General features: G+C 38.3%; 1 protein-coding gene across 4 annotated transcripts; it reads right to left on the bottom strand.

Moving 5' to 3' along the window:
• Positions 1 to 4,875: 4,875 nt before the first annotated feature.
• Positions 4,876 to 240,392, bottom strand: CDK6 (cyclin dependent kinase 6). 4 transcript variants are annotated; one of them, XM_003896329.5, is made up of 8 exons: positions 240,240 to 240,392; positions 236,854 to 237,454; positions 176,871 to 177,006; positions 127,615 to 127,782; positions 72,563 to 72,672; positions 23,518 to 23,568; positions 18,070 to 18,205; positions 4,876 to 15,286 (listed from the first exon to the last, which is right to left on the bottom strand). In XM_003896329.5, the coding sequence occupies exons 2-8, from the start codon at positions 237,084 to 237,086 to the stop codon at positions 15,140 to 15,142; spliced, it is 981 nt and encodes a 326-aa protein (XP_003896378.2). In that variant the 5' UTR covers positions 237,087 to 237,454; positions 240,240 to 240,392; the 3' UTR covers positions 4,876 to 15,139. The 4 variants fall into 4 exon arrangements, with proteins under 4 accessions (XP_003896378.2, XP_017812454.1, XP_003896377.2 ...); XM_017956965.3 differs by lacking the exon at positions 240,240 to 240,392 and adding an exon at positions 238,793 to 239,057; XM_003896328.5 differs by lacking the exon at positions 240,240 to 240,392 and adding an exon at positions 237,637 to 238,752.
• Between the last annotated feature and the right edge of the window lie 47,966 nt (positions 240,393 to 288,358).

The raw sequence follows: 288,358 nt of genomic DNA on the forward strand, positions 1-288,358 counted from the left end.
GGAGACCAAGGCAGGAGGATCACTTGAGCCCAAGAGTTTGAGACCAGCCTAGGCAACATAGTGAGACCCTGTCTCTACAAATAATAATAATAATAATTAGCCAGGAGTGGTGGTGCCTGCCTGTAGTCGCAGATACTTGGGGGGCAAGATCGTGCCATTGCACTTTAGCCTACGCGACAGAGTAAGACCCTGCCTCAAAAATAAATAAATAAATAAAATTTAAATGCAATTTAGGACCTATAAAAAAATAAAGGCAAGTCCTAATGGGGGCTTCTAGGGAATTCTGGAAGTTCAATTTAAATACAGTATACTTGATATTATATACGAAGAGAGGAATATATGTATCAGTGATGATGATCCCCCTTTTGGTTTATTGTGTAGTATCTCAGGAGCGGCTTGATCTATTCCTCCCTCTGCCTCCAGTACATACATAGTTGAACAAAAGTTAACAGAAATAATCTCCTTCTTTAAAGTTCGGTGGTTTCAAGCTCCTTTACATGGCATATATGACCTTACCTCCTGACTCTCCTTCACCTACCCGCCTCCTTTATCAATAATTTTCAAACTGTAAGTCATGGCCTATTTGTGCGATTGTGAAATCAGCTTTAGTCACCAGTTATTTTCAGAGCAGTAGATAATAAAATAGAAAAGAGAATGTGTGGACCACATAGCATCATTTTGTAAGATGTAAGTTTGAACAAATGTGGCCTTCTGGGAGCCATCCGCATAAGGAGTTCTTCCCTAGACAACAGCAAATGGAATTTGGGATGACACTCCAGAGGGTAAAATCAATGGCAAAAGGCTACTAGACTTTTTTAATGCAATGTGGTCCTAAGTGAGTACCAAATACCAGAGATAACCAAAGGAGCTGTTTGTACACAGCTTCAAAGAAAATGATCCAGCGTGTGTGCGTGTGTGTGTGTGTGTGTGTGTGTGTGTGTGTATGCATGTGTGTACCAGCTCATGCTGGCAGATTCTATTTCTTTCTCTAGGTTATGATCCAGATATTTGAAGGCCACTGTCCCAGGCACAGTCTCACCAGCCTCCTCACCTTCCCTGCCTGCTGTTTCATAAAACCACAGGCCTCTGCATTGGCAAAGTATTTCTCCTCATGAAACTGGAAATCTTTGCTCTTTGTTTCTGAGTCCCCTCAAGCATGATTTCCAATGTGAAACCTTTGCTCATCTCCAGGTGATTAGCAATTAGTTACACAAACCTTTTTCACAGCCCCTTCTCTTTCCTGTAAGCTTCTGAAAGGACTGCCCATTGCCTTACTCGTTTTTGTAACTTCAGTGCTTAGCATAGTAAACGAATGAGGGTTCAATAAATACAGTCATGCACTGCATAATGATGAACTGCATATATAATGGTGGTCTGGTGAGATTATAATGGAGCTGAAAAATTCCTATTGCCTAGTGATGTCACAGTGTAACACATTACTCATGCTTGTGATAATGATATATGGCTGTAACTGATTTATGTATTTACTATACTATACTTTTAATCATTGCTACAGTGTACTCCTACTTATTTTATCTATTTATTTATTTTTATTATACTTTAAGTTCTAGGGTACATGTGCACAACGTGCAGGTTTGTTACATATGTACACACGTGCCATGTTGGTATGCTGCACCCACCAATTCGTCATCTACATTAGGTATATCTCCCAGTGGTATCCCTCCCCTTCCCCTCCACCCCACAACAGGCCCCGGTGTGTGATGTTCCCCTTCCTCTGTCCAGGTGTTCTCATTGTTCAGTTCCCACCTATGCGTGAGGACATGCAGTGTTTGTTTTTTTTGTCCTTGTGATAGTTTGCTCAGAATGATGGTTTCCAGCTGCATCCATGTCCCTACAAAGGACATGAACACATCCTTTTTTATGGCTGCATATATTCCATGGTGTATATGTGCCACATTTTCTTAATCCAGTCTATCATTGATGGACGTTTGGGTTGGTTCCAAGTCTTTGCTATTGTGTGAATAGTGCCACAGTAAACATACGTGTGCATGTGTCTTTATAGCAACATGATTTATAATCCTTTGGGTATATGCCCAGTAATGGGATGGCTGGGTCAAATGGTATTTCTAGTTCTAGATCCTTGAGGAATCGCCACACTGTCTTCCACAATGGTTGAACTATTTTACAGTCCCACCAACAGTGTAAAAGTGTTCCTATTTCTCCACATCCTCTCCAGCACCTGTTGTTTCCTGACATTTAATGATCACCATTCTAACTGGTGTGAGACGGTATCTCATTGTGGTTTTGATTTGCATTTCTCTGATGGCCAGTGATGATGAGCATTTTTTCATGTGTCTGTTGGTTGCATAAATGTCTTCTTTTGAGAAGTGTCTGTTCATGTCCTTTGCCCACTTTTTGATGGCGTTGTTTGATTTTTTCTTGTAAATTTGTTTGAGTTCTTTGTAGATTCTGGATATTAGCCCTTTGTCAGATGGGTAGATTGTAAAAATTTTCTCCCATTCTGTAGGTTGCCTGTTGACTCTGATGGTAGTTTCTTTTGCTGTGCAGAAGCTCTTTAGTTTAATTAGATCCTGTTTGTCTATTTTGGCTTTTGTTGCCATTGCTTTTGGTGTTTTAGTCATGAAGTCCTTGTCCATGCCTATGTCCTGTATGGTATAGGCTAGGTTTTCTTCTAGGGTTTTTATGGTTTTAGGTCTAGCATTTAAGTCTTTAATCCATCTTGAATTAATTTTTATATAAGGTGTAAGGAAGGGATCCAGTTTCAACTTTCTACATATGGCTAGCCAGTTTTCCCAGTGCCATTTATTAAATAGGGAATCCTTTCCCCATTTCTTGTTTTTGTCAGTTTTGTCAAAGATCAGATGGTTGTAGATGTGTGGTATTATTTCTGCGGGCTTTGTTCTGTTTCATTGGTGTATATTTCTGTTTTGGTACCAGTACCATGCTGTTTTGGTTACTGTAGCCTTGTAGTATAGTTTGAAGTCAGGTAGCGTGATGCTTCCAGCTTTGTTCTTTTGGCTTAGGGTTGTCTTGGCAATGCGAGCTCTTTTTTGGTTTTATATGAAGTTTAAAGTAGTTTTTTCCAATTCTGCGAAGAAAGTCAATAGCAGCTTGATGGGGATGGCATTGAATCTATAAATTACCTTGGGCAGTATGGCCATTTTCACCATATTGATTCTTCCTATCCATGAGCATGGAATTTTCTTCCATTTGTTTGTGTCCTCTTTTATTTAGTTGAGCAGTGGTTTGTAGTTCTCTTTGAAGAGGTCCTTCACATCCCTTGTAAGTTGGATTCCTAGGTATTTTATTCTCTTTGAAGCAATTGTGAATGGGAGAGTGTACTCCTACTTATAAAAAAAAGTTAATTGTAAAATAGCCCGAGGCAGGTCCTTCAGAAAGTATTTCAGAAGGCACTATCACAGGAGATGACAGCTCCATGTGTGTTATTGCCCCTGAAGTCCTTCCTGTGAGACAAGATACAGAGGTCGAAGACAATGATATTGATAACCCTGACCCTGCGTAGGCCTAGGCTAATGTGTGTGTTTGCATCTTAGTTTTTAATGAAACAGTTTAAAGAGTAAAAAAAATAAAAAAAATAAAAAGTAGAAAAAATCTTACAGAATAAAGAAAATATTTTTGTATAGCTGTGCAATGTGTTTGTGTTTAAAAATAAAGTGTTATTATGAAAGAGTCAATCATGCCCCTGAAATCCCAGCTACTTGGGGGTGAGAGACTGAAGTGGGAGGATAGGTTAAGCCTGGGAGGTGGAGGCTGCAGTGAGCCATGATGGTGCCACTGAACTCCAGCCTGAGTGACAGAGTGAGACCCTGTCTCAAAAAAAAAAAAAAAAAAAAGTCAAAAAGTTAAAAAAATTCAAGTTTATAGACTAAAAAATTTTCAGTAAGCCAAGGTTAATTTATTATTGAAGAAAAAATTTAAAATAAATTTAGTGTGACCTAAGTATACAGTGTTTATAAAGTCTACAGTGGTGTAATGTCCTAGGCCTTCACATTCGCTCACTACTCACTGACTTATCCTGAGAAACTTCCAGGCCTGAAAGCTCCATTCATGGTAAGTGTCCTTTGCAGGTGTACAATTTTTAATCTTTTATACCATATTTTGACTGTACCTTTTCTATGTTTAGATACACAAATACTAACCAATGTGTTACAATTGCCTACAGTATTCAATACTATACAGGTTTGTAGCCTAGGAGGCTTAGGCTACACCATCTAGTCTAGGTGTGTAGTAGGCTATGCCATCTAGGTTTGTGTAAGTACACTCTATGATGTTCTCACAATGATGACATCCCCTAACAATGCATCTCTCAGACTGTATCCCAATCATCAAGCAATGCATGATTGTTGAATGAGTTCTTTTTTTTTTTTGAGACAGAGTCTTGCTCTGTTGCTTAGGCAGGAGTGCAGTGGTGCGATCTCAGCTCACTGCAACCTCCGCCTTCCAGATTCAAGCGATTCTCCTGCCTCAGCCTCCTGAGTAGCTGGGATTACAGGCGTATGCCACCATGGCCGGCTAGTTTTCATGTATTTTTTAGCAGAGACAGGGTTTCACCATGTTGGCCAGTCTGGTCTTGAACACCTGACCTCTGGTGATCCGCCTGCTTTGGCCTCCCAAAGTGCTGGGATTAAAGGCATGAGCCACCGCGCCCAGCCAATTGTTGAATGAGTTCTATGCTCACTTAACTGCTATTTACTTTTTAAACACTGGAAGACTGAAAAGGAATCTCTTAAAGTAAAAGTTTAAAACACATTCTTTCTACCACATCTATGGCCAGGTTGCAAATAAGAAGCACCAAAAAAAAAAAAAAAAAACAAAAAACCCACACAAAAAACAAAAAAACAAAACAAACAAAAAAACCACACACACACATTCTGCTAAAACTTGGAATTTAATGAACTTTTACTCACTACAGTTATACTCATTTTACATTAAAGTAAAAAAGAAAATAGCCAGGAGAATAATTCATCTCCAGAAAGCAGTTTAAAATTATTGTTTTTATTATTTTTATTTGCTACAAATATTTTTATTGTAAGAAATACAAAAGGTATGACAAATATACAAACTATTTTCTCTTTTTGCTTCATTCAATTTAGCTTTCACATAAGTGAACACACTGGACAGTGATATTTCAACACCAATTTTGAAAAAAACAATGAATTTCATCATCTGACAATAAATACCTAAATTTGCATTCTAGCACCCAGTAAGACATCCAGTTTCCAAAGGATTATTGGTATGCAACCCTCTGAATTTTCTGACATGTTACCTTTGCCACTGCAACAGAAACACCACTGCAGTTCTCCCTTTCCCAGTAAGTCAGAATAAGGGGCAGGCAAGAATGGCTATCTGACTTCAGAAACCCTGGGTCACAAAGCATCCCTTGCTTGAGCTACTTTTAAAAGCAGATTTTTAATGATAGGGTACTTCATGAAAGTTTTGATGGTCCTTGAATGACATATTTTACATTACGTATTTACCTATTTTTCTATCCTCCTCTTCAGATGGGAAGGGTCTAGATAAACTGGGCTGTATTTTCATCTGCCTCTTGGGAAGGGAGCAAGAGCATTTAGCTCACAGCATTCTGAAGACAGTAGCCTTAGAGATAAACTTTCTTTCTTTCTTCTTCTTTTGCTTCCAGAGGGCTTTCTGTGTGGAATGGAGGGATGGTTGCTAGAGTGAGACAGCCCTTCCCCTCTTGCTATGTCTATACCATACCTGAGGCCCCTTTTTCTTAGAGGGCAAAAATGTTAGAATAGGTAGGAAAGTTCTTGCTTTCAGAGAGCTGTGCTGCACCCACAGGGTGGACCTGACAGGCCAGTGTGGTAACTCTCAATCTTGTATACAGAGAAAAGAGAAGAAGCAACATCTGATACCAAGTCACCTGCCAACATTCTTATAAGCCTGTGTTCCAGGCAGTGAATTTCCACACTGCTTCTTGGGTCTGCAGAACTCAAAGCACCAAAACAGAGCATTCTGTAGCAATATAAGCAAACGGAATGAGAATAATTATGCACCTTTAAGGAACATGCACCCTTATAAGTCTGTACCCTGATATGAAAATAGCAGAATGAGTTTCAAGTATGAAGAAATACAGTAAAAGTGTGGCCTGTAGATGGAGAGAAAACAGCAGCCTGGAATGTGGTTTATATTCTTGATTAGTTTTTCTCTTGGTACCACAGCCAAAACTGAATGCTCTGTACAATGTCTTGGTTTAAAAATCAAGATGCATAAAGATGCTAGAGGCATTTCTAATGGGTGCCATGAGCACAGTCTGTGCCCAGCATTAGGAACCATCTCTAGATGTATGTGGCTAGGTCAAGTTGGGAGTGGTGGCCAGGCCTAGAAAGGCACACCTGTGGTCCGTAATGTGGAGGAGGATGGAGAGCACCATGTGGACAGGCCAGGATGGTAGCAGGGAACACTTTAGTGGTAGAGAGGAAGAGATGCAGGAGACAGAGATGTAGAGGTGTGAGGATGTTGGTCATCTTGGGCTGGTTCACACAGCCTAGATTAGTATCTGATATACACAATTTTTACATTTCTAGAACCGTGATTTCAAACACAGAAACAAGTCAAATTTCCAAATTAGATTTTTTTTTTTTTTTTACTTTCAAAACATTTTCTATTATAAATCAGAAGGAAAAAAGCTTACTGTGTGGGACAGTCTTCCTGAAACCTAAGATAAAGTTTTAACCAGGCCCTATGGCAATGCAGAAACACTAATACATTTTTACAGTGAAAACCTACTTTAACACATCTCAAAATGATAATCCTATAAAACTCTCTAGTTCTAATTTGCACTCTACGGGAACCAATATTGTTCTTTTCTTAACACATACTGCTCTTCGATACCAAACACTTGCCCTTTAACCTTCAGATAAAAACCTCAAATACCAAAAAATGCAACAAGCTTTTGAGGTGTTGGGAGTAGTTGGTTGTTAAAATCCCTTTTATTTTATAATAAATTATACAGGCAATCCTTGCTTTTTATTACCACGCTGGATTGCTTCTATACACAGCCAAGTTGCCTGAGGCATGGAAACTTGGACTTCTCCATCTGACACGTTCTTGAAGCCTCAAGGTACAAGCTAATAGTTCTGCTTCTACAGAAAAACTCTCACACTGCTCTCCTCTCAACAGTACTGCCTGTTCCCACTACTGCACATGACACCTACGAGGGCACTACATCACGTGAGGGAAGCTTCTTCATGAGGACAGACAAGAGGAGGCACCAGCAGGCACTGGTCTCTGCCTGGAATCTATTCCGAGGGCCACCTGGCACAGTTCCTAAATTAAGACATATCTAAAATGCTTTTCTACCTTTAGTTTTTATTTTTGCTGTATTTTCACACTCTACTATATGCATATTTAATAAAAACTACAAAGTCTTTTACTTTAATTCCTTTACATAATGATAAAACACCTAGATACCCAAAATACTACATCTATATATTCAAATCTACTAGTCATGTTAAAAATGCATGCAGCTTATTTGGGGGCTTAGTCTAATTTTTATTTTCTTAGGTTCATCAATACCATGATAAGGAACGTTAGATGCAAAGTCCTAACACTTTCTGCCTTCAGTTGTACTTTCACAGGACTAGTGTGATTCAGAAATAAATAACATACATGAATAATAATAGAAATAATTTATGCAAATGTAGAACAACTTGAAAAAAATTCCCCGCCTGTCAGGTGCTGTTTCTGGGGATAGCTGATGCTATAAATTCCATGTACTAACTAATATATTTACTACAGGTAATAGGAAAACAAATGAATAAAAAGTGAGGAACTATGATATACATGTGTATATTTTTGCAAACACAGGATCAGAATGAAAAGATATATAATGCACTGGGAGGTTCAAGAAATGTATTACCGCTGGAATCTGTTTTATCATTCAGACTTTAAGGTCAAACTGAGAGTTGTTGGTGATCACAGGAATATTGCTAGCTGATACATATTATTGCATTTCATAAAACTTAAGATTAGAAACTTTCAAGTAAGAGTACAACGGGTATCTTCAGAACTTTAACCTAAGCACATCAACGGAATTTTGCTAGGAACCACAGAGAGTTAGAAATTAAATAATTGTGTGGTTCTTTGTTTGCTGATTAGTGCTACAGTCATAGTTCTTGGCAGTCAATATGTACAGTTATATGTCCCCTTTGAGAAAAACCTACATTTGACAATCCAAACTCCTAAAATTGAGAAAGGGTTATTTGTGTGACCAAACAACTCACACAGAAGATTCCTCTCAACATGAAAATCCCCTGCTACACAAGATAATTTGTTTACATACCTTTAATTGCCTAACAAAGAAAAAGAGAGAAAAGGAAGGGAACCTAAAGAATTGGGAGCTTTTGCCAACTGAAGACAAAGCAGAAAATAAACAACTTTTCAAAACAAAACTTTTCCAGGCATATCTTTCACCATCACATATGTAGAATGATGGAAAATAAAAAAATAAAAAATATTTCCTGCAATTATACATCTTTTCTTAAAAAAAAAAAAAACAAAAACAAAAACTGAGCTTAGCGCCTGAGAGATGCAGGGTAGACAGCTTCACAAAGAGCAGCTGCTACCGCATCTCTTTTTACCCGAACTTTCGGAGAATTGTGTTGTACTTATTTATGCACAGAAAACACCCGTTTGCTTCTAGGGATATATTTCTTCCTAAGATTTGCAGAACAGATGCCTCTGAGACAGCAGCAGGGCACTCTGACCTCGGAAAGCAGCCCTCCGGGCCGCACATAATTTCAGGCACCGGCAGGTGAGCGGGAGGCGGGGTCCCAGCCCGGCCTCGCCCACTGCCACTCTCCTGCCAAAGGGGCGGGGCAACGAGGCAGCGCGCCCGGAAGGCTTTCAAGTGGGAGTCAAGTTTTGAACGCGAGCAAATAGGGTTCAGACTGGCCACTGTGATAAGAAACCCGGGGGTGGAATTCGGCCTTTCACATAGGGGCTTTAACTGGACTCTAGTTCCTGGGAGTAGAGGGGCGAATGAGGCGGGGGATTTCTCAGTCAGTTTCTGACTGCCCCTAGTGTATGTGGCATTTTGGTTCAGTATGAATTACTGAGACTCATCTGCTTGCCACTCTGGAGCAAAGTTGGGCAGGCACCGTCGCGTGTCTGCCACTCATAAGGAATAAGCTGCTTTCTGTGGTGCTGTGCTAAGGAAACTCTGAAAAATACTGCAATAACCTTCCTTACTAAATTTCAAGTGACACTGTTGTGAGGAAGGTGACTTCTAAAATTAACTTAATCATCTGGGGGATAAGAAGTCTTTAAGTAGACTTGTGAATTTAAAAAATATAGTTGCCAAAAAACTTCAAAAGTGAACAAAGTATATAGACACACTCCTAAGTTGTTATGCTCATATACTTAGACCTATTTTTTTTTTTTAAATTAGAGCTTCTTAGGAATTTACATTTGTGATTCCACAAATGTTAAAATTACCTGGTCTTTTGGTATTTAAGGGCTCTGTTTCAATATAGCAATTCTTCAGACAAAAGTTTTGTCTACCGAATTACTGATGCTACTCATTTTGCTCACCTGATCTTTAAATTAGCATTTTAAAATTTAATCAGTGTTGGAAGGCCACCATGCTAGGGAATAGGAAAGCAGCAGAGAGAGTATGAGTGTTTTAACTGGAGCCACTAAAGGAGTTTTATACTTCTAACGAAACTATCCTGTTCACAGATGAGGGCTGCCTTTTTAGTAAGTAAGCCTGTTTTAATCTAGAAAAGTAAGGTAATTGGGTACTTAAAAATTTTTTTTCCTAAGTGAATGACTAGGCTTTCTTTACTTAAATGATCAAAATGGATATATTATCCATCCTTAAGCACAATTTATTTGCAGACAATTGTTCAGAACCTAGGTAACAAGTAAAATATTGAAGTTACAGAACATTATAAAGACTATTAATCATCCCAAAAAAGAAGTGCTAGGAAAGAGTTAAATATGCACAGAAAAATAAAGTTAGAATGAAATCTCTTTTAGAAGTACCTCTTTAGTCTTCATCGGATTTGTTTTTCTCTAAAAGTGCCACCTTGTGGAATATACTGGAATAAAACAAGAAAGCTCATCTCTTAGGACAGTGTGAATGTTTAGAAAGACTTTTGCAAGAAAAGCCACCTTCCTTTCCTACCATATTAACTTCAAATTGCTGTAATAGTATTTCAGCAGATTCTCGAAAAGAGCCTATATTTATTTTCAGGTGGCTCTTGTTTTCTTCCTAAGGATAGACAAGGTAACAATATGTTGAAGGAAGTCCACTTCTACTCATTTATCTAAATGTTATAACTTCCTGGGAATGCTAAGAAATAGAAAATATTTTGAAAAGCTGTTTGGTACTTCATTAAGAAAATAAACAAAAATTCCCAGAAAGACTAGTTGAGAAAAAACATGTAAAAATTGGACCCCTTCTGTTTCTACATTTCTGTTACTTAACAAAGATCAGAAGATAGAGAGGCCAAAGGATTATTTTTGGTTTATTTTCTGAAAAAGTACAAGATAGAAATGCTTGAGATATAGGTATGTATTAAAACTGGGTTGTGAATTGCATTGATATAGAAAGCGAGTCAATAAGAAATGAAAATGTTAGTTTCTCATGCTTTTGAGGAAAACACCATTTTTAATTACTCTGAGGACTTACATTTCTTGCCAGGCTTTGGTAGCCTCAATAAGTTTTTCCACTGTGGAGAAGGAACATGTAAATATCTTCCTAATTATGTGCCCAAATGTACTTAATGGACATGATAAATGGTTTTGGGTAAGGTTCACAATTTTTAAAAAGTATTGGTGGCATAGGAAACACATGCCTTTTAAAAATTTATTTTTATTTTTTCAATGAACATTCTTAGGCATGTGTAAGAAGTATTGCTTCATGTGGCTGCCTCTTCCCTTGAAATGAGAAAAAAAGTACAGATAATTTAGTTTGCTTGAAACAGCTTCTCCATAACATTGGTTTTTGACCATTAATCCTACAGTTGCCAGATGACCTTAGTATAAATTCTTACAATATATTTGTTCATAAAGAATATATCCTTCAAAATATATATAGCTTTGAAACTACCTTTTAAATACCTTCATTTTCTCCAGAATTTCCTTTATCTATTGCCCACTGTTTTATGAATAATTTTTAAAGCCTTAGAAATCATATAACATCTTTATCTGTCACAATGTGAAACATGCATTCTTTTGAATTATATAAATATCCAAGAGTTTATAATAATATTCCAATATTTTCTTTCCAAGGTAAATATTCTGTAGTTTCTATACTAACATAATTAAGTAATTATGGTGGCATATTAACTTTTAATATTATTTTTTCCTAGACCCAACTATGCAATTAAAGCCTGCTTTTGGAAAATGTAAGACACTCTTATGTGCTTATCATAAGAATAGTGAAATTGTCACTTAAGAGAAAAGCAGTATTTTAGACAGAAGAATTTTAATATGTTTATGATATTAGGAAGCTTACATAATTTAATTTCCACAATGGAACAATAATTGCCATTACTGACTTTAATAGGCACTACTTTTAAAAGAAGCAGCTACAGTTTCTTAAACACTCACTTTAAATACATAATTTAAAGTTCAAAATGTTTGGTACTATTTAAGAGTTTTCTCATAAGATGCATAGTACCACATTCTGGAGAGTCAAACTATAAATTTCTCTATAGAAAAGAAACATGCTTTATTTAAGATAGGAACATCTTGTGCCCTCTAAAGCTTTCATTTTTATTTAACACAATGCTGAGATTCTATTCTTAGGTGAATAATTTTTAGCTATTTTTAGTAAGTCACCTGGGGCTAAATGAAAAGTCTGCCATTCACAGTGTGTGCTTCCTGAGAGAAAAATCGTGAGAATACAGGGGGCTGAAATGGCCCCGAGCTTTCTTCCAAAATAGGTTCTTTGCAACTTGAGTTCCCATCCACTTCAAAGGAGGGAGAAAGTGGGAGGCTCCAACCCATTGGGCTCTTACAAGCGCTTGCAAATTGTGTTTTTAAGATTAGGTCCTTTTTATTACCCTTTGCCATGGGATTTCTTATAAAAGCTAAATGGACAAGTTTCTCTTTTTCTTTTTTATATGTAGGTTGTTTTGCCTCCACCCTGTGCAACAGTTCCCAAATGCCTGGGCCACCAGAACCAAACATCAAACAGAAACTAGCAGGAACATTCTTGTACTGGTCCCACTATGAAATTCAAACATGATTTCAAATCTGTCACAATATTTTTACTTGCTATGAGCTGCTTCAGTGTAACCTTGGGGCAAAACGCCCTTTTCAGTTCACCACTGCCTAGCTTTTGGCAAAGATGTTTGAAACCATATGTTACAGAAGAATAAGCTGTAGTCACTAAGTTCTTACTCTACTATCTGCTTCAAAATGCCCTAATGGCAAGACTGCTTGTGTTGGATCTGGATTTCAGAAATGGCGAATCTGGACATAAAATACATAAATCAAGAGAGTATTCACTCAAATGCAACAACTACACCGATGGAAGAACTGGGGACAGATTTTTACAAAGTTCAGAGAGGCTGAGATGTCCTTTCATTCTGTGTCATCAGAAGATAATTTGCCAACGATTGAATGCCAGAATGTTTGTGCTTCAATTTTTCTTTACAAGCACTGCCTAGAAATGAGTCAAAAGCACATGCTAGAAATAAAAGTTGAGCTCTCTATTCATTTAAAATTCTAAAGAATGCTGAAAAATTCCAGTTCAGAAAAGCTGCATTTTTCTTTAGTGAACTTATGAAAACAGTTTTACAACAGCAAAAACTAAAGTTATGTTCACTCTAGCCATGAATACTAACCAAAAAGCTCATGATGAATCAGTGCATGAGTTTTTAAACTCAATTTCTAGGCCTCAGCAAAAATGTCTTTGTATTTTGACCCTTGATCAAAGGAAAGGCAGAACTCACTTTTCTATGTGAGACTTTGAGTAGACCTGACCTTGAATGCTATGGATTCATTATATCTCAAGCATTTATAGTACTGACAACACGTAATCAATGTTGTCACAAGGAAAGTAGAAAACATTCGTATGGCCCATCTTCTTTATTATCTTGCTCTAGAAAACAATGTTCCTGTTCCTCAAGCTACTGAATTAGAACAATGTTTAGTACAGCAATTAAAAAAGAATAGTTCCCAACCCCAAAAGCTCTTCAGGAGAAACATCTCCTAGTTTCTTCTCTTGTTGAAGATAGTCATATATCATAATAAGCTGCAAAGAATTCAGTACAACTTGATAATGCATAAACATCATCTGAATTATTTTCTGAGTGCAGCAACCTCCATTCTTTGAAAATCCTAACTCTAAACATGATCTAACTGTTGCATGATCTAACTGTTGCATGCACTATGAGTCAGAAAGCACAGGTGGCTAAACTTTCCAAAAGATACTTTCTGTGTCCTCTGGTTACTAGAGCCAACTGAACACTAAACCACTTATAAGGCAGAGATGGTATGAAATATAAAGGACTGTAGAGAAAACAGTAAGAGAAAAAGGAATAGCTGTTTACAATGCCCAGGCCAGGCTGGCTCTGTAGAGAGCAGGAGTGAGCACAAGGCACTAGAAACAAGCACAGCCTGGGGGATGGAGAAAAGATCATTTGATAGAGTAAATGTATAGCCCTAAAACATAGCTAAAGACATACCCTCAGATAAAGACACTGACAATATCTTCTATAAAAATGTAAAACACAAAGTAATAGTTTATAGCAATCTGTGTGCTGGTGATAAAACAAAACAAGATCCTACTCATTATTTAGGTAACAAAAGTGAACACCAGGTAGAAGGACTGCATTAGAGTGAGAACATATGGGACCCTGTTAGGTTTGCAGAATTGAGGCCATAAACCATAATCTGAGACTGCGAACTTATGAAAGGTTCATTGAAAGCAAGCAAACAGGTGGTGCATGGGAAAAGCTTAAGCAATCTGTTATTAGTTATACAATGGTAGCAATATATTTCAGAAGTGCTGGGAGATAGACAAGATGGATACTTTGCCAACAAGGCAGTGTGTGGCAGAAAATACAGTGTAATAGATGAGGAAAATTTCAAGGCCACTCCTGTCTCTAGTTAGAGAGAGAACTACTCTCCAAACCAAAACAGGAAAGAGTTTCTGACAAATTCCTAAAAACAAAAACGAAGTAACAACAAACAACAACAACAACAACAAAAAAGGGAATAAAGGAATTTCAAACCAGGAAATAAAGGCTTTCTATTTTTTTTTTTTTTAAATCTATCTGAGATACACTCCCTAAATCTATGGCAAGTAATAAAAAGCTTACAGGGTATTTTCCAAAAGAAATGATAAAGCATGATATCATACAGGTTAAAATAGACTTACAACAAGTAAATTCAGCATTTTGAAGACTAAATAGAATGCATGCACATCTCTTAAAATATACTAGAATTTTTTTCTCCTTTTTGCTGTGTGTATAAAACTTCACCTTTTACTGCTAGCAAATTTACTGCTTTTGGCCAGAAAAGAAATGCTGAGGACATGGGGTTAACTTTCTAGGGTTAACTTCCTAATTTGAGAAGACCATTTTGGTGGATCACCTTCAGTGAACAAATGCCTGTTATTTATCGATCACCTTGAGTCTTTAAAACTGAATCGTTCTTGCCGTTTACAAAAAGTAACACTTTAAGAGATCACAGAATCTCTCTCTCTCACACACACACACACACACACACACACACCCACACACACACACACCCACACATACTCAAAAGTACCAAATCAGGCCCGGCAGCTGCAGAGCGATTACATCATAACTCAGCTGTGCCTGGATTACCCACTCCACACTGGCAGCATTCAAGGTTAGAAAAATGAAATGGCAGCACAATTGGTCAGCAGCTTCTCTTCTTCTGGAATTTTTCCAGGTTCTTGAAACAAACAGACAAACAAACAAACAAACGAACATAAAGCTGCAATCACTCTTGCATTGATTTCAAAACAGTAAACTAGGCGGTTTCCTTGGAGAAGCAGAGCCTGTCCAGAAGACGGCAGCTGGAAGGCCTCCAGACAGGCAATCCTCCACAGCTCTGCAGGGCTTGCTAAGGGGGACCCTTGAGCCACCAAGGGTGTTCTCCGCAGGATCAGCTTAAGGCAGCTGCTGAGGCCTCAGGCTGTATTCAGCTCCGAGGTGTTCTGGCTGGGCGGCAGGTGGGAATCCAGGTTTTCTTTGCACCTCTCCAGGTCCTGGAAGTATGGGTGAGACAGGGCACTGTAGGCTGATATTCTTTTGGCTGGGTTAAATGTCAAACACTTCTGTAATAAAGAAAAAAAAATTGGTTGATATACAACACATCAATGTAAATAATGTACTTACAGAGTTATCCCTTTATTCACTGTCATGTTAAGCACATCTAGAATGGGAATGAGTATTTATTTAAAGGGACACTAAATAATATGGAGACAGTACTCACATATATCCCTAATGTATAAAATGCCCCTCAGGAGAAGACCCTTTTGGGTGCCTATGGGCTGTTTCCTGCCCAGGATTTCTCTGTAAGCCATTAAAGTATGCATATAACTTTATTTAGTAATTCTTCCAGTGCTAGCAAACTTAGTGCTACAGTTGGAGTCTTCACCGCAACTTCTTACCCTGCCCCAAGGTTACACCACTCAGAGGCAGGGATATCTTCCTTCTAATTAATAACAAGGTGCCACAAGGCTAGCAGTAGCTCTCTCAGGGGACCATTAGATTCAGTTTGAGTCACTAAACTCTGTTCCAGGCTGACAGCTCAAGTGTAGGGCTACCAAGGTGAACGAGCTGATGCTTGCACTTAAGAAGCTCCTGGTCCTAGTCAAGCGGTTTGGGCAGTTTGGCTGGGCTACTGAGGTAGAAGGTGAAAGGAGGGAAAGGGAAATATTTGCAGTAGCAGCAGTCTCTGTTCCCAAACTATCCATACCTAAATTAGAATGTGTCCCTAATTTCAGTCTCATTTCCACCCCTACTTCAGGTAATCTTGTTACTCAAATCCTCCTCCTCTCCTTCCACCAACGCCTCCTGCTGGGTGCCTAGCAGGTGGCAAGCACTAAATAGTGATGAGTAAGACCTCCTCATTGCCCCAGGAGTTCACAAGTAGCAGGAAAGCCACATCGGCTTCTCCATCCTAAAGTGAACTGAGTATATGAAATGTCTGTGCATTCCAGTCTTCTATGTAATTTACAGACTTTACATTATCATGGTTAATGGAAGAACTCTTCCACTTAAGAGGTCTGCATAACCATGGTATTAATAGGACTCCTGCCAACAGTCCTAGTCAGGTTCCAACTGGATTAGGGACCTCTCTAATATTCCATCGAAAGCTTAAAAACAAATACAAACAGAAAGTTCTATGTGTATTTCAGGCAAATTCTTGGGTCCTCTGAAATCTGATTTATCCTGAGCTCCCCTTCAGTCCATGGTTGCTAGCCTCCCTATAGGATCTTCTGAACATCAAGAGCTAAAGGGCAAGTGGAAGAAAGAGCTTGTTTGTAGAAAGGTTCCAACTGTCTCTTACAGCAATAAATATCTCTAGAAAAGCTTTGCAAGGGCTGAATTCCCAAAGGACTGGAGAGCAGGGGCAAAATTCCTGATCCTGAGTTCTCTTTTCCCAGAGTCCAAGAAGGAGAAAATTAGGTAATGGCATTAGGAAAGGAAGCAGCTAATTTAATCTCCAGGACATAGGAAAGAAGAGAAAAGAGCTGTGGGAATACGTTCACGATACAGAGACGTGTCTCTAGAGGATTATGTGAGAGGAAGCCCTTTCCTCACAGCTACACTGATGGCTTAAAGCTGGGAAGAGGGTGGAGAGAAGGAGAACGACTTAGCCAAATGTGGGGGTGCAGGAGAATCTCAAGTTGGAAGTCTTAATACACTTTGTCCTATAGAAATATGGTTAAAAACAGGTGTTTAAGTTCTATTATTGCTCTACTTTAGGAACAAGGTTGCCGGGTTGAGAATTAATTAAAAAACCTTGTGTTAATAATATTGTTTCTGCAAGAAAATTTAATTTAATTGCCAAATAGTTTACTCATAAAATGAGCTTCTGGAATCACAACTTAGTGAAGAGTTAGATACTATGGTAGATCGGATAACTTTTAGTACATTCCCTCTTTTCTCTCCCCTCTCACCATAGGGGGAGCATTCTTTCCTCCATTCAAGTTGGCCTTAGGTATGGAACTTGCTTTGGCCAATGGAACATGGGCAGAGTGGCGGGTACTTCTTCCAAGTATGGACCTTCAGGGGCGTTGTATATTTCTGCTTGCCCTTTTGGAACATCCACCTTCTATCATGAGAAAAACATGCCCCAGGGAGCTGCTGCCTCTCTGGCATGGGCCCCAGAATGAGACACATGGAGAAGACCTGTGCTTCACCCATGGGCAGAAGCAGATATCAAAGGCTGTTAATTCAGGAGGTAAAGGATACACTCATTACTCATTGGGTTTCAGACATCAAGAACAGCCCAACAGGTACACTTTTCCACCTATTGTTCTGGCCTCCAGGTATAGAAAATTAAGTATATGGTCGAGTATTATGAGTCTCAAACAGAGCACAGAAGTCCTTATTTTCAGCGAGGTATTTTATATGTGCCTGGCACACTAAATACTTATTAAATAAATCAGCAACTAGAAGAAGTATTGCTATATAGTTCTTTTGGAAAAACATCTCCCCAAAGTTGTGGATATTTAACAAAAGGCACATTAAAATGACAAATTACTTAAAGTAGCATGAAACTGTAAGCAAGGAAACATAATATTTACTTCTAAAGAAACATATGTCAAAGTGAATTGAGAGGCTTCTAAAGCTGCATTGAAATAAACATTCAAAGATGGCAGATTTAAAAAAATGTGGATCAGAAAGACATTCCAGAATCAGAAGCCACCAGCTGCTACAAGTGTGAAAATGAAACCTCTGGAGGGACTGTCGCCTCCTGCCCCACGTGGCTGTGGCATGTGATGCCGATAGCAGCTACTGAACTGATATTTGTGACCACCACCCAGTCTGGGTAGGGCAGGTGTCTCACTGGCACAGTGCAGACCAGTTTGACATCACAAAAACTTACCAGAAGTAGGTCTTTGCCTAGTTCATCGATATCTGTTACAAACTTCTCAATTGGTTGGGCAGATTTTGAATGAAAAGCCTGCCTGGGAAGGGCAACATCTCTAGGCCAGTCTTCTTCTCCTGGGAGTCCAATTACGCTACAAAAGAACCACACATAGACATGAACATTAGCTGCTATGCAGAAGCTGTTTTCTTATCAATTTCCAGAGAAAGGCAAAATCTAAGAGGGAGGCATGGGGGAGACAGTCCCAGGAGACCTTCACTTTATGACTGGCAGGGTCTCTGTTTATCTCTGTCCTACCGCAATATGGTGTCATGGGGTAGAGGGTAATCTCACAGAAGAATTGTAAAATTCACTGGGAGGAGATAAGAGATTGCTCTGGTAGCAGACACTAAGTGTAAGGGGTGATGTAGAAATAGAAAATATATTGCCAGGCAGTAAGCCCTGACTTAGTGACAAAGCAGGACTTATTGTATTCAGAGGAGACCCATACTAGTATATACATTCCTTAATGTCCAAGAATGCTTTCTGTGTTTTGATCGAACGTCCCAGTATTGGCATGATTTTTATGATGCTCATCCAACATGGTTTATTAACATATCAATTTGGTTGCATTTTTGGTTAAAGAGTAATTCCCTAAATATTAAATATATACATTAGAATCAGAAGGAAAAATGACGCTAAAACGTTTGTTAGTCCTGCATTATTCAAACATGATTTTATAAAAGGAGGTCTGTGGTATTCCAAAGTGAGCAAACAGTAAATTAAAAGACTATTATTTATATTTCCCCTGAAAACCATTCTGGGATCAGAAATGTGGAAAGAACAGTAAGTGATAAAAAGCACAGGCTTTGGAAATAGGCAGGCTTGGGTTCAAATCCTGCACCTGCCACTTACTGGCAGGTAAGGACAAATTACTTAACATCTATGACCCTTAGTGTCTTTATGTATACAATGATAATAACTTACAGTTGTAATGAGGATCAGTTATACTTTATTTAAATTTATAGTAATATATAAATTTATAATTTAAAGTATATAGCACAGCACCTGATACACATTACACACAGTCAATATCAATCAATACATTGTCAATTATTATTATAGTTAGAAAATGTTGTTATTCATCCAAGATGCATAGGAAATACATCACTATCACACTTAAAATATGAACTGCTTATATCCTATTTATGTATAACTTAATATTCTTTAAAAATATTAATAGGTCAATGGACTTACATAACTTATATGTTGTATAGACATTATTTATAGTTTACATATAGGTCATAAGTAGGTTGGAACAGAGAAAATCAGAGGATGCAGGGACTTCTTTCCCATACAGACTGTATAACTGTGAACTAAAAATAAAATCATAGTTTAGTGGACGGGTTATATAGCTATTCAAATACTGGACCAAATAATGTTTTTTTTTTTTTTTTTTTTTTTTTGAGACGGAGTCTCACTCTGCCGCCCAGGCTGGAGTGCAGTGGCACAATCTCGGCTCACTGCAAGCTCCACTTCCCGTGTTCACGCCATTCTCCTGCCTCAGCCTCCTGAGTAGCCGGGACTACAGGCGCCCGCCACCACACCTGACTAATTTTTTGTATTTTTAGTAGAGACGGGGTTTCCCGTGTTAGCCAGGATGATCTCAATCTCCTGACCTCATGATCCGCCCATCTCAGCCTCCCAAAGTGCTGGGATTACAGGTGTGAGCCACTGTGCCTGGCCTGGACCAAATAATTTTAACTACAGTTAGAAATTAGGGTCTTCTGCTTGGCCTATACTTGCTGGGACTGAAGCCCAGGAAGAGGTGTTCTTATGAATACACTTCCAGATTTCAGGAAGATGTGGTACACGCCCCAAGATCTGTAGCACTTTATGTCCCCTTCCCTCACCTACATAGAGCCCAGGCCACAGACTTCAGCGGGGAAGATACCCCTGTCATCACGGCTTCTCTGCCTGGGTGTCTGGGGAAAGACACTGTAATTCTGCCTCTATCAGGCATACTGAGAGAGCTACATTATTGAGGCAAAGGAAGATTAATGGACATATTTACTAGAACCAATAAACAGAAATAACAATGAACAATATATAGATTTGTTCAATAGTAAAGCCTACAATAGAAGTTAAAAAAAACCCCAAAAATACCACTATTAATTATGAAAAGAAATGCATGTGTAAGTAAGTGTCTGGATACAATGGGACAGAGCAGAGGAGGGAATGAAGAATGTTTGTTAGAGATCTTTTAAAATTTCCTTTCATTCTTTTTTAGTTTTCAGGTCTATGTATATCAATATTTTTGTGTATATTCACCAGTCACCTAGAAATTGGTTACATTAATAACTCCTAGAAATATTTAAAATGTTTTTATTTGTGGCTTTGAATATATCTACATTGAGTTAAATCTTGCAAGTATATGATCAGCTGAACGCCAAAAGCCTTCAGAGAAACAGCACGTCTCTGTATGTATGCATGAACATGTACACATAACTTTATATAATTTTATATAAAATTTTAAACAAACACATAACAATTTATATATATATAACTTTAAGTCTATCACCTCCTCTGATTCCTGTAACAATCTCCTAAGACATATAAGTCAGGTGTTATTAGTCTCATCTTATAGATGGGGAAACTGAAAATGAGACATAAAATGAACTGCCAAAGTCACAGATAGCGCGCTCATTCACAGAGCCCAGAGTGAGTTCTCTTCTCTCTATTCCAGTATTTTATTTTCATTTAGCTATGACATTGTTTTTTAAAATGCTCTAAGATGTCACAGGCTAAAACTATTGTTTCACTTTTAATACTTGCTATTACTTGAAGGCTTAAATCTTCCTAAACACAGAAATGTTCTTCCCTTTAACAGTATGTGAACATGGGCCAGGTGGGGTGGCTGTAATCCCAGCATTTTGGAAGGCTGAGACAAGTGGACCACTTGAGCCCAGGAGTTCAAGACCAGCCTGGGCAACATGGTGAGACCCCGTCTCTATAAAAAATATAAACATTAGCTGGGCGTGGTGTCCTGTGCCTGTAGTCCCAGCTAATTGGGAGGCTTAGACAGGAGAATTACTTGAGCTCAGGAGGCCAAGATCGTGAGCCAAGATCGTGTCACTGCACTCCAGCCGGGACAACAGGGCAAGAGCTTGTCTCCAAAGAAAAAAAAAAGAGGATGTGAATATGGCTTTCCTTAAAAAAAAATTCAGTTTCATGTTCAATATGAACTTTTATGGCCCATATACATGTGTTGTGAAATTCTGATAGGACCATTAAAAAATGCTTACATTTAATTCCACTATTTGGACAGCTGAATATAAGCCTTAAAAGTTGACATTTATACTGGCAAGCCTGACAGGGCACAAAATCTATAAATGGCAGTGATGGTGGAGACAGAAATATTTTTTCAAGTACTTCGGCAGTGACACTAGGGTGCAGCATTGTCCCTCTTCTCCGGCAAGGTAATCCATTCAGAGGAAACAGAACATAATTTTGATGAAACAATGCCAGAAACCACAGAGTAAAATCTAAAGGCACAAACCATAGAACTCTACAGCTTCTTTTCTGTTGGCAACCTACGATTGTCAGGACTTTGCCAAAAGTAGAACTGGCTTTTCCTTGGAAGCAGGTCAAATATGCTGGTCAAATGTTCCTTCTGGTCCATTTCACTGGCTTCATGTACTAAGGGAGTACTAAGAATGTTAACAAGATTGCAGACATCAGTGCTGGAGGTAGACACAACTGTCAGGTAGTATAAATAAGGGAAAGAAGGTGATGACCTTCAAGGCCTGGCAAGCTGACTTCAGTCAAGATTCTCTTTCCTTTTAACAGAAGGTCATTAGTATGTCTGATTTCCCCAGTTTCCTCTTTAAGATCACATGCACACAAAATATATTCAACAGTCATGGGGAAAATAGATGGGAGTTCATCACTGACTGATTTAAGAACTTGCCATTCAGAAGCAGGGGTAACATGAAGGCTTTGTGTTGAATTTATCTACTGTATATGGAGTGGTCAGTAGTAGGAGCAGTATCATCAGCTGCCCTGGACCCAGGAAGCCCACAGGCATAAAAAACTAGCAAATGTTATTCAGGCCTTAAGCTACTATGTTCTGACTCAGCAGTGGCACTGGCACTAACAGAGGTCTAGCTGCTTCCAGTCACTAAAAGCACAACATCAGGTTCCAGTTTTATTAACTGTTTTAAGTAGTCATGCTTGAGTAGACAGTGCTGGTATGAAAATCTATTCTTTAGGGGTGCTTTTTTTTGCAGTCTTACAGACCTCGAATTTCATAAAAATCACTGGGATTCCTATAAAATGCCACAGACCAAAGATCAGGGCTATTTTTGTTCTAGAACTCCCACTTTCTTCCTACTCCACTCCAATTTGGACGGGCCTTGCAAACCCAAAAACTCAAAAAAGGATGCCACACTGCATGCTTTGTGAGAAGAAGCGCCCCAGTTACATTCTAGAAACATGAATACATACATGCCCTCACATGCATGAACATGCAGACATGAATGAAACTATGTAAATCATCAAGGAGCTATGTAACTGAAACCCAAGAATTTGAGCACAAGAAAGGATCTTATAGAGAATTTAAGTCAGAGTTTCATTTCTCAGATGAAGTTAAGGAACCAAAAGGTTAAATAATTAATGATGAATTCTTTTTTTTTTTGAGACAGAGTCTCGCTCTGTCCCCCAGGCTGGAGTGGAGTGGCGTGATCTTGGCTCACTGCAAGCTCTGCCTCCCGGGTTGACATCATTCTCCTGCCTCAGCCTCCCGAGTAGCTGGGACTACAGGCGCCTGCCACCAATGATGAATTCTAATAACAACAGTAATAGATAAGTTTTAAAGCACTTACTATGTGCCAGGCACTGTGTAAGCCCTTCATGGGGTGTGTTACATGACTTTCTCAAAGTTGCAGAGTTATTTTGCCAAAGACTCAGGGTTCTCATTTTCTGTTTTGGTGCTCTGAAGAAAAATGAGATGTGTAGCATACCATCCTTCGCCCAGGAAAAAAAACAAAACAACGCAGAACCAACCTGGGTGACCAAGGATACTCAATGGGGACAGGAAGCTCACTGGACAAGGATGGGTACTTTGCCACCAGGTGTCCCATCTCTGATGGTGGGTGCATTTGAAATGACCACAAACAGAGAATGTATTTGAACTAAAGAACTGGAGCTCAGCCACATGAAGAAAGAGGAGCAGCAAAAAGATCCACACAAGCAACATACAAGCTTCCAGAGTAGAGCAGTTAGGGCTCTGCATAAAACGGCACTTCTACCATGTCTCCACTCACCACACAAATAGTAACACTGTCTGCAGCAGCTGCTTGAAGTAAGAAACACAAGAGATAAACACTTGATATGCATGTCAAAGGAAAGTCACTGTAAATGTTTTAATGCTATAGACACTGATGTAAAATTACAGTTATTACTTACTCCAAGATTTTTCCTAGTTGATCGACATCTGAACTTCCACGAAAAAGAGGCCTAAAAGAATAAAGACACATTTTAAACAAGAAATGTTCTCAGATTACATTTCAATCATATTTGCCATTATCATTGTTTAACAGGAAGCAAAATATTCTTTATGGGTTGGGAAGAAGTGAAAAAATGGAGACATTTTTCCTTTGGTAAGTGAAGGTTTTCCCTGCATTTCACTTATGGGTAAGGATCTCTCATGAATACCTGGTGGTAGATGAATTCCATGTTTTACAATCACGGGCATTCTATTTGCAGTCATTGTAACAACAGTGCTACCATCAAATTCAGTTCCAGGTTTCAAAGATCTGCTTAACTTCGTGACAAGGTGGAACATATTACCATCCTAGTCTCGAACTATAAATAGGTAGGATTCTTTGAAATTTCTCAGAGCACTCTTTCCATACTACTCTGCTATCAGAGTATTTCCTCATGGGTCTCTCTCCTTTCATTTGTCCGCAATGCTGCAGTGAACCACCTCTGGGTCTATATTTCTAATTATACCACTTTTCTTCCAATATTATGGCAGCTAACTATTACACATTCTAAATCTTAACTCTGGGCTTTAGAAGCAATTGTGTCTGCTTCGAACACACAGCCTTCCTTGTCTACATTGAGCATTTAACTGGCAATTTAAAAAGGTCATTTTGTGACATTTCTGGCATTTCCCTAAGAAGAGCAAGTAGCCCCTTGAGGGAGGAGACTTCTCTAGGTTTCCCTATAAATCCCTGCCATACAGCTTTACTCTGACAGATGCAGTTACTAAACATTTGATTTGATTTTGCATACACCTATGGTACAAGTAAACGTTCCTAATTCCTTCCTCAACAAATGCCATAAACAGGTAATTTTCAACACTAATGTATTAAAAATATTTGTAGTCTATTATCAGGTGTGATATTTCTTTTTATATTATATATCAAATTATAGAGCCTTAATCTTGAATTCTTAAATATTTTCTGTGCACAATAAATGAACTCACTATATATGGCCATATATGGAGAATCCTGCAGTCATAGCATTTCAGTGGTTAGAATATACCTTAATGTTTCTCAACCATACTTTCTATTCATGTTACTATTCCTGAAAATAATTATTTCCAAATGCAGTGGAAAAGAATTTACTTATGGCAAGGTGATGGGCTGAATTTTTTTTCCTCCAAATTCATGTTGAAGCCCAACTCCCAAGATCTCTGAATTTAACTGTATTTGGATATAGAACCTTTAAACAAGTAAGTAAAATAAGACAGGGTGGGCCCTAATCCGATCTGACTGTTTTCCTTGAGAAGAAGCCATTTGGACACAAAGAGATATTGGGGTACACATGCACACAGAGAAATAAACATGTGAGAACCATGAGAAGGTAAGCCTAAAAGAGAGCCCTCAGAAGAAACTAAACCTGCTGACACCTTCATCTTGGACTTCCAGCCTCCAGAACTATGAGAAAATAAGCTTTTGTTGTTTAAGCAATCCAGCCTGTTGTGGCAGTCCTATAAAACTAATATAAGCCACCCGCACATCACTAATGCAGCCAAATTCATAAAGAATCATGCAGTTGGGTTCTAAAACACATCTTGACAGGTCTTAAAAGATGACAAGGTGAGAAGTCCAAATTTTTTCTAAAACTTCCAAAAAAAGGCAAAAAATGGAATCTTAACAACTATAATTTATTGAGCATGAATGTTGTATCTGGCCTAGTGCCAAGTGCCCCAAACATAATCTCACTTAATTCTCACAAAAATTCCAGGAGAAATGTAGTAGTATAATCATCCCTATTTTCAGATGAGGAAACTGACTATTGGAGATGTTACATGATTTAATTAAGGGCACGATATTACCCTCTCCTTTTATTTCTTTTTAGTTAACATGTTGATTTTTCAAGAAATTTTTTTGATTGGGGAAAGGGCCTATTTGGTGATGGACTGTCCTGGGAGTGAATCTCTATTTAGCTGTTTCTTCCTATATGATCTTAGGAAAGTCTCTTAATTTCTTTGACTTAGTTGCTTCATTTGTAAAATGGAGATAATGACACTTACATCATAGGATCAACTAAGTGAGATTATGAATATATCTCAGCTACTAGAATGCCCAGCTTATAGCAGAGTTACAATTAAGTGGTAACTAAACACACACACACACACACATACACACACACACACAGAGAGAGAGAGAGAGAGAGAGAGAGACAGAGAGACATCTCTCTTCTTCCTGGCCAATATCATGCCCAGATAGTCACGTAAAGTATTTCAAATGGTGAACTAGAAAGGAAGGAACCATTTGCCACTATGTGGTGAGGTCCAAGTCACATTTAAGTCTAACAGTCTTTCCTCTGGGGTCACTATATATTGCTTACATGTTACAGCTCTTACAACTTTATCAAGAAAAGAATTTTCTAAAGGATGAATGCCACAGTTTTCAATAAAGATTAATTCTGAATTGGCAATATCACTTCCTGTATGCAGTTTTGAAAACACACACACACACACACACACACACACACACACACACACAAACCCTCACTAAGTATTCAAGCCTATCAGTGAGATAAATTTTCTCAGGTCAAATTACCAAGGGGACTAAGTTTCAGATTATATGCCATTTTAAACAAACAAGTAAAAAAATGCATAGTATCATTTGTAATCTCAGTAACAGTGGCAAACAACATTTAGAAGTTGGGTGTGTTTTTTTAACAGATGAGAAGCGTATACTGGTATGTCTGTTATAGAAAGGAAATGATTCATGCATAATGGGGGATGAAAGATTTCATTTAGTTACAATACTTTCATTGTACTCAAAAGACAAGGAAGTCATGGGTTAACCTATAGAACACCTTTGTAACCTGTATTTGACCTGCAGCTATGCCTTGACGGCTATTTTTCTTGATTAGTGGAGGAATTTTCCATGTTCATAAAGTGATCTTTCAAAAATATTACTGGATAATATCTATTATTTTATACTCATTCCCATATTCCATTCTAGAGTTGTTATCAGTTAAGTTAAAATTGTTAACTTATCACCTTGCAATTACCACCTATTCAAATAACTGGATTAAGCAGAAAATCAATTAACTGATCTACTTAGTACACACTAATTGACTGATCACCCACTAAGTACATATGGCTGTAATCGGTGCTGGGAGATACTAAGAAATACATATATATAAAATATAAATTATATTTTAAAGTATATAATTATAATGTATGTAATATATATAATGTAATAGTCATATGATATACATATAATATGTATTTATACATTAATAATAGGAGACAAGGAGACAAGATATACAGATGCAGAATCACTGAGTAGAAGTTTACCTCATTTTACCAGTGGGAGACAGAAGTCGCGGTCATCATTTCATCTTAATAGAATGTTAGGAGGTGGTTTGATTAACTTTCTTTTACAGAGGAGAAGTAAAGTAACATCTAAGGAAACACAGAGGAGTATGTGGCTAAGCTGATCTGTCTGACTTCAATGAACAGCAATACAGAAGAAGTGTTTTAGAAAGACTAATTTGGCAGGGGTTTAGTGAGTCAGTAAGAGGGGATGGAAACCAAGCCAAGGAGGTCAACTGGGAAGTCACTGTACAAGTAAGATGACAAGGGCCTCAACTAGGTGGGACAAGGAAATGGCTAGAGATGCAAAGACATTTAGAAGAAGATCAGAACTTGATGGAAGTCTGAACATGATTTGAAAGGAGAAGCATGATTTTAAGTTTGTATTATATTATTAGTAAAGACTGGCAGAATGAGATAGATGGAGGTGGTGGGGAGAGGAGATTAGAAGGTAATTGACTTAGTTTTAAATATTTTCCTTTTATAATAAAATTATATAAAACATTTCACTGAAATTTGGGAATGAATAATCTGCAAAAAAGGCAGTTAGGCATACCTAACTGTATATACCCAAGAGCATTAACATGCAGGTTCACATAAAAACTTGTACATGAATGTTCATAGCAGCATTATTCATAATAGCCAAAAAGTGGCAACAATCCAAATGTCCATCAACTGATAAATGGATAAACAGAATGTGGTATGGACTTACAAAGGAATATCAGTGAGTCATAAAAAGAATGAAGTACTGAGACAACATGGGGGACCCTTGAAACCATTATGCTCAGTAAAAGCAGCCAGTCACAAACGACCACACATAATATGATTCCATTTATATAGACAATGTAAATTTATAGGATCAGAAAGTAGACTGGTTGTTGCCTGGGACTAGGGGATTTGAGGGAACTGACTGTAAGCAGACTGAAGGTCTATTCCCCTGAAAATTTCCTGTGTTGAAATCTTAATCCCTAAGGTGATGGCATTAGGAACTGGGGGCCTTTGGGAGGTAATTATGTCAAGAGAGGATTAGTGCCCTTATAACAGAGACCTGGAAGGCTCCCTTGTCCCTTTTGTCATATGAAGACACAGCAAGATGATGATCATCAATGAATGAGGAAATGAACCCTCTCCAGATACTGGCTCTGATCTTGGACTTCCCAGCCTCCAGAACTATGAGGAATAACTTTTTGTTGTTTATAAGCCAATCCAGTTCATGGTATTTTGTTAGCAACCCAAGCTGACCAAGACAGATTGCTAATGGGTATGGTGTTTCTTTTTGGGGAGATAAAAATGTTCTAAAATTGATTGTGGTGATAGTGGCACAACTCTGTGAATATGCTAAACTGAAAAAAAAACACTGAATTGTACTATTTATATTGGTGAATTGTGTGGTTTTATCAATTATATTTTGATAGATCTGTTAAAAAAGGTGGTTAAGAAATTATATTTCCAAGCAAACATTACAGATTCAGGAGGATGGTAAAAAAACTGCTAAGAATTTGGAACCCATCCACACACACACAAAAATAAATAAAAAAAAAAACTGCTAGGAAAACTGTTAGGTCTACATATATGAAAGGCTTAAGCACATGGTATTAAAGTACAGTGACAAACATTTTACCATATATTCAATCAAGTACTTGTCTGGAGACATGTGCTTCACAAGTTTTGATAATCTATTGTTATGATCTGAATCTTTCCAAACACCTGATTTATCAGATTGGGGTTAAATAATAAACCAAAAATGTCTATGCATGCATGCCAAAAAAAAAAAACAGGCACTGGTATGAAACTATTATCTTATGCTTCACTTTGGATGGTGAGATGATGAATGATTTATTTTCTGCATTTTTCTACTTTTCTATACTGCATTTTATGAGTGTTAATTAGTTTTAAAATCAGAAGGAAAAAACCCGACAACATTGCCTCTTGCCACATACTGAATGTATATGATCTGTTCATCTCACCTCTTCATTCCCTACTTTAATACTAATGCACTCTATTATACTTGTTTACCTGTTGGTCTCTACACACAAACTGGAAGTTCTCTGAGGACAGGGCCAACCCGTACTTGATTCTGTATTCAGAGTACTTAATTTACTGCCCAGTTTGGCTATAATTGGAACTCAATTAATACATGCTGAGTGGTTATTGCTCCTCTCTGCAAGAAGGATTTCTGTCCCTTCTTTCCTTCAACTTCAGCTCCTCCTGTCTCAAAATTCACTTCCTTGGTTCATCTCTGGGTAACTCAAGTGCAAGCAGGTGTATCTGCAGAGATACGTATATATGATTAGATGTATACACACCAAGAGCCAACTCCAAATCCAATTTATATTGTTGTATCTGTTTATGCTTTAATCTGTCTGTGGCACCAGACAATATCTGCCTGCAAATAATGTGTATTTAAAAACTGGGGCTGGCTGACAATTATTCTCCTATATCCAAAACCTTGCGAAAACCTTCACAGAAGCAGCAAGAGGCAAGCAGGATAGGAACTTTGCCCTCCAGTGCTTGCTTCAGCCAGGTATGCAGGCTAGGGATGGTCTCCTTGGAAGACAAAGAAAGAGAAGTGTTGAAAAAAAGTGTAGCAAAGGCAAAACAGTATAGGATTAAGGAGGGTGGGGAGGGGAAAGACGCACTTGAAGAAGTAAAACTGGTCCAGAAAGGGAGAAGGGCTGGTAGGAAACAGCACAGAAAAAAACAATTTAAAGCCCAAGTAATGAGAAGGAAAGACTGTGGCAGAAAGAAGAATCTGAGACGAAGTTCCGTCACAGAGACTGAGACTGATAGGAAAAAACCTCTGCCAGGCAGGGAGGTGCCACTTAGAGGAAAGACTTGTGTCTCTAACACAAGTTAGAGTGTGTGCTGGCATCACTGTCCATAGGAGGGACTATGAGTCTGGTAATTTCCTTAAAAATAAATAGCTGAATTAATTTTTCCTTATTACCAGATGTGAATAATTTATTTATCCACAGAGGGCTCATATTTACTAGACTATGAGTAACTTCCTCTAGAGAGAGAGGGAGAGAAAGAAAGAGAGGGAGAGCAGAGAGACAAACCCTACCATTTTTCAACTCAAAATTGAGGATCAAAATTAAACTAGAACTCACCAAACTACTTCAGATTTCTGAAACATTACAAAACTCATAAATTAATATATTTACTGAGTCAATTTTACATATGACTAAAATAAGACTAAGTGGTCATTGAGATGAAAAAGTCATCTCTAATCACTGACAAAAATTGAATGAGTATCTCCCATTTGCAAGAAATAATTATTTCTCTTAAATATTCAAAGAATTTCATTTCTGTTTTCCCCATGTCATCTCTTCCTGCCTTAGTCTGCTCAGGCTGCAATAACAGAGTACTGCAATCTGGGTGGCTTAAACAACAGAAATTAATTTTCTTGTGGGTCTGGATGGTGGAAAGCCTGAGATCAGGGTGCCAGCATGGTAACTCAACAATTTAGGCTTCTGGTAAGATCCCTCTTCCTGGCTTGTACCTGCTTTCTTGCTATGTACTCATGTGGCTAGAGAGAGGGCATGCTCTTCGGTGTCTCTTCTTATAATGGCACTAATCCAATCATGGGAGTCCCATCCTCATGACCTCATTTAACCCTAATAATCTCCCAGAAGCCCCATCTCCAAATAGCATCACAATGGGGGTTAGGGCTTCAACGTAAGAATTTTGGAAGGGACACAAACATTCAGTCAGTAACACATCCTTCCTCCTATTACTGAATACAATATACCTTCCATAATTTTAAAATTAAAAAGCTGGGCTGGCACATCCTTGCCCACTATAGCAGCAATGAATGTGGTTTGTCTTTCTGTGACTAGGATCCAACTCTTCATTTTATATACTTCTGGATATTTTTTCTTGCCAAATTACATGATTTATTTATTTATTTATTTCCCTTCCAAAGCCTCCCTTATCTCTTGCTCTCCAATCACACTGTTCAGGGGGATTGTTAAGGCTGGGAAAGAAACGATGATCTATTTAGCACTTTCTAAGGGCTGGGTTCCTAAAACATTATTGCATTTTAATTCTCAATCTAACTGTGAAGTTAGGCGACTAGCAAGTACTGAATAACTTTGCAACTGAAAGAAAGTTTTAGAAAGAGGAAAATAAATCTGAGTCAAACTTAGGAAGCTACAATTTGCAAGGATAAAGACTTTATATTAGTGTTATTAACAAATTGGAGGCAAGTCAAGGATATGGTGCCCCCATGGAATCACCCCTGTCCCCCTGGGCTTCTTTAATAGTCAGATATCGCAGGCTCAACACTCCGGGGAATACTGTCTTCTGTCTCTTCATATAACCACAGAGCTTGGATAACCCTCCTGCTCCCTTGTGGAAATTCTAGCTATAATACTCACTATACTTTAAATTGGGCTTAGCATTGAAAAACTTTAATGACAACATGCTGGGAGGTCATTTGGAGCAAAGGTGATGGTGTGGTGTGGAGACAGAATAGAAGATTAGAGACGATCAGGGACACCTGGCAACATTAGTGCCATTGATTAATTAGTGAGACTTTGATTATTAACTGGGCTCAGGGCTTATCAATTGTCTTCATTCTGCAGCAGAACTCTGAACTACAGATATCACTCAACCAAATTAGAACCTCACCATACCCCGTAATAAACTTATTCTGTCTCACAACTCCTAGTCTTGCTTTATACTGTGCCTTCCTGGGAGAGAAGGCAAAGCTTTACCAGGGAATTTGTTCATGAGTGGGAACCTTAGCACTGTTGTTCTTCAATACCTGGTCATTTGGGTAGGAGAGGGCTCAGGAATAGGGTAACCAACGAGCCCAGTTTGCCCAAGATTGTCCCAGTTTCAGTACTGAAAATGCTGTGTCCTGGGAAACCTCTCTGTCCCAGGCAAACCGGGATGGTTGGTCATCCAATCCAGGAGACTCAGAACAAGAGGCTGTAGAAGACAGAATTTAAAAAAAAAATTAAGTTCTTTGTTATTTCAGTGGGGCAGGCTGTTTAAAAAAATCAAATAAGCATACCTCAAAACAATCAGAATGAAAGTGGTCCAGACAGACAGGTTTTATTCTATTTTTTCCTAATAACTCGCTGCTACTGTGTAATAAGGGACTAGACCGGGGGCAGTCCCCTCTTCATACCACAATTCAAGATGTTATTTCTCTCTCTCAGTAAATGACCTTGTAAAACTGTACGCATCTTGCCTCTTTGGCAGGGAAAGAGCATTGCCTATGGTTAGGTCCACAGTGTTAAATTAATAGTCTGCAGGAAGTGCTGGATCTAAGGAGGCAACCACAACTAGGGGGTCACTGGCGGGGAGCTACCTACACATATAGGATGACAAGGAGATTTCATCCAATTTGGTTGGTAGTGATAGGCTGTAAGCTGGGTTGAGAATGATTCTCAAGTGCTATGTAGGTGTAACAAGAGAGAGTGCTACATTAATCAGTAACACACACCTCTGAAAACGAACTAGCTAAGTGAATCAAGTTTTCTCTCATGATAGGCTGACTTCAAAACAATATTGACACAAGGAATAAAAATTAGAAAATACAAAAGTAAGTCTGTCTAATAGAGACATTTCAACAGCACATACTACATACATTACGGTAACCAAAATGTGGCTCTCAAAACCACTTCTTACTTTTAACCTCTGAATCCACTGGTTTTGTCTTCAACACAACATTTTTTTGCCAAAGGCAGTCTTATGGGCTCTGTTGTGGGTGCATCTTTGAGTATATAATTATCGTCACCTCTATGCTCACACACCTTTCTCTTGCAAAAACTCTAATATTGACATCAGCCGGATGTCAACAAAATGACATTTTTCTGAGGCTGAAGGTTTTCATGTTGCCTTTGGGGGAAAATAATCACTAGACATTTTTCTGAAATGGAAGTGTCTGTTGGCTGAAGTGGCTTCTTTTAAAAAAAGAAGGTTTGCTCAAAATGGAACCAAAAGTATCAGTCATAGAGCATTACAAATGATCTAAAAATATTCTCAAATTGGATTCAATCATTGGTTAAAAATAGTCCAAACAGTGAAAGACTGATTTTCTCATTTTTTCCTTAAAAAATTATAATGTGCTCAACATATAAATAAGGGCTCTGGCCCTTGAATGTCAGTGATGTTGTCTACCAGTGTCTAGTATTGAGAGTTTAGTGTGATGATTAATCAACAAAAGCTAGCATTTATTTTATCAGAATAAAATTTTACTGGCCCAACAGCAAGTTTAACTTTTTCAAAAAGCTTATTTACTGAATTTATATGCTGAATGATACATCATGGGTACTGTCAAAAATAGCAAATGATTGCATGCCTGCATTAAAACATCTCATGTACACCATATATATCTACTATGTAGCCACAAAAATTCAAAATAAAAAATTTAAAAAGTAACAGATTATTTTGATTATAAAATACATATACATTGTAGAAAATTTGGAAAATAGAGTAAATAGATGAAAATAAAATACACAGCATCGGTTCCATTCTTTTCTCTTTTTATATACAAATGGATATGATGGTATCTCTAAAGATTTTTTTTTTCCAAACAAGCTAAGATGGCACCATATCCCAGGGCAGGATCTGAGTCTTGACTATAGTCCTTAGTTTTGAACAAGTATAGGGTGACAAGAAAGTGCATAACAAAGCTATGACTGAATAAAACTCAAACCTTGGTGAAGACAAGAATCAAGGACACATTAAAAAAACTATGGGTACACACACATTTTTCACCTACCTCTTAGTTTATATCTTATGACAGGGAGCAGGAGTAATCTTTTCTTTTTCCTTTATGAATGGTAAAGACAACTGGTATCCTGTCTGAATATAATATGCCTATCCAGCACACTTTGGGTAGAATCCAATGATGTGTGATAACTCAACAATCTGGTACAGGAAACAGAGCCCACAACACTCCTCAGAAATTTCACAGGCAATCTAGACAGAACAGACCTATTTGAATAGGGATTTTTTGTTCAGTAATATTTGAAGGATGCAATTTTTCACGGTGGATACATTGGGTTTGTGACAGATGCAAATTCAGATATGAATAAAACACAATTAAATGATTCAGACTCTGGAGCTGTGCTTCCACAGACCTGATTTCTGCATGGGCCAAACAAAGGAAAGTTGGTGTTTGACAACTGTGGATGACTCATCAGAGGAAGTTCTTACCATGTGGATGTGCTTGTTGAAATAAAACTGGTTAACAAAGCTAGCCTTTTTTTTTCTCCCTCTGTGGGCCAGCGAGGGTTTCATTTTAGGAAATGGAAGTGTCAATGTGGACAAACTGTTCTGAAGTATTTATAGCATAATGTAATGTGTTAGTTTCCTTAAACTGCCTTTGGACAAAGAATATGTGAATGGAAAATAAGATCTGAATTTCTAATACTGTCTATGTCATCTGAACTATATTATGAGTATAAAATGATTTAGCACTGTGATATGTACAGACTGTGATAGGAATGTAGTGCAGCTACAGTGGGGTGTGCTAGTGGCTTCCCAATTAATTTTAAGAGCTCTTTTATTCATTAAGGATATTACATCTTTGTCATATTCATTCATTTTCTCCAAGACTATCATGTGCTTTTTAACTTGGCGGTGTTTTTATTTTCTGATGAACAAAAGTTTTCAGTTTTTATATAATCAAATATATTAGTATTTTTGTTTGTGACTTTTTAATGCTTTGAAAATATATCTCCATTCCAGGGTCACAAATACTTCTCACAGTTTCTTTATTCTTTTATGGTTTCACTTTTAATATTTAACTCTTTAAGCCATCTGTCATTTGTTCTGTGGTAAAGAATAGTGATAATCTAATCAGGTTACCATTTTTCCCCCATGAAATTGACCAATTACCCTATTCTCATTTGTTGCATATGCCGTTCTGTCCTCCTGGATTTGTGATTTATGATAAGTTGCATCACTTCCTAAATTAGGGTTTCAAGTCTCATTCTCTATTCTGTTCCATTAATGTCTGTCACTTCTGCTGGTACCACATTATTTTTATTATTGTAATTGTATAATGTATTTTAGTGCTTGATAGCAGGAGTTTCTCTTCATAACTTTTTTTTTTTTTTTTTTTTTGTAACAAAAAATTCTTGGCTATTTTCACCAGTTTATCTTTTCCAAATGCATTTCAGGAAATCCCACTGGAATTCTGACTGGAGTTGCATAAACCTATGAATTAATTTGGAAAGATTTTATATCCTTACAACCATTCAATCCTCTTGTTCAGGAAAATGGAATATTTAGTATCTTTCTAATAATCAAATATTCTCTATATCTAGGTAAGTCATTTTTATGTCTATCAATCAAGTTTTATAGTTTTCTTGATACAAGTTCCACACATTGATTTACATCCATCTACATTTTTGGTTTTTATACTGGGAATGAGATGGAGCTGCTGCTAACTCTGGAGAAACTTACTGCTGATCTTTTACCTTTGGACATGATCCTGACTATTCTCCTGAGTGAGGGATTATCTTAGATTTGAAAAGTGTAGGAAGCAAAGGACAAGAGGGACATGTTGGGGGATGTAGTAGAGTCTGTTTTATATTCATAGTGAGAAGACTCTGAACCTCCCAGGAGGGCTCTAAAGGTTAAAAAACATGCAACCAAAAGCACCGAAGATTAGTAAAAAGAAATAATGTGCAGTAAGTGCTCAGAGGGATGACTCATTGCATTGGATCATCCTTGGGAAACCACCTACTAAGCAGAATTTAGCAGCTGAAGCGTTATTTTTGGTGCACAGTTTATTGCTACTTCCTCTTGGGAAAAAAAGATTAATCCTAGCTCCCTAAAACACTTAAGAATGGTCATCCTGGCAAACCAGCGTGTCAGGTAACAATGCTGTTTCTAGATCAGGGCAGTGTTGGGTCCCCTGTAGAGATTTCTTTAGAACAAGAGAGAAGCACTTTACCACATGTTATGGAAAGGAGTATAGACCAGGAGACAGAAGATCCAGCTCTTAATGCTGGCTCTGTAACTGATTAACAAATAAATCCCAGAGTGCAGGCAGGCCACTTAATCTCTGCTCATCTGTAAAAAAAACAGATATCACAGCTTCTGTCGTACTTCATATCACGGATGAAAATAACACAAAACAATAAACCATGTGAATAAAGCAGTCAGAACTGCTGAGAAAAAAAATTAACCTGCTCAGTAAAAGTAAGGCTACCAATCAAGAACAAATAGAACAAATTCTTACTCGTTCCAAAGTTATTTATTTTCGCTTAATACTGTATTACCTTCTCCTTTTTCTCTGCCCTGTGGTTTCTTTTCCTTGTTTCATTATGACTAAATATGCAAGGAAAATTCAGTGCTGTTATTTTGGTCCTATCTTCGGACCAAATCTCTAGATTTAATTTACCCATGATACCCTTCTGTGCTATTTACAAAGATCACTAAGAAAACTTTAAATATGATGAAGTTAGGAAAATGACAAATAAGGGGATAAATGCGTTTCCTTATTTAGGTGAGGACTATGGCTGAGGAGATTCTGTAACTTAGACATAGTCAGGGACATGATAAGAGCAGGAGCTGTAATCAGTTTTGCTAATGATGATTTCTAAACAATACTATTTTATCAAGTATTTAAACGCAATCTATCACAGCACATTTAAAAAAGTTGTAGCAAATATTTTTCGATTTGTTACTATTTTTTGAGACACGGTCTCATTCTGTTGCCCAGGCTGGGGTGCAGTGAAGTGATCTCAGCTTGCTGAAGCCTCTACTTTCCAGGTTCCATCATTCACCCACCTCAGCCTCCTGAGTAGCTGGGACCACAGGGGTGTGCCACCACACCTGGCTAATGTTTGTTTTGTAGAGATAGGGTTTTGCCATGTTGCCCAGGCTGGTTTCGAACTCCTGAGCTCAAGTGATCCACTGCCTTAGCCTCGCAAAGTGCTGGGATTACAGGTGTTCACCACTGCGCCCAGTTAACACAAATATTAAGGTCAACTTCCGGTTTCAGGACAAACTATTTAGCTTATTTATGAAGCAAATGAACTTACAAGAATGAGAAGGCTGAGGGGATATGATTATATATAAGATCCATTTGCATTATACATTCTCTAGAGAGGTACAACTGTCATATTTTTGATTTTACAACTATAAGAGAAAAATATCACTGGCAAAAGTTTTATGTCACTCATAAGAAATGAAACAGCATTTGATAAAAAACAGCATGTACGGGAAGAAATAATTACATTTTGGTAAACATATATGTTAAAAAAAAAAAATCTATGAAATGTGCTTTTTTGCCCCCTGAGATGGAATGCCCAGGCTGGAGTGCAGCGGCACAATCTTGGCTCACTGCAACTTCTGCCTCCCGGGTTCAAGCGATTCTCCTGCCTCAGCCTCCCAAGCAGCTGGGATTACAGGTATGCGCCACTATGCCGACTAATTTTTGTATTTTTAGTAGAGACAGGGTTTTGCCATGTTAGCCAGGCTGGTCTCGAACTCCTGACCGCAGGTGATCTGCCCACCTCGGTCTCAAAGTGCTGGGATTACAGGTGTGTGAGCCACTGAGCCTAGCCCGATTGCTTGTGTTTTCCTAAATGAAAACTTCAAAAATTTTGTTAGTGTATTACTCTTTAATATGAAAGCACAATAAAAGTTGTTAAAAATACAGCCATATGTTGCTACACTTATGGTTTTAGAAAGAGATGCATATGTAGACATAAAAAAAAAAAAGCTTCAGGAGGTATTTCTTCTATAATGTACTTAAGACTATGTGGCCACAGAGGGCTGTCAGGTTTTATAGACCTACGGGTTAAACAGCAACTGACTGTTTTACTCAAAAACTCCTTTTGAATTTAGAAAACAATTTAGTCATGTCTACTTCCAATATAAAGGATAATTACTGACCATTTAGACTTCATGATCATCACTGGTAGTCTTGGCATTATAACTGAGGGACACAGTTTCCTTGAAAATGAAATTTAGGTTCTTTTAAACTATAAAATAACTTCTGACCACTTTTGGCTAGATTAAAATCCTGAAGGAATTTTAAGGAAATATATAAGAGACTTTCACCTGAAGATCATTATTTTTAAGAAATTAAGTAGATAAAAACCAGTGTGACCTAAAAATGTTGAGTAAATAACTTTTCTTCAACATCAACAGCTAATAATAATAATAAAGGCAATTTACTGAACACTTATTATGGGAAAGGGGCTGCTTTGCTTTGTTTTACATATGTTGTCTCATTTACTCCTAATAACACTCTGCTAGGTAAATATCATTATCCTCATTTCAAAGGGAGAAACTGAGATTTAGGTTAAGTCAAGATCAAATATCAAATTAAAAAACTCTAACATCTACTATGCAATAACAGCCAACGACAAGGCCAATGGTATACATACAAGGTGATTACCATGTTTTGGGGAAGCAGAAAAAAGAGAATGTTGAGATAAATTTCAAAATTTGATCACTTGCTGAAGGCATTAAAAAAAAATGAAAGTTTGTACTGTGTTCATTTATCTCATCTAATTAAGTACAGCCCTTTAAAGCTTATAAAGCATTATGAGTAAAAGTATTTAACATATTACAAATAACATGTTGGTATATTTTGTTAATAGATGTTGTCTGCATTGCTCATAAAATGCACCTTCAGACGGTATAATTTTAGCTCGTAACTAATGTATACTTTGGATTACTGTGGTTTTGCGTGCTAAAAAGTTTAAAAGACATTTTCATTTTCTTTATACGGAAATTCATAAATTTGCCAAAAGATATAAAAAACAAACTTTTAGTCTATCTTTGGCATTATTTTTACGAACATCAGTATATTTTTAAAATAAATGATGTATTTCAAAAGATGAACCTTGGAAGTAGGAAGGCGTCGATACCAGGGAGGAGGCTGCAGGCTGAGCATGGAGCAGAGTGACTCTGCCACACCAATCCCACGTTCCACAACTGAACAATGTTTTACTGTCTCATGTCTTACTGACCCACTCATTTGAGGCTGAACTTTTTTGGTACCTTTACCCGCTCGTTTGGGACTTCTGCCAATGCCCAGATAGAAGGATGCTTCAGAGCAAATTGGGGTCTGCCTCATTGAGTCTTGCTTTGTGCCTGCTCTGACAGGCAGCAGAACAACACACCCTGTGTTGACCCTCCAGACTGGGCAGGAACCTCAGTCCAGCTCTGCCATTGACCGGCTGTGACCTTCGTGGGCAACACTAACTCTGAGACTCAGAGTCTCTTTAGTCTATTCCAGAGTGGGTCCCTTGAATGCCTTGAAGGAACATCACTTACCTACTAAATTATAATAAAAATGTCCACAAATAAAATATGTCTTCTTCATTAGCGCTTGAAGATGTCTTTTGACCCCCCCAGAGTTAAACAAACATTGGATGCCAATGATATGCTGAAAATTACTAACTTTTGCTTTTCAAGGAGAACCACCATATCTCATCAAAACTAACATGTCACCAATTGACTGCAATTCACATTTTGATTTTAGAAATAAATGCGAAAAAAATGTAGATCTCAGAAACACTGCAATGTGGTAGAATAGTTGGCAAAATAGCAATTTTCTTGTTGAGGGGTGATGAAATGCTTCAGCTACACTGTATTGAGATTCTCCTGATGTTACCCTGGGACTTACACTGCCTGCTTCTTTATGAATCCACTTAGTATTTCATTCAATGAATACAGATTTACTGAAAATACTTTCTCAAAATATTAAAGAAAAATCTTGGAGTTTTGGTGAACACATGTAGAAAGCCGCTTCCTTAAAGTTCTTGAAATAAAAAAAGTACACATGAGATAGATTCTTTGCTAAGCACTTCTCAGTTACAATGAGTTATTTCCTGATAACCAATGAACAATAGCGACATTATTAAACATTTGTTCTGCAAAAGGCAGTAAAAAGGACTATGGGGTAAACTCTTTGGATGTAACTTGGTGACCAGATCCTTAGGTTCTTTTACATATTAGTGGTCTGAGGAGCATGTTAGGAGACTGACAAAAATAGTCTCAATTAAACGCTATTCTCTTCCTTCAAGAAAAGCTTTCTTGCTCAGCAGTATTACTGGACAGCATGGCTTTGGTGCTTAAAGCCTTCCTGTTCTCACTGGAAAATTGGAGTCAGTGTCTTAGGCACCACCATGCTGAGGCACCCTCACGCCTAATGATCACATCAGACTGTGCAGGCTTCAACCACTTTAAACAATTTCCTTTGTCTCCCCTTCCTTTCCTGTAATTTTTTTTGTTGTTTGGTTGTTATGAGTAGTGACAGTTTCTGGTTTCTTTCGTTTACCAACGGTTTCCTTTACCACAGCCTCTATTCCTCCTGCTGGAAGCCTGGCACCATTGGAAGCTGGAAGAAAAACCACAACTGAATAGCCTGGCACTTACTTTAACAGTCATTTCCAACCACAGATTAATACTGTTACTGGATTTGACTAACGGCTCTCAATCAGCCCAACTGTCATCGCTTGAGAACATGCTAGTCAGTGAAAGTTAAAAAGGAAACTATAAGCAAATCCAAATTATGGTATAATTTTTCTGACTGCTTATCTTTTGAATCCAAAGGTATCTATCTCTCTAAATCTTCTTCTGGGTTCTCCTTAATAATATGTTTAATGTATAGATCAGGAGATAATACACCACCTGGCTGCAACTAGGGGGAGGTTGAAGTCAGGAGGTAAGGGTTGCCACAGGTCCTGGCTAGCCCATGGAACGTATATTTTCCTGCACCTTGCTCTGCCCACCCTTGGAAACAGCACTGGAAACAGCTGGTGTTAAGTGTGCTAAGCAGCCAGCATCAAAGTGCAAATGGAAGGGGGCCCTCATGGAGGTTCTGTGTTGATAACAGTGATGTTCAATGCTAGCCTATCACAAACAGGAACCAGGTTTTTCTCTTTTTCATTTACTTTGACACAGTAGACTTCAGGTCCAGCGCAGTTGATAGGATTTTTCAATAGGTACAAAAGAAGGATTGTACAGCACATGATATGGTATATGACTAGCTTAATGAAAATAAGAGTCTATCCCAACTTGGAGCTTCCCGTATCAACAAAAACTCCATATTCTATGACTGAAGCTTTGAAAACTTACTAATCCCAGCTTTTGGTCCTGACAGAATCTAACCTACAGATACAGAGAAGAGAATGTGGATGACTACTACTTCCTGACTGACGACTTCTGGGTCCTACTCTGGGTATTTCACACACATTTAATCCCAATCTTCCGCCTTAAAAATGTATTGAATGACATTCATTTAATACACCCCTGGAGGGAAAATAAAATAGAAAAATATTTCTGGAGGGCAATTTTGCTCCATGTATCAAAGGGCTCAGGGTTTTGAATATGCTTTGTATCACTATTCCACTTCTGGGAATTAGTCCTAAAGGAGTAATAATGAGAATGAAGAAAACTACTTATACGAATGTGCATCACAGCTTTCCTTAAAGTCACACAAATTTCATTCACTCAACCAATATTTACTACACGCCTACTATATGCCCAGGGAATATTTAAATACAAATAAATAAGATCCAGATATATTTTTATATAAGAAAAGCAGATTACAAAAAAGGGTGATCTAATTTTATAAGAAAATTAAAATGTTATAATGCATAGGAAAAACAGTTGAAAGATAATTATGAAACCATTAGTAACGGTCATCTCTTGATCACTGGTTTATGGTTTATTTTTCTTTCCTCTTGGTTTTATTTTAAAGTAAGTATCTTGTAAAGAGCCACCTGACACTATGTAAATCTCCTGATCAAATTTCCACTCAGTAGTTTTAGCATCATCCACTGATGATTTTCTAACTCCATCATTCACTCTGTTATTATTGGTTGTCAGTCTACTGTAAGACAAAGCTCCCCTTTATCTCACTTTATTTATATCAGCATGGACTCATGGATTTTAATTTTATTCAGGAGATTATAATCCTTTACTATAATTATGTATTTTGATACCCAAATTGTCTCATATTTGTCCAGTGGCTCCTTCAAGCTAAATTCTGTGCCTTTTTGGTGTGTTCCCATATATATATATTTTTGGGACGGAGTCTCGCTCTGCCGCCCAGGCTGGAGTGCAGTGGCACGATCTCAGCTCACTGCAAGTTCCACCTCCTGGGTCCATGCCATTCTCCTGCCTCAGCCTCCCGAGCAGCTGGGACTACAGGCGCCCGCCACCTCGCCCGGCTAATTTTTTGTATTTTTAGTAGAGACAGGGTTTCACCGTGTTAGCCAGGATGGTCTTGATCTCCTGATCTCGTGATCCACCCGCCTCGGCCTCCCAAAGTGCTGGGATTACAGGCTTGAGCCACCGCGCCCGGCCCCTGTTCCCATATTTTTTGAGCATCTTCTTACTTTCTGGTATAGCAAGATACTATAGACTTATACTCTTTAGTCGTATTTTAAAAGCTCTACAACAACCACGTATACTTTTGTTAAATGAAAGAACATAATACATACTATTTTAAAAATAATCTTACATAAGATGCATACATTATACAGATTTTTATAAGATTTTTTTTTTTTTAAAGTCCAGATGGCTGATCCTACATGGTTCAGGAATATTAAAACAAATGGGCCTTTTGAGTTCCACCTGAGATGGGAGAGGATAGCACCTGTCTTACAAACCAGTATGAAAGGAAATTATGTCTAGTGAGATCATTAAATGCATAAGTCATTGCTCTTTACTTGATTAAAACCAGAAAGCCAGCCCCACAGCCTTAGATAAGAAAGGCAACAGTTAAAGTACATTCTGTTCGATTAATTAATGTCTCACAGTCAAATGTCTCTGTCTCGCCCCTTAGCAAACTGCATAGAAGAATGGTGAGACACCATCATTTTCATCTGAGTGATTGAGTTTCTTCCTGCTGACTGTTTGGAGTTCCCCTATGAGCTGGCGTAAGGTACTTCTTCCTGTGGCTCAGAGTAAGACTCTGAGAGCCTTGGGAACTGCCCTCTGGATTACGTGAGGAACTATGGAAAACAAGGGAAGACCAAGTAGGAGCCCCCAACTCCTCCTTGTGAAGCAGTCAGCTGACCCCATGCCTTGACCCCAGAGCCCTGCCTAGTTTCTTTAATCTTACTAGATGGGTTTCCTTAAACTCACTTGCATGCTCAGCCTTTTGCCAGACTCTAGGACCAGCTCTGGCCTTTGTGGTGACTGTGGTGGGATACAGGGGGAGAGACATAAGGAGCACTACAATGATTAGTCATCACTTCACTATTGAGTCATTCGGCCATGCCGCCCAGCCTGCTGTGACCTCAGTTCATGCTGTGTACCCCAGGCTTGAGGCTCTGTCTAGAATTCCAGTACTACAGGTCCTTGGCCTTTTTTGACTCTGAATTATTCTAATGTCTTCTGTTCCCTCCGACAAGAAGCCATCCTTTATCCTGTTCTGGAAAAATGATACACCAAGGTAATTTAACATTATGAACAGGAAGTTCAGTGGCTAAGTTTCACTGAACATGTATAATGCAAAAGACAAAAGTGCTTTATACATACTGTTTAACCTCAGATCAATGCTATGTGGGGGATATATATTAATATCCTCATTTTACAATTGAGGAAACTGAGATTGAGGGATGGTTAATAATAACTCATCATCACTGAGCTAAGAAGTGATAGAGACAACTAGATGCTCCAAAGTTGGCTCTCATGTCCACTTCACTACATTGCATCATTTGGCTATGACTATGGAACTGCTAGTGGACTTGAGATTCAGGCTGAAAAAAGCAGTGTTTTTTTTTTTTTTTTTGAGACAGGGTCTACCTCTGTCACCCAAGCTGGAATGCAGTTGTGTGATCACAGCTCCATGCAGCCTTGACCTCCTAGGCTCAGGTGATCCTCTCACTTCAGCCTCCAAGGTAGCTGGGACTATAGGTACGCACCAACACACCTGACTAATTTTTTGTAGAGACAGGGTTTGGTCATGTTGCCCAGGCCAGTCTCGAACTCCAGGACTCAAGTGGTCTGCTTGCCTTGGCCTCCCAAAGTGTTGGGATTACAGGCTTAAGCCACCACGCCCGGCCAAATCCCAGGTTTTTAAAAATACAAATGAACAAATAGGAATAACACTGGTAAGCCTGATGTTGAGACCAAGTAGTATTCTTCAGTTGGTTCTAAGAAAAGAAAGAGGTGATCCCAAGGAGCCTGTAAGTCCGTGAAGAACTTGGAACAGGTTTGCCATTATAGCACGCTTCAGCAGCTCATTCACTCATTCAGCACATTTGGAGTCTGTGATGTGCTTATCACTATGCTGAGTGTAGGGAACACAAAAATAAGACTGACAGGGTCCCTGCCCTTGTGAGGCTTACAGTTTAGGGAGAAAGAAAATCACTAAGTGTTAAGTGTTATGAAGAAAATAAGATACGCTGGTGGAGAAGAATAGAAAAAGCCTCTTTAAGGAGGTGACATTTAACCTAAAGGATGAAACAGAGGAGGCAGGGCTGCTGAAGTCTATTCACTTTCTTTTCATCTTTGGTTGTAGCTAGACTTTTTGAGTACTCTTCAAGGGAGCTTTATGACTTGGGTTCTGTTAAACAAGTCAACCACGATGTTATAATCCATGTGGCTTTATCACGAATGGTTTCCTTCACCCTGTTCAAAACATCACAAATGTGATATAAATGGGACACTTATTATTCAATCTAAAACTGTTCTCATTTATTTATTTATTAAATACAGAAAAATCCTTTTAAAATCAGGGATAAGAGGAAAGGTCTTTGTGTTTCTCAGAGTTCATCCAAGTGTACTATTTGTTTCTTCCCCATGGAATTGCCGTATCAGCTTTAGGAAAGATGATGAAAGAAAAGAAATGGGCCCAGAGGGACCTAAGGAAACCAGGCCAAGCTTGCTGTTCATGTGGACCCTTAGGGGGAGAATGGAAGGCAAAAGCAGAGAGCTGGGTCCAATTTTCTTTCTCAGTGCTATCTGTGCAGTGGTCAGATGTGGCACTCACAATCAAAAGGCTTTTGAAACAGCACTGGTGAGTCCTGACCTCCCTTCTTCAAATTTCTGAAAATGATACATTTTATTATCTCATGAGTAGAGATACTAGAGATTCCTCTTAAGGCAGGAGGGGAAGACCTAGGGTCCCTTTCTTTGCTATAATCTAACTGCATTTTCTCTGGGAGAACAGAAGCTCCCCACGGATATGTGGGGTTGGGACAAGTGGCTATTTACAGTTAAGAAGGGAATATTTTTGAGGTTTAGAGAATTTAAATCACGATTACTATCTCATGTTCAAAGACTGAAATAAAAATGGCTGTGTACTCTTTTCATGGAGCAATTTGACATTCTGAGGCCCTCTACTCCCTGGCTTCCAGAAATCTATTTTTCCCTCCATCACAATATTTCCTTTAACTACTGAATAATTAACTCTAGTCACTAACCTAGTCTCATAGGAAGAAGGCTTGTGAAATCTGCTCCTAATGCATGTAATAAGTATAGAAGGACACATTAAGTAATGTGTACAGTTGGGGAAGGCCAAAATTCCTTTCCCAAGGCCTGGTCCACCCTGAAACAGAGGAAGGAAAGCTCATACTTTAATTATTGAACAGGCATTCCAGTGGTTCACACATTACCCGGACCTTAGAAGTTTCTTCTATCATACAGAAGGAACCTGGATCAGCAGGCTCGCCTGCTCTTCTTTGTCTGCCAGTGGAACTCCACACCAACTGACCAAAGCTGTCACCATCCCAGGCTGCCAATGTGGGCCTCCAGATTGTGAGGCCACAGGGTCAGATATGGGGCCTGGCACTGCACTGCCACAGTGCTGCATGTCCAAAGAGGCAAGCAGCCAGGCAGAGCCCTCTCTGTCACAGCTTGGCCACCCGTCTGAGAGGGAAGACAAATCCCATTTCATCGGGTTTGGCATGGAAAGCAAATTGCCCACCCCCACATGCAAAAGCACTTGAGTGGCAGAAGGAAAAGTACACACCCCAGGTGCGAATACAAAAGTGGGTCTCTTTGGGATGAACCTTCTGGTTAATTTGATTTGGAGTCTATAGTGTTTTCACTCAGCTCTCGTCGGTTTTTAAGCCGTATTACAGCTCCCGGGCTTCTAGGATAATTCTCTTAATGAAGTAATGAAATGCCAAAGAAATGGCATCACAGGGCTTTGCCCTTTCCTGCTTTTTAAAGGCCATCAAAACCATCATTCCCTAACATACCCATACAGGAAAAAAGATGAGGCTTATCTTGTTTTTAAGCTATTGTGTTGCCAGCATTTCCATCGTACAAGAAAGATAAGTAAATTCTTGCAAAATAAAGTCTGACCCAAGCTTCACCTGATATGCAGTTTCTACCTTGCTGAGTGCACATGATAATAAGATTTCAAATCAGCATTAGAAACCATGGTTCAATCCAGAAGTGTGCTCCTGCAACCCTGGGGGTGCTCCTGATGACTTTACAGTGAAGCCACCATCACAAACAGGATTTCCTAAAGAGGTCTTAGGGTGAGGAAGCTTCATTCTAACTTTGGCTCTGCCATCTGGGCAGCACTGCTGCTCCTCCCCTCCTGTAAACAGGCAGTTAGAGGGGGCAGGGGCACTCCTTCCTATTGTTCCTCAAGGCTCTCACTTCCCTTTCATCTTTGGTAATAGCTGGAATTTATGAGTATGTTGGATGACCTTCCAAGTCTTTTCTTCAGAGTTTATTTACTTCGTGGATACTCCTCAGCAAGGCTCCATCTTTTGACGGCTCTCACCCCAGCTGTATTTGTCCAAAGGTGTGGCTTTATCTCTGTATGGCACTGAATTGAATGGAAAAGGACTCATAAAGACTGTGTGATTCATATAGTCCAACGGTGATTGTCACATACACGACACTATTTCCCAACTTATACCTTCCAGTACAGCCAGATCTTGCTTTTCTGAGAATGAATGCACTGCTATTTTGTGGCTTGCCTCGTAAAGTTCTTGTTAAATATCCAATGACATATCTCCAAAATCCAGCTCAGGACTAACTTCAGGAAGCCCCTATTATTCTAGTTCAGGGTAATATCTAAGTTTTCTAAGCTCTTAACAGTTTTAAAAATCTGTACCATGTGGCTCAGCACTTACACATGCATTGTCTAATACTGCTTGCTAATTATTACTTGCTGACACATCATGCACATTTTTATTTGCTCATGTAGTTTATAACCTCCTTGAGGCTCGGTCTTCAGGTTTTTGCTATCTTCCACAGTGCCCAGAAAGACTGTAAGCACCTGGTAGGTTTTTTTTTTTTTTTTTTTTCCTTGAGATGGAGTCTTGCTGTGTTGCCCAGACCAGAGTGCAGTGGCATGATCTCAGCTTACTGCAACTTCTGCCTCCCAGGTTCAAGCGATTCTCCTGCCTCAGCCTCCTGAGTAGCTGGGATTGCAGGTGCCTGCCATCACATCTGGCAGATTTTCGTGTTTTTAGTAGAGACAGGGTTTCACCATGTTGGCCAGGCTGGTCTTAAACTCCCAATCTCAGGTAATCTGCCCACCTTGGCCTCCCAAAGTGCTAGGATTACAGGCGTGAGCCACCATGCCTGGCCAGCACTTGCTAGGTTTTCAAAGAATATTTGCTCATTCATTAATTGAGAGAAGAATCCCATGGGATTCTTCTGTAAGTTTCATTTCCTTATTATGCAACTTAGTTAAATATATAAGTGTAAACATTAGAATTACCAAAGGAATAATGCTAGGACCAGTATTGACTTAATATGTTTATACTGTTTTGATTAGTAAAATGACATAAAACCTCTGAATTTAAAATTAAGTGCTTTCTGGGAATATAAAATAAAAAAAATGACTAAATTCTACTGAAGAAAAATCTTGAGACTATGTGACTGAAGAGAAACATGGGAAAACTGTTTTGAAAAAGGCAAGGAGCAAACAATGCATTTGGTCCATTTTATGCCAAAGCTACTTACAGAGCGATGGGCTCTGACCTACAGGCTGCAGTATGTTCATTCATTTATTCATTACTCATTTACTTGGTAGTCACTTTATGGCATGCTCTGTTAGGTACTAGCTATACAGTGGTAAGTAAATTAGAGAGGGTCTGGTTTATAGTTTCATGAGTGATAGGGCAAACAGGTTTTACGCCAGAAAACACTAAAATAAATATAAGTGCAAACTGTGCTAAGTGCTATGAAGGAAAAAAGCCGAGGTGTTGTGAGAGTGAATACCTGCAGGTACTGATTTTATTCTGGGTCAGGAAAGGTCTCTTTGAGGAAATAACATTTAAGATGAGATTGGAAGAATGAGATGGAGCAGCCAGGACGTGAGTTGAGGGGGTGAGTGGACAATGTTCCAGGCAGATGACTCCAGGAATCTCTGCAGGCAGTTTCTTGAAGGCACTGATATAACTGCTGCTTCTGCACAGCAAAGCCAATAAACTTACGGATCCAAATAAGAAGAATACAGGAAATTCATACACTCATTCAATGAATCTTTATTGAATGCCAACTATGTGCTGGATTTAGTTCTCTGCCTCTGGGATATCCAAGTAAACAAAGATCCTTGCCCTGTGGAGTTTAAGTTCTATAGTAAGAAATAAATGCAACAACATATTTTCATCTAAATATTGCAGGTTTGGCTACAGACCTTGATGTGTATATAATGAAACTTGAAATGTCTCAGAGGAAGGAACAGTCGTGTAGTGGACGTAGGGGACAACTGTTCCCTGTTGGGAGACAATTCTGCATGGGTCCTTTGTATTTCTGCACACCTTGCAAGTAGAGACACTAACTGCATTTGTGCTGGACTAGATTTTCAAGTAAACTGCTTTGGAAGATGATAGTGTCTCCCTCTATAGCATGAGCAGGTTTGTTTGCTCTTAAACATAATAATAGCTTCTGTTGGGGCAAAGGTAAGGCCGACTTACTATTATAAAAGATTCATGTTGGGGATTCATTTTTGTAACACAACCTGTGTGTGTGTGTGTGTGTGTGTGTGTGTGTTCATGCATGCGTGCACGTGTCATCTGGCCCTCTTCTTATTTTCCTATGGGAATTGGGAATCTGGTGCAAATGCTGATACTGTATCTACTGCTATTGCTGTGAGTAATAAACTGGCCTTTGTCTCTAACCCAAGAGTCTTGTGTCTTTTGCCAGCATTCATGAAACTGTGGTAGACTAATCTGTTAACTTGCAAATAGGGGAAAAATCTCACATCCTTCACAGGTCTTGACATGAGTCAAGTGACAACCCCAAAAATGGGGATTTTTTAGTTGAGAAAGACAAAGACCAAACGGGCAGAGGATAAGGCTGAAGTCTATAAAATCAATAAAACTAAACTTGGTTGTATTCACCAGTCTTGAATATCAAGTGAAGGGATGAATCCCTGACGTTTGAGAGAGGTAAGTTTAGGTCAATAGAAAGGAATTTCTTCACATAGAGGATACTAACCTTATAGAACTTACTATCTCAATAAATGGTCCTGGCTGAAACTATATTTTATAAAAGACTTCACTAAAGTGATGGATGACAGACCTAGAATGCCCAGTTCAATACATATTGGATGACTGAGTGTTTGCCAAGTGACCATCTACAAGATGATCTCATTATCTGTGTCAGAGAAGAACTACTGGGAAAAGTCATTAATTTGACCTAACAAGGGCCATTTTTAATCTACAAAATGAGAAATAGACTCTTCACTGCTTTATCTAATTTTAGTTTTTACTGTGGATACACATATATAAACATATACATTTGGGATATGTAAGTATAAAAATCTCCTTTACAACAAGCTACAATTCATAATAATCTTAATTCATAAATGTTAAATAATAATGGTAAAATATGCTCCTATTTTAGGGCAGTTGTTTCCCAAGCTGGATGTGAAGAACACTTCCAGGAAATTTTAAGAGGCATATCTTGGAAAAAAAAAAGTCTCATGGTCAAATATGTTTGAGGAGCTATGCACTATATGTATATATCTTTGGAAATTCAAAATTTACATTAATAACGAGGGCTCTGATAAGTCCTGAGTCACAGAAACCTTTGTTTAACCCAGTGTTTCCCAAATTATTTAGTATTGACTGATCATTTCACAGCATGCCCATTATTATCTCATGAAACATTATTCCATGAAACAGCAGATTGAGAAATGCGTTTGTCAATTGTTAAAAAAATGAAGATTTTTATGGCAAGGACTGTGATAACGCCAACACTATCTATAAAGCCTCACTAATTTGAAGTTAAAAACACCAGTGAAGGGGGGACAGAAGGGCCTGATAGGTGACTGGATGTCCTGGTTTGTTTCTCTCATACAGGTGGTCGAGCCATCTTCACTTAGGGGGATCCTTGGGATTAATTGTTTCTTGAGTCCAAGGAGCCCGAATGCCCCAATTTCATGAATATTTTCATGTTTAAGGAAAGGATAACAATCATAGTTACAGTTAACATTTATTGCTTCCAATGAACATGCTACAGTACCATTTTGAGCACTTTATATTATAAAATTCTCACAATAAACCATGAGACAGGCAGTTTTATTATCCATTTTCACAAAAAAGGAAACTGAGGCACAGGTGATTCCATCACTTGGCCAAGGCTATACAGCTAGTAAGTGGAAGAGCTAGGATTTAAACCCAGACAGTCTGGCTCCAACATCAACTCCTGTGCTCAACTACCTTTGGAATTACAGCATATGTTAGCAAACTTCCACATTACCAGTGTAATTCACACCACAAAGCAATTCACTGTACCTTCTAGACGGGTTGAGCCTAGGTAAGTAGCCTTCAGAGCTTAGGAACCATAAATAATACCCAGACCTTGTGCTAACACATCTGGAAAAGCTTCTCTAAGCTTTACAATTGTACCAGAAGTAAAATACAAATAGGACAGCATGTACCATTGCCAAAACAATCTCCCCTTTGTATAGTTTCTTCTTCTCACCAATTTGTTACTATATGCAATACTGACTTTAAGTAAACAAACAAGAAGCTACAAACAATACACCCACCCTCTTTTAATTACAGCACTATAACAAGGCCACTTTGTTAAAATGGTTCATCTCTCAAATATTTTTCTTACCAAAAATGATACACAAATACATACATACTCATGTTTCCCCCTAAAACTCTAATCCTTTTTGTATGTTGTGAGTGGAGTGCAGAGAATAAAGCTCCCACCGAGTGCTTTTGGCCTTCAGATTTGGTGCTCGTTACCGTGTAGACATTCTCAGCCAGGGCGCGACAACAGCCATTCAGAACTGTGTTTTCTGCAAGGTTTAGTGTTTATTCCACAATGTTTTTTTTTTTTTTTTTTTTGGTTACTGTTATTTTACATGTTGGTATATTAATTTTCTATTGCTGTTGTAACAAATTATCACCAATGAAGTGGCTTAAAACAACACTCATGTATCATCTCACAGTTCTGCAGGTCAAAAGTCCAAGTATGGCACAGCTCAGCTGGTTCTCCGTTTAGAGTTGTACAAAGCTGACATCAAGGTGTCGGCAGAGCTGTGTTCCATTCTGGAAGTTCTGGAGCTAAATCTGCTTCCAATCTCATACGTGATTGTTGGCTGAATTCAGTCTGATGTGGCTGTAAGACTGAGGTCCCTGTCTCCTTGCCAGCTCACAGCTGAGGGCTGCCCACGGTTCCTAGAGGTTTCTCTCTGGTTCCTAATGTGGCCGCTACGTGTCAGAGCCAGCAAAGCATGTTTGATCCTTCTCATGCTTGGAGTCTCTCTTTCTCTCACATCTCTTTTGCTTCTAGCCTGAGAAAGTTCTCTCTTTTTTTCTTTTTTTTTTTTTGGATGGAGTCTCGCTCTGTCACCAGGCTGGAGTGCAGTGTTGCAATCTTGGCTCACTGCAACCTCCATCTCCCAGGTTCAAGCGATTCTCCTGCCTCAGCCTCTGGAGTAACTGGGACTACAGGCACGCGCCACCACGCCCAGCTAATTTTTGTATTTTTAGTAGAGATGGGGTTTTACCATGTTGGCCAGGCTGGTCTCGAACTCCTGACTTCAGGTGATCCGCCTGCTTAGGCCTCCCAAAGTGCTGGGATTACAGGCGTGAGCCACGGTGCCAGGCCAGTTCTCTGTTTTTAAAGGGCTCATGTGATTAGGTTGGGCCCCCTCAGATAATCCAGAATAATCTCCCTGTTGTAAGGTTCATAACCTTAATTTCATCTGCCAAATCCCTTCTGCTATGTAATGTAACAAATTCATAGTGTTTAGGGTGTAGATATATTAGGGGACCATTCTGGGTACCACTTCAGGTGAATATTTCTGTGCCAAGATGGCTAACAGTGGTGAATGATAATGCTAAATCTGCCCCAAAACAACAAACAACAACAACAACAACAACAAAACCAAAAGAAGAATTTCACAGTTAGACATTACATTTTAAGTTTTACCCATTTCCAGAAGCCTTTAAGGTCCAAGAAACAGGATGAAGATCAGAAGTGAGTTAGGGACTAGTAGCAGAAGGTCTTTGATACTATAAGGAGCATAATGAATTGCTCTCGACCAGCATTTGTGCAAGTGGTAGCTGGAAGAAACCACTGCCAGAAACAGGGTGACTTCAGGGGGCTTAAAGAGAATACAGGAATAACAGCAAATGTCTAGTCCCAGGAATGCATTTCTATAACCTGAAATAATACTAAAAAAATCTTTTTTTTTTTTTTGACATGGAAGAACACTAGTGTCAGTTGTTAACTCTCTAGTGGTGGGATCTTAGGGAGGCCCTGGGATCTTGGAGAGAGGCAGGGGCATCCAGGGAGCTGGGGCACTCCAAGGAGGGGCTCTTTACCAATGGGTCTGGAAGCACATCAATATCTTAACAATGGGTAAGGGATGCAGTAACATTTACAACACTAAATATTGGAATTGTAATCCAGTAACATGAATGAGAGTCAACACGCTCACTTATAGGGAGGAACACAATAGCAAAAATACTTTTGAATTTCAACATTTCATAATGTACTGATAGATTGTTATTTATTAAGCAATTCCACAAATACTGAACATTTTGATTCATTTCACTTTTTGTATTAATATAGGTCATCTTCAAGTAGAGAAATGCAGTATTAAGAAAATTGGGAAAAATGCCAGAAGTGATATCAGAAGGAAAACATCACCCACCTGAGAGTTTAACCCAATTTGCCTTTGTATCACTTTCTTAATTCTCCTAAAGTGTCACTTTTGTTCTTTGCTGCCTGCCTTAAGGGGACTGTAATTTAGCTACTTCATTTTACGTCTTTATAATTCTTTCTTATCTCATTCATCTCCCTTTCCATTTCATCTTTGGTTTTTCACTTTGAATAGCCTTTCATATATTTATTTTTTAGGTCTTTAGAGACCATTTCTTTCTAGTCAAAGGTAGGGTAAAATGAAGCATAATTTTAGTCATACTTAATTAGACTTTTAAATCTGATGGTACACTCTGCCTGAAGCTTTTCAGGGGGAATTTCTGAGGTCCAATTACAGGGCTAGTCTCATAATAAGAACTAATAATTCATAATGAAATTATTTGCTTTTAAACCTCATCCAGATGCTGTTGTGAAAAATATACTAACCCAACCGCATTCCTATAGGGTCATTAACATGGCCAGTACAAACAGGTGAGGTCTGCTGAAGTCATAGTTCTCAGAGCTTCTGTAAAGAGTTGGATGTTGGTTCTGTGACAGTATCACTACAGGGCAACCCTTTCATACCAGTCCTTTCATAGTATGGCATCCTGTTCTTGATGTATGGATTTTGATATCCTTTTCAGTTAGCTCAAGTAAATGCCCAATGTGTATTTACCAAATATACAAATAGAAACTGAATCCTTGCATCACTAAACTTTGTGTTCCCTTCACTTATTAAGACAACTTAGCAGAAAATAAAGTTCTTGGGTTATAGACTCTGCCCCTAACAAAGCTGTAGAATTTTCTCTATTCTCCTCTGGCTTCGGTTCAACAAGAGAGAAGTCTGAGGCCAGCTTGATTTTCTTTCCTTTTTGTATAGCTTTAAAACAAATGTATTTGATCCTTGTAGGCTCTTTTCTTTCTCCCTGAAATGCAAACATTTTTCCAAAGGTACTCCATGTCAAATCTTTGGAGTGAATTCCATGGGTTGTCTCCCCTTTCGCCTTGTAGCACAACACTGATATTCTTCAATCTACCATCTATCTGATAAGCAAATTCCTTTGTTCTGGTCTCAGTCACTGGTTCCACTGTAGGCCCACATCACAAGCAGTCCTAAGAATGCATCTCAGGGCTCCTGTTTGAAATCCTGACACAGAAGAACGTGCTCTTTATCTGAGGATCCTGCAGGGCAGACGTGAAACCTGGAACTACTGTAACCTCTTTGCCATGAGTGAAAACAGTCTTTGAAGATGCCAAGACATAGAAAAGGGAATCTTAGAGAAACGGAGCTGCAGGTTCTGGATTAAGCCAACTCTGATGCTCACCAATCTCTGGAATCACCATTTATGTGAGTCAACAAGTTTTTTATTCTTTAGTGGATCCAGAATGAGTTTTCTGTATTCATTGAGAAACCTGAGCATCTCATCTACTAATGTCTCTTTTTAACGATTTTCCCCCAAATATTGCAAGATCTTTTAATTTGTGTACTTAAGTTTTTCCTCAGTTTAGGAACATGTTTCTTTAATTATGGCTTTTATTACTGCATTTTAAGACCATCAATTTCCTTTCTCTTTTCTTTTTTAGAGACAGGGTCTCACCATGTTGTCCAGGGTGGTTTCAAACTCCTGGGTTTAAGCAATCCCCCTGCCTTGACCTCCCAAAATGCTGGGATCACAGGCATGAGCCACCACACCTGGCCTCAAGATCATCAATTTCTTAGGCCAGATTTCTATTCTTTATCCTTCATGTTTGTCACTTTCTCACCATTTTATAAACCTTTTGTTCTTTTTTTCCTCAGTATTTTGTGACAACTTTCAATATCATCCTTTATGTCAATTGGTTCCATTTCCTACAGCATTAATTCTATGTTTTACTGCTTCCTATCAGATTTTAACTGTGCTATATACTCAGTTTCCTTACAATTCCACTTATCATTCGTCTCTCTTTCCATCTCAGATTGCTTTTTTCACATTTTAGAGTGTTCAATTCTTGTGGCTTTTTTTTTTTTTTCTGTTTTAGAGAGTATGTTTTCTAGCATTCTTCTGAGTCTACTGACTTTTAGAAATTTTCTTCTGATTTAGCTAATCATTTTCAGAATTTTTACTTTGGTTTTTTGAGTCTTTTGGATAATGTTACTTTACCCTATCTAGTGGTATTTTTTCAAAAGTTACAATAATTTTTTTTCTTTTAGATAGTTGTTTTTTTCATTTTCTAAGGGGAGCAATCTAACCAGAAAATTTGTAGTCAATGCAATGTAGACATTACTTTGAACTTATTCTGTAAATATTTAATGGTCTCTTAGTAGCTTAGATGTTAATATCTAGCATGTTTCATCTAATATTATTCTTATGTCTCTGTCCCCACTTACTAAATATCCCATTCTTCTCACCTCCAAACCCCTAGTTCCTTTTTGCATGTATTGCTTTCTGGTATTTGAAGCCTCCTACCCGACACAGCAAAAGATGTAATACTGTGGAGTAGGTAAGACAACAGCACTCTGGAGCTCTCAACAGGAAGGGTAGTGGGAAGAGCTGGCCATTTTCTGAACTGAAGTCAACCTTGTGTTTCTGAAACAAGGGGAGTTGAGGGAGGGGAATAAAGATCTACCTATTTCCAGGTGCACATAACAAACCTGTGTCACCAAATGTGTGTGTGTGTGTGTGTATATATATATATATATATAATTTTTCTTTTTTTTTTTTTTCTGAGACAGAAAAAAGTCTGTCAGAAAAAATCCCAGGCTGGATTGCAATGGCGCAATCATGGCTCACTGCAGCCTCAATCTCCCAGGTTCAAGCAATTCTCCCACCTCAGCCTCCCAAGGAGGTGGGGCTACAGGCATGTGCCACCATGCCTGGATCTTTTTTTATCTTTTTTTTTTTTTTTTTGTAGAGACAGGGTCTCCCTATGTTGCCTAAGCTGGTCTCAAACTCCTGGACTCAAGCAATCTGTCCACCTTGGTCTCCCAAAGTGCTGGGATTATAGGTGTGAGCCATTGCACCTGGCCACCAAATGGATTTTTCAATCCAGTTCTGGCTGAATGAAAATTCTTCCTATAATTTTGATAATTATTTCACTGCCAGTCTTAGTTTTTTAAATGCTGGATGTTTTGGGGGGCCAGTAGGTATCATTTTAAACTAAAAGCTCCTAATATTTTAAATAAATTTTTATTGAGGGTTTACAGAGGTAAATGCAAAAATAAGCTGTTAATATGCAATCTGTAAAAAAGGTATTAGGTTAGAGAAAAAATGAAACATGTCTAAGTACTAAGTTCAGTGCTGTTTTTAATCAGGGCTGTATGCCACCTAACAGAGTGCCGTTGAAAAAAGTTTACTGCATGCTGATGCCTAGAGAATTCAATATGGCTCTGATAAGCAAAACAGATAAAGCAATTGGCTTCCAAATTACTTCTGAATATCGAAATATTAGCATGTCAAATTATTACAAATTAAATGGTTGGGCAACACAGTGCAAACACATTTGGCAGGCTCTTGTTGCCCGACTTTAAAAGTATTGGATCTCCTCCCAAGTTTTAGACTGGGAATGTCCAGCAAACTCTGTGCCAGTGATAAGAGAAGAGTTGGTAGTATCCAGCTCAGTTCATGGTAAAATCTAATCTCCACTAGAAATCTGCCATCTTGAATTGTCCCTTGCAATGTTTCAATTAGCAAGTAAGTATAATCCATATGTCTACAGTTGTCTCTGTCACACCTTTCTTTTTCCTGTTATAAAAGTGCATGTATGTGCATGTGCACATTTGCACATGCTCCTAAGCAGCCAACAACTCTTAAACAATCCTATCTATGAGTAAATTCTAATACCTGCAAATTTAATTTGGCAAGCAAAACTGGAGCAATAAATTGCAAACCCAATACTATCATGTATTTCCAGAGAAGGTTAATGAGAAAGACCATGCTGAATGCTCTATATTTCCTATGGTTAAAGTGGGAGGCAGAGAAGGACAAAGGGAGAGAGGGAAAGAGAAGGAAAAGAAGGAGGAGAAGAGGAGTGTGGAGGGAAGGAAGAAGAGAAAGAAGATAAATGGAAGGAATAAAAGAAGCTAGGTAATATCTTTTATTTCTATAGGAATATACCCAAACCAAGTGTTAAACCAAGTGCTGGGTCTTATCAGACACCAACTCCTTCAGCCACCACAGGAACACCAGATGGGAGGTAGACCCTCAGTACAAAACAATAGAGTAAGGGTATCAGACAGCCACAGACCACTCCACAGCAAGGGCCCATATGGAGTTACCTGGATTGTCACTACCACCTATCATTTCAGTACAAGATCTAGTAGAATCTTTTGATACATCTTACTATTTTTTGTAATTTAGCACCTTGGTGGTGTTTGGTGAGCAATTATGTAGGCATACAATAAAATCCCAGCAATCTACATTTACCTGAAATTATTTACTATATTTATTATTGTCTAGTAAATTTGCATAAACACTATAAAACAAATGTAAATGTTACACCACGCTTTAAAGGAGTTACCAAGGCCAGACTCAACCCATATTGGAGGTCCAAGCCCCAGCTAGAATAATTTTGTGCAGGTGTGGTTCTTTTTATTTTGTAGGATTATGAAGTACCTCCTGCTCATGAGAAAAATGAGATGGTAAGTTTGCCACTGACGAAAGATTAGACTGCTAAGAACTGACTTTCCATCCAGGACACAAAAGGATTCTCTAACTTTCCTTTAGAGTTGGTCATAAAACTTTCATTCCAGAGGTGCCCATCCTACACCTGAAGGAAAGGAGCATTCTTATCTCTGAAGACCCGGGGACACAGAATGCTTCTGAACAAGCAGGCCTTGCCAGGTTTCCTCCAGTTTATAACCATTAGATCATGCCCTTGGTCTTCTGGTCATACTTCTGCATGACTGTCCATAAAAATGCACAGTTGTCTCTGTTTCTTTGGGTCTTCATTTCTGAAGGCCCCCATGTCACATAAAACATATTAAATAAATTTGTGTGTTTTTCTCTTAAAAAAAAAAAGAACTGGCTTTCAACGTATAAAATAGCGACTGTCTCTGTGTTTTATAATCAAGAGTGGATGGCTTCTTGCCTCAAGCTGATATTTTCATCTGACTCAGTGGTTGAAAGATGTGACCAGGTAGACCTGAGACTTTATGACCAGGTAGACTTGAAACTACTAGTTTGATTATTTTCCTATTGTAAGTGGCTGATGGAAAAGCTTCTAGAGTTATTCCAAGGAGGAGACCTAGAAGGCATCCAAAGTAATGATGCATGAGCGCTGGTGACTAAGAAAGAAAAATGACATGAAGGACCCAAATTCTGCCTGCAAGGAATATCAGAACTCAACATACAATATACTTCAAGCCTAGGCACTTATGAAATTCTGTAGAATAATCTTTGAACTGCCCGTGCACTGGAAAAAAACTGGTCTGAAAAACTGCTTGGGACGTGATCAGAGATAATTTTTTTTTTAACTGACAAAATGAGGTTGATTCCTTCCCTATCGCTACCCAACTGATAAAAAGGAAACCCACAGTGAATTTTACAGTTGAAAGATGTCTCTTATGCATCAAATCAAGCTTAACAAAAATTTTATAAAATTACCATATTCACTTATGTTTTCCACTTATTTTTGACACAGTCTCACTCTGTTGCCCAGCCTGGAGTGTAGTCGTGCAATCATAGCTCACTGCAGCCTTCATCTCCCAGGCTCAAGTGATCCTCCTGCCTCAGCCTCTGAGTAGTTGGGAGTACAGAAGCACATCACTATGCCCAGCTGATCTTTCTTTTAAAAATTTTTCATAGAGACAGGGTCTCACCATGTTGCCCAGACTGGTCTCGAACCCCTGAGCTCAAGTGATTCTCCTGTTTTGGAGAATCCAAAGAGCTGGGATTACAGATGTAAGGTACCATGTCCAACCTCCACTTAATATTATTTTAATGTAGTGGTAGAAGAGGTAGCAAGGCTTACATAAGAGTTCTTGTCTTGCTTTACTCTTGACAACCTTTCTTCATCTTTGAGAATCTCAATCCTACCTCCCACCTCAAGCTAAAAACAGAGTTTAGTTGAAACTTTTTGAAGGGTAATTTGGTTTAGCTAGCAGAATTAAAAAAATTTGCATGTCATTTGACCCTGTAATTTCACTTCTGGAATTTACTGTACAGAAATACCTGGATGAATGCTCCATAAAATAAGCACAAAGATTTTACTGCAACACTGTTTGCAGTAAATATTGTTTGTATTTTTTTGACAAAAAAATGCCCTAAATGTCTATCAAGAGGAAATTAGTTAAAGTATGAAATAAATGAACTGACAGTTATTAATCTGTTCAAAAATGAGTTAAATCTCTAGGTACTGACACATTACAATAAAATAAAGCGAATAAGTAATGTACAGAAGAGTATCGGGTAAGTTCATTTCTGTGAGAGAAATTTACAGATGTATATGTGTACCTATGTATTTTATGCATTTATAAATGCTCTCTCGAATTTGTAACAAGGAAGATCTGGAAGTATATCGAGGGGAATATCTTTGGGAGTTTTGGAGGGGAGTGCAGGAAAGACAATGTTCACATTTTATACTTCTGTATTAACATTAGGTGTTTTTACAACCAGACTATGTTATTTTCCTTTTTTGTTTAATTTTTTTTTTCAATTAAATAAAACTAACAGGCACGGAAATCTCCTACTTTGATCCTTTCCACAGCAATTTTTGTTTCTTTAAGTGGCATGTGGAGTGAAAGATCACAGAGATAATGAGGCTCCCCAGGTGCAAGCATTTTTTAAAGTAAGGACATATTAGGGATGATCCACCAGTGTCGATAAACACTTTATACTTGCAAGTTGGAGCTCAAGCCCCATTAAGTCAGGGGAAGGCCAGGCAGCTGCATCAATCTCAGCTTGGCTGGTTTGACATGCAAGGGCTCCAACATCTATAGCCCCTACACAAACCAGAAAAGACGACAATGTGGGACACAGAAGAATGAGACTTCAATGAGAAGGGCACTGACTTATTTTCTCCCCTCTTCCCAATAAATGGCAAGTCGTCTCTGTTTCTTCTTTAATTTATCCTTTTTTTTGATGACTTAGACTTGCATCATCCAGTCAGTACATGTGGCTACTGAGCACTTGAACTGTACTGAAAAAAAAAAAGTCTGAACTGAGATGTGCTATAAGTGTAAAACACACATTGGAGTTTGAACAGTTTAGTAAAAAGAAAGAATGTAAAAATATCTCATTCATCCATATATTTATAATCATTACATGTTGAAATGATAATATTTTGGATGTACCGTGGTAAATAAAATATATTATTAAAAGTAATTCGACTTGTTTCTTTTTACCTGTTAAAATGGGGCTACCAGAAAACTCAAAAATACATTTGTGGCTCATATTACATTTCTCCCAGATGAGCTGGTTTATACTTTTATAGATATTCCACATGGCAATGCAAATGTTCAGAAAAAGGAACAGCAGGGTAGAGAAGTAGGCATGACACACACACACACAGACACAGATACACACACACACACACACAGACACACTTCTGAATTCATAATAAGGAAGAAGTGGAAGTATATCCAGGGGGATATCTTTGGGAGTTTGGAGGGGAGTACAGGAGAGACAATATTCACGTTTTATACTTCCATATTAACATTAGCCATATTAGACATAGTAAGAGTTTCAGAAATGACCATATGGTTTTCTCTGGAAGCAAAGAATACCAGAGTTGCCGTGAATCTTGGGCATCATCCATTCCAGTGTTTTACAGCCCTTTTAAATCTCGGAAGCCTAACAGAGAAAAAAGATGAAAGCAAGATACTCTGATTAAAGCTGAGTGTGGGAACAAGAAGGGCTGAGAACTCTCTGGACTATGCATAGGAGGGGGATCTAATAACTCTGAAGCACAGTTTGAATTCCATGGATGTGGTATTCCAGCCTCTCCATTTTACAGGTAAAGACACTAAGCTCCAGAGGTTGATGGTTTGCCTTCAGTGGCAAAGCTGGTAGAAGCAGGGCTGGAACCCATTCTCAGATGTCTGATTCCTAAGAAACACCGTGCTCTGCATTACATCATTGCTGCAGCTACAGTGGACAACCTGTGTGCATGGAAAGGCAGTGGCTCAGGAAAGTGCTCTGACACAGGTACAGACACAACACTATGGGGCTACTGGGGTGGGACACAGTGCTTCAGGCCTCTTCGTTAAAGAAGCAGCTTCTAGATTTACCTTTGAAAGATGACAGAGGCAGCTGAGCACCCAGGACAAGAGAAGAGCAAGGGTTCTAAGGAGAAAAACCTTGAGGCATGTTTTAGGGCCAAAAGGTCGGTTTCTTTCACTAATAGTTACATCTTGGAGAATAATATATGCTACGGCCAGAATAGAGTTGAAGCCTTCTTTCAAAAGGTCTTGAGAGCCAAGGATCCTACACCAGTCTTAGCAAGGTTTTGAAAAGGGTGATAATAAGAACATTAATTTATCACAAATACACAAAGGGGCAGGAAACATGGAGACATATTGACAGGTTACTGGGTGACTGTTAAAGGCAGCCTCAATTAGTGAGATGCAGGTCATGATGGAAATGGGTCAGATTGGAGGGGAAACAGAATCCACATGACTTGGATACAGAAGGATGAAGATGATTCCAGGGTGACTCTGAGAACCCAGCTGGGGGGCTGTGGGATGAGGGTTACATTAACAGAAAACGGGAAGGTAAGAGAAGCTGGTTTGATGGGTTCAGTGAAGAAAGGGTATCTGTGAGGTGGTTGGTGGAAGAGTCAGTCCATTAAGAAACTGCGATTTGGCCCTGGAGCCCATCTGAGGGTCATCTGCATCTTATCTAGATAGAACTCTTCATAAACACCTAGGTTTGGGAGAAGGGAGATGAAGAGCCAGGAAAGGGGATATGGGCAGAGGCACCCAGAAGTGTTCTTTTCACAAACACTGAGGACAGGGAGGCTTTCATGGAGTGAGTGGCCACAAGATTCAAATGCTGCAGACATCATGTGAGATGAGAATGGAGAGGAGGCCCCTGGATGCAATGATGAGGAGGTCACCATCAACCTCTAATATAGCAAGTGTCGGGAGGACTCTGAAGTCAAATAACCCTGGTTCAAAGTCTCTTCTTGGGTCTCAGTTTTCTTACCTGTAAAATGGGGATGACAACAGTACTCCTTATAAAGTTATTCTGAGATTGAAATGAAATGGTGTATTTTAAAGCACCAAATATAGCTGACCCTCGAACAACATGGGGGTTAAGGGTGCTGATGCCCTGTGCAGTCAAAAGTCCATGTATAACTTTTGACTCCCCTAAGACTTAACTACTAATAGTCTACTATTGACTGGAAATCTTACCAATAGCAAACAGCAGATTAACACATATTTGGTATGTTATATGTATTATACCCTGTATTCTTATAATAAAGTAAGCCAGAGAAAAGAAATGCTATTAAGAAAATCATGAGAATGAGAAAATATATTTACTATTCATTAAGTGGAAGTGGACCATCATAAGGTCTTCATCTTCCTCATCTTCACATTGAATAGGCTGAGGGTAAAGGGGAAGAAGAGGGGTTGGTCTTGTTGTCTCGCTGGTGGCAGAGGTGGAAGAGGTGGAGGTGGTGGAAAGGGAGATAAGAGAGGCAAGCACACTTGGTGTAACTTTTACTGAAAATAATCGGTATATAAGCGGACCTGTGCAGTTCAAACCTATGTTTTTCAAGGGTCAACTGTACAGAGCTTGGCTCACAGTAAGTGTGCAATAAATGTTATCTATTATTTTTATGATTCGAAGGGATGAAGAAATGAGCAAGTGAAGAAGAAGTGGAGGCTACATGTAAAGACACCAGTCTTTAAAGCAGTTTGGGCATGAAGGGAAGGAGAAAGACTGGGGGAATACAAAGGGGAATGAGAATCTTTTCCAGAATGGAGAGACAAGGGCATGATTTGACCCTTACGAGGCAAGTCAGAAAGGGATGATGGATGAAGTGAGAACCTAAAAGCAGGGTAGGAACAAGAGCAAGGGTTGAGGAAGATCTGCCTTGTAAGCAGGGAGAATGCATCCTTCCAGAAACCAGAGGGAAGGAAGGAGAAGTTGAAGATAAAGAGAGATTTTTGAACTGGAAGAGAAAAGGAGCTCACTTTGAGGGCTTCACTCATCTTAATTAACTGGAGATGGGGCTGAATGTTGGGTTGGGAGTGTGGAAGTCGGTTGGGGCTTAAGGATTGTGGGGGTGGGAAGAGAAGGGAATCCTAGCATGGAAGTGGGTCTCAGACCAAAGGAGGGGAGCTGGAGGGGAGGAAACATGCCCATCAAAAGCCTAGATGCAAGTGCTAAATGAGCATGTGTGCTCTAGTTGCTCTTATTTCTGTCTCTAAGTAGAGTTTACTTTTCAGTGGTGGAACATTTAGATGATGAAGTCCCTAATGTACAGTGTTGTGAGAAGGGAGAAGAAAACATTAATTCTCACAGGGGTCACTAAATGCTTGCGTATAGGCTGGGGGACAGGGAGAGTGCAAGCTGAGTGATGCAGCTGCTGAGTCAATCAAGATCTTCAAACTGCTCTGTCTCCATGTATGTGCAAAACACTTTCATCAGTAACATTTACTCTAACTCTGTAGTTACTCTTTGCTTAAAAATCACGGGTCCTGAAAATCCCCAGGTCATGCCATTAGGACTGGGGAGACAGGAGTGTAAGAGGATTGCAAAGAGAAGTTGAGAAGCTTTGGCAGAATTGTGCCCCCAAGAAGTAGAGAGCTAAAAACACTGCAATTCTCTTCTTGAAGGGATAGAGCACCTACATAAAAAGGCCTGGTTTTAGTTACCTCGAAGAAGATTGTGAGTAAAAATTTGGGGAAGAGAGGAACTTCTGCCTATGCGACAAGGATTCCGAAAGTCAGATTTGAAAAGAGTAACAGAAGTAGACAGTCAGAGAGGGGAGGTATTGGCTGCTAAGAACAGGGATGGGAACACGGGAGGAAGTAATAAACCAGTAGTTGTTAGTAAGAGCAAAGCAATGGCTTGGGAAGTAAGAGGGAAGAATGGTAGAGTGGCAAATGATATGTGATAGAATGGTTAGAAGAAGACTAAGCCAATAAAATCTGGTTTGTGGTAAAGACCACAGAACAGGCCGACCTAGGATGTGAGAATGGAGGGGCCCTGGAGTGGGAAGGTGGAGGACCAAGAGATGCCCCCACAGGAAAAGGCCAGATCTGGTGGTGGCTTCTCAATATATGTCATGAAAACAATTATATTTTTCAAATTCATGTTAAAATACACATTACGAATTAAAAAAATCAGGCCAGGCACGGTGGCTCATGCCTGTAATCCTAGTACTTTTGGGAGGCCAAGGCGGGCGGACTGCCTGAGCTCAGGAGCTCGAGACCAGCCTGGGAAACAACAGTGAAACCCTGTCTCTACTAAAATACAAAAAATTAGCCGGGCGTGGTGGCATGTGCCTGTATTCCCAGCTACTCAGGAGGCTGAGGCAGGAGAATTGCTTGAACCCAGGAGGCGGAGGTTGCAGTGAGCTGAGATTGTGCCACTGCACTCCAGCCTGGGCAAGAGAGAGCAAGACTCTGTCTCCAAAACAAACAAATAAACAAACAAACAAACAAAAAGAATTAAAAAAAAACAGTATTAATAGCATTACAAAAGTATGAATTTGCTCTTACTTAGAACTACCTTGTTTGCATTACTCAACCAAAATTGGACCTTTTCCTGGGTACCATCTTGGATATTTCCTTACTCATAAAAATGGTTTTTAAAGAGATCTTCCCATTTGGCTGGTTCTTTAAAGGAAGAAAAAAAAAAAAAAAAAAAAAAAAAAAAAAGAGAGAGATTCTAGGAAAATATCTAACAAGAGGTAAGAAATCTGAAAGTCTAGAGTGCCCTGGTTTCCATGCACATGTTTTGACCTAACCTGAAATGATGGGTTTCTTCTTACAGGCTAGGGCGTGCCTTCTGGCGCCTTGGTGTTCAGTTCAGCTTGTGAAGGACCTCATTTCCTGGATGTCACTGGAGGGGTGCTCAACTATGGGGAGGCACCAACACAGTAACCAATGGGAAAATTGGCAAGGCAGTCAGTGACATTTTAAAGACATTTGCTCACTGACCACTGACCCACAAAGGACAGTTTCACTGTCAGTTTCTCAGCTACTGGTGTTTAATTCACAGAAATCAATGACGACAACTCTAGAGAGGCCACCAGACAAGAGGCAATATATGACCAATCATGAAGCCTTGTTTGTCTCCTTCTAACAGTGACTCTATTTGTCATATTCTTCCTGGTGGCATTTGGCATTTCTTAGCTAGGGATTGGCAGAGCTGGCAACTCAGAACTTCTAAGAATTACTATCTGCTTGCCACAATCTTTTATTCAAAGAATCATGTTTTATTTTCTTTTTTCTTTCTTTCTTTTTTTTTTTTTGGAGACTGAGTCTCGCTCTTTTGCCCAGGCTGGAGTGCAGTGGCACGATCTCAGCTCACTGCAACCTCCACCTCCCCGGTTCAAGTGATTCTCCTCCCTCAACCTCCCAAGTAGGTGGGACGATAGGCGCATGCCACCACACTCAGCTAATTTTTTGTATTTTTAATAGAGATGGGATTTCACTGTGTTAGCCAGGATGGTCTCGATCTCCTGACCTCGTGATTCACCCGCCTCGGCCTCCCAAAGTGCTGGGATTACAGGTGTGAGCCACCAAGCCTGGCTGCAGGTTTTATTTTCTAAATGTGCATTTTATGTGACTTTGCTGTAACCTGGAAAACCCCATAACTTTCAAACTACAGACAATAATTCTAACTAGGATCACAAGGCAACCAATAGACACCTGGGGAGTGAACACTGTGAATTTATTTTGCTGTAGAGTTAAAAATAAATCTATCACAATCATCTGATCATCTATCCATCCATCCATCCATCCATCCATCCATCCATCCATCCAATCTCATCCTTTAAGCTGACTAAGTTGGCCACTAACCGAATTCGTAACAATTTTTTTTTAAGTATTAAAATACAATTCAATGTGGAGTAAGGATGGGTTACTATAGATGAAAAATTAGGGGCCGGGCGCGGTGGCTCAAGCCTGTAATCCCAGCACTTTGGGAGGCCGAGACGGGCGGATCACAAGGTCAGGAGATCGAGACCATCCTGGCTAACACGGTGAAACCCCGTCTCTACTAAAAAAATACAAAAAACTAGCCGGGCGCAGTGGCGGGCGCCTGTAGTCCCAGCTACTCGGGAGGCTGAGGCAGGAGAATGGCGTGAACCCGGGAGGCGGAGCTTGCAGTGAGCTGAGATCCGGCCACTGCACTCCAGCCTGGGCGGCAGAGCGAGACTCCGTCTCAAAAAAAAAAAAAAAAAAAAAAAAGAAAAATTAAAGGAGAAAGATAAAAAATGTAGCTCTTACCCATTTTGCGGAATGCTTCTGTGGGCCAGTGTGGGCAGTTACTAAACCCAGGTGACAGTGACAGATGATATTTAAACTCTCTGGCTCTTTGTCAACCATTTGCCCTATGACTCTCTTTACCGAGTTTATATTTCCTAGGTATTTCATTTTTGAATAAAAGACATGCACCTCTTAATAATATAGCAGAGAATTGGCCAACCTTTCTAATACAGGAGAGATTCTAAATCAAAGCTATTAAACAAATGTGTGATTTGCTTCTTGACCACTCTAAAATATCATTGCTGCTATATCATAGTAATACACAAAACATTCCAGAAAAAAATATGGCCTCGTAGGTCAAACAACAGCAATGGCAGAAACCCAGCAGAGTAGAAAAATCAAAGGTGATGGAGTCAGGCAGACACGAGGTTTTGGCTCTGTTGTTTAATTGTTGTATGCCCACGGGCAAGTTATTCACCCTCCTTGTGGAAGGCTTATAGTTCATTATCTGTAAGCTCTGGAGAAAAGTCTTCAGAATAGGGGTTTAAGCAGATAATGCACATGAAGGTGCCCCCAACCCCCAACTGCCAAGGCATGGGCCTGTCACATGACAAATGGTAACTCCCTTTGCTTGTTTTCTTCTCCCTAGGTTATGGAGGATGGTGAGCCTAGCTGATGCATACATGATTATTCCTCAAAGATTTTAAATAAACAACTAGGATGTGACCTCTAAAGAAGGTTAATCCCGACTTCTGGCCTTCCACTGAGAAATCTTTCCTCTTCAAAAACAGACTTGTCATTATACCCACTCACAGTACTCTACACTTCTTCACAACATTTATCCCAGCTCTGGTTAATTAACTAATGGTGCAGGTAGTGAATCTTTTCTCTATTAGGATTTAAGTCACCCCTCTAGGAGTGGGCCTGGCATACAGTAGTCACTCCAAAAGTTATTTGTAGACTGAATGGAACACTTGTTATAGGATTTCCAACATGTGACATATTACTGTTGGTGACATGTGAGATGATTTAGGGGATAAACATGCATGAATTTCCTTAATAATTTTAATGGTTATATATTTATTCTAATGTGTATCGGACAAATAAATAACTGGTCAAATCTCTGATTTTTCTATACAGCCATGACCCTCATAATAACGTTTTGATCAACAATGAATGAACCACATAAGTGAGGGTGGTCCTAAAAGATTATAATGAAGCTGAATGATTCCTATCTCCTAGTGACATCATAGGCATCTTAACGTTATTGTAGTGCAGCGCATTACTCACCTCACATGTTTGTGGTGATGCTGGTATAAACAAACCTATTGCGCTGCCAGTCATATTAAAGTATAGCACATATACTTATAAACAGTACATAATATTTGCTAGTACAAGACTATGTTACTGGTTTATGTATTTACTATATTATACTTTTATCATTATTTTAGAGTGTACTACTACTTATAAAAAGAGAGTTAACTGTACAACAGTCTCAGCCAGGCCCTTCACGAGGTATCCTAGAAGAAGGCATTGTTATCATAGGGGATGACAGTTCCATGCATGCTATTGCCCCTGAAGACCTCCCAGTGGGACAAGAAGTGGAGGGGCAAGATAGTGATACTGACCATCCTGATTCTGTGTAGGTCTGGGCTAATCTGTGTGTTTCTCAGTTTTTAACAAAAAAGTTTAAAAAGTAAAAAAATAAAAAATTTAAAAATAAAAAAACTCATAGAATGATATAAAGAAAATATTTTGTATAGATGTATAATGTGTTTGTGTTTCTTTATTTTTTGTTTATTTATTTTTTTAGACACAGGGTTATCTAGGCTAGGGTGTAGTGGCATGATCCTAGCTCACTGTAATCTTGAACTCCTGGGCTCCAGTGGTCCTCCCACCTCAGCCTCCTGAGTAGCTAGTACTACAGATGTATGCTACCATGCTCAGCTAATTATTTATTTATTTTCTAGAGATGGGGGTCTCACTATGCTGCCCTGGTTGGTCTTGAACTTCTAAACTCAAGTGATCCTCCTGCCTTGGTTTCCCAAAGGGTTGGGTTACAGTGAGCCATTGCATCTGGCTTGCTTGTGTTTTAAGATGTGTGTTATTACAAAAGAATCAAAAAGTTAAAAAATTTAATTTTTGTTTTTTTTTTTTTTGAGACAGGGTCTCCTTCTGTTGCCCAGGTTGGAGTGCAGTGGTGTGATTTTGGCTCACTGCAACCTCTGCTTCTTTCGGGCTCAAGCGATCCTCCCAACTCAGTCTTCCAAGTAACTCGAACTACAGGCACGCACCACCATGTCCAGTTAATTTTTGTCTTTTTTGTAAAGACAGGGTTTCGCCATGTTACCCAGGCTGGTCTCGAACTCCTGAGCTCACGCAATCCATCTGCTTCAGCCTCCCAAAGTGCTGGGATTACAGGCGTGAGCTACTGCACCCGGCCAAAAAATTTAAAAAGTTTATAAAGTAAAAATGTTACAGTAAGCGAAGGTTAAGTTATTATTGAAGAAAGAAAAATATTTTTAGATAAATTTAGTGTAGCCTAAGTGTACAGTGTTTATAAAGTCTACAGTAGTGTACAGTAACGTCCTAGGCCTTCAACTCACTCACCACTCACCCAGAGCAACTTCCAGTCCTGCAAGCCTTATTCATGATAAGCATTCTATATAGGTATATCATTTTTTATCTTTTATACCATATTTCTGCTGTATCTTTTCTATGTTTAGATACACAAATACTTACCATTGTGTTACAATTGCCTACGGCAGTCCGTACAATAATATGTCATACAGATTGGCAGCCTAAGATCAATAAGCTATACCATATAACCTAGGTGTGTAGTAGGCTATATCATCTAGGTTTGTGTAAGTACACCCTACAATGTTCGCAAAATGACAAAACTGCCTAACAATCAATTTCTCAGAACATCACCCTGTCGTTAAGCAACACATGACTGTACTTTTGTTTAGGATGAGGCTAAATAAAAAGGTAAACTGATAAGAGAGTAGTAAAAAAAAACCTAAGTAAATAATAGTACCAGTCTCATAAGAATATGACAAAAACAAGGTGATAAAGAAAGGACAAAATTTGGTAATTACTGCCTTAGCATCAAGTGGGTACCCAGAGTTTAGAAGCTCAAGACCAACCAAGGCAGCATAGTGAGACTCCTATCTCTACAAAAAATTAAAAATGCTAGGATTCCCTGATTTAGGATTAGCCTAAAGCAATGAATGAGTCTGCTTTAAGAGCCCATGGCTTGGGAAGTCTCAAGTGGGTCAATACTAAATCAGGAGTCAGGTCAGAACCAGGTCAAGCTGGTGATGGACCCCAGAACTCATCTGGCATAAGTAAGAAGCATGACACATGGATATCTGGGGGGTATCATAGGAAATACCAAGGACACAGGGTACCCACCCTAGGAGGGATGGTGTGATTGGCCTGGATTCACTCTCCTTTCAGCCTTAAAGGCATAAGGACCTGGTTTCTGATACTGCTTCCTCCTTCAAGCAATTATTTCTCAACTTACTATTTTTGTGCAAGGCTTCTGGAGAAAGGGTACTTTCTTATGTGCACATCTGAGGTGCCAAAGGATCTCTACCCAATGTCTCACTTTTCCAGCAAACTGAAGCAGACTGCTGCCGCTATCATTAAAGGAGCCCTCTCCTGAGCCTCCAATATTTGAGTCCTACTTCTCCGTCCCAATGCTGAGATGGAGAGATAAGTATCCCTCTAGTCTTGGATTGGAACATAGAATGAATTTTCCCATAGAAGAAAAAATTTTGATGAATTAGCACAATGGGTGTTTTGTGTATGTTCCAGGTCGTAGAGGATTCTGCAAACTAGGCTTGGAATCCAATGACCACTTATCACTTCAGTGGAAAATGCTTTTAACGCTTTAAAATAAAATTTGTTCCACAAATGGAGATTGCCTATACTTAAACATACAGCAAATTCCTTAGTAGTGAATACTTAATTCTACATATCTCAAGTTTTATCTTTCTTTTAACGTCTTAAAAAAATTGACTTTTATCATCAGTCATGACTAGTATCCAAGTCTGTAACTGTTGAAGGACTCTGTCTTTACGGTTGAGACTATACTAGACACATAAAGATAATTCCAATAAGCATTTCTCTAATCAACTCTTGGCAGTACCGAGTTATTCCTGGGATGAAGGAGAATGACTGTCTAAACCCCTACTCTGCTCTATTGACAGTAAATTATTCTTGGTTCTAACCCTAAGCCTTTAACCCGATGTCTTCCACACTTGTTGGATGAAAATAATTGCTGAAGGTACTTTTAAAAATAAGAATTCCTGGCCCCAGCCCAGTAATGAATCAGAATCTCAAGGGAGAGGCCTGGGAGCCAGACTTTTAAAGACTGCCCATCCCTGGTGATACTGTCATCCAACCCAGGGGTTCTTATCCTGGAGGTTATACTAGGATCGGAGAACTTGTTAAAATGCAGGTTGCTGGATCCCAGCCCAAGAACTACCGAACCAATAGGTCTGGGGTGGGGCCTGAGAATTTGCATTTCCAGCAAGGTGCCTGGTGATACTGAGGTTCCCGGTGCAGGGACCACACTTTCAAAATCACTAATTGAGCCTGTTTGGCAAACACTTCAGCTGAATTCAATATTACTTTTTCCCTCCTCTCCTTTGGAAAAAAGCAACGCTGGAACAGAACTTGCAAGACTTCCTTTGGACTCATATCCTTGCTACTTCTTTTTTTTTTTTTTTTTTTTTTTTGACCGGGGCCCCCCCCTTTGCCCCCGCCTCAGCCTGCCCGAGTAGCTGGGACTACAGGCGCCCTGCCACCTCCGCCCGGCTAGTTTTTGTATTTCTTAGTAGAGACGGGGTTTCACCGTGTTAGCCAGCATGGTCTCGATCTCCTGACCTCGTGATCCGCCCATCTCGGCCTCCCAAAGTGCTGGGATTACAGGCTTGAGCCACCGCGCCCGGCCATATCCTTGCTACTTCTTAGCTGCCTAATGTTAGACAAATAAATATACCACTCCATCTCAGTTTGCTCTTATTGGTAGGATTAAGAAAAGTAGCATAAAGGAAGAGGTTTGATGCTATACTTGGCACATGGTACGGCTGCATTAAACATCTGTTTACTCTGATCTCCTTGCCATGATCTCCCATCTTATGAGCCACAGATGAACTTGCTGAGTACCAGCAATAGTTCCAAAAATCTGTTACATGCACAAAACTTTGTTTGGTTAAAACCAACCAAACAACAAGCAAGCAATGGTTGACCAGTTCTTTTCCTTGTGAGCTACCATGGAGCTACATTTTAAAGATACAATGGGAATATACTGTTTCCTAACTCACCTAACTCACTTTTCCCCATGGAAATAAAAATAGAAAAGAAAAAGAGATTGGATTATGATTAGGTTCTCTGTTTAATTTAGACTAGGCTGAACTTAGTTCCCAGGTATGGATTATTTTCCTGGCAGATATTTATTATATTGTTTGGCTATTTCTTGTGACCTGAAAATCAAACAATCGAATCACATACTCTCTCAGAGGGAACTTGGAGGGCATGTAGCCTATGCACCAACTCTATAAATGCTGCTGAAACATCACCAATGTGTGGAGGTCCAGCCTCTTCTTAGACACACAATGAGAACTCACTATTTTCACAAACCCCAATCCACTCTTCAGATAACTGTCTAATCATTAGATTTTTACCCCTTTTAACAAAAATCTTTGTTTGTAATTTCTGTATCCTTAGTCTTGTTTCTGTCCTCTATAGTGCCTGAATATGTCTAATCTCTCCTGTACATGGCAGCATTTAAAGTGCCCTGAAGTTGCACTGACATCCCCATTGCTTATTCTTTTTCAGCCTAAATATTGTTTTTTTCAACTATTCTCACCATCAAAATTTCATTAAAAAAGTTTTCATATACTTAACAGTCTTGGTTCTCCTCCTATGGATAAAGTCCACCTTGAGGATATTTCTTCACTAAAAAAATGCCAAAATATGTGTTATTTTCACCATGTCCTATCATCACCAATAAAACAATGTAAATTATAAGAACAGTGGGGTGTTTCCTCCCAGGCAGAGTTTCCAGAAGCTGCAAGCTACAGTCATGTAAAACAACACTGTAAGCACTGAGAAGACAAACTTTCAGGACAGGCTTGCAAGTGGTAGCCTGCGGCAGATGGATCTGGCCATCATGACCCCTAATGACAGAAATGCCATGCTGCCATTTAAATTCACAAAGATCCACAGTCTCTTTTCAAGGAAAGCAGAGTGAAACAAAATGTATTTCTTACTTTCTACGAAACATTTCTGCAAATATGCAGCCAACACTCCAAAGATCCACGGGGGTGGCGTAGCTGGACTGGAGCAAGACTTCGGGAGCTCTGTACCACAGCGTGACGACCTGCAATGGCAAGCGGATCCGAGTGTTACTGACGAAGGTGGTTGTGGGCTTAGACTCCTCAATAAACCTGGTGGTTTAATGACAAGATGTAGTTCAGAAAGAATTGCTATAAATCATATAAGGACGCTGTGATAGAAGCAATAAGTAAATAGGACTCATCACTGACGGGCCAGGAAATTATACCATCCTCACCAACTGGGTTCCCAACCTCCGACTCTATGTCTAACTAGGATGGCATAATAACATGAGTTTCAGAAAGCAAAGATCAAAAAAATTTTTTTTTAAACTTAGAAACTGTTTTTTTTTTTTTTTTCCCCTTAAGGGGCCTTTAAAAAATAATGCATGGAAAAAAGGTGATGGCAGCAATTACAGCTCAATCCCCAGGTCAGCATTATTGGCAAATTGGAAGATGATGGCATACAGAGTGGTGTAATGGATTTTGGACTTTGGAGACTCAGAAACGGGGAGGGTAGAGAAAGGGGTGAAGGAGAAGAAACTACATACTGGGTAAAATGTACACTACTTGGGTGATGGGGGCACTAAAATCTCAGACTTCATCACTATACAATTCAGCCATGTAACTCAAAACCACTTGTACCCCACAAGCTGTATACACACACACACACACACACACACACACACACACACACACACGAAGATGGTGGTGCCAGGGCTGCTGGATGGTGACCTTGAAGTCTACAGAACACCCAGGACATGTCAAAACTGCTCTTACCATGACAGCTTGGGGAATCAAAGTAAAACCCCTCTCCATGCTGCTCTTTTCAGAAAACAAGTAAAAAACGGGGAAGAACTTAAGAGAGAATGTGTAACCCAATTGTTCATATCATGTGTGAAAAAACCAGGCAGAGGAAGAGATTCCAAAAAGACAAGAAATTTAAAACAGAGCAGCATATAGTAATAGATGAAACAAACACAACTGTAACTTTTCTTGCCAGGCTGAGGGCTGAAGAAAGCATATCATGTTAAAGCTGCAGATTTGAGTATATAGAGGGGGTTCAAGTGATTCCTTTTGTGGGGTAAGGGGCAGATAGTCTATGGACCTGGAAGGTGTATTCTTAATTGTCAGATAAAAAATTCAGAATATAAATCTATTACATCAGAATTTTATATTATTCAGATCCCTTTTATCTTTATTGTTTTGTCTAGTTGTATTATTATGGATGTCTATCTAAATTCTCTGAAATTCTGCTTTATATATTTTGATGCTATATTACTTGGTATGCTAAGACTGCAGTAGCAAGTCTCAATAAATGGTGGCTGCCATCAATTTCCTTCTTTTCTTATTTGCACACACTGCTCCTCGTATAAAGGGATGGAGTTTATTCATCTTCCATTGAATCTGAGTTGGCCTTAGTGACTTACTTGACCTACAGAATATAGTGGAAGTAATGTCTGAGACTACCAACGTTAGGTCATAAGAAGCCTGAGCCTAGGCCTTTTCTCTTGAGATGCTACCTCTTGGAACCCAGCTGTCATGCTGTGAGAAGCCCATGGAGATGCCCTGGTTGACAGTCCCAGTTGAGCTCTCAGCTGACCTGTGACTGAGCCATCTTGGACATTCAAGCCAACTGACCTATATAACTGCAGTCCCAGACAATGTCACACAGAGCAGAACTGTCAGCTGAGTCCGGTCAACTGACAAGATTATGAGTGATAATAAAACGACCCCTCTAAATCTTTAGGTGATTATATGGCAACATCAAATTGGAAAAATATTCTTGAGAGGTTCCCCCTCTATATCTCATCTAACATATTTTGCTTTGATTCACATATGGGTCAAGTTTTGTTTAAGTAATACTGGTTGATATCTAATGGAGGGATGGCTGTGATATAATAGAAATAAAAAACAAAACACAAAACTGACAATACCGAAACAACGTTACTCAAGTTATCATTTGGCCCCAACATATCTTTCTATCAATGCCACCTCCCACAGTACATCAATGCATCACCTCCCACAGAACTTCCATAGCCTTTATATCCTAGTCACATCTATACTGCACCACTGGTTCTTAACCCTGCCTGTTCATCAAAATCCCCATGGGGTTTTAGAAAAACTTAGGTGTATAGGTCTTATCTCGTGCCACTGAATTAGACTTTCTGTGGGCTGAACTTTTGGGTTGGAGTTTTCCTCTTTCCTTCCTTCCTTCTTCATCTTCTTTTTATTTTTTCTTTTTGAGATGGAGTCTTGCTCTGTTGCCCAGGCTGGAGTGCAGTGGCACGATCTTGGTTCATTGCAACCTCTGCCTCCTAGGTTCAAGCAATTCTTCTGCCTCAGCCTCCTGAGTAGCTGGGACTACAGGCGCACGCCGCTACACCCAGCTAATTTTTTTTTTGTATTTTAGTCGAGACGGGGTTTCACCATGATGCCCAGGCTGGTCTTGAACTCCTGAGCTCAGGCAATCCGCCTGCCTCAGCCTCCCAAAGTTCTAAAATTACAGGCATTAGCCACCGTGCCTAGTCCTTTCTTATTTTTTTTTTAAGTTCAAGTAACCCTCACCTTTGGCTATGTTTGAACACCACTAGATTACGCAAGCATATTCGACTGCTCTTGTCTCCATGCTTTTGTTTATATCATTTTCCTAGCCTGGGCAACTCTTTTTTCTCCTCTCCACATGTGTAAATTTCACCTATCCTACAAGGCCTAGCTTAGATGCCAGCACCACCCTGAACTTGCTGCTATCTGAAAATCATACCTTGTAACATAGCTCATAATATGGTTTGTTCCTGAGGACATGGCCCTGCCTTAATCTATGTTTATATCTGTAAATGCCTATCACAGTACTGTAAACACAACAATAAGGGTTTAACACCTATTAAATTAATCCTTTTAAGGTAGTCATTGCTAGAAAGATAACTGGGCAAAATTCAAAGACCAGTCATTCCCAAAAGAGAAGGTATTGTTTTCGCTAAGAAACGAGTGTCCAATACTGGGGTCTAGTTTTAGTTACACGACTTGTTTCTGCATTATTAATATTTCTAGCTGGAGGAACACTTCTTTGCTTCCCTGACACACTGTAAACAAAACTGCAGGTGCAAACTGTCCATAAGGTTCCACTTGAGTGGTTGACAGAAATACACAGATATCATGAGGGCACACACTTATCTTTCTATCTCAATTCAAAATAAAGTTGAATCTTTATTTTGGAAGAAATACATAGGAAGAAAAGTTGAATCTGAATACAGCCTTATTTTAAGCTGTTCTAAGGAAAATATTCTTTCTTTCATTTTTCTTTTCAGACAGGGTCTTGCTCTGTTGCCGAGATGGGAATGCAATGGTGCGATCTTGGCTCACTGCAACCTCCGCCTCCCAGGCTTAAGCGAGTCTCATGTCTCAGCCTCCCAGGTAGCTAGGACTACAGGCACATGCCACCACACTTGGCTAATATTTTTGTATTTTTGGTAGAGATAGGGTTTCACCATGTTGGCCAGGCTGGTCACAAACTCCTGACCTCAGGTGATCTGCCCACCTCGGCCTCCCAGAATGCTGGGATTATAGGTGTGAGCCAATGTGCTCAGCAAGAAACTGGTTTCTGATTGATTATCCATCCTAAAAAACTTTAGTAAGGTTGTCTTCATTTTCAATACTTTAGTCAGTTATACCTATTATGATAAATAAATGTATAGACAGTCAAAATCATACTAACAATATTGACATGTTGGGGAAATTCCCTCTATTCCTTTTAAAATTTAGTTACCACTCAAAATGTAGAATGAATTTTTATCAAATGCTTTTTAAAATGTCTATTAATAATGACCATATGATCATTTGCCTTTATTTTATTAAAGACATATTAGTTACATTAACAGATTTCCCAATATAGTAGCATCCTTGACTTCTCGGAATAAATCATTTCTGATTATGTATTATTCTTTTAAGACACTCTGAAATTCTATTTGCTAATATCTACTTAGCATATTGACTTATATTCATAAATGAGGCTGATCTGTAGTTTTTTTGTGTGTTAATTTTTCATGTTTTGTTACCAGGGATATTCAAGCTTCCAATTTTTACTATATTCTGGAATAGTACAAATAACAGAATAATAACCAGTTCTTCGAGGGTCAATCTCGCTCATAGAGCTGTCTGGATCTTTGTTAGCAGTGTGTCTTAATGGTCTTTTGAATTTCTTCTTGGTAATTAGTCTGCTCAGCTTTCAACCTCTTTAGAAGCCAATTTTGGTAATGAAAAAGGATTTTCCTATGAACATCCTTAATCTAGATTTAAAAATGTATTGACTTAAATTTGAACATAGTATTTCTTATAATTATTTTAATTTCATCTGTTTCCTTGGTTTACTGATTTTCTCTTTCTTAAAGTTGTAAATTTTTGTTTTCTCTTTATATCTGTCAGGTTTATCAGAAGTTTAGCCATATTATTTATTTTAAAAAATGGATACAATTTTATTTCCATTTTGGAAGGATCATTGTTTTATTTTATAATTTGTTGATTTAAATTTTTATCTTTTAAAATTTTCTCCTCCTAATTTCTTGTTGTTTTTGGGCTTTTTTTTTGAGTTAAAATTTAGCTCTTTTCAATTTTAATTAATAATAAAATGCTAACTATATATTCATAGATAAACTTTTCTCATTTTTGCTCATCTTTAAATACCATGTAATTTATCTTTAATTTAGAAGTGTTTTAAAATGTCCATATGGTCAGGTTATTTATGGCAATCTTTTAATGGCTGAATTTCTACTTTTATTGAATTACAACGAGAGACTATAATCTGTACAATTTCTACTTGTTAGGATTTATTATTGTTTTCTTTACAATGATGTATATACTTGGTTTTTGTTCTGGGAGTGAAATGCAAGTACTCTCTTTTAAGTGTAAAGTTCTTTATTGATAAGAGTTTGTCTTATATAAATCCTTACTTAATTTATGGTAACAAAAATATTATTAAAATACCAAAAATTGAGATTAAGGTAGACATGACATAAAATAAATACATAATTCATAGTAATTCAGTCACAAAATAAGATGGAAAAAGAAGTCCATTCATACTAGTAACAAAAAAATGTAACACACTGAGGAATTAAAAGAAATTTACAAGATCCCTATTAAGAAAATGATATACTATTGTTGAAGAACATAAAGTAAAAATAAATAAATGGTGATACAGACATGGCTAAGATAGGAAAAGGCCACATTATAAAGATAAGAGCCATCCCTGCATTAACATAAAAATTTAGGACAGTCCAATGATTTTGGGGAGAAATTTAACTTTGACAATAAAGAGCCTTTGTTAGGACAATGCTTAAGAAGAGCCAAAAATAGTTTGAGAAATAGGAATAAGGGGCATTTTCTCTTTGATACCAAAATATACTCTAAGGCATGTTAAGTAGCAAGTAAAATCGTAGGTGCTAAAAGATCAAGAAAACAAAATGTCCAGAAAGAGACCGATATATTTACGGGGTTTAAAATCCTTATAGGTGGCCAAATTTCAGTTTAGTGGGGGAAAAAAAATACTTCGACAATTGAAAGCAAGTCAGGTGAGGTGGCCAGTGCCTTTAGACCCATCTACTCAGGAGGCTGCGATGAGATCCCTTGAGCCTAGGAGTTTGAGTCCATCCTGGGCAACATAGGGACACCCCTGTCTCTAAAAAGAAAAAAATTTTTTTTGAAATTGGAAGCAAGACAAGTGGCCATTAATATGGAAGACAGTAAGTTTGACCTCTGCTTTATGTAGATAAAATTTCTTTTAAAATTTCATATGGATAAAATATAAAAAAAAATTCATGGAACATCTAAATGTATGAAGTAGAACTAGAAAAATGTACTAAAAGAAAACAGCAGAGGACCTTGGGATGTGAAGGACTTTTTCACCATGATGGGAAATCTAGAAACCTGAGATGAAGAGTCACAGATCCAGCTATTTAAAACTGAAAGCCTCTTCAGCAAAAAACACTATATATAAAGGCTGGGAGAAAACACATATAAAGTCAAAGAATAACTATTCATATTCCATAAAGCACTTGCACAAATCAGTAAAACCGTACAACAGAAAAACAGATGAAAGATATAAAAAGGCAATTCACAAAGAAAAAACTATCAAAGATAACCTCGTTAAAGAAAGGTGGAAAGAAGGCTGGGTGCGGTGGTACACGCCTGTAATTATAGCACTTTGGGAGGCCAACGCAGGTGGATCACGAGGTCTGGAGATTGAGACCATCCTGGCTAATACAGTGAAACCCCGTCTCTACTAAAAATACAAAAATTAGCTGGGCCTGGTGGCGGGCGTCTGCAGTCCCAGCTACACGGGAGGGTGAGGCAGAAGAATGGTGTGAACCTGGGAGGCGGAACTTGTAGTGAGTCGAGATCGCACCACTGCATTCCAGCCTGGGCGACAGAGTGAGACTCTGTCTCAAAAGAAAAAGAAAAAAAAAAAAAGGGGAGGAAAGAAAAGGAAGAAAGGAAAGAAACAGAAAGAAACCCACTATAATAAAGAGGTATCATTTTTTGCCTGATTTGCGGGAATGAACAGAATGACACTCTTCAGGGTTGGCCATCATATCGAAAAACTGTTTTAAATTGCAATTTGGGCTGGTCTTGGTGGCTCATGCCTGTAATCCCAGCGCCTTGGGAGGCCAAGGCGAGAGAACTGCTTGAGTCGAGGAGTTGGAGATCAGCCTGGGCAACATAGTAAAACCTTGTCTCTACAAAAAAAAAAATTAAAAAATTAGCCAAGTGCGGTGGTGCATGCCTGAAGTTCCAGCTACTCAATATTGACATGGGAGGATTGCTTGAGCCTGGGAGGTCGAGGCTGCAGTGAGCCATGATCATGCCACTATACTCCAGCTGGGGTAACAGAGCGAGACTCTGTCTCAAGTAAGTTAACAAACTAACAAACAAAAACACAAACAACAAACCCTAAACCCCTGCAAATTGACACAACCTTTTTAGAAGACAAAATGACAGTATCTATAAAATTAACAGTGTACACACCCCCACCCAGAGTTATACTTATGGAAATTTATCTTATAATTATTCAGTGGTCAAAAAGAATAAGATAGTTCCCATCTTGTTCATTCCTGTTCACATAGAAAAGATGTCCATGATACAGTAAGTTAATAAATAAGTTTCGGAACTGTGTGAAATACATTCCAATTTCTGTTAAAAGGTTTTGTGTGGGTAGATTATATGTCTACAAAAAATGAAAATAGAAAAATGCCTGTAAGGACACCCAGACATCAAACTTTAAATGGGTAAATGCCACAAAAACATGGCAGCATGGAGGGTAGAAGGTGGAAAGGAAAAGAGATGCTGGATGGTTATTTCAGGGGCATGAGTTAGTCAGTTGCTGTCAGTAAGCACATGTTACAGCTGGGAAAATTGAATTTCAGAGAGGCTGAGTAATCTGGGCAGAGTCATTAGCTGAAATTTGGAAGAACTGGGATTCTTACCAGGACTGTCTGATTTCAACTCTGTGCCCCTTCTGCAATTTGTAACATAGCATCTTCAACTCAGCACTACAAACATTCACAAAATAAGGAGCAAAGATACAGGTTGTAATTAAAAAACAGGAAACAATTTTAAATTTACTTTGAAATATCTTAATGTAAAAATTTATAACAGCTTACAAATCTCAAAAGCTCAGTTGTCCTTTAGGGTTAAATGATTTCCCTAAAAATTGTTTAAGAAAAGGGTTTCTGGCCGGGCGCGGTGGCGCCCAAAGTAATCCCAGCACTTTGGGAGGCCGAGGTGGGCAGACCACAAGGTCAGGCGATTGAGACCATTCTGGCTAACATGGTGAAACCCCGTTTCTACTAAAAATATAAAATAATTAGCCGGGCCTGGTGGCCGGCGCTTGTAGTCCCAGCTACTGGGGAGCCTGAGGCAGGAGAATGGCGTGAACCTGGGAGGTGGAGCTTGCAGTATGCTGAGATCGTGCAACTCAACCCAAGTCGGGGCAAAAGGAAGCCTTTGCCAAAAAAAAGAAAAAAAAAAAAAAAAAAGAAAAGTGTTTCTATTACTTTCCAGTGCTCTATACGATATAATATCTACTCATCACTTCACATTTAATAACTTGAATGAAAGCTAAAATTTATATATCTCATTTTTATCTGTAAGATTTTGCTCTAGTCTGTGTAAATCATTGTAACAAAGTGAGAGAGAAATTAGACTAAGTTTATGCTGACACTCTATTTTAAACCATCAACATCTGTCTAAAGAGACATCATTTTTGGTTCAATCTTTGAGGAATTCAATTTCAAAAGAAAGTATGAATTGTTCAAGACTAGCTAATTTCTAGTTAATTCTCTAATAAAATAACCCCATCAATGACCCGGGCCTACATTTAAAAATAACAAACTACTGGGCTGGATGTGGTGGCTCATGCCTGTAATCCCAGCACTTTGGAGGCTGAGGCAGGCGGATCACTTGAGGTCAGGAGTTCAAGACCAGCTTGGGAAGCATGGCGAAACCATCTCTACTAAAAATAAAAAAAAATTAGCCAGGTGTGGTGGCGCACACCTGTAATCCCTGCTAATAGGGAGGCTGAGGCAGAAGAATTGCTTGAACCTTGGAGGTGGGGGTTGCAGTGAGATCGCACCCCTTTAGTCTGGGTGAAAAGCAAGACTCTGTCTCAAAAAAAAGGAAAACAAACTACCATATTTTGCAATAGATATAAAAGAATAGCATTTTCTAATAGTCATTTCCTGGTTTATGTAATATTATTCTATATATCAAGAGGGCATCCCCAGTTTTAATTTGTTAATTTACTTGGCTGTTCTATAATCTCTGAACCAGAGTCTTTCAATTCCTACATTAAGTCACTGTAATTTTAATTATCTCAAATTATGACAACTTCTGTAATTTCATAAGATTTAAAATATCTACTGCAACTAAATCTGGATCCAAGTTTTTGAGAACAAATTGCAACAAATTTTCCTGACAGTAAAATATAAATTCCCTTTGCTTAGATATTATTATACTTCTGTGCCTCTAAAAACTTCTGATGGAAGATTGCCGAACTTAAAACCAGTTTAACTCATGCATGAGCAGAAGCTTTTTACTTGAAAGCTTTATAAAGAATGAATAATATCAATATAATTGTTTCAAGGTTATAGTGCATGAAAGTTCTCAAGAATATAATCAATTCTACCAGAAGTTCTCTATGTTTAATAACTCTAAATATCCTTAAAAACAAAATATAATGGTAAATTTAAATTTTAAAACACGTTGAGGAAAACAATGAGTGCAATATATAAAGATCAACATTTAGAAATCCATAACAAAAGTCGCCACTAATGGTAACAATGCAGTTGTCCAGTAAGCAAAGACAATAGGAATTATGGACAGAGTTTGGTGATTGGAGCCAGCTGGAACCAAAGCAAATACGATGTTTATTACAATCACTACACGTATTAACAACCTCTAGAGGTGCTGAATGGATGTGGCAACAGGACAGGGAGCGGAAGGCAGGGGGCAGTTCAAGGATATTTACACAAGTGGATGTATCTGTTTAAACTTCTTTGATCTCTATTCACATTTTTTTGAACCAGTTCAATAATAGTATAAGAAAAAGTACGGCCAAGGCCAACTCTGACTTAAAATACATTTTGGAGTAAACTGCTCTCACTTGATGTTATATTTAACAATCTTTTATCATGTAACCTTTCACCAAGATCTTGAAAAAACTAGGTGTTATCTGATTCATCCTCATTATATGGCCACAATGGCAGAAAAGCATGGTATGAACACTGTGCTGGATGCCTTCTTTTTGTTGCTCCAGATAGTCTCTGCCCTAGAAGTGGACCTATGTGTGCCATATGCCTCCAGTTTCTTATTGGCTTTGGCCAATGGGAAGACTCAGCAGGAATTCAGAGAGAAGAAGCAGCATGAGGTCAGGATCCTCAACTCTTTGATTTTCCTCCCAGCAAAGCTGTCTAGAGCTTTGTGATTGCCATCACAAAGTCAATGTCCATCTCAGGAAGCCTGCTCTACTTGCTTTCTTCCCCCTGGATTCCAGTAACTGCTCCCCCTCTTCTTCTCGGGCCTGGGAATGGTAACAACCTGACTGCGAGTAAGATTCAGGTCACAGCACCATCCCCTGAGTTCCCCTAAACCCACATCTCTGCAAGTCATGCCTGTATCAAGAAATCCTCCTTGAACTACTTGAGTTTGAGTGTGCCATGTATTTCCTGTTGGGACCCTGGTTGATACATCCTGTTTATAGCTGGAGAAACTAGCATGGGTGGCAACTTCTCCAAGCTTCAGTTTTCTTATCTGTTAAAGAAGATGTTTGGACTGGGTAATCTATAAGGTGTCCTCTATTAACATTTTAAGACTCCCTAAATGACATGGCAATAGCAATGAAGATTTAAAAAACATATATACTTTACAGACCCAAGAACGTTATCTTTAAATATCCTTGCTGTCCTTTGGTTTAGTAATTACTTACGGAGTGTTCCAGTGTGGTGACATTCTCTTTCTCAGGCCCACTTCACCAATATGTCTCAAATGTAAACACAGATAATGGTTTATAAGGAATATAAATGTAATCTTTGAAATATCTCCGAATCTTTATTTTGTCAAAGTGAAGGTTTTCTAAACTGTGCTCTAATCTGTTTATTTGCATCAGAGCAATACAAAACTCTCTAATACATATGTTTTTCTCCCTATAGAAAACTAGTGTGGTTTTGTGAAGTGAAAATGAAAACTAGTGATAATTTTACTGACTTTTCACAGAGTTGCAAAAGTTACCTTTTTTTTTTTTTTTTTTTTTTGAGATGGAGTCTTGCTCTGTAGCCCAGGCTGGAGTGCAGTGGTGCGATCTCAGCTCACTGCAACTTCTGTCTCCCAGGTGATTCTCCTGCCTCAGCTTCCCCAGTAGTTGGGATTACAGGCGTGCACCACCATGCCCAGCTACTTTTTTGTATTTTTAGAGACAGGGTTTCGCCACGTTGCCCGGACTGGTCTCGAACTCCTGACCTCAAGTGATCTGCCTGCCCTGGCCTCCTAAAGTGCTGGGATTACAGCGTGAGCCATCGCGCCCGGCCATAATTTAGTTCTTTAAAATTACATATTTAAGTTAAGAATATTATAAAGAACTGGAATTCTAATTCTGCCAAGCACAGTCTTCTCATTATAACCCCTTAACTGGTTATGGAAACTATTAAGAATTAAATACTGGCTCGGTGTGGTGGCTCACACCTGTAATCCCAGCACTTTGGGAGGCTGAGGAGGGCGGATCACCTGAGGTCGGGAGTTTGAGACCAGCCTGACCAACATGGTGAAACCCCATCTCTGCTAAAAATACAAAATTAGTCGGGCATGGCGGTGCATGCCTGTAATCCCAGCTACTCAGGAGGCTGAGGCAGGAAAATTGCTGGAACTCAGTAGGTGGGGGTTGCGGTGAGCCAAGATCACACCATTGCACTCCAGCCTGGGCAACAAGAGCAAAACTCCATCTCAAAACAAAACAAAACATTAAATACCCATAAAATAATAATAGAGTCATCTCAAATTCACCCATTTGCAATCTAAGAGCTAGAAGGAGATGTTTTGACATATGACAAAAAAAAATGTCTGAGGTCAATACAAAGATGAGAGTCTCAGAGCATGGAGTCCTGTGCCAATAACTTTGTCCTCACCTCTGCTCTGATGCATCCATTACCAGCAGGAGGGCTGTATTTCCTCACTTCTAGAGCTGCCTTGGCTCACATGGGGCCACTGGCTCCCTTTAGATATGTGGATGTCCCATCACCTGCTATTGCTGGTGTGGTTCTCTGATTCTGTCTCTGAGATTCTCTTTCTCTGAATCTCTGCAGGTCCAAATCCTACCCATCTTTACCTGGTTCACATATTGCCTCCTCCACAAAGCCTTTCCTGATCTCCCAGCTGGAAGTAATGGCTCTTCTCTGAGCCTCCACTGCACTTCTATAGTAGTTGACCCTTTCTATCTTGCATTGCAACTCTTCCATTTCTTGGCCACAATGCACTTATAGTGTCATGCATGGAAGGTGCTCAGTAATTATCTGATAGCTGGATACATGAATGAACCACAGGAAACTCCCAGTGGCAGTTTGGATAGAGGCAATCCCCTAGACTGGAGAATATGAGGACAATACTGTCCCATAATAACTTAATACCTTTGAGTAATCATGTATTTTTAACAAAGGAAACGGTCCTGTGGAGGGAGGAGCTGACCCTGATTAGATTCAGAGAATGTGTAAGAAAACGCACAGGGCAATGAAAGGCACAGGGAAAATGAGCTGAATGGGTGTTCCCTCCAAGTAGAGATGAAAGGCATCTTGGGGGAAGAGAGCCACTCAGTAAACAGTGGGGCTGTGTACTTGTGTCAGGGGAGGGATGAAAATGACTCACTGAAGGGCCAGCAAAGGTAGAATTCAGGGATCCAGGTTTCTGACCTTTTGTGATAGCAGTGGCACTTGCCATTTCTTACTGAGTCGTATACCTCTCCCCCATTTTATCTATGTCTAAGCAGATCTACCTAAAAAAGGCCTGGACAGCAAGTCTTTAGGTCAAAGTAAGCTTCCAGTCAATTCATCATGTGAATGTCTACTCTGTGAGGTACCATGTTAGTCCTGGACAGCGTGGTCACAAATTAGGAAAGCAATGAGTCAAATGACTTGGCTGAAGTACAACTGGGTTGGAAGGAGGGGTGGTGTCTGTGTAGCAATTTAAGTGCAGAATGCTACGGTCCTGTCCTAGTGCTTTTGTGTCTTTTAAATTATTGCTTAATCTAAGGCGACATCCTCAGGCAGTCACTTTTCTTATATGAAGCACAATCCTTGGGGAGCACTCCAAGTGCCTGTCCCCACCCCTGCTTCAATCCATGCTGTACTCAGAACTCTGCAGTCTCTGTCCCACAAATCCAACTGTCTCCTGGACATCACCACATAGTGCTGCTACCAGTATCTCCAATTCAAAATGCATGCATTGTCTTTCCTCTAAAACTTGCTTTTCCTATATTCCCTCTCTCTGCAAGCAAAATCACCACCTACCCAGTTTCCCTACTTCTCTTGACTTTCAATGAAGCCACCATCAGATCCTGACAATTCCATCGAGAGAATGTCCTCTCCTGGATGGTCCAAATAGCTTCCTCTGTGATCTTTTCCTGCCAACATGCCCCCTGCCACTCTGTCTTCTCTACTGCATCTGAAGCTGCGCTCACCACTGTCCTGCTTAAAATCCTTCATCCATTCTCCGGAGATTTCAGGGTCAAGCTCAACTCTAGTTTACCTCCAACACTCTCATAATCTGGTTCCCATCCACTCTCTGGCTTCATTAACTGCTCCCCCTTCAGATGAAAGCTTTCTTTAACTTGCCAGAGACCTTGAGGTTCTTCAAACATGTGTGCTATGTCATGCCTCATGTGGTCTTCCCTTAGGCCCTTCTCTGGAATGCTCTCTTCACAACCCCATTCTTAATTCCTGTGAACCTTGCCCTGCCTAGTCCTCCCCAAGCATAAATGATTTCAGTGCTTACCATACTGCATCTCAATCATTGTATCCTTATGGTCTACTAGGCCCAAAGCCAGTCCTTTGAGGGTAAAGAGTATTTCTAAGTGGACTTTTAATCCCAGTCCCTCGCAGAGCGTTGTATAAAGCAAGCATAAAATAAACATATGTTCCAACAAATGTATGGGTAGCCAGAAGACAGAAGTATGGAGAGTTATAGGGTAAGGAGGGATAACACAGGGCAGGACAGGGGGTTTTTATTATAGTATAAATTTTACAGGACATAGTTGCGTCCCCATGTCCATACCAGGCATTCTGCAAGTCCACCAACATGATCTTTAGTCAACAGATGACTTTTTAATAAAGTACAAGGACCATTTTATTTTTGTAAAATGAAGTTTTAAAATGCCTGAAGGGCCCATGTTTTCCTTCAGGCTGCACTGTTTAAATTTCCTCCTGAACTCGTGAAACTTAAAATAGTTACCACTTATTAAACGTCTATTATGTTTCAAGTAACAAACTCATTCTCTTTGTAGAAGTACAGTATAGTGTAGTTTTGATTTTAACACTAAACAATCACACATTTGATCTCTCTGCCTTCACCATAGAAACCAAGCAAATATTTGTAGACATTCCTTCAACCTTCACAGATAAGTAGAAATGAAAATTATTCTGAACACAGGATATGGCAGGCTGCAGGACTCATTGTTTACTCTTAAAAGTTGTTTTAACTCTTAAGGAAATCTATTTGCTTTGAGAGGCCACATAATTACTCAGATTTGTAAAAGAATTTTAAAATTGGGTTTTTTCCCCCCTTGCTATGGGAGGCCACATAATTACTCAGATTTGTAAAAGAATTTAAAAATTGGTTTTTTTCCCCCCTGCTATGGAAACAGTCAAATGCCTCTAAGGTCTAAGGTCCATGCCTTCTTTTTCATTGGTTACTATGCTCCTTTTGACACAGGCTGCAAGCAAACCTACTAAATGAGTACTAGCAGGTTATATGGTTAGTGCAAGTGACGAAGGAAATGGAAGCATAGTTTTAACATCCAAGTTCAGGCACACACATTCTTTAACATTTTAAAATTCCATGAGCACTGCCTTCCTTAAATGGGGAGGATTTGCAGATTGTCAGGTGGAAGCAGTCATGAAGGTATAGCTCATTCCGCAGTACACTCTCCTCCTTAAACACCCCCACCTAAAATGGGTCATCGAGATGCATGCAGGAAAATAAAACCAGCCACAACATTTCCCAGTAATCCAGGCTACCAGAAATGAATTTAAAGTCTACAGAGGACTGTGGGGGGTCCCACTATATTTTGTGCTTTAAGCTATTAAAGGAAAGACATAAAGAAAATATGCTTCTGAAGATTAGGGTGTTTCATGCTGTTCATTTAGCAAGATTAAAACTGCGAAGAGAAAAGGAGGACACACCTGAGAGAAGGACTTAGATTGCAGCATTAGGAATTTGGGTGAGACAGAAGGAAGTATTTTCTGACAATAAGAACTGTTAAATATCAGAATGGATTACTGTGGGGCCTTGTAATGTTTTCTCTTCTCTAAAACTTTTCAATAAAAAAGTTTTTATTTTGAGTGTAAATAAGCAGGGGGCTACAGAAGGAGAGAAAGGAAACACTTGTAAAGCACAGAAGATGTAATGTACTGTGCTGAATTAACTTCATCTGTTCTCTTATGTAATCTTCAGTTTAATGGTGTGAGGGGAGTATCAATGACTCTATTTTTACAGATAAGGAAGCTGAGACTCACAGAAGTTAAGAGCCAATGGCAGAACCAGGATCTGAAGCAGGTCTTACTGAACTCAGGTTCATTCTCCTCACCGTGGAGTCTAAATGACCTTAGTTCTTTTCTGTTTTGGTCTTAAGCCTAATTACAATAAAAAAGTTTGTATTTCCAGAACAGTCAACATTTCCATAGTAATGCAGTTTACCAGAAAAGCTGACAAAAACAAAAGAAGTTGTTTTTCTAAGACAAAGGGTCCCCAAGGGATTTCACCAAGATGGCTGCCAGTTGAGGAGTCAGGGTCATGGATGTGCAAATGACTGGGTCCTGGATGGAGGGTAGGGAAGGTTTGCCTACCCGCAATGTTCTGCACAGGAGCCAGAAGTCGGGCACTGTGTGCACAGGCATGTTTCTGCTGTCCCCTAGAACATCCCTTCCCTGGAGACCAAGTATCACCCTTCCTCCCTAACATTTTCTCCTTTTGTATTCTGTCTCTGCAAATGAGATCACCATCTCACCAGTTCCCCATGTCAGGCTCTTCCTCAAAATCACCCCTCACCCATTTATGCAGATGTAGTGAAAAAAGGGCGCCTTCTTGTTTACAAAAGAACAAAATGCACAGAAGACTAGAGCTGTGGAAATAGGAGAGAAGGAAGATACACGATTCGGGGAACCTAAATACTATCACCCACAATTTTCTAATACAGTCACTAAGTAACATTAAAAAAAATCATCTTACTTGGCATAAGAATTCTTTGGGTTTGAACACAGTGCAATTGTATGGAATCGATGACATCATCTAGATTTTACCATCTGATTTCAAAGTTGCTAAAAAAAGAAAGGTCTAATATGTAATATGTGTCCTAGCCCTTTATTTAATTTCCTCTTTCTTTAATAACACAGTTTTCTGTACTTACTAAATTTTAAATGTCTTCAAAATTTAAAATTCATTTCATATTTTTTCTATGAGCAGAGATGAAAGAAAGGATCACTGAAAGGGAATATAGTTCTGTAGATGAAATAATTACAGAATATGTACATTCATTTGCTCTTAATGGGCCACAATGCTTTTCTTAAAATTGTCTTAGTTTCTAGGAAGAACCACACTAACACCAAGGACTTACAGAGTATTTCTAGGTATATCCGCTGTCAGGAGAGATACATGTGTGAACATAAAAACCAGCGGAAGGCTTCTCACCTAGACTCAGGGACTCATGCTGCACGCGTGTTGGGGGCAGTGTGGTTGCTGCATGCAAACACTACTTGAAAGGAAAAGTAACCCTCTGAGTTTGAGCAAAGCTTGGCTTCTAACTTAGAACTAATTCAAAGAAATACTACTTTTCCATTTATAAATATTTCAAAGAATGTTACTGCTTTCTAGAAACCTGTAGCAGGTAGCTTCTTTTATCCTGGAAACTGTTAGGGTTTTGAAAATGGCTTAAGAAATATTCAACAAAAATTATAGGATACCATTATTTTGCACCAAACTCCTGCATTAGGCCCCAACAGACTGGATTAAAAGTTAAAATGGAGTCACTCATGCTCACCAAACCAAAACTGGGTAAATAAGGAGAGACAGAGAAGTCAAAAGAGAAAGACAGCCTAATTTCCCAAACAGGCCAGTTTCTATCTTAAATCAGCACGATAACGAAGTTCCCTCTGTTTTAATCTTTACAACATAGTAATTTGAAGTAACCTGATGTTAACCAGTTATCTACTGTTCTGTCTCCTTGTCCTTTACATGGAAGTAACTTTGAAATGACTAAGCTGCTTTCTGTTCTTTTGTTTCTGCTTTTTTCTGCCCCTTTTCTGTCTATAAAGCCAGTCTCCTTTGTTTGACTCATTGGAACACTTATTCTATTTTACAGAATGTGGCGTTGTCCACTTCTAGAATTGCAATAAAGCCAACTGAGATCTTTAAACTAAATTTCTTGTAATCACAGTAATCACAGAAGTGATTACAATGATATCTAAGACAAACATGTAGTATCTTTTAGTAACTGAAAAGTACTTTTTTCTCATTTATGTATTTATTTATTTTTGTACATGAGTAAGTTCTTTAGTGGTGATTTCTGATTTTGGTGCACCCATCACTTGAGTAGTGTACACTGTACCCAGTGTGTAGTCTTTTATCTCTCACCCCTCTCCCACACTTTCCCTGAGTCCTCAAAGTCCATTGTATCATTCTTACGCCTTTGCATCTTCATAGCTTAGCTCCCGCTTATGAGTGAGAACATACTATGTTTGGTTTAACATTCCTGAGTTACTTCACTTAGAATAATGGTCTCCAATTCCATCTAGGTTGCTGCAAATGCCATTATTTTGTTCTTTTTATGGCTTAGTAGTATTTCTCCCTTTCATTGTTGTGAAGTATTCCATTGCATCATTATGCCAGAGTTTGTTTAGCCATTTTTTTCTGTTGAGTTATTTCTAGTTTTTGGATATAGTAAAATAAGCATTCTGCTCTGAACATTTTTGTACAGTCTCTTATTGGATATAGGCATGCATTTCTCTTGGGTATATATACAGAGAGGCAAACGTTTAGTAGATACTACCAGTTTTCCAAGTGGTTGAACCATTTTACACTCCCACCAGAAATGTATGAGAGTTGCAGTTTCTCCATATCTTGGCCAACAGGTGATATTCCCAACCAATCGAATTAGTGTGTAGTGGTACTTTCTATACTTTTGACTAAACAATTTGTATTCTAAAATGATAATATAATCTGGATTTATTAAAGGACTAACTAGACTTTCTTGGTAACGATAGAATAAATAGTGTCTGTCATTCGTGACTAACATTTTAAATTGTTTTAAACTATTGCGTGACTCAGTAGTTTAAGACAATTGTAAAATATTAGGCATTTTTCTCACTTTTGTCCCTTCTATGTCTGACTTAGCAAACTCCCAACTCTTTAAGCATCTGTTTGTCCTCCTCTTGAGGTGTACAGACTATATATACATTACACACACACACACACACACACACACACAGTTCTTACACAATTTGGGCATTGAAAAAGAACTGAACTTAATATTCTGAAATGTCTGTTTGAACATTAATAATGTAAACATTTTAGAAGCTGTTGGATAATAGTTTTTACTGGATTTCTTCTATGGACATAATTCTGAAACATCATTATACACTAACCATAGAACCATGTTTGTCAGTTTTATAGCCCTGTAGCTTAGTTAAGGGGCAAATCATATTCCCTCTAAAGAGGTCATGCAGTCATATTTCCATTTGTTGTGAGTCTTCCCATTCACCCACGCACAGAATTTTAAAATGGGGAACTACAGCAACTATTTTGGGGGAGGGAGGCTGAAGGACAATAATCAGTGTACACATGGTGCCATTTTCCCCTTGTAGTTTAGAAACTCTGAATTAGGGTAGGAATTATTTTTTTAAGTCAACAAACATTTGCAGAGTGCTACTTGGTGGCCAACATTCAGTGCCAGTGAGCTCTAGGGAATGGTTCTTGCCCTTACAAGGTTCATAGGCTTACAGGTAAACGTGCGTCACAGGGGTTCGTTGCATTGATTATTTCATCACTCAGGTGTTAAGCTTAATATCCATTATTTTTCCTGATCTTCTCATTCTTCCCTCCCTCCACCCTCCAACAGGCTCCAGGGTTCCCTTCTACGTGTCCATGTGTCCTCATCGTTTAGCTCCTACTTGTAAGTGAGAACAGGCAGTATTTTTTTTCTGTTCCTGTGTTAGTTTGCTAAGGGTAATGGACTCCAGATCCAGCCATGTCCCTGCAGAGGACATGATCTCATTTCTTTTATAGCTGCATAGTATTCCATGGTGTATACGTACCACATTTTCTTTATCCAGTCTATCATTGATGGTCATTTGTGTTGATTCAAAATGCCCATAAAGAAATAAATGAATTGATAAAGAAAACAATTCTTTGCTATTGTGAATAGTGCTGCAACGAACATACACAAGCATGTATCTTTATAATCGAATGATTTATATCTTTTGGGTATATACCCAGTAATGGGATTGCTGGGTTGAATGGTATTTCTGTCTTTAGGTCTTTGAGGAATTGCCACACTGTCTTCTACAATGGCTGAACTAATTTACACTCCCACCAGCAATGTATAAGCATTCCTTTTTCTCCACAACGTCGCCATCATCTGTTATTTTTGACTTTTTAATAATAGCAATCTGACTGGTGTGAGATAATATCTCTTGTGGTTTTGATTTGCATTTCTTTAATGATCAGTGATACAGAGCTTTTTTTCATGATTGTTGGCTGCATGTATGTCTTCTTTTGAAAAGTGTTCATGTCATTTGCCTACTTTTCTATGTTTTTTTTCTTGTAAATTTGTATAAGTTTCTTATAGATGCTCCATATTAGACCTTTGTTGGATGCATAGTTTGCAAAAATTTTCTCCTATTCTGTAGGCTGTTTACACAAAAGAAACATGATAGTTTTTTTGCTGTGCAGAAGCTCTTCAGTTTAGTTAGCTTCCGTTTGTCAATTTTTACTTCTGTTGCAATTGCTTTTGGCGTCTTTGTCATGAAAACTTTGCCTGTGCCTATGTCCTGAAAGGTATTGCCTAGGTTGTCTTCGTGGGTTTTTATAGTTTTGGGTTTTACATTTAAGTCTTTCATCCCATCTTGAGATAATTTTTATATATGATACAAGGAAGGGGTCCAGTTTCAATCTTCTGCATATGGCTAGCCAGTTATCCCAGCACCGTTCACTGAACAGGGAATCTTTTCCTCATTGATTGTTTTTGTTAGATTTGTTAAAAATCAGACAGTTGTAGATGTGCAGTTTTATTTCTGGGCTCTCTATTCTGTTCCATTGGTCTATGTGTCTGTTTTTGTACCAGTGCCATGATGTTTTGGTTACAGTAGCCCTGTAGTATAGTTTGAAATTGGGTAGCATGATGCCTCCAGCTTTGTTCAAAAATAAATATTTAATTCAGCATTTACCAAGCTGAATGACTTTTTCCCCCTCATATAACATCTATTAACATTCTACAGAATTAGTGATCCTTGGAAAACGAGTTGAAAAGCCCTACTCTATGACAATGTATGGAGTTGAGCACAAATAATCTAAAATAAAATTTGAAATGTATGAATGCATGTAATTTAGTAAGAAAAATAAGAGCTGGTATATCTTGCTTTAAGCAAGCAAAATATATGAAAACCTGGTTTTGCATTAAAAATGAAAGTAAAAGTTAAGAACCCTTCAGGTCTTTGGTATAACCATTATGGGAGTCAATTATTATAGATGTAGATGGTGAGGACATCTTGCTACATATCTGTATTAACTATACTATTTGTATTAGTTCAGATATGCTCACATTCAGGCAGTGGCTTTTCTGAATAAATACCTTATTTACTTTCAATTACTTCATGATAAAAGTAGAGTGTAGAACAAATTCTAACTACTTATACTTTGTGGCTGTCTATACAGCAAATGAGAAGACATTTATTGTAGTATAATGTTGAAGTTCATCAATAATTACTGGCAATCAACCTACCAAGACAGAAGCTGAGACTATAAAGACAAATAACATATCATGTCTGTCCTGGAAGAGTTCATAGTCAAGCTAGGCAAATGTAAAAAGAAATAACTGTAATACCGTGTGGCTGGAAGTATAATAAAGCATTGAGAAACTGCTACAGAAACACAGAACAGAATGGGTGATTAATTGCTCCTACAATAAAGTACACACAATGTCTATGCACAATAAAAATATGACTGCAATCAAGAAACTAATAAATATTTATTGAGCACCTATTATATATTGTAAACGTATATGCCAGAATTTCTTAATTATCAAATCACTATTAGTCTCATAGAATTTCATATTGTTCTCAAAAGGAATACAAAATACTTCTTAGATTTTTGGGCAATTTTATTATTCAGAATCAGAAGGAGCTAAACAAAAGTTTAATTTTACATTTCAGAAAAAAGTCCAAGGCAAATACCATCATATGCAAGCAATCCCTCGAACTGGTAATCAGAACTATAAAGATTACACGTGCTTTCATTTCACAGTTAGAGCCAGCAGAGGGAGTAAACCTCTTCAAAGAAAAGACTGAAGTATATATGGAGAAATGTAAGACTTAGGATGTAAAGAATGCCTTTGATAAAAAAGAAAATCTGAGTATTGAGACACATATGTCAAACACAGGGAAGTACTTTAACTATACTTTTAACATTCATTAAATGTAAGTGCCAGAGCAAGAGCAACCACTGAGTAAACTGAAGGATGCCATCTTACTGCTTTAATGAGACCTACAGGACTGAAAAGTATTAACTTTCCTATATGAAAGCCGTGGCAATAAGAAAATTCTGCAGGCTGGGCGCGGTAGCTCATGCTGGTAATCCCAGCACTTTGGGAGGCTGAGGTGGGAGACCAAGGAAGTTAGGAGTTTGAAATCTGCCTGACCAACATGGGGAAACTCCGTCTCTATTAAAGTACAAAATTAGCCAGGCGTGGTGGTGCATGCCTGTAATTGCAGTTACTCGGGAGGCTGAGGCAGGAGAATTGCTTGAACCCAGGAGGAGGAGGTTGTGGTGAGCTGAGATCGCACCATTGCACTCCAGCCTGGACAACAAGAGTGAAACTCCGTCTCAAAAAAAAAAAAAAAAAAAAAAGGCCGGGCGCGGTGGCTCACGCCTGTAATCCCAGCACTTTGGGAGGCCGAGGCGGGCGGATCACAAGGTCAGGAGATCGAGACCATGGTGAAACCCCGTCTCTACTAAAAATAGAAAAAATTAGCCGGGCGCAGTGGCGGGCGCCTGTAGTCCCAGCTACTCGGGAGGCTGAGGCAGGAGAATGGCGTGAACCCGGGAGGCAGAGCTTGCAGTGAGCTGAGATCCGGCCACTGCACTCCAGCCTGGGCGACAGAGCGAGACTCCGTCTCAAAAAAAAAAAAAAAAAAAAAGTCCTGTAAAACGTGTTCTGTAGCAAAATCTGACCGATTGGCATTAACGGGAAGGAATTTCAGTAGTCCATTTGCTAATTATTAGCAAGAGCTACTACTGTCTGTTGAGTACCTGTTTTACTCCAAAGATAAGTCCATATACACCAATCACAGTACATTTCTGCCTGAATTTCTAAGGCTATGAAACTGCTACCTACGAAGAAAATGAAAATTACCTCGGGCTGGGCACGGCGGCTCATGCCTGTAATCCAGCACTTTGGGAGGCTGAGGTGGGCAGACAACTTGAGCCCAGGAGTTTGAGACCAGCCTGGGCAACATGTAAAACCCTGCCTCTACTAAAAATACAAAAAATTAGCTGGGTGTGGTGGTGCGTGCCTGTGGTCCCAGCTACTCCGGAGGCTGAGGTGGGAAAATCACCTGAGCCTGTGAAGTTGAGGCTGTAATGAGCCGTAATCTTCATGCCACTGCACTCCAGCCTGGGTGACGGAGTAAGACTGTGTCTCAAAAATAAAAAACAAAAAACAAAATAACGACCTTAGGAACACAAATTCCTTGTGAATATTACAATACATTCATTTTTTAACAGAAGTACACAGGACTAAGCCTTTCTTTGATTTTCCTCGTGTGGAAGAAAAAACTGGGAGAGAAAAATTTTATCAACGAAAACCAAGCATTTTTACTCACTTTCATCTCTGGTACATCCACAATATTTTTTCATCTTTGCTCTTCACAGGGTACTTCTCGTACCCTTCTCAGTTGGTATTTTTACCATATTTGGTTCACCTACCAAACTAACTATAAACATAATCTGCATGGTGGAAAATTATTAATAGGAATGTCTATTTTGCACGGGCCCAAACTCTCTTTTTTGCAGGATACTATTTTCCCTGTCTTTTGCTTGCCTGTGAACCTATAACACGTATAAATAGGAGGTACTTGTTTTTCTTACCTGGGTTAAGAGAAAGAGAAAGAAATGCGGGTGCCTAGGCTTGAGAATAACTGGATATGGGCTGAGTTCACAGAGAAACCCTGATCGGCACTCCCTCCCAGCCCTATGTAATCCTGTCTCATATGCCACAAGTTCTTTCAAAATCTCTATTACCTAGCAGCAAAGTGGGCTGGAGTGGTCTAGAAGGTGACTCTCAGGACCAAGTGGTAGGTTTATTTTCCCATTTTACTGTTATCGGTTTTCTAATTTATTCATTTATGCTTTAAACTTTTCCTGCATCCTAATTTATACAGGCATATTCTAATTAATTCATCATAATATACTTTAACAATGTTTTAATTTTTCATAATGAGAAATATGTAAATACAATCAATGCTTGTTGAAAAGACTTCTTTTTCTTTTGTGCTACTTGGATTGAGGGCTTTTACATTTACAGTCAATCTTTCTTTTCCAGTCATAAAAGCAGTTAGTGCTATGAATTAGCCTCTGTGAATAGCTTTGGTCATATTGTCAGCTTTGATGTAGAGTTCACTGTTGTCATGTGAAGTCAGCATTACACATTAAATAGGCAAGAGAAAAGGGGGATTTTACAGATTGTGAGAAGTTTATAGTGAAATTGGGGTATGGCAAGTTGATAAGCTGAACGGTTGAAATGTCAGTTACCAGGTACCCTTGGGAATAAGTAAAGATCAAGACCTCATGTTATCGACTGCTTAGTGTACAAAACGTCTGTTCATAATCATTTATGTGGTCATCTACTTGCTGAAGATGATATAAATATCAGCCATTTATTAGTCTCATCTTTAGTCATCTGTGAACACCATACAGTACAGGGGTATATGACTAGATGGACTAAGGGAAAGAGTCCCTGAGATTTTGAAACCTGAGTTTTTGTTCCACATATACTCTGAATATTAGTTATAAATAAATAATTATATCCAGATATACCTCTGGATATTAGTTATAAATAACCTCTGTATATTTATTATATTACAAGAAAGTAATTTTATATCGTTGGGCCCTAGTTTCTCAACTATAAAATCAAGAGGTCATATTTGATTATTTCTAAAGTCTTTCCAGATCCAGAATCCTATAATTGAGAATAAATAAATTCTACATGCTCAGTGACACCATCTGAACATTGCACTGTGTACCAATACATCCAGGTCAGTGATGCTGTTCACAGAAACTTGACATTTACAAAAATCAAACTTTAACCAAGAGGAAAACTGAAAGAACATTAATAATTACCCAATATAATTTGTGATTCCATAAAGCAAAATTGAATTCCAGAAGAGCCTGTGAAGAACCTTTAAGAGTCATTTAGCCTGACTGCAAAAGGCAAAGGCACCTATCACTTATCAATGCAGCTACAGGCTAGAGAACAATCATGTCTGTATGTCATGTAATATGGGAGAGGCTGTTGTCTGTCTCACATTCTTTTCAGAATCAAGCATCATTGTTCAAACAGAAATGTGTAGTGATTGTGCTTTCGTTAGGTAAGCATCCAAATTTATTACAAAATATGCTCAGAATGGCCATTTCAGAAGACATGTCTGTTTCTGAAATAGACAATTACATATATATACACATATAAAGACCACACACAGCAAAAAGGAATGATGTGGGGTACAATTTTTCTGTTCCTACCTATTGAAATATATCTCTGGTTCTTGTCTTTAGAAATTACTGAAGAGAAAAAGATGATCTCGAATGACTGAAATTACTTATAGATAGGATATTAACCTCCTACAACATATTAAAAAGTTTGGGAGGGAGAAATTTAAGCTACCCATGATACCTCTGGAAATTCCATTCTGTTTCATGCAAATGATCAGTGCAAGTTATAATGATACAAAGTTATGTCAATAATAGACTTTTAAAGAACCAAGTATAAATGGCAGTGTAAATACACAAATCATCTTGTTCTTTTAAACATTACCAAACAAATATGATCCTAGGATTAAGGCAGAAATTAGGGGAAAAATGTCTCATAGCTTCTTTGTTGGTGATTAAGGGACTCTGAGGTAAAAAACAAAAAACAAAACAAAAAAAACAAAACAAAACCAACAAAAATGAAGAAGCAATGCTCAAGGTAATAAGTGCTTTCATGTTTCCAGTTCTCATATCTGAGGGCACTGGATCAAGCTGAAGGACAAAGAGATAAGGACAATATTGCAAGTTACGAACAAATGGCAGATAAAAGAGCTCTTCTGGGTTCTGATTAAGTGACAGCATTCTACACATTCTTTTGACTTGAGAAAGTCAGACTAAGAGCAGCGGCTAAGTTCCATGTGAAGCACCGCTAAATAAGCGTATCTGCATGCTTTCACATTCTGGCAGGACAGGATTCCTCCCCTTTCATTGAACAGAGACATGTTCTCTGGGCTCACAGCAATAATGCGCCTCTGCTTCAACTTCCATAAAAAAGCATAAATGTATATGCTGAAAGCACAGAGAAGTTTTGTGCTTTGGGACGAGGTGGCTGGGAGCCAATGTTTACAATCCCCTGGGTGGGGAAGGCAGGCTGAAAGGCTCAGGACGGCAGGCTTTAAAAGTCTTTGCTGTTGCCGCCAGTGACCTTCGCCTCTGTTTTCAAAGCAGCTCTCACGTTAACCCCTTGGATTCTGTGCGCACTGGAGCTGCACAAAGGAAATACCTTTCTTTGAAGGACACCTCTCTCACGCACATCGGTTTCTGATTTCAGTTGGAGCAGCTCAGAAACACTGGATTAAGAAAGAAGCATGTATTCAATCTGCTGTCAGACCCACGGGCATCTCAGCGGTATTGGATCTGGGTTTCGGAGTGTGCTCTGTTCTACAAAGTGAAAGTTTCCAGCTTTAGGCAATGGACTCAAGGTTACAAACCAGGGGATTGTGAAACATGAGCATATTTGGTCTCCAGGGGAGAAGGAAGCATCCAATTTATGCAGAAATGCTCTTTTCCCAGCTAGCCAATGAGAGGCGAGGCTACAAGAGTGGGCTTCCTATTGGGATCTCCTGACTAGAAGAATGGTGCTTAAAATTAAAGACAGGCTAAATTGCTAACAGGCCAACTAAAAAAGCAGCTGAAGAGAAAACACCAGTTGTAGAAATGAAAAGGGAGTTTTCCCGTTATGAAATCAAAGCTGACCACATTTAGCTTATTATTATATGTTGTTGTTTCACTGGGAAAGAATTAATAATCTTTTATTCTTAATGCTAAGAAGATCCTACAAAATCTTACCATATATGTGTATTTTTTTTTTTTTTTTTAACAGTCTTTACTAAGTTACTCAAAGGATGATATTCAAGAGTGGTATTATTTAAGGCCTCAAAATGTTTTCAGGACACAAGATTTACTTTGAAAAAACTGGTTCGATATGTCAGGGATCAGAATAAATGATTTTCTTTGAAAAACTGGTTCGATATGTTAGGGACTAGAACAAATGCTTTGGTCTATGAGAAATTTTGTGGATTTAAAGATGTTTGCCATCTAAACATTGATCATCACTAACATTGTCACCCCTTTATTGAATGGACAGCATATGGAATCCTGGGGTGATGAATTGTGCAATTCTAATATTCAGAGTCTATGAACTCCTAACACATTTCCTGTCTTCAAGAGGGTTAAGATTTCTGGAGAAGAAAATGAAAAGCAACATACATCAGAAAATTTAACCGATTTGCAAAAAAGTCATTAAGCCTTACTAAAATCATCCAATCAAATATGAGACAGGAATGAGACACAGGATCTTCTCTTCACATTTGGAGACGAAGCCTGGCCTCTACATTACCAGGCAGCCATCTATAATGTCATAAAGTACATGTATACTGTAGCTGGAAGTCTTCTGAGGAAGAATGATGATATTTGAGACAACTGTTTTTCAGAACTAATAATTGGCTCTTAATAATTGTGCTTCTGAAAACAGTTAATAACATTTCAGCTTCTCGAAGAATGCTTAATAGTAATCATAACTATTGGCCTGGCTTTCATTACAGACCAAACAACCTGTTCCGTGTTATCTATTGTGGAAGTCAATGGTGATTAAGTAAATATATTCTACTCTAATGCAGAAACTGACTAGAAGGAATGTTTTGAGAAGCTCAAAGAAACCCCAGAGCTGCACAACAGAGAAGACGTAGCCGAAGAAAAACAGCTGAAGTTTATCAAGGGTCTTCCATATGCCTGGCACTTCATTAAGGATTTCACACATTTTATATTATTTAAACATAAAAACTTGTGACATAGGCACAGAATATTTTACCCATATTTTAGGTAAGATACTGATATTCAAACATGTTAATAACTACAGTAGTCCCACAACTAGCCACCTGTCAGAGATAGAATCCAAACCCAGGTCTAACTAAAGAGTCTGCAAGTAACCACTGAGCATGACAACCATGCAGGCAGACGGCCCTCTACCACTGCAGAGAAGCCCCCGGGAAACATATTTCACAGCTCTAACCAATTGGTGTACATTGCAATTACTATTTTATTGGGGACTCCAAGGCATGTCAATCTTTTAAGAAGGAAGTTGTGTTCAGTTGGAGATTTTTCATCGTATTACTGAATTAAGTCACATATGACTTCTATCAGAGGTTGAGAAGCTGCAATACTTGGTTTCTGCAATAGATTTACTAACATTTACATATTAATTTCACATTTTAAATGAAATCTAAAAGCAGCAGATGAAACTATGCTATCACAAATTTTCATGTTTTAGAAGCCAGTTGGAAAATGTTTTATTCACACGTTACAGGATCCACATTCTCTTCATTCCCAGTCTGGGCCCCTCACTCCTACCTGAAGCTTTTAAGATGTTGTTTCTTATTTGTCTCCATAAATGAATCTTGTCTTAAAAAAAAACAAAACAAACTGCTGTGAAATCGAAGAAAATAATTGTTGCCATCTTTTATAGTAATGACATGTCACTTAAAAAGTTTTCAGCTCAGACTCCGGGTTTTTGAAGCGGCTTCTATGTAACTAATAACCTAACAGCTCTCCATGAACTTTAATTATTGCAATAGAATTATTAGGCACCACCAGTTACAACTGAACTCCTCCACACACAGTATAAAGTTAAAACTGTACAAATGAAGCCAAAATATGCACAGCTAAAAGGAATGTTACAGGGGGGCCTCTCTTAGTGAACAAAGCAAGCTCAGTTTGGCTCTTTTTCCCTCGCGCTACCACATCCGCACATCGTTAGTTGGAAAATTCCTGATATATGCTGTAATTTTTTGTGCTTTTTTTTTCCCCCCAGTACACTTGAGGCTTTAATGTCCAGATGCCATTTTCCCCCTTATCTGTCCCTGTTTGGGGATCTGCCAACTATGGTCAACAATTAATACAGCCGAAGAAAAAAATACAGTACGCTCCCTGGCAACTGGTACAGCCTCGCAGGAAATACCAAATAAAAACTTGATTATGTATTGTTTAACCATTTTGTTTGCCTGTAGGCCACCCTGTCGTCGGTGTAATTCAGACGAGCATGCTTCATCTGGACGGTCTGTGCACTGCACCATTGTTCCCAGAGTCTGTCACGCACAATCACTGGCTTCAGCCTGTGGCCCTCTAAATGAAAGGAGCAGATTTGTGGCAGCTTTCCAACCTGCATTCCTTTTAATTAGTCAACTTGTGGCCCAATGTTATAATAGATAAGTAACCTCTTAATATTCATGTAATTAATTTATTTTTTTCTCATTCAGTTATAAGCCTTTGCATGGTGGAAAAAAGGCTTTTTCCTATATGGGCTCTGGCTTATGAAATAAGCATGCTACTATTATAAAGAACATCAGAGACCATGTCTCAGTGATTCTCCAGGAGGACAATTCCAGAAACCACAGTATGCCCATACCTATATTTTAAGCATATTATTTTTGCATTTAAAATAGTAACTGACATGTTTCTTTTGCATGAATCTGATGTATGTAAGATGAATCATCTTGCCAACTTCAACTGGGTTGATAAATTTTAACTGATAAATTAGTTCACTATCAGAGAGACAGAAAGCTTTCACATTTTAGGATCCCTTTTAAAGCAAAGGCTGGCATGAAAAGTGACCAGGAGTTCTCAAAGTACTAGGAAGTCCTCTACTCTAGACCTTGATTAAGTCAATAATTAAACTGTTGATGCTGTTAGCTATTAGCACATGATGAACCTTTAAAAAGATAAGTTGATTTCTATAAATACTAATAATGCCCCTTGGTAACAGGAATCAGAATGGCTTTTAAAAGCTCCATATTTAAGTTCTTTCAACTATTTAAATTTTTCTGCTAAACCAAATTCTCCTCAAAGGCAGTAACATAATTTTTACTTATTTTATATCCTCATGGACAATACACATGGTGGGTGAAATACAGATATACCTGTACTACTCTCACATATTCTTAGTAGCACTTCTCATGAGATTTACGAGACATTTACCACGTCACATCGACAATCCATTCATACATATACAAATGTGCCTACTAGGTGACAAGCACTGGATCTCAGTTGCAAAGATGACACATAGATGACTGAAGACATCGTATCTGTTCTCAAAAGCTCACAGTTGAGCAGAGGAGGCAGACAAGTAACTTACCAATTGCATATGCTCTGTGTGAGGTAGAGGTATATAATTTAAAAGCCTGGGTTCAAATCCTGTCTCCTCTTTCATGAGCTACATCACCTTGGCTAAATAGCTTAACCTCTCCATGCCTCTGTTTCCTCACCAGCAAGATGGAGAATCATAGTACCTGCTTAACAGGGCAACTGGAGAATTATATGGTTTAAGGTACATAAAGTACTCTGCAGGTGCCTGACTCTATAAACTTTAGCTATCAGCAAATGTTATATACACGTCAACTCCACAGGGGTAAGGCGGGGTGCAGGATAGTGGTATCTAGTGTTAGAGGCTTCAACGAGGGGGGGCAAGGGCATGACTGGCAGAGAGAGCAACATGAGCAAAAGTTGAGGAGTGTGAAACTGTATGGACCAGATAACAGGACCCCAAGTGTTACTTGATGGAGCTAGGACTTTATCCTGAGGAGAAGGGGAGGTACTAAATGGTTTTATGCAGGGTGTGTATGTCAGATTTGCATTATTCTACATTTGCATTCTGGTAACTGCGTAGGATTGAAATTAGAGATGATCCTGAAGGCAGGGATCTCAATGAAAAGGCTGCAATGATGTAGATGCTCTGGGAGGAAGATCTATAAAACCACAGCAGTAGGACAGGAAAGGCAGGAAGAATAACTTTAAATGAGTCAAATGACGAAGAAAGAAAGATTAATTGAATCTAGGATAAGTCCCAGGTTTCTGGCCTGGGTAGCCAGGTAGATGGTGAGGCCATCAGTCTGAACAGGGACCCAGAAGGGAATGACTTGCTACTTAGGATGATGTTCAGAAAGATATTTGGGTCTGGGACTCAAGGGAGTGGACCGAGTTGGACATAGATGAGTTCCCTGCCTCCAGGATTACCTCCACAGCGGAGGAGACTGTTGAAGGAGACAGCATGTACAGGCTATGTGCCACAGGGCAGAACCTTTGAGGAAGGCAGAGGTGGGCAATCAGCGGAGAGGAGTGAGAGACGTGGAAGGAAAAGCAGGATACCACCATGTTACAGAAGTCAAGGTGGATATTTACAATAAATAACGAATAGAGAAGCCTACATGTACCCGAAGATGCCAAACAAGGTGAGGTATTTAGAATATTCACTACAGTAACATGATAGGAGCAGAAGGCTGCCTGCACAAAATTGAAGTGTTAATGACATCCACAGTGAAGTCCTTAGTTACAGAAGAAAAGAGGCAGACGACAGAGTCAACTGAAGTTGCTCTCTCCACCTACCATGCCTTTTCCACTTGCCTCTAACTCTGCCCAGAACCTCTGGCCCCTTTAAGGCTTCTTTGGAAAACAGCGGGTACAGATTGTGCTTGAAGGCATGGGGGCAGCAGAGACATGATGGAACCAGGATCTGGAGAGGATCAAAGTGGATGGAATCAAGCGCCCAGATAGTGAGATTAGAAGACCACTGACTCCAAGGCTACAGACTCAGAAGTGAAGATGAGCACAGATAAACAGATTGATTTGCAAGTATATGTTGTAGGGATGCACTGATGGAATTCACATTCAAAGGTTTATTCACTTGATTAAAATACAAACCTAATATTATCATTAACAGGGGCAATCTCTGGTTTGTGAAGCCTAAAGCTTACACACTTTAAAAAAGCCGACAAATATCACAAAATGCAGAAATAAAATCACAATATTTTGATTAATAAACTGACACCTCCACTAGGAAACTCACTTGCCCTGTGTTATTTTTGGGCACATACTCACTGACTGCCTTTCCTCTGACAGCAATTTTTGAAATATTTTCTACAGGAAGATAACGTGGTTGATCAAAAATTATTTTTATCGACAGCTGTGATGGAGAAAACATGTCACTTCACATGTGCTCACTGTTGGTGGTAATGCTACAGGTTTTAGCCATCATCAGATAGAATATTGATAAAATCTATTTTGGATGATTCTTATAAGGCTGAGTCTTTCCTTATAAAAGAAAAATTGCATGGTTGTTTCTATCATTAAATATGTTGCATTATCGAGTATATTCTTTTTTTATTTTTTTGAGACAGAGTCTCACTCTGTCGCCCAGGCTGGAGTGTAGTGGCATGATCTCGGCTCACTTCAACCTCCGCCTCCTGGGTTCAAGTGATTGTTCTGTCTCAGCCTCCCGAGTAGCTGGGATTACAGGCGTGTGCCACCATGCCTGGCTAATTATTGTATTTTTGGTAGAGATGGGATTTCACCATACTGGCCAGGCTGGTCTTGAACTCCTGACCTCAGGTGATCCACCTGCCTCGGCCCCTTAAAGTGCTAGGATTACAGGCATGAGCTACCACGCTCAGCCTCAAATGTATTCTTATTATGAAAAAAATTCCATCTTAACTAGGCATTGATGAGAATAGAAACATTTGCTTTCAAGATACATGTCTGTTGCCTTGAAGAATTCTCCTCAGACTAGCCTTTGGCTCAGTATGTTTCAAACCTTGTTCCTCCTCCACTACCCACAGACTTTGGTGCCAGAGACCATAGGACATGGTCATATTGTGAAATGACCTCTGAATCCCAGGTAAGTCAGCACAGTGCTGGTGGGAGTGGATTCCTGGAGGCCATTTCTACACTGGGGTAGTCAGGCATAACTATGCTAGGGGGTTTCTCAATCTGGGCACTTTCGGCATTTGCAGCCAGGTAATTCTTTACTGAGGGGGCTGTCCTGTGTATTATAGGATGTTTAATGGTATCCCTAGGCTTCCATCCACTGGATGCCAGTAGCAACAACCCTCTCCCCCATATTGTAACAACCCAAAATGTCTCCAGGCATCAATGAGTGTCCCCTGAGGGATAAAATCATCCCTAATCGAGAACCATTGACATATATGTAACCAGTGAACCCTATATAGAGCTTATAAAACCCAAATGAACTCAACATCCCCTTAGCCAGATCTCAAAAATGCCCATGGTCACTCCATTGCCACCTGACACGAGAACTGTGATGGGTGAGGTGGAAGGTTAATCAGTTGCATTTAAAATCGCTCACTTCCACAATTAAAAAAAAGAAAGGCCAGATGAACATATTGCTAGAGCCTCTCCCATAACCTTGGTATGTGATAGGGGCTCAAAGTGAGGAACTCCGAAGTGTAAAACTCATTAGACACAGATAAATCCACTTCTGATCATAATTTTAGTCATAAGGAATGACATATTTTTAAAAACTCTCTTTTTACACTGTATAATAACTAATGATATGACATGTTTCATACACATAACTGCAAATCTCAAGATGGGTGAAAATATATTTCAAATGACCTCATTAATCACTACAATATGACCTATGGTTAAGTAATCAAAGCACCAAATAAGTATTCTCAATTCTCTAAATAAACATCACATGTTTTATGACATGAATGTGTCATAAAAAGAATATCTGTATGTTATGTAGGCAAGCAACTAAAATTTTAACATTTCATTTATCTGGTAAGATGAATGAAGACTTAGATGTAACTAGATTTCCCAGATTACTTACATTTCTCTCTGTAAGCTCTGCAAGTGTATTATTTTAATCATTTAAATTTTTTCTTGCTTGTGTCTTATTATCCATTGCCTTTTTCCTGCTGTCATGATCCCTATGTTTATCAGCCTAACTCCTTTCCTAGTTTCTGCTTCTAATATGGACCTATTACACTTCAAAATGAATTCAAGCACATTTACCAGGTCCCCCACAGAGGGGCCTCAGATACCTCCCTGATCTCAGCCCTGACCTCTCTCCTTCCTACTCACTCTGCCTCAGCTGCACTGACCTTCTTGCTTTCCTTGGACAGACCAAACTCCCTCCTACCTTGGGGCCTCTGAATTTACTGCTCCCTGTGACTGGAATGCTCTCCTGAATCTTAGCATGCTCTGTCCTTCATCTCCTGCATAAAAGACCTTCTTTGACCACCTTCCCCCTCTAAAATAGATTCCCAGTGTATCACACTCTATTGCACTGCTGGGCCCCAGAGAATTTAACACTATGTAAATTTATCTAACATATTAATTTATCATCTACCTCTCTGACAAGAATGAGGGGAGATTTTATATATATCATTAATTTCTACACTCTCAGCTCAGTGCCTGGCCAGCAGAAAAGATAGCAAAACTTGAAGAAATGTTAAATAAGAATATGGATCTAAACAAGAACTCAAGAGGTATATGAAAGGCTTTAATGATGTTATAGCTACTTGGGCGCTCAGAGCCCTCCTCTCTCTTTTTTTCTTCTGTATTTCTAATTCTACTCCCTTGCTTCTTTACTTCTCTTTACCCCTACAGGCAACCACTATCCTAAGTCTCAGGTTTTTCATTCCCTTCCTTAAAAAACATTAGATTTATCTATAAATATACCTAAATAATATAATACTTAGTTTTGCTTTATACATATTTCATATGCTTTATAACTTTCTTCATTTTGTTTTATTCCCCTCAATATTGTTGCTAATATTCATCCATGTTATTGCCTGTAGCTATAGCTCATTCATTTTTTTATTTTCACTGCTGCATAATTCTATTGTGGGAATATACCACTGTCAACTTAATCATTCTTTTGTATGTGAACATTTGGGTTGTTTGGAGCGTTGGTATTACAAACAATGCTGCAGAGTATTCCTGAATATGACTCTTGGTACACATGTGCAAGAATTTCTCTAAGATATGTAACTTAAGGCATGGAATTGCAGGGTTTCATGGTATATGCATGTTAAACTGTATAGTTAATGCCAAATTATTTTCTAGAGTATCATTTTATATTCCCTTCAACAGAGGATCAGTTTTAGGTGTTTCTTGAAAAAGCACAGACTTGGTTTTAGAGAAATATTTTAAAAATCCAATCTAACATTCTTTGCCATTGAACTGGTGAGTTTTGTCCATTTACATTTACTGTGATTAACAATCTATTTGGACATTTTAACCAATTTATGTACTCAACATTCTTTCTTGCATCTCGGACATTCCTTTGAGATTATTTTCTTTCTTTTTGAAATACATCCTTTAGAAAATTCTTGGTAGTAGTAAACTCTCTTGATTTTTGCTTCTATGAAAATTTCTTTATCTCATGAGTATACTGTGTACTTAGAATTCTATATATACACAAAATAGTAACAAAATATCCAGAATATCCAAAGTATTTTTACTATGATGTCCTTCAGGCACCAAAAGAGGAAGCATATAACAAGTAGTTGTTCACCAAGTAACCAACCTTCTTCGAGGTTTTGGGTCCATGCTAAGGCATGCTTAGCAAACACAAATCATTGTTCCTGGTCTCAAAGAGCTTTGAGCAGCATTAAAAACAATTGGAAATCACATGAAACCTAAGTAGAGAGTGAAAGGTTTCATGAAAAGGATGAACTGGGTGGCTTAATAAGTGCTGTGGGCGTTCAGAGCAGGAAGTATCCAAAGAAAGCTGGATCCCAGTCAGGTCATGTTGCAGAAGCTTCTGAATTACATTTCCACACAACACTACTTATGTGGCCAAACCACACCTTTACCTTGAAGCTGAAAAAAGCCAGGGTACGTTTTCTTCGGAGACGGTACTGTGGCTTAACTGAATCCTGAATTGGGCACTAGATAGGTAAGAGCAATATTAAGACAAATGTTCTTAAAGACTAAATTAGAGAATAAGCAATCGTATAAAATGCTAAATACAAATTTCCAGAATTGCAGGTTGAATGTGCTACTCAGTTATTAGTCTAGGTACCAACTCCTTTTCTGAATGGGGGGCATTCCTGCATGGCTTTGTAAAACAAAACAAGACAGTGCAGGTTACACAAGGGCTGGGCTGAAAGCCTCAGGAATTTCTTTTAACTTTTTTGAAAGGTTAATAGCTGAAAGAGTTCTTATATGACACATCTTAAGTAGACTATGTGAAAAAAGTATATGCTATTTGTGACATTAATTCCTAATCCATAGTACAATGAGTCACTTATTCACTGAAGAAGAATCTAACCTATTTGGGAAACGAATCTTTCTGAATATTAACTACCACCTATTCCCAAGAGAAAGTGATCGGTGGAATACAAAATGGCTCAGTACAGAAATAACATTAAAATGCTCATTTTGGCCAGAGTGGTGGCTCACACTTGTAATCTCAGAACTTTGGGAGGCCAAAGTGGGAGGATGGCCTTGAGCCCAGGAGGCTGAGACTGCACAGTGAGCTGTGTTTGTACCACTGCATTCCAGCTTGGACAAAACAGTGAGACTGTGTCGTTTAAAAAAAGCTAATTTGGACTACGGTAGGGAAAGAAATTTACTTCCTAATTTATGAGCTGTCACTTTCCACTCTACAGAGATTAAATACAAAAAATGTCCTTCATGAAAAACAATTTTCTTGTCTTTGTAGAATTTGTCCTGTGGGTGGTAAAGAAGAAAAGCACAACCATGAAAGTCTGTACTCCAGGGCCACAACTCAATTTTTCTGTGCATCCTCAACTACTTGCCTAGTGGTTGAGAGTAAGCAAGGAACAAAGACTGAAGAAACAGCACTGGATTTCTGGGACTCTGAGATCTCACAATGAGAGATGGTGCCTGAAAGCAAAGCAATTAATACTGTCTATACAGTCCATTCACAATAACACACTCATCCATTCTTAGACTCTCAGTAAAAATTCTGCAACTGTCTGGATTTGTGCATTCAATTTCCTGTATTCAAAGAATAGATATGTGTGTAGCCTTGGAAAAAAATAGATTTTATTTTTCCCTAGACTTCAACATTGTTTAAGTAACTGATAATGGAAAGATTTCTTCAACATACTCATTTCAGGAATACCAGAAACATTCTCTCTTTTGAGAAATAATAATGAAAAAAGAGAGAATGGTCTCCTTAAGATGTTAGTAATCTAAACTTTAGTAAAAGTGATTTCTAAGTAACTGATTAACAGTAATGAAATGGTTTCATTGGTTTATATTCATTTCTTTACCTGTCTTCATATTCTGGTGCAAAAATGAGTATTACTATTACATAATTTAATTATAGGACTTTATTGAGTACTTTTTCACATATTAACTCATTTAATTCCCACAACAATGCTATTAAGATAGGTACTGTCATTTTCTCCATTTTAGCAGAGAAGAAACCCAGGATACAGAGAGGCTAAAGAATTTATTTAAGGCCACACAGCTTGTTAAGTTGCACGATAACTTTGTATAAAAGATCTGGTTCCAGAATATGTCCCTTTAACCATGTACTGTGGTATTATACTGCGCATAATAGCAATGTACTGTGCTGTTATACCGCTTTTTGAAGGAAGCAAGGTTTTTCAAAAAAATTATCTCTTTGCCTATATTTGAAAATGGTAGGAGAGAAAAAGTAATATTCCAGGAACACTTGAATCAATTCAAGACTTCAAAAACAATGTTGCCAAGAAGGAAGTGAGAAACAAGGGAAGAAATTCTAAAACAAGATCAATGGAGTCACTGTTTAAAGAAAAGAAAGGACTTATTCTCTTGGAAGGGTGTGAACTATTTATTCACAAATACCTGATGAGATATAGAAAACGTGCGTGCATGCGCAAACACACACACACACACACACACACACACACAGTCTCTCTCTCTCTCACAAGATAAATAAATGTAGTATTAGAAAGAATGCTAGGTATATAATGTTTGAAATTCTGCTGTCTTCCCAGACTCTCCCAACTTAACAACCTCTGGCCTCAAGAACATGACACTATTCTCTTAAGAGAAACGACTATTATCAAGGGTATGATATTATGGGCAGCAGATGACCAGATGGAGGAAGACACACAGTGGTGATGATGAAATTTTTAGGCATATTTAGTTGTTTAAAAAATCCTCAAATTGAACACTCTTACTGGATTATATCCAATATCTAATTTATAATCTTGTTATTCTTTAGGAATAGTGAGGGAAGAAGGGAGAATGAAGGTAATTAGCCTCAAGGAGAGAAAAATCTAAAAAGTGCTGAAAAAAATATTTGACGCTTTTCTTTACTAATTTACAACTTTCTTTGAAACCCCAGTTTGACTATCTGACTTTTGAAATTGAGAAACTAATCTGTTATCATTTTTGAGAAATGAATGGATGAGCTGAACCAATAATGGAGAATGGAGATAAACCAAGACCACACAAATTTGACTATAATGAGTATATAGTACTTTTACAATAGACATAAACAGCTTAAAAGTGCATCATCATTACCAATTGCTGTTTGGTGAGCATAATCTATGTGATGTCCATTTCTTCCCTGAAGGTGCTTGTTGTCTAAGGAAAAGAGTAAATTATGGTATTTTATGGCTGTTTACATTACATAAACCTCATAAGGGTTTAGTCATATAATGACCATAAGTGAGGTATACAATTTACCAACTTCAGCAAAAGTTAGATTATGTGGAGGAAAAAGGAGAAACGGAAAGATAGGTGGCTAATGAATTAGAACATAACCATGTCACTGGCACTTTAGGCCCAATAAAGTAAAGCATCTATCATTTAAGACCTGATAAAAAGAAATACGTTTTTTTAAAAGGCTCCATTTATAAATGAAAAGAAAGCCATTTTATGATAGATTCATCTGAATTACAATTGGGATAAACATTAAACCACTAGAATATTTCTGTTATACAACCACTAGTGAGATGTCGTATGCAGATTCTTCATTATAGAATTTGCTCCATTTTGAATGAAAATGTTAATCATACCAGGAGAAATTACTATACATATTCAATACCACTGCCAGTAAAAATAGTAGTGATTACATCAGTAGTGGCTACTATGTTCTGAGCATGTGTCAGGACGCATGCACAACAGTACATTATGAAGGCAGTTATGACCAGAGATACTTATTTGATTTAAATAAATATATTTTTATTTCTTATTTATCTCAAAGTAAATTTCATATGAGATTTTGATATGAACATGTTTTCCCCTGCTTTTCTCTGGATCTACATTTAACAGCCTCCAATTTCTGTCCCATCTCATTCTTGCTCTCATGTAGTCCCTCATCACACATCTTTCCTAAAACAGCCTCCATGCTGGTTTCCCTGCCATCAGTTTCTTAATTCACACCAAATCCTCTCTACCAATCCGTTCATCACATTGTAGTAGGCCGGTTTTGTTTTTTTTTTTTTTTAAGGGTAAAAAAGGTTTTAAAGCACCCTGCTCAACAACCCACATACTTCTTGCTGCTTTGCCACTGTGTGTGTGAACATGAGCTGCTATTTCTCAACCCCATACCTAGAACACACCTTTCCCTGTGCTTTGCCAGGTAAACTCCTCCTCACTTGTAAGCCTGCCTCAAAAATTAGCTCCCCTGTGAAGCCTTCCCTGACTCTCCTAGATCTAACAATGATTGTCTACTAGATTCACCAGAGTTTATCTGGCTAGGTAAGAGTTGTAGAGGCAACTTCAGATTTGCATATACATATATGTAACTAAAAGAACATACACATATATACATATATGTATTTTATGTATACATCCAAATACTGAATATTACTTTTAATCATATTAATATATTAATAATGAACATACTATTTAAGTAATATAAATTACATAAATAATATTAATGAAATTCATATCTTTTTAAAAGTTCTTAGTTTAACATAATTTTTCTTACTGCCTCACTGTTTTTAAAAGCAATCCTTAGCTTCCTGAATTTGCAGGGGAAGAATGTTACCTGATGATTGCTGGTAGATGGCTCATACTCAAAAAGTGTTTGCTGATTGCTATTATCAAGGAATCTAAGGAATCATCGTCCTGGTGGGTGTGGTAAGCATTCATTCTTAGTTTAATCAACATTTCCATGAAACTCTAAAGCTTTCTGCTTTCAACATATGTGGAGCGTGTAAGGAAAAAAGCACTGTACTTTATAAAACATTTTATTAGAGATTGGTGAATATATCAGTGCGCCTCTGAAAGAAACCAACAGCACATGTTCCTACCTATACAGTGGCCCTGCTGCCTTGGTGAGGGTGTATCTCTAGATTAATGAAGGGCCTGTACATTCGTTGTTCACCCAAGAGCCATCCCCTGCTTTCCTGGCTAGCATAACCTGATTTTCTTTTGGGTAGCGATATGCTTATCTACAAACTAATTGGTCAATGGGTAGGTATGGGATTCAATTATAAGTGATGAAACCTAAAGTGGAAGTTTGAAAAGAGCTTTTGGAAAAGATGGTCTTCCCTGATTAAAGAGACAATAAAACCCTTTTTGGCCCCTGCTTCTTTATCTACTGCTTAGAATACTGTTGTACGAGATATAATGCTTTTGAAGTTGTGGCAGCCATCTTGAGGCCCTGAGGGATGACACAATCAACTAACCAAAGAAGGAGGAATGGAATTTTCCCAATATTTGGTTATCAGAACCAAGATGTTACCATCAAGCAATAGCACCAATTGTAGAATTATCTATCTCCAGACTTCTTATATCAGATTTAAAAATTATTATTATTCAAGACACTTTGATTGGATATTCTGTACTTGTAACTAAATACATGATGCTATAAATGGGTCCAGAAAAAAATCTGAAGATTCCAGCTTTGGTGATTACTAGTGAAGTTAAACAAAGGAGAGCAAAGCAGAATTGCCTAGGAAAGGAGAAGCTGATGAGCAATCTTTTTGTTATGATCTGTTTCTATTGCCATGGAACGCCAGATAGAGAGGTGGGGAAAAGTAGGGATGAGGGCTGATACTCAGAGGAGACCCCGGGCAGACAGATGACTTGGACACCTCTACACAGAGATGAAAGTTACAGTCATGGACCTGAGTCAGACACAGAAAGGGCTGAAGTCAGAGCTTGCTGGATGCTTTATTAGAGGACAGGAGGAGCAGAAAGCACCAGCAAAGGCAATGGCCAGAGGCACTCAGGAGAGACAAAGCAGTGAGCTCTCTCACTTTCAGTTAAGGAGTGTGGGAGTGGGAGCTGAAACCCTTTTGGAGAACAATTTGGCATTATCAAATTTTTGAATGTGCATTCTTTGTCCTTTGTCCTGGTAGTGCCATTTCTTAAATCATTATCCTACAAAAATATTAGTATTTCAGCAAAAAAAACATAAGCCCAAAGATGTTCACTGCAGCCAAAAAATGAGAAACCACCCAAGTGTTCATCCTGGGAGGCTGGGTAAAAAATATTATGTAAATTTACACAGTGAAAGTAAGAAAAAGGATACCAGGCTAATATATGTTAGATATGGAAAAATGCCTAGGATAAATAAATGGAAACAAGTAAACAAGAAATCCCAAACAAACAGAAAACCTGTATGTATACTATTATAGGCACACCCACATCCACACTCATGCACACCCATACTGAGGGTTGTATACAAGTAGAAAAAAGTATAAAAAGTTCATTTACCAGACTGTTAATGGTGGCTTTTTCTCTGGAAGGAAGAATTGTTGAGGATTTTCCCTTTTCATTTTTTTACCTATCTGGAATGTTCAAATTCCGCCCCCCCCGCCTTTTTTTTTTTTTTTTTTTTTTTTTTTTTTAAGACAGAGTGTCTATCTGTCAGCCAGGCTAGAGTGCAGTGGTGTGATCTCAGCTCACTGCAACCTCCACCTCTTGGGCTCAAGTGATCCTCCCACCTCAGCCTCGCAAGTAGCTGGGACTACAGGCACATGCCACCATGCCTGGCCAATTTTTTAATTTTTTGTAGAGACAAGGTTTTATCATGTTGCCCAGGTTGGTCTCAAACTCCTGGGTGCAAGCAATCTGCCTGCCTCAGCTTTCCAAAGTGGTGGAATTACATGCGTTAGCCACCACACTGGTGGAATGTTCAAATTTTAAAATAATTTTAGCAATGAACAAAGAATGCAGATAAAAAAACTGAAGAAAGAACCGTGAGAGTTAAGGGAGTGGGGACTTGCATATACAAATGCTACAAAGGGAATGTGGAAGAACCTGCAAAAAATGTCACTGGAATTGGTGAACTCCATCTTATAAATGGGGCTATTTCTCTCTAAAAAATTGTCTCCTGAGATCAAATTTCTAAAAACAAAATTACCGAGTAAATACATGTGAATTAAAAATAAAGCAACTGATGAATATCTTATTTTTCTAAAATATTATCAACTATTGAAAAAATTTGATGCCTTTAAAAACAGGAATACAAAAATTACAAATGACAAAGAAGCTGATGGAAAATACAAATTGTACTGTGCATACAGTAACAGCAACATGACCTTTAAATGCAGTTTTTCAGCCCTACATCCTAAAACCAAGAAGTCCTTACAGAAATAAAGATAGAATAATAAATACAAAGAAAAGATAAAGACAAGATTTTATTTCAACTCGTGAAAAATTGCTAAGGTCGCTCTTGAAAGCTTTTCTTACTTTAAATGGACTATTTAGTCTTGTCAAAATCTTTAATGTTGTGCTACATTTTTAACATCTACTTGCCAATAAAAGGCATGACAGTGGACAGTTTGTTTGGGTATAAGAACATGTGAGTTTCTTTTTTCTCTAGACATTAATCCTATTTATTTATTTATTTATTTATTTATTTATTTAAGACGGAGTCTCGCTCTGTTGCCCAGGTTGGAGTGCAGTGGTGTGATCTTGGCTCACTGCAACCTCTGTCTTCTGGGTTTAAGCATTTCTCCTGCCTCAGCCTACCTGCCCCAGCCTGTAGCTGGGACTAGAGGAACACGTCACCATGCCTGGCTAATTTTTCTATTTTTTTCAGTAGAGACAGGGTTTCACCATATTGGCCAGGCTGCTCTCGAACTCCTGACCTCATGATCTGCCTGCTTCGGCCTCCCAAAGTGCTAGGATTACAGGTGTAGGCCACTGTGCCCAGATGACATTAACACTTTACAATTCACGATGGGCTATTTGTGGCTTTTCCTAATACAATATTTTTGAATGTATTTCAAGTAAAAACTACAGTGGCCAGATAGTGTAAGTAGTTTTATATAATATACATAATCCTGGAAAGTCTTTTAAAATGCATCTTAATCCAGTAAATCATATTTTAAATGCATGGGCAGCTTTTGAAAAACTTTGCCAAAGCCCATATGCAAATTACTTGATTTTACATATTTGATTTTTTAAAACATTTATGTAGTTTTATTAAAGCTATATTGATTTTTTGAACCCAAGATTTGGTTTCTATTATAACTCCACTAAAAATGTTTCCTGACTTAAATTAATATTGATAAATTAGTCATTTAACATTAAAAGTGGTTGTGATTAGAACAAGTATCACTGATTAAGCTTCCATTTACTCTTTTTCTCTGTACTGAAAGCTGAAGAAATATACCTTTAAATACCAAATCAATTTGTTTTAAGTCCTCAAACTTAAAAAAGAAGTAAAAAAAAAAAAAAAAAAGAACCAGTATCACTGAGATCTTGTGCACTCTTGACAATATCCAACCAGCTGACTAGTCATGCATTTGTGTAAAAGCAGTAACTTTGGTTTTCCAGAATATCATCTAAATATAAACACAAGATTTTAGCAGTGAAAGTGGCTAACAAATAAGTTTAATTCTTGGTGTTTAAATTTCAAGATGGACGCAGACACAAGCCACAATGGCACCTTTCAGGGAAGTCAATATTTAGAGAACAGCATCCCTTCCCAACCTCAGTCCTCCTCTACCTCCTCTACTCAGAAACCTCTTATTTCACCACCCACATATACTCTATAAACACTCACTGAGCAGCTCCCGTGTGCCTGTGTGTTGTTACCTAAAGTGCTGAAATGGCTATTTTGCAATGTTAATCTTTTAAAAATAGAAGACAGAAGTCAAACAAATGGGGATACTACCATATGAGAACTACAGGTAAATCAAAAGTGCATGGGCGGGTAGGTACCTAACTTTATCCTGGGGAGTTGGGCAGACTTCAGAGGTGGCATCTGAGTCTTGAAGAATGAGTAGGAGATTGTTAGGCTGGGAATGGGAAAGGCAATCTAAGCAGAGAGAATGTTTAATGACATGGAAGCATAAAATCTAATGGCATGATTTTTCAAGGAGCAAAAAGGTCTGGATGGCAAGATCATAGGGTGTGTGGAGATGGGTTTGGTGTGGGTGGGAAAGCAAGAATGGTGAGAAAGGTTAGGAACAGTTGATTGCCGCATTCCAGAGTTCAGAGTATACAGACTTGAGTGTGTGGGCAATGGGGAGTCACTGGTAATTTTCACTCCTTCACCTCCCTAAGCCTGCTTGTTTCCCACGGTGGTCCATGTTGTATCACTGCTCCCACAGTTCCCTTCTATATGCCAGTCTTGTCTTTCCAGGAAAAAGAAAATCTGCTTTTCTTACTAACTGTAGTCTTGATCTTTCATCCATTCTGGAAAAATGGGATTTTACAGGCAGGTAAGGACATTCTCATGAATATATGTGAAGACCATCATTTTAGGTATTTATTTCACATTCTTGATAGTAACTTTTAAATGCTTTACTTTATAAAAGTTTTGCAGTTTTTTTTTTTCTTTTTCTAATCTGCTTTTTCTAAACTAGTAAAAGCTAGTTTTCTGGAACTAGGTTACAGACAGACTTTGGCCCATTTAACAAGGTCAGACTGTTTATTCTTGACAGAATTCTTTCCCACTGTAAAAAGGTACTTTTAAATGCCACATTCCAAAACCAGTGCCAGTAAGCCACTGAAGCATATTTTCCCACAAGAACTGATACCATGTGCAGTCCCTACCTCACTGAAATCACCCAGCGTTACATAAGGTGCAGATAGTATTTAACATCACTATGAAATCTATCAACTGAAATATGCCAGTCATGTATTTATAAAACACTTCCATACATTTCAAAGCATTGGTAACCTTTAAAAAAATAATTAATAAATATAGAAATGGGGAAAAGAAAGGGAAGGACAGCGCTAGAAAATTTTTAAAAAGAATTTAAGACAGAAGAGGAAAACAAATCTTGTAACTTTATATCAGTATCCAAACCTGAAGTAGTAGAGCTTTTTCTCCCTCATTTTGGGGTTTTTATGGTTGAGCTGTTAAATTTACAGCCCCATTTTTAGATTCTGCCAGCCTTCAAAATAAATATATGAGCAGCACTAAAGTAAATTTTCCTATGCTTTCCCCTTTTCTCTTTTGGATGTTTCCCTGAGATTTGAAGGTAGATTATTCCTCCACAGCCAACAGTAAAGTTCAACATTCAAATTTATGAAGGATTTAAAAATCATCAGTATCCTTCTAGATAGATGCTGGGTGCAACAATGTCACTCACCCTGGGTTTCAATCTCTAGAAAGGAGGAAAGCAGAAAGCAGAAGCAATAAGAGGAATGGTTCAGCAGCCAAAAGACTCATTTAGAAATGCATTGGGAAGATTAGCAATATTTAAGTCAATAAATGCAACAGAAAATCCAGCACTACAAGGTAATCATATAAAAGTCTGAGCTCAACTTTTGGAGAGACCTATACAGATAACAAGGACACAAATTTAATCTTCTCAAGGACCCAAATGGACTAGATAAAATGACTAACGGAAACTACAATGCAGACATTTTCAACCCGTTCTTGGGACACTATGGTTTCTCCAAAGATCCCAAGAGATCTTAGTTTTAAAATAAAAGCATAACATACAGAACACCTAAGTGCACAAGTCAGGAGATCTGGCAAGGTTTGTGATCTCGAAAAAAGAGGGATGAAGCACAATAATTATCTGAAGGTTATGAATGACTGCCCAGACAGACATTCAAAGTGTAAATGTTACTCCCTCAGAGCTCAAGTTATTATCAAGGAGTGACGCAGGCAATTGGGAAGATTAGCTGAAAAGTTGTGTCTAAAACAAATTTTAAAAAATTTTTTAGATGCTTATAATTGATGATACAATGACACAAGCAGTAACATGGAGAATGCAGAGTAGGAAATCCATTCATTGATTTATTTGTAAAAGCAGGATGTTGTGAAAGCAATTAAGTTCAAAGAATAGTGAAAAACTGATAAAGAATATGTGCTTATGTTATGTGCTTACCACTCTGGGCAGAAGTGATGGAAGGACAGAAAGGTAGGTTGGAGCTGAACCGCAAAAAACTTTGTATGCCATGCTGTAGAGCTGCAATTCATTCTCTAGGCACTGGAGAATCATAAGGATTCATTCATTCATTCACCATCTACTCAAGTGCCCACCTCGTGCAAGGAAGGCACTGTGGGAAATGCTAAAATACATAACATATTATTTGGACTGAGTGAATAAAAATGGATACGGCCAATGTTACAGAATTTGAGAAACATTATCTTGACTCAGAAACTTACACTATGATATTATCAAAGCCCAAGCAAAATAAAGATATCATCACCTCTCCTTTCCTTACAAAGAAGCAGTGACAGCTCTAAAATACAAGCAGCTCACATGTCCAAAGAATTAAAGAGGAGACAAAAATCCAAGTTATTGAAATGTTGCTTTATATTCAATTCCAAGGACCATGTCTCATACTCCTTTGAGTATGAACATAACACGTTGAGTTAAGCAAATTTAGGGGAGATGGAATTATATCATTAAATAGAACTCTTCAGACAAGCCCCTAAACTAGCCCAGAGGCATATTCCCCAAAATGTTAAATGTAGGAGGCAAAATGTTTTTTCATCTTCTGGATCCCTGAGAAGCCCTTTGCTTACAAAACCTTTCTGAAGCATATGGTCTCATTAATCTTAAGAAAATGCTTGGTCTTTATATCCAATTTGGCCTCAGGCTTTTGAGATTTTGAATGGCATCATATAGGGTGTCTATATGAAAAACAGGCCCAGGCATGGTAGCTCATGTCTGTAATCTCAGCACTTTGGGAGGCTAAGACAGAAGGATTGCTTGAGGTCAGGAGTTTGAGATCAGCCTGGGCAACAAAATGGGACCCCATCTCTAAAAAAAAAAAAGAAGGTAGCTGGACATGGTGGTGTTGGTGTGCACCTGCAGTCCTACTACTTGGGAGGCTGAGGCAGGAAGATGGCTTGAGCCCAGGAGTTGGAGGCTGCAGTGAGCTATGACTGTGCCACTGCACTCTAGCCTGGACAACACAGAAAGACCTGGTCAAGGAAAGGAGAGGAGAAGAGAGAAAAGGAAAGGAAAGGGGAAAGTAAACGGAAAGGGGAAGGAGAAAGGAAAGGGAAGGAAGGAAGGAAGGGAGCGAGGGAGAGAGGGAGGGAGGGAGGGAAGGAAGGAAGGAAGGAAAGAAAAAAAGAAAGGAAGGAAAAGGAAAGAAAAAGAAGAAAAGAAAAGGAAAAGAAAAGAAAGAGAAAGACGGACAACCAGACTCTCTCTGTATCATACCCTGGTAGATGCTGGCGGAACAAACGTAGGAAGAAAGCAAGGAACTTCTGGCTCTTTCTCCGAGTAAAACATCCTCCAGGCAGTAGCATTACAGTTGAACTGTTTTTGTCCAGAACTAATTCACAACAGTGACCATTTATGAAGGAGTAGAATTAGGTGAGTCAAATGAATGACTATCTTTTATAAACAAGGAAGTAAGTCATTTGATTTACTTCACAAATCCACTTGGTGCAATTAGATACCCACACGCATGCACACGCACCAACAGCAGCTTTCTGTGCAGTATGGAATACATTCTCTTTCTATATGGCAGAAATTCTCACAGTGGTCATCGATATTTGCCTTCACCGCGGAGGCAGAGTTAACCTATCAGATGGTAACTCAAATGTGTTTTATTACCACCGAGAATGCGCAATGGAGAATCTGGATGGGTTTTCATGTTTGTTTTGGCTCTGGCATTTTCCATGTACCCAGCCCTGGGAATCCTAAAGAAAACGTGTCCTGTTCCCAGCTCTGTGTACTGCCCCCATTGTGTTCCACTTCCCTCACTGGTGAAAGTGAAAACGAAACCAGCACAAACACTCCATTGTTAACTATGAAATATGTACTGGCAACTGGATGTTTTAACAAAACAGACCTGGTTGTGTCATGACAAGATGTTGAGCGGGGAAGGAGTCACAGGAGCCCTTCCTGCTTCAGAGGTGTGTCCTGCACTTTCGCTGAGGTGTCGAGGCGACAGGGCTTTGGTTTTTTCCATTATACTCATGTAATGTTCTTGGTTTGATTTATTCAGTATGCACTGGCAGCTTTTGGAGGCTTCTGTGGGAGCTACTCGGCTGCCCAAGCCGAGGCACAAACCCTGCCAGGTCTCCATAGTAAATACAACACGCACGAAGAGGAAACAAGCATAAACAATTTATTTTCTCCTGTAAAAGATGACATTGTTCTCCGATCTCTGGTCCTGCTTCACTTTGTCACTTGGTGGTGCCAAACTGGGTGCCGTGAAATGAGTTATTCCAAACACACACATACACACACACACCCCAAGCACAAATTGCATGACGCGCACATTCACAGGGCCCACATCCAGGTGCGTTGAAGAGGAGGATGCTGGTGACCTTTTTAAGCATCCCACATTTTGACCTGGGTGAGGAGGGAGGGCTTCCCTAGCCCTTAGCCTAGGCAGGTTCTGGAGCCTTATCATATGGCCTCATAAAACCATATCCCTTTCCTTTATTGCATTTACCTCTGTTTCTAACTAGACATTTCTTTGTGTGACTGATTCAGATCTATCTCTCCATCTTGCTTGTAAGCTCTCTGAGAGCACGGACCTTGTCCATTTCCATTTACCATCATCGCTCAGCTTCACTGAGCGTCTGGCACATAGAAAGCGATCAGTAATTATTTGTTGACTGAAAGCCACAACTCCATTTCATTGATTTTCTCCCCTAGGCTTATTAAGAAGTTTCTGAATCCATGAGGTTCCATTAGTGTTACTAAATGCTATCAACACTGAGGTCAGAGTAAGGAAGGAGTATCATCAGAGGCATAAGAAGGGGATGTAAGTAATTTTTTTTGCTTCAACTTTAAGTTCCAGGGTACACATGCAGGATGTACAGGTTTGTTACATAGGTAAATGTGTGCCATGGTGGTCGGCTACACAGATCATCCCATCACCTAGATATCAAGTCCAGCAATCATTAGCTATTCTTCCTGATGCTTTCCCTGGCAATTTTTGTAATACTTGTGGTATTTAAATAAGTTAATGATCTCAAATAAAGCAATATTGGGAATCTTATCAATACAGATTTAAAAATATTTTCCAAAATGAAGTTTTGTACTTTGTACAGCTGTCGAATAAAAGTCTTCTCAAGCTTAACATTTACTTGTTGTCTTTTTGTAATTTCTATGGAATAAAGGGTGTTTTCAGAACATGCCTATCTTTTATTAGTGAAGGTAATATGGAAAAAAAGATCCTTGGAGAAAGAGAATATAATTCACTTAGTGAGAATTTTATTAAGTCACTAAAAAGATGGGAACATATTCCCACTCTTCCATTATGGTACAAAGAGGAATTTTTCTCTTAACTATGTGGGTGGATTAGGCACAGGCATTTGAAGGAAAAATGTTAACTTCATGAATAGCATTAAATGATTGTATAAAGGCCCCAAAAATACAATGACAGGCCACTCTAAGACTGTTCAGTGCAAAGAAGAAATTGATTGAAGGCAGGTCAATTTTGGACTTCATCTCAGGAGGTGAAGATACTGAGGTACCAAAAAGAATGATCTCATATTAGGGTACACTTCTTTCTACTCATGGATGACTTTATGATGGCTGTCCTGGGGAGTGACTGGCTCTAACTGCCTGGGTATTGGCAATCACATGTGGTATAAAAACATCAATACTGGCATGGCTTGGGTGGTCCTTAAAGTAGTACCATGTACAGTGAGAGCGGCACAATGAATGTGCTGTTGCAGTTATGGACTTGGGTGATTTTAAGGGAGAGGACACAGATAGGACTGAATCAAGAGAATGCTTAATTTTTCCTAAGCAATGATACTTTTATAAGACATTCAGGTGCACAGTGTGGCAAAAGTTTTATTGAGGTCTACATAAAAAAAGAAAACCAGGAGGCACCAGTTCATGACCCAGAGTTTCTCACTGTTGTCAAAATGTGGCATGAGCTAGTTGTCTGTTTTTGGTTTTACCATTTTAACAAGACTTAAAATACGTTTTTAAAAAATGGACTCCTAAACATTTGTGGAACCTCTAAATACCCTTTGTAGAATCTGAGAGTTCCACAGAACACAGTTTGATACCCTCTCAGGTACTGAATTTTTGGTACAGAGAAAAGAGGAGTGGGGATAGTGGGCCAGAGCCAGAATATAAACATTAGAATTCTCCAAGCCATTTACAGTCTATTTGGTAAATTCAGACTTAATCTGGTCACACTGCCTGTTTGAATGGCAGTTTTCCCCACTTTCAAAATGAAATGGTTGATAAAGAGTTCCAAGAACACCAAATCCAATGGCAACAATATCACCCTCAAGCTGTATGATTAGGTTTAGAAAAAAAAAAAGATTTTGCATCATAAATGGGAAGACCAAGACTGCTCCCTTCCTGAGCTTGCTGGTCACAGTGCTTCATGACTATCAGAGCCCTCACTAGGGCTGCTGGTGATGTTCCTGGCTCTGCTCTAAGACATGTCAGACCCGGGTGCACGGTCAGGTAGAACTGAAATTGCTGGCTGAGTGGCTGGTCTCTATTTCCCTTATCTTGACAAAAATGAGTTGCACCATGCACATTTCACATGAGAAGGACTTAGAAATGTTGACTTCAGAATGACTCTAAATATAATTTCAGCTAGTCACAACAGTCATTGCACCGAACATGTGTATATTCTTGAAACACTTTTGCCACAGACATTATACAACTGCATGTGTCATGATTCTGACCTATCAGCTATGTGCAATGGAAAGAACCTCCCTGTAACCTGTTCTCATTGGTTTTCCAATGAGAACAAATGTAATAGTTCTATAGAGGTCAGAGAAGTTAATTTTTCATGGTTTCAGAGAAACTTTTCTGATAAAAATAACCCATGCCAGGTGCTAAGTATAACAGGCCCCACTTCTGTTCACATTTCCAACTCCTTCTTTGAACCACAAGGGGCCTCACACACATGCTTATGGACACTCCAGTTTGCAAGCTCGAGCTTTGCCCATATGCTGCAAACAGCTGTTCCTAGGCTTAGGAGTGAACACACAAGTGGCAAAATCTCTATTAGGAGGAAGGATGAGCCCACGCCATTCCCATTTAGTCAGGGAATTGCAATGTCCTGTGTGTGGTATGGGGTGGGGATGGAGGTCTCAAGGGACATGCTTCCTTGGCACCCTGGGTTGTGTGCTCCATGAAGGGAGACAAGGCTGGAGTAGGGCCAGTGTAGGCTTCTCTAAAGCATGAGATCCAGGCCAGGGGCCTCTCTTGCCTAGGATTAAGGCAAACACTGCTACCATCCACATCTTAATTCTACAACCTTTAAATAAATAGGTATAATACTCTGTATGGGTACATGTGTATACAAGATACTATATTGAACAGCAAGCACCCAATACCCCATAAAGACACCTGAATGTCATGTTGGAGGCAGCCTGGCAAAGTTAGGCATCCAAAGGACATTTAACTCTTTGATTAGTCCTCAATTTATCAGATGAGAACAAGATAAGTCATTCGGCCCAATGTTACATACCACCTACAGCTACAACTACGGTCCAGGCTACTGTCCCAAATTAATTTCTACCAAAGGCCAACATATGAAGTATATTCTACTTATGAAACTTGTGTTTCTTAACAATAAAATTGTTTTCACTAGAAAAATAAAATAATAAAGATCAGAATATAAAGGATTATACCTTAAGATGCCTCGAAAGCTTACCTGTCCCGAACAACTAATTTCTCAATTAATCCAAAAGATGCCTTGTCTTGAATACTGGCATACAGCATACTGGCTCAGAAATTAAGGAGCAGTAGTAGTTCAGGATCTATCAGGTGATCATGAACTTAAAATGAAAAGAAATACTGCTAACTGATCCCTCGAAGTTCTATATGTAAGAACATTTTGAAGTTTTCAGAAAGAAGCTAAAATACAAGCTTTTGTAATTGTTCAAACAGAAATATCATTTATCATGTAAATACATATATATTAACATAGATAGCAAAAGTTGTCTAGTAACTCACTCATTTTTTCATTTAGAGGATGTTAATTATTTTAGAAGAATACGACTCCTCTTCTAAAACTTGCTTTAATCCCAAAACATAAGGGGCTAAAGAAAGTCTTCAAATAAGTAGAATTATAATAATGCTACATTCCTCTATCTCTACAGCTTTTTGTTCAGGACAGGAAGTTCAATTCATACACGCAATGTGTTCATGAGGCAGTAGAAAGGATCATGATAAAAACAATATACAAACTGTGAACTTGCATTTGTGTCAACTTTTCACTCCTAACTTGAGATTGAGCTACAGCATGTATTAATAGCTTTCATGATTTTGAACACAGATATGTGCTGCCAATAAATCAATCAGGACTAATGTGCAAAATGGACTCAGCCATTTTAAGGTATATGGAGTAAGTCCTTCAGCTTAGTATTACCAGCTAGCTATGAGGAATATTGACACACATCAAATAAGACCATTAAATGTATAACATAACTCCTTCCCTATTCTTGTTATGACTCAACTGCTTATATCTGCAAGTCAGCATTTGTCAATTGATTCACTGAAAAATATTTCCTGAATGCCTATCAAAATATACAAGGCACTGTGTGTTAGGGCTGAATAAGATGAGCATCTGCCTTTGAGGAACTTATAGCCTGATAAATAAAATTCCCAAATAACTAAAAATAAGACAGAAAACAGTACTATGGGCTGGGCGCGGTGGCTTATGCCCGTAATCCCAGCACTTTGGGAGGCCGAGGTGGACGGTTCACTTGAAGTCAGGAGTTCGAAACCAGCCTGGTCAACATGGCAAAACCCTGTCTCTACTAAAAATACAAAAATTAGCCTGGGGTGGCCTGTAATCCCAGCTACTTGGGAGGCTGAGACACGAGAATCACTTGAACCCGGCGGGCAGAGGTTGCAGTGAGCCGAGATAGGGCTACTGCACTCCAGCCTTGGCAACAGAGTGAAACTCTGTCTCAAAAACAAAAACTATATATATATATATAACTCTGGAAACACTGAGAGAGGAAAGAGAAATTAATTTCTGAAAGGGATACTAGAAAAGGTAGCCCTGGAGTCAGGCTTTGAAAGATAAGTAAAATACTAGCATTTCTCATAGTTTTAAGATGTCAGTTTCGAATCAGTTAACTTGTAATTCCTTTAACATTCCACAAATCAAGTTGATTCTCAGTTCCTGTATGACATAACCCCCTAAAAAATGTGTATTTCCAGGAAGGGGAGTGTAGTCTTTTTCTCTTCAAGAGACACTAAAAATATATACCACTTCAGTCTAAAAAACTATGATTCCAGGTTTTTATATGTCACCATGTATATATAAATCGACGCATTACTATATTAAATGGATAGTTCCTTTAAGTAGAAAAATACAAAAGAGTGGGGAAATTTTAAAATGTAGTACCCCGTAGGAACACACCCTTTATTACTGCCATTAAATTCCAACTGTCACTCTTTCAAATAAAGTCTGAATTTGTTTTAGTGTCCTTCTCAGCTGCTAATATATTTCACTTATGTCACTATAGGAAATATAAAGCATGCAGCATAAGCTAGATACTGAAAAATTGTGTATTTATGACTGCCTTACTCCTTTTACTCTATGAAATAATTTGTCTACATTTTCCTGTTTGAACATATCAACTTTCAGCAAGAATGGAATGTTAATTGATGTTACGCACAAGCTGGGCTATTATTCCTCAAATTTAATAAGAAAAAAAAAGAAATCAAACACAAACCAACTGGATTTCCTGTTTTTATTTATGGTTATTAGTGCCCATTTAGGGGGATTAAAATAAAAGTGTCCATCTCAGTTACAGCTCATCCTTCCTTCAATTAATGTACCCAAGGAGACAAGTTCCTTCCATTTACTTCCCTGATGACTCTCTGGATCACAAAGCCTATTCAAGCTTCTCCCCAGGGCCCCAAAACAACATGCGCAACAACTTCCTAGGGAAACTCGAAGCCTACCTCACCCTTCCCACTGGGGAAATACACAGACTCAGCCCTTTCTGGTGTGATTACGTAAGAATACAAGGGCTTGCTTGACCCTGCTCAAAGTTGAGACCTATCTTTGAAACGTCAACTTGTGCCATTTCTCCTCTAAAGCAATAGTATATGCTGGGAAAAGAGGAAACAAGTAGGATTTATCTTATAACAATGGCAACATTTTCCAAGGAATTCTCTGCACCAAAAGTTCGGATGCCCTAGGAAAAGTCTATAATGTTTGGAAAGTAACTAGTCTTACGTGTCTAGGTGGTAGCACCCCCTATTTTGATTGGGGGCAGGGGTTGGGGAACACTTTAATAAATTGGATTTTTTCCTAAGGCAAGTTATCTGGCTCAGAGAATTTCCAACTCCTCTCTTGAATTTCTACTTATCAGCCATAGTATTACTGAAATTTAGGAAACAATTTTTTGCTGTGCAGAATGACCAAAGATGCTGCCAATCATTCCTTAACAACAGGGCCACGGTGTCCCTGATGTGAGAACCACTTGAAGGCTAAAGATGGACAGTATGGATTCTTTTTCTTTTTTCTTTGAATATACAAAGATTTTTTTAAAAATTCTTTTTCTTAAGACTTAATTTGCTATATATCATTTATTTAATTTACTGTATGTAAGGCATGAATTTACTGTATGCAAAATAGGTCTTTCAAAGAGAAGGATATTAATACCTATTTCCAGGCTGCTCTTTTTTTATTTGGGGCGCAGAATTTCACAAAAATCCATCTGAGAAATAACGAACTATAAGGAGAAATAGAAGCTAACCAATGTCAATAGCTCTTATGGTTTTGCATCTGAATGGCAAAAAGAAACAGGATATCATAACTGTTATTTTTTGCCAAATAGGGCCGTTGGGTTCGCTCTTTCTATTTAGGGTTATATGAACCTTTACCTGGAATGGCCGTGCTATACATTCATATATTATCCAAATTCACTGTGAATTTGATTTCTTCTTTACAACTGGCACCACAGCTTCAGACGAGTGCTTTAACACACTTGTGTAGGCACTCTGTTTCTCAAACCAGGATGCCGCAGACAGGTCAATGTTGCTCGTGGTCTTTCTTCCCTGACCTTGAGCCGTGTGTTCCCTAGGCATTGTGCATATAGCTCTGAAAACAGTGGTTATGGCAGAAAGCATTTGGAAACTTGTAACCGATTCCTGTCCAGTGGCTAAGATGCAACAGGCTATTTCTGCAATGGATCCTGTCCACAACTAGCCCAGGCTGGATGTGACTGTAGCTGTAAACAGAATGCCTTCTGCCTACCCACTGCCATATGAAAAAGGGCAAAGACAGTCTATCCACCAACTACATGGGCAGTAGTAACATTAGGGACATGGAAGGGGGACAGACTGTCATTCAAAAGAGGAAAAATACGTTTAATAAAAGGACAGCACTCTCTCACTCACCACTGAGGTTAGAGCCATCTGGAAACTATAGATGCGGGCAAGGCCGAAGTCAGCGAGTTTTATTTGTCCGCTGCTGGTCACCAGAATGTTCTGTGGTTTTAGATCGCGATGCACTACTCGGTGTGAATGAAGAAAGTCCAGACCTCGGAGAAGCTGAAACATCATATCCTATTAAAATTAAAAAAAGAAAATCAATAAACACTCAAAAAGGAAGCTGAGCATTTGCTATGCTGGCCACCAAACCCTTAGCATTTTGTGGTTGCTTGGCATACAGCACGCATTTGATAGGTATTGGCTGAATGAGTGAATCTGTCTCCCTGCCTTTCCACTCCCACACTTTCAAGAACACTGCAAGAAATTTCACTCTCAACCTGTATTTTACTAATGAAAATACAATTTTAAAATAGTTTTTGATGGAATGGGAAATGTTCTGGAAGGATATCTGCCAAACTGGTTTCAGTGGCTCTTGCTGGGGAGTGGGAGGAGGAGGTTGTGAAGGGACACATTTGCTTCTCTATTGTTTAATGTGTCATTTCAACAATTAAAATCCAGTGAATAATAATGTTATTAATGGTGATTATTATTTTATAGCACTTAGTACTAAACACTCACTACGTATCAAGCACTATTCTAAGCTTTGTCCTCTTAGTAAATAATTTAATTCACACCACAACATTTAGGTAAATAATATCATTACACCATTTTACAGGTCAAGAAACTGATACACAGATGTAGGCTACTAATTAGCCCAAAGTCATACTAGCAAGAGAGTGCTGATTAACTGTTTTTTTTGTTTTGTTTTGTTTTGTTTTGTTTTAGACAGGATCTTGCTCTGTTGCCCAGGCTGGAGTGTAGTTGCAGCCTTGACTTCCTGGGATCAAGATATCCTCCTGCCTCAGCCTCCCAAGTAGCTGGGACCACAGGTGCGCACCACCATGCTAGGCTAATTTTTTTAGTTTTTGTAGAGATAGGGTCTCACTATGTTGCCCAGGCTGGTCTCAAACTCCTGGGCTCAAGCTATTCTCTTGCCTCAGCCTCCCAAAGTGCTGGGATTACAGGCGTGAGCCACCAGGCCCAGTCTTTATCAACTCTTTTAGAGTATTAACAGAGTCTTGATTTCAACTAGGGTCTGGAAAATCTCGATTCAAAGCTTCAGGGTATTCCTTTATCAAATCAATGAACAAATGAATATGTAAAATAAGGCAAGCCATTTAACCTTCTAAGTCTTAGTTTCCCTGTCTGTAAATGGGAAAGTAACAAAACCCACTTTATCACAGGATCATTGTAAAGCACTTAGCACCATAGTTAATATTCAGTAAATGGCAGCTCTTATTACTGTTATTATTAACCAGTATGGAGGGGGGATCATTCAGGATATAAACCAATATCAGATCTTTTTCTAATTTTAGTACTAATACAAACGTATACAAGATTTAATACTCAGGAAGTAAGACATTGGCCATGATGTCATAATCCTCTGAAATTTGTGGTAATTAAGAGTGACCTACTCCCCGGATCCAAATATTATGAGAATGGTGTATACCAGGGAGGATGGAGCTGTTCTGTTAATACAAGGGTTTGAAAATGACTGGGCACCATCATGGATTTCAGAGCTGCAAGCAGCTGAGGATACACTTATCATTGGCCGGACCACTGAATCCTCTCATGGAGAATGGTATATTTGGTTACTGGTTTATGGTTTTGGTTCTTCCTTTAGAGTTGGGAGTTCTGTCTTTATATTCTAGCTTATTCAAAACCAAAGCCTTAGTTTTTCCTTTTATAAAGTGGAGAAAGTAGTGATTACTTTTCCTGCTATGAGGGGGGCTAAATGAAGTAATGTATGCCAAGTGCTTGCGCAGTTTCTGGCATATGGTAAGCATTTGACAAACAGTAATTATTAGGATGATTATTGCCAAGATAAGTGTCCTGATTTCTGGGAGAGACAGATTCTCAAACAACTAAAAGAAAACATGACCACTGCTACAAGGTCAGTGTGAACAAAGCACTTAGAGGAGGTATGCAGTGACCTAGAATCATTTTTGAGATCCTCCTGAGTGAATATTCTGAACTGGCAGGGGTTACCTTCTAAGCTTCCCAAAACCCTGGAGAAGACTGCACTGGGGAGGGAAAACCCTTCAAGACTTGAGAAACACTGCAGGTCCAATAAGTTGCAATGAATAAACGGGAGTGTGAAAATGTAGCACAAAATGTTCAAGGAACATTTTGGCAAATAAGTCTTTATTGGAAACACATGCACACAACTTGTAAGCACTGAATTTTAAAAAGCACGACTAACCTAAAGTAATGTCATGCTGGCTCATCATCTTTAGCCTCTATATAGTTAAGTGTCACTCATTTAAAACAGTATAAAGAATAAATCTGTTTGGTTCATGCTGCAGTGTTCAAACAACTTTAGCAGCCAATTAGCAGTACACAAATTTAAAAACATGTACATTGCTTTTATTTGTGTTACAGCACATACTATATTTTTCTTAATTATAAAATTGCTAAGATGTATAGATGCATGCTTAATGCAGAAACTAATAAAATGTTTTGAAAATCCAGAGAACAAGAAAAATCACTAAAAATTTCCACTACCTGGAGAACAGACAACACTCCACTGTTAGTATCACTTTTTTTGTGTCTTTTTAGTCTGTCTTTAAAAAATTACGTATTTTATTATATTTGGATGTATAAGTATATTTAAGTAAAAATGGTTATTATTGTGTACACATTATTTTGTGGCTCTTTTAAAAACATGTAACAATTCATTATCAATATTATGCCACTTTAATAAAATTGTGCAATATGACTTTTTTTTTTTTTTTTTTGAGACAGAGTCTTGCTCTGTTGCCCAGGCTGGAGTGTAGTGGCCGGATCTCAGCTCGCTGCAAGCTCTGCCTCCTGGGTTTATGCCATTCTCCTGCCTCAGCCTCCTGAGTAGCTGGGACTACAGGCACCCGCCACCTCACCCGGCTAGTTTTTTTTGTATTTATTAGTAGAGACGGGGTTTCACCATGTTAGCCAGGATGGTCTCGATCCCCTGACCTCGTGATCTGCCTGTCTCGGCCTCCCAAAGTGCTGAGATTACAGGCTTGAGCCATTGCGCCCAGCCATGACTTTTTTTTATACAATGAGATTTTTAATAGCCGCATTGTTTTTCTCCCTGGGATATGCCATAATAATTATTATTCAGTTTTAGTTGTGTTACTTTGGCACTTGTACTATAGGTCTAGTTCTCCTTTCTTTAAAGGTAGAGTAGATTAAAAGGGCTTGCTAATGTCATACCAAAGCATGGGTTAGGCAGTATGAATCCACGTGACTGCGCTAACATTGATTCCAGGTGCATGATGCCTATAGATGTAAGTTGGTTCTACAAAAGAATGACCATTCTTTAGATTTTATTAGGCTACTTAAATTTTTTTTTTTTGTTTAGCAAATGGTTTTTCTTTTAAATCTCCAATATCAAGATAGAACTGAAATTCTGAACCAAATGAACACTGAATTAATGACTTAAAAAACAAAATCTGCCAAACATCTCATGACCTTCAGTAATTCGGTCACGAGTTAGGTTGTTGGGCATTATGAACCTGTAATAAGCGTGACTGGGGAACCCCTCTCAGTCTTTAGCCATCCTTTATTGCAATACCTAATTTCAAAGGCGAAATACATTCAGCTACGTCAGGAACTCTGGTCCCAGATAATCATAAGATATAGTACCAATTCCAGAGGATGATATAAATAAACAAATTACAACATTAAATGAATTAAATGAGGTAAGGAAAAACACCTTTCCTACAGAATCACAAGAAGTGTTTTGATCCAAGACATTTCAAAGGATTCTCTACTTAAGCTTATTATCTGTTTTATCTCAATTTATAGTATCGTGAGACATACTCTTAAATGAGCTCCTCAAGATTTTAATCTAAATTATTCTGTCCCATATATGACTCAAATATTTCACGGTAACCCTAGTGATGCAATGCAATGAAACTACAGATACCACCAATTAAGGCTCTTTCAGTTAAACGCAGGTTTGAAAGTTTCCCTTTTTATGTTATACGTCACAGTCTGGTATAAAAGGTTTGAACATTTAGTCATACCTATGATAAACAGTCACTTGGGACCCTCACTCTATCTTTCGAAAACATGGGACTTGCAAGCATGTTTCAACAGGACACCATTGTGGAATGAAGTCTGGCTCTGAGAGATCTTAGGTGGGGCTTTATCTTGGCAATGCCCCTAAAAAGACTCTGGACCTTTCTGAATACAAGAAATCCTTGAAGTCTTGTAATTGTTTCTCTCAGGTGTTCTAGAGCTCTAATCCTCTTATTTAAAATCAAGACAAACAAGCAAACTAAAAAACTACTTCAGGCTTTTCTAATGGGAAAGGTTGATCATGGGGCCTTCTTTTCTTTTTCTTTTCTTTTTAGAGATGGGGTCTCACTCTGCCACCCAGGCTGGAGTGCAGTGGTGCCATCATAGCTCACTGAAACCTCGAATTCCTACGTTCAAACAATACTCCCGAGTAGCTGGGACTACAGGTGTGTGTTACCATGCCTGGTCACTTTTTAAACTTTTGTACAGACAGGGTCTTGCTATGTTGCCCAGCCTGGTCTTGAATTCCTGGCCTTGAGCCATCAATCCTTCCACCTTGGCCTCCCAAAGTGCTGCAAATACAGGTGTGAGCCACTGCACCTAGCCTGGGCCTTATTTTCTCATCACAAAAAAGCATGGTTAGTTCTAAAATACACTAAAAACACCCAAATCATATCATAAAATAAGTCACAGAAGGACAACTTTAAATAGACAATTCTGGATATAGGGATATATCTAGTGATATATTCACATCCTCAAAGTTTTAGCACCAAAAATGTACATCAATAGTTTATTTATTTAAAAATTAAGAGGCCGGGCACGGTGGCTCAAGCCTGTAATCCCAGCACTTTGGGAGGCCGAGGCGGGTGGATCACGAGGTCAGGAGATCGAGACTATCCTGGCTAACATGTTGAAACCCCGTCTCTACTAAAAATACAAAAAACTAGCCGGGTGTGGTGGCGGGCGCCTGTAGTCTCAGCTACTTGGGAGGCTGAGGCGGGAGAATGGCGTGAACCCGGGAGGCGGAGCTTGCAGTGAGCCGAGATCACGCCACTGCACTCCAGCCTGGGAGACACAGCGAGACTCCGTCTCAAAAAAAAAAAAAAAAAAAAAAAAAAAAAAATTAAAAACAGGACATACCCAATTTGGTAGGCAAAGGTAATCTATTTTTCTCCTTATACTCTGTAAACCTCAGTCTTTTCAAATTTGTTATTCAAGTTTTCACAGAAATCTCTCCATAGTGGTTTGTCTGTTTCCTATGAAGGGTGTTAGAGGAGGCCACAGCCTAAAATATATCACATATAACAAAGGTTTTTAAACACTAAACCAATAAGAACATGTTGAATTAAGGTGAGCGTTACAACAGAGGGAAAGGTCACCTGAGCCTGCATATAACTTCTTCTCTCACATGTCTCCCCATGTTCCCCTCTCTTCAGTCCCTGACAGCCACCATTCTATTTTCTGTTTCTATGAATCTGACAACTCTATATACCTCATACATGTGGAATCACACTGGATTTGTGTTTTTGTGAGTGTCTCACCTCGGTTAACATAGTGCCTTCAAGGTTCATTCGTGTTGTGGTGTGTGTCATAATTTCCTTCCTCTTTAAGGCTAAATAATATTCCATTGTATGTATATATGACATTTTGCTTATCTGGTCTTCCATGGATGGGCACCTCAGTAGTTTCCACTTTTTGGCTGCTGTGAATAATGCTGCTATGAACACGGGTATAGAATGATCTCTTTGTGACTCTGCTTTCAATTTTTTTGGATATCTACTCAGAAGTGGAATTGCTGGATCTATTCCCAGCATATTTTAAAACCATAGTTCTCCCATAAAATGTGGTATAATATTGCTGCCTAAGCAATGAAATAGTGACTGACAGCATTGTGTTAAGGTCCTAGAGGGTTAGCCAAGTGGCTTCATTCACTCCTTGGAGATTCCACACACTTTTGTCTGCATTTCAGGAGAATCCACACTGCAGGTCCCCACATCAAGCTTGCTGTATGTACACAGCTTCTACTCTATTTCAAAACTCCTGTCAAGTTTTCATTGGTCAATTCTCAATGAGCAATGAACAGTGAGCTTCAAAGTTTGTTTATAAACAGGTCTCTCCTACTTCTCACTGTGGTCCTCAGGAGGACCCAAAGAATGCTTCATCCAAAATCACAAAGAACAAGACAAACAAATTCTGAGAAAGCAAGAGGAAGGTTCAAGAGAATTCCTTAAAACTTCCAGATCACCTGGAAAGTTGTAATGGGTGAATTCAAAGCAAGCCATTAACTGGCAAGCTAAAAGAGTCACACATGAGCTTTGTTCCACAGCAGAACATAGTCCAGAAGTGCCATAGTGCCCATCTCTTTGCCACTGTGCATGATGAGTTAGGCACACATCACCTCGAGGCCCCTCAGGAGAAACAACGGCATGGGCCCTAAATGGAAACACTGGCTTCTAATTTTTACCACTTCTAGGCAGGTGGATAAAAGTGTAATAAAGTGGCATTGCATGTAAATTTTAATAATCAAATATGTATTCTGAAATGAGAACTAACAGAACCCATTTTTTATTCATTCCTGGAAGTGATGATAATGCTGAAAAGGTAAAGAATCAGTCTCAACTAACTGGAAATTAAAAAAAAAAGGTAATAAGTCATTTCCACCAAGCCTGAAAACGTTGGTGTTTGAGGAACAATGTAATGACTTAAATGAACAATATGAAAGAATAAATCATTACCTCATCATAATGGCTATTATTAACCCACTGTGGAAAATCATCAGGAACTGAAACTACAAATATGCAATGCTAAACATAATTTCTTCAGGGCAGGAGATAAAAATCAGCACTGGGTAAAGGAGTAAGAAAACATGAAGCCCAAGTGCCTGGGTTGTTGGGTAATGACCCAAGTGGCTATCATTCCATACACATTGTTTTGTGAGGCTTTAAAAAACATTTTACAATGTGCTGTGAATATTTCCCCATTTCAACACATACTTTTCTATAATGAATTTTAGGCCAGGTGTGGTGACCCACACCTATAATCCTAGCACTTTGGGTGGCTGAGGTGGGAGGATCACTCGAGCCCAGGAGTTTGAGACCAGCCTGGGCAACATAGGGAGATCCTGTCTCTACAAATAACAAAAAATTAGTTGGGCATGGTGGCTCACGCCTGTCGCCCGCCTACTAGGGAGGCCTAGGTGGGAAGATCACTTGAGCCTGGGAGCTCAGGGCTGCAGTGAGCTGTGATTGCACCACTGCACCCCAGCCTGGGCGACAGCTCTCAAAAAAAGATGAAGAAATTTTAATAAGCTTTCTAATGGCTGCAGTTGGAGAAAATACCTTCTTATCTTTCTACATTCTTCCTCTCAATTCCCTCTTTTGAGAATTTTCCCCTCACTCTGTATTTCCTTCCTCTTCAAATGAGGTAATGCTTCGAGAAGCTGGTTTTCCACAAGAGTAGAACAGATAATTATTTGTGTGATATAGAAGACACGTTGGTTGTCAGCCATGAAGACCTGACCTGGTCCAGGCCAATGAAGGCAATCACATTTCCTTTCGCTAGGAATTGATCCAGGGATAAACATGACACCCAGTCCTCTATGGGCAAATTGGCTAGACAGTGAAAAGTAGAATGCTCTCTGCTGTATTTCCTCATCTCCCATTACTAACCCATGTCTTATGCTGAATGCTACCGCTTTGGAGGGTCAACTTGCAGCTGTAGCAACCATCTTGAAACATCATCTGTACACATAAAAGGCCAGAGTGTAAACAGGGGAAGAGTCTGGGTCTTTGATGACATCAATGAATAGCTGCATCAACTTTAGGGCTGCCTGCCTCCAGCCTTGTAGTTATGGATATAATAATGCCTTTATCTGGATCCGCTTTTCATTGAGTGTTCTGTAATTTGCAGCTGAAAATTATTCTAACAAATCTAACTTAATTAAAACTATATTAATTTAAATATGCTATGAACATTATCTTTCATTTATAGCCACCATGATTCACCCCAGGGTGAGGTACAGACCCAGTGGGGCCTGTACCAACATTCCTTTCTTATTGGCAATTATCTCTTTCAGGTGGTTATCCTTTTCTCTTTGAGGTGTGTACCTCCTTCCATTAATGTTTACAATATCGCCTTCGCCATCACTATTATTTACTGTCAACTCTCTATGTTCCTCAGGGACTATGGCTCATCCTGTCTACCCCACGTTCAACTCTTCCTGCAGGACTCCAACATCCCTAGGATGCCCAGCTAATAGTAGCTTCAGAACTTTGACTTCTTTAACCTCATCCCATTTTTGCCAACTACATTATGCTCATGCAAATGGCTAGTCTCTGTTTTATAAATGGAATGCAAATGCATACAATTTTGTAGCTGTCTTTTTCACATCACACTGTATACTGAACTCATGTGCATGTAGATCTATTGGCAATATAAATCTACAGCTTAAGTTTTAATGGTTCTATATTATTCTATTTTTATTTATATTCTATGATTAGCAAAAGGGTTTAAGCAGTCATTAAATTACCCACCAATTTGAAATGCCACTATTTCTATGTTCTAAATTACTTGAAGTTATTTCCTGGACTTTTGTTCTTTTGTCTCTGGCTCTGTTTAGAGTACCTCTCTCCTTTAATTATTAAATGCTTAAATTTTAATATCTGCAAGGAAAGTTTTCTCTCTTCACTCATTTTAAAACATTCCTGAATATTTTTTGAAAACAAAAATGTGTATTTATTTATTTTTAGAGGCTGGTCTCACTATGTTATCCAGGTTGGCCTCAAATTCCTGGCCTCAAGTTATTTTCTCACCTCAGCCTGCCAAGTAGGTGGGACTACAGGTGTGCACCATCGTGCCTGGCTTTTCTGGATATTCTTATATGTTATGATTATGGACTGACTTTAGAATCATTTTATTGAGTGCCCACACCTTCCAAAAATCCTTTTAGTATTTTCAATGATTTTTAAAAATTGATAAATTGATTTGGGGATAACAGATACCTTTACAATATTGAGTCTTTCCTTTCCTTCATTTACTCAAGTCTTGTTCTGGGCTCCTCAGTAAAGTCGTGTCTTTTAAAATACAATTCCTACACCTCTGAGGCTCCCACTGTAGCGGGTCTGGTCCATTTTCTCCTTCCTCACATGTACCATTACCTAGCCTTTCCCCACTGATCTCAGTCCTCAAATCCATCTTGTACTCTCTGTCTAGACTGAACCCTTAGAAGCGTAAACCTGATCCTATCAGATCATTCTCCTGCTTCAGCCCCCTCAGCCAAAGCCTCCGGCCCTGCCTGCTGGTACTCTGTGGATTCCTGCCATCTTTACTCATTTACTGTCCCATGGCCCCATCTCCCGGGAAGGTCCTGCTTAAATCACTCTTCCTTAGATTTATTGGCCTCCCACCACATTATATTAATGGGTGTCAATAAATGCTCAATGAGTTTTCATAAAGAAATGAGGGCCCAAACAAAACTAAAAATGACCATGAAATCTATAAAGGCCATTAGCTTAAAAAGAACTCACTGACTCCCCTTAGGAGGAATGCGATAAAACTCCAGGGGAATCAGAAAGAGCAGGTTTGGATTACAGGATAGGGACAAAAGAGGCATGGCATATAAATCAGTATTCGTGCCTATTAGCCATTAAAACATGTTCATATGTGTTGAGACTTTTGGCTCATTATTTTAGAAATATAAGACTCCCATGCCTATAATGAACACTGATGTATGGAACAAAAACAATGAAGGATGTTTCCTATCTTACCATTTCTTTCAGAAGCAACTTGCCCAGGGGTCAAAAGACATGGATTTCAGCACACTGCTCCACAGCTCGGGGTAGGACTAGTTTAAGTACCTTATCCTTTCCCATCCCTAAGAGAAGTATTCCATGGATCAAATCACTTTGCCTGAGTCTTCACTTGGATGCAGAATTGGACTATTGGCCAAATCCCCTAATAATACTTTAATTTCGTATCATCATATCAGAATTTCTCAAAGTATGGTCTCTTACTCCAGTGTTACTAAGTTCCATTCAACTCAGTCACTAGTCAATTGATTAAGCAAGTTCCACCTTCCTTCTTTCTTATTTTTTTTTTTTGTAATAGTACAGATTTTTTATTTCATTTTTTACTTTTGCCAACTTTTATTTTAGAATTGAGGTATATGTGCAGGTTTGTTACAAAGGTGTACTACATACCTTTGTATGTCTGAGGGTGTAAATGATTCCATCACCCAGGTAGTGAGCATGGTATCCAATAGGTAGTTTTTTTTAGCTCTTCCCCCCTCCTCTAGTAGTCCCCAGTGTCTATGAAGTTCCAACTTTTTGGAGCCTCAGTTTTTCACTTATAAAAATCAGGATAAATCCTGCCCTGCCTCTGTCATAGAACTGTGGAGAGAACCTAGACATTTGATTATTTTATATTACATATTTGATTTGTTTTTTAAACTGCCAAGTGCTATTCAGCTAGACTGCTAACTCCTTGAGGAACAGGAATGCAATGCATCTTTATATTCTTCACAGAATCCAACAAGGCGTGTTATACACAGAAATCTTTTGGTTTTACTTGATCGGATGAATCACACAATAGTTTAGAGATACGCATTAAGATGAATTATAGTGACCTTTGCTCTTGGCTTTGTGTACAGGAGTTATAGAACATTCTCACTGATTAAACTGATTCCTGAATCTTCCTTTAGCAAAAAGGCCATAATCCTGCATTGTGGTTTATTGGTTATTCACTAAGAATTTATTGACTGCTTGCCAAGTGGAGGCATAAAAGTACAAAAAAAGTTTCTTTTGGGTATGTATAAACCTAAGTGAGTCACTTATACATGAGATGTAAATTTCCATTTTTGAAGGCAGTATGATTTAAAAGAAAGAGCACTGGGTTTTGAGCTAAAAGCTTTGGATCCAAATTTGTACTTGCAAGTTAGATAATCTAAGATAAGTCACTTGCAACTTTTGTGGGCCTTGCTTTCCACATCTATTTTTGAGAAAATGATCTCACAAAAAGATTTAAACAAGATATCATATTATAGATTATGTAATATATATTTATATATAATTATATTATGGTTATATATATGACATAGGATATTATGCTTAAGTACTTTATTTATTGTAAAGTTCATACACATAATAAATTGCTACCACTTATTCAAAAGAACTATGAAGCCCCTACTATCTGTAAGGCATTGTGTCAGGTGATGTTACAGAGAAACATCTGAATAGAGTGTCCCAAGGAGCTCTTACTTTAGCAGGGAGAAAAGAATATGTACCTACATACTTCATGTCAGTATGTGCCAACAACCACAAATGGCACAAGAGCGTTAGGCACTGAGTAAGCACCAAGGAGGGAGCAGCATCTAAGCCAATCTGGGAAGAAGGCTGGTATTAGGTTTGGTGTGGGGAAGCATCTGTCATGGAAGATACTAGTAGAGGAGAAAGTGCTTACATGTTTGTACACCAGCTATAGCTCCAGCAGGCAGAGTCCTAAAGAGGGCACGCTGCTAAATGGGACCACACTGCAAAGGGATTTATTGCTGGGTGGACACAGGGAGTCTATATAGTGTTTGATCTTATATTCAGTGGGTAAGTAGTAAAAATGTGTAAAACAACGGCATGTTATTATTGAAATTTTAGCATACATAATGGATGGCAGGTGGTGTAAGGAGGCTATGATACTATTCTGAACATATGATAGAGAAGGTTTAAACTAGAATATTGAAACAAAAGGCAAGGGGAAAGGCAATATTTGTTTTCACAGTTCAATTTTAATGGCCCATCTTTGGAGAGCTCCGCTACATTTCCAGGTTGCACACTGTGTGATCTTGGGCCTGTTATTTAATCTTCCCTCCGCTAGCATCTAACCTTGGTTTCTTCATCTGTAAAATAGGGACAACACTTTCTTGTAGGGTGGCTGCAAGAACTAAAAGTAATGTGTAAACCTCCCAGTTTGGGTAATGGGTTCAGCACTGGTGCCACAAAATGAAGATGAGGCTCTGGTAATACTGTAAGTTCAGATCCACTGAGTTTTCCCCAGTTAGTATGTGGATAGCTTTCTATCTTCCCTAACACTCTATTAAGATCAACAAACACGACTTATAATATAATCCTTAAAATATCTATTGTTTTAATTAAATCAAATGTTATGTGGTGTGTTCTTAATTTTGAAAGTTTAGGTCCTTAGAAATCATCTATTATTATTCATTGAATGTATTACATGTTTCTTTTGGTAAATGATCCAACTTGCTAAAATGGTTTTAAGTTGCTTTTTCCCTATACCTGGACAGATTTTTCTGTAAGCCCCTCTGAATACTGAGATTTCCTGAAACTGCCTTGAGTGCTTTTATAGGATAATAACCATATACTATAAGCATGAAATACACCATCTTACTTAATCAACATATATATTCTGAAGCTACTACCAAATAGGGAAAATCATTGCAAACGAACTTTCTTACATAGTTAACTCTAGCTGCTTTCTCAGCTTAACAAATAAGAACTAGAGTTTGTGACATTATTTCCTTATGTTATCCATTAATGCTGAACTGTGTGCATTCCAATACAGAGAGGGGGAGAGGAGCAAACAAGGACTCTGAAAAGAACACTTAGCTTCATTTGGTCAAAAAATGGTCTTTACAAGGGTTTTTATTATGGGTCATAAAACACTGCTTACCACAATGTACCTCCTTGAAAAAGAAAAGAAACCCTTGCAGTGGTGAGAAACTGAAAACAACACACTGAGAATCCTCGTGCCTCCTTCCCATAAACACATCTGTGCATATTATCTGTTTTGGGTAGAGCTGCATGCACAGCTGCTTATGGGGACTCCATAGAGGTGGGACTTCAACATTTTCTATTTTGTGTTGTTGCAACGACTGACTTTTTAAACTGAAGTCAGTTATGATAGAGGTAGCCAATGTATATCCAGTGGGAGGGGGACCATGTACTCCTCACTAACAACTTCTTCAATCTGCTGAAGGAAGAGGCTCTGGGTGGTCACAACTAGTTAGGAAAAGCATGGAGGCCCAGAGGAAGGGGGATCTTCAGGCAAAATGGAACTGAAGAGCTACTCACCAAGGCAAAACTGAGAACTGGGTTAACGATCTAATGACTCTTACAAAGAAGAATTTATCCAGCTAATGTTAAAATTGGTATCACAGGCCAGCACAGTGGCTCACGCCTGTAATTCCAGCACTTTGGGAGGCCGTGGCGGGCAGATCATCTGAGGTCAGGAGTTTGAGACTAGCCTGACCAACATGGTAAAAGCCTGTCTCTACTAAAAATACAAAATTAGCTGGGCGTGGTGGTATATACCTGCAATCCCAGCTACTCGGGAGGCTGAGGCAGGAGAATCACTTGAACCCGGGAGGTGGAGGTTGCAGTGAGCCAAGACCGTGCCACTGCACTCCAGCCTGGGCAACAGGGGCAAAACTCCATCTCAAAAAAAAAAAAAATTGGTATCACAATAGGAATTGCCCAGGGAAATGTGGGCATCCCTATAGATAGGAAACTCTTAGTCTTCAGCATAATAGAGTACAGGTATCCAAGTACTGGTACATTTATGCATTCAGTGCTATCTGGTTTAGGGATACCCCTGTCTAAAATGCAGGGTTCTGTAACTTCTTGAACTAGTTGTTTTCTTAAACATGCGCCTCTTGCCTTCAAACTTTTCCTGGCCCACCTAAAACCCCCAGTCAGCTTTTGGTATTATTCTTTTTCCAGGCACCAAAAATTGGCTTCCACTTTTTCTTATACTGGTTCTCTAAGGCCTCACCTCAGAACAACTTGCACATCTCTACAATTAAGACTGCTGAGAGAAAATGTTCACAACAAGTCTGAAGTGGTTACATATCATGGTCTCTAACTTTATCTGGGCTTTCGGTACTGCCTACTCTGGGTCTCTGGTAAGCTCCCTTTGCTGTTGTCTCTAATGGCTACCCAAAACATTCACCATTTGTTCGTGTTTCCATAATTACCTTTGCAATTACACTTCTCAAGAGTATCTTAAATTTTAAATTCTGCCTCCACCCCTCACCTCCCATTCATTCGTGGCTTCAACATTTAGGCACATTCTGAGGCATCCCAAGTCATAAGGCAGCTGGGGCTGCTCTCCCAAGCTCCAGATGTGCAAACTTCTGCATGTGCAAATGTACACATGCTTCCTGCTATGTTTTTAGACTAGTGCCTGGTAACTGTAATCTCTATCTGTTCCAAAACAACAATACAGTTTCTTTACTCCCATCAAAACCTATCCTTCCATCTGTATTTCTTATTTGGTATAATGGTACCACCATCCACCCAAATGATCAATTCAGAAATCTGACAGACATTTTAGATTCTTTCTCTCCTCCCAAACACATATCTAACAAGTCACCAAGTCATGGAAATTATAGTTCCTACGTTACCTTTCAAATAAGCCCTTCTCTCCCATCTGCATGGCTCTTGTCAAGTAGTCAGTATCTCCTGCCTGGATTACTACAATGGTGTTCCGACACAAAGAACTCCTGTCTTTAGATTTCTGCATCTTTAATCTTTTCTCCACAGCACTAAGTGGTATTTATTTTGTTTTGGTTTTTGAGACAGGATCTCACTCTGTTGCCCAGGCTGGATGGAGTGCAGTGGTGAAGCTCACTGCAGCTTCAAACTCCTGGGCACAAGCAATGCTCCTTCCTCAGCCTCCTGAGTAGCTGGGACTATAGGCACATGCCACTATGCTCAGCTAATGTTTTATTTTAATTTTTGTGGAGACAGAGTCTTGCTATGTTGCCCAGGCTGGTCTAAACACCTGGGCTCAAGTAACCCTCCTGTCTTGGCCTCCCAAAGCACTGGGATTACAGGTGTGAACCACCATGCGTAGCCCTAAGTGATATTCCTAAAAGGTAAATCCGAGTCATGCAGAAGTCCCCCACTGTTCACTATAAGTAAAAGGTAAAACTTAGATTCTTACCTAAAGCACTTTAATGTCTGCTTCCTAACGACCTCTGGATTAATTTCCAGCTGTTCCTACATCCCCGTTACTATGCTCTGAGGGTGACATGCTCTATTATATCTTTGTTCTGTTGCAATGCTATTCCCTTTTCCTGGAATGCTTGCTCCATTGTCCTGTCCCCCGATACACAAACATCTTCCAATATACACATCTTGTCTGTCTGGCTCCTTGCAACCCGTCTTTCAAGGCTTACTTTAAGTAACTTTTGGCCACGTCCTGGGCAATTCTCCTTACAGGCACAGGTTATGTGCCCCCCTCATATAATCCCACAATGCTCTGAGCATAGTTCTGGCACAGAACTTATTCCACTTTACTGTAACTGTAATGTCGCCCTCCCTAGATTACAGCCTCTTGATGCTAAGACAGTAACTGGAAATGGGGGTGAGATGAGAAAAATAAAGGAGCATCCTAGGCATTTCACATACATTATTTGTTTCCCAGTTACTCTGCATATATTATTTCATTTATTTTTCTCAGCAACTCCTTGAATAAATTCACGTTCATTCACTCATTCTACATTTGTATCATGAACCAACTTGTGTGGCAGGCTGGAGAACAAGGATGTCTGGTCTCATGGAACAAACAGTGAAGGCGGGAAGCTGATTTTGAGAAGCCAGAAAGGTGCCCAGCACACACAAGGTCCATTCCATCAGAAGCCTAAGCTCCTCCTCACCTTGTGCCAGGTACACCTGGCCCCTCTGCAGCTACTCAAGTCTCCGGCCTCAGGCACTAAGTATGAAAGGAATGACCAAATGCTGCTTTAAAAATATGCTACAACTTAGTAATTCCACTTCTAGGAATTCAGTCTATACAACCAAGTTTACAATGAGTCAATACAAAGACGTTCAGTGCTATTTTGTTTGAAAGATTAAAAAAAAGAAGCCAGCTAAAATATCCACCAATAGAAGAATAGTTAAATAAACGATGATGTGTCTCTCAGCAATTAGAAAGAACATGGGTAATTCTAACATGTAAACTAGATAAATTGACAGAGAAAGGAGTAAGGCTTAGAGTGATATATACAGCTTGATTCTATTTTGACAAAACAAGAGATATATGTACATGTTTATGTATGTGTGCTACGTTTGCATTAGGATGGCCAGATAAAACATAGGACACTAAGGTAAATTTGCATTTCTGATAAGCAACAAATACTTTTTTAGTTTAAGTGTGTCCCATGCAATATGTGGGACATATTTAAATAAAAAATCATTTGTTGTTTCTTCGAAATTCAAATTTAACTGAATGTCCTTATTTTATTTGCTAAATCTGGGAACTTTAGTCTGAATATATATAAAAATGTTTGGAAAGGGAGATAGCTACAGTTAAAGATTGTTACCTCTGTCAGGTGTTGAAAATGGTAGGATTATGGGTGATTTTTACTTTTTGGATTCTCCTGAATTTACTAGTTAAAATTATACATATATATAAATGTTTCTTTTAATCAACCCTACTTTTTAATTTAGTAGCCAGCAGTCTTTAGAAAATAAAAAATGTAGTAAGTCTCTGGTAAAATTTGTGAAATAAATCCTCTAAGGGCCATTTAAAATATATTCCACAGAAGCAGACGGCATAGCACTTCAGAGTTTTCTAAGTAATGGCACATAATTTTCTAAATTACAGTTAAACAGTAATGTTTTCTGTCCTCAACAGACTATAGCTACTTGAAGATAGTAAGTACAAGTTATTCAGGTTTTTTTGTTTTGTTTTTCTTAACTGCCACTTTCTGACACATTCTAGGGAAGAACAGGTGCTCAATAAGTTTTATGCTTTTAATATTTAAAGCATAAAATTATTGGAAAAGTAAAAGCTAGAAGTGGTGCTGACAGGCAATAAAATGAACCATTTTAGAGACAAACAATGGTACAAATAAGCACTGGGTTGTTTTTAAGATTTACTCAGTTTGTTGAAAATATTTTAGAATGAAAACTAAATCAATAATGTCCTCTCAGAACAACTTGAACTTTTTTTAGGTTGAGAGTGAAAAGCTTAATCAAAAGTTTAAAGGCAAAATAACCAAGGTAAATACCCTAGGTAAGAAGTTTCTTTTGAAACAGAACTTGTACTTTCTTTCCTTGAATATTTGCAATCTCTGCTTCTGTTCTTCCATTATGTTTGTCAGAATTAGCACACAGCACCTTTCAAAAATGTTTTCTGAAGGTTTTTATCTGCTAAGGCTGTAAGCAGGCAACTTTTTAGCACAGATTTTGGGGCATCTCAGAGTGTCAGACATGACACTTGCTGGTTTGCCAAGAGGTATCAGGCTCACCAATGCTATCTGGTGTTTCTTTAACACTTGTATTTGAATGTAGTTTGTTTTTATTTTGTACTTTAACTGTATATCTAAGAGGAATACAGTGTTTACACTCATCCCAAAATACACATACACACACAACTTCTACACACAGAGTTAGACTCTTCATTCACCAAGTAGCACAATGGTAAGCTAAATGAATTGTTTTTCTTCTTTAAAGTTTGTAAACTCTTTTTTTCTGAATTTGCCAGTTAAAATTTTATATGTATAAAATACATATATATACACACACACACCCACACCCCTTTTGTACTTTTTAGGAAGATAAAATGCATGCTGCAAATTGAAAGTGTTTAACATTTAAAAGCTTAGCTATGAGGCTTCATTATCTATAACATATATTTAGTTTGCAGTTAAAAATATTTTACTGGAGACTTAAAATGTCCAAGTATGGGATGTTTGAGTTCCATATCATGAATTGCCAAAATAGGCTAAAAGGCAGTAGGGAAACATTTTGTCTGTCTATGCTTTTTTAAGTGCTCAGATAGAAGAGAGGTCCAAAGATAAGCCTTAGTTTGCTGCTCTATCTAGGTGAAGAGAGAGGGAAAGGATCCCATTCAAATCCCCACATCCTGGGAGATTTTTGCACTGCATGTATCTGACAAAGGACTTATACTCACAATATATAAAGAACTCCTGCAACTCTGAGTTTGGTTTGAGATCAGCCTGGCCAACATGGTGAAACCCCATCTCTACTAAAAATACAAAAATTAGCTGGGCGTGGTGGCAGGTGCCTGTAATCTCAGCCACTCAAGAGGCTGAGGCAGGAGAATTGCTTGAACCAGAGGGGCAGAGGTTGCCATAAGCTGGGATCGCGCCATTGCACTTCAGCCTGGGTGACAAGAGCAAAATTCTGTCTTAAACACAAAAAAACAAAAAAACAGAACTCCAGCAACTCAATTAGAAAAAAAGACACACAATCCAACATTTAAAAATGGGTTAAAGATGTGAATAGGCACTTCACAAAAGAGGAAACCCAAAGTCCAGTAGCTTGTAAAAAGGTTAACCTCATTAATCATCAGTGAATTGAAAATTAAAAGCACAATAAGATACCATTACAGAGGTTTAAACTGACTATATCAAGAGTTGACAAAGATGTAGAGCAGTCACATACACTGATGGTGAAACACAAATGATCTATCCACTTGGGAAACATTTTGGCAGCAAGAGGAACAAAAATTCATCTCACGGATAAGATGCTCATTAAAAGAAGCTATACACAAAAAGCACATACTTTTTATATGAAATAAGTCAGTGTAGTGATTACATCTGGGAGAGGGAGTTATAGACTGAGGAAGGCATGAGGAAGACTGGAATGTTCTGTATCTTAATCTGGATGGTTACACTAGTAAAACATCATCAAGCTGTATGCTTGAGATCAGTGCACTCACTTTACTCTACATCTCTTATTCTGCAACTAAAAAAAAATCATTGTCTTTCCAATATTCGTCCAAATCTGGGAAGTTATTTCAGTACAGGTATGCTATTCAGGACCTCCCTGGCAGGCTCATCATTAGAAGTTTCACGGACTGGAACAGAGACTGTATTAGTCTGTTCTCACACTGCTAATAAGGACATACCAGAGACTGGGTAACGTACAAAGAATAAGAGGTTTAATGGACTCACAGTTCCACATGGCTGGGGAGGACTCACAATCATGGCGGAAGGCAAAGGAGGGGCAAAGTCACATGTTACACGGCACCAGGGAAGAGAGAATGAGAGCCAAGCAAAAGGGGTTTCCCCATATAAAATCATCAAATCTCGTGAGACGTATTCATTACCACTAGAACAGTATGGGGGAAACTGCCTCCATGATTCACTTAACTCCCAATGGGTCTTTCTCACAACACATGGGAATTATAGGAGCTACAATTCAAGAGGAGCTTTGGGTGGGGACACAGCCAAACCATCAGAGACCTCAGTTTTCCTTTGGGATCTGCTGCTGTTTCTTAGCAGTACTTTACCTAATTTCCACCTATATCAGTTTCCTCACTGGTAAATGGGAGGGCACCACGTTTCTCTCATACACTATTAATCAGGTAATATGCATATGTATAACTGCTTTGAAAAGTAAAACTGTTATATGAATGTACATCTTATCATTTTACAGCATTTGGAAGAATCTAAATTTCTCCAAGTAATGTTAAATATTTAACATTTTTATCACTGCCAACTCCCTGGACAGTTCTCAATTTCTTGAGACACGAAGAGTGGGAAAGTTTGTAAGTAAGACAAAAAGTGTACGGTCCTCTTCCTTTCACTCTATAGTACACTGCAAGAGACTCAAGGTACAGGCTTTATGGTCCTAACTCTTACCTTTCTTGCCGGGCGACCTTGGGTAATTTTGTGTATTTTATTTTTAATTGACACATAACTATATATATATATTCATGGGGTGCAATGTGATGTTTTGATAAGTGTATAAATTGTGGAATGATTAAATCAAGCTAATTAACATGTCCATTTTACCGAATCTAAATCTTAATGTACTACTAAAAAAGACAAATGACTGCCAAACTATGACATGACACAATTTCTTATCATTTAGAAGTTTTAATTATATCCATTAAAAGGGCTCTTGCAGACTTCTTCATATTTGGATTTTATCGATATCATTCTCGAACATACATTAAAAATTAAATTTGAAGTGAAATAATTTGATGAAGGTATTCCAAGAATTTCTTCACATTCAGAGTACTGCTCTTTCACATCCTTTTCTACTCAGAGTTGTTAGATGTCTGTGTTTTCCGCACAATTTTGTCTTCTGTCCCATGAAAGGCACTGATGACAGAGCAGCAGAACTCTACTATGACCTCTAGGATTTTCATGCATGCCATTGAGTAACTCTGCAAATTTCAGGCATGTGTGCAAGCAATCACCACGGGATCTGGACTGATGCTTGTGAACAGTGACTTCCAAATGTGTTCTGTTTTAAAGGCCCATGTGTGAAAAAAATGGGCACCTTAGAACTGATCAAATGTGGTACTTCACTCCTTGAACCTCTTTAATAAAATAATATTTATCTTCACAGGATATGATAAAGATTAAATTAGATAAGGTTGAGGGTAGAGTATTTGAGTATGAAAATAACTTTCCACGAAAAAATTTTAAATGTAGCCACTATTTCCAGGAACCTGTGTTGCTGATAAGTCTGCTGCTTTTTCACTTTGGGCCCCAAGTCTGCTTCATACTATATTTATCCATCCAGCCATCTAATAAACACTGAATATACAGCAAAAGAATGAAAATTTAACCAGGTACTATCTATTTTTATTTGCCAAATCTGGCAAACTTATCACCTACTCTAATCTTAGTCTTTTCCAAAGAGGTAGTCCGTATTACCAGTTTGTTGCATATTCTTCCAGGTTTGGTTCTGTGAATTATATGAGATATATATGTACTTCAGATAAATGGAACCAACCAAACTGTACCTACAGTCTTAAAAATCGCTTTTCCCTCACTCAACACTGTGCCTTAAAGATAATTTCTTATAGATCTATGTCATTCTTTTTAATTGTCACATAGTATTCTATACATAGCAGTCTATTCAGCCATCCCTCTACTAATGAACTTAGATTATTTCCGTTATAATTAATGCTACAGCAAATTTTGTTATTCATGCCTCCTTTTGCCCTTGTACCAGGATTTCTCTGAGAAGTGAGAAGGCTCAGTTGCTGAACACATGTATTTTTAATACTGAAAGATAATTCCCAGATTACCTCCAAAATGCTTTAAAGGCAGAGCATCCCTAATCTGAAAATCCAAAATTCAAAATGCTCCAAAATCTAAAACCTCTTGAATGCCAACATGATGTCACAAGTGGAAAATTCCACATATAAGTACTTAACACATAGATTAGTGCAGGCTATAGATATCTTAGTCAGTGTGGGCTGCCATTACAAAAATTCCGCAGTCTGGGTGACTTATAAAATAGAAATATATGTCTAACATTTCTGAAGGCTGGAAAATGCAAGTCAAAGCACTATCAGACTTGGTGTCTAAAAGGGCACTCCTTCCTGGATTGTAGACCACTATCTTTGACTTATAACATTACATGGTAGAAAAAGGGAGACACTCAAGATGAATAAATATTATGCGACAGCAATGTCATAATAGAGGTATTTGGAATACTTTGTTATAAGGTACCTGTACTACATATAAATTGGTGTAATGTTATGTAATCAAATTGAAAGAAAAAAGGAATAAATTTACTTTTATAAATGTAAAAAAAAATAAGTACTTAACACAAACTTTGTTTCATGCACAGAATTATAAATATTGTATGAAATTACCTTCAGGCTATGTGCATAAAGCATAAATGAAAAATAATTTTGTGTTTAGACTTGGGACCTATTCCAAAGACGTCTCATTATATATATGCAAATATTCCAAAATCTGAAAAAATACAAAATCCAAAACACAGTTCTGGTCCTAAGCATTTCAGATAAGAGATACTCAATCTGTTTCAATTTATAATCCCAACAGTGGTGTATGAGAGTATCCATTTCTTAACAGTCTCATCAACACCTGACATTATAAAAGTTTTTATTTTTTTTGCTTGCCTCAATTTGATGGGGGAAATATTTCACTATCATTTTACTTTACATTTCTTTTATTATAGTGAGATTTGAGCATCTTTTCATACTTCTTAATCAGTTATTTTTCTATATGCTCACAACTTACTATTTTAACAACCTAAAATCAGTATCAATTTTGCTGGATTGTATTTTGTAGAATCCATCTTTTCCCTATCTTTAAAAAAACACAGAATATTTCTCACTTCTAGTATTTTGGCACCTCTCCTAGATTCCATGACTCCTCAAAGGTTACGTGGGGCTCAGAAGTTGCAGCCACAAGTTATTGCAGTGCCCTGAGATATAATTTCCTATTCCAGGCCAAATTCAACAAGACTAAACTATATAATCACCTTCCCCAAACTGACAATTAACTTACCTATTTCTGCTTTTCCTTTACTCTGGACAATGAGTAACCAAGTCCTGTCAAGTCTTCTCAATTTCTCATTTCCTTCCAATTAATCATCACTGCCCCACTCCAGGTATAGGCCCTGATTATTTCATTCCCAAACCACAGGACCATTCTCTTTGACTGATCTCCTGTTGTAATTTCTCCTAAACGAGCACACTGCTACCAGATTAATCAGCTGAAAACACAACAATAATATCAGCCACCCACCCAAGAGCCGCCTAATTTGAGTTTGAAACACAGTGACTCCACAATCAAGTCCACTTCTCTCTGGTTAACTGGCTTCTTGTACTCATCTCTCCGGATGTACCCAGCCTAATGGTGTCTTTCCCTAAGTGGAAAACGGCAAATCTCGAGCAAGACTTCAAATCCCTGGCTTCTGCTGGCTTGTGTCACTCATGTCTCAGAGTAACATCTTCAAGATGCTAAAAAAATTGCCACTTTCTTTAGGAAGCCAGTGCTTATTTTTCCCTCCGGTGAATTCCTGTGGCTTTTGTCATTTGTAACATTGTACATTGTATTTGTCATAAACTGCCTTATGTGGTGGCTATTTCTCTATATATCTCATTGTCTCTTTCTAGATTTTAAATTATCTACAAGCTGTGTGTTCATATTAACATTCTGCTGCACAAGGACTTACAGAATAAATAAGACATAAAACTAGGTTGTATTTCTTTGCTAGGTAGGCTTTCTTGTTCCCATATAATGCAGGCCAATAAAAGCTGATGTATTTTAAATACATCAAATATTAGAACTTTTTTAAAATTAGCATTTCAATTTCATCAGCTGCCATCAGGAAAACATGATGACTAAGAATTGAGGGCAAATGCACATATGGTAATACACTATATTATTCCCAGGGCTTTTACTTTTTCAGTGTTTCAATACACAACGGAAAGTTCTTAAAATTAACTCTCTAAACTTATTTTGTGTTCTAATGGCATACTGCATATTCTATACTCAGAACTTCTACAGATAACAGATTATAGAATTTGGCTTTCCAGAGAATCTGAAGATTTTTAATAGTATTTCAAGAAGCAACTATTGTATCATCAGCAAGAAAGAGAAGGAAATGCAAAAAAGGTATTTTATAGTCAACAAAGGCCCAAACCAGAAGGAAGAAAGGCCTTTAGGGACACCAAGTAGATCAAGTGATCTTGGCGGGCCATTAAAGGCTCCATGCAAAATCTAGTTGACATCACTTTGGGCAATTTTGATATGCCAGTATTATTACTGGTCAGACCCTTGGTATAGTTCTGTGACCAGTTGAAAAGTACACGGAGGTAACTAGAAAATACACAAGAGAACAATCTCCATTGTTTATATCATAGAATGCAGAACTGTCTACAAAATACTTTCTGCATTTTAACTCATTTGACTTGCATGTTTTAATCTTTGTTTTACGGATCAGAAAATTGGGGCTCAGAAAAGTCAAGTGACCTGCTCACGTCACATGGCTAGTAACCAGGTGTCTTGTTGCCAGGGACTCTCTTTTATAACATCGAATATATAAAATGAGATAAGCAGATGGTGTCTCTTGGTCTTAAGACCTCTCAGTACTACAGTAATTAAAAAATTAAAAAATTAACTAGGTGTGGTAGTGTGCACCTGTAGTTTTAGTTTCAGCTACTTAGGAGGCTACAGTGGAAGAACTGCTTCAGCCCAGGAGTTCAAGGCTGCAGTGAGTTATGATTTCACCACTGCATTCTAGCCTGAGTAACGGAAATGTCTCTGTCTCACAAAAACAAAAACAAACCAAAACCCAAAACCAAACAAACAAAAGATCAACTGAGAAAAAACAGATGCCGATATCCAAAACCAAACCTGAAATTCTTCAGGGTATTCATATCAAATTCTCATTCCTATAATCACATGTACATTTTTGATCCTTTGAGCCTCTTTTCCACTCGTATCTCTAGGGAACTTCTGATTGCTCTGCAGCACTTGGTGCGTGTGTCCTGTAAGTTTCTGAAGGCACTCTGCTGTACTGATTTGTAGCCTTCTTTAGTCCTGTGAGGGTGTGCAATAAATGTTTACCGCATTGAATAAAAGCCATGTGTTTATTCAACATACACCCTTATTTGACAAATATGCAAGTGATACCAGGGAAATAGGATAATAACTTTGATAGTGCATAGTGAGCAGTACTGAAATGAAATGCGGAGACATACATGATTACAGTTCTTCATGGAGAAAAAATATATACTGTACTTGGAATGAAGTTCTAGTTGAAGAGAACAAAATGTTAAGAATGAAAGTTCTAGGGAAGAGGGCATTACTGATTCTGGGGTAGGTCAGTCAAAATAAGGGCAAAGTTCAAACTAACACTGTTTTTAGAGCAATGTACAAGCAAGTATAGTAACTCATTCAAACCAGTAATAAGATGTTTTAAGTATAGGTATTTATTCTAGGAAATAATTCTACATGAGTGAGAAAAACACCATTATATGGCTTTTGGAAAGTTCACCGAACTAGAATAATAGGAACTTGGTAACAGTCCTAGCACAGTACTAACTGCATGACTTTGGGCAACTCACCACCCGCTTTGGGACCCAATTCCTTAAACATAAAGTGGGGAGAGGCTGGGCTACATAAATTCCAAGGAATGTTCCAACTCTAAAAATATTATAATTTCATTGATTTGTGTATAAGTTATACCTTCAGGACTCTAAAATGGCCTCCTGAGTAGGTTAAAAATGATTCCTCCAGTTCTGTTTACAATCCTAATTTGTAGATCCCACTTTGATCAACCTTGCTAGCTTCTCAAGATTTCAATTTGGGTTGCCACTATGCCATATTTTGAAAATTACAAGAAAGAGTAAAATGGGACTCGGCTGAATTTACATGATCTATGAGTCACAGTGATAAAACCTTATTGTAACAAGCCATTTCTAAACAAAAGTAACACAAATAAATGAATTTATGACACAAAGTGGAAGGCAAACCTTTTTCAGCATCCTAGTCATCTTTTGAGACCTGATGGAATGACCTGACGGAACAACTGGAATGCTGATTTTGAAAATGTCTTGTTATATTCATAGTGTGCATTTGAATTGGTTTTTGCAAGCCCTTCTTTGGCTTAATCCAGTTTTTACAATATAAAAATTTACCTGGCATAAAGGAAGTTTTAAAAAAAAGGATTTCATGATACTTAGTGATAGAGTTTTCAACAGCTTATTACATTCATTCCTAGGTTTTGAGGCAGAACAAGGATTACCAGCTACACTACTGCAAGATTTATTTCCTGTACAGACGTCATATTTGATCATTACAAGAATTGATAATAAAAATTATGGCTTGGGAGGTCTTCCTATTTTTTTTTACAAAGGAAATAGACACAGATTCTAATATATACAAAACACTAACTAGACAAATTCCTGGAGTGCTTTCTGAATTGCCGAGAGGAACAATGTCATATAAAAATTCCTTCGAAATGCTAAAATTCCATTTCTAGTGGTCTCTCATAATCTTCCTTTGTTCTCAAATAAAGGTGTAAAATATTTTGTCACACAAGAAAAGCTGCTAAGAAGTCTTAAGGTGATTATGAATCTCCTACTTTGGATACTAGATTATTCTGATATTTTAAGGACAAAAGAAGTGTTCGAGATACATATTTGTCTTGAACTAAGTTGAAGTTCGTGTATCATGTGTTAAAGTTGTACATCATACCCTCATTTTTTTTTAAGCAGGATTTTTTCATTGGAGAGAAGATAATTTAACTGGAGACTATCCTAATTCAATGATAACAACACAGCAACAGTAACCATAAACAGGTAACAATTTACAGAGATCTGTGAGGAAACAGCATAAAAATTGTTATCACATAGGCAGTTTTGTTAACTTTTTGCAAAGAAATTAGGCTGTATCTTTGCAAAGCACACAGTATGTATTCCTCAATGGTTGTAAAGTAAATATGCAGTGATAAGAGTATATTCTCCTTAACTCTAAAAATTTTAGGGATGTTAAGCAAAAAACAATATATTTTATGAATGGCCAAAATCTAATGAAAAACTTTTATTTCTGAATTGTATCATTGATACCATGTGGTTTAATAATAATAAAATTAAATATATGTCTTCATTTCATTTCTGAATTTATTTTATACACTTAAGAGGATTATAATAATTAAAATTATAAAAATAAATTACCTTAATGGCCCAGAGGGCATGGAAATGCTAAAACATTTATGTAAGTAGGAGTTAACTCATTAAAGAGCACTGACAAAGATATAAAAATTATATTTAATTCTACTATGGTGACTTAGATGAAATGAAAACAGTCTAATGGGTTGTGCAAGAGTCACAAATCTAGCTCCTGGCTCTGTACTTGTGTGAACTTGGGCAAATCATTAAGTAGTTATTTATGCCATCTGCCTCCATCTGTAAAATAAGGACAGTGCTGCTTCCCAACTGCATGAGAATGTCCTAGGCTCAGCGTTGAGAAGTTACCCTCAGAGTTTAATCTTTAAAAAAAAGCCGAACCCAATCAAGACATAAAGGTATAGGAAATGTTAAGTTTCCTTAAACTTGCAGACTAGACAATGTCTTCCAATGGCATTGCAGAGGCTGAACTATTCCACTGTTCATGAAAATAGTCATGTTATTGATTCACTACTAGGCTTGTGTCTACATGAGACAGAACTCTGAGGGTAAACAGGGGATAAGTTCTGGTGAAAAGAATGCAGTGAGTCATTAGGACCAGAAGTGAAATGAAATGCTATACCGAATGCTGTTGAAACTTTAGGACCTAAAATGAGAAACTACTTTTTCCCATGAGAACTTGGTAATTATCATTTTAATGCATGTTTGGAAAGATTTTCAAGTTCTTAGATGACATGTTTAAACATGAGTGTTTTCAATGAAATATGCCATTTTATAAAACACAGTCACTATTAATTAATGCCAAAATGAAGAGAATTTTTCTGGAATTACATACAGACACATGACTACCAAAGCAGTTCATCATGATTGATGTTATTATTCTGAATACCACAGGAGTTAGTAATGATTCGGTGCCTTCCCATGAAGTTCAAGCCAATGTTTTTTTGTCTAATTGGCTCATCATTGTTCACTAAATTGGTATTTTCTCTGCTATTCCTATTTCCAATCCTCTGGTATTCCTCTAGAGTCTACACAATCTTCAGGTAACTGCTTCAACTGAAGCCTGACACTACATGACAGATCCTGAAATTAGGCTGAAGAAGCAATTCTGAAATAATAATGCTTTTTAAACATGAAGAAAGCCTAATTTATTTACTTTCTCTATATTTCCATATTTAACCAAAGAAACAACCTACTTTATGGTGATTAAATCTATTTCTGAACATCAAATTGTGATCTTAGTAAGTTATTAAATGCTTTACCTGTGAATAGTAAAGCATATGATTTAATAACTTAATAAATGTCACAATTTGGTATTCAGAAGTGGACTTAATCTCAAATAGAATTCAATTACTGATGATCCCCTAAAATCAGAGATCAGCAACAAGAGTAGATGAAAAATCATTTACAGTCTACCCATCTATAAGACAAGAGATCCCATAATTAGTGATTGAGCTCATACTCATGAGAGCTTGCATTTATGTGTACCTTACTGATTTTCCTTTGTGATCTAACATTTGAAAAATTATAAATACTGAATGAAGCAAATTTCTCAGAATCTACATATTATTTTGAGAAATACTTTTATTTCTCAATTTTTAGATAGATTTAAAATTGCATAAGAAGATTATCTTTTTTTTTTTTTTTTGAGACGGAGTCTCGCTCCGTCGCCCAGGCTGGAGTGCAGTGGTGCGATCTTGGCTCACTGCAACCTCTGCCTCCCGGGTTCAAGCGATTCTCCTCCCTTTGCCTCCCGAGTAGCTGGGATTACAGGTGCATGCCACCATTCCCGGCCAGTAAGAAGACTATCTTTTGAAATTGGCATCTCTTTCTCTAAGAGGGCCAACTAAAACTGGTGCCTCAAGTTTCCTGCCTGACATCATGGCAGAAGTATTGAAGAAAGCTGTCTCTATTCCAGATTTGTGGTTCCTTCCTACTCTCTGCTATCAACGAGGTAGGGGGACCCGTTTGTTGCTGCTAGTATTGGTCATAACTCCTTCTGTGCTGAGTCAGCTCATGGAATGATAGAAACAGTTCACCTGGGAATGGAAACCTTGTGTTCCACCTCTGCTTCACTGTGAAACCATAGACAAGTCCCTAACCTCTGGTTTCTCTTTTCTAATATATAAAATGAGGGTCTCAGACTAGATAATGTCATAGGATGGGAAGAGCCCTAACATTCATCAGTGACAATCTCTCCAGGCTCTCCTTGGTGATCCTGTCACTTCTTCTTCCACAGGAAGAGATGAAGTCTCAATAAACACAGTAACAGTGTTACTTCTACTCAATTATCCTAATGGTTGCTTCTATCCCTCACTTAAACATTTTAAATGGTGCCAGCATCTTCCTCTGTAACATTCAGGAAGCATCTCAGTAAAATCAGAAAATAATTATTCCCAGCACTGCGTTGTCTTTGGCGCCATCATTCTGATGAACATCAGCTCATTTTCCTGTACTCATCAGTATTGATCATTTTCAGAACTCCTGTCATTTTTATGCCCCCCAAGCAAAATGGTCTCTTTTTAGAGGAGAAAGTTCCAGATCCACATAAATGAACCCAAAACCTGTTGGAGTTAAAACATGGTAAGAAACCATTTTTTCCCCCGTTCCTTCTGTAAACAGTTTTAATGATTAGTTCAATTCAGTAAGTTGGAACCAACATAATTTCACACAGGACCGTCTCAGTCACCCATCCCTCTGTGCTGGCAATCAGACTTTCACTAGACAGAACCACTCCAAAGCACAGTATGTGCTTACAAAGGTTAGTCAGGACTCTATTTGGATAATAGCAGCTTAATCATTTCAATCTTTAAAAAATAAAACAACAGTTTTTGGAAGCCTGTATTTTAGAATTTCTTTTCTCATCTTGGATTGCCTTTCTCCTCTATAACTGGTTCTCATTTCCCAAAGTCTCCTCTTGTTTGTGCTCCCTAAAAGTCACCGTAGCTTGTGGTAAAGAAGGGTTGATAGTCAGCAAGATGGATCTTCCTGGAAATGGAAGCCGTCTGGAGCCCACCAATTTTAACTACTTCAGTTTGAGCTGAAGAGGAGTTTATTGCGGCTCTAGTCCCCTTCCCTGTGGCAGTAAATTACCAACAATTAAAAGAGTCCGTTTCCTTTCACCCTCTTGGCCCTACCACTCTTCTCTGCTCTCAGCAAAAACATAAAAACGATCCCCCAAAGGACAAAACCTGCCACCAAGGCAGCAGCACTGTGGTAATTTCCCAAGGCATTATGATTGATAATGATCAGCAGAGCGTGGGATAATAGCTCCCCTTAATTTACCGGTCCCTTTGAAGGGTTAAAATATGGCAGATGTTGATAGCCGACACTCCTTGCTAACAGGAAAGACACATTGCTGTGGGGCCCACTTCTAGGCTTTCCTTTCCCCGCAGCTGTCTGTGTAGGGCTAATTGTATCCACTTGTTTAACCTCGGGGAACGTCTGGAGGGGACCCAGTGCCACAAGGGTACCTTTTTTTTTTAACGGTCATTTCCTCTCTGGTGTAACTTGCATGACAGTATGTGACAAGCAGAAATTAATGGGGACACTGCTGTGCCAATTCCTCCTGAATTGCTGACACTGGCTACAGGCTGCCTGTTTGCCACCCAGCCAAGACCTCACATGAAACATGGCGAGGGGCCCACAGCTCTATTCACCAACAAGCCAGCTGGTCAGTGATGAGAGGAGCTGAAACAATGTGGTGCGCACAAACCAGGAAGAAAATGCTTTACAAACCGCTTCAAACCAAGGAGGTGGCATTTGCTGGGAGTTAATATGCTAGTTTATTTTCCTAAGTGGCAAATTGCTACAGGACTCCAATCTCCAAAGTGCATTAGATATAAAAAGTATTCCTCTTCCAAAGCCTCCTAAGGTATAAGTTGGGCTACGGATACCATTCAGGCAAAAGGGAACCACGTGAGATTTATCTCCAAGGAGTCTTTTCCAACAGTCAGCTTCCAGGAAGGTCTGGGAGCCAACAGGGTATCTCTTGCCTCTAGCTAACTACCACAGAGCTGCCTGGTTTAAAAATTCTATGCATGGTATCTCTTTCACTCTTTCTTGCACATACAAGTGCACATACAAACATACACACAAAAGAACCTCATGTTCAAGCCCATTAATTGCCCACAACGTTTTGCAAGGTTGGAGAATCTGCCCCAACCTTGGCAAAGTCCACTTTCTCCCTTTAACATAATAAGGGATCAAACTCAGCTGGCGGTCACTTAAAATGGTGGCTCTGTTATAGATTATGCCCTGCTGATTTCGGCACAGATGAGTGAACAGAGGCATGTAAAATTGTAAAAAAAAAAAAAAGACAGGGCAAAAAACTCACCTAACTATGATCTTGTGTATAACTCAAAACTCAAGTTTAAGAAGAAAAGGGGGAAAGGTGTAATGGGAAAATTACATTGGTAAGAGTTTTACAACAAATTTGGGAAGCCCTAAGGCCATTTCAAAAATGCACAACAAACAGGCTCCTCAATTTTGCGGCTGGGCATGGCATGTAGTGAAATTTTGCTGCTCTAAAGTAGTGGAGAAGCTCATAAAAACAAGAATCTATTTAATTCACTTTTTCTTCAATTCAAAGTTTTAATGTGTACCAGTTGATGTGAATCGGCTGTACCCAGTTTCTGGGAAAATAAGGAACCCTCACAGAAACCAGGGAATTCAGTGAATGAACAATGTAGGTTTTGATCTAGGTTAGACAGGCCTCTCATTTGTTGGAGAATAAAAGAGAAGAGAATGCAATAACTTAAAGAGTTGTATCAGGTTCACTGTTGGTATTAATAGAAGGAAGATGTGTGCTTTTACTTCCAGGAGAATTCTTCCAAAGCAACGTTAGAGTGGTGGGCTCAGGATGGTCATTCTTTGGCCATCCTGTTAAAGGGACGGGCAATCTATCTTTCCAACAACAAATGGGATTAACAAAATTCTCCATTTCAATTGGGCAAGAAGCACAAGACCACAGGAGGAAGAAATGGAGCATGCATACCAACCTCCAATGGATAAGGGATCTGGGAATAACTTTGGTGGATGGGCTGTTATTTCTCTAAATATAATTTGTGAGAGAGCTACTGAATTTAGGAAAGGTTTAAAATGTTTCTAACCCAGAACTGAAACACAGGCCTGGAAAAAAACACAAAGGAAGAAGTCATGGAATTGGAAATGCTAACCTCTTTATCAAATACATTTCCAAAATATACTATATAATGCAACCTGAGCCTTTTAAAAATGTTCACCACTAATATAGTCTTTAAGGATCTGTGCTTTCTAATAACAAAGTACTGTAATATTGATTTTTAACTTTTAGGTTTGGGGATACAATGTTAAGATTTTTTATACAGGTAAACTTATGTCTCAGGAGTTTGTTGTACAGATTATTTCATCACCCAGGTATTAAGCCCAGTACTGAACAGTTACCTTTTCTGCTTCTCTCCTTTCTCCTACCTTCCACCCTCAAGTAGACCCCAGTGTCTGTTGTTCCCTTCTTTGTGTTCATAAGTTCTCATCACGTAGCTCCCACTTACAAGTGAGGACATACGGTATTTGGTTTTCTGTTCCCTCATTAGTTTGCTAAGGATAATGGCCTCCAGCTCTATCCATGTTCCTGCAAAAGACATGAACTTGTTCATTTTTATGGCTGCATAGTATTCCATGGTGTATATGTGCCATATTTTCTTTATCCAGTCTGTCACTGATGGGCATTTAGGTTGATTTCATGTCTTTGTTATGATGAATAGTGCTGCAATGAACATTCACATACATGTGTCTTTATGGTAGAATGATTCATTATTCCTCTGGGTATATACCCGGTAAAGGGATTGCTGGGTCGAATGGTAGTTCTGCTTTTGCCTCTTTGAGGAACTGCCACACTGATTTCCACAATGGTTGAACTAATTTACACTCCCATCAACAGTGTATAGTGTTCCCTTTTCTCCACAACCTTGCCAGCATCTGCGATCTTTTGACTTTTTAACAATAGCCATTCTGACTGGTGTGAGATGGTATCTCATTGTGGGTTTGGTCTGCATTTCTCTAACGATCAGTGATATTAAGCTTTTTAAAAATATGCTTATTGACCGTATGTATGCCATCTTTTGAAAAGTGTCTGTTCATATCCTTTGCCCACTTTTTAAAGCTTTTTTTTATCTTGTAAATTTGTTTAATTTCCTCATAGATGCTGGATATTACACCTTTGTCAGACGCACAGTTTGCAAATATTTTCTCCCACTCTGTAGGTTGTTGTCTGTTTACTCTGTTAATAGTTTCTTTTGCTATGCAGAACTCATAAACTTAATTAGATCTCACTTGTCAATTTTTGCTTTTGGTGTCTTTGTCATGAAATCTTTGCCCATTCCTATGTCTAGCATGGTATTGCCTAGGTTGTCTTCCAGGGTTTTTATAGTTTTGGGTTTTACATGTAAGTCTTTAATCCCTCTTGAGTTGATTTTTGTATATGATGTAAGGAAGGGGTCTAGTTTCAATCTTCTGCATATGGCTAGCCAGTTATTCCAGAACCCTTTACTGAATAGGGAATCCTTTCCCCATTGCTTGTTTTTGTCAGGTTTGTGGAAGGGCAGATGGTCATATGTGTGTGGCCTCATTTCTGGGCTCTCTATTCTGTTCCATTGGCCTATGTGTCTGTTTTTGTACCAGTACCATGCTGCTTTGGTTACTGCAGCCCTGTAGTATCATTTGAAGTTGAGTAGCATGATACCTCCAGCTTTGTTCTTTTTGCTTAGGATTGCCTTGGCTATTCAGGCTCTGTTTTGATTCCATATGAATTTTTAAACAGTTTTTTTTCTAGTTCTGTGAAGAACATCTTTGGTAGTTTAATAGGAATAGCACTGCTTCTGTAAATTGCTTTGGGCAGTATGTCCATTTTAGTGATATCAATTCTTCCTATCCATGAGCATGGGATGTGTTTCCATTTGTTTGTGTCATCTCTGATTTCTTTGGGCAGTATTTTGTAATTTTCATTGTAGAGATTTTTCACCTCCCTGGTTAGCTGTATTCCTAGGTATTTTATTCTTTTTGTGTCAATTGTGAATAGGATCTGGCCTTCCTGATTTGGCTCTTGGCTTGGCTGTTGGTGGTATATAGGAATGCTAACGATTTTGGTACACTGATTTTATATCCCAAAACTTTGCTGAAGTTGTGGTTAAAAAGCTGCATGACTTGTCAGAGGCTAGCCAAATATCCACATGTTCTATTTGTGAGTAAGGGAACTATGAATTGTATTTTAAAAGGCAATCCAGCAAGCAGCTGGATATAACACATGCCCAGGCTTCTTAGCCCTTCTTCATGCTTCCTTGGGTCTCTTATCAGAACAAGAAGAATAGAGATCTCTGTTATGGCTTTCCTGTGGCAAGTAAAAGACAAGGCGATGATTTTCCAGTCCATTTCCCCTGGCAACATGCTCATCAATCACCAAAGGCTAGGACTTTGTTATTTTGGCTGGAGGAAAAAAAGCTTAGTGGTTTCTGTACTAGTGAAATGGGACTCTCCTTTAACCTGTGTTTCAGATTAGCATCAGGGCTTGCTCCTCCACCTTAAGTGCATCTGCTTTGATGGCATATGGGCTCACAGGATGAGTCTGGAACACAGCAATTTTAGCTACTATAGAAATGATTTGGTCTGGGATAAAAGCTATTTTTTAAAAAAATGTGTTTGGTGGTACCAGTTTTCTAAATCCAACAGGGGCATTACCAACACTATGGGTATTTATCTTTCTGCAAGTGATATGTCCTCAGCAGTTTTCCTTTACTGTCATCCATATTGGTCTATTTTCACCTTCATACTTTCAAAAGGCCACAGTAGAATGGAACAACAGACTTTAAGCCAAAAAAAAAAGCTTAAAAAAAATAAACATACACACAAATTCCCTTTGTCTGGCATCACTTTCCCCTTTTATCCCATTTAATTTGAAAGAAATGTATTTTGCCCTTGAGTGAACAGTGGAGTTATATACAAACATGTTGCTGTATGGCCATGCACATACAATGAAGATTGCTGTTAACATTTCAAGTCTCAAATTAAACATTTGTTTCAGGAAAAACTGGAAAGACATCTAACACTGCTTCATTAAACCAATTCTGCATTCATAATATCTTGTCTATTCATGGACAATCTCCCTGTACCTGCCAATCCAGGATTTTAAAAGTACTGAAAGCCTAGAGATTGTTAAAGAAATCCCTGTACCAGTGCCTGTCATTGTAGTAAAAATAGGCTTGCAAAATCTGTCTTCTATACGTAGACATTGATTTAAAAATTTACTACTCATCAGCAATTGCTTCCATTTACAATCAAGTGAAATTTCTCCATAGCCCAATTATACTATTTAATGGTAAAATGTTTGTAAGATTAAAGGAGATAACAATGGTGTCAATAAATCTCATTAGAAAACTTATCATATCATTTTTCCTAGTCCTTCAATGTTTGCTATTTTATCAATGTCATCATCATCAGTAAACATGTACTGAATGTTTTTAATGTATACACACTGATTATTTTACAAAACCTGTCTCCTTGTGTTGCCTAAGAGCAAAGGAAGTGATACCATGTTGTTAATTCTTATGTTGGGCTATAAAGAAAAGATTCAGATGTGAGAACTTCAACTTTTCTGGAATAGAGGGCATTCCCCATTAAGATGTATGTTAAAACACCCTTTTGTTGGATTGTAAAAATATTGAGTTGAATTATATGAAACTGTCATTTTTGTAGGGCAAAACCAGTTAATTATTGGGAATATTAAAGGGTTTAATGTTGTATGGCACTAGCTCATTGTAAACAATAAATTATAAGGAACCCATAATACCTTGACAGAGATATATACTGTTAGTATTTTGGTGTATTTCAGGCTAGTTTCTTAATATACGTATTTGAAATATATTCCTCAAATGGGATCATATTGTATATATAATTTGGATCTTGTATTTCTTTAGGCAATTATTCTTCAAAAATATGAGATTTTTTGAAAAATCATCCTGTGAGATGTATTCATTTTGTTAGATAAATTTTCATAATGTATTTAATCATCCCCTGTGATACATTTTTATTGTTCATTTCTCTAATTATTTGGGAGGTTGAGCATTTCCCATGTCTACCAGCGTTCTGTATATATGTATGTCTTTGCAAATTTGTTCATGTTCTTATCCATATCTAAATTGGGCAATCTTTTTCTTAGTGGTTTGTAAGAGCTTTTTATATATTAAGGACACTAAACCTTTGCCAAACTTTTTCAAATATTTTATCATTTGCTTTTTAGCTTTATTTATAATATTTTAAGTTTAAAATTTTTATAGTCTAGTGCATGAATCATTTCCTTTGTGACATTTTCTACTGTTTTGCACTTAGAAAACTCTACTCTCAGATCTGATATTTGTTTACATATTATTGTATCATTAAAAAAATTAGTAATAGCTCTCCCCTACACACATACCTTTTGAAACTATAAAGTATTTAGACTGTGTACAAAATATAAAACAGGCCACTCGCGTGGAATCCAAAGCTGAAAGTGTTGTCTTCAGCCTCCTAACCAGCACTAAATGTTACTAAATCAGGCCTGTTTCTAGCAAAATTTACAAGCAAACTCAGCTGTCTTCTTTTCTAAGGAAAATTTCCTGCTGCACAAAGGGTTACCTCTGAACAGTATCTCCATTATTTCACTCATGACTCCATTCCTAATTTTCTGTTTTCTGGCAGCTGCTCTCCAACTTACAAATAATGCGTGTCTTTGTTTAGAGTTCCTTAAAAAAACTGTATATTCTAAATGTGGAAGAAAGCTCAATTTATTTTACTTTGAAACCTGAGAAATCAATAACATGAACCATATGTTAATTATAGAACTTGGTGATAAATAAAGTAAGAGGTCCAGTGAAACTGTGGAGAAAGTGATGGTGGAGTTGAAACAGAAGAGAAGTCCTTTCTCTTGATGTGTGATGCTCTCATAAATCTCCCCACTTGGGAGGATACCAAAATGCAACTCTTTTTCTTAATTCGCTCTAACGTAATTTGTGTTTTACTTCCTTCCAAGTTCCCAAGTGTTTTTATTAGGATCTTACGGCAAAGAGAAGACGCATATCACAGGCTGTTAGTATAGTGGCAATATTAAGAAAAGATGATGTCAAAGACAAAACTTAATTGGTATTTATGTCACTTTGTGGTGTTTATTTTGATTTACATCATTTTGTATTAAAGATATAAAACAACTCATCTTTAGTTTCTGGTTGAAATATTAAAAGACTTGAGGTTTACAAGATCAATTGCTTTGATCAGAGTAATAATCATAATGGGGGGGGACAAGAATTAGCATGTAATGTTTCAGGCACTTACGCTCAGCATAATCACATGCTTTTTTTTTTTTCATGAATAAGGGAAGATGTTTTTTATTTCTTTCTTTTTTTTAAAATGTATTTATTATTATTATACTTTAAGTTCTAGGGTACATGTGCATAACGTGCAAGTTTGTTACATGTGTATACTTGTGCCATGTTGGTGTGCTGCACCCATCAACTCGTCAGCACCCAATTCACATGCTTTTTAAAAAAGCACTTTTTTTGGGTTTATTTATGGTAAATAAATCTCTCCTTCTTTTCTGTGACCCATTCAACCAATTCTCTTCCTGTGATCACCAACCTATTTCTCGCCTATTCTGAACCCCATCCTCCTGACCTGGAATATATTTTGGTAGAGGAAGGAAGCAAAGGGAAGCAGGGCCCACACTCATATCTTTTATACTGTCTTAGTCTCAACAAACATTTCAAGTCTTCAGTTATGAGTAATGGTGAATTTCTCAGTTCCAGACTTAAATATTAACATATATTAGTGAAATTAAAATTTCAACAAGTGTTCATTCCATACTAACCATATTCATAGAACATCTTAAATTGAGGATAGCCATTTCCAGATTGATCTAAATCTGATCGCTTAATAGTAAACTTACCTTTTAATGTTGCAGTTCCTAAACATAATTTTTATGCCTTGCAGTCCCCAATCTTGGCTACATTTGGTTTAACATTCTAATCTAAAAGTGGTGTGACTATACTACAGTAGAACGATAAATATTTTCTTTGGTTCTGGCCAAGAAAGAAAAAATTAACAAGTATGGTCAGTGACAACAGTGAACAACGGTAATATAAAAATTAGCAAAACTGCTAGCTTAAATTTGCTAAAGGCTTAGAAAGACAATTAGAAGAAAATGAGATTTTCAGTACTCATGACTTTCAACATATGAGCCTTAGAGTACTAGGTTTAGCCACATTGGTGTCAGCACTAAAAACCTATGACTATGATCTATCTAAATTTCATTTAGTTTTGGTTCCTTACCAATAAAACAGGAGTAGGAATTCTGATCCATTATACTTGCAAGTCTGGTAACGGTTTACTAATTTAAGACCCTAGAGAACTGTGAAATCATTAGTGTATATGAAACAAAAAGCAACTTTCAAAGGTCAAATCATGAATGATGAACACTATTTAAAGGGAAGATTTCTGTGTGGCTTAAAAATTTTTAGTTGGAATTCTCCTATTCCTAAGCATCTCTTTAATTTATATCTCCTATTAATCAGTAAGTGTTTTTCAATAGAACATTTTAAGGAATAAAACTTCAGTGCCTTTAAACAAGTTTCGTACATATGAATGACGTTAGTGAAAGCACCACACCTGATTTCACCTGGGCTTAGATTGCCTAAACCTACTGATTGGCTGGGGTTACCAATGCACAGGCAAGCAAATATTCCAGAGGTGTGAGTCATCTCAGAACGTAAGGGAGATGTTTTCCATTTCCCACTTGTGTCATATGACATACTGCGGGGGGAATATGTCTTAAGCCACAGTGTCTGGTGTCACCAGAGGGTACTTATTAGAAACTCCCTCCTGAGACTATGTTTGACAATGAGGAATCAGGGCAGGATTGTCATGTTAAGTGAGCACCCCAGGTGGTGGTGATGCAGGTGATTCACTGACCACACTTGGAGAAACAGAGCACGGTGTTTACAAAGCCTTTATCAACCCTTTAATAGATGGTTCCTCATTTTTGCAAAATCTGTTGGGTTAAAAAAAATCTGTTGGGTTTAGTTCATTTTCCAGGCATCCTAATTAATCTAACCATTACATGGTAGTAGTCAAGGTTTATTTGTCTTTTTTTTTTTTTTTTTTTTTTTTTTTTTGAGGCAAGGTCTTGTGCTCTGTCACCCAGGCTGCTGTGCAGAGGTGTGATCACGGTTCACTGCACCCTGAATCTCCCAGGCTCAAGTAATCCTCCCACCTCAGTCTCCTGAGCAGCTGGGACTATAGGTACACACCACAACACCTGGCTAATTTTTGTATGTTTTGTCAAGACAGGGTTTCTCCATGTTTTGCCATATTGTCAAACTCCTGGGCTCAAGTGATGCATCCTCCTTGGCCTCCTAGAGCATTGGGATAACAGGTGTGAGTCACTGTGCCCAGCCCACTTTGTCATTTCTGACATTCAAGGAATTCTCTTTACTTCCTAAAACTCCAAGTGTCACAGTGCCCAGATGCTAAGTCCTTGATTAAATATATGAATCCGTATTCAGGTCAACCTCTCCTCATTTGACTTACTGTAAGAATCAATCTTTCAGGACATCACGCTCTTAGAGGGTGATGATAAGAAAGAAGAAAAACAGAATGACAGTAACTACAACATTATTCGATATGCTGAAGACACCAGATTCTCATAACTGGCACTATGGGGTTTGCAAGGCTTCATTATACAACTTTTTGTGAAAGCACATATTCATTCAACAAATATTTACTAGAACCAGTAATTACTTTCTTAACTGCAATGAAAGGATTGTTTAATTTTTTCTACCTTGCTTAGGAATGAGGAATAAGATACTATCTCAGATAACTGATGGATACCTACTTTGTATGCCTTTCACTAATTTAAAATTTCACAATGATAATATTGCAAATTCTTGGCAATTGCTCTAGTAGAGCGGTCCTTTTTTTCAACTTACAAACTCCACAATACATATGGGCATCTGAAATTTCTGGGTAAGAATAAAATTCAAATGAATAAATACAGTATAGCATTTTAAAGATTTTAAAAGATAACTTATTCCTTTGAAGCTTCTAGTTCTCGTGATGGGGATGGGGAAGACTGCATACAATTGGGATATATGGAACGCAATTTTAAAGTGAAAAACATGTGTCACTACAAAATTATTTTTTAGATATACACTCCTGAAATATGAGAACAGGATCTAAGATTCATGACATCAATCAGTCTCTTCACTGAACTTGGTTCTCCATCCTTGGTATAAAATATATTTAAGCATCCCACCTTGGGGAAGAACAATTTCTGGAATTCAGTTAGTATTTTTGGAATTAGTCAGTACTATTTTAAGGAGAAAATACCTTATAGTTTTGGCGGGGTCAGTTATTGGTTTTAGACTATGTCTAAACCAAGCCAAATTCTTAGCTACAACATAGATAATCCCAGTGTCCCGGCCCACCACAAAGAACGGAATGCGCAAATGCAAAGTGAATGTGCCGAGATATGGTATACCTTCAGCTTATTTTTCTGTAATATAAATATTTAAAAATTTTATCCTTGGAAAAGTACCATCTCCTCACTTATACAATGGTGGTATTGATGACTACATTTCTGAGTTAATTAACAGGTAAACACCTAGTACAGTCACAAACACGTGTTTGAGGATCCCCTATGTTCCAGGCAGTATGCTGACCATGGAGCTAGAGCAATGGACTAGAGTCTTGACTAAAGTCTCACCTCGTTGGGAAAGATTAAAAAACAAACATAAAAAATAAATGAGATAATTTGAGCTAAGTGCTATGAAGAAGATAAAATAGGATAATGTGGTGTAATGTGATAAATTACAACTAGATGTGGAGTTGTAGCTGAGAGGGTCACAGAAGGAATGATGAAGACATGACATGAGCTAGAGGGTGTAGAGCATTCCAAACAGATGAAAAATCAGCACGGACACATGCTGAGCTAGAAGCAGGCTGGAGGAACAGAAAGAAGGCCACTGTGGCTGGAGAACCGTGGGCCCAAGGAAGGGTGGAGGCAGATCGGAAAGGCAGGGGGTGGGGATGGGGGGTGGGGAGCACTAGATCATGTAGGACTTCTGATGTTATTCTATAGGTCATGAGAAACCACTGGAGCTAAGTTTTCAGTAGGGGAGTTAGAGAATTTTATTTCTGCTTTAATAAGGTCCCTCTGGTTGTTAAACAGAGGATGGTCCATAAAGGGGCAGGAACAGCAGTGGCATGTTGAGTTAGGAAGCTGGTTAATGGGTTAAACTAGAGCTATAGCAATGAAGATACTGAGAAGTAGTCAGATTGGGGATATCTTTTGGGGATAACACCAAAAGCACTTACTGATGAATTAGATGAAGACTGTGAAGGAAAGCAAAAAATCAAGAATTATGCCTAAGCTTGGTGCTCAAATAACTGGGCAGATAGGGAAGGCTTGAGTTGGGCAGAGGATTCTCAGTCAATGTTTTACATGGTTAACTGACTATCTGTACCAAGAGCATGTGGGAGAGGAGAATAGGTATTTGAAGATTCTGGACTAAATGACATCACTTGATTAGAAAGCATAGCCAAGGAAAAGAAGAAGGCTGACAGTGAAGCCTTGGATGTTCCAATGTTTAGAGGAAGAAGAGCCAAAAAAAGAGACTGCAACCAAGGAGTTTAACACAGGCTAAATTTAGATGAGAAATATCCTTCCTTCTACGCAGAAGAGCACTCGGCTATCCGTTGCCATGGTGATATAAATGGGTATATACTACCTGCAAGTTTTAATGGACTTTGTAAACAGATTCAATGCCTAGGGTGAGGAAGCGCTTTCTAAAGAGATTCCAACTTATCTGTTATTAGCTGAATCTAAGTGTCATTTGCCTATTTAGTGAGTCATTATTTATTTAGTGAGTCAGTCTTACAGTACCTTTAGACAGAAACTAGCTTTTCTTAAACCCATATTTCCTATCTGCTGCCCTTTTACATTAATGTTGCTTTTTATAGGGTTGGAGACTTTTAAAATCCCACTAAATAACTGTTATATTTGCTACTAGAATATCATATACATGCATAATTCTGTCCTCTTTCTCTTCTGATATTTTCAGCTACCATAAGGGTTAGGAATTTGCAAAAGGATTTGTTTCTGAGAGTCTTCAGAATCTGGACTGCATAAAATTGTTCTCCTTTAAGAAGTTGCTTGAGTTAGTGAGTTTTCCCTTGGAATGAAAGATACTTGAAAGCACAATATGTATGTTTCTGATTGGAGCAGGGGGAAACAAATGAAATTATTAGTAAGATTACAGTAAGATTACATTGAAATCTTACTAATTAGAAAGATTATACTGAAGATTTTATTTCTCTCTACACTTTAGATTTGGGCTTCTGAGTTTAGTAGTATAAACTCCCACAGTTGTTAGAGCTCACTCACTCTACCTTTCCCCCTGAATTTGGAATATACTCAGTATTGATTCATTATCCTTCCATCCTTCAAATCATCTCTCCTGTTCCACTCAGTGGTCAGCTGCTGCCACTGCTTTGATTTATCCCCCTGTCTACTCTGAGGTTGTCTGCTTAATTTCTGCTTAGCAGCATAGTCTTAAAAAAAAACCCCAAATCTCAAAAGTCTCAGTATATGTGGGGGCAGAGGGATGCGGAGTGGGGAGGGGCAGTAAAGTTGTGGTTCTGTGGAGAAAATATTTCTTTGGAGTCAAAAGAGTATATTAAAAGCTGGTCTTCCACAGAATATAGGTCACATTCCTGGTAAAAGTTTAGATGCCTGTTTTTTAAAAAACAATGCCTCTACACACCATAGTTAATATACTATAAATGATATACTTTGAATAAGGGATAATAAGGGTCTACAATTGTGCATAAATCAACTAGGTAAAACACTATAATAGCCAATCCTGTAAAAAGCTACATTAATGGAGAAAGGCAGAAGAACTATAAATGAAAGAATCTTGGGACTCAGGTTGGAGAGAGCTTAAAGCCAGGGGAAGCCGGGGCAGAGTTCTGGAGAGTCGAGGGATGCTAGATGTGGGAGGCTGATAGCGGTGGTGGGAGTTTGTAGGGGGGTAGAGAGTGAAAAGAAAGGATATAGAAAACATAGGGTCTTGAGTGCCAAGAAGAAAATAAACTGGGAAACCACATTGGCAAGTTAAGAGCCTTGAAAGATCCACTATACTGTGAGGAGTGAACTATTTTAAGTTAAATTGCATTAGGTTAAGGCCCATCTTACAGTAAAAGATGGCATCACTGATCTATGACGTCTTTTACACCAGAACTATGTTATTCCAACATTCGACTTTGCTTCTTTAAAGAGATTTTATTGAACAGTCCTCTCAGGTATCTTTCACAAATGTATTTTATTTTTAAAATTATTTCCTGTTACTATGAAAAGTAGTTTGCATCAAATACCAGGAAAGATGTGTGTGTGTGTGTGTTTTTAAAAACATGGTCTATTCAATTAGTGCAGCTATGATATTAGATTGAAAAAAATTTCCTTCCAAGATCTTTATCATTATGGTGGAGTATTTGTTCTTTGAATTTCTTGCCTTGTTTTTGGGATCACCTTATTATGCAACATCTGCTCTGAATTTCAAATGTGATAAACAGAGTATGAGTGTCGGTGGCAGATGGCTAATGACCAGCAGCGACAGGGCATTCAAGCCTGCCTTGTTTTCTGGGAAGCGATATTTTCATGTTAATTTGCTCTGTGTCCTGCAAAGATGAGACAAATCACCTGCTCGTAATTCAGGCAAAATGGAGACCACCAGGAACTAAGAGGGGCCATGGCTTGATTCCTTTAGGAGTGAGAAGAGAAGAAGATCTGAGAGACTTTCCTCATCTGCAGTACAGGGACCAGTCAGTCACTTTGCATTATGTCAAACTGAGAAAGATGAATCAGCCCTGGGCATCCCATACTGACATCAGAGCCACTGTTTACTGCAAGCAGATATTATTCATGAGAACAGATACTTCCCAGAGGCAGAAAACAGGTGCTATTAACAGTATGTGTCAGTCTCTGAAGTCTGGGTTTTGTAAAATAAACCTAATAGTGTGTTTTATCTCTTACTGAGAATATTACAACCAATAGAAAACTCTAAAAAACATTCAATTGAAGATAAAATGAAATCTAATTCACAGAGAAAACGACCTACACAGACATGAACGTGGAGCTTTTCTGGCCCTCTCAAGCTCTATAGAATTCATTTATCATAAAGATACATAAATAAAAAAAATTTTATTCCAAGATTGAATCATCAAAAGAGGCCATATGGTCTTGAGCTCAAAGAACCCTGTCCTATTTTTGAGGCTGCTGTTCTTTTGTGTGACCTTTCAGTGCCTCAAACTTGTGAAACTATATTGCCAATTGCATCAAACATTTTTTTTTTAATCAAACATGTTACATGCAGTTTCACGCACAGAATGCCCACAGAATAATTCTAGGTTTTCAAAGAGTTTATAAAATAGTTGAGAAGCCAGGTCATATCCTAGAAAAGATTAATGTATTATACAGACGAGTCTAAATACCAAATGAATGAGTTAGTAAAAGAGGGCATTACATTTGGAAAAGCCTGTACAGGAGAATATTTTACATAAGAGTCTCTCCCCATCTATATTTTGCTGTGTACAGTTCTTTTTCTGGGCGGCAGTTACAAATGACTAAGAAAAATGGTGAGGAAATTTCTTTACAGTTCTTTCTGACCCTGTCTCCTAGAATGGCAGATGAAAGCATGAAAGAAAAAAATAAAAATCTAAGAGCGGTTTTTTTTCCTCATAAAGCTCCATGAATAAAAAAAGGTGCTATATAAGCATAGATACTCTGAATTTATCATGTACCCTAAGAGAAAAAATAACACAATCATTAAGGTGTCAATTATTGCCTCATAAATCTCAGCATGGAAACCCAGGAAGGCAATATTAAATCTCAAATGAGCCAATAAAAACTTAATAAAGATGGCACTGAACTCCTCCACAAGTAAACAGACTCAAAGATAATATTCTGAATTAGAAAGAGGAAAGCCAGATACGCCAACAATAAGCTTATGAGGGAAAATTAGAATATCTGTTGACTTCACAGGACAGCAGCCAACAGGCTGCTTTATGCGAATGTCATTGTCAACCAAGAATGGATGCAACTTAAGGATATCAAGAAAAGAGGTTAAATAATGTGATGAAAACCCCAAGATGAAGTATGAAGGTGATTTCTATGTATGCTTATTTTGTTTTTAGAATAAGGTATATTTAATCATGTTGGAAAGAATCACCTATGATTTTATTTTATTCTCAACTTCTCAATGAAAATGTTCAGTTCAGGCCTATACTCTTAACGTATTTTATTAAAGTCCCACATGAGCACCATGCAATAATTAGTTTCCCCGATGAGTTCACTCAACTATCAACCTTTATGAGTACTTATGGCTTTATGGTGTGGTTTGATGTCTTTTTTATTTTTTGAAAACAAATGGCATTTAAATGCCCTTCAAAAATTGGTAGGTGATATAAGTAAGCTGGAAAAATAAGACCATCATGGGCTCTTTTCTAACAAACATGTTGATGAAATGATAAGCAGAATGATGTTACCCATATGATATCTAGTAAGACACCATGGAGCATCCTAGTTTTATTCAAGTACTGCCCAACTAATGCAATTTATGTCCTGAATGTGCATTAGAATATCCTGAATTTCAGTGGCCTGTTAACAGGTAAACAGTGCCACAGAAAACACAGCACTGGGTAGAGGAAAGTGGGTAGAGGAAAATCCCCTGAGCTTCAACGATCTTAGATGAGGTCTTGCTTTGATTTTCTATTTTATATATATTTCATGTTAAAATATCTGGCCAGGCATGGTAGCTCACGCCTGTAATCCCAGCACTTTGGGAGGCCAAGAGGTGGGCAGATCACGGGGTCAGTAGTTTGAGACTAGCCTGACCAACATGGTGAAACCCTGACTCTACTAAAAATACAAAAATTAGCCAGGTGTGGTGGTGCATGCCTGTAATCCTAGCTACTAAGGAGGCTGAGGCAGGAGAACCACTTGAACCCGGGAGGCAGAGGTTGCAGTGAGTCGAGATCACACCACTGCACTCCAGCCTGGCGACAGAGCAAGACTCTGTCTCAAATAAATAAATAAAAATAAAATATCTTATGTATAATTATTTAACAACATGATTTGTTCTAATCTATGCAAGACAATGTCAATATTAATATCTATGATTTGGATCCTTTGAAAAGTAATTTAAATTTAAGTATTTAAAGAACAGTTTGGCACAATATAGATCATGCTTACTCATATATTAGTCTGTTCTTTACTTGAAAATACCCCTAAACTACTTAAATAACCATACAGAACATGTACCACATGCTTGTGTTTGCATTTTATCTCTTCTTCTATACTCTAACGGTCCTTCAGGGCAGGTCCTCTCTTTCTCACGCCTAATTCAATTTTGTGTCCCTGAACTGCCTAGCACAGAACCCTCCATGCAGAGTGAATATTCAATACATATCTGTACAAGTATAGTCAGAGAAGCTCTTATTACAACACAGCATTCTATATAAAGAATCAATTTCTGTGTTCCCAATAGGTTGTTCATAACAACAATATTTGCTTGATCTAGTTATTAAGACTTCCCATAAATGAGCCTATATAACAACAAAATATTTCTGTTCTCTGGTTGTGTGCTTTAAAATTTCAATTAACCAGAATTCAGATTCTCCCACTTAGCAGCTGTTTATTCTGCATTCCAATTCTTAAAAGCAAGTTAATCACAGAAAAAAAAGATACAAGTGTTGGTTAAAAATAATTTTGTATCAGTTATACATTCAGCCTAAAACTATCTATTTGATGGTTTTATTATGCTTTTAAATGATTATTCAAGTTTTCAACAATGACCTTAAAGCATCACACTCAAATTATTTTTTAAAAAATCATATATTTAATAAGGAAAGAAAGTAGGTTAGTATAGTTCAGAATTTTTTTTAAAAACTTAAGAATGCAGATAAAAGAGTCTTCTAATTAGCTTTTAAGTTAGCAAAAAATGTTCAATTAACCACTAACATATAAGTTAACTGCCTGAAATATTTCATTTGACTATGGTTTATTTTACTATGAAAACATCAATACACCATTAGCCACAAACCTTCAATAACTAGAGGCCCTTGCCCCCAACTCCACCTCTTATCTGCCTATTTGGATCAAGGGGTGTTGATGTTAATGGCTGAAGAAATTTAACAGCCTCCAGGACAATCTCCTGTTTAACACGGAATGAAGTGACATTTCCTTTCCTGGAGATAGACAAAAAGCTCAGAAAAAAACATTTAACTTTTTTTGATTGATTGATTTTTTTTTTTTTTGAGACGGAGTCTCGCGCTGTGTCACCCAGGCTGGAGTGCAGTGGCGCGATCTCGGCTCACTGCAAGCTCCGCCTCCCAGGTTCAGGCCATTCTCCTGCCTCAGCCTCCGAGTAGCTGGGACTACAGGCGCCCGCCACCACGCCCGGCTAGTTTTTTGTATTTTTAGTAGAGACGGGGTTTCACCATGTTAGCCAGGATGGTCTCGATCTCCTGACCTCGTGATCCGCCCGCCTCGGCCTCCCAAAGTGCTGGGATTACAGGCTTGAGCCACCGCGCCCGGCCTAAAACATTTAACTTTTAATGTCACCTTGTTCAAGAGCTTCTGGCAACAATCACCTCCTTCTAGCAAGCCTCCAGCTCCATCTTGGCTCAGCAGCTGCCCCGCCATCTTCTCCTCCCCTTTCCTACTTTGGTGACCACCATTCTGCCTGTACCTTTTTCTATCCTGCTTGCCCCTCCACCCTCACCCTTGAGATCCCCGCCATTCCACTTAATTTCTACTCGCGCCCGATCAAACTTGAGTCTAGTGAACCACTCTGGCTTATCAACATTTTAACTGCACAGATGCCTTTGCAAATGATTCCTCCAATATCCTAAGAGAATTTAATGCAGTGCTCAAAAGATCTATGCAGGTGGTAATGTAAGATATAAAATACATGGTTGCCTCATCTGTCTGTTTAAAAAAAAAAGACACTCCCCAAATAACTTTGAACTTAGAAATGTATCAGAAAACATCAATGATTATTTTGATAGTCTTAGCCTTTGAAAGTCATTTTAAAAATAATTTTGAAAATACTTATATCTAAATAAAGTATGACAATGTGTCTTATTTACTTAGTAACTATGTGTATAAATCATTGTGTAAGACACTGTCAGGACATGAGGATGATTGAATACATGAGATCTGTACATTAAAAAATCCCAATTAAAGGTAGAAAACAAGATAAAAAGGTAGAGATACGTAGAACAAGTGTTATAAGGCACATGAGATTACATCCAGCTATAAGAGTTGATCAAATGGCATTTGAGACGGCACTTGAAAAATTTAGGTAGATAGCTTGGTGAGAAGGAGCAAAAGAAATGGCATGAGAAGGAAGGCCACCAAAGTGGAAAATCACAGATCATACTAAGAGAATGGTGAGCAGTCCAATTTGGCTAGAAAACTGTGTAAGAAAAAGGACTATGCCCCGCTCTGCATGCTGAACACGGGGTTTCTGACAAACTCATAAGAGAACTAAAGCTTCAGGGGTAGAATAGAATGCCAGAGGAAAGAAGGGTGCAGAGATAGAAGATGGTCAAGAACAGGTAACTATCAGGCATACCTACATTTAGAGGGCCTTAATGTCCTTGAAACTGCTCAGGAAAAAACGGGACTATTGTTAAGCACCAGATTCTTTAATGAGAGCCACATGGGAAAAAAACAGAATATTAATCTAAAACAAAAGGAATAAATTATTCAATATGTCAAATTCTAAATATCAGTATGTGAGAATGTCATTTAGCTATCACTAAAGACATTTCTTATTCTGTTGAGAAGATAAACTATTTTTTGTTATTAACTTCTATCTAGAATGATGGTGAATTCTATAACTCATTTCAAAACAATGAATGATAAGGCAGGAGTCTGTTTAACTAAGCTACCTAATTCACATAGACAAAAAGGTTTTCATGAAGACCCGCACATGAGGTGCATAAATCTAAAAGATCTACCAAGTTCAGTTAAGCAGAATGCAAATAACAACAAAAACCATATCAGTAGCATTTTCCATTAGACTTAAAGGTAGGAAGAACTTCTAGTCAATACACTGCATCTAGTTTACTGACCTCTAAGGGTAGAAAGCATGGCTCAATCATCTTCGAATCCCAGAAGTTTGGCATAGTATCTGGTTACTTAGGCTTCCCTATAAACGTTTTATGAATAAGAAAAATGAAGAAAGAAGGAGGACCTAATAAGTAGTATTTCAGATTCACACAGCATTGTTTGTGTTGTCATAAAACACAATGTGCTCATGAATAATGCTCAAATTATGTCCTTCATAGACAATGAACCATCAGAGAAAGACTGAGCTACACTTACTAAACTATGTTTTCTAAGGTCTGACAATGTACAAATAGATATTTTTAAATAATTTTAATATGCATTAGAACTAAAGGTTTTTCTTTCCACTTAATTCTAAAATTAACTAACTAGAATACATATGTCCGTATTTTGAACATCTCACTTAGTTGATGAACTGGAATATATCCCAATCTTTGAAGATTTTCTTTGATTTTTTAAACTATATACTGAATTCTAAAAGTCATAATTCTGGAAATTTTCATAAGGAATGAAAGCCACTGCTTAACATACTGTAATAGTCGACTGCCTGATAAGACATGAAGATGATTCTTGATACCTTTATGGTTTCAGTGGGCACTCCAGGCTCTGGAACTTTATCCAAGTAAGTGGTCAAGTCTTGATCGACATGTTCAAACACTAAAGTTAGTTTGGTTTCTCTGTCTGTTCGTGACACTGTGCACACATCAAACAACCTAGAAGAAAAAACAAAGAGGTTAAGTAGGTGGCAATAAGCAAAGAAGTAACCTGTGTGTTTTATACATATTGCTCAATTTGGTCTCATAATAGAAAAAACAAAAGGCCAGTGTTGATCATTTCTTATGATCATATGTAAAAATACCAAATGAGATCTGATACTTTAATAAAAATATGAAGTTCAGGAGAGGGGAACTCAGAGTGTGTGGTTAAGCACGAGAACATCTATAGTAACAATGAGAAAACAACGCCATTGGAGCACAAGAACGCTTGGAGAGTTTTCTTAGTTAGGACCTTAGATAGAACTTGCCAATGGGGATAATTTCAAAAACTTGATGTCTAGGCAAAATATATTTCTTCTTAGCTCACAGTTTGAGAATTATTAGAGATAGATTGAGCATCCTCTGGAGATGCTGAAGGCTGTAATCAAGATTTTCCTGGAATTTAAGGTGTCACAACCACATCTGTGAAAACAAATATGATGGAATATGGAGAAATTTTTAGTTTATTTCTAAGACAGCCCTTATCCTGCTGAGTCAAATCATTCCCTGGAAAGGGCACACATTCTTAGTTTTTAAAATTCCAAAGCCATGTTAATCAACATTGTGAAATTTAAACATTTTCTTTTTCGGGGGTAGGGGGACCTGTATTGGTAAACTATATTGCCCTTAAATAATAAAGCAACAGATTAACAAATATTTTGGATGGGTGAATCCAGTTTCTTCCATAAAAATCTTAAAATAAGTTGAAATTTAAGTTTTAAAAACTAAGCCTTCAGGAGTCAAAAGAATATTCAAGCCAAAGGACAAAATTTCCTTTAGTTTCAACCAAAGTACACTATTTAGCACAACAGATTCTCAACAAATGTTTGAAGAATTAAACTACCCATAAATATGCTGTAGGTACATTTCTTAACAAGAATGTAATATAAATACTAAGAAAAAGCTAATAAAATACTATTCATATTACTTTCTTTAATTTTTTTAAAAAAATTGAATAAATGCCTTCTTCAAAGAAACTAACTATAAATGTGCATAGAGTCCAATAACTAATGCACAGGGTTGACTATCAATTATGCTGCTTATATATTACCTCCCTTAATTTTTAAAAATTATATTTTAAGTTCTGGGATACATGTGCAGAATGTGCAGGTTTGTTACACAGGTATACATGTGCTATGGTGGTTTGCTGCACCCTTCAACCGTCATCTACATTAGGTATTTCTCCTAATGCTATCTCTCCCCTAACCGCACCTCCCCCCCCACCCCCAACAGGCCCTGGTGTGTGATGTTCCCCTCCCTATGTCCATGTGTTCTCATTGTTCAACTCCCACTTATGAGTGAGAACATGTGGTGTTTGGTTTTCTGTTCCTGTGTTAATTTGCTACAATGATGGCTTCCAGCTTCACCCATGTCCCTGCAAAGGGCATGAACTCACATCCTTTTTTATAGCTGCATAGTAGTCCACGATGTATATGTGCCACATTTTCTTTATCCAGTCTATCACTGATGGGCATTTGGGTTGGTTCCAAGTCTTTGCTATTGTGAACAGTGCTGCAATAAACATATGTGTGCGTGTGTCTTTATAGTAGAATGATTTAGAATCCTTTGGGTATATACTCAGTAATGGGATTGCTAGATCAAATGGTATTTCTGGTTCTAGATCCTTGAGGAATTGCCACACTGTCTTCCACAATGGTTGAACTAATTTACACTCTCACCAACAGCGTAAAAGTGTTCCTATTTCTCCACATCCTCTCCAGCATCTGTTGTTTCCTGACTTTTTAATGATTGCCATTCAAACTGGCAGGAGATGGTATCTCATTGTGGTTTCGACTTGCATTTCTCTAATGACCAGTGATGATGAGCTCTTTTTACATATGTTTGTTGGCCACATAAATGTCTTCTTTTGAGAAGTGTCTGTTCATATCCTTCACCCACTTTTTGATGGGGTTGTTTCTTTCTTGTAAATTTGTTTTAAGTTCCCTGTAGATTCTGGATATTAGCCCTCTGTCAGATGGACAGATTGCAAAAATGTTCTCCCATTCTGTAGGTTGCCTGTTCACTGATGATAGTTTCTTCTGCTGTGCAGAAGCTCTTTAGTTTAATTAGATCCCATTTGTCAATTTTGGCTTTTGTTGCCATTGTTTTTGTTGTTTTAGTCATGAAGTCTTTGCCCATGCTTCTGTCCTGAATGGTATTGCCTAGGTATTCTAGGGTTTTTATGGTTTTAGGTCTTACGTTTAAGTCTTTAATCCACCTTGAATTAATTTTTGTATAAGGTGTAAGGAAGGGGTCCAATTTCGGTTTTCTGCATATGGCTAGCCAGTTTTCCCAACATCATTTATTAAATAGGGTATCATTTCCCCATTGCTTGTTTTTGTCAGGTTTGTCAAAGATCAGATGGTTGTAGATATGTGGCATTCTTTCTTGTTTTTCTTTATTTTTTGGTGATGGAGTTTCGCTCCTGTTGCCCAGGCTGGAGCGCAATGGCACCATCTTGGCTTACCACAACCTCCGCCTCCCAGGTTCAAGCAATTCTCCTGCCTCACCCGAGTACTACTCACACCCGAGTGGCTGGGATTGCAGGCATGGGCCACCATGCCCAGCTAATTTTGTATTTTTAGTAGAGACAGGGTTATTTCATGTTGGTCAGACTGGTCTCGGAACTCCCGACCTCAGGAGATCTGCCCACCTCAGCCTCCTAAAGTGTTGGGATTACAGGTGTGAGCCACCATGCCCGGCCATGTGGCATTATTTCTGAGGCTTCTGTTTTGTTCCATTGGTCTATATATTTGTTTTGGTACCAGTACCATGCTGTTTTGGTTATTGTAGCCTTGTAGTCTAGTTTGAAGTCAGGTAGCATGATGCCTCCAGCTTTGTTCTTTTTGCTTAGGATTGTCTTGGCTATATGGGCTCTTTTTTGGTTCCTTATGAAATTTAAAGTATTTTTTTCTAATTCTGTGAAGAAAGTCAATGGCAGCTTGATGGGGATAGCACTGAATGTATAAATTACTTTAGGCAGTATGGCCATTTTCACAATACTGAGTCTTTGTGTCCATGAGCATGGAATGTTTTTCCATTTGTTTGTGTCCTCTCTTATTTCCTTGAGCACTGGTTTGTAGTTTTCCTTAAAGAGGTCCTTCACATCCCTTGTTGGTTGTAGTCCTAGGACCTCTGCTAAACTTTTAATGCCTTGCTGGTTCACCATGTCATCCTACTGCATTTCTGGGCTTTATGGACCCCACATTTGGTATTTCTCTGTGAATCTATACTAAATTTTAAAGGAAACTAAAAACAAACAAATAAACAACAACAAAAAACACCAAAAAAAATACCCCACTACTGTAATTAGGTTACATCTGGCAGGTCAAAAAACAGAACACCAACAACTACACACACTTCATAGCCAGATGCACACTTCTTTTTAATTATGGGCAGTTTGGGGTGAGTCACACAACTCCATTGAAATTAACCAGAATCCACTGAAAATTTTTTCCTCACATTTATCTACTTCCAACATTCTGGTTTTTAAGTTTTAATATCCATTCCTAAACTTAGTATTTTCCCCTAATGTTACTTATTCTGGAAAATTATTCCAATAAAGTAAAAATTCCTAACAGATTTATTAAAGATAGTACCATAAATCATAATAAGTTCCACACTCTAAAAATATGATTGCTATCATGCATGGATTTAATATGTGGAAAGTTTATCAAAACAGTTCTTTTGGCTTGAAAATTCAAGATAACTACAATTATTCACAGGCTTTTTAAAGCCAGTTTATTGATATTAAATCCACATACTTGGACAACTTCACTCTTTTCTTCCTATTGAAGAAGAAAATGGAGTTCCACAATCTCCAACTTTCTTTATATCTGCACCTTGTATTTTTGTAATAAAGTAAAAGAGCAGTGAACCAATAATGGCATGTCCCTAAAGTCAAATACAAACACAGAGCTGTTTCATACTATGACCACTTCAGTTGTGTTTCTGAAACATTACTTTACAAATATTTCGCATTATAATTAATACATTTAGTGAAAAAATTACATTGCTTACCACTACCTGGAATTAATAGTAATTTTAGTAACTCCAGTTCTTACTGCATTTATAGTTTATCATATACATAAACGATATTATAGTAATTTCCACAAGAAAAAAAATTCTGATGGGGGCATAACTGGAGAATAAAGTGATCCTAAAACACTGCTGAAACAAAAAGTCATCTGCCCCCTAGACCGTTGTCTTAGAAGTTACCTAACAACCCTGGCAGTATGCCCTGTTGCTTCATCTCACTGAAACCGTTTTCAAGCACTCTTTGCATGACACAATTTAAAAATAACATCTAACCCACCCAAGTTGCTTTCCTCAGAGTTATACTGCTCTCTTCAAAATATTAAGACTCATTGATGCCACCTGCAGCAACTGGACTCCAGGCCTCAGTCTCAGTGGATGCTCAAGATAGGAAAGGTGAGCTCACTGAAGCCACTATTAATTGTCCTAAATAATAAACCTTAGAGAAAAAGCACTCATTTCAATCTGTAGTTTTTAAAACATGAAATTTTAAAGAGATGTGTAACAGTCCATAGAGCAGAACATTTTCATGTAAATTTTAATGTATATACTTGTATACTCTTAAAAAATGGTATTAGGTAGAAGTGACTCCTCCAGGTTCAAGGAAATAATCCTTTTTAATTTCTAACTTCATTTGGGAAATGGAGCATATTAGAGACTCCTCAAGACATTCACAAATGGCATTAAGGGACATCAAAGTCCTAAGGATGCCTGTAAGATACTCTCTTTTTTGGCTCCAGTGCTGGCTAGCCATCATCCACATCCTACAGACCCAGTACTCCATGGAAGACATCTGGGGAAATATTGCTCTTCACTAAACCATGAAATTTTGTCTGACTTAAATTATGTCTGATTAACGGTTAGCAAACATTATTGTAGTAAAAATTAACAGTTACATTAGTCACAATGCGTAGGAAATGCATTTTGAATCAACGGTTGTAAACATTAATCTTAGAAATGTTAGAATATAATATTTATGATGCTTTTCTGTCTATAATGACTCCCTCTGGAATTGCCCCAAATCAAATAATAGTCACTTTGGTGGGTAATACAGAGAAAACAGAAACTTTACTTTTATTTATTTATTTATTTTGTAAGATGGAGTCTCACTCTGTTGCCCAGGCTGGAGTGCAGTGGTGCAATCTCGGCTCACTGCAACCTCCTGGGTACAAGCGATTCTCCTACCTCAGCCTCCCGAGTAGCTGGGACTACAGGCACATGCCACCATGCCTGGTTAATTTTTATATTTTTAGTAAGGATGGGTTTCACCATGTTGGCCAGGCTGGCCTCGAACTCCTGACCTCAAGTGATCCGCCTGCCTTGGCCTCCCAAAGTGCTGGGATTACAAGCATGAGCCATTGTGCCTGGCCAGAAACTTTAATATAACAAATGAGTTTCATATAAAACAACTGAGCTAAACATGAATTAAAATCCCTGGTATTTGGCTAGAGATAAACAATCTGTAATATATTTATATAAATCAATAAGGAATGTGGCTAGGCTACCTAGAACTCCTATACTTGTAAAACAAAAGAGTCAGACAGATCTGAACATTTGAATGTAAAAACTGGAAAACAGACTGGAGGTGGTGGCTCATGCCTGTAATCCCAGCACTTTGGGAGGCTGAGGCAGGCGGATCATGAGGTCAGGAGATCGAGACCATCCTGGCTAACATGGTGAAACCCCGTCTCTATTAAAAATACAAAAAAATTAGCTGGGCATGGTGGTGGGCACCTGTAGTCCCAGCTACTCAGGAGGCTGAGGCAGGAGAATGGCATGAACCTGGGAGGTGGAGTTTGCAGTGAGCCGAGATTGTGCCACTGCACTCCAGCCTGGGTGACAGAGCGAGACTCCGCCTCAAAAATAAACTGGAAAATAACTTCAACTGCATGATTCCTTACATTGACCAACATTTTAAGACTTTCTAAATCCCTTTTTTTTTTTTGCTAGATGATCTGTAACCTGACAAAAATACCATTTCAAGACTTACATGACAGCAGTTCCATAAGAAAAATGTAATCACAAAGTACTGAATATGAACAAAATATCTCAGATGACTTTTAAAGGAAAGGAAAATTACCATTAAATATTTGTCCATTAGAGCTTAGCATAATGTGATCCAAGTGAATGTTCAAAAAGTAAAAGTGCAAACTGGTTATCAGCATTAACTAAAGCTATGCATTCAGTTTAGCTGTGCAAAATGCAATCCAAAAAAGGCAGATAGGTCGTTATCATTTCACAATTAAGTTGGCCAAGCCCCTAACTCTCCCACAAAGTAAGTTCTCTTGCTGTCTCTATTGTCCTGACCCGCCAGCTGCAGGGCAGAGAACAAGGCTTGCAGTCCAGCACAGCACTCAGCTTTCCAGCTGTCCTAGTGATGTAATTATCTAATAACAAAATATCTCTGTGAATTAACTCTGCATCCTACCCATTGTAATTCTTAATGACTACTTCCTGTTCATGTTCTCAATTTAACTTGCTCTTCTGGAACTATTGCATAGGCAAGTTGCCTTCATCTAATGGATGGGATTACATCCAATAGGTTTGAGATTTCCAAAGATTACAATTTACAAAGGTCTCCCAAACAACATGCTTTGTAAACACAAGCCCTGCCTTTCTATTGTGGTTACAATAAAAGGGAAATCTGTATTATTTGCTGTGATTAAACTTTGACCCGTTCACAGGAAGTTCTATGAGGATTTTTTTCCGGTCACTTTTTTTCCCCCCATTCCCTTGAATGTTTGGACATCAAATAGTTCAAGAGCTGAGAGACGTCTGGCACAGCTACCTAAGGGCCACAACAAAATTTTATTTGAACTAGAGCCAGTATTTGGAATCGAGAATAATTATTTTAAATATCTAATCTCCTCCTCTTAAGTGCATGAAGCATATTCTGTGGCTAGGGCTTGTATGCAGCAAATTTACGTTCCCACATCTCACTAGCCCTACACTGCTGGATATGGGCCACTGTATTCTCTGTTTTGCTCATTAAATATGGACTCTGTGTGCACTTATTCTCAACCAGCACCGAATGGTATAGTTCCAGGAGTATTTGCCACCAACAATAACGTGCATGCTGCTAGAAGCAAACTGCGATTTCAGCAGCACCCATAAACATTTACCAGCATCTACCACGTGCAGGTGCTATACTCAGTTTTAGAGTTTCCAATAGATATGACAGGTATTGTTTTTAAAAGCTTTACTATCTAGTTGTGGGAAAGAAGACTTAGAAGTAAAAATGCAGGTAATGATATATGGCTATGTATTAGTACCAAATAAATTCTATAAACAGTGTATAACTTTATATATCACATCAAAGTAAATTCATTCTACATCTTATTAAGTAAACCACAGATGGTCTCTGCCTTTCCATCCATTTACCTCTCCTGGAAGCCCACCCTTATTTTCTGTTGAGGAACTACTCCTGTCCTAGAATCTGGCAATCTGGTTTTAACAGCAGGGGCCCAGGGATGGCATGTGAATAAGCCTGGATTGAGTGACGATGAACGATTCAGAGGTGGGCAGGAGCATGAGAATCAGTCCCAGAAATTTTGCTAAGACTTCTGGGAGAGTAAAACTCTCTTTTACTGGGATTATCAAACTGGCAAAATCTCAGCCTGCAGCTACTGATGGCTGTCTTTGCCACCATTTTAGTGAACCTACTATGGGATGCAGAAGACGGCCAGAACAAGGGACAGTGGGCAAGAGATTCCGGAAGACATTATTTACACATCTGGGCCCACTGTGTTTGATCTACCCCTGGATTTATTAATTATGTGAGTCACTAAAGTCAGTGTTTTGCTTATCCAGCTTGAGTTAAGTTTTTATTACTTGCAACAAAAAATTGTCCGAAGACATCTATAAATATTTTGAAATGATTAAATGAATTAAAAACATCAATATCTGGCCTCAAATACGTCTTACAGAGTAGATACAATGAGGGAAGCTCAAGCACAAAAGAAGTAGCAGTGTCCTCAAAGTGACTGTCCCAGTTCTCTGACTTGGCTGGCAGTCTATTCACCTTAAATGGCTCCTCCATTCGCATGTCCACTGGGCAAAAGTAGCCGACCGCAGAGAACCAGATTAATTCATCCTTCCCAAGGAGCCAGGCAGCTTCCTCTCAGACCCTACTTGAGGTTCCTGGTCTGACCACAGAGACATTGGATGGAGAAAAGCACAGAAGGAAGAAGACAGGCAGACAAGGTTATCATAAACAGGAATATAAAACCTAGAGTAGAAAATAACTCAATGGTAAGAGGAAGCAAGGAGAAAAAAGAACTTAAAAATAATACAAAGATACAGGGTTCAATTAATTTAAAGGTTGAATCCAGTGTGTAGAGGTGTGTTCTCCTGAAGTCTTCAATTAAACAACCCCTTTCCCACTAGCTGCTGCTGAAAAGTGGAAAAGGACAGGGATGTCAAACCAACTCAAGAGCAGAGAAATCCTTTGTATTTAACTGTTAAGTTTATGGCTGCTATTATCTGACATGGGAAGGCAAAGTCAACATCACTTATTTACTAAATCATTTTATTCCTATAGCCTTTAAGAGAGTATTCATAAGAAAATTTCATCGTTTATCTTCTTTCCATCTTTAGAGTTGCTATTAATCTAGTTTCACCTTCTATCTATATAGACCTGGCACTGTGGCTCTATGAGTTAATATCTTCTGAATCTGTTAACCAAAAAATGTTTTACATGTGGAAAGGGAATCCCCTAGGCAAGTTTACAAGATGTGACTCTTGCACTACAGTAAATTTTGAACATAGAGCAAACAGTGAAACTATGTATATGGAAACACATTCCTACCACACGATCAGCAACAGAACTGATGTACTATTGCTGGGCCTGAAACAAGCTATTTAGGATGGCTTAATGGGTATATGGGATGCCTATGTACAGCTCTCCTCATTCAAGATAAATTCCTGAACTGGACATTAAATAATAGAATTCTAACTTCTTCCATAGTCCTACAGCAAGCACTACAGGCACGTCTACATCATCAAACACAATTCTTCAAATTGCTAATGCATTTCATCTGAATGAAAGGCAGAGCGAAGAGTAAGGCTGTAGCATCACTCTGTTACGCTAACTACATGTGATTATGGGAAAAAGAAAAATATTGCTTTAGAGCTGCCACAAAGAAGGCATATCATAAAAATGCGATTTGTTGTCTTGCAGGGAAGAGAATGGTAGCAGGGGCAAAATGCTTGATAAGTGAACTCCGAGTCACTAACCATGTGGATCATTATCTCCCCAAAGACAAGAGAAAGAAAACAGCTAAACAATAGCTGTTTCCAGTAGGCAACTAAACGATAATCAGTTGATACGTCTGATGAGGCCAGTTCCAATACAAAGCAGTTTTGGAAGTTCAAAGAGAATACAGTCAACTCTACAAAAAGAAGAAACCTGCCAATGGAGAAAATTAGGAACTATTAGGTCTAGATTAGAATAAAGAACAATTCACCAACCTCAGCTATAGGTCAGGAATGGGGCACTGTTTACCTCTTGAGGTCTCCAACTAGATATGATGAACTTCTATTCTTTCCTTAACAGTTACCTACAATCAGCCACTTCATAAAAATAAATATGATGGACAAAATAAGGGCCTAACAAGAGTGAATGGATTGAGAGACCCCAAAACCTGTGGCATTTGGTGAGAGAATGCGGTGAGGGGAACGCAAGTCCCAAGCCCTACTGGCAGGTCAAAGATGACAGATTAGCAAACTGAAGATAGCCTTAAACTGGTGGTGCCTGTTTGTGTTTTGCTTATTCTTTTCTTTCAATTCCCAATGGCACCCACAGCTGTGTCTGATACATAGCAGGTGTCCAATAAATATTTATTGAATAAATGAAATTTTTCTACATTATAACTTAGGGAAAAGTCAAAGTAAAATAAAGTAAAAGTGAGGATACTTCGAGATGTCATTAGGAAAGTGTGGCATTCTGAGTAAGCCACATTCTGTAACTGCTGTTAAATGAAGACTCAAACACTAAAATATTGTATTTACTAATTAAAAAATCCTAACAACTGTATGAGATGGTACTCATTTTAGAGACGAAGATAGACATAAATGTGCACTGAATGATGACGCTGTGAAGGTAAACAAATATTCACTGCGGCATCATTCATGATAGCCCAAAACTGGAAATAACCCACATGACCATTAACTTATGAATGCATAAACGAAGTGTGGTATATCCATACAATGAAATACTCTTTAGTAACAGAAAGAAATGAAGAACGAATACATGTACGACATGGATAAACCTTAAAGAGATTATGCTAAGAGAAAGGAGCCAGTCACAAAAGGCTACATATTCCATGATTTCATTTATATGAAATATTCAGAACAGGCAGATCTATAGAAATTGAAAGTGGATTCGTGGTTGCCTGGGACAATGGGCGGTGGGAGAATGTGGAGGAATGGGGACTGATAATGTGTACTGGGTTTCTTCTTAGAGTGATGAAAATTTCCTAAATTTAGATCATGGTGATAGTTGTGCAACTCAGTAAGTATACTGACCTGAAGTCTTACACAGGTGCATTTTATGGTATGTAAATTATATCTCAATGAAGCTGTTTAAAAACAAAAAAAGGAAAGCAACAGTGGTAGAGAGGTTTAATACTTTGCCTAAAGTATAAAAACAGTAAGTGGTGGAGATGGGCTTTGAAATCAGACTGTCTGGCTCCAGAATCTGATTTTCTAACCACTCTGTTATTCTGCCTGTGAATGCAGCACACCATTTGGAGCTGCTGTAAAGCAGGGGTCAGTGATGGGGAGACTCTGTGACAAATGAGGCACCCTGCTGACAGGCACTGTGGGAATGCCAATGCCAAAATGTTTTTGGTAAATTTAGAGATCCCAATACATACTTTACATGGTGGGCTGAAAAAAAGAAGTTCAGAAAATTCACAGGAAAAATTTTAAAAAGTGAAGGCTGCTGATATCCCAAACCCTCTTACATTCTTCCTTTGATTAGTTAGAAAAATGACACACTTCAATTCACCCGACAGAGCTTGAAAAAGAGATTCTGATCTCAGAAATAAGTGAGTTAAGTATATTTTTAAAAGCAAAGCGAATAGCTCTGGCTTAAGTCAGATAGAGTGTGGAACATTCTGGACAACTTTCAACATTCAGTTCTCTGTCCATTTCTGACCTGTGAAAGCCCTGTTCTCCAGCTTTGGGCCTCTCTTGAGGAAAAATGACTAAGCAGCCAAAACTAGGCAGCCGCCTGTAATGAAGACTGTCTGCTGTGTCTTAGAAGAAAGCCAACCAAGCTTTACCTACACTGTAAGCCAAAAACCTTTCATAATCACATCCTTAATAGGTGAGTAAATTTATCCCAGCACTAATTCACTCAGGTACTTATGATTAGGTACTGATCTAATAAAACAACCACTGAAGTTAGTTCCTTTTAAGGAAACTTTTGATCATAAACATAGGAGAAAATGTTAAACCTTAGTAACTTAAAGAAACACAAATGAAAACCTCAGTGAAACATTAAACCTTTCAAATTGGGTTAAAAAAAACTTGTTTAATGATAAAACTGCACAACACTTGTTTATGAAAATGAGCCTACATCACTGTGGGAATACAAACTGATATACACCTTTCTGGAGAATAATCTGGTTGTGTGTGTGTGTGTGTATATATACACACATATATATAAATAATCTGGCTATGTGTATATATATAGTATATATACACATACACACATGTATATATACACACACACACGCATTATATATGATATGTATGATATATAATGCGTATGTGTATATATATATAAAATGTGGCTCTTAAATGATACTGATACATCTTTATTGAAAATGGAAAGACATTCACAATATATTATTTTTTTAAATGCAAGTTTCAAAAGAGTGTGTACAGTATGATTCCACATATGTAAACATAATGGTAGAAAGATAAATCAAGACATGGCTGGGCGCAGTGGCTCACCCCTGTAATCCCAGCACTCTGGGAGGCCGAGGGGGGTGGATCACTTGAGGTCAGGAGTTCAAGACCAGCCTGGCCAGCATGGTGAAACCCTGTCTCCACAAAAAATGCAAAAATTAGGTGGGTGTGGTGGCACATGCCTGTAATCTCAGCTACTCAGGAGGCTGAGGCAGGAGAATCACTTGAACCTGGGAGGCGGAGGTTGCAGTGAGCAGAGGTTGTGCCTCCACACTCCAGCCTGGGCAACAGAGTAAATAAGATCCCATCTCAAAAAAAAAAAAGGATGTAGCCAGTGGTTATTTCTGGGTGACAAGATTTTGGGATGGTTGTTTTCTGCTATTTGCTCATCTAAACTTTCTACTGTGAGAATCTATTAATTTTTAACAAGAAAAAAATCATTATTTAAAAAATAAAGGCCAGGCGCGGTGGCTCATGCCTGTAATCCCAGCACTTTGGGAGGCTGAGGCGGGCGGATCACGAGGTCAGGAGATCGAGACCATCCTGGTTAACACGGTGAAACCCCGTCTCCACTAAAAATACAAAAATTAGCCCGGCGTGGTGGCGGGCGCCTGTAGTCCCAGCTACTCGGAAGGCTGAGGCAGGAGAATGGCGTGAACCCAGGAGGCGGAGCTTGCAGTGAGCCAAGATTGCGCCACTGCACTCCAGAATGGGTGACAGAGCGAGACTCCGTCTCAAAACAAAAAACAAAAATAAAAAATAAGAATCATAAAAGCTTATTTTTCAATTCAGATTTTTTTCTCCTACCACTCATGTACTTTTCTTCCATCTGTTCCTCTGAATTAATGAGGAAATCCTAATCATCAATCCTGAAATGCAGTTTTAAAAATTAAACATGTAAAAGACATAAATTCTTTTGTATTTAGAATTGTTTATGCTTGTCCTCTTAGAATATAAATTTTTTGGTTATGTTTTGTTCTCTTAGAATCTTGGAATACCTATGAATCTTAAAATATTGTTCTAAGAGAAAAAAATAATATGTATGCATTACTGCCTCATTACAGTATGTGCTTTTCAATCCCCTCCCAATATGGAGTGACTTTATAAAAAAGAATATGAGAAAAAATTATTTTTCTGATACTTAGTGAAAAAGGTTAAAGTAACAGACTACCACGAAACAAAAGAGAAACAATGATGGCTCACAAAGTCTTCAGATTACTCTGTTTCTTAAATAAGCCAAAAAAAAAAAAAAAAAAAAAAAAATTCCTGCATGGTAGAATTCAGTGCCCTTTGTAACATAACAAGCTGCAAGCAACCAAAATAATTAAAGCTTGGCCAAAAATAAAGATCCTTATAAAAATTAAAATATAATATCTTATATTTTTAAATTAGATCTATTCCAGCAAAATTTCCGGAATTACTGTGTTAAGAACTCAGAAAAATTCTAGAAATATATTTTAAGATCACCAATGGCAAACTATATTAAAATATTAGAAAACAGACTGCAGTTGGAGAAGTTGGAAGAACTGGTATTTCTACCAACTTCTAAACTTAGGGATCTAAAATTGGGTTGCTTTGTTCAGGTGGAAACACTTCTAAAAATTAAATTATGATTTGCTGTATTTCTATAAGCCTATTTTATTTTAGAGTTTGATCTTTGTTCTAGAAGTATCTCAGATAATAAGGAAAATGTTTCATGGTGCTAATTAACAGTAATGAAAACTGTGGGAGATAAGAATTTGTAAATGTAACTGCAAGCCATGTCTTGATTTATCTTTCTACCATTATGTTTACATATGTGGAATCATACAGTACACACACTTTTGAAATTTGCATTTAAAAAAATAATATATTGTGAATGTCTTTCCATTTTCAATAAAGATGTATCAGTACCATCATTTTAAGAGCCACATTATATATATATACACACACATACGCATTATATATCTATTTCAAGGCAGATATTTTCTTTTGCAAAGAACCACAGGAACACCTCATGTACTAATAACCTATTAGTCATCTGGTTGCACCATGTAAGTGAATATTTTAGATAACTGATTCTTACCCATCTTGATTCCCTAAAGTATTTTTTAAAATTAAAGTTTTAGTGGAATTCTTGGTAACATGCACTGAACATTTTCTTGACTTTTTAAGCACAATATTATGTTTAGCTGGTAGATGATTCATGGTCATTACTGTTACCATTACATTATAATCATTAAATTCTGCACCATTATTATGATCATTTATTTGAGTGTTTACTAGGTAAGTGCAGATGAGACCAAAAGATCCACAGTGAGGTACACTGTAATTAAACTATGAAAACCAAAGACAAAGAGAGAATCTTGAAAGCAGTAAGAGAGAAGCAACTCATCACACACAAGGGATCTGCAATAAGATTAACAGCTACTTCTCATCAGAAACTATGGAGGGCAGAAGACAGTGGGATGGCAATTTGAAAGTGTTGGAAGCAGCCAGGCATGGTGGCTCATGCCTGTAATCTCAACACTTTGGGAGGCCTAGGCAAGAGGACCACTTGAGTCTAGGAGTTTGAAACCTGCCTGGGTAACACAAAGAACCCCCTCCTCTCTACAAAATATATATATTTTAAATTAACTGGTCATGGCAGCACATGCTTGTAGTCCTAAATACTCAGGAGGCTGCTAAGACAGAAAGATCATTTGGGCCCAGGAGTTTGAGGCTACAGTGAACTATGACTGCACCACTGCACTCTAGCCTGGATGTAAGAATGACACTGTTTCTAATAAATAAATAAATAAGTGCTGGAAGAAAAAAGAAACCTGTTAACCAAGAATTCTATATCTGGCAGAACCATCCTCAAAGATGAAGGCAAAATTAAGACATTCTCAGATAAACAAAAGCTGAGGGAGTTTGTTGCTAATAGATCTGCCCTACAGGAAATGCTAAAGGGAGTCCTTCAGGCCGAAATAAAAGGACACTAAACAGTAACATGGAGCCATATGAAGAAACAAAGAACACTGGCAAAGGTAACGAACTACATAGGTAAGTGGTTTGTAACTTTTAAAATATGATTTAAAAAACAAATGCATATGACAGTAATTATAAGTCTATGTTAATGGCCACACAATGTATGAACATGTAATTTGTGACAACAGCAGCATGAAGGAGAAAGGACAGAACTGTATAGAAAAAAGTTTTATATACTATTAAAGCTGAAACACTATTAATTCAAACTGGATTGTTACCAGTTGAAGATGTTAATTGTAATATCTGGGGTAACCACTAAAAAATTCTTTGTTTTGAAACTGCTCAAATCTTGAGGAACATTTTCTTGAATTTCCTCTTGAATTTACCACTTACAAGCCCCTACAGTGAGCCTGGGACTGTGGCAGGGATTTAATATATGCAAACTTATTGAATCTTTTCAATATCCTTTTCAAGTATATACTATTACTCTTATTTTACAGATGAAGAAGCTAAGATTCATAGAATAATTTGTTCAAGCATGATAGAACAGAGAAAAGAGGCAGAACCAGGATTTAAATAGAAACCTTCACAGGTCTCTCTCCTTCTTGATCTGGACCTTCAATATCAAGATCTTCTGGACCTATTCTCTTCAAAGAGTACCGAGAGGTTGGTAAATCTCCAACTTGTCTCTCCAAAATAGTACTTTCTCCAAACTTCATACCCAGTTATCTCTTAGACAACTTCAACAAATACTCTGAACATCTCAATTTCAAAATGTCTAGAACACAGCTCATTCCCCTTGGTGAATCACACCCCCATCCACATAATTTTCTAAACCCAGAAACCTTCAAATAATCGTAGATTGTTTCATTTTCCCACATGTTCAATCAACCACCAATTCCACCACCTAAATATTTTTCCATCCACTGCCACTTCCCTGAGCTCAGGCACTCAACACTCTTGGCTAGTTTTCTACAAAGGGCCTTTATCCTGTTTCCCAAATCCCCCGAGACTCCTTGTACTCATTCCTTACTCTGGTCAGTGAGCCTTCCACAGTAAAAATCTGACCATAGCATTGAACAAATGCATGTAACCAGCAAACGTTTATTAAATATTTGTTATTTTCTAAGCATTAGATTAGGTGCTAGGGATAGAAAAATCAAAGGGTAAAATAAAATTTCTTAAGTTGTTCAGAGTGTAGTGGGAAAAGTAGACAAAGTATCAACTCTTTTGTAAATGCTGAGGTACATATGTGTGTGAGGTATGTAAATACTAAGGTATGTATGTGTGTGGTATACATAGATACACCTAAGTGTATATACATATACTTATTCAAATTCGCACATACACACACACAATCTTTTTGTCTCTCATGTATATACCTATGGTATTTTAAGAAATGATAAAAAGAAGCAGCCAATCCATACGTGGAGGAAAACTTTGCAGAAGAAATGACAACTTAACTGTCAGAGTATCAAGAGTTACCCAAGCAAGTGGCAAAGAAAGGGCACTTGAAAGCAAGAGAAAGTGTGAGCAGGAGCACAGCAAGAAGTCCCATTGGAGAGAAACTTGGTATGCTATAAAGAACTTTGTTCCTCTGGAAAGTGGGTATCTATTTTTTATGGTTTTCAAAGAGCCCAATCTGATGGTATGGGTAAGGGGAAGCATGGTTAAGACCAACTGTAACGAGACCATTGCCGCAGTAGTACAGGGAAAGTAAAGAAGGTCTGTTCTAAGGAATTGGCAGCAAGGATGGAGAGGAGAGTACAGATTCCAGAAATATTTAGGAGGTTGAATTGGCAGGATTTGCTAAGTGTCTAAATGTGGCGGGGGTGGAGGGATGGGTAAGGAGAAGCCAAGGATGACTCACATGCTTTTGACTTTGGGGACTTGGTGCCACCCTCATGAGATACAGCAGTGTTCCCAGATCTTTGGTTTTCAGAGGCCTGGAAACTTTACAACAACTTTACAGCTCTGACAGAACACTGCCAACTAAAGACATTAATATACCCTACCATCTACTATCAATATAATTTCATAAATAAACCATATTTTAATATCCCAAATGTGAGTAGATTCAGCTTTCTGAAAAATTTGCCACAGGGCCCTATTTTTCTACTTGCATCACAGATGATGGAAAATTGGTACCAGGCCTCAGACCAACACTGTGAAGCCCTGAGATAGAATATAGGAGAAGTCAGTGCAGCAGTAAGATGATGAGTTGAAGTCAGAGGAATAGATAGGCTTGCCCTGGCTAACTCCAGTCCTACAGGAATGTATATATATTAAGAGTTGCAAAAAAGTTCAAGTGGTGTTGGAGGCTCTGAAGAAGAGGCATTCAACACACCTCGAGGGGAAGTGGCTGGGGAGCTGAGTCTCAAAGGACCGTCTGGAATTTGCCAGATAAACAAAGGAAGTTTGGCATGGTCCTGGCAGAAGGAACAGCATGTCCAAAGGTATGTAGGTACACAGTAAAATTCATATTTGGGGAATTGCGGATAGTCTGGCATGATTTGGTGATTATCTTGGAAAATGGCAAGAGAAGAGCTGGAAAAGTACACAGAAGTAAAATTATGAGGGTTTAGTAATCCAGGCTAAGAAGTCTGGAAATTATCTTATGGGCACTGGGAAAAAAGCAAAGGACTTTTACAATGAACAATGCTATGGTAGGATGTGTCACTTGGAAATACTACTCTGGTTGCAGAAGGGAAGTTGGATTACAGGAGAATAAAACTGGAGGAGAGGAAAACAAGTAGGAAGTGTCTGCAAAAGCCCAGGTAAAAAATATAGACAGATTGGTTAGAGAAATAGTAGCAGCAGAGAGAGACCAATACAACCAACAAATTTGTGAAAGTGTACCAACCACTTTCACAAATCTATCTCCATTTATAGGTTGCACTAAATTATATTCTATATGTAATTTATTAGACCATTTCCCTGTTCTTGTAACATTGGCTCATTATTATTTTATGATAAATTCCTAGAAGTGGCATTTTAAAAATAAAAAGGTATATACTTTTTCTGAATCAAAATATATACATTTTTTGAAAGTTCTTGATCCAAACCACCTGACAGAAGATTGTAACAATTTATACTCCTAGAGTGATATCTAGGAGGTGGAATTCAGAAGATCTGGTAACCTACCAGAATGTACAAGTTGAAAGAGAAGTTTGAAATGACTTTCAGATTTTGGCTTAGACAAGGTACATGATAGTACTATTTTCAAAGGCCATAAGAAGAGATGAAAATAAGATGAGGGAAGTAATTAATGAGCTCAGTCTAGGAAGAGATTAATTTGAGATGTCTGTGACATTCAGGTGGTAACGTCCAATAAACAACTGTAAACATATACTTCTCAGGGCTCCAGACACAGGTCGAGCAATAGTTTGGCAAGTTAACAGCCTCTAGATGAGATGGAATCTTGGAGGCAAAACATGAAACAAGCAGAATAGCATCCCTAGATGAATCAGAGAGGTAGGCAAGAAAATCGATGAAGAAAATGATATCATAAAACATCAAGGGAATTTTAAAAAATTCATGTACGGCATCATCAAAAACAACAAAATACTTAGGTATAAATTTAACAAGAATTCACTATACAGTGAAAACTACAAAACAATATTGCAAGAAATAAAAGAGCTAAATAGAAGGACATCCGTATTCATGGATCAGGAAGACTTGATATTGTTAAGAGGCAATACTCCCCAAATTGATCTAGAGCTTCAATGCAATCCATATCAAAATCCCAGCTGGCTTTTTAGTAAAAATTGACAAGCTGATTCTAAACTTCATATGAAAATGCAAGGAACCCAGAATAGCAAAAAACAATCTTGAAGACTCACACTTTTCAATTTCAAAACTTACCATAAACTGTAGTACTTAAGACAGTATAGTACTGGCATAAAGATAAACATACAGATCAATGAAATAGAATTTAAAGTGCAGAAATTAACTTTCATGTTTATTTTAAATTAATTTCCAACAAATGTGCCAAGACCATTCACTCAGGAAAGAATTATCTTTTCAACAAATGATGCTGGGATAACTGGATATCTACACGGAAAAGAATGAAATTGGATCCTAAGCTCACAATATACACAGTAATTAACTTAAAATGGATCACAAACCTAAATGTAAGAGCTAAAACTATAAAACTCTTAGAAAAAAACATAGGAGTAAATCTTTGTGACCCTGGGTTAGGCAGTATCTTTTTTTTTTTTAATTTATTTATTATTATTATACTTTAAGTTGTAGGGTACATGTGCATAACGTGCAGGTTTGTTACATATGTATACTTGTGCCATGTTGGTGTGCTGCACCCATCAACTCGTCATTTACATCAGGTATAACTCCCAATGCAATATCTTAACTATAACACCAAAAGCATAAGCAATATTAGAAAGAACAGATCACTATGGATTCATCAAAATTAAAAATGTTCATTCATTTGTAAGAAATGGCCAGAGTAGGCAAATTTACAGAAACAGAAAGTAGATTAGTGGCTGCGTAAGGCCAGGGGTGTGGGGGTGGGGAAAAGTGGGGAGTGGCTGCTAACGGATATGGGGTTTCTTTGAGGGGGAATGAAAAGGTTCTAAAATTAGACTAACAATGGTTGCACAACCCTGTAAATATAGTAAAAACACTGAATCAAGCACTTTAAATGGGTGAATTGCTTTGCATATCAAATATGTCTCAAAAACGCTGTTTAAAAAAATCAAAGGAAGAGTCAGTTTCAAGAAGAAAGAAGTGGTCAATGCTGTATATAAGATAAATAAGTGTGTTCTGCTCTTTAAAATCCTTCTATTATCATTTACCCACTGAATAAAGTAGCAGTAAAAATAGCTAACATTTACTGAGTGCTTACTGTGTGTCAGACACAATGCTAATAATTTTATTTGTTTTATGTATTTAAATCTCTTAACCCTATAATATAGGTACCATCGTCTCTTTTACAGATGAAAAGAATTAAGGTATAGAGGTTTAGTAAATTGCCCAGCATCCTAAAGACTGTAAATGAAAGAGCCAGGATTTGTATTCAGATAATCCAGCAAGAGAACCCTCACCCTTAACCACTGCATACCCCCATCCCGTGGCTTATTAGGTCACTCGTGATCTTGCCCCACTCACCACTCCATCCTCATCTTTTACTGGATCCTAAAAATACTTACAATTGTTAGAATGTGTGTGGTTTTTGTGCTGTGCCTCAACACAAGCTGTTACTGCTGCCTAGAAAGCTCTCTTTTTCTCTGTCCATCTGGTGACCTCCCTACTCATCTTCAAAGATTCTGCTCACACATTCTCCATAATCCTTACTGTCTCCCCTTCCACCCTCCCTCTCCCACAGCCAGGACTCCTCTGTGCTACCATAACATATCTGACTCATTGGGGGTGCTCAGCCATGATTGCTGAATGGATATATAATATGAATTAATAAAAATATTCAATTGTCCTATAAGAGAGTATACTGTATTTCTGGAAGAAGCCTGAACCAAGTCTGATAAATTAAGTGGAGGATCAGGCTGAGTAATATTCTTTTGGGTCCAAAAAGAGGTGTGATAATAAAGTAAAGATGTTGATTTTTTGGTTTGGCCTGTGAAACAATTCTGAAGACAATTCCAAAAGAGTCTGAAAATGTTTTGCTCAATTAAAATAGGGCTAGAAAAACTGGACTATTTCCCATGGGGCTAGATTTATTTGGTCATATAAGTTTTTGTATAGAGTGTTTTCATTTTCTCTTTGTCTCATTATTTTCAAGTCACATGGGATAAGGCAATTATCCTTTTATTAAACATATTCCATTTCCTAAAGAGCAAGTCTCTGAAAAGTTATCGTTTTTCCCTTCATGCTTTCTTTCCTCAGTAACCGTCTTGACATGTTCAAGAAATATTTTATTATCTGAAGGGTGATTTTGCTTATTTCCAAAGAGGGAAGCAATTTGCTACTCTTTAATTTAAACCTACCCTTAAATCCAAGGAATGTTTGGCTCATGAAAGGGAAAACAAGGTCCAGAATCTATTAACTTGTGATCCACAGCCTTCAAAGCAATTTACATTCAGTATACATTTGAGTTCATTCAGAGTAAAGTCGAAATCCTCTGGGTACCTCGCCAGTAAAAAAGTATATTCAGACCAAAACTAGGTCACAAAAAAAATGTTTTACAACAACAATGTGTTTTACTCTTCCAACATTTTGAGAAATTTTCAAGGAATTACAAAAAAGAAAGTTTCCTGAAAGAAATAACTTCATACCTTAAATCACATCCTAGATAAGCCCTGCCCCAATACAGATTAAGGGCACCATTAAAACAACAGAAGAGAACTAACCTGTGCCACAGCACACATTCAGTGATGCTATTTCTTTCAAGTCTAAATCCTCCAAGTCTAAAGCAATAAACCTATCTGTGTTTAAATGTCCTTCAAATATTTTAATATCCAGATAGTTTAATTTAACCAGTTTTTCTTGTGTCAGAATTTTACAGATTTTTACATTACACATTTTGAATCAGTTTATACAAAGGTTTGATGTAAGCATTAGCCTATTAAGTACATCTCTGTTAATGTCATTTACTAGTGTATCTTAGCTGTTACTACGAGGTCATTCTACTAACGCCAGCCTCTTGTCCTACATTTAAGTATTATTTGAGTATAAGATCACTCTCTGAAGAATATCCACTGAAACTAAGATGGAAAGTTGTAAACACAGAGCAATGCTATCTAAATGAAGAACAAAGGTAACACTACCAGCAGCTGAAATTAACTTTAAAAAAAAAAAAACTCAAAAAAAAAAATTCACTTAGCATATATCAGTTTTTTTTTCCTGTAATGAGCAACAGATTTTTTGAAAAATACAATCCTAGGAGTAAATATATATTTACATAATTTTAAAAAAGTTATAGACATATGGATATTTAATCACTACCCTCTTGGCTTGCATTTCTTTTTTTCAAGTAAAAGCAAAAAGCAAAATTGACAAATTAGCAGATAACAAGTAGCTCTATGAGATCACAGTTTTTACTGACTTGTTTCAAGATACAAAAATGATAACAAACCAGATAGTTCAGACAGACTCAGTCTTTTAAATCATTCGCATAGAATAATTTGAGAGAAAATAATATTTTACAAGTTGCCACATGCATAAATATTGTTTATTTATCCTAAACATTGCTTCTGTAATCTTGGATATTCCACATCTCTTTTATACATTTTAAAGATGTACAGTCTATTTCCCTTTTACAATTGAAAGGGAAAACTGAGTTGGTAAGAGTAGGATATTTTCCCCTTAACTGTAAACGTATTATTTTTTATTCAAAAGAAAATGATCTCTGTATCAAAATTAAAAAAAAAAAAACCCTCAAAGTGTACAATTTATATTTTAGTACCTGTTTAATCACAGAGGTAAATAAAATAATAGGGCACTTTAAAATATTCCACTTATACCAGTTAAACATTTTTTTCAAATACCACTATCAAGTCATGTGCCAAAAATTTATCTCCAGGAGGTTAGTTTTTAGTCAGAAAGGTTATATCAATGAACAGACACAAAAGTATCCATAAGCAGGACATGAGACGGGTAACATGGTAGTCCCTGAACCAAACTGATGGACAAACTCTAAGATGGAAATAGGAAAAACCAAAATGTGGGGATGAGGATGAGCTACCAATAGAAAAGGCCCAAGAGACTACGACCACCCCAAATCTAACAGACTAGGCTGTGATGGCAACTAAACGGTACTTTTACAAAAAGTATGTATGTTATCTATAGAAAAGCAAACTCTGGAAAGACACAACTGGCAGCATGGCTCAGCCCTGTCATAGGTGAGAGTTTGGGAATGAAACTTCCTCTCCTACAGCCAAAATGGACGCAACTGGCACCAGAGCTTGAGGCTATCAGACATTAAGATCATCAGCTAATTCCCCTCTCCAGGTTCCATGTTCACAGTGCAACTATCCCACTATAACCTGGATTTCCCACAGGTAAGCATGGAAGGGAGACAATGATTTGGTTGGCAGCTGCAAGTATACTTGACACGTACAGCTTTTACTGGAAAACAATGCATTAACATTTTTGTTCAAACTGCAGTTTTCTTGTGAGGTCGGGATGAGTCTGTCAACCCTGGACTCCCAAACCCTCTAGATACACTAATGAAATTGGGCTTCTAGGCATTTAGTGCCAGGTGGGTACTAGAACACGGCAACCACATCAGAAAATTGGTTCTCTATGTTTGGGCAGCCAGCCATCGTTCTGGTTGCCTCTTAAAAAGGCCCTGGCCCTCAGACATACCATTTCTTCATACTGCAGCATGTTTCTGCATTTTAACTTTAACTCCTACAACTTTTAACCTATAAGAATAAAGATCAGGACTATCCTGGTTTGTTAGAAGAACTTCTAAAGAAATTATCTCTTTGGGCAGCACAGATGAGCACTTTTGAAAAGGCTAATTCTTAGATTCGTTTATACTGAATTGTTTTGGTTATGAATTGCCTCATGGGATGGGAAATCCCCTGCAGGGCCCTGTCAAACACCTCCTCACCCTCCACTGAAAATCAGCCAGACAACAATGGGATCTTGGACACCTTCGATGTGCTAACACGGGAGGTGCTCCAGAGAGCAAAACTGTCCCCTCTGGAAGTTACTGGAATCACTATCCTGGGAGCCACTATAACAGATGACTCTACTTCTTTTCTCAAGTGTGCTAGGGTGGAAATTAAATTGAAAATGACTCGTCCTGAATGATGACTTAACTATTCAAGTGAATTTTGTCAACACTGTTAGAGAATTTTGTTCCTGGCTTTGGCCACACAAAGCCCAAATTTGTTCAATTCATCTGATGTAAGACTAAACAAAGGCATTCATGAATAAAAAGCAGAAAAAACATAGTGCCAAAATCTTTGTATATTTTAGTGCATAACACATTTATCTTCTTCTAGGCAAATGGCATGTAACTTGTTTCTAATTCAAAGAAAGATAATGGAAAAAAACTGTTTACAGTAGAACGATGTTTAATAATTCATAGCTTGATGATCTAATGAAATTACTTTAAAATGCCAAATGTCAAAATGCTGTATCAAATCTCCTCTTTTGCATTTCAACTCTAAGTTAACATTTTGATGAAAAAGGAATTCAACAAATATTAACTGTGTTTTAGGGAGGATTTGCCCAACTTTTGCTAAGCCCAGTTAGCACACTAATTTTTGTAGATCTGCTACATAAGAGAGTTCTTACTTTTTATAAAATGTTACCCCCAAAATTTTTTAATGTCTACATATCAGTGAATAAATCCACTCTTATTGATGAATGAGGGAGAGTCTCTCTGTGGCTAAGGGAACCCAAGTGTGCTGACCAGTTTAAAGTCTTCCACAGGCTTGGGTGCCTCTTAGGACAGCCAATCCCTCTGCTTCCTCCTCTTCAACATCTAGCCCTTCCTTCTCCTGCCCTCTCTCCCTAACTCCACACACTTCTTCAGCCTTTACTGAGGGCTCCCAATTCCTCCCTGCTCCACACAAATGTCCTTTTCTTGTAATAGAAGATCAAAGCTATTGTCCTCTTCTATATGGATCTTCTGTCCCTCATGATTCACAGGAAAGTGTCCTCCTCTTCAAGACGGACCCTGTTCCTCCTGAACTGTGCCTCTCCACCATGTGCTAAATCCGCAATTCATCAGCTTTTATTCTCTTCCATTCAATTCCCCTTTAAGTGTTCCTCTCCCGGCTCCTTCTAATACACTTCCCTATTTCCTCATAACAACAAAAATGTTTAACTGTGCCCATCTCTATCAGATTGTCATTCTGCCAGCCACATTCCATGTCCCCCAATTTACTGAAGGACAGTCTACACTTTGTGCTACACTTTCTCAGTCCTTAGTTATCTATTACCAGGTTTCCCCTCTTTCTCTTCCAGTGAAATCTGTCTCTCAAATGGATACCAGTATTTCCCCACTACTGGATGCAGTCTTCAGGCTCTTCCACCTCTTGGACACATCTGAGATACCAGAAGGAGATGCCTCCTCCTCCCCGAAACTCTCCCCTCCAATGGCTTCCCTGAGAGTTTTCTTCTGCTTCTCCCTCTACTTCTCTTATCCCTGCTTTTCTCTCTGTCCCCTTTTTTCTCCTTCAGTCCTAAATGCACAGTCTCAAGTTTCCATATCTAGTCTTTTTTTTTTTTCACTTAAAATACAGGATTTCTTGCTCATTCATCTATTTAACATACAGGGTACTATTTGCCGGTGACCCTGAATATCTACTACAGACAGCAACTGTGTCTGAGGCATTTTTGAATGGCCTGTGCTGTGAAGGTTGGCATGGGTGAACAAGTCACTTAGCTGGTGACTAAGCCTAGTCATGTGCTCAGTATCCACATTGGGACATTCGTGATTTTCTCCTTATTGTGGGACAAATTATATGCAAAAGTGGTATTCCAAATGTGGGGCTCAAAAAAGATCGCTATACATCTCCTTTAAGAACGTCACAGGTGGCCGGGCATGGTGGCTCACGCCTGTAATCCCAGCACTTTGGGACGCCTAGGTGGGCGGATCACGAAGTCAAGAGATAGAGACCATTCTGGCCAACATGGTGAAACCCTGTCTCTACTAAAAATACAAAAATTTGTTGGGCATGGTGGCACTCGCCTGTAGTCCCAGCTACTCGGGAGGCTGAGGCAGGAGAATTGCTTGAACCCGGGAGGCTGAGGTTGCAGTGAGCCGAGATCGTGCCACTGCACTCCAGCCTGGTGACAGAGCAAGACTCCGTCTCAAAAAACAAAACAAAACAAAACAAAACAAAAACAACAACAAAAAACACAAGAATGTCACAGGTTTTCCGGATTCCTCTCTGGATGGAGCTCTCAATTTCCCAAACTTTGACTATAACTCTGCCTTGGCTATTTCCTGAAAGCACATGTAACTCAACATGTTCAAAACTTAACTCATCATTGTCCCTCCAAACCTGCTCCTTCTCCTGCGAATGCTATTTCTAAAAATAACATCATCACCATCCTCTCACTCAAGCGTAAAACCATAATTCATCTTGTTGACCCTACAGCTCTGTTCACCCACACATCTAACTAGCTACCCACATTGGCCAATTGTAGGACTTAACTATCTCTCATATGCAACCCTTCCTCTCATTTCAAGGGCACTACCCTAATTTAGGCCACCATTATTTTTTCTCTCTCCAGGGAATGGTCAATCTCCTAACCAGTTCGCCTGTCTCTAGATTCCATTTCAAGCTGGTTTACCTTCTGCTATGATTCTGACCCTATTGATTGGGCATTATCTCCATTCCTCCTCTTCTCCTCACACTGTGGTTAACTCAACACCTTAGGTTCGTCTGCCATACGTCATGTCATTTATCTCCATGTATATGATGTTTGTTTCTTTTCACATCGTTCATCTCTTCTTTGGAGCCTTTCTTGTTCCTGCAAATTAAACTTAATTTTGTCTTCTGACCTGGCCTAGAATTGTGTCTGTACCTCTGAATGGTCCTGATAGCTTTATTCTTTGTATTACAGTCATTGGCACAGGTACACACACTCTCTCCCCCGACTAGGTTATAAACTCACTCAAAGCAAAGACTAAGGAATACACAACCTGATCCACTGTGCAGAGTGCCTATAGTAGGCGCCTCGCATTCGGGGGGGCTCAATTAACCTCTGTTAAAACAAAAGTCATCTAAGGCGCTATTTATGAACATGTTCTGTGTCAGGTACTGCTATTCCCTGTAGCAACGTTAATTCCGGGAATAAGACCTAATATGCAGCTGGATATCCTTTGCATCTCTGGGCCCATCCCAAAAACATCTTCGATTTAGGCAATCTCATTATCCAAGTTCTAGAAGGGACTCTGAGGAAACGTAAGAGAGACACCATAGAAGCAAGCCTCATTTCTTGAGATGTATCCTCAGCCTGGTGAATATCAAGGCTCTACTTAATTTTCCATCCAGCAAATAACACTTTATCATTTTGTCCAATATCCAGTAACTTCCGAAATGATGGATTAAAAACATTACAAAGCTTTCAAATGTGCTCTACTTTTACAAGCAAGAAATTTCTTAGATGTGGAACCATCTAAGAAATTTTAACATGAATTATGTGAGAACTTTTATAAAGCTTCCAAATGTGTTTTACCTTTATAAGCAAGAAACTTCTTAGATGTGGAACCATCTAAGAAATTCTAACATGAATTGTGTGAGAAAAGTCAGTATTATTAAAACATTTTCTTTATATTTAAATATAAAAAAATAAAATAGATAAAAATTTCAAAATTAGCTAATGACACTTTCGAATCAATTGTAAATTTTATTTCACTCTTTTTATTTTGTTCAGGAGCAGAGAACAATTTTTATTTATAACAGGAATTCCTTTCTTTAAACACTGGAATTAAGCTTTTAGAGAAAGGAATATTTCTGAAATTTCTAAGAAACGAACTGGAAAAATTGCCTTCAAAGTTTTTTTCTTAAATAACTTTACATTCTCTCTCTCTCTCTCTCTCTCTCTCTCTCTCTCTCTTTCTCTCTCTCTCTCTCTCTCTCTCTCTCTCTCTCCTCTCTCTCTCTCTTCTATCTGAAATTACAGGGACATAGAATTTTAAAGCTAGAGGTCATCAAGTCTTAGCCCTTCTTTTTGAAAATGAGGAAACAGGCAGGGGATGGTTAAGGTGTCCCGCAGGATCTCTCTGAACTGCTCCCTCCACCATACCACTCTTTGCCACATAAGCATCTCCCAAAATGAATTTCAAGAGAGAAAGAATATTCTCTTTCCCTCCTTCCTTCCTTCTTCCCTCCCTTCTCTTTCTTTCTTTTGAGTGCAGTGGTGTGATATCGGCTCACTGTCACCCCCACCTCCCAGGCTCAAGCAATCCTCCCACCTCAGCCTCCTGAGTAGCTGTGCCCACAGGCATTCACCATCAAGCCTGGCTAATTTTTGTATATTTGGTAGAGATGGGGTTTTGCCATGTTGCCCAGGCTGGTCTCAAACTCCTGACCACAAGTGATCCGCCCACCTCGGCCTCCCAAAAGTGCTGAGATTACAGGTGTGAGCCACCGTGCCTCCCTTCCCCTCCCCTCCCCTCCCCTCCTCTCCCCTCCCCTCCTCTTCCCTCCCCTCCCCTCCTCTCCTCCCCTCCCCTCCCATTCTCTCCCCTTCCCTTCTCCTTTCCTTCCCCCACCCCTTCCTTGTTTCTCTCTCTTTCTTATTTGTATATATTCATGGGGAACAAGTGCAATTTTGCTACACTGATATACTGCATTGTGGTGAAGTCAGGGTCTTCAGTGCATCCATCACTGGTGCAACTTATATTGCACCCATCAAACAACCTCTGGTCATCCACCCCTCCATCCAGACCTCTGCCTGTCTCCACCTCTGAGTCTCCATTGTCCATCATTCTACACTCTTGCTTCCATGTGTACACATTATTTACGGAAATAATATTATTCTTATACCTTAAAAACTATCAAGCATTCTTCAAGGAAGCTTCCAAAATATTTGAAAAAATGGAAGGAGGTAGATTTCATTCAATATTCTAATATAACTATCAATCCTTGGAAAGGAATTCCAGTTTATTAAAAATTTGACCTGAAATTCCAATACATCCGTCTGGGTTAGCAAATGCCTCTAATTTTCTAAAGTTATGGGCTATGTGCATTCAGTATTAAGAGAATTCTGTCTACTTAACAATCATTCTCTCCTCTCAAAGTCCAGGCCAAAGACATAAAGTGCTCGTTTATGGTATAAGCAGCTATCACATGTCTTTTTAACTATCAGACTGTTCTGCTTTATGTACATAGCTGCAGTTCCCACCGTTTAGGAGTTTACAATGTATGATCATTTCCTCTATATAAAAATGCACTACCTTTTGCATGCTCTCATTCCTTTAGTTGGTAAAGTATGTTAATGATGGAGCCCACTCAGTGCTATAAATTAGGGTTCTCAACCATTGAACTATTGATATCTGAGGCTGGATAACGCTGTTATGAGGGTATTGTTTTGTGCATTGTAGAATGTTTAGCAACTTCCCTCGCCTCTACTCACTAAATACTAATCGTATCCCTCTATTTGTGGCAACTAAAAGTATCTGGAAATGTTGCCAAATGTCCCCTAGGAGCAAAACTGCCTTCAGTTGAGAACTACTACTATAGAGGGCCAATTCATCACTCTGTGTTCTTACAGTTTTTCAAATATGCCCTTCCCATGTACACGCAATATTAAGATGACTGGCAGTAATTAACCTTTTCAAGTACTTGTATAATAGTTACTGTATTTGTACATATCATTTCAATGAAATTTTTAAATAGGCTATCTTGCACAATCGAGACACATAGTCTATCTTGCACAATCGACCACATAATAAGCACTTATTAAGTACTTGCAGTATGGTTAGCAGTATGTGAACTTTCAGTAAGTCATGGGTTCTGCTTACAAGGAGCTTTCAATATAGATGAGGAAAGAAGACATGTACATGTGAATAACTAAGGACACTGTAGGACAAGATATAACACAACGTTATACCTGGTGACATAAACTTCACAAGGGAGGAGTGAACGTTTAACTAAAGTTTTCCAAAATGCTCCCATGGAGCTGATGATGGCCAGGTGCAACCTTTGAAGATGAGTGCATATCACATAGGTAACAAGGAGAAGAGCAAGTAAGCATTGGAGGGCAGCCACATGAACCAGGCTGGCTGGAGAGAGCAAGCAGGCTCCATCCGAGAGCCATGAGGGCAGAGTCCCCATTTAGAGGACGGTGGGGCATGAACATGTAAAACGGATACAGATCACAAAGAGCTTAGGATCACAAATTGAAAAATCTGGGTTTGAGATGGTAGACATTCAAGACCATTTTGGGGCACATATGTGATATGGGAAGAAGGCATCATATGAACTAGAAGATAACCCAAATGAGAGAGAAAAAAAAGTTACTCATAGAGGTTTATATTGACTGACTCCTGGGACAGTATGAAAAGGAAAAAAAAATGGGCACCAGGAAATGTTTTAAAGGGAAAATCTATTAGACTTGGTTAATATCAAACCATGACAAGTAGGAGAAATTAATTTTCAAGATTCAAGTCTGGATGAGTAGAAAAAGAAGTAAAGCCTCAACCTATATAAGCCATCTACCATATTCACAGATCTCAATATTACCTACCTTAATTAATCTTAAGAGTCACTTCCTCACTGGTTTGTTTCATTTAATCACCTCATATAGTGACATTTTATAAATGGAGGCATGAAAAGAAAAATATAGAACATAGTATACCAACCATATACACTAGGACAACTGAGAGCAGAGATGAGGCAATGTATTCATAATTTAGAAGGAGCTCTGATTTGAGGTCTTGGTTGCCTGGAATTACCTAGACCCTTTCACTTGAGGGTATGTATCCCCTCTTACAAGAACAAGTCACTGAGCCAACCCATTCCTTAGGCCTCGTTCTAGCTAACTTCCTTTTCTAAACCCCTGATTCCCTAGCAGGGTCCAAATACAACTAATTCACAAATTCAGCCAACCAAAACAAATAAAAAATTTCAACAACCTTTTGCTTCTTAACCTTCACCGGTTAATGGATTCTAGTTCTGAGCCACACTGTTAAGGAAATCTCATATTTTTCAGTTGTCTTTAACTCCATCCATTTCAGCCATCTCATCTTGCTCCCAATCAAACAATTATGGGAAATACTCTTGGTTTTCCTCTTCTTGCTCATTGATGGTAATGAAAAATACTAATATTAGGAGTGCTAATTATATGAATGTGAGCTTGTTAATGCTAGATGGGTGGGCTCATGTGTTTTTTCCAATGTATGCCGTAGACCTTTATTATTTTTTGCCTTCTACAAATTGTTGTTAACTAGTGCCTTTTTGTAATGCAGAGTTCTGAATCTCAGGACTATCAGCATTTTGAATTTTGTTTGTTGTGGGGAGCCATCCTGTGCATTGCAGGATATTTAACAACATCAATAACCTCTACCTACTAGATGCTAGTGGTGGTAGTAGCAGCAGTAGTAACATCTATAATCTCTACTTCCCCAGTTATGACAAACAAAATATGTCCAAAGATTGTCAAACGCCCTGGGGGATAAATTCACTCCTGGTTCAAGACCACTGCTGTAATGTGATCTTGGGGGACAAATACTGGTAATGTACTGTTTGTATAATTCTAGATTCAAAGACTGAACAGATGAGTAGAAAAATTAGATAACCTATTAACTCTGAAAGCCTCTAATTTCTTAACCTCTAAACATAATGCCCTCTCTCCTGATTCAAAGAGCTTGAAGTCTCAACAAAAGAAAATTGGTCACACAGCCTATGCCCTCAAAGTAGGCATACTAAGAGAGGCGTGGTTAGACTTGGGATGAGCCGGAGACTGAATCATGTAATCTGCCCACTCCACACCCTTCACCACCATCACGTTGCCACTTCCCTTGGCTTAAGTCATTCAGGATCAAAGAGATGCTGCTTTGGGGGTTAGCTGGTAAAAGCATCAGCTTGTGAGGTAATTATATGTAAGGTATCTCCTAGCCATCATAAAGCCATACAGCATTTCTTCTCAATGGTTTAAAATAAAAATTCATTTTCTGTCATGCTGTTCCAACTTTTCACTCTGAAAGCATGATTTTCCCACCAAAATGAGTGAGCTCAAGACATCACTATGAACAAGACTGATAATGCTCATCCGTGAAAGCTACTCTTCAAGAACTCCCTAAGTGTAGTGAAGATGTGCTATAGTTAAAATTGGAAATGATGTTATGACCAAAAAAATAAAAAATAAAAAAACAAAACTACCATGAAGTCTTGGCATGCAGTTTTATATCTGTCTAGTAACACCTACATGGCTTCAAAAGGCTTAGTAAAACTTTGAAATGATTTAAGAATTGTCTTAAAGCACTAAATAGAGGCTCCTGGTATCCAGAACCCCTGTTTCAGGAGACCAGAAGTGTAATGATTCTCACGAACTTTGTTCCCCCTTACAATAAAATCCCTCTTTCTTGAGTTAGATTCAGTGGGTCTCTATTATTTCCAATCTGTACCCTAAGGTTACTGGCTATGGGCATAAACTACCAACTGGTTCTCTTCTGATTTTAAAATGTTATTTAAAAATGTATCTTCTTGTAGGGGAAGGGGAGTGAAGAGTCATTTTTTAGTGAGTACAAAATTTCAGTTTGGGATGATGAAAAAGTTCTGGAGATAGCAGTGATGGTTGCACAACAATGTGAATGTACTTAATGTCACTGCATTATACATTTAAAAATGATTAAAACTGTGAATTTTATGTAATGTATATTTTACCACAATAAAATAAGTTTTTAAAAAATCTATCTTCTTGAAAAAAGCATGATTGAAATACACTGTCTACAGAAGGTTCTAATCCTCAACGTCAGGTAAACTTAGACAGTTGGGGCTTTTCCCCCTATACTTACGAATATACATAAAAATATGTTCCCAACTCTCCCAAAATTCAGCAAAGTATTTTCAGCCTGTATCCAGGACTATCAAAAATACCCCTGTTAAAACACAAACAATTGTAGACTCTTAACAGATCTTTTGTCAGTGATTCCCCCCACCATTCCTTTACTTTTATCACTACTTACCACTTTATTAGCATCTTTATAAAACGATGTAATAAAGTACAAAGTGGATATGTACATGTCCACATGCAAAGAGGCAGACCCTGGTGGGAAGGAGTGGAGGATGTCAGGGAGGAATGAAGAACCTAATTTTGTAAATTGATTACCACTTACCTATACATTTAAAGCAGTCAGTTCATGTTATAACATGACAAAAATGTCTGGGTAACCAGATGATGGGCACAGGATATCGTATATATTAACACCAACAATAAAAACCAATAGAAATTTTGCCACATGTGGAACAGACCGACATCTCTTGATAGCATGTCAAGCATAACAACTCCTTTCTTTACTTTGACATTCAGAGCACTAGACAGAATCACATTGCGTCAACACCTACTGCAAACCTTTACCTGTGCTTCATTGCATTTCTTCATTTTGATAACAACTGTTTTATCCATATTTTTCTACTGTAAGACCATAAGCTAGATGAATGCAAGAAAAATTTACTTTGTGTTTCCCACAAGAGACATAACATGAAGAGGACAAACAAATACACATTTATTTATGTTTTGGGCAAGAGGTCAAGAACTTAAGATAGGCCATACTGAAGTTGTAGCTTATACCAATTTTGGAACTAAACTAGTTTTAATTCTGTATCACTCCCTTGAACTTTCTGATTTGTTCACCACCTGTCCTCTGTTCCCGTTAACCTCATTTCTTCTTTCTACCTAATCTAGACATCCTCTAGATCCAGAAGTTTTTGCCATATGAAATTTTACCCTTTCATGATATTTTTTAAATTTTAAGAAATCATCAGTTTTCTTAATTTGATCTCTTCTAATTTGGTCATCTTTTATTCTATTTATCTACTTTCTGAAAGGAGATCTATATCCATATAGAGACATATATATCTATCTATATCTAGAGATATCTATATCTAGATAGATGTATATCTCTATCTCTAGATATCTGTATCTATATCTAGAGATCTAAAATAAAAACTTATTTTCTTGTGGTATACTATATGTTACATAAAATTTACAGTTTTAATCATTTTTAAATGTATATATCTAAGTCATTTTTAAATGTATATATCTAGATATTTAGATATAGATATCTAGAGATATCTAGAGATGTATATATCTAGGTATCTAGATAACTAGAGATGTCTATATAGATATAGATATCTAGAGATAGAGACCTCTCTAGATATAGATGTACATCTCTTTATCTAGATATAGATACACATCTACTTATAAATATATCTATATAAATATATTTAGATATAAGTTTATGTCTATCTCAAAATAAAATGTATTTATATCTATATAGAGATACATCAATATATAGAATAGGTATAGATATAAATATGTATTTTTCTTCTGATTTCTCATTATTTTATTCTCCATCTAAACTTCCTGCTTGCCCTTCATTAGTACTACCCCAACCTTTCCCTCCATAAATAAATTTAAAAAGTGAAATTTTATACCTAACCAAGCATAATTCAGCAATCGACTTTGTGTTTCCAACGGACATGACACAAGGCCTTCTCTTATCTATCATGATGAATAGCTAAACGGTATAACCAAGTGAAAATTTTATTAACTATAATTCTGTAGTAGCAAGCATAGGCATCATTCATCATAACTACCATTTTATTAGGGTACAAAAAAGGATATATCTTGAAGTATCTTCTCAATGCTCAACAAAGATTACATTATGAGTTTTAGTGTTAAGTGTATTTTATCACTTCTAATCCTTTGAAAGTGGGACTCAGAAGGGATGGCAACTTTCTCATAACCAAGCTTTCTTATTAACTGGAGTGCTCTATTCCTCAATTACACAAGTTAACAGAAGACTCCCCTGTAAATTAAAAAGAAAATTAAAAAAAGTAGAAACCTCATATGGTATTTTTCTTCTTTATGTATAAGAAGTGATCCCCTTTATGTGTAAGTTTAGTGATCCCCTGCTATCGCTCAATACGCAGAACCCTCACTAAATCAGCAGATGAGTAAAATGCAAAATGAATCAAAATGCCAGTTACTGTGTTGCTGTGGGGCAGCACCAGAAGCTTGCAGTCTCAAGCCTATGCTCCCAATTCTCAGATTTCTATAGCAGCATCTCAGACACACACAAGAAAAGAGGGAGGTTTCTTTGCTTTTGTCTATATTGGCCAGTATTCTCACATTTAGAATGCTTGATACCATAGGTATGGTTGGCCAAATAGTTTGATAGAAATGTTACAGACAGATCTGAAACAAATGATTCACTTAAAAGTGCCTTCTATAAAGTAAATGTTGCTTAAAATAATTCACTATTAATTGGACAGGTATCCTGCCTAGTAAAAACTGTGTTTGTACATTCTGTTTATCTTCTTGCATTATTTGCTATTTACTTTAATCATCAATGGAGTTAAATCCAATGTTCAATTTTCCAATGTCCTGAGCCCTCCTGAAAATTGTATGCTTTGGACTGAAATTCTTCATGTGACTTCTCAAGTATTTTGAAGTAGGGTGGTTAGATGAACAACCAGAACATAACCTATTTTCAGCTGGAAGGACAGTCAAATAAACAAAAATATGTTTCTGAATGAAAGACATTTAAAGGAATACATATTACTACATATTTTCAGTATGATTATGTAACAAAACTCCACTTCGAAGCTAACTTTTTGTTTGGATTACATGTGTAAAAAGGTCAAGGCTATGTTTTCTGTAGGAATTTTTACTTTTGCTTATTTTGAAGTAGTTAAAGGGCCAGGAATCCTGGCTATTTAGAGGCCTCTGTAAAGATGAAAACACATAAACACATTTAACAATAAATATTTGTGTTTTAAATACAGGCATATTTTTGCTATACTATAGCTATTTCCTTCACTGCAAACCACTGGTTTAAGATTTCCTTTAATAATAAAGATATATTTCTAAGAAATATATTATATCTGGATAATCTATAAAACGGTTTTTAAATTGTTTCATAAATTGTAAAACAAATTGGTTGTCAACATGGAGAAACTCTCAATAGTCCAGGAAAACTCAGGCTTAAAAAGTTTCAAGGGTTCCTGGAACTTTCAATGTTTTCTGAAAATTTTCATCTCCAAATGTGCTCAATGTTAATAATTTTAGAGTCTAAAAATTGTGGCTGGTTCTAAATATAAAACTAATTATTAACAACAATCTGGTTTCACTCATGGTAGACCTATTCTGGACCATTCAGAAAGTGATGAGGGACCCCAGGGGCAGATCCACAATTACCTTCCCTTACTTGGCCTCACCGGTCACTAAGTCTTTCCCAAAACCAAAGCTGCAAACACAGTGCAACTGACGTTTAAACTCCATTTCCCTCCACTTCTGCCCTACTTATTAAGTTGCACAGAAACAATAAAAGACCAAATGAATTATAGCAGGACTGCTCTAACTTGAGAGGTAAGGGTATATTTATTTATAGTCCAGGGTCAAAGCTACTTCCTTAGATTGTGAACATCTTAAGAACAAAAAGTATCTAATACAGTGTGAAATATAATGGTTCATACCTAGTACCATTAACTAATTCAAAACAGAAAGGAATGAATGACTGCAAATTTTTGATGATGAAGAAACCAAAGGTTCCCTGAAACTCTCAGTTTGAACCAAGGTCATTCGACATCATTAGCCAGAGTGTGGCTGCAAAGAGAAACCAGGAAGTGCTGAGTCATCGTGAGCATATGCAACATCCTCGTCAGCACTTCTGGTGCCAGATTCAAAGGTATGCGTACTTCCTTTGACCTGCTAATCTTCCATCCTTTTCTCAGTAACCTAGGATAGGTCATGGAAAGCTAACTGCCACCAAGTTGAGAAGCAGCATGAACACTAACAAATAACACTACTTAACACTGTCAATTCTATATGCTGGTCTCTAGATATGGCCATGAAAATAGGTTGTTTAAAAATATATATGTGTGTGTATGTGTATGTGTATATATATAGCATTTACTATCTGTCAGAATTAAGCCATTATACCTCTAGTTTCCAGTAAGTCAAGATAGTTTCCTCTTCAGATAATCAGCATGCCTTTGTCAGCATGCAGTTTATATGCATTTAATTTGCCAAGCAGGTCTTACTAAAACAGTCAAATCCAAATGATCTTTGCATGACTGAAACACTTGTAGTATTAGGTAGAAAAACTATGTAATAGGGGAAGTAACACCCTAGAGTCAAAAGGCTTGTAGTCTAGTCCTGACTCTGCCAGCAGACAGTTGACCTTGAGCAAGTCATTTACATTCTTCATCGTCTGTTTCTTTATCTGCAAGACGGGAATAACAATCCTCCCCCAGTCTCCCTCACTGCTGCTGTGAGCATAATTATATTAACAGCACTTAAGAAGTAGACAACTGTCATGACGAAAAGAAGTGATGAATTCATTACATATTTTTTTAAAAAACAAAACTTCAGTCTCAGGCTAGCTTCTATGTATTTTATTAGAAACATACAATAATTTTACTGGATTTGAATGTTTAAGTTGTCACCCAGGTTGGTAGTGACATAAGAAGAGAAACTGTAATAATAAGTAGATGGGCAGAATTCAATAGTAAAGGGCTACATAAAAGTATACTTCAAAAAAGGCAATTATAAGCCGGGTGCAGTGGCTCACGCCTGTAATCCCAGCACTTTGGGAGGCTGAGGTGGGTGGATCATGAGGTCAAGAGATTGAGACCATCCTGGCGAACATGGTGAAACCCCGTCTCTACTAAAAATACAACAATTAGCTGGGCGTGGTGGTGCGTGCCTGTAGTCCCAGCTACTCAGGAGGCTGAGGCAGGCGAATTGCTTGAACCCAGGAGCCGGAGGTTGCAGTGAGCCATGATCACGCCACTGCACTTCAGCCTGGTGACAGAGCGAGAACCCCCACAGTGCCAAAAAAAAAAAAAAAGGCAATTATGTAGGATAAATATCACAATAATACATTATTGAGAGAAAGAAAATTTGAAGTAACATAAATAATCAGTACCCAGCATTTTCTCATAGAATTTCCACAGGTCTCCAGCATTGCTTTCTGCAGTATTTTACTCATTGGACATTCTTCAGCTATATAAATAAGCATTGTGAAGGAGCCTGGGATTAAACTACAGTTACAATGTTGCATCTACTAGAAATCCTGAGTGCTCAAACCCCAAAGGAACAGGGCACTTTAGGCATTCATGTTTTTAGTCTCTTCACCATCCTTGTACACTGAGACACGTGGCTAAAAATATTTACGCCCTCCCTACTGTGTGTAAAAACAAAACGAGAAGATTCTTCTTGGACTTTGACTCTCAGAAGGAAGAACAAACTGGGGTGGCTTCAAGTGAACAGTCTTGAGATTAAATGTGGAAATAATTCTAGCACCTGAAGATGGCAGAAAGTGGCATTCAAGACGACAATGTTAGCAAACATTTATTGAACAGTTCTTATGTCCATAGTACCCACGCCTTGCCCTTGCAACTACTACCTGATATAATGTCACATTACCCAGAGAAAAAGTAGGCAGACTTGAGAGATTCCTAATGGACTTAACCATTTTGTCCAAGAGAATGACAGAGGCACATAATATTAGAATTTGAAGAGGATTTTGTCAAGTTCAGCTACCAATCCTATGAACAAAACTACCCCCCTTCAAAATATTCTGAAGGAGAGGAAGAAGTAAGGCAACTATGTACTTGACAAGTATCAAACACTTAAAAGGGCCAGGCACGACGGCTCATGCCTGTAATTCCAGCACTTTGGGAGGCTAAGGCAGGCGGATCATGAGGTCAGGAGTTCGAGATCAGTCTGACAAACATGGTGAAACCCCGTCTCTACTAAAATATAAAAATTAGCTGGTCATGGTGGCACATGCCTGTAATCCCAGCTACTCAGGAGGTTGAGGCAAGAGAATTGCTTGAACTCAGGAGGTGGAGATTGCAATGAGCCAAGATTGTGCCATTGCACTGCGGCCTGAGCAACAGAGTGAGACTCCAACTCAAAAAAACAAAACAAAACAAAACAAAACAAAACACTTAAAAGGTACCTAACTTCAGAGACGTCACTTAATACGTGTCCTAATTTTACAAAAGAAGAAACTGAAGCTTAGACGTATGAAGCATAATGGGGTTAAGACACACAGTCATGTGGTAGAACTGGAATGTGAACCCACATTTGACCTCCTCTCTTAGGTAATCAGTAATATCCAATAATCAATAAGTATAGTGTTTGTTATTTCTGAGACCCCATGTGTAGCCTCAGACTTTTAATTTAAATTTTCTCACTCAATTTTTTTTTTGAGACAGGGTCTTGCTCTGTCTCCCATGTTGGAGTCAAGTGGTGTGATCATGGCTCACTGCAGCCTCAAACTCCTAGGCTCCAGCCTTGATCTTCCCACCTCAGCCTCCAGAGTAGCTGGGAACACAGGTGAGTGCCACCTTACCTGGCTAATTTTCGGGAAATATTTTTTGTAGAAATGGGGTCTCACTATGTTGCCCAGGCTGGTCTCAAATTCCTGGCCTCAAGCAATCCTCCCATCTTAGCCTCCCAAGGTGCTGGGATTACACACGTGAGCCACTGTGCCTGGCCCACACTCAAACTTTTTAAGATGACAGCACAGTACGTTTCACAAGAATATCATATATTGAATAACTGAGCTGTGGTTCATAAATTTGTTCATGGTTTACCCTACAGACATTAACCACTGCTCAATCATTTCTAATAACGTATGTATAAAGTTGATGCCAATTCACAATCACCAGAATTTATTTTTAATTGTCATACTAACTTGGTGATCAGACCCTCTTCTATGTCAGAAACAAAGGGCGTATATGTAAGTTGACTGCAGTCTTCTGACAAGGAGCAATTTTCTTCTAAGTAAGTTACAAAACTAAATTCCCAACCTTGGTCTGTATACCCATGATCTAAAAACTTTTTTGCCTTTCCCAACAGTGGCCAAGAAAACATGCAATTGATAGTAATTCATTATTTGGGATTTTATTTCTATGTAAAATGGGATAATTTTTAAGGACCCCAAAGTCTTTTAAATCACAAATCACTTTAGGGTAGCAATCTATTCCTACCAGAATTCATTTACTGGAATTACAAAGTAAACAACCGTGAAAAGAAGATGGAGGTGAAAATCAAGGTTGTAGAAAATTTGAGAGGGAAATAGAAAGGGAATCATACTGCTTGCTTAAAAAAAAAATGCACCAAAGCTTTCTTCATTCAAGCAGTTGGTTTTGTTCCCTAACTGGTCCCCCACATATCTAAGTGCAGTGAGTACATTCCCAACTCCTACTGCCAAGTTAAAATGAAAACGTTCTCAGTCTAGAAATGATTGAGGTGGTTTTCTTTAATCAAATTAGAGCAGCCAAATGTTCCTTTCAAAGGTAACTGTCTACTCTGCAGCTGTATGCAAACTACCACATCAAATGTGAGGGAAAAAATAGCGATAGAATTGTGTCCTTACAGTACAGAGCTAGCTGCAGAGATGGAGAAACAAAAGCATTTGTACAGTTAAGAATTACATTCACAGTGAGCTTCCAGAAATATGCTGACTTCACAAACTGTGAACAATGTATTGAAACTTCCAGTACATAATTAGCTATTTTGGGGAGGGGAGGAACGTGGGGAGAAATGCCCCCTTAAAAACGGCTAAGCAGATACCTTGAGTCATTTACCATCCCAACCAAAGCTTCTCAATGAGAAACATTAAAAGACTGGCTGAGACTTCACAGGAAAAAAACGTCTCATAGACCTTGCTTTTTCACTTCCTGTCTCCATCAAAAACACACCACAGTGAGTAAACTTGAGTATCCTGCAAGCTTCAATTAAGCTTGTAATGATTCATTTGCATGCAGAATTTATTCTTTTAAATAATCAGACATGGGAATTTCCTGCAAAGAATTAATTCATAGTGGGCTTATTTTTTCAGTTTGTTTCCCTGAAGAAAAATCAATTGGCTAACATTCCCAATATGATGTCAAATTAGCTTTTCTATGTTACAATTTATATCAGCTGTTGGTTTCATGGATGGTATATCAATTAACTTTTCTATGTTACAATTTATATCAGCTGTTGGTTTCACGGATGGTATATCAACAGTATGAAAACCTAGAAGATGACAATGAATTTAGATAGCCAGGTGCAATCAGCGACAGAAGAATAAAGCAATGTTCTTTCTTCAATTATGGATCCTCTCCAGATGGTTACACTGTCCCCAGACTTAAGGAATGTGGAATAAATAGGGGAAAAGTATATCTCATGTGATCCCAATATTTCTCCAGAGCAGTTGTTCTTAAACTTTTTTGCTTCTGGTGAAATTAGCAGACAATTTGTTTGGTTCACATGCCCTTTGACACTACCCAAATTTAAGAACTCCTGCATAACAAAAACTTCCAGCAGGTAATAAGCAATTCTTGAGCTGCAGCCCTTCTGCTCCCAACCAGGAAAGCAAACTGAATTGCAAAACAAACAAACAAACAAACAAACAAAAAAGACATTTTAATTATTCAAAAATTTATTTTAAGAAATGTATCAGATAGACTTCCAGTTCAAAATGGTGGACCCATCACAAGTATTTGCCTCCATTTTTTCTCAGTAAAAGAAATAAACCCATAATAACAAAAGGGCGTCCCACATACACAAAAAGGAGAACATTTAGTAAATTTGCTGGGTGACTGAAAATAAACAGAAACAAGGTGACGGAAGAAGTCACGAAAGAGACAGTGGTCTCCAAAGTGAAGAACATATAATCAGAAGATGCATTAAGAAAATACCTTCTGTTTTTAGGTATTTTGTAACTCTTCATTTCAAAATCATTATTTTTATTAAATATATAATAATATATCTGTATATGTACATAATTTTTATAATTCAGTGAATATCAGTGACATGCTCAACTATTTTTACTAGAAGGGAGGCCACTGCCCTAGAACAAGCTATGAGGGCACTGTGGAGGAAGCAGAAGCTGGACTACGAGTCAACAGGTGCAATGGAAAAACGGAGGAAGAAGGGCAGTCATTTCTTCCCACATTCAGGGGATTCAACTGAACGTCTGTATATAGGATAACTGCACCAGTTAGCATTCCCATTGCCATTCCTGTACCTAAGATCTTGGAGTAAACCCTTTCTTATCATGACATTTGAGAGTTTTTCCACATCCTGACAACCATTTTTGCCAGTCACCCAAAAGTAAAGTCTGTGAAGCATACTCCCATCCCAAGCTTCCTATGCCAAACAACTCTCCCAAAAATTTTACTCAGAAATGAGAGCTAGCAGGGAGGAAAAGATCCTATTTAATAGTCTTACTAACTAACCAGTCTTTATAAAAACTAATGGACATAAAAGGCAGTAAGGGAGCAAGAAGGTCCAGACTTCTTATACCTAGAAAGTCCAGACTTCTTACCAGAAACAACTGGAAACTAGATAAACATATGAAACAACTGTTTTCAGATATTGGACTATAGGTAGTACAGGACTGTGATCCCTGAGAGAGGGGAAACAAATGAAGTGAGCCCTAGATTGCCCTAGCTTTCTGTTTGGAGGCAATTTCCAGACCACAGGCACAGGAAGGAGGAACCTCAAACAGAGTTCTGTAAATTCTGTAGTCTTGTCCAGCTGGGTAGGCAGAGATCAGAGTAGAGAAGACAAGGAGGCCAAAGTGGCTAAAATTTGGAAGACATAATACTGAAGAAGAGCTCCACAAATCTAGATGGGGTCTATCGAGTCCCTGGCTGAGTATTAAGCTACACATGTGGAACTGCATGAAGTCAGGCAAAGGACAGCTTCTGAGAAAAGATCACCAAGGAGTTGTAAGATGAATGATTCCAGAGCTCACAGAGGGCAGAACATGTTTCAAACTCCCCACCAGCCAAAGAGGAGAGACTACAAAAGAGTAATGTCTTAGGAGGGCTAAACTAGCCTGGAAGCAAAGCCTACATACACTAGATCCTCTCCCCAACAACAACAAAAGAGACAAACTAAAAATAAGCCATGGAAGTATAAAACTGAACCACAAGTAACTTTACTGCCTGCCAGAACAAAATCCAATTCTCTTTAAAGGAATAGAACAAAATCCAGCAGTTGACAATGTAATATTCACAATGTTTGGCATCCAGTAACACATTATTAGACATGCAGCCATACAGAATATGACCATAAGCAGGAGGAAAATCAGTCAATAGAAATAGACTCAGAAATGACAGAACTTATGGAATAGCAGACAAAGAAATTAAACTATTATAAACATTACAAAAATACCCAAGGCCTTAAAGGAAAACATGGACACAGTGAGGAGAAAATTGGAAATATATAAATGAAGAAACAAATGGAACAAGTACCAAGATAAGCTATATGCTGGACCAAAGCAAGTCTTACTATCTTTAAAAAGTATTAAAATCATACAGAATTGTTCTCTGATCACAACAGAATTAGACAGAAAGATATCAGAAAAATCCCTTACATGTTTGGAAATTTAAGAATCCATGGATTAAAGAATATATAACTAAAAATGGCTTAAAATAAATTGAATGAAAATTAAGCCACAATATATTCAAATTTGTGGGAAGATGCTTATATTTGAAGATCTAAGCTTCTATTTTAAGAAGCTAAAACTAAGAACAAATTAAACCCAATGTTAGTAGGAAAAGAAGATAAAGACAAAATAAATATCAAGAGACCACAGACAAACAGAAGTGAAAGTTAATGAAACAAAAAACTGGGTTATCATCAATAAAACTGACAAAACTCTATCTGCATTTCAAGATAAAAAGAGGAAAATGCAAATTACAAATATCAGAAATAAAAGAGTGGACATCACTATAGATTCTACAGACATTAAAAAAGATACGGAGATAAAGAATCTATACCAAAAAACTACCCCCCCACACACAAAAAAACCCTAGAATAGACAAATCCCTTGAAAAATACAAATTTATAAAAGATGATCTAACCTATATGGTCTCATATGTATTAAGAAAATATAATTTGTAGTTAATAACCTACTCAAAAATAAATGCTAGGCCCAGATGACTTTATTAGTAAATTCTGTTAAATGTTTAAGAAAGAAATAATGCCAATCCTACACAAAATCTTTCAGAAAATAGAGGAGGCAGAAACACTTCTCAACTCATTTTATGAAGCCAGCATTACCTCAAAACAAAAATCAGAGTTATTATAAAAAAAGAAAATTATAGACCAATATCATTCATGAATATTCTTAACAAAATTTTAGCAATATATAAAAAGGCTACATCATGACCAAGTAGGGTTTATCCCAGGAATGTGAGCTTGATTTTAACTTTTAAATTCAATCAGTATAATTCACAGCAGAATAACAGAGTTTAAAAAAACATATAATCAATTCAATTCTTCAGAAAAAAACACTGACAAAATTCAGTACCCAATCATGAAAAACTCTCGAAGCAAACTAGGAATATAACGGAACTTCATCAATCTGATAAAGGACACCTAGGAAAACTCACAGCTAACATCATACTTTAGGGCAACAGTCTGAATCGTTTTCTCCTTATTATTGGGAACAAGGCAAAAACATCTGCTCTCACCACTTTTATTTGACATTGTACTAGAGGTTCTAGCCAGGTCAAATAAAGAAAAGAAAAGAAATAAAAGATATATATATATATATGGGAAAGTACAACTGTCTATTCTCAGATGATGTGTCTGTGTATGTAAAAAACCCTAAAATTTACAAAGAAGCTACCAGACAAATAAGGGAGTTTTTTAGATCACAAGACACAAGGTCACTATACAAAAAAGACTATAGCTCTCAATGATAAACATTTAAAAAGAAAAAACAATGCCTTTTACAATAACTTCCAAAAACATTAAATGTAAAGAGATAAATTTAATAAAATACAAGCAAGGGCATTACACTAAAAGCTACAAAACTCTGATGAGAGAAATTAAAGACCTAAATAAATGAAGAGATACACCACGTTCGTGATCAGAAGTCAGTGTCAATTATCTATGCCCTCGCCCTAATTAATAGAGATTAAATACTATCCCAATCAAGTATCAGGAGAATTTTTGTGTTAACTAACAAGCTGACTCTAAAATTTATATGAAAATACAAAAGAACAAGGGCAACAACAATTTTGAAAAACAAGAACAAAGTTGGAAAATGTATACTACCTAAGACCTATACATTATAGTAATCAAAGTATGATACTGGCAAAAGGATAGATATATAGATCAATGGAAAAGAATAGAGAGTCTAAAAATAGGCCCAAATGTATATGCTCAACTAATGTTTAGCAAAACTGCCAAGGTAACTCAAAACGAAGAAAGCATAGTATTTTCAATAAATGGTGCGGAAATAGCTGGATATCCATACAGGAAAAATGAACCTGAACTCTTACCTCAAGCCACACACAAAGACTTGACTTGAATGCATCACAGATCTAACTTAGAAGCAAAAACTATAAAATTCTAGAAGAAAACATAGGAAAAATCCTATATGCTCTGGAGGTAAACAAATATTTATTAGGTAGGATACAAAAAAGCATAAACTATCAAAGAAAAAAATGATGAATTGAACTTAGGTTAAATTAAAATATTCTGTTTGATATAAAGCATTAAGAAAATGAAAAGGCAAGCCAAAGACCTGAAGAAAATATCTGCAATCCATGTAGCTGACAAAAGACTGCTCCAGAACATATAAAGAACTCTTACAATACAATAAGATAACCCAATTTTTAAAAATGGTCAATTTGAACAGAAACTTCCCAACAGAAGGTATCAGAATGGTCAATAGCCAAATGAAAAGATATTCAACAACATTAGTCATCAAGTAAATGCAAATTAAAACCACAATGTGTTATTAGTTCACACTCACTATAGGATGACTAAAAATAAAAAGATTGACAATATCAAGTGTTCAGGAGGATGCAAATCAAATGGAATCTTTATACACTGGCACTGGAAATGGAACAACCAGTTTGGAGAAGTTTAACAATTTCTTAAAAATTAAATACACAATTGCCATACCAGTCAGCAATCTACCTATAGGTATTTACCATACAAAGGAAGCATATGTCATATCAATACAAAGACCTGTACAGAAATATTCACAACAGCATCATTCATAACAACCCCAAACTGGAAACAACAGAAATGATCAGCAGGTGAACAATAACAAATAACAATAAACAAATTGTGGTAAATCTATATGATGGAAAATGAACTACTCACAACAGTCAACAACATAAATGAATCTCAAAAACACTATCCATGAAAGCCAGATATAATAGAACATAATACTCTTTGATACTGTGTATATGAAACTCTAGAAAGGACAAATCTAACCTATAATGACAGAAAGAAGATTAAGTTGACAGGGGTCCTGGTAGAGGGAGGAGATTTACTGCAAAGGGCCCTATAGGATAATGGGAGTATTTTAGATATTGATTGTGGTGGTGGTTAGTAGGTGAATAAATTTGTGAAAACTCATAAAAAGCACACACTGAAAATGGGTGTATTTTACTGTATAAAAATTACACACCAGGCATTTTAAAAATCCAGCCACAGGAAAAACAAAAAGTTAACCAAAAATCTAAACACTGACAGAAACAGAGATAATGTGGAGGACTTTAAGAAAATTCACAACAATTCAAAGAAATATTACAGAAAACCAGAGGAGGATGTTTTAAAAACCAACAAGTGGAGAACAAAAAATGATGTTTTGAAGTTAAAAATATTAATTACCAGAGTAAATTCAGTAGACATTTGGAAAATAATATAGAAATTTCTTTAGAATACAAAGCAAAAACCAGAGAAAAGAGATTAGAAAGCAGATTAAAAGAAGAGACACAGAGATCCCAACTGCAAGATCAAATATCTGACTAACAGAAGAACCTTGCAAAGAGAATAGAACAAATTATGAAGAAGAAGTCATTAAAAAAAATAAAACGAAGCAAATCTGCACTTAGAAAGATTCCACAGAATGCCCAGCAAATTAAATGGTCGCGGGGAGCCCATCATAGGCAGACATAAAATATTTCTGGAGAACACAGTTTGTGATAAAGGCAAACGTGGCAAGAAAAAATAAAAAGGCAATTAGAAACTCCAGGAAAAACAAAATGATACAAGAAAGTCATGGCCTGAATACAAAGTACACTAAAATAGGGCATATTTTAAACAAGTGATGCAGAATAAGAAAAGAGAATCTAGATGTCTGTTTTTAAGAAAGAAGGACTCCATCAGCTTCATAGGGTTATAATGTTGAACCTGGAGAGAAGGAAACATATAGGCTGAGTATTTGGCCTAGCACTGAACTCTCTATATATAATTAGAAGAATGTAAGTGCTGTTTACCAGTGTTCGACTTGCAAGGGTCAACTTTTAGAAAAAGCAGGGAAGCCTCTGTTGCAGTGCAGAACAGAATGCAAATAAACAATTTTAGCAAAGTAGCTGATAGAAATTGTGATGTTAAAGGGAGAACATAAGTGGAAGAAAGGTTAGGGGGATAAAATATTCTCCTCTTACTAAATGGAGAATTAAGAGATACTGCCTAAAGTGAAAGAACAAAAAAATTGAAGTTTAGGGATATTATTTGAAATTATTATATGAAATAAAAATATCCCTATCTCACAGAAAGTGAAGGAAATACACAGTAGTATTAACAAGCTAAGTTCTCATTTTTCAGAGTAGAAAGTCAATAGATATTACTGAGGTTTAAATATCAAGAACTAGAGCAACAGCATATTATCTAAATTTATGGATACCATAAACAGAAGCACTAAAAACAGACAGTGAAAAGAAGTTGTATCTGAGTAGTGGGAATAGGGATAGTTGGGGCAGGAGCTTTGCCTTTTTTGTCACAAGCCCTTTCATACTACTTAGTATTGGTATTAATGTCATGATTACAAAAAAGCTGGGGGTGGGGGAGTGGAAATTATTTAATATTCCTTCCATTAAGAGGTGGTGTATGTCTCTACCTCTTGAATCCCTGGGGCTTTGAACTCAAATGTAAACAACAGAATGTGGCATAATGAACACTGCTTGTTCTCAGGGACACTAACTTTTAAAGCCATGAGCCAACATGTATGTGCGTTCAACTATTCTGAAGCTTTGATGCTGAATGGAAGTCCAGGCCACCTGGTGTAGGTCAGTATAGATGCTCTGTTCAAAAACCCGAGCTCAGATTCCAGCCTTTGCCAACCAACTTGCATGAACCACCAGGCTTGAAAGTGAAGATGCCTAGATTAATCAAACTCCCAGTTTTTGAGTCATTTCCAGCTGACGTCCCAGACATCTTGGAACAGAGATATGCCATTCTCACTGTGCTCTGTCTGAATTCCCTGCCTGCTAAATTCATGACTATAAGATAATGGTTGTTTTAAGCCCCCTACATGTTGGGGTAATTTACTACATAGCAATATTAACCAGCAACATTGCTTTAATAGAAAAATGTAATTATTTTAAACAAAAAGCTGCAAATAACTCTCCTTACCTGCAAACTTTGGTACTCTATTAACAACTTCCTTTGCAAATATATCTACACTGACTGGGGAACACTGTAAGTTTTTCTTCTTTTCTATTCTATTACACCCTCTCTTCCTTCCTTCTTTCCCTTCTTTTCCTTAATTCTTTTATTACTATATGTTATATAAATTATTTATATATATAATTAGTTTATTGCTATGTAATATATTAGTATTATCAGTGATGTCACAACCCTGTTATGTGATCACAATAAACTATTCTAAGCAGAGGAGGAAGGTGCTTGGAATGGTAGCCCCAAACAGGAGTAATGGGACAAGGTTCATAATGGGACTGGCCACTTGGGCTTCACTGCTTGTAAAGGCAGCTATAGCCATTTATATAAGGCTCTTTAGGGGAATGTATGTCAGTATTTTAATATGACATACGTATTACATGGGCATCCCTACTTGTAAGGACAGCTATGGCCATTTATATAAAGCTCTTTAGGGAAAGATACAATATGACTCTTTAGAAGTCATATTTTAATATAACTAATTTTAGAGTAAAACAAAAATGAGCAGTCACAGCCCAGAGAATCTTAAACCATGTTCACAAATTTCCATCAAAACATGTAAATTGATTCTGCAAAAACTGACATGATTTAAAATATCACTAAAATATCACTTAATATTGGCATAAAATTATGTTCATAATTTAATGAAAACAGTAGTGGAAGAATTAGCTTAGAAAGGGTATATCTCAGTGTCCAATCTACTTGCCAATCATTACATTATTAAATAACTCCTAATTCCTAGGTCAGAATCCAATTTACTACCTATTAGAGACTATGTAATTTTGAAGAGTTTTAAATGCAATACTGAGTGAATAGAAAAATAAAATATCTAATAAATTGTAGTGTTAATTTACATTTTTACTGTCAATAAAGTTACTGTGAAAACAGTAATCTTTAGTCATGGCTTAACTATTTATTCAGTCAGTCGTTTACTCAACTGATATTTACCAGGCAGTGTTCTGGATGCTGGAGATAATGCAGTGAGCAAAACAAAAATTCTTGCCCTCAGGGAGCTTATATTCTAATGGGAAGCTGACATTCAACATTAATCCACACAAATATTCAACAGGCAATTGAGTGCTAGGCACACTGGGCAATGCAAAAATGATTAAAATAAGGTGCCCAAGAAAAAGCAGACGGCAATGCCATTTTATTTTTGCAGAATTGTAAGAATGATAATCTGAGTTTACTCATTCCATAAGCACTGGTTTGAGGGCTTTCTAAATATGGCAGAATTTTCATATACTTTCAGATCACTAGGTTTCAGATTTTGAAGTTTATCAAGAAACAGATCTACTCGCAGGCCGGGCGCGGTGGCTCAAGCCTGTAATCCCAGCATTTTGGGAGGCCGAGACGGGCGGATCACGAGGTCAAGAGATCGAGACCATCCTGGCTGACACGGTGAAACCCCGTCTCTACTAAAAAATACAAAAACTTAGCCGGGCGAGGTGGCGGGCGCCTGTAGTCCCAGCTACTTGGGAGGCTGAGCCAGGAGAATGGCGTAAACCCAGGAGGTGGAGCTTGCAGTGAGCTGAGATCCGGCCACTGCACTCCAGCCTGGGCGACAGAGCCAGACTCCGTCTCAAAAAAAAAAAAAAAAGAAAAGAAACAGATCTACTCGCTATCCCAAGTTCTCTTACTGTTTTTTCTATTTTCTCTCTCACTGCTACTTTAACTTAGCTTATCTTCTGCCACCTCCTTCCCTTCTTTTAATGAGCATGTTGTGCTTTCAGATACATAAATACATTAAATACATCTCTAGACCATTTTCTATTTGCCTAATGATCGATTCACCTCTTACTTTTATCAACTAAAGTGAAAAAAGAAAAGAAAAAAAAAACTTATACCATCTTTCCTAAACAAAGATGCTTCTCTTGACTCATCTCAAAAGTCTAGTTTTTCTAGGATTGGATTGGTACCACCAAGTCAGTCACATTCATACAGCTCTCCTTGAAATCAGTTCCATCACTTTGGGTCAGTCAACACTTGAGGAGTAATGAATGTGAAATAGACTTATTCCCTTTACAAAACTTTAGCTGAGAACCCAAGTGGCATCAGTTCTAGTCTAATCAGCTAGAATTTAAACACCCACTGATTAAGTTCCATGGGCTTAAAATAATTTGTAAGAATAAGCAGAATGTTACAACTCTTCTTTTGTGTCTTAATATGTTAAAAAAAAAAAAAGTGTCATTTCAAAGAAGCTATGTTCTCCCAGTTCCAGGGAACTTACATTATTTAAATGTATTTCATTCATGATCGGCACTGGGAGTCCCTTCTAGCCCAGTCTCCAAATCTGTCTCCTGGTTTCTCATGGTTCAACAAGAAAATATCCCATTTTACCCAAGGTTATTTAATAACTTTTTAAAAGTGATTCTACATGGTTGAAACGTATATCAGCTAAAACTCCCAACTTGAAATGACTCAGTCTCTTGGGTTCTTCTAAAAAGTTTTAAAATGTACTGGTCTGAGTAAACTAAACTTTTAAACTAAAGCTTAAAAGTCTACCCTTGAAATGCAAAGATACCTTTTTTCCAGAAAAAGTTCTTGTTATTTGTAGAGACAGGGTCTCCCTATGTTGCGCAGGCTGCTCTCTAACTTCTAGGCTCAAGCCATCTTCCCGCCCTAGCCTCTCAAAGTGCTAGAATTACAGGTGTGAGCCACTGTGCCTGGTCTTTTGTTTTTCTTGTTGTGCTGCTGGAAAGGTGTGAGTGTTAATGTTCCTAACTTTATACTTTGTACTTTCTAAAAATAAAAGTATTTTAGGAAAAATAAATGTTTTTTTTCCTAATCATTAGGAAATTCTACCAAAGAAATTATGAGATTACTTTGCCATAAAAGGAAACAAAAGAAAAAAAAGAAAGTAAATTCACTAAGATTAGTGCCCCTAAAGGAGAACTGCTTCATTGCTGTGAATAGAAATCTTAATGATTTAAACCGAGGATATAAAACAAAATTTTAAATGTCATAAGGCAGTCACACCATAGGAACAGCCTCAGAAAATAAACAAGCAGAAATTCCAATGTGACATAAAAATGAAAAATTCTGTTTGAGATTTTGAAATTAAAAAAAAAAAAAGAAAGAGAAAGAACAAGGAAAGAATCCAACTCCTCTTTGGGTTAATCTGAAATACAGAAGAAATCATCAAGCTCCCATCAGTTTTGACAATGTGTTCTCAGGAGCATTTGGTCCACAGACACTCCTACAATAAACCCATTAATAAACAGGAAAGAGCACTGGGTAAACACAACACCAATATCCAATACCCAAATAAAAGATTATATTTTACTTTAATTATTATAAACTCAATACACATCTTTTCAGAAATACCTAGCTCCATTCATACCTTCACAATGTGAGGTGCAATGGAAAGTGCTACCAATCAGTAATACAGATATCTATGTACATGTCAGTTTCTTCCAGGAAATTAAAAACTACTTGAGAGCAGGAATTCATTTTGTTAATAATACCTTATATTTGTATAATATTGGATCTTTGTATATATAATTTCATTTGATCAGAGTAAACTACTAAGGTCTCAAGAGTAGTAGTAATTCCTATTTCATTGTGGGGATATGGCAGCCAAGAGACATGAGGAATTTATCCTAGGTCACTCAACTATTAAATAATAAGTAGAGGAATCAGGATAAGAATCAGTTTTCTGACTCCTAGTCCACAAGTAGGAATTTTAAAAACTTATTATTATGGAAAATTTCAAACATATATAAATGCAGAGACACTAGTACAATAAAACTCCACAGTTTCAACAGTGATCAACTCATAGTCCACTCTTATTGCATGTCTACCCCATTTTGAAACAAATTCCAGACCTCATACCATTTTTTTGGTAAACATTTCAATATGCACTTTTTGTGACTGCTGCCTTAATCCCATTTAACAAAGCGTTGAATATAGCAGATGCTCAAAAATACTTGCTGAATGCTAGAGACCTCACCTGTATTTTCAGACATGATTACTCATTTCTAACTAAAAAAAATTAAATTCCGAATTTCTAAATGACACATATTCTGTCATTCACAAATACTTATTCAGGGTTACAAGACGCCAGACATCATGCTAAATGCTTGGGATACTGCAAGGAACAAGACAATACAATCCCTTCTTTCAAGAATCTTGTATTCCACTGTTCTGCATGCACATGTGCGTGCACACACACATACACACACACACACACACCCCAACCATGTGTGTCTTAAGAAACTGGAATGAGTTCAAACTGGAAGAATATTTCTTAACTAAACCTACCAGTTTGTCAAGATGGAATCTAAATTCTCTGTACACAAATTATGAATAGGAGTAGAAGACAAGGCTTAAATGAGATTCAGAATCATCTTTTATAGAAATTATTAGGACGGTTTTACCTAATTCTGCTCTAACAGGTTTTCCACTATTGAAAGCCAAAGAAATTAAAATTAATGGGAAAAATAAAAGAATTCAAGCAATTGATCAAAATGTATTTATAATACCTTACTTTCTTACATTTGAAATGTTCAAATTATTTTCAGCTTTTACTGAATGTATGCTCATTTCCTAATGTTAATGTCTTATTTGCAGTATATAAATTAAGTCCAAGGTTGCACAGTTAACTATAAGAATGAATTACTTAAACTTTAAAACTCACTTTCATATAAACTGTACAGATTGGAGTAAAACAAAAATGAAACTTCCTTTTTTCAGCATTTCCTAAATTATTTCCCAGGAAATCCAATAAGTGTAATCCAATATACAGATCCATTCTCTCTCCTTGACACTCCGTAGTATTAACATTATTTCACATGATAGAAATAATTCATATGGTGTCCTCCTTTATAACTGGACCCCTTTTCAATGATTTCACTCACTTGTTACATATGCACCTTATATTCACTGGATATAGGTATAAACGGACATGATCACAAGACACTCTCTGCCTTGAAGAGCTTACAAATGGGGTGTGAAAGGGTAGAGAGTCAGAAGAGGTCTGTCAACGGAGTTAACATTCCATCTTACCTAACAGAAATAATATTAGGTGGTAGATATATGCTAAGTGCCATACAGGAGGTCCAAAGTTACCAGGACTCAAAGGAAGCAGAAATGTTATCCAAATCGAGGTATTAAGGAATACAGAAAAAAGAAAGTGACGTTTGAGGTTGGCCCTGAAGGATAAGCAGAATTTCAAGTGGAGAGTGGTGCAGGAGAGGCACATTCAGAGATCTGTTCAAATTAAAGTTACAGACGTGGATGGCAAGAAATCCATTAGGGCAAATGGAGTAGTTCATTTATCTGTAGGATACACATTAACAAATTCAGGGGAAGAACATGAGAATATCCTGTCAAAGCCGAAGCTAATACAATATTGAAGATAAAAAATGGATAGTCAGGAAAAGTTTAAATATGAGTAAGTATTTGAAGACTCTTACTAAATAGACTTCACGTATGTATGCCTTACAGTTAATATCCACAGATCTCTCAATGTCAACAGTCCAAGATACTTGCTAATGCGGTATACAACTCTAAAAGGATGAAAAGTGCTCATCTAAGGGGTTTAAAATTTAATTTATTCAACTTAATTCAATCAATCAGGAAACATATATGGGTTAACTAATGGTTATGGACACCTTGTTATTTATGGATATAAAATACACAATCCTGGTCCTCAAGTCAGCAAACATAAAGTCACTAAACTGAAAATACTTTTACATCTCAAGGGATTTTTTTTCTGGTATTTGCAATGACCATCAGTCATCCTCTCCTGCTAATGTTTAATATAAACCTCTGTCTGAATCTTAGCCATCCTCAATCAGTTTATATCTACAATGCATATAATCACAGAATAAAACTGTTCACTAATAATCTGATAATTTTTTGCATTCATAAAACAACTCAAATTTTATTATTATTAAACAGATCAAAGGGAGTTGAACTAGGTTAAATCTAAGACTTCTTCCAATTAAAAAAATCCTTATGCTGTGATTCTAATTCTACTGAACTAAATCCTTTAGGAAGGCCAGAGAATAGGAATAATTTAAATGGTTACTTAAATTACAAAGCCAGTAGATGTCCAAATTTCGACAAACTACTATAGACAAAGGAGATGGTCAAAAATGTTTCATAATAAGCCTGACTCAAATGGACTTCCAGACTACCAATGTACACTTGCACAGATTCCTGCCTCATGCCTTACGGTCCCCCCTCGTTCAACTCTCAGGCAAGAGCAGCTACATGTACAGCTGGTAAAATGAAAATCAGGTATGGCAGCAAACTGGTGATATTCAAGACAACTACCTAGTAGCTCTTGGAAAAATCTTTTCTCTGACTGCCGGCCTGCCTGCTCCACCAAACCTAGCATCTATGGATCATCACTCAAATGGTGACCTTCATGTAAGAATGCTTGTTATCAACCACTGGTGCGTTTTCAGTGGTGCCTCCTGGATCTTGGACAAAGCCCAACATCATACACACTACCTTCTCCTGTTAGCAATTCACTGACACCCAGATTTCATCTCTGCTGTGTTCTGTTACATCAAGAAGCTCGGAATTAATTTACTTCCTGTGAAGACAGAGCAACTCATCTGAACCTCAAGAGAAAGAGCAATAGTGTGATTAGTTCCTCAGGAGGCACGGAAAACACGTATTTGCTTATGTGTCTGATGGTTGTTATGCCATCTAATTTTTAAGTATTATGACATTTATTTCATTAACCAGAATGTTATATAAGGTGCCAGAGTCACATTATGTAATATTCCATTCATCAGACAAGTACTAAGCATTTCAATTTTTCCTATTCCTCTTTGTCTAAAATGAATTCAATATTAATGAATTACCTATATTATTTACCTGTATTATCATTTAACTATAGCTATTTTAAATTACTATAATTAATTTAAATTATCATAATTATAGCACAACTTCCTTAAAAGAAGAATTTACTAGAATAATACTTTTGTAGGGATAACTTCAGTATGGCATACTGCAGAATTCAGGAATTTCCTGAATTGTTATTCACTTATTGTTATGTCATTTATTCCTGGCAAACTGTCACTTTTGTCTACATACAGTTCATTTTTTCCAAACTAGAAATGTACTCACCTGATTTAACTGCTTTCATCAAACAAAAATTGCTACTTAGTTTTAAGAACAAGTTAATAACTTTAAAATGGCATGATAGACAAGTAGCTTGACCTCCAGAGTGTCTTCCAACCCTAATATCCATGGTTTTACAATGATAGGCTGTATGTATGGTGTGTTTCCTTCTTAAAAAACTTTCCTAAGAAATCATTAATAGTGAGGCATTTGTTTTTTAAAAAAAGAAATAATTTATTTTTAATAGAAACCTATTTGCATAAATATTCATTTACCCATGTCTTAAACATAGGAAAATATCCCCAAAGATATTCAAGTTTATACAAGTTTTCCTCTTATAGACCTTTGTTGTCCTTGATTCCACAGAGAGATTCTAATAATTCTATGTTGATAATAGTTGTATAAAAGGGATGTAACTGCAATGTCAAAAATTCAGCATTATCAAGTTCTTCTGCAGAAACAAAAAATGAGCAGAATACCACTGTGAAAATGTTTATTTACTAAACAACCTTGATAAATTAGAAACTTTTCAAGGAACTCTCAGAGACAGAAAGAAGAAACATACTTTTAACATACTGATATTTAAAAGGAGAATTAAACTCCTGCTTTTCCTGCTTTTATTGAAAAAAGCCCTAGTAAATGTATTATTCAACCACACAAATAGCAATTTTATTCAGAAGGATTCTCATGAACTAATCCAATTGAAGACCTGGCTTTACAGAGTCAAATATGTAATGTTTCCTTCACCCTGTTAACAATTAGGTTTTCTAGAGAAAATCATATTTTTATTCACGTTTTATGCTATATATTACTAAGAGCTTTAAAAGAGAGAGAAAATTAGAAAACTCTCCTTGAATAATCATTAAGCTTTACAGCCTTTTCTTTGGGTTTTTTGTTTTGTTTTGTTTTTAAAGCAGTGACTAAATATTCTAATTATAATATTTAAACATCACAAGTTTATTCACTGATACGTAATGACTTTTAGTTTCCAGAGGCAATACTTGAATTTGAATTGCTTTCACTGTTACACTAATAAATTTAATCCCTAGAGACAATACAGGTAAGCACTTGCTTGTATCTTTCTTACAGAACATGATCCAGTCATGTATCAGGGTTATGGTGATCATCTTATTCCTTCAAACATGGGAAGAACTGCTTCAGGAGTAGCCAGATGTGATTTACCCAGGTATCTTTCCCAGCACCTAGCCCCATGGTTTCTAAAGCACATGCCCTTCCTAAATCCTTTCTGAATAAATGGAGCTCAAATGTTTACTTATATTAGCTATGTGTCAGTATCTCATATAGATCAATCCCTATGTCCCCAAGGTAAAATTTAATCTTCAAAAGGCACTTGATTCTGATTAGCCTTTTGGTTATGTTGCCTACTCAATCAGGAAATTCCTGGTAACCGGATTATCAGAAATATCTGTTCTATAAAACTGGTTAAGTATAACAAAACAAGGCAATTAAAATAAAAATGAGTAAATTTTTAAAGAGAAGAAAAAACTGCTCATCTCATTACAAGGCAAGTTCTACAAGTGCAGAGACTTTTCCAGGCTTGTTCACTGCTATATCCCCAACTTCTAGAAGAGTCTGGCACATAGTAGACCCTCAGTAAATATGTGGTGAATGAACTGACTGCTGACAAAACATGCTATTATGTTATCTCTTGTTTTTAGTTCAGGCTGTTAAAACAGGATCCATTTGTGCAGTGCAGAAACTCCAACACAGGTTCACAGTGAAGTCTTATTCTGGCAAAGGTTCCAGGATTTGGGATTACCAAATGTAAAAAAAGAGTAAATTTACTTCCCACACACTGACTGGCTGATCAAGTGAGGGTCTGGGATACATCAAGTGCAGGTAAGCAAGAATTTCAAGTCATTATCCCTGTGCATGCAGGCAGTACCAGTGCCAGCAATAACAAGTCAGCTTTTCTGGCAAATCCACCAAAATTAAATCTTAAACTTTTGAAAAAACTAATATGTGTATTATGCTCCTGTTAGCTTAGAGGCTTAACTATCTGTGGGGAGGGCCTATAATTATGATCAATTACTTACGACTTGAAGGTACTTATAACAGCATCTGCCCTTTTAAGAAACCATTAAAGAACCAGGCTTAAGACTGTAAAACTAATCCTAGGGGCAATAATAAATCACAGGTTTGGGGACCCAACTTTGACAGCTCTCCCTTGGAAAGAAAAGAATTGCTGTCAACTATCCTTATTTCCTGACCCTGTCTGAGCAAATATTAGCAACCTCTAAAATCCAGAATTCTTAGTCTGGCCAAGTAAGTCATGGGGACCAATGGTTGTTCCAAGACAGAGGCAAAAGAGAAGAAATAGGAAGGAAACAAAAAGGGAATGAAGATCTGTAGCTCACGAGGGTGACATCATCAATAATTTCCTCAAGTATCACTGAATTTCATGGCTCGGTGACTGACAGTCTTTTCTGACATCCTACAGGCTAATTATCCTCAAGTAGCTTCTTGGTTCCAGAACCTGTAATGTCTGGGTTTGAATACGGTTTATTCTACAAAAAAGGTCAGGTGAGTTGACTCCTCCCTGCGAAGTTGCTCCATGGCAAGAGACCTACTAATCTGCTGAAATGCAAACAATCCTTTAGATATCTGAAGTACTTTTACATTTACAAAGTGCTTTCACATACACCATCTCATTTTATTCTCACGACTTTAACAGGTAGGTGCCATCATGTAAAAGGTGCCACTTAACATGTAAAATAACTTCAGAAAACAATGCCTTTGTCTTCAGTTCATAAGTATATCCTCCTGAAATTCACAGTACAGAATCCAAGTCATGGGTCGTTAGAAACGTCTAGAAACACATCAATCTCAGGAGGATAAATCAAGAGAATAGGATGGATCAGACAAAATCTACAAGCACAATGGCAGAAAGTGTGCCTCTGTTATAAGAATGGCGTGAGCTTTGTAAACAATAGTGTTATACAGGGGTGCCTCTGTAGTACCTCTGTGTTGGAGGGACATTATTCATTCATACACATGATAATGACCCTTAATTGGATACTCCATAGGTAACAGACAAAATAAAACAAGAACTTTTCGTCTTAAAATTGTAGTGGTGGAATTCATCCTTCGGTATGTATTCAGGTGATTCCTCTGGGATGACAACTGAGTTACAGGGGGCTAAATGTACCCTCTCTTTTTCCCTCCAATATCACAAAGAGCCCCCAAAAGGGATTTTGTTGTTTTTAACAAAGAAAATACACACTAAAAAAGTCATCTATAGCTTTTTTATATATAATCTCATCTTCTAAAACACTCATTCTCGCAATCTCAGTATCTTTTGTCCTTCCTTCACTAGCTAAAGCAGAGGTATAATGCGGTTCCAACTTCATAACCATTTACTGCCTTATTTATGTATTTATGATTCTTTGATGCTTTCTAGCTTCAGTCTAAACTGCGTTGAGAACAAAGCACCGCACAAATCACCAGCCTGGGAAAAGAGGAGACAAGTTAAAACCTCCGAGGAAGATTCTGTAGCTACTTGGTCTCTCTGAGTCTGTAGAGAGTTTGGTATTTCAAAGGTCAGTCTTGGGTCTCTCCACTTTGATGACTAATGTTAAATTGTTTGACTTTTTACAAAAATATTTAGCTGTGCTTATTTACATAATTTCATCCTCAGCGCACACAGTAGGCATGTATTTGTTGAACAGAAGCCCTATATGGATGAGAAAAAAGATCTTTCTGCTACACATTTTCTCAAGATCGAGAAAAGTAAAATCACAATCCAATTTGTAGTTTTTGTACAACCCGATTTGTAGAAGGCATTCCTTTTTAATGTAAAGCTATGCATCTCTGTTTAAAAAGGAAAAGGATGACACAACCAAACAATGTCAACCACACAATGGGGAAATTCCAGGATCACTAAGAAAACACCACTATCCTAAGTCACACATTTTCATTTAATACTGGTTACCACGCAGGAGAGAGTAAGAACTGCTGTCTCCCCACTCACTCGCACACCCCATCTGGGAAAAGCATGGGCAGAACATTTATGATCTAACCATCCCACATCTTGGACTCACATTTAACCCTTTGGAGAATTAGTCTAAAGAGTATGTCCGCCCAGAGATATAAAGTAAAACAGACACAGGGATAACAGTTTTGGAACAAATTTTTATGACGCTGTTTGAAATTGGGCATCAGCACTCAAACTCCTTAGACCACCAGCAGTCATTCTTATTACGCAACTTTAATAAAGAGAAACTGAGAGTATGACTGGCAAAAATATTATGATGTTTCTGCATCTTCTTAACCTGATTTACACTAGGCTCCACCCATAAAGTTCCCACTGATTACCACACAGCATCCTCATTCTCCAGTCTCACCTACTAGGTCTTTCAAAAATTCCCCAACGGCATGGCCAGTAAAAATATGCGGGAGCTAGCGGGGCATGTCTCCGGTTGGCTTATCCTGTCCCTAAAACGCACCCACCTCCCCCGGACCCTCCTTCAGGGAGGGCAGGGAGAAAACGCTTCTAAGTTGCACAGCTGCAGGGAAGCCTGCGCAGGTCATGTTTTTTGACTCGTCTTTCGGCTCGCTGTCTGGCAAGGTCACCGGCTCTGGCTCGCGGCTCTGTCGACAAAACTTAACTCTCACTCTGTAAGATCAACAAGTCGCGCAGGACCTCCCCAGTCGCCCTCTGCCCCACACCTTTCTGGGCCTGAGGATTCCCGGCTCGGCCCTCCCCGCGCGCGCGGCCCCAGACTGCAAGGGCGCAGCTCCCTGGCTCACCTGACCACGTTGGGGTGCTCGAAGGTCTCCAGGTGCCTCAGCACCGCCACCTCGCGGATGGTGGAAAGCGGCATGCCCTCCTCGCCCGTCTGCACCCGCACGCGCTTCAACGCCACGAAACGGCCTCCGTTCTTCAAGTCGCGGGCCTTGAACACCTTCCCATAGGCGCCCTCCCCGATCTCCGCCACGCATTCGTACTGCTGGTCAGCGCGGCACAGGCCGTCCTTCTCCATGCCGCCTGGACGCCGCCCGGCGCGTCGCCGCTGGGGCGGGCGGGGGGTGCGCTCAACTAGCTGGCGGCCGCCGCTAGCCTACTCCGGGGCTCCCCGGAGATTGGTCTAGCTTTCCTTGCTCCCTGCTGGCTCAGGCGCTCGGGCGCTGGGGCTCTCGCGGCTGCGGAGGCTGGATGGAGCGACCTCCCCGCGGGGCTGGCGTAACTCTGGTGCCGCCGCCGCGAAACTCCGCCTGCAGAGTCGCTGCTGCCGCCGCCTGAGAAGCGAGCCGATCCCTCCTCTTCCCTCCCCGAAGCGAAGTCCTCAGCACAGACAGAGACGATTACATAGCCTCTGCCCAAGCGCGTCTCAGTCCAGAATCATTGCACCTAAAGGAGGAGACGGGAGGATAAGAAGAAAGTGCAATCAGACAGCCCAGAAGCCTTCCTCGGGGTTCCTCCAGACTCCCCTCCTCCTCCTTTACGAAGCCTCCATCGCTACCCTCCGCGCGCTCCTGCCCTCTCCCAAGCCGCTTAATCCTTCCTGGTTCCTCCGAGAAAAGCGAAGTTACTTTTCTTTCCCTGCAGGGCTGAAGCCGTCTTCGCGCGGAGAGGTTGCAGGGGCCCCTCGGGGATGAGCGAGCGGCGCGGGACGCAGTGGAACGGGAGGGGGCGTGCCGAGCAGCCCAGAGTGTGCCGGGAGCGCGGGGGAGGGGAGGCGCCGGGCACGTCAATGTCACGGCTTAATATTTATCCCTATATCATTGTGTTGCGTCGCTACCCTCCCCGCCTCCTGAGGCCCGGACGTGCAGGGAGATGGGGTCCAGGGGTGCCGGAGGGCGTTCAAGGGTCGCGCACAAGCTGGAGCGGAAGGACTGTGGGTCCATCCGTGTGGGGCCGCAGAATGTGGGTGGGGGCTCCCAGGACCCTGTAACCCGATGCTGTGAGTGTGCGAGAAGGGGTGGTCAGACATCTGCTCAGAAATTGCTTCCTTTCTTTCTACTTTCAGTTTTTCTACGAGGAGACATTTAAAAACGACTCGCATACACAAATGGTCTCTTTGGGGTAAAGGAGTCTCGGTTGGAAACGGAATTCTCTCTCCGACTGGGAGGACCTCCCTGGTGGAAACCTTGGGAAGACCAGCCATCTGGTCGAGGAGGGTTGGGGCTAATCGGGGGTGGGCGAACGAGAGGTCCTGGGGGAGGGGAAGACACCGTCCCCCACGGGATCCCAAGGGTGGGAGAAAGGGGTGTTCGTCACAATTTCGCTTGTCGTCTTCTTAAAGAATAATTTCAGGAAGAGGATAGCTTAATCGCGCCTCGTCCTGAAGTTTTAAATTGATTTCGACCTGAGCAAAACTCAACCTCTCTTTCAAAGGGTGGGGGGTGGGGGGTTAAACCCTGCGCCTCCAGGGGTGAGAAACAAGGTCTCTGCCCTCGGGGCCCGGACTCGGGAACCTTTTCCCACTCCCAGGACCACCCCGCTGTAGGTAGCGGAGGTGGCTGCCCCATTCCCTCTCCGGCTAAAGGCCGGGTCCAGGCTGCAGCCGGACGCCCCCGGAGCCCTCTGCATAACAAAGCGCCGGAGAAGGGTACCCTAACTTTCCCTCCCCATTCAGCAGCTATCTGGGACCTAGGGAGCCTCCCTCCCCCACGGCCGCCGCGGCCTCGGCAGGACTTTCACCACGCTGGCCGCGTGTCCGGAATTCCCGGGGCACCTCGGAATTACCTGCCTCGCAACCGCTGGCCCGCTCGCCTTTTGCCAGGAATTAAACAAACGGCGCGACCCCCACGATGAGCGGGTGGAGCGGACCGCGGCGAAAGCAGAGCTTCTGGCACTCACTCCATTCAGAACTTTCCTTAAAAGCCGAGGAAAGAGCCCCCAAGGACTGCCCGGGCGTCTGAGCCAGGTCGAGGGCCACACAGGTAGCCGGGGAGCCGCCGCCGGCCGCCCAACCCGCCTCTCCTGCGTCCCCCCATCCCCCTCCCGCTCGAGTCTAGCCCCGGGCTCCGCAGCGAAGGAAGCGTCGGGGACGTCCCACCCCCGCAGGGAACTTCGCCTGCTGCCCCCGCCGGGCCCCGCACTACCCTGACTCTCCCCCCACTCGCCCCCCAGACGGTCGGCTTCGGCGGAGAGAAACGGGAGCAGCAATGCCTTTTCCCCCCCTCTCCTCCACTTTTTTTTTGTTGTTGTTGTTGCTTTCCCACGCTGGCTGAATGTGACTTGACCCCATTTCAAAAAAAGTTTGACATAGTGCTTCAACATTTCCGCATTCCTCCGCGACTACAAAGGCTGCAGCCGCCTCCTTCTGCTTTCTGTCTCTGCTCTCTGTCTTCACACTCAATGAAATCCTTCATGCGCCTCTCCCGAAGCCTGCCAAGCACCACAAGGGTCGCCACCAGCACGGCAACAAGAGGCCACACCGGGGACCGCGACTCCCGCGTGTGCGCACACGCAGATGCGCCCATATGCACACGGACGGGCGCCCTGCGGGGACAAGGGCTGCTCACTACGGGGCGTGTGTTTAACTCCAATATTTTAAATGATAAAAGTAAACTTGGAAACTAAAGCAAACGTGCGTCTTCGTGGGGCTCCAAGCCTGGGCACCGGCCGGCTGCGTGCACTCTTCTGTGCATAACACGCCCGCAGGAAGCCTGCGTTAACATTTATCTCGTGGAGGGGAAGGTGGAGCCCACACCCACACCTCAGCGAGCTGGCGAGGGAGTTTTCGTGGGGGAAATGCAAGCACATTCTCCAGCATGGAGTCCCTAGAGGCAGTGCATTTTGAACCCTAAATGTGAATTATTATGTGAATGTCCAAGTAGAGTTCCAGTTCCGTTTGGAGAAACTGGATGAGGAGTGTTCTGTGTGGGTGTGTGTGCGCACGGGTACGTGGAAGCAGGATCTCGGTGTCGCGGGTGTCCCTAGCGTAGGATCTCCCCCTCTCGTCAGATTAGAATCCTCTAGCTCCCCAAAACTGGCCCCCATAACCAACGCCGTCTCAGTTCGTAAGGGGTTAACCAAAGCCGATTCCAGGGAAACACAGGTCCCCCCACCCCCCGCCAGCCTCCACTTACCCCACCCACAGTTCTGCCTCGGACCCTGGCCAATCCCCCATATCTCCCCAGGGACCCCCCACCCCGCAGCCCACCCACCCGAGCGCACAGCTCCTCACCTGAGGGGCCCAGTCGCGTCGGGCCTCCTGAGGGGGCTGCGAGTGTCAGTCGGCTCTCCGCACGTGTCCGCGGCCTCGCGGAGCAGGTAATCAGACTCTGGGGAAGGAGTTACCAGCACTCTCTCCGGCGAGGGGGTGGGCACAGCGGCGGAGGGCGGAGGGAAGACGGAGGGCGCCGCCCGCGCCGCTAGCTGGGGGCGGACGGGGGCCGCGGGGCTCTGGCCGGCGCTGGGGGCCCCAGCCAGGGAGGCAGCGGGGGCGACCGCGCGGGGTGGGGGCAGGGACCCGAGAAGCCAACTCTGCCGGAGACCCACCCAGCGGCGAGGCTGGGGGCTCGTGGCGCAGTGGCAAGAAAGTGTGCAAATTAAAGCCTTCCGGAGAGAAAGGAGGCGGCCAAGCCCCGGCAGTGCTCCGAGCTCCGGGCTCCCTAGCTCCCTTCTACGAGTCGGGGGCTAGAAAGGCGCGGGGCGGGGGGGTGGGGGGGGGGGCAGGGGAGTTAAATGAAAATTTCCGGCTTTCACTGAAACTGTAGTAGGGGGATCCTGCGACTAAAATAAGCGGCGTTAGTGGGAGAGAGTGGGACGTGTCGTCGGGAGTCGGCGGAGTTTCCAAACCCAGGGTCGCCCAGAGTTGGGGTTTTGACAGGGTGAAGCAGGGGGTATCCTCACTGTGTGACGTGGACGGATGGGAAAAACACAAAACAACCAACAATAATTATGAAGGGCCGATGGGGGTGGTAAATACCAATACTTTCCAAGAAACTGAAAAATCAGACCAAAAAATAACTCTTCTCTTAAAAAAATAAAGAAAAAGTTTGGCAGGATGCCTTGCAGAAAAGAAAATACTAATCTGTTCAAGCACTTTTCACTTTCAGCATGAGCTACATTTGTTTTGTTTTCCTTCGCTTCCTTTCTGCCTCACAAAGCCCTATCTTTTCCTTTTAGACAGAGGGTATGGTTTGGAAATTGTCAGGCACTCTTATGGTTAACGATCTACTTGAAGGGGCTGGCGGGTTCACAATTATTAAGTGGTTAGTAACTGCTGAGGGTTCACTAACGTATTTCAGAGGAGCTAAAAAGACTAAAATTTAGTGTAAATAATAGAACTGCAGATAATAGATACATACACAGAAAGAGGAGTGCTCAGTTTAAATGCATTATTGGAAATCTGAAATTTGAAACCTTGTAAGAATGTATACTTTACCTGCTGAGAAACCCTTGAATACAATTATTTCAGGTGAAAATGAGCTTTTGGAGAAAAAAAGTCTTTAAAACCTTCTACAATGGAGTAAAAGAAAACTTGAAATAGCTGTCTTTTTGGAAAGAATTTGGTGTTCTCCCCAAAATCTCTATCTGTAGAATACTTGAAACCCTTTAAAACATATTAAAGAAAAACTTTTCACAAAATTATTTACTTCAGTGCTTTGTAGAAAAATTAAAACCCGGCAAAATTCTGTTTGAATTGGACATACTACTTCTATAAATCTTTTGACTTTAAAACCATGTTACTGATCTCATAGTAAATCAAATTTTTGCCTTTATAAAATTGATTCTATATTATAGTATAAGGTAAGGCTAGGGAAATAAAAAATTGATGCATTTCCAGTAGCACATATTTTGCAATGCATTATAGTATTTTTTTCTTTAAAAATAAAAGTGAATAATTGTATGTCTTTAAGCTTAAGATAATTCATAAAATACATTTGTGTTAAGAGCATGTCTTCTAAAATAAGATCCAGTTTTCTGAACAAAATTTGTATTTATAAAGCTATCTATAATCTCATATATCTTATAAATTTAATAAGGCAAATCATTAGATTTTTATATTTACATAAAATATTAGATCACTACAAATCACTAGACTTTAAGGCAGAGACACAAATGGGAATCCTCCATTTGGATAATTGTTCACACTTACCATTTGCCTTTTAAAACAAGGTTTACTTGATGGTAATTAACACGTTTATATAATCCAGAAATAATTGCCAGTAAATAGGAACCAGCACATCATGGCTAGAATTTATTTGAATAAATCATTTATTTAAAAAAAAATAAGCTACAAATATCTTTTAAATGAACAGAGAAGTGTCTTTTCTACACTGGGTTGAAGTTTTAATTACTGAATTTGACAACAGCCATTGCTAGATGAGAAATTCCATGATTTAGGTTACTAGATCATTTGGACAATGTAAAAAACAATGAAACTTTATTTAATTATATATGTTAATACTGAGTGTTAACTCTCTGTCCTCTTCTTTTCCTGATATTGCTATCTTTTATGTTAATTTATCGTTGTTCACTCTCCCTGGTTATGGTTCACATTAAATCCCAGTTGGTGAAAGCTTCAGACCCAAGGAAGTTTTTACAACTGATTGTATGAAATTAGTAAATACCAGATTATTTTTGTTTATGGATAACTTCTGCTGTGGGTAACAGGTTATCATAAGAAAATTTGTTCAAAGTTTTTAAACTGTGAACCAAATTCCAACTTCTTTGTTTAGGAGTCTTCTGAGAATTAATATATAGAACTCAAGAATAATGACTCCAACCAATATTTTCATACCACATATCAGATATTCTGAAGTTGCAAATCATCTTGCAGTTATTTAAAAATTACAATTCATGGACTTATTTCCAAATATGGTGGTGTAACTTACACTGAAAGATTTCTTAGTGTCATATAAGGAATGTATTTCATGAGTGAACATTTATATATCAAATACCTGTACAATTTTGTTTTCACTGAAATAAACATAAAATTTTAAATTCTGGTCTATAATTTTTAACCTTGTTAAGGAAATGAGTAATTTAGTTACAAATAATAATTACATAATGTACACCTAAATCTAATTCATTTCTGATTTATATTAGCTGTTTGAGTTTATAAAATATATTTTCCAGAAACTCAGAAATGAGATTTTGCTGTAATTTACTACACAATTATTTTAAAATACACTTCTAGTTTAACTTTGAAACAAGTTACTCTACTTTTTAACCTGATTTATGTGTTTGTGTACATGTTATCTTTATTGAGTAATAATCATGAGAAACTATAATTTTAACAGAAATAGCATAATATAAATGCAGTGCATTTTAATGCATTCTTCTTTCCCTTCTCAGACATTTCCAAGATGTTTTGTTGGGTTTTCCCCTGAACTATATTGTTGAAAGTTTGCTAAATATCTTAGGAAAAGTCAATTGTATTATCAACTTTTTGCATTGTAAAATTCTGAGCTTTAAATGATTTTTAAATTTCAGTCTTCTAAATAAATTATTTCTGTAAATTTGGAATGACCTGGGTTTTTCTGTTTTTACTGTTGCATGTGATCTATTGCATTGCATTTGAGCAGTGAAACTTGAAATGATTTTGATATCTGCCATGAGGGAAAAAATAGAAATAAGGTAGTAGCTTATAACATTTAAGGAGGAAAAAAACAAACATTACTATCTTTTGGAACATTCTGCTTCCATTGATTCTACTACTCTATAATTTTCTTTGTGCAACATGTCAGTACTATGTTCATATTTGTATAATTGCCATCATCTTTTTAAATTTTTCTCTTTTGATAGACACCCATATCGTTTTTTTCTTTTGTGTGTGTGTGTGTGTGAATACCTGTATGTTCTTGGCATATTGTTATGACATGTTTGAGTTTGAAACATGTTCTTAAGATCCTTTCATCATCTATATTAGAATTCTGAGTAATCAGAAAGATAACTATGGAAATATACTTACAAAAGATGGTGATAATCACATAAAAAAACCTATGTTTTCTTTCTATTTACAGTGACCTGTAATTTTCACTTGTTTCTAACATTTCTTTTCTGAGATAATACTTGCATCTCAGCTGCACACATGGCCTAAAAATTGTGTTGCCATAGCTGCTTTTGGTTGAGCTAAAAGGTGTTTACATGCTTTAGATAGACCATTCAGTTGGAGCAGTGAAGGTATAACACAGTGGGAGTGAACGATGATAAAGTGGAATCTCAGAGGTAGGAGGAGGGACAAAGAAGGCACTCAGGGAGAAACTTCTGTGAATGGCCTGGCAGCAGGGACAAGTGAAGGAAGCACATGCTGAGGTCGTGGGGCTGAGAGATGCAGCCTCAGTGCTTATAGGTATGGCGTAGCCAGGCAACCCGATTCTTTCAGGATGAATGGCCTTCTGTGTCTATCCTATTATGCAATTAAATGTCTTATTAAATGAGGTCATATATGTATGACTCCATATTCACATGTAAATCTATTTTATGTTGTCTTATTCTAGATTTTTCCCAAAAATAACATAGAATGGAATTCTTTGCAGAATTCTTTGAATGCCTAGAAGAAAATATATCATAGCATAGTTCTGTGGATCAAACATTTTACCATAAATTGAAGCGAGAGTTTGATTTCTAAACCTTGTTATAAGTTTGTTCAAAATTACTCACATCTTTGCATCCCCAGTACCTAGCACAGTAACTGGCAAGCATTTTATGTCCAATAAATGTTTGTCAACAGAAAAGTTGACTTCGCATCCTTTAGACCGTCTTCTTTGGAACTGCTTAATAAAATTTAAGGACCTATGTGCTGATTTCAGGACCTCAGAAATGTGTTTTCTCTACCTACAGTTCTTTTCCTTCTTAGCCCTCTTCTCTAAGTCATGTCATCCTTGCACACTCAGCTCTTCCATAAAACCTTTGAAATTCCTTCAGCTGGAAGACATCCCCCTTTGCTCTAACTCCTGAGGCAATTCGCTTTCTACCGTGTTAAGCTACCCTGAGTCCTCCCAAGAGCACCCAGCATGCTTAGTTCCCTTTAACAATCCTCCAACTCCTAGTTGTGCCCTCTGGCCCTGGTAAGTGGTCAGTGAATTCAGTAATCATTCTTGTCCCCTTCTAGGAGTGTTACTGAGTCAGGCGGGCACAGAACAGACTGGTACACCGTGACATAACTAGAATAACATTTGAAAGTTGAGGACCAGTGTTCCATGTTGCTTAAACAGGAAAGAGCCAGGTCATCCTGCTACTTGGGGTAAATTTGGTATGTTTTTTCTTGTGTTGCTGATATTAGTCATTTAAAACATTTTTGTCTGAAAGAAAATGTGTTTAGGTACATTTCTAGATTTGTTTAAAGACAAATTCCTAAAATATTGGCTGAAAGAAAATGTGTTTAGATAAATGTCTCTGTTTCCTCAAAATTCCAATTAAATAAATTTTATTTTAAAAGAGCAAATACTAGACTTTGAGGTAAACTAGATACTATATAGCCCAGAGTTTAGAAAGATTGCTAATTTTATTTGCCAATATCCTTAATATCTATGTGACTATGTCCTAAAAGATAGAATCCTTGATTTCTAAGTCAGAAGACTTGTGTTTTCATTCCCAGTTCTTCCTTTCTCAGTACTTACTATTCATTGCATCCTCGGTGACCAGTCATTCAATTCTTCTGACCTTCAGTGTCCATGCCTATTAAATGGGTTTTCTGATGATTCAGAAAGATATTACAAAACAGTCGGAGAGAGACAACAAAATTTTATCTTCACAAGAGAGGATATGGAGATATGGAGGTTGCTGTTCTGGGTATTGAAAGACTTGAAATTTAAACTGGAGTTGGCCACAAACTACCTGTATGACCTTGGGCAACACACTAAACCCCTGGGCTTTAAGGTCCTCATCAATAAATGAGATGATTGGACTGGATGATTTCTACAGCTGCTGCAGCTTGAAAATGCTGTAGTTCTGAGCAGTGTTATATGCTAGGTGCCATCATTATAGATCTGTTTTTATAAACCCCCTAAACAAGAGTAATATCAGAGGATAGGACTCTGATGTCTGCAACCTGGAAAAGTTTCTGGATTTCAAATGTGAATTATATTGAGTTCTCTCTAACCTAACCCTGTAGGTTTTTAAGACTGAGTAGAAATGAAGACTTCTAGAAAAACATTAGGAAAATTCACTAGTGTTTTCATTAGATATGGAGAAGGAGGAGCTAGGCTTTAATTATTCAGCCAAAACTAAAAGTGATAAATTAATCAACCCTCATTAACAAAAATGTGATAAATAGGTTACAATAGTTTACATAGAACCAGAATATCCAAGATTAGAAATCTTGGGTTATCACAGAAACTCTTCAAAGGTGTCATGAAACTTATCTCTAAACTATTAAAAATGTCAGTGCCAGTTGGACTCCAGTGAGAAAGTGGGAAGGTGGGGGTGGGAGAGTCAAAGGCAATATACTGTGAATTTGAGAGGTTCCAGTATATTTCTGGAGCTATTGATTAAAAGCCATTATTAAAACGTGAGTGGAGGAACAGCTGTTCTCTCTGTGTTCTTATTTTCCACCGCATCAGACCATGTGCATTGTTTGAAGGTCCTTCTAGATGTTCAGGGAAGGGAAATATACATAGTTAGGACCAGATAGTCATGGATTGAAGGTCTGGCTTTATTGTGTAACCTTGGGCTAGGTTCTTAAGCTTTTAGATCACCAATTTCCCTTATCAATAAAGTAGGAATACTATAATCTACCACATTAGGCTGGTGTGAGAATTAAATAAGTACTTGCTATATGCATTTTGGAATTAATAGACATTTAATAAATATTTGTGTACAGTCAATATCCCTTTCACAAAATCATATTTTCCATTTTTTTTTTCTCTTTCGGGGGATAACTAATCCTTTAATGGAGATGTCTTTCTTTTGAACTGGAATGAAACATTCATTCATTGCAGGAAAATCAACCCAAGAAACAGCATACCCAAGATTATCTTGGGCCTTGACAAAAACCACAGCTGACTCTAGGTATGTGAGGAATGGAGGAGAGGGTGGATTTTCTCATCAGAGACCTCTCCTTCTTGTTCAGATCTTATCCCAGTACTGCTGAATCTCCTTAGTCTGTTCCTTGCTGTTTTTCTTACCCTTTTCATTCCATGTAGTTCTGTTCTTCCTTTTCTTAATGCTTTGGTGTGGCCCAAGGGCCACCCCATTATGTCCCTTAAATCTATACCCTATGTATTTGCTGGCATTTGTCTTTAAAACCCCATAATTTGCTGCCTAACTGCAAAAGGTCCCTCACTGGTTACTCTTCCATAGTCACTATGTCCCCTCCCATTTCTGTTGAAGTGCTGAGTGTCCCCCTGTTTTTCACTGATATGGTTTGGCTCTGTGTCCTCACCCAAATCTCATCTTAAACTGTAATCCCCATGTGTCAAGAGAGGGAGGTGATTGGGTCTTGGGGGTGGTTTCCCCCATGCTGTTCTTGTGACAGTGAGTTCTCATGAGACTTGATGGTTTTATAAGGCAATTTTCCCTGCTCTTGCTTGCTCTCTCTCCTGCTGCCTTGTGAAGAAGTTGCCTGTTTTCTTTTCTGCCATGATTGTAAGTTTCCTGAGGCCTCCCCAGCTATGCAGATCTGTGAGTCAATTAAATTCCTTTGTTTATAAATTATCCAGTCTTGGGTAGTATCTTTGTAGTAATGTGAAAATGGACTAATATAGTCACCATGTCAATCTCTTCCCTACTACTTGCCTTATCTTCTTGGTTTAGCATGACATTGCATTTCCTACCCCACACTGTCTCCCTAAAAACACTCAAGGGCAGCTACTGCACTTGCTCCTTGCCTTTTTTTTTTAACCTCTCATGGATATTTCCACAGTTCCTTGTCTTCTTGGCCTTTGATATGCAAATGTTACCGTGTCAGCCATTTTTCTCAGTTTTCTTTTCCCTATCCATAGGCCATCTGGTACCTTGACCACTTAGTTCCTGTACTTTTCTTCTCCACTGACTCCTACTAAGAGAGGCTATAAAAATGTATATAGGATTATATGCACAGGACTATAAAGGATGATGGACTCAAAGGTGGGAGGGACTGAGGACTTTCTTTATATCTGAGTCCTAGTCCAGCATCGTTAGACAGTAAGTACAGGTTGAATGAAAGATACATCACAAGAAACACAGGTATCACCAGATAATTTTCCACCTCAGAAGTCACCTGGTACACACTTCTAGGCCACATCTTACTTACCTGTTTTCTTATAATGGATTCCATGTTATCTTCTTTGAGGATGAACTCTTAGGCAGGGCTGGTAAAGGTCTTCATTTTTATTGTTACAACACCCTCAGTCTCCGTCTTTGGGTTGCAACACCATGGCTTCCCTCAACAGGAGCATATAGAGTGGTGGATGGGAAGCTCAGGAAGCTAAATTAATCTGACCCGCCTAGGTCCACGCTACGTCAAAAAGAGCAGTGAAATCCAGGTGGGGAAGCTTAAACCTGATTATTAGGCAAACAACACAATTGTTTTAAGATCTGCCAGCAGAAAAAGTAGTTCTTGGAGCAGTGATAGGACAAAAGCCACACAAGAAAGATGACTTGGCAGTCACAGGTGCAGGACGTGGGAGTCAGAGAAGCCAATCTTCAGGATCCTACAAGTGGTGAAAAGACCCCGGGGAATAGTCCAGGAAAGAGGGGAAAAAGAGAATGTCTACCAGAGAGAATTCAAAGTAAACATTTGATAGGATTTGGTTAATAAGACAAACAGAATAATGAGAAGAGTCCTGCCAGGATAGCTGTAAGCACTTTGTGTAATTTGCCCATTTAAACCCAATTATCTCCATTTTGCAGACAATGAAACTGAAGCATAGGACCAAACTCCTTATTAGGTTTTGGGTTTGAGGCGTTAAAAAAATGGTGCAGCTCACAAGAGATAAAAGAAAGACGGCAAAAGTAGATGACTTGATGAAGGTTTTAAATTTGAGATGACAAATAAAAATATCTAGTGGCACAGGGAGTAGAGAGCTTTCAACCTTTGCCTAGCTCTTAAAATAACACCTAGACCTAGCATCCTTGAGAAACCCACTGCTGTTTCCAGATGGCATTCTGCTTTTCTTCTTTCTTATCTGTGGGGCCAGCTTCATGCATCCTTCAGTGTAGCACAGGTCCTAGACTTGGTATAATTTCTGCTTTGCCATCTTAATAATTTTTGAATTAGATGTCCCACATTTTTATTTTGGACTGGACCATGCAGATTATGTAGCCAGTGCTTCCTACACGATGGAAGGTCTGGGGTGGACATTCCAGATGTGGGCATTCGTTTTACACTTCCAGCCTCCTTCACCTTCAAGGGATGTTTGATCCTTCAACTCTTTCATGAAATTGTTCTTTCCAACACCATCACTGATGCACTCAGATACAAGTTTTCTTTGTTGTTAGGCTCTGCAATTCTAACACCGGTTTCCAATCTTTTCTCAAAATTCTCTTCTGTCTTAGCTGTCATGGCACACGACTTCTGCCACTTCTTGATTCAATGTGCTTTTGTCTTGCATTACCAGCTTTTCCTCCTGGCCCTGCCTGACATCTGGAGGTATCTTCTAAGACTTAACAATCAGCAGTTGAATTGTTCCTCTACAAACTCATTTAATCCCATTGAAGTTATCAAGCCTTCTCCTGTGCTGTGCACATAAAAATGGGTTTCCATCAGCCTTCCAGTATTCATTGCCTCAACCCTAACCACAAACCCGACCTCTTTCACTCTGCTTTTCCCTGCCTGCGTACACTGCTCCCACTTGCTGACTGAATAACTTTTCAAACTTATGGTCTCTTCTCACTGTTAGCCTTCACCTTTGGCTTTTCTACTCAACCGCCAGTGTCAGGCATTCTGTGATTCAGTTGTTTTAGGCCACCTTCGAAAATACTTTATCTAATGCCCTCCTGTTCTGACCAGGCACTAGAGGCCAATGCTCCGATGGGGTTGGCCTTAACTCTGTTAGGGTCCTCCCCGCAACTTCTTCAAATCTGTCTGACAGTGAAGTTGAGCAAGTCTGACATTGAATTTTGCAAATTAGAGCCCCCCAACCCACCCACCATCTTTTCTTTTCTTTTCTTTTTCCTTCTTTCTTTCTTTTTTTTTTTTTTTTTTTGAGACAGAGTCTTGCTCTGTCACCCAGGCTGAAGTGCAGTGGGATGATCTCCGCTCACTGCAACCTCTGCCTCGTGGGCTCAAGTGATCTTTTCACCTCAGTCCCCCAAGTAGCTGGGAACACAGGCATGCCACCACTACATTCGGCTAACTTTTGTTTTTGTTTTTGTTTTTTGTTTTTTTTTTATTTTTTGTAGAGACAGGGCATCACCATGTTGCCCAAGCTGGTCTGAAATTCCTGAGCTCAAGCTATCCACCCACCTTGGCCTCCCACAGTGCTGGGATTACAGGAGTGAGCTATCGCACCTGGCCTCCAACCCACCCTCTTCTGTGTTTGCTAAAAGAGCAGCTTTCTTTAATAGCACACCACTTGTAGGCAATGGTACTATATTTTTCTAGTCAATGTTCTATCCTGCTTTCCAGAGATTATTTCATTTCTTCTCCTATCTTCCTAAGTCTCCAGCACCTTCTTCCTGGTCTCATTGTCATGACACCTTTGCTTTTTATTTCATTGAGAAAATAGAAGACATCAAGGGAAAAGTCCCATGCACTTCCCCTGTACACCCTTCTTGAACTGCTGCCTTCACTGTCCCCAGGACTTCACTCTCGTACTGCATCTCCTCCCTCACAGCCTCTCCTATTCACTCCCTTGTTGGTTACGTCTTCCTCTTCCCAACCTCTAGATTGCTGTATTCTGGGGCTTAGTGCTCAGACCTCATCTTCCCCTCTCCACTCTCACTCTGGGTGACCTCATCTAGTTCTAAGACTTTATGTATTATTTGCATACCGACATTCCAAAATTCATATTTCCATTCGGATGTCCTCTTTGAATTCCAGGCATGAATATCTGTCTGCCTACTGGATGTTTCTGCATAAATGTCTAACAGACATCTCAAACTTACACATCCAAAACTGACTTCCCCAAATTCCTTCACCCACATTTTTTTCCATCATAGTAAATTAAGAAATGCATTCTTTGGTCACTTAGTCAAAAATTTACCAACCAAGTTTGACTCCTGTCTTTTTTGCGTACGCTATAGGCAATCCATCAGCAAATCCTGCTAGCCTTATAGTCACAGCTCGACTACTGGTGGAGCCACCTTCATCTTTCACCTGGTCTGTTGATGTGTTGCAATAGGCTCCCAGCTGATCACCCTGTTTCTGTCCTTGGCCCTCTGCCTTCCGCGCACAACAGTCAAAGTAATCCTTTTAAAACCAAAGCCAGATCATATCAGTCCTCTTCAGTATTCAGACCCTTCAGTGACATATCATTTCTCTCAGAGTAAAATCTGAGTCCCTTCCATGGTTTGTAAGTCCTTACACAATCTGACCCTACTCCACCAGTACTCTGATTCTTCTCATCACTCTCTCTCTTGCTTTCTCTGTGGCATCCAGACTGGCTCCCTTGCCGTTCCTGAACTCACCAAGCACATCACACCTCTGAGCCTTTGTACTTTGTTCCCTATGGCTGAAAAACTCTTCACCCACAGGTCTGTCTTCATCACTTCCTTCAGGGCTCACTCAAAAGTCACCAGAGGGGCATTCTCTGACCACCCTACATAAATTGAGTTCACCGCAGTCTTTCCCTTTCTCCATCTTACTTCACTTTATTTTTTGTTCTCAGCAGTTGTCACCATCTGACACATTATAGGGTTCTTCATTTATTTGTTCTGTGTCAGTCTCCACCATACCTACCAGAATGTTTTCTACAGGAGAGCAAGAACTTTGCTGTATATGCTCTTGTATCACTAAAACAAGCATTTGTCATATAGCAGGCACTAAATAAATATTTGAATGAATAAATGAACTCCCCTTTTGTACTTGGGCTTGCAACTGGCCTGTCCTTGGCTGGGTTACAGTTTACTAGTTAAGAATAACTGTCTATAATATATACCTTAGTATAATCTTCTTAAATTTAGGTATTTTATATTCAACCAATTTCCTACTAGCAGCCTTCAGCTGGGATTGTTAAAGGTATTACTTAAGGATAATTTGTCTCACACACCAAAGATAAAATTAAATCTAAAATTACTAAGACTATAGAGTAAGTATATTCCATTAATTGAAATTATCTCCTACACTGGAATGTGTGTGTAACAAATGTGAGTTTTGTTTAAAACATATGTCTTTCCTCATAGAGAGTGAGAAATAGTTTGAAAGCCAGAGGTGGCCAGATTCAAGTCTCAATCCATCAGCTTATTGCTTCAGCTTCTTGCATGCTTGATGAGAGGCGTAGCATAGTGCATAAGAATGGGGATACTGGGGCCAGACTATGTTGGTTCAAATCCAGGCTCTGTCACTTGTTAGCTTTGTGACCTTGGGTAAGTTGCTTAACTTCCCTAAGTCTCAGTTTCTTTATCTGGGTTGATAAGATAGTTGATAATTGATAAGACTCCCCTGTTGTTTTTTTTTGTTGTTGTTGTTTTTGACACGGTCTTGTTCTGTCATCTAGGCCGTAGCGCAGTGGTACAATCATAGTTCACTGCAGCCTCAAACTTCTGGGCTCAAGCAATTCTACTTTCCTCAGTCTTTGGAGTAGCTATGTACTGAGGATTTATTGAGTTAATTCATGTAAGCATTTACAGGATTGGTGCATAGTAAGTATGTGTTAGCTATGGTTATTACTAATATTCCTCCTGAAAAAAACAGCTGTTACTCCTTAGAGTTTTATTGTCCTTGTTCCTGTGCACCCGGCACAGGATTTACTGCATTGCACTGAGTCCAATGGCTTACAGTCACCACACCCTTTGAGCCCTTGCTGCTAGTGTTATATGTTCAGTCTTTTCCTTCCTTCCTTTCACCCTTTATTCCCTTTTCTTCTCTTCCTTCTCTTCTTCCCTCCCGCCCATAAGTTCTGCCTTTCCTTACTTTTTTCTTTACATCCTCTCTCATACACTACACTCTGTTTTGCATTAGCTGTCTCTCTTCTCTCTTCCTTCTGCTGTTTCTGCTCTCATTCACAGAGTTAGAATTCTGGAGGGGAAAGACCTGTCATGTCACCAGGGAGAGTCCTCACAAGCAAATCTTTCACAGTTCTCACTTCCTAGATAGAATTTTGCTCTTTCAAGCAGCCCCTACTTTTAGAGATCGGAGACTCTTTATCAAAGACTCCTCGTTGTTCAAGTTGATCAGAAATGCCATCTCAGCACTTTTAACCCATGTGTGGGTTGTACCAGCAATGTCTATTTCTTTAGAAAACACTGACTCGTCTTATCAACAATCACGGGCTAACTGTAAAATCAACCATAACCAATTGTCTTGCTTGCTGCTTCTAAGGGGCATTGATAAAATAATGTGGTTGCTTTGGTGCCTAATAAAGTTCAACTCCAATGATGGTGAGAATGTAGGAAGGAATGAAAGATATGTTCAGTGGAAACCCCGGTTTTTGTTTTTGTTTTTTCTTCTTTCTTCTATTAGATTAGGAATTCCTCAAGTGAAGAGACCATGCATGCTCTATTTATTTTAAATATATATGACTAGTGCCCAGCTTAGTGCCTTACAATACATGCTCAGTAAGTAAATGTGCCTTGAATTTTTGCTTAGGCAAACATGGTAAAACATTCTGAGAACTCAAAGCCTAAAACCATGAATAAAGGCAGTGCTTTGTGTGATTTTCATTTGGACAGCCTTGTAAAACACACAATTCTATGCACTGAATTGTCACACTAATGAAATAATTATCACAGATCTCTGTAATCCTATGCATTTTTATAACATCTATTTTGTGACAATTATTATAAGTTGTTGTGAAATGTAAATATATATTAATTCTTTCTATTACTTGAAAAACTCCTTGGAGAATTAATTCATAATTTACTCCACACATTCTATACCTGTTTGCTGAATAAATGAATGAATGATGTTATACTTATGTTCACTCAGAATGTTTGGAGAGGTTTACATAATTGAATGGTTTTAATAATTAAAAGTTAGCGTCTATGGAATTTATGCTGGTTGTTACATTAGGCTATAAAATTAAGTGAATATAAAATTATATTAAACATAGTGTTATTTTTTGTTGTTCAAAAGGTACTTCAAGATCTTTAAGCTACAAAATTAAAAGAAACCAACAGATCTCCTAAAAATATATCTTCATCTTTTGTTTTGGTCTACCAGTACTTTACTATGCCTTTAAAATAAATCTGCTTTGCTAGTTGCATAGATTCTGAATAAAAAGCAACTTTATATTATCTTGGAAAGTTTTAAGATGGTTAAATTACTTGGAAAAAGACTACAACACCAAACCAAAGTGATGGAAATGTTTGTGTTTTAATTTTTCTTCAATCCATTTGTATCTCAACATATTACATTTCTAGACAAAACTGGTTTGTACATCTCTCTTGCTTGAGCAGGAGGAAATCATTACAATGGAAAGAATTATTGAAAATGGTCCATGTTGTGTAATTCCCAGGATAAATGGGCTGAGTAGCAAATATTTCTGTTGTGAACTGTTTTATACCGAAATGTGCATTATTAAACCCATTTGTTGAACACATTGAAAGATCGAATATTTTCCTAACCCGACACTGGAAGATGTTTATTTGTCATTCTTCTCCTTCCTCTGCTCAGATCTTGGCTTCCTGGAATTCATCCACATTTGAGGGGCAAAAAATCATAAATGAAGAAATCAGAAAAACAGAATTTAAAATGTATAAACACATATTTTAAACAAGATCATAAGAAATTTAAAATAGTATACATAATAGAAACAGCATGTGGGGAAGCATATAGAACAATGTGGTAAGTGACCATTTTTCACATATAAACATCCTATACATTTGAAGAACGCAGAAAGCACAGTAGTCACCAGACTATAAGAATCCGAAGGTAGCAAAAAGAATGCTCATGATCAGAATGGTTTGGGGGTGATTTTATGCACCTTCTACTTTTATAAAGATATAACTTTAGATATACTGTGTATTTAAGTAATATATATTTAACTATTGCCCTTTAAAACATTGCATATGCAATCAGGTTGTTTTCATTTCAGCTAGATTAATCTGATGTATGCCCAATTCCATATTCCAAACAACCCTAAAAAACCTCAGTTAAAAAAAATCACTGGAACGCTTCAATACTAGATTTGAAGATAATAGTAGCAGCTGGAGTAGAAGGAGCAGAAAGCTGCTTTCCACCCCAAAATAAGACATTCTTTCTCTTTGATGATTCTTTTTCTTTCTTTTCCAGTAACTCTACTTTTTTCAAACTGTATTCAAAGTAGCACATTCAGGTATAGATTCATTTATTCATTCATTCGATAAATATCTACTGGGTATCAACCCTGTACCGGCTCTAGACTAAGCACTGGGACATGTTATAAGAAACTTTTAGTGTGGCATTGGACTTCAGGAGAGATCTCAAGGTTAAAAATACAGGATTGGGGGTTAGGTAAATGGTGGTAATAGTGCTTTTAAGGCAGGTGGAAATGGAGAGAGTTAAGAGACATCTGTATATTGAGGTGAAGAGGAGGTGAGGGTAGATGAGACCAGTTTGTAGTTGATTGGTTCACAGAGTCATTGCATGAATGGTACAGGGAAGATACAAAAGGCTTTGGGTAAGTGAGCAAGAATGATGTTTGTAGAGCCGTTGGGGAGAATGTTCCCAGCAATGAATCAGAGGATTGTTGTTGGCATTTCCAGCACAGTGGAAGCTAGCATAAGTATGTTATAGAGAGCCACGGCAGTCCCAGGTTTTCTCCAGCAATGCTCATCAGCAAAGACAGGAAAATTAGAGAGTGCGTATGATGTAAGTTTGCCCACTGACGTGGTGGATAATGAGAACTGGAGACTCGGTGTTAGAAAGGATGATAAAAGGGGTTGAAAAGAAGAAACTAGAAGAACCTTCCATTTTATAGAAAGTTAATGAATGCATTAAACTGTGAGAGTTTTAGTGTTTATTGAACTTGGTGAGCAGAAAACAAGGAGGGAGGTGGGAAGGTGGAGAGGTGCAGTGGTAGAACCATGGTTGTGTGTGGAGAATGAATACTCTTAGCGCTGGTAATAATTAAATTCAGCGAATGATCTTGCTGGTGCATGACTCAGGTAGGCTGGGGTTGGAGGATTACAGGTAGCAAGATTATGGGATTATATAGTTCAGGTATCTCATGGGTCCCTAGCATGAAATTTGAAGTTGTCAGAGGTGACGATGAAGAATGAAGATGTGGAGGAAAATCAAAAGCCAGGTGCTGCATTCATTTGGAAAGGTGGAAGTGGGTCTCATTGGAGTTCAGTAAATAACAGCCGTGGTGCCTTTAAGATGGCAGAACAAAGAACCAGTGTAAATTTTAAATGAGAAGAAAGAAATGGACAATTGAGTAGTGAGTAGTTTAAAGGTTTAAAGTGTGGACTTGTGAATTACTGGAAGAAAAATCCCAAGAGGGCCAGAATTTATTTTGAAGGCACCCATATACTCTATTCTAATCAGACAACCATATTTTATTTACCAGACTCATTTAAATCAATATTAGTTGTTGTTGATTTTGTTATTCATCATTATAGATACTGTCTCTGGTAAGAAAAAGATGTTATTTTGTTCTGCCTTCATTCCTTTCTGGCACTGTTTTGTAGTATTTCTTCATAGTTCCTAGTCTTAAAAAATGTCAGTTAGTGGGAGGATATGCTTTTCCAAATATCAGATATCCTAAGTTTTTCATATATATCAAGACTGTGATCCAATTGGTAGAACCACTATACTAGAGAGCATCTTATTTTTCAAATCATCTGTATCTAAAAAGAAAACACTGTATTATTCCTAACATTTTCTCCCTGAATACCAACATTTATTTAATCTCACTGATATAATCATACTCTTGGACTAGTTTTCCAAACTACTATTATATTAAGTATGTAAACTGTAACAGATGTAATTATTAAATTACCTTTTGCATTAGAATAGAGAACATACCTTTTTATGATTTTCTTGATGTATAAATAATGGCCTGATAACTTTACAGACACACTGGTATATTCACAGATACTCTGGTCATTGCAAAGCCAGTTCCTCACCCTTGTAGCTAAATAATTTCTATACAAAGCATACTGAATGCTATTTAAATCATGAGTCTCTTCCAAGAAATTTCTTCTCTTCCTAGAAAATTATTTATTAGGGACAGTATATGGCAGCAGTAAAGGTTGTTTTTGACAAACACCTGTCCTTTACAGTTAAGTGCTAAAAGGCAGGTGTTCTCACATTTATTATACTTCTATTATGCTTTCCATCACTAATGTAACACTTATCTGAAAATTGATAATTTTGAAAGATTTCATAGCTGCAGTACTCTTTGTGCTTTATCACTAAGAGCAAACAAACCCTGTTCATTCAGTGGGGTGAACTTATTACTTTTCAATCCTTATTTAAGTAAACCTAGTTTATGGAATTCCGAAGTAAGATATTACTGCTTTTCTACTTTCCTTCCTGCAGTGTTAATTCTCCTTTGGAAGACAATCATCTTGCCTGCTGTATCCTTCTCTTAGTCTAACTCTTGTTTGATATAAGATCAAAAGGCATTCGTTTTCTGTATCAGTTAGGCAGGCTGTCTTGTCTCAATGAGATTAAGTAGCCTCTGAAGAGAAGTAACACCAGGGAGGAGGTAGATGAGCTGATAGTTAACATACAATATGGCTGTCTTAATTCTTTCAAAATGATAGTTTGGCTCGTCTGATGTCTTTCTTTTATAATTGTGTCCGTGGCTCATTTGTTCAGGGCAACCAAGCAGCACACACCAAACCTGATAATCAATGGTTTGGGTTTCTAATAAAGCTGGAGGGAAACATCAATCTTTCCTAGGCTTAACATTTTTTTTTTTCATACTAGGGAAAGGCCCTAATATTTTCTTGTTTCTTAGATTTTTTTTAAGGACATTCATGAAGTACCAGAATATTTTATTCCAAATAAATGATAAATTCAATACCCAGTATTAACCCCCAAGTTTCTTAAAGAAAATGTTATCAAAAGCAATTGTTGAGCCCCAGACAAAGCTATGCAAGCGGGGTATCAGTCCTGCTATAGATAGACTCTATGTAGAAACCTGAGTTTTTATAGCCTGAGTTGTCCGCGGTCATATTTAACTACGTTTCTTGAGATAAGACTATAATTATCTCATTACAGAAAGTGAAGCAGTGTTTTCAAAGGAGCAAACAAAACACTGGTATTTATTAACAACATTTTCTTTCAGCATATTTCCTCTCACTTCACTTTCAGAGATTTTCTAGCCAGTTGCTTCTCTAAGGAAAGATTGTTAGGCACAAACTCCCTAAGTTTAGTTCCCTTGCCATCATCAGACTTCTAGGCTTCAACCTATTTTTAATCTACTTCCTATTATCCCAGAGGCAACATTTCTACCCCTTTCCAAGTCTCAGCCTTCAGTCTGTGCTCATATGTTCTGGTTTCCTCCCCTATCCCCTGCTCTCGTGGTTTTGACCCATCCTTTTTCTTCTGGCTGTACATGTGCTCAAGACATTACAGAAGTTAAAACAAGTGATCCAAAAAACCATTCTTTATTTAGCTCAGCTTCGTTTCTTACTAGGTTAATGCCTTAAATTTCTCCATCATCAAATTCTTAAGAAAGACATTTACATGACTTGATTCTAATCATTAGCTCTATTCTCTTTGCAGTCTACCCCGGGCTGGTTTCTGCTTCCACCTGCTGATCTGGCAGAGGTGATAAAAGTGATGAAACAAAATCTTCAAACCACAGCACAGTAAGAAGATGCTGAGTTTATATATGGACACTGCTTTTGTGACTGTGACTATTGTTGTGGGTTTCCTTGCTTTCCATCTTGCCAATTCCCTTCTTGACATTGTACAGCTATTTCCTTTGTAATACAGAAACTCTCTCTTACAGAATATTTTTCCACAGCTGGCTTTCATCACTTCTTGATAGGTACCTAAATATTTCAGTTTTTTCCACGTTATTTTCCTTTAACAATAACTGCTGCCCAATTAAATAATTCATCTTTTCCCCTGTATAAGTATTTGAGGTACTGAATGAATGTTTATCAAGCACCATTTGGAATCTCCTATTTTCTCTGGCTTGGCTTTTTCACAGACTCTTGGTCTCAATTACACATGGCAGTTTGAATTAAATTTATTTAACCATTTTAAAATTAAGAATGAGTTTAGAATTTGTTTTAGAATTTTTTCTACCCCATAGAGATGATTGTGTGTAAATTAAAGACTAACTTCAAAATCCAAGAGTTTCTTTGTTGTATAATAGTTAGATCATGCACATTTATAAATAACATTCAGAAGCGTGACACAGAAAAGCAAACATTATGCTTTGAAATGTTCACAAATGATAATAATAACTAATGTTTATTTTCTGCTTACTATGAGGTAGGCGCATAACTAAGTTCTTTATGGGCATTAATTTATTCAATCTTTTCATCAGCCCTAGAAGTTTGGAATTTTATTATTAGTTCCAGAAAGGTTACAAAACTTGCCCTCGACAGCTCAAAACTGGTGAAGTTGGGATTCTCAAGTCTCACCCCTGCATCATATGCCATTCTGCCTCTCCAAGGATGTCTACCTGTCAGTGAGTTAGATAAAACAAATACTGCCATGGCTTCTTGATTCTAAGATATGATCAAGTGTAAGCTGCACCATCTATTTAATATTATCTTTCCAGGATAAAGTGAATCACTACCAACAGTGTGTGTGTTATAGATATATCACACTATATTTAGTCTCTTGGTCTCAAATTATAATTTTTGGTATTGAGAACATGTATGTCTTAATTTTTTCATACATATGGAAATTTTCAAATATTGAAATATAAAAAAATTTAAGTATATACTTACTATATTATATACATAATATGCATTGTGTATATGTCATGTAATATGTAATTATATAATAATTATACTATGTAATAATATATTATATAATTATATGCTTAAGTATATTATATATTATACATAAATATAGAAATTAACAAAATTAATATCCCTTTCCTCTCATTTTACCCTCTATTTTAAGTCTTTATTGTACATAATGGTGAAAAAATTAATCTTGTTGATTTTAAGGGAGCTCAGTTTTTATGATTTTATTTTAAAATCCTCAATCAGGATTTATTTCTGCACACTTTTTCTTAAGTTACATCTGAGTTTCTGGAGGGTTGTGCTAAAATTTCGCAATAACCAGGAAGGGGATATTTGCTCTTCATTTGTCCTTGATCTTCTGCTGGCATCTGCTGAGAGAGAAATTCCATATGGTTTTTGGTTGTCTGCCTCTATCCCTTTGGCCTATGTTAGCAGACCTCAACCTCACAGAATTCCTGATTATGAATACTATAAACTACCTTCTCCTTTTTCCAACCATCGGGATTCTGGGGTCTGATGGCCTCCTTTCAGTTACATATACACCTCTCTTTGTGGTGCAGTGGCTGTCAGTTGTTCTCTGGTATCACACTGGGGATGCTCGAGGCTACTGCTAAACTCCACCTCACTTAGCCCCTGGAACTTCATTCTGGTTTGAACCCTGGGGAGAAGTGGAGTAAGGCTCCTTCCTAGCTTTCTTCTTATCTGCCCGTGGTATAGCAACTAAGACCTCTCCTTGTAGGGGCAGAAAAACTCACCCTTTTATTGTTAGAAACTACTCTTATCTCTATGGTATAAACTTCATGGACCAAGTTCTTCAGGGTTTTGGCTTTTTATATTCAGTGCCAAACTTTTAGTGCTCAAAACACTTCTTTTTCAAAAAACTGGGCTATCTCAAATCAAAAGCTCCTTGGCTTTCAAGACTAAGTCCTCGTTTGTAAATTTTTTAAAAACCTATTGCCTTCTTTGTTTTTCCCCATGTTAACTTTTGCCCTGCTTTCTCTGGGACAAATAAATGTTCCCCAGAGGCTGTGAATACTATTTGCTCTGGAGGTAGTGATCACCAAGACAACAGCAAAAAGCTTGGATAATATCCCCATATGCAATTCCTCCACATATATTAAAATATAAAAATATATAACATATAAATATATATAATCATACAACATATATTAATATAAATAACTCTACATTTATGATTTTATATATTATATATAATTTATGTGTAACATGTATATGTATATAATTTTTTCTCCCTTCTTATGTGAAGACAAGTGTCATCAGGAGAACCTGGACCAGGATAATGGCAATAAGAGTAGTGTTTGAAAAAAAAAAAGACATACTAGAGATATTTCAAAGAAAGAGTAGTTGCAACTTAGCAATAATGTGAAGAGATGGCACTGTCTACAATGGTGGGAATGTTTATATTAGAGAGACTAGACAGATTTTGGCAAATCACCTTACCTTTCTTTGCTACTACAGGAATGGCCTTGGAGGATTATGAACCTTAGAAACAGGTTTCAGAATTTTTCTATTCCTTAAAATCTGCTATGCTTTGAATGTTTGTCTCCTCCAAAACTCATGTTGAAATTTAACTGATATTGTCACAGGCAATGATGAGACCATTTAAGAGGTTATTTGGCCAAAAGAGCTCCACCCTCATCAGTGGGATTGATGCCTTTATAAAAGAGAGGGCTTAGCCCCTTTTACTTCTCTGTTCTTGAACTCTTATGCCATGTGAGGAACAGCATTCCTCACCCCTGAAGGATGCTGCGTTCAAGGCACCATCTTGGAAGCAGAGACTGGGCCCTTATACCAAACATGCTGGACCTTGATCTTGAACTGTCCAGCCTCCAGAACTGTGAGAAATAAATTTCTGCTCTTTATAAATTATCCAGTTTCAGGTATTCTGTGGTAGCAGCACAAAACAAAGACATAGCCACATTATACTCAACAAACATTTATTGAGCATGTATTACACGCCAATCTTTGAATAAAGTATTCCAAAGAATTCAGAGATGATTAAAAAATATGCTTGAGCCGAAAGTCATAGAGTAGGGACTAAGTATATATTGTACTTCGAAGAATATAAAGGATGCTTCATAAAGTCCAAAAGTGGTTTGATCAGAGAAGCATTTTATAAATTACAGAGATGTAGAATGTAGGGATCTTATTAATAATAATATAATTATATTGGACTTGGAAGACATCAGGGAGCCAGCAAGGAAGATGCTCCCAAATTACAAATAGCTAAAGTTAGAACTAAATCTGCAATCAAATTGGAAAAAAAAAATGAAAAGTTGTGATGTCAAGTATGACATGGTAAAGAGCAGTGATATAGGCAAGCTCACATCCTGCTGCTGGTGGTGTCTTGCCATCATTCAGGAAAATCACTTTTTACTCAAGAGTCAAAATCCTTAAACAAGTTTGACCAAAGGAAATCATCTGCTAAATGTGCAGGAATGTATTTACAAAGGCTTTTATCGCAACACAATTAGGAAAAGCCCAGGTTAAATACCTTGCATACTATTACAATGGACATTTACCTACCTCAAATTGGCCAAATAAGTTTTCTTAGAATTGCCCCTTCACCCACCTCTTTCCACTTGTTTGAGTTAGGGCCGTTATGTAACTTTCTAGTAAAGTACAACTGATTGGTCTAATTGATAGCATTGCCCAGGAAATTTAGAAAATAGCAATAGCTTGGGAGGCTGAGGCGGGCGAATCACTAGGTCAGGAGATCAAGACCATCCTGGCCAATATGGTGAAACTCTGTCTCTACTAAAATACAAAAAAATTAGCTGGGCGTGGTGGCGCGCACCTGTAGTCCCAGCTACTTGGGAGGCTGAGGCAGGGGAATTGCTTGAACCCAGGAGGTGGAGGTTGCAGTGAGCTGAGATTGTACCACTGCACTCCAGCCTGGTGACAGAGCAAGACTCTGTCCAAAAAAAGAAAAAAAGAAAATAGCAAGAGCAAGAATAGGAACCATCCTTTGTACAAGGAGGAGAAAAACACCAGGCACTGTGTGTGTGGCTGTATCAAGAACACACACACACAAACCAGGAGTTGTTGTCAACTTTTTTTTTTTTAAACCACAATATGGATTAGAGAAGTATAGGAAGCCATCTATACAAAGAGAGAAGAAGAAAACAGCTACATAGTAGAGACAGTTCTGATGGCTTAATAACCTCTGCTTCTGGTTTGTTCCAGAGGTTCAAGTGGTTTTTTGCCCTTGGTGTCCATGAGAAATAACTGAACATTTTAACAGTTTGAGTTGTAACCTGAAGAATATTCATTTATATAAACATGATATATGTCATCATGTATGCATATATCTGTGTGGGTTTGTAAAATAGAGTATATCCCAGACAAGGAGAGATCAGATATAAAAGAGTGCTCTGTCCGTCTCATACTCATTTGACTGAATATACAAAGGCTCAGGGGAACCTTCTGGGGGAAAAAAATACCATACCAAGTATTTGAGTCAGGAGGCTAACGTGCAAGGATTTCACTTGCATGGACCCATTAAAAGGACTTGATTTGAAAGAAGAAAATCTGAAGATCTGAGGGGTTGAATAAGTAAAACATAAATATGGTTTAAAAAACAGAAAGATATACAATAAAAGTCTCCCTGCCATCCTTGTCCTCCTCTGATCGGTTCTGATGCAGCTCCTTCCATTGGTAAATACTGTACTTAATATCTTATGCAAATGTTCATAGTTTCTTCAAACATATACAAGCAAAAACAAGTACTGATTCTTATTTTTCATTTGTTTACAAAGGTAGTATATTGCACATACTGTGCTGCACCTTACTTTAAATATATGTTTATATATCTGTATCTATATAGATATATTATTATAGATTTATTATATATCTAAATATATATCTATATCTTCTTTTCCTATCAGTATAAAGAAAGATTCCTCATTTTTTTACAGCTTCCCAATGTCCTATGTATAGATACATCATCATTTATTAAACTAGATCCTATTGATAGACATTTAGTTGTTTCCAATCTTTGGCTCTTACAAACAATGCTACAATAAATAACTTTGCACAAAAGTCATTTCTCACCTGTGCATGAATATCTGCAGAATACATTTTTCTATAAGTAATTCTGAGTCTTTAGTGGCTTTTGTTTTTTGAAAGAACTCACCTTTCTGATTATCCTTTCTGCGGGGATGTACCCTGGTGGAAGAAAGGATGTGTTTCTATAAAGCTAAAAAGCTATAACATGTTAGGGTTGAAGCCAGTCTGTTACAGGGACTCCTTAAGATAGTCCAACCCAGGAAGAAGAGCCATGTTTTTGTCTGCTTTTGCAGAAAGGATGAGTAGTGGTCCTAAAAGTAGCCAAAGAGATGAAATTGGGGTGGAGATAGTGGTCCGATTGAAACACTGGGCTGTGGCTCAAACTTGAGGCCATGATTGTGTTATGGGCTGCTGAGATTTGAGCAGAACTTTGCAAAGAACTCTAGCAGTGCAAGTGGCAAAGGGTAGCACAAGGGTAACTTGTTTGCATGTTCTTACATTTTCTCACATTTTTTCACTGCTAATGAAAGCCATAGCACTGTGAAACTTGGTGATATTTGAGTAATATATACTTAGAAAAGGTTGGGAAGACTAGAGCCATATTAATGGTGGTTTTCTCTAGGAGTTCAAGGTAATAAGTGAATGTATCACTTTACCCATTTCTTGACATTAATAAGTGCAACCTCTGTTGAGAATCGATGTATATCTCTCTTGATCTTGTCTCATATAAGTGCATGTATTTACCAACATAAGTGATTTTTTCTTTTATTGTCTGGATAGGATATTTCTACATATACATATGATTGTGAAATTATCTGTTTTTACATTATATATATTTTGGAGATCTTTCCAAGTTAGTATTTGCACTCATGTTTGAAAAGGGAGCAGTGCCTTTAAAATTAGGTGACTTTTACACCTTTTATCATGACTACTTTTTGTGGAGTTGAAATGATGTTTTCATTCTGCTTTGGTGTTTCAGTGCTTTGTTCAAAGTTAAGTGTTTTCAGAAAAGTATATTTTGCTTTTTTTTTTTTTTTACAGCCTAAATTTTGGCTATTGGGAATTTTCTATTGTATAAAACTATTTATAAAAGGTTTTTCTACTGACTCCAGGGTATTCTGAAGATTGAAGCCTGTGTGTAAATTGCTACCAAATGGTAAAAAGCAACAATAAACAGTTTGATTTTTTAAAACTGTGTAAAGTTTGATTCTAATGTTGAAAAAAAAAATGTGTGCATGTATATATAATTTTTATTATGCCCTTAGGAAAAAAAAACTACTAAGAAAACCTTCAAAATGTTAAAGGTGTATATCTTTGGATTGGCTCTAAGTTTACAAATTTTTATATTTATATTTATACTTATTTTATTTTATTTTAAAAGTTTTCTGTAAGAATTGCTTTTATAATTAGAAAAATTCATAAAATGCAATGCAATTTGTACTGCAGTATAGTACCTACAGTCCTGTCTTCCTCGTCCACTCTTCCTATGAAGACAGACATAGGAAGAGTTTGAAGAGGTGGGTTTTAGAGTTTTGGGAGAAGGGATCAATTAAGAAAATCTCTCTACCCCAGGGACTTTGGTGCCAGCTGAGAGAGGGGCAAATGAAGATCAACTGATCACTGTTACTAGGACAAATACTGCATACTATCACTTGTGTGTGGAATCTAAGAGTCCAACTCGTGGAAGTAGAGAGTAGAATGGTGGTTACAAGGTATATTAGTCCATTTTCACCCTGCTGATAAACACATATCTGAGACTGGGATATTTACAAAAGAAAGAGGTTTATTGAACTTACAGTCCCATGTGGCTGGGGAAGTTTCACAATCATGGTAGAAGGTAAAAGGCATGTCTCACATGGCAGCAGACAAGAGAAGAGAACTTGTGCAGGGAAACTCCTTTTTTTGATACCATCAGATCTCATGAGACTCATTCACTATCACAAGAGCAATGCAGGAAACCCACCCCCATAATTCAATCACCTCCCACCAGGTTCCTCTCATGACATGTGGGAATTGTGGGAGTTACAATTCAAGATGCGATTTGGGTGGGGACACAACCAAAGCATATCTTTCTGCCCTTGGCCCCTCCAAATCTCATGTCCTCACATTTCAAAACCAATCATGCCTTCCCAACAGTCCTCCAAAGTCTTAACTCATTTCAGCATTAACTCAAAAGTCCAAGTCCAGCGTCTCATCTGAGACAAGGCAAATCCCTTCCCCTATGAGCCCTGTAAAATCAAAAGCAAGTTAGTCACTTCCTAGATACAATGGGGGTACTGACATTATGTAAATATAGTTGTTCCAAATGGGAGAAATTGGCCAAAACAAAGGGGTTACAGGCTCCATGCAAGTTTGAAATCCAGAAGGGCAGTCAAATCTTAAAGCTCCAAAATGATCTCCTTTGACTCCATGTCAAGTATTGGGACATGCTGATACAAGAGGTGGGTTCCCACAGTCTTGGGCAGCTCTGCTCTTGTGGCTCTGCAGGGTGCAGCCTCCCTCCTGGCTGCTTTCATGGGCTGGTGTTGAGTGTCTGTGGCTTTTCCAGGCACATGGTGCAAGCTATTGGTGGATCTATCATTCTGGGGTCTGGAGGACAGTGGCCCTCTTCTCACAGCTCTAGTAGGTGGTGCCCCAGTAGGGACTCTGTGTGGGTGCTCTGACCCCACATTTCCCTTCCACACTGCCCTAGCAGAGGTTCTGCATGAGAGCCCTGCCCCTGCAGCAAACTTCTGCCTAGGCATCCAGGCATTGCCATACATCTTCTGCAATCTATTGGAGGTTCCCAAACTCCATTTCTTGACTTCTGTGCACTCACAGGCTCAACACCACATGGAAGCTGCCAAGGTTTGGGGCTTGCACCTTCTTAAGCCATGGCCTGAGCTCTGTGTTGGCCCCTTTCAGCCATGGCTGGACTGGCTAGGACGCAGGGCACTGAGTCCCTAGGCTGCACATAGTAGGGGGACCTTGGGCCTGGCCCACACAACCACTTTTTCCTCCTAGGCCTCTGGTCCTGTGATGGAAGGGGCTGCCTTGAAGATCTCTGACATGCCCTGAAGACATTTTCCCACTGTCTTGGGGATTAACATTTGGCTCCGTGTTACTTATGCAAATTTTTGCAGCCAGCTTGAATTTCATGTCAGAAAAAGTTATTTTCTTTTCTATCACATTGCCAGGCTGCGAATTTTCCAAACTTTTATGCTGTGTTTCCCTTTCAAAACCGAATGCCTTTAACAGCACCCAAGTCACCTTTCGAATGCTTTGCTGCTTAGAAATTTCTTCCACCAGACACCCTAAATCGTCTCTCTCAATTTCAAAGTTCCACAAATCTCTAGGGCAGGGGCAAAATGCTGCCAGTCTCTTTGCTAAAACATAATGAGTCACCTTTGCTCTGGCTCCCAACAAGTTCCTCGTCTCCATCTGAGACCACCTCAGCCTGGATTTCATTGTCCATATCACTCACTATCAGCATTTTTGTGAAAGCCATTAAACAAGTCTCTAGGAAGTTCCAAACTTTCCCACATTTTGCTATCTTCTTCTGAGCCCTCCAAACTCTTCCACCCTCTGCCTGTTACCCAGTTCCAATGTTGCTTCCACATTTTTCGGTATCTTTTTTTTTTTTTTTTAGACAGAGTTTTGCTCTTGTTGCTAGGCTGGAGTGCAATGGTGCAACCTCTGCTCACTGCAACCTCTGTGTCCCAGGTTCAAGTGATTCTCCTGTCTCAGCCTCCCAAAGTAGCTGGGATTACAGGCACCTGACATGCCCAGCTAAATTTTTTGTATTTTTAGTAGTGACAGGGTTTCACCATGTTGGCCAGGCTGGTCTTGAACTCCTGACCTCAGGAGATCCGCCTGCCTCGGCCTCTCAAAGTGCTGGGATTACAGGCATGAGCCACCGCACCCAGCCCATATTTGGGTATCTTTTCAGCAATACACCCTCTACTGATACCAATTTACTGCATTAGTCCATTTTCACACTGCTGATAAAGACATACCAGAGACTGGGCAATTGCCAAAAGAAAGAGGTTTATCGGACTTACAGTTTTACCTGGCTGGGAAGGCCTCACAATCATGGTAGAAGGTGAAAGGCATGTCTCACATGGTGAGAGACAAGAGAAGAGAGCTTGTGCAGGGAAACTCCCCTTTTAAAACCTGTGAGACTCATTCACTATCATGAGAACAGCACAGGAAAGACCCACCTCCATAATTCAATCACCTCCCACTGGGTTCCTCCCACAATGTGTGGGAATTGTGGGAGTTACAATTCAAGATGAGATTTGGGTGGAGACACAACCATATCACAAGGGAAGAGGAGAAGAATGAGGAGTTGTTAATCAAAGGATATAAGTTTCAATTAGACAAGAAAAATAAATGTTGAGGTCTATTATAGACAAGGGTAACTATAGACAATAATAATGTATTGTATATTCCCAAACAAATGGGAGAGTAAATTTCAAATGTCTTGCCCCAAAAAATGATAAGTGAGGTGATGAATATCTTAATTAGCTTGACTTAATCAATCCACTTTGTATACATGTATCAAAACATTACACTGTACTTTATAAATGTATGAAACTATGATTTGTCAATTAAAACTAATAATGTTCTTTTTTTTGAGATGGAGTTTTGCTCTGTTGCCCAGGCTGGAGTGCAGTGGTGTGATCTCGGCTTACTGCAACCTCCAACTCCCAGGTTCAAGCAATTCTCCTGCCTCAGCCTCCTGAGTAGCTGGGACTACAGGCGTGCATCACCATGCCCAGCTAATTTTTGTACTTTTAGAAGAGATGGGGTTTCACCACGTTGGCCAGGGTGGTCTCGAACTCCTGACCTCAAGCAGTCCACCCGCCTCGGCCTCCCAAAAGTGATAATGTTTTTAAAAGTAAAATAATAAAAATAAAATTCATTACTCTAAAGAATCTTCCTACCCCTAAACCAATCTCTGTTATATATTAATAAAGATTAAAGCATATACCTTTACGTTTGTTAGCTAAGCTGGTTTGCAAACAAAACAAGACAGTTTTATAAAGGTTGTCTCTGATATATTTGCCACAAGTCGCCTTATAGCAAGAAGAGGCAAGGAAGAATGCATCTTCTCTGTAAGGAAGAGGCTGAGAAGCAAAGCTCTGCTCCTTCTCTCAAACTCATTAATCAGAAAATGTATGCTGTCCCTGTGGAGGGCAAAGAAAGTGCTACCTTAGGGATTCTTGTTCCACATGAAAACACATAGCCAGAAAAAAATGAAAGTGCCCCATCCCCAACATTGGGGAATGTTCAGTCAAGTCAAATACCATAGGAAGATAAACCAGGCAAAGTACCAAAATAATTTCTGCAGAATGGTGGAGAATAAATCAGAAGTAAAGAATTCCCTGAAGTAGACAGTAGAGATAATCTCCATAGACTAAGCTTTTAAGATGCGTGCCAGTTAAAAAGTGTGAGAATGGGATGTAGGTTGAGAGAGAGTGTATACAGAAAATAAGGTTCAGTTTTTATTTTAATTTTATGTATTCACTGAAAAAAATTTTAGAATCAGAGAAACTTAAGCCTGTTTATAGCTTGAGGGGAGAGAGTGAAGAGGGAGAATTTAAACAGAAGAGAGAGAATAACTTGGTATTATGGAGGTCTAGAGTTGGTTGGAGGCAAAGTGAAGCATATTTTTTTTCTGAAGCAGTAGATTTCATCATCAATTCAGCCAAAGAATGTAGGCATGGAGAATAACTGGGAGCTGACTACAGATAGTTGAACCCTGTTTGGTCAAGTATGAAGTCCCCAACAAATTTGTAATTAAGTCGATCAATACAGTTATTTAATTTAATTTAATTTAACTTAACTTAATTATTATAGGAGCTTAGAAGCAAAAGAGATAAATATTTTGTTACATTTGGTTTGGGGAATTGGCAGGGCAGAAATAGCTTATAAAGATTAGGCAAACAACCCAAACAAGTAAAATAAATAAAATTTAACAGATCACGATTTTTTTTTTTTTTTCCTGAAAAGAAACCTGTTCTGGAGAATAAAATTGAAAAGGAATTTTGGGAAGCATAAGGTTTAAGTTATAGTAAGCATAAAAAAAAAAAGGTTCACTTTGTTGACCAACTCTCTGGATTATGCTTTATCATTATTATCAAGTTCTATTAAAATAAGTGCATTTCATAAAGTAAGCTAATATGTCAATATGTTATTAATAGAAAATCTTAAGTGATGATGATGATGTTAAGTATCATAAATGATCTACTGAACCGAGAATGCATGCCTATAGCAGTACCTGATTTGAATTACATATACAGATGTGGACATGTTCAATGAGACAAAGCAGATAAACATACGTAAGCATTGGTTTTATCTAGTTACTATGATCTTTCAATCCTTTGCTCTCATGAACCTTCAAAACTGGCAAAAGAACAAAGTTAGAACTGAACAGTGCTGCTATTTTTAATCAGTCATGTGTTCCAAATACATTAATTGCATACCAGCTCTGTGAAATAAGTGTGCTTGGCTAAGAGACAGGACATTGTGTTTTAGAAATAAAGAATTTCCCCAAATGTCGACATTTTATAAATGTAATTCAGATTTTATTACAGATTAATCATAAATATGGTATTGACTACGATATGAAGTTAGGAAATACAATACTTAATATTTGACCTTCTTCATATTGGATCCCATTTATGCTACAGGCTGTTTTAATTGGAGGGTGCTTTATGTGTGGGGGAGGTACCCATCAAGTAAGAGAGATTTAGGGTCAAGTTACCAATTTGTATAAAAGCATGGAGGGTAGAATGTAGGAAAGATGGAGATCAGAAGCAGGTTGCCATGTTTAAGTCAGGACTTAGAAAACAAGGCAGACTTGTCAAGTCAAGGTCAGAACATGTAGTACTCAGTAAAGTAGGGGAAAGTAGGAGAAACATTGTAATGAAGGATGAACAGATTAGTGAGAAGTTTTAAGTAGCTTAATGATTATTCTATCTCTAACTGACCCCACCTATCAGTTGAACTCCCATTTGGTCAAACCATGTTCCATAATTACACGTTGTAGTGCGTTCCATGAAAATAGGTCATCAATCATAAGTTAACAGGATGTTTCTGAACCATCATGTAAGCATATGTTTCTGGAATGATTATACCTGTAGTGATGATCAATTCTGAAGAGCCCAAAGTCTCCCTTGGGGTATCACTGTGAGCACCTGCATCCTTTGGTGGAAGAGCTGACTGGAATTAGCTGTTGGTCTGTATTCAAGGTCGTGTTACAGAACAAAACCAGTTAGGGGTCAGAGTGTTGACTTTGGCTTTAGTTGCACCCTTCTCTAGCCAATTGAACTAATGTGCCATTACAGAGTGGGATCAAAGTTATGCATATGCAACTTAAGGAAAGGGTATTTTCTGACTCTTCATCTTTAAAATGCAGCTTTGAAATCTTTTTAGTCAAGTCAATCCAGACTTTTTAGTCAAGGCAATAAATAAATAAAGGCAGGTTAAGGAGTATGAATGAAAATACTCTATATTTGTTTCTGAATACTGGTAATAAGTGACAAGATTTGTTTGATAAAAATCAAGTTTTGCTCATTGTGATTAGACATTTATTCTTATGAATATAAATGTTTTATTTAATATCTTTCAAATTATCACTTCCATTTTCTAAATTAGGGGTCAGTACACTTTCTCTATAAAGGGAGTAAATATTTTAATTTTTGTGAGTCATACTGTCTTTGTGGCAGCTGTTCAACTCTGCAGAGTGAAAGTAGCCACAGACAATATGTAAATGGTTGGATGTGCCTATGTTACAGTAAAACTTTATTTACAAAACAGGTGACAGACTGGATTTGGCTCTGCTTGCTATTTATTATATTTAGGAAATTGAAAACATCAGTTTGCTTTTGATAATAATAATATTAGCTTGACAGCATTGCTTGGACATTTACTCTATGCTAGGTACTGTTGTGAAATCTTTATTAATTCATTTAATCTCCCACTAACCCCAATTCTGTGTTCATAGGTTAAGCAACTTGTTTACGATTCTGCAGCCTGCAAGCATTGAAGCAGGGATTTTGACCTTAACAATCTAACTCCAGAGTCTGAACTCTTAACAACGAAAAATAGATATCACCCAGGAGACACTCTACCCTTTTCCAGCGTCACTTTATTATTTTGCACTTGGGAAGGCCTGACAGGTGAACTTACCCCACAGTACCTGAGTTGTCTAACTGATGGTCATTTCTCCCACTTTGTGACTGGCTGAACCTGATTCACTAGGCTGCAGCTTCCCCATGTGGATGTCCACAGGAAAGAGAATGTGGGCCATGCCACATCCCTAGATACTGCTCTGGCTCTGTATGCCACATGCCACACCACGCATGGGCATAGAGGTGAATCCAAATGATCAGGAACTCTTGGTGTGATTAATGAGATTTCTGACTTAGTGGGGCAACGTTTGAAAGTCTACCCTGCATTAATCTGTTCCCAGGCCCAAAAGAAAAGCATACACACACACACAAGACAAACTTTGTATGGGGGAGGCATTGGTGGACACACCCCTGTTTCTAACCTTCCTTTCTAATTTTGGGGCTTCTCTCCTCTTCAAGGGCTTCTTTCTTTAAAATGGCACAGTATGAATCCTCATACTGTGGGGATTCACCTTTTTGAGAGTTCTGTCCCCCAACCCACAGACTGTGGTCTGGAGCTTGGTTCTAGCTTCCTCCTCACACTCCAGGCAATCTGTGGAATCCAGTAACCTGTAAGGACTCCATCAATTAATTCTCCACCTTCTAACTACTGGTTGGGCTCAGCTGATGGAGAGCCCTGGAAGTGGGTAAGAGGGAAGCAAAGAGGAAGAAGAGTGAGGTCAGGATGTGTATTCCCTGGATCCCTCTTTTCAAGATATCAGAGATGGTTAATTTTTATGTGTCAATATGGCTAGATAGTAGTCCCCAGTTATTCAGTTATACATAAATCTGGGTATTGCTGTGAAAGTATTTAGTAGATGTGATTAAAGTCCATGGCCAATTGACTGTAAGTAAGGGAGAGAGATTATCTGAATCTGGTGGGTCTGACTCAATTGGTTGAAAGGCCTTGAGAGATAACTGAAGCTTCCCAGAAGAAGAACTAACTCTGCCTGTGGACTGTTGCTTCACCTTGTGCGTGAGTGTTCGAGTCTGCCCTTTCTTACAATGGCCTGCCATACAGATTTTGGACTTGCTTTGTCAGCCCCCACAATCACATAAGCCAATTCTTTGCAACAAGTCTCACAATATATAGCTCTTACTAGTTCTGTTTCTCTTTTTGAGACTTGACTGATATAGTGGTCTTTAGCTGGCTGTGTCTTTTAACCAAAGGCCAATGTTCCTCTGAAGTGGCTAACTCTACTTGAGTCTTTATCCTTCCTTTTCCTGTAAATATTTCCAGCCTAAGGGTGATAACAGTTTAAGTTACTATCCCATTATTAGTAGTTCTCTTACACCCCACATTTGTATGTTATCTCTTTGTCAGTCAACTACCCTTGAATTATCCTATTTTGAGTGTGCTCTTTCCTCTTGGGAGTCAATAGATACATCCACTAATTAAAAATATTTAAAATCTAAGGCAATCATCATATATATTAATTCATTTATTCAAAATACTGTTGAGTGCCTTTTATGAGCTTGCCAAGTGATAGGCTTAAGGGATATAATGGTTAATTTAAGAATATAGTTCATGTATTCTCGAGCTTACTATTGGGTGGAAGAGGCAGACAATTAAACAATTATTGTTTTGTGGAGAAATTTTATGATGAGGAAAGACAGCATCTGTGAGAAAAAGAGGGCTGAGTGCAGTGGCTCACGCCTCTAATCCCAGTACTTTGGGAGGCTGAGATGGGTGAATCACTTGAGGTCGGGAGTTCAAGACCAGCCTGACCAACATAGAGGAAACCCTGTCTCTACTTAAAAAATACAAAATTAGCCAGGTGAGGTGGCACATGCCTGTAATCCCAGCTACTCGGGAGGCTGAGGCAGGAAAATCGCTTGAACCCGGGAGGCAGAGGTTGCGGTGAGCTGAGATTGTGCTGTTGCACTCCAGCCTTGGCAACAAGAGCAAAACTCAATCTCAAAGAAAAAAAAAAAAAAGAGAGAGAGAGAGAAAAAGAGAAGGAAAGATTTATTCCAAAAAGAGAAAAAGAGAAAGAAAATAGTTATCCCCCCCACTACAAAAAAAAAAAAAAAAAAAAAAGGAGGCTGGTGTGGTGGCTCATGCCTGTAATCCCAGCACTTTGGGAGGGCGAGGTGGGTGGATCACTTGAGCCCAGGAGTTTGAGACCAGTCTGGACAACATGGCAAAACCCTATGTCTACTAAAAATACAAACAAACAAACAAACAAACAAACAAAAACCCGAAAAGGAGGTGCTTCTAACCCGGTATTATTGAGGTTAGGCATCTGGGAAAACCTCCCAAAGGAAGAGATTTCTAAGCTGAGACCTGAAGTAGGAGAAAAAAATGAGCAAGGCAAAAGTGTGTGGGGGATAAATGGTATATGTGTGTGGTGGGGAGAAGTGTTTCAGACAAGGGAGTAACATGCTCTAAGGGAGTGTGGCTTCTTTATGACCCTGAGAGGTGTTGGGTATAGAGGAGTGAGAGCACCATCTGCAGAACCTGGCAGGCACCAGATCGTGGGGGACCTTGCTGTCATGATGAAGAGTTGGGGTAGGGGAAGCCACTGGAGGGTTTTAGGCCTGGGGATGTTGTAATCGGATTTGAGTTTTAGAAAGATCCCTATGCAGAGTGGAGAAAATACCAACGGGGCAAGCCTGGAGTTCTAGTTATGCAGGCAAAAGATGATGGTGTCTTGCACAAGAGCAGAGACTAGCCCAGGAAAAAAGAAAATGGTAGGTTTTTAGAGATGTTTAGAAAGTAAATTTGACTGAGTTCGAGGAAAATTGGGATTTTGGCTCTGGGCAATGTGGAAGGTAAAATAAAAAGAAGAGCTATGGTCCCTTAGGTTTCAGCATTGGGTGGGTGGATGGATGATGGCGCATTTCCTGAGACAGAAAACACAGGTTTGGGGAGAAGAAGATGAGTAATGTTATCAACATGTTGAGTTTGAGGAACCTGTGAGATGTGCACGTGGAAGGTGAGTAGTAGGGTAAACAGGCCTGAAGGCCATAAGGGAGTTTTGAGCAAGAGGTAAAAATCTGAGAGTTGTCAGTAAATAGATAAGTCTTGGAGTTAAGGACTTATTTATCTATTTGCTGATAAATCTCAGATTTTTGCCTCTTGCTAAAAACTCCGTAAGTCCTGGAGTCAAGATACCAATTAAGACGGCGTGGTGGCTCATACCTGTAATCTCAGCACTTTGGGAGGCCAAGGCTGGGCAGATTCACCTGAGGTCAGGAGTTTGAGACCAGCATGACCAACAATGTGAAACCCTGTCTGTACTAAAAATACAAAAATTAGCTGCGCATGGTGGCGCATGCCTGTAATCCCAGCTACTTGGGAAGCCAAGGAGAATATTCGCTTGAACCCAGAGAGTAGAGGTTGCAGTGAGCTGAGATCATGCCACTGCACTCCAGCCTGGGCGACAGAACAAGAATCTGTCAAAAAAAAAGAAAAAAAAAGAAAAAAAAAGAAAAAAAAGCCTGTTAAACCAGGAAAAAAATCTTTGCTGGAACACACAGTTAACTCCTGGAATAGTCTTCTGTTAAGATCAGTTTGAGAAGTGTTCAAATAGTTACTCTTGAACCATAACCAAACGTGAACTCTGTAGTGATATGCTGTAGTATTATAGCGAGATACCTAAGGAAATCCAATCAAAGCTGAAGCCTATTCAGGTGCAGTTTTATTTGTTTTTAATTATATCATGCAGAGGGGTTTTGTTTTCTTTTTTCTGTAGAGTCTGGGGGGGTCTCTCTATGTTGCTAGGCTGGTCCTGAACTCCTGTTCTCAAGCAATTTTCCTGCCTCAGCCTCCCAAAGTCCTGGGATTATAGGCATGAGCCACCAGGCCTGGCCCTTGCAGGAAGTTTTAGATGCCCCAGTCTGTTGGCTGTACTCAAAAATAACGGTAGCAAATACTTATGTGGCATTGCCAAGGTTTCAGGTAGCATTCTAAGCACTTTACAGGTATTAACACATTCATTCTTCAAAACAACCTGTGAAGTAAGTACTATTATTATCCCCATTTTATGGATGAAAGTACTGAGGCACAGAGAGGTTATGTCATGCCCAGGTTCCTACGATTGGGTCCAGAGCTCTAGCCCTTGGCTACACGGCTGTGCTGCTCTCTGATGGGCTTCTTATAGCCAGCATGATCTGCTGAAGCTCAATTTCACCTCTGTGTAGTGGGATTGGCTACCTGTAAATTTGCCAAAATAATGAAGATAGATGGAAGTGCATTTAAACTACCCAGTAAGGGCCCACCTGACTTGTATTGGCTGTGTTTCTCAGGTTTGATGACATCACAAGACTCTGAACTTTTCACAGGCTTTGGAAATAGTAGCAGCCCCAGGTGAACTCTCTTTGAAAAACAGTTACCAAAGTATGGATTTATCACACTTCTATGGAACCATAAACTTGGGGGAAAGAGTTTACCTCTATCCTCTCTAGAAGGAGTTGGCCAGGATTAACTCGTTTCTTGGTCTGGATTTATTTTGGGAAATGCTCTGGGACCCAGGGAAAGGCTCTGGTTTCAAGGCTTTTGGCACAAAGGCTCCCAGGAAGTGGTTAGGCTAGAGCTGGCAAATGTTTGAGGCAGTGGGGGCCAGAGGCCTGCTAATCCCTAATATCAGTTATCATGGGCCACCATCCTAAATCTCTGCTCAATTCCTAGGCTTTCATATGTAATTAACCTTTCATGTGAGAAGAAATAAGATTTTGATTTCGTGCCTCTTTGGAAAGTGCTTCCATAAAACCAGTGACTTAGTTTGTTCCAGTAAAATAATTATTTTATGCCACTTTGAGAGTCCAGTGAACTGGTGATAACTAAGCAAGTAGTAGAAGATCTGGAAACTTTCAGTACTAATTTAAGCTCAGTATGGTTCTGCTCCTCTTTTGTGGCCAAATTACACTAGAAAAAGCATTTGCAAGTACCTCTGGATACCTTCAAAGTTCATCCTGCATTTAATGATATGCAGTGTTTTTTGTTTTGTTTTGTTTTGTTTTGTTTTTAGCATACCAAAGCCAATCCTGTTGGGGAAGGGGAGATTGGAACACTTAATTTAAAGGAATTAAGGCAAGAATTAAATATCAAGAAACTCGATAGAGATAAATTGAAATTAAAGTAATACTTCTTGAACAGTGAATACAATTTTAACAAAATCATATAACACTGTTAGTTATACAAAAGCACAGAGAACCCACAAATATAAGCAATAAATCTATTTGGCTAATTTGGCGTGTAAGCAGGTGTAGAAGGTAGGAAAATATGTTTGTCGATTCCTAAAAGACTAGCAATAAAGTCCAAGGATAGAAGGGTAGAAAATTCTTTTCTGTGAATGTCTTGTTTATTCCTGAAATAGAAATTTTATTCCTGTTATTTTGGTTCTGTGCATTTCCCACTAAACTGAGAGAAGAAGTTTCAATTTATCACAGCAGGGTATGGTCAGCCTGGAAATCAAGTAATAAAGTGTTGTTGTAATCACTTGATAAATCATATTGAGGTAAAAGCTCTTTGCTCCTTCAGAGATGGAGTAAAATATGTGGAATCCAAAGCTAGTTCACAAGCCATTTGCTGATAAGCTGCTGTTTCAGAGGAATTCAAGCTTTTAAGGAATCCCACCCTAGTCTTCTGGGTTTCCAGTTTGTTTTTACTAGTAATTGCACATTAAAATACCACTTTGCTTTGCTTAACAGATGACATCTAAGACTATGGATGACAAAAGACAGATTACCAAAGGAAGTTGTGGGAACTCTTTCTAAACCATTTAAAAAAAAGAAAAATTTTAAGCTGGGAGTGATTAAACCCAGCCAGGACTAACATCAACATGCACAAACTATATATTGGGGGCAATTTATATCTCTATAATTAAATAATTTTATAGCTTAGCCCAACCTCTATGAGGAAATGAGTCTGTTGTTTGATAAAGCAACATAAAACAGAAAGATTATAACTATTGCTAGATCAATTAGGGTCAACAATATAATATTTTCTTAATTATCTTTTTTTGTCAAAAATGCAAGATAAAGAATGCCCATAAATTTCTCATACTATGTACTCATGTCTGTTATTTTCTTTCTTTTTTTAAAAATTTATTTATTTATTTATTATTATTATACTTTAAGTTCTAGGGTACATGTGCATAACGTGCAGGTTTGTTACATATGTATACTTGTGCCATGTTGGTGTGCTGCACCCATCAACTCGTCAGCACCCATCAACTCGTCATTTACATCAGGTATAACTCCCAATGCAATCCCTCCCCCCTCCCTCCTCCCCATGATAGGCCCCGGTGTGTGATGTTCCCCTTCCCGAGTCCAAGTGATCTCATTGTTCAGTTCCCACCTATGAGAGAGAACATGTGGTGTTTGGTTTTCTGTTCTTGTGATAGTTTGCTAAGAATGATGGTTTCCAGCTGCATCCATGTCCCTACAAAGGACACAAACTCATCCTTTTTTATGGCTGCATAGTATTCCATGGTGTATATGTGCCACATTTTCTTAATCCAGTCTGTCACTGATGGACATTTGGGTTGATTCCAAGTCTTTGCTATTGTGAATAGTGCCACAATAAACATACGTGTGCATGTGTCTTTATAGCAGCATGATTTATAATCCTCTGGGTATATACCCAGTAATGGGATGGCTGGGTCATATGGTACTTCTAGTTCTAGATCCTTGAGGAATCGCCATACTGTTTTCCATAACGGTTGAACTGGTTTACAATCCCACCAACAGTGTAAAAGTGTTCCTATTTCTCCACATCCTCTCCAGCATCTGTTGTTTCCTGACTTTTTAATGAAAGGAAAGTCACACCAGTTGCCATTCTAACTGGTGTGAGATGGTATCTCATTGTGGTTTTGATTTGCATTTCTCTGATGGCCAGTGATGATGAGAATTTTTTCATGTGTCTGTTGGCTGTATGAATGTCTTCTTTTGAGAAATGTCTGTTCATATCCTTTGCCCACTTTTTGATGGGGTTGTTTGTTTTTTTCTTGTAAATTTGTTTGAGTTCTTTGGAGGTTCTGGATATTAGCCCTTTGTCGGATGAGTAGATTGCAAAAATTTTCTCCCATTCTGTAGGTTGCCTGTTCACTCTGATGGTAATTTCTTTTGCTGTGCAGAAGCTCTTTAGTTTAATTAGATCCCATTTGTCAATTTTGGCTTTTGCTGCCATTGCTTTTGGTGTTTTAGACATGAAGTCTTTGCCCATGCCTATGTCCTGAATGGTACTACCTAGGTTTTCTTCTAGGGTTTTTATGGTATTAGGTCTAATATTTAAGTCTCTAATCCATCTTGAATTAATTTTCGTATAAGGAGTAAGGAAAGGATCCAGTTTCAGCTTTCTACTTATGGCTAGCCAATTTTCCCAGCACCATTTATTAAATAGGGAATCATTTCCCCATTTCTTGTTTCTCTCAGGTTTGTCAAAGATCAGATGGCTGTAGATGTGTGGTATTATTTCTGAGGACTCTGTTCTGTTCCATTGGTCTATATCTCTGTTTTGGTACCAGTACCATGCTGTTTTGGTTACTGTAGCCTTGTAGTATAGTTTGAAGTCAGGTAGCGGGATGCCTCCAGCTTTGTTCTTTTGACTTAGGATCGTCTTGGCAATGCGGGCTCTTTTTTGGTTCCATATGAAGTTTAAAGCAGTTTTTTTCAATTCTGTGAAGAAACTCATTGGTAGCTTGATGGGGATGGCATTGAATCTATAAATAACCTTGGGCAGTATGGCCATTTTCACAATATTGATTCTTCCTATCCATGAGCATGGTATGTTCTTCCATTTGTTTGTGTCCTCTTTTATTTCACTGAGCAGTGGTTTGTAGTTCTCCTTGAAGAGGTCCTTTACATCCCTTGTAAATTGGATTCCTAGGTATTTTATTCTCTTTGTAGCAATTGTGAATGGAAGTTCATTCATGACTTGGCTCTCTGTTTGTCTGTTACTGGTGTATAAGAATGCTTGTGATTTTTGCACATTAATTTTGTATCCTGAGACTTTGCTGAAGTTGCTTATCAGCTTAAGGAGATTTTGGGCTGAGACAATGGGGTTTTCTAAATATACAATCATGTCATCTGCAAACAGGGACAATTTGACTTCTTCTTTTCCTAACTGAATACCCCTGATTTCTTTCTCTTGCCTAATTGCCCTAGCCAGAACTTCCAACACTATGTTGAATAGGAGTGGTGAGAGAGGGCATCCCTGTCTTGTGCCAGTTTTCAAAGGGAATTTTTCCAGTTTTTGCCCATTCAGTATGATATTGGCTGTGGGTTTGTCATAAATAGCTCTTATTATTTTGAGGTACTTTCCATCAATACCGAATTTATTGAGCGTTTTTAGCATGAAGGGCTGTTGAATTTTGTCAAAAGCCTTTTCTGCATCTATTGAGATAATCATGTGGTTCTTGTCTTTGGTTCTGTTTATATGCTGGATTATGTTTATTGATTTGTGAATATTGAACCAGCCTTGCATCCCAGGGATGAAGCCCACTTGATCATGGTGGATAAGCTTTTTGATGTGCTGCTGAATACGGTTTGCCAGTATTTTATTGAGGATTTTTGCATCAATGTTCATCAGGGATATTGGTCTAAAATTCTCTTTTTTGTTGTGTCTCTGCCAGGCTTTGGTATCAGGATGATGTTGGCCTCATAAAATGAGTTAGGGAGGATTCTCTCTTTTTCTATTGATTGGAATAGTTTCAGAAGGAATGGTACCAGCTCCTCCTTGTACCTCTGATAGAATTCATGTCTATTATTTTCTAAATAGCTTTATAGGAAATTTAGTGCCTTTTTGGTATTTATTTGATTCCGCTTTGTTTTCAGATACGGGCATATAAAAACACTAGATTAATAGCATAACAAAAATTTTGCATGTGTTGAAAAATTTCTAGAGGGCATTATAGGCATTTTCTGTTCATTCCCCGAGACACAGCTGAAAGGTCATCTTCACAGGAAACTTTCTCAGCTTTACTCATACAGTCAGTTGTTTCCTTCTGTTCCCACAGTACTTAGTCCAGAACACTGTATAGCATTTTTATTTATTACTTTAGTGTGACTATTTGCTTCCCTTTAATCTGGAAATTCTTCAGAAACAGAGATCTTACATTAGTCATTATGTCTTTATCATCTAACACAGTATGTGGCATATAGTAGGCACATAATAATTACCATGGGGCAATAATATTTATGGTAAGTGAACATAGAAACCATGTTTAGCTTGCAGATATACAGCTGCAATTCAGAAGCTGAAGCCCCTTGAGACCTCATTTTTGCCATTAGCTTGTCTGATGACTCTGTTAAAAAATTCAGCATAGTCTAGTTCAGTTTTCTAGTCTTCCAAATCTCCCAAAGAATGGTTCAAAGCTTTGGCTATATTAGGTTTGTTATGTTGAATTCAACTTGAGGTTAGGAGGCTATAGGAGAAAAAATTGGAAATCTTTGGGTTTTATATAAAGACTTGGATGGGAGTAATATCAGCAAGATGGCAGAATAGGAGGTCTTAGGCTTCAGTTCTCCACACAGAAAGTCCAACTAGCAATTATTTAGACAAGAACACCTTTGTGAAAACTGCAAAACTTGGAAATGAGATTGAGATACCTACATGAACCACAGAAATGAAAAACTATATTAGAAGGGTAAGAGGAACTGCCTCACTTTAACCATGTCAGTACAGTGCCACACAGAGGAAATTCCCCAGGCCTATGGTTTCTATAGTAGGAAAAGTGAGCCTGGTTGGACATCCAGGTTCCCCAGCATCACAGGACACCTACTCCTATCTTGCCTTATGGGGAATACTATGGGTAATGGTGGGACTAGAGTGTTTGGAGTCAGGTAAAAACAAAAAAAGGGGCAGGGTTCATAGTAACCACTATGCAGATCTTGGCGGTAGCTGTATATTCCTGCCAATGGTGGCACCTAATCAAAGATACCAAGCCAATGTTATAGCCTACTCACAAAGCTGAGCTGATCGCTCCCAGAAATACAGTGGGAAGTTCTACCTGGCTTGAGTTCCTAGCCAGCCACTCCAACCAACCTCAGAGCTTACCACAATGGTCCACCCAGGCAGGGAGATATATGCCACCATGTATTTCTGCAGACCATAGGGGCTGGACCTGCCTGACCTGGGAGCCCAAACAGTGACTTGGCCCTACCTCAGAGCCTACCTCAAGATTGTGCTCTAGCAGGGAAATGCCTGCCACTGTTTTTTTTTTTTTTTTTTTTTTTTGTACAGCATAGGGGCTGGCCCTGCCCAACCTGGGAGTTGAAACAGTGACTCAGCCCAGTTGCAGAGCCCACGCAAGACTCTGCCCAGGCAAGGAGGCAAGCCTCAACTATGTATTCCTACGGAGCATAGCCTCTAGTCTTGAGAATTCCAAGCAGTGACTCTGTCTAAGCTTAAAGCCCAGTCCACAAGCTTGTCCAACTCCAGAATCCAAATAGTATACTGCAGAGCCAGGGAATATAGCCCATGACTCTGCTGGAATAGAGGTAATCACAGTACCTGGCCAATAGGTCAGCCAGACTGCAGAGTCCAGTGAATGGTCTCACTGGACAGCAGCCCCCAACTGTAGTACCACCCAACCTCACAGCAAAGGCAATGGAACCTAAAGAAACAGAGATCTAAAAAATGACAAAGAATTCAGAATAAATCTCTTAAAGAAGTTCAGTGACCTGTTTAAAAAAATAAGGATAGAAAATTAAATAAAATCGGAAGCCAATACATGAAAAAAACAAAAAGTTTCACAAAAATAAAAACAAATAAAAACCAAATAGAAAACACAGAAATGAAAAAGACAATTGCTTAATAGGATAATTCAATGGAAGGCTTCAACAGCAGACTCAATTAAGCAGAAGAAAGAATCAGTGAGCTCAAAGAGAGAACATTTTAAATTTTACAGTAAGAGAACCATAAAGAAATAAATGAGAAAGAATGAAGAAAGTCTACAGGAATTGTGGGGTACTATCATGAGAACGGACTTTTGCATAACAAAAGTACCAGAAGGAGAAGGAAAGAAAGGGCCAGGAAGCATATTTTAAGAAACAATAACTGAAAACTTCCCAAATCTGGGGAAGGATGCCAACATCCAGGTACCGGAAGCCCAGAGAACTCCAATAAAATTCAACCCAAAGAGGAATTCACCAAGATACATCCTAATCAGACTATTAAAAATCAAAGACCAAAAAGAAAAAGACAAAAAAATAATTCTGAAAGCAGTGAGAGAAAGGAGACTCATCACACAAAAGGGAGTCCCAATGCAGCTATCAGCAGATTTCTTAGCAGAAACTTTGCAGGCCAGGAAAGAGTGGGATGATATATTAAAAGTGCTGAAGAAAAAAAAAATGCCAGCTAAGAAAATGTTACCTAGCAAAGCTATTCTGCAAAAATGAGAAAGAAATAAAAACTTAAGCTAAGGGAGCTTATCACATGGCCTGCTACAGGGAGTTCTTTAAGCTGAAACAAAGACTGCTAATTAATAAAATAAAACATATGAAATTACAAAACCCAAAGCTATAAGTAATATGTAGTCATATTCAGAACACTCTAGTATTTTAAAAGTGGTATGTAACGTAATTTTATCTCTAGTATACTGGTTAAAAGGCAAAACCATCAACAACAGCTATAACTACAATAATTTGTTAAGAGATGTAAGTTACAAAAAAAAAAATGTAAATGTTGACACCAAAATCATGAAATTTAGGGGAGGGGGAGTAAAAATGTATAGTTTTAAAATATAATAAAAGTTGTTACCACTCTGTAAAAGCCCATTATAAATATAAGAATTGTTAGGTAAGCCTCATTATAACCACAAAGCAAAAACCTGTAGTACCTGCACAAAGCATAAAAAGGATTCAAAGCACACCACTACAGAAAACCATCAAACCACAAGGCAAAACAGCAAGAGAGGAAGAAAGGAACAAGGTATCTACAAGAGAACCATTAACGAATTGCAAAATTGGAGTGGTAAGTCTTTACTTATCAGTAATTACTTTGAATGTAAATGAATTAAATTATTCGATGAAAAGATATAGAGTGGCTGAATAGATTTAAAAAGACACAATGATATGCTGCATATAATAGACTTACTTCATTCTTAAGGACACACATACACTGAAAGTAAAGGGATGTAAAAAGATATTCCATGCAAATGGAAACCAAAAGATAGCAGGAGTAGCTATACTTAAATCAGACAAAGTAGAATTTAAGTCAAAAACTGTAAAATAAGACAAAGAAGGTAAATATATAGAGAAAGGAGTTAGTTCATCAAGAGGATATAACAATTATAAATACATATGCACCCAACTTTGGAGAACTGAAATATATAAATCAAAAATTAAATGATCTGAAGGGAGAGATAGTTTGTAATATAATAATAGTAGTGGACTTTTCTAATCCCACTTTCAACAATGGACACATCATTCAGACTTGCATTGCACATTAGAACAAATGGACACAACAGACAAATACACATATTCCATCCAACAGCAGCAGAACACATTCTTCTCAAGTGCACTTGAAACATTCTCCAGGGTAGATCATATGTTAGGCCATAAAGCCAGCCTTAACAAATTTAACAGAACTGAAATGATATTAATTATCTTTCTAAACACAAATGGTATAAAACTAGAAAATAAGAGAAATCTTCGAAAATTCACAAAAATGTGGAAATTAACAAGCTCCAGGACAATTTGTGAGCCAAAGAAATTAAAAAAGAAATAAAAATGATCTCAAGACAAATGAAAATGGAAACACAACCTATTAAAACTTCTGAGCTACAACAAAAGCAGTTCTAAGAAGGAAGTTATAGCAATGAATACCAATATCAAAAAATAAGAAGGATTACAAATAAACAACCTAAAATTATACCTCAAGAAACTAGAAAAAGAAGAAAAACTAAACCCAAAGTTAGCAAAGGGAAGGAAATAACAAACATCAGAGCACAAATAAATGACATATAGACTATAAAAGCAATAGAAAAAATTAATACCACTAGGAGTTGGTTTTTGGAAAGATCAACAAAATCAACAAACTCTTAACTAGACAAAAAAGAGAGAAGATTCAAATAAATAGAACCAGAAATGAAAGAGAAGACATCCCAACTTATACCACAGAAATACAAAGGATCACAGGAAACTACTAGAAACAATAATATGCCAACAAATTGGATAACCTAGAAGAAATGGACAAATTCCTAGAAACATATAACCTATCAAGACTGAATCAGGAAGAAATAGAAAATCTAAACAACTAATAACAAGCAAGGAGAATGAACCAATAATAAAAAGGCTCTTATCAAATAAAAGCCCAGGACCTAATGGCTTTACACCTGAATTCTATCAAACATTTAAAGAACGAATAACAACCCTCGCAAAAATTCTTTCACAAAATTGAAGTGGAAGGAATACTTCCAAACTCATTTTATGAAGCCAGTAGTACCCTGATCCCAAAGCTGAACAAGGACACTGTAAGAACTGAAAATTACAGGCCAGTATCCCTGAGAAACATAGATGCAAAATTTTTCAACAACATACAAGCATACCAAATTCAATAGCACATGGGAAAGGATCATTTAGTATGATCAAATGTTATTCATCCTTTGGATTCAAGAATGATTCAACATACAAATCAATAATATGCCATATAAATAGAAGAAAGGACAAAACTTATATGGTCATCTCAATGGATGCAGATAAAGAATTTGACAAAATTCAACACTCTTTCATGATAAAAACTCTCAACAAATTAGATGTAGAAGGAATATACCGCAATAAAGGTCATATATGACAAGTCTGCAGCTAACATCATACCCAATGGTGAAAAGTTAAAAGCTTTTCCTCTAAGCTCAGGAGTAAGACAAACATATCCTTTCTCACTACTTCTTTCCAACATATTACTGGAAGTCCTAGTCAGAGCTATTAGGCAAGAAAAAATAAATAAATGGCATCCTAATAGGAAAAGAAGGATTGTAATTGTTTGCCAATGATGTGATATGTAGAAAATCCTAGACTACATTAAAAAACTGTTAGAACTGATAAGTGAATAAAGTTGCAGGACAAAAAAATCAATGTGCGGAAATCAGTAGTGTTCCAATACACTAACAGTAAACTATCCAGAAAAGGAATTAAGAAACCAATCCCATTGCAATAACAACAAAAATTAAAACATTTAGGAATAAATTTAACCATGGAGATGAAAAATCCTTATACTGAAAACAATAAAACATTGATTAAAGAGGAGGGGCTTCAAGATGGATTATTAGATGCATCTGGTATTCACCTCTTCCATGGAGAGGAACCGAAATAGTGAGTAGATAATTACACTTTGAATAGATTATCTAAATGAGACACTGAAAAAGAAGGAGAGTGAGCTCATGCTGGGTCCCACAAACCCCCAAGTCCTAAGCAGTTGCAGCATGGCACATTTTGAGAGCCCGGCTTATATCAGACTGTGTCTTGCCCTGGGGCTCAACAGTTTCTGCATCTCTACATCCTTGGTGCCTCACGGACATTCAACAGAGAAGTGATGGGAGGCACTGAAAGCAAGAAGGGAGAAGGAAGTGAAGCAGCCTGTTCAACTAGGATTGGCTAGGGGTCTGGAGAGGCTACCTAATGTGGGTAAAGGGTAAATGAGTGACCCCTAGTGGTCCACTTTCCTGCCATGGACACCTACAATTCTAACCGTGGGAGAGCCCCTTCATATAGGGAGCTTCCTGAGGACTGTGAGGCATCACTCCAGAGAAAGAGCTCATGCTCGGTCCCACAAACCCCCAAGTCCTAAGAAGCTACAGCATGGTGCATTTTGGGAGCCTTTTACCAGACTGTGTCCTTCCCTAGGGCTCAACAGTCTCAGCATCTCTACATCCTTGGAGTCCCACTGACATTCCACTGCCCACAACTGCCATCACTAGGGGTTGCTGCAGGGCAAGGTACAAGTGAAGTATGCGCTCTTGCTCCCCCTGCTACCTGTCTATGGCTGCTCCCACTGAAAGCAACCCCACCCCCTTTATTGCAGAACTGCAATGCAGCCACAGCTGCCCCCACCTGACCATTCTGTCAGTGGCCTGGGATCACCTTGCCATTGCTTGTAACAGCTAGCACCTGCAGGCAACACTGGGGGTCCTGAGGACAGGTCTGCCTGACCCAGCTCTATACTTCCAGTACCCAAGCATGACATCTGGGGGCCTGGGGATTGCCCAACCCAGTTCACCACCATTGGCACCTCAACATTCCTCCCAGGTTATGAGGTTGGGCCCACTCAACCTGCCTCTGCCACCATAGCTGGCACCCAGCTGTATGTGCCACTTGCAGGTCTGAGGTCTGGCCTGCACAGCCCTTCATAACCAACACTAATGTGAACTGCTTGATTCCCAGAGAGTTTTCCCACCACTGGTCCTTCCATTGCCGATGCCATGCCCACCACCCAGGAACTGGGGAACCCACCTATCTGCCCAGCCCACTGCTGCTATTCCAGGCACCCAAGCAGGCCACTCGTAGGCCCATGAGTTGACTGGCCTGTACATGCTAACACCAGTGCCAGCATACATCACTCTGGGGCTCAAGGCAAGCAAACTCAGCCCACTACTGCCACCCCTGGGGCTTGAAGACTAGCCTACCTGGTATCCTTGTCCGAGCAAAACTTCACCACAAGCCTCCACTAACAACCACATCCTAAACCACTGAGGAAATCACAGACACCACTGATGCTGTTTACAGCCAAAGAAATCATACAGCAACAACACTACTACGTGCATCCAGAATGAAAACCAAAGTGCCTTACCCAACCAACTTCATAGATACATCTTCATGAAAAGTCCTCCCCTGTGAAAGCAAATTAAAACAATTAGAAACAACCATTACATCAGATGAGGAGATATCAATATAATGACACAGGAAGCATAAAAAAGCAAGAAAATAAAACATCTCCAAAGGAACACAATAATTCTCCAGCAACATATCCCAATCAAAAGGAAATTTATGAAATTAAGGACAATGAATTCAAAATTTTGATATTAAAGAAGCACAATGAGATACAAGCAAATACTGAAAATCAATACAGAATAATCAGAAAAACAAACCAGGATATGAATGAGACATTTACCAAAGAGTTAGATATCATAAAAAAGAACTAAACAGATATTCAGGAAATGAAGAATGAGTTGAATAAAATATGAAATTCAAAAGCTTCAATAATAGGCTAGATCAAAGAGAAGAAAGATTTCAGAACTTAAAGACAGGTCTTTTGAAATAACCCAGTCAGGCAAAAATAAAA

Source organism: Papio anubis, chromosome 4 (genome assembly GCF_008728515.1).
Source record: "Papio anubis isolate 15944 chromosome 4, Panubis1.0, whole genome shotgun sequence".
Classification (NCBI taxonomy): domain Eukaryota; kingdom Metazoa; phylum Chordata; class Mammalia; order Primates; family Cercopithecidae; genus Papio; species Papio anubis.

Excerpts from the sequence above, each read along its gene's own strand:
- CDK6 (XM_003896329.5), bottom strand. The coding sequence starts at position 237,086 with ATGGAGAAGGACGGCCTGTGCCGCGCTGACCAGCAGTACGAATGCGTG. Across the intron at positions 177,007-236,853 it reads GAGCACCCCAACGTGGTCAG|GTTGTTTGATGTGTGCACAG; the intron begins GTGAGCCAGGGA and ends TTTTTCTTCTAG. Across the intron at positions 18,206-23,517 it reads CAACTAGGAAAAATCTTGGA|CGTAATTGGACTCCCAGGAG; the intron begins GTAAGTAATAAC and ends GTTCTTTTGTAG.